At 42.8% G+C, this 253,192-nt stretch overlaps 6 protein-coding genes, 2 long non-coding RNA genes and 1 pseudogene across 22 annotated transcripts; 4 read left to right on the plus strand and 5 right to left on the minus strand.

Moving 5' to 3' along the window:
- Positions 1–2,449: 2,449 nt before the first annotated feature.
- Positions 2,450–3,900, minus strand: LOC119877066 (proline-rich protein 2-like). The gene is made up of 2 exons (XM_038559198.1): positions 3,091–3,900; positions 2,450–2,500 (listed from the first exon to the last, which is right to left on the minus strand). The coding sequence occupies exons 1-2, from the start codon at positions 3,898–3,900 to the stop codon at positions 2,450–2,452; spliced, it is 861 nt and encodes a 286-aa protein (XP_038415126.1).
- Positions 3,093–73,634, plus strand: ACSL1 (acyl-CoA synthetase long chain family member 1). 6 transcript variants are annotated; one of them, XM_038560406.1, is made up of 21 exons: positions 3,093–3,244; positions 25,686–25,912; positions 40,929–41,043; positions 45,298–45,362; positions 47,902–48,003; positions 50,711–50,810; positions 51,470–51,648; positions 55,118–55,150; positions 55,302–55,353; positions 55,969–56,042; positions 58,681–58,758; positions 61,646–61,780; positions 63,172–63,306; positions 64,347–64,442; positions 65,097–65,169; positions 66,896–66,984; positions 68,149–68,265; positions 69,795–69,938; positions 71,368–71,469; positions 71,575–71,646; positions 71,960–73,634. In XM_038560406.1, exons 2-21 carry the CDS (start codon positions 25,718–25,720, stop codon positions 72,098–72,100), a joined length of 2,097 nt encoding a protein of 698 aa, XP_038416334.1. In that variant the 5' UTR covers positions 3,093–3,244; positions 25,686–25,717; the 3' UTR covers positions 72,101–73,634. The 6 variants fall into 6 exon arrangements, with proteins under 6 accessions (XP_038416334.1, XP_038416336.1, XP_038416335.1 ...); XM_038560408.1 differs by lacking the exon at positions 3,093–3,244 and adding an exon at positions 20,611–20,769; XM_038560407.1 differs by lacking the exon at positions 3,093–3,244 and adding an exon at positions 23,723–23,853.
- Positions 58,916–60,088, plus strand: LOC102154808 (annotated as a pseudogene).
- Positions 73,635–88,113: 14,479 nt separating the features above from the next.
- CENPU (centromere protein U) lies at positions 88,114–124,828 on the plus strand. Its single transcript, XM_038560411.1, has 13 exons — positions 88,114–88,224; positions 91,886–91,934; positions 94,742–94,859; positions 98,757–98,862; positions 105,443–105,503; positions 106,020–106,256; positions 112,847–112,913; positions 113,976–114,084; positions 119,528–119,606; positions 119,834–119,881; positions 120,928–120,989; positions 122,751–122,907; positions 124,611–124,828. The coding sequence occupies exons 1-13, from the start codon at positions 88,184–88,186 to the stop codon at positions 124,743–124,745; spliced, it is 1,269 nt and encodes a 422-aa protein (XP_038416339.1). The 5' UTR covers positions 88,114–88,183; the 3' UTR covers positions 124,746–124,828.
- LOC119869592 (dynein regulatory complex protein 8-like) lies at positions 108,677–109,125 on the minus strand. Its single transcript, XM_038560412.1, has one exon. It carries the CDS (start codon positions 109,053–109,055, stop codon positions 108,696–108,698), a length of 360 nt encoding a protein of 119 aa, XP_038416340.1. The 5' UTR covers positions 109,056–109,125; the 3' UTR covers positions 108,677–108,695.
- On the minus strand, positions 120,130–125,135 carry LOC111090344. The gene is made up of 2 exons (XR_005371636.1): positions 122,126–125,135; positions 120,130–121,517 (listed from the first exon to the last, which is right to left on the minus strand). It is a non-coding gene; the product is annotated as an uncharacterized LOC111090344 (long non-coding RNA).
- Positions 125,136–128,440: 3,305 nt separating this feature from the next.
- On the minus strand, positions 128,441–187,377 carry PRIMPOL (primase and DNA directed polymerase). 7 transcript variants are annotated; one of them, XM_038560417.1, is made up of 15 exons: positions 187,141–187,377; positions 185,880–185,957; positions 183,237–183,366; positions 180,918–181,153; positions 164,972–165,069; positions 163,951–164,077; positions 158,206–158,353; positions 150,350–150,637; positions 140,297–140,459; positions 138,126–138,211; positions 136,034–136,123; positions 135,655–135,763; positions 132,180–132,262; positions 132,055–132,101; positions 128,441–129,524 (listed from the first exon to the last, which is right to left on the minus strand). In XM_038560417.1, the coding sequence occupies exons 4-15, from the start codon at positions 181,095–181,097 to the stop codon at positions 129,282–129,284; spliced, it is 1,662 nt and encodes a 553-aa protein (XP_038416345.1). In that variant the 5' UTR covers positions 181,098–181,153; positions 183,237–183,366; positions 185,880–185,957; positions 187,141–187,377; the 3' UTR covers positions 128,441–129,281. The 7 variants fall into 7 exon arrangements, with proteins under 7 accessions (XP_038416345.1, XP_038416346.1, XP_038416341.1 ...); XM_038560418.1 differs by having other exon boundaries at positions 136,034–136,120; positions 163,951–164,080; XM_038560413.1 differs by having other exon boundaries at positions 163,951–164,080.
- Positions 187,378–187,678: 301 nt separating this feature from the next.
- CASP3 (caspase 3) lies at positions 187,679–208,990 on the plus strand. Of its 4 annotated transcripts, XM_038560421.1 has the most exons (9): positions 187,733–187,815; positions 188,273–188,406; positions 198,255–198,331; positions 199,173–199,237; positions 201,544–201,668; positions 204,623–204,751; positions 205,287–205,462; positions 205,843–205,963; positions 207,168–208,990. In XM_038560421.1, the coding sequence occupies exons 3-9, from the start codon at positions 198,269–198,271 to the stop codon at positions 207,395–207,397; spliced, it is 909 nt and encodes a 302-aa protein (XP_038416349.1). In that variant the 5' UTR covers positions 187,733–187,815; positions 188,273–188,406; positions 198,255–198,268; the 3' UTR covers positions 207,398–208,990. The 4 variants fall into 4 exon arrangements, with proteins under 4 accessions (XP_038416350.1, XP_038416348.1, XP_038416351.1 ...); XM_038560420.1 differs by lacking the exon at positions 188,273–188,406 and having other exon boundaries at positions 187,700–187,815; XM_038560423.1 differs by lacking the exon at positions 198,255–198,331 and having other exon boundaries at positions 187,732–187,815.
- On the minus strand, positions 206,150–226,532 carry LOC119869517. Its single transcript, XR_005371637.1, has 3 exons — positions 226,220–226,532; positions 225,467–225,503; positions 206,150–207,009 (listed from the first exon to the last, which is right to left on the minus strand). It is a non-coding gene; the product is annotated as an uncharacterized LOC119869517 (long non-coding RNA).
- Positions 226,533–253,192: the final 26,660 nt, after the last annotated feature.

Consider the following 253,192-nt stretch of genomic DNA (forward strand, 5'->3'; position numbering starts at 1 on the left):
ACAACTTGGCAGTTGGCAATCACAGGTGGGAGCTTGTGAGACAAGATCATTGTCAACCTGTCCCTCAGCTTGTCCCAACGAGGACCCTGACTCTCTTTAGCTTCTCTAGAAGATGGATCAGTCAGTTTTAAATGGCAATAGATTTGGACCCAGCCAGAATTAGCTGCCACATTTTAATCAAGCCAAAATGGGATTGAGAACAACTGGTCAGAGACTCAAACTTCCATTAGGAGATTTGCTCCACTGCAACATCAGTTGGCTTTTGTTTGGGTGGCTACAGAAATGTTTAGGGGGAAAAAGGAAGTGGAAAAGAGACTTACGACTGGGTTCCCAGGTCTCCCCGAGTTACAAAATGGAATCCCCAATCATGGGGTCTGGAACCTTCATTTAATGAGAAAGCTGAGGCCATGGGCTGACACCCTTCTAAGGTAGGTACCATGATTCCTGTCTTACAGAGGATGAGATGAGGCTTATGCCCGACTCCAAAGCCTATGTTTTTAACTACTGTGCAATACTGCCTACCTTCAAAGTCTTTATTTCATGGTCACAAGACAACCCTATAAATTGCAAAACTTTTTGAAATGACTAGGGACATAAGTTAAAAAAAAAATGTTAGCACTGAAAGGGACCTGAGAAATTCTTCAGTCTAGCTCCCTATTTCCAGAGAAGAAACCTGAATTTGCTTCCCTATTGTCACGCAGCAGCTTTACCAGAGAGAGTAGGAATTGAGATGTAATCCCTGGTTGTGTGCCATTCCTACTCTACAGCTGTCAGCTACCTGCATTAGGGCTAGAAACCAAGGAAGAGCACATTGATGGGGAGAAAAGTGTCTTGGAGGGGAAGGGATAGGAAGACAGTCAGTGACACCTGTCACATGTTGTGGGTTGAATTGTATCCCCCGCCACCCAAATTTATTTGTTGAAAAATCTGAATTGCCACTACCTTAAAATGTAACCTTATTTAAAGATAGGGTCTTTACAGAGGGTAATCAAGTTAATGCCGTGACAGTGGATCCTAATCCAATATGACTGGTGTCCTCATAGAAGAAATGTGGACAGAGACAAAAAACGGAGGGAAAACCAGGTGAGGAGACATGGGGAAAAGACAGCCTTCTCCAAGCCAAAGAGAGATGCCTGAAGCAGATTCTTCCCTCACTGCTCTCAGAAGGAAGCAACACTGCCCACACCATTATTTTGAAATTCTAGCCTCTGGAATTATGATGAGACAATAAATTTCTGGATCTAAGCTACCTGGGTTTTGTGATACTTTGGCAGCCCCAACAAACCACTCCAGCAGAGAACTTGGAAGTGTCCGAGGAGGGGTGATGGACTCGTTGGAGAAGCAAGAGAAAAAAGAAGAGGCTAAAATGACAAAATCACAGGTGAGGAGAAAGAGACCTGGCCAGAGAAGTCAAGGATTAGCCAAGTGGAAACCAACAGAAAGGGAAGTGGAGTTCATTTTTAATTTTAGATGGAGAATCTAGGTGTAGAAGGGGATTTGGGGGCACTCAGCTGCTACGGAGGCCACTGGAGTGTGGGCTGTCCTCACCGTCACTGTCCTATGGTGCCCAGCACACTTTAGGAGGCAAGTCCTTAGGGTATTACTTGCTTGAGCCAACTTGATGTGCTTGTGGCCTCCAGTGAGCACAGGCTCACACAAACCGAAGTACAAGTGGAGTCCAGTGGTTATGTGCATGCTCTGGAAGCAGAGCATCCAAGTGCAGTTTTGCCCTCTCTAGCCTTCAGCCTCGGTGCCTGTTTCCCCCTCATCTATAAAAGGAATAATGTCACCATCAACCGCATGGGGTTATGATGAAGAGTCAAGAAGATAATGTGTGTGAAGCGTTTCAGTAAACTGTACCTGTTGTTATGAGTGGTGTTTATCATAATTTTTTAGATTTTGTTTACTTAGAGAGCGAGAGCGCGTGTGCCTGTGAGTTGGGCGAGAGGCAGATGGAGAGACTCTTAACTATGCAGATCACCGATGAGTGGGGAGCCTGAGCCTGGGCTGGGCCCCACACCCATCAGATCATGATTTGAGCAGAAACTAAGATTCCCATGCTTAACGGACTGAGCCACGTAGGCACCCCTTGGAGGTATTTATTATAACAATATTTCTTCTCATGCTTCAAATTCAAAGAAGTACTAGATAGCAGCCCTCCTTCCAATGCTGGGCACGAGCACCACTGTACCCGGAACCACCATTGTTATTAGAGGTTTAGGACACCGGCAGGCCTCAGGTGCTAAGAGGAAAAATAACATCGAGGATGGGATCTGAGAAAATTCATGCCAAATGGGCATCGCAGGGATGCAGAACCCCTCAAAACCACAGCGAGGGCTGAGTAGGCTCCACCGGCTCCGAGAACTTGGCAGGTGAACATTGCCCTTGAGTTAACGGTGAGTGTGCATTGTGCTCTAACTATACCCGGTTTGATTAGTCCAGGGTTGCTTCACGCCGGGGCATTGCAGAAGTCCAGACAAGAGCCTTCCCCTGCCAGGGCCTGTGGCGAAACCCCATGTGGGGACCGTGGTGAAATCGGGTTAAACGGGGCTCCGCAAGTGGGTGCCAAAAAAAAAAAATAGGCAAAGGAAGCCCTCCCGCCGGCAGGGTCCCTCCCTGCAGAAGCCCCCAACCCCCGTCCGCCACGAAGTCAGCAGGGCAGGCCATGGGGGGGCGGGTGGAGGATGCGAAAGGGCGTCCTCCTGTCCCCGTAGCCACGGGACCCCAGGGCTAGCCAGGCTTCTAGGGTGAGGCTCTACAATCTACCCGTTGCCTTTCCATAGACTCGCTGTCAAGTCGAAGGCTGGCGAAGGGCTGAGCTGGCTCGCGGCCTCCCTGCACCCGCCAGCAGGCAGCGGGGCTCGCGCGTAGCCAGACGCTAGGCGGGCACGCGTCGGGGGCGGGGCCCGCGGACGGGCGGGGCGGGGCCTGCCGGTGGGCGGGGCCTGCGGACGGGCGGGGCGGGGCCTGTTGGTGAGCGGGGCCTGTGGACGGGGCGGGGCCTGCGGACGGGCGGGGCGGGGCCTGCCGGTGGGCGGGGCCCGCGGACGGGGCGGGGCGGGGCCTGCGGGGCGGGCGCGGCGGGCGCACCGGGAGCAGCTCGGCTCGGCGGCGTTGGAGGCTGGGGCGCAGCCAGGGCGTAGCGGCTACGGCGGCGCCCTTAAATAGCATCCGGCGCGGGCGCTGGCCAGGCAGTGGGGCTGCGGTGACAGCCGGCGGCGTAGCGGCCCGGCCAGGCGAGGAGGTGAGTGCTCTAGCGGCGGGGAGCCGCGTGGGCTCCGGCTCCGGCTCCGGCTGCGGCTGCGGCGCGGCGGAGGTGCGGGGCTCGGGCTGCCCCGCCGGCCCAAGCCCGGGAGGCGGCGGCGGCGGCGGCGGCCGCGGCGGAGACGCGTGAGGCGCCCCTCGGCTCCCGGGCCCTTGCGCTGTTCCGGCCTCTGCGCCCGGCTCCCCGTGCGGCGGCGGCGGCAGCCGAGGCCTCCGGGCCGCTTCCTGTGCTGCGCCGGGGATGCCCGGCCGCCGTTTCCCGCGGGGCTGGTGCCCGGAGGGGCCCGGGTGACGCGCGCCTGGGACCGGCCCCCGGCCTGTGTGGCGGCGGCGACCGGCCCGGCCCGGAAGCGGGCCCCCGGGCGCCAGCTGGAGGGCTGATCCCGCGGGGCTGCGGCGGGGGGCTCCGGGCCTCGGGCATCCCTCCCGGCCCCGCGGCAGGGCTGGCCGGGCGCTCTCGGACCGCGCCCGGAGCCGGACCGTGCTGCCACCCCGGGGTGACGGTGCCCCTGCGCCGAGCGCCTGCTTGCAGGAGGCTCCGCTGCAGCATCCGAAGCCCGCTGCCAAATGCAGAAATTCTCGCGGTGCCTCCCGGGGAGTGCCCGGAGCCGCCGCTCGCAGCCGCGTTGGAGGCATTGATGTACCGAGCCTGGTTTTTTTTTTTTTTGAGATTAGGAAGCAAGAAATGACTCCTATCACCTGCAGCGTAGACGGAGAGTGGTGGCCAGTGACTCTAACGGACACGTGGACTAGAACCTAGAGACGGACGGTAAACCGTGTGCGTGTTAGAGTCTCAGACCCCTTCCCCACCCCACCTACCTTCAAGGTTACGGGGCTTAATTAAGGAAGACCCTTGTTAACAGTGCTCCCTGCCTTTTAAAAGTGAAGACTTTTAAACGTCTTCTTGATGCAGGAGTATCCCAAAGTGCCTCGGACGGTCAATACCCTTCCTTTTATTATTTATTTATCTTTTTGGCCTTTGCTTAGCATGAGAAAAAAAAACAAACAAACATGCAGTCTCCTTTTCTGACACAGATTTCATCTGCGATGAAATTTGCTTAACCCAAGCAAAAAGTCGGTTCAGAGATTTCTTTTTTTTTTTTTTTTTTTTTTTAATTTTTTTTTTTGGTTCAGAGATTTCTGATTGATTCTGCACTTTCAAGTAGAGACGGCAGGTTAGGATGCAGAGGCGTGGGGTCGAGGAGGTCGAGCTTTTAAAGGAAATCTTGCTTCCCATCATTGTGGAGCCAGCCTTTGGAGACGATCTTTCCTGTCCTCGCTCAAATGGGAGAACCCATTCCCGGTCTGAAACTTGACTCTGTATTTGTCAAACGACTGCATTAGGCCAAGGCCTTTCATAAGCTAGTAAGACTCTATGACTGGAAGACGAAAAATCCTTAAGAATAGCAAACCTCTACCTCCCTTCCTACTTAAAATAATATGGACATACTATAGACCGTGTATCATAGACCTCTGTCTTCTGCATTTGCTGTAAACAGAGAAGACCTTTTTAAATCACCCTGCCCCTCAAAATTATAAGCATTTTGTATATGTGCTGCCGAAGCGAGCACAAAATTATAAGCATTTTGACCTGCTTCCTTCCTGTTTCTGTTATGCGTATGTTGGCAGTATTTTTATTATTATTATTATTGCAGGCAACCTGACTAAAAAGAGATCTCTGGGCTTTTTAATTTGGGGCCTTTAAGAGATAGCTAGTTGTGACAAATGCAGATGAGGACAGGTTTCTGTTTGTATCCTAGAGGTTGGAGTTTTCCTGGCTACCTCTCTTTTGAATGAAGTTGGAAATAACTGAGAGTGTACTAGCACGTCACAGTGTCATGCTCTGTGGCCAGGCCTTACTACATCTTTCCTTCTTGATGTGGCTGTCTTGTGAAAAATGGATGTGTGCAGAAGAGGGGCGGGGGAAAGATCAGATGGTTTTGTCATCACAGCTGGGGATTTCTCTTCGCTCCCTTCAAGTTTCACTTTTCTGGAAAGAGCAAGACCAGGAATACTAGTAATTTCTAGATGTTGGTCCTCAGTAACCTGAGATGAATATACAATTTTTAAGGTCAGTTGCTGAGTTTATGGTGCCAGTTTGCCACCTGAAGCATATGTCCGTTATCCTTTGGCACTTACTGTCCCTTATATCCAAATTCTGTTGAGTTAGGACCCATTAATAACGTTTTATGAACAGTATTGTTTGGATGATGCACTGGGTTAGCCACTTGTATTAGACAGAGGAACTTCCTTTATGGCAGCTCCAAGCTGTTCGTATCCTATGGCCTAACTTGAAATCAGTAAAAATCAGTTTTTACTGAAGGTGGTCCCTCCAACTTAGGGAGACAGACACGTTAGGGTCACTTTTCTTTGACATTCCTGCCTGGAGAGTACATCTCACTGAACAGAGCTGATCTGAAGCTGCCAGTGGTTGAGTTTAAATTTTAATATTATCCTACTTCAAGGGGCTCTGGGAGCTTGCTTGCTTGCTTGCTTATTTATTTATTTATTTATTTGAGAGAGAGAGAGAGAGAGAGAGAGAGAGAGAATGAGAGTTAGCCCTAGCAGGAAGGAGGGGGAGAAGGAGAGAGAATCTGAAGCCGACTCTGCCCCGACTGCAGAGCCTGAGGCTGGGCCCCATCTCACAACCCTGAGATCATGACCTGACCTGAAACCCAGAGTCCCAGTGCTTGCTTAACTGACTGGGCCACCCAGGTGCTCCTGGAGAGCTTTTGAAGAAACATGAGTTTGTAAAGTTTATGAACGAGAACGGAGGCAATTTTACCAGTGGTTGTGGCTGTGACTCAGATTGTCACTTTATCTCCAGTTCCTTACCTAGAATATGAAATGACAACTCATAGGAATTTCTGGTTTGTGTAAGCCCAAGTGAGAACAAAATTTGAGAAAGTTGCCCAGACCACAGTGACAAGAGAAAACTATGGCATAGTCTCTGTTAGGTTCCTTTTTCTGCTTTTTTCCATCCTGACATTTATAAGTTCTTGAGCGAATTGTAACCTTTGTGGACTCAAGAGGGGACAATGAAATATGATGCGAGCCTTCCTAGAAATGGACAAAAACAGGTGGAGGTGAGCACTCTGTTGCCCTGTGCTGCCTGTCTAGAAGAATACCTTTGGCTGGAGGCAGATGTCTTATCTCCACAGTCTAGGATTTCAAAACTGGTGGCTCCGTGTAAGCACCTGGGCTAATTCTCTCTATGAATTAGTGCCAGTCTTCAAGTTTTAAATGAAAATGTGAAAGCTGTCTAATATCTAAATCAAAATCATTTGCCTCAGAAAACCTATATATATGTGTGTATATGTATATAAAATATAAAACATATACATAGTATGTAAATATGAAAGTATTTAAATTATAATAGGGATGCAGGCCGCCCAGGTGGCCCAGCAGTTTAGCGCCACCTTCAGCCCAGGGTGTGATCCTGGAAATCCAGGATCGAGTCCCACGTCAGGCTCCCTGCATGGAGCCTGCTTCTCCCTCTGCCTCTGCCTCTGCCTCTGCCTGTGTCTGTGCCTCTCTCTCTCTCTGTGTCTCTCATGAATAAATTTTAAAAAAAGCTAAAAAAAAATTAATAGGGATGCATGCTTTTATTGTAAGAATTATATTGAAAGAGGAATATTATATATTATATGCTTTTTGTAACAGGAATTTATGCTTATAGAAAATTTGAGAGCTATAAAAAAAGGCCTTCAAGAGAATAAAACACTTTTTTTAAAAAAGATTTTATTTATTTATTCATGAAAGACCCAGAGAGAGAGAGGCAGAGATGTAGGCAGAGGGAGAAGCAGGCTCCCCATGGGGAGCCCGATGTGGGACTCGATCCCAGGACCCTGGAATCATGACCTGCACCAAAGGCAGATGCTCAACCACTGAGCCACCCAAGTGCCCCAAGATTAAAACACTATTAACATTTTTCTGTTATTGCCAAAAAGTTTTTTTCTACATTGAGCGTATAGTTTCCATTGAAGATAAAAAGTTTGATAACTTAATTTTAATCGCCTAAGTTATATTGTGAACATTTCTCCATGTTGTTACCTACTCTCCAAAAGATGAATTTTGAGGATGACTGCATGATGTGGTGTATGGGATACATCCCAATTTATTTACCCTTCTCCTGTCGTTGGATATATATATTTTAAAGATGTATTTATTTGAGAGAAAGAGGGCACAAGCATATGTGAGTGGGGGAAGAGAGAATCCTCAAGCCAGACTCCCCTTGGAGCACAGAGCCCAATGTGGGCTCCATCCCAGGACCCCAAGATCGTGACCCGAGCCAATCTCAAGAGTCGGATGCTCAACTGACTGAGCCACCCAGGCACCCCTCTTGTTGGATATTTAAGAATAACTATTTCAGAAAGTTTGCCAACCTTCTTATATATTTAAATTCTCTTTTTAAAAAAACGATGGCATGTTCTGCTCTACAACTGTTGAAATTGACAGTGATTTGAAAATTACTTTTGTTCGGGAATGGTTTTCATGGGCTTTTGGGTGCACGTGTTCTAGTCAGAAGCTGCCGAAATAGGGGTTTCATGGTCTGGAGAGACAAATGGAAAAAAATAAGGCGTCAGAAGAGGAAATGGAGATTGCTTGTTGGTACCACGTCCTCTTTCTGGAAGGCCCTCTGATGAACGTGTATTGTCTGTCCACATGCCCAGTTTCAGCTGCGGAAGAGATTGGTTACTTTCCCCTCAGCTTCATCATGAGAGAAATGTCCATATATCTGAGGCCCAAATACCTCGAATACCGCTTATTCTTTTAATAACTAGAGTAAAGAGAAAGTTGCTACAGAGCCTAGTTTCTCCCTCAAGGCTCAGCTGTCAACTACAAAGCAGAGCAGGGTCAGCTGACTAACCTGTGGCTGCAGCTCGGCCAGGGAGGCTCGGGCCGTGATAGGTGGTGATAACAGCCAACAGCGCCAGTGCTCCTGAGGCGTTAGCCCACTTAATCCCCTGGACAACCCTGGAAGGTAGGGCCTACTATAATTCCTGTTCTACAGTGCAGGGATTAGGTCACCCACACCAAGACTTGAACCTACACAGTTAGACCTCAGGGTCAGAGCTCCTAATTAATTGGCTCTGCTTCCTCCCTAGAGCTGGAAGGGTTCTTAGTCCCAGGAGTGTCTGGAAAATTCCGGGTTACCTAGCTAGGAGCAAGCCTGAGGACAGAGCTGGTTCTTTTTCCGTGTCATTGCTCCTTGATACTTCCCTGTCTCATTTTTACACTCTGTCTTGCTACCACCAGAGCGCTGCAGATGACAACAGATTTTGATTCGGCTTGGTTCGGGGAGTGGCCAGATCACCTGCTACGCAGCTCTGGCCTTCTAGAGATCTAAAGAGTAAAAGGCTTTGCCTGCCCTGGAAGCTGTTCTCATAAGGCTTGGCCGACAGCCGAGGTGCAAGGTTACTGCATCAAGTGTGTAGAAGGCAGAGAGCACGTGGCTGGGAACAGGGACCCAGGCTTAGCAGGGATGGCCGAGCCTCACTCACTTCAGGAAGAGATCAGCCTCACCGTGGCACACGGATTTGCTTTCTGCTGTGTATCTGAGGGTACTTTTAATCAGAAGAGACTTTCTCAGCACGTTAGAGCCAAGGAAACAGAAGTGTGAATTTTCAGGGTTTGAAGGCACAGCGGGATGATCTAGTGGGTATGGGTGCCTTTTTTTTTCCAGTACAATTTTAGGCAGAACCGCAAGACATCAAATAAAAGCAGGACTGCCACAGTTGAAGGGGGCAGGGGCGGGAACCCCAGCGTACGCACGTACGCTTGCTTCCTCTGGCTCCCTGTCTCAGGCACCTCCAAATGACCCTAGGCTCCCAGAACACTGAAATAGCCGAACTTGCTCTCTTGGCTAGACCCATTGTGTGGGAAATGAGTGACTTTGCCCAAGTTACACAACCTGTGTTCTCCTCTGGCCATCACACAGTGGATTTTTGTTCCTGGGCCCTGGGCCTGTTCGGGGAATGACCAGATCTTCATGTAGTCCTTGATTTGGGCCCTGCAAACTGCTTTTCCTAAAACTACTCTTACTCTCTGTATAGTATTGCACAATACATACCACTTCTTCCTTTTTCTCCTTGGCGTCACTGCCCAATCCATAGCCTGTCACCTCTGGTTTAGACAGCAGAGACCCTTCGTTAGAGAGAGAGAGAGAGAGAAAGGCTGATTCCTTTTCCTAATGCAGAACTCTGAGTGAATCCCTCCTCTGCCCAGAAGCCTTCCAGGGCTCCCTCCAGAAGGCCTCAAGTCTTTATTTAGCTTGGCTCTTAAAAGCTTTTAGTCTGGTTCCAACTTGCTGTTTCCCATGCCTCTCCCAAACCACCGCATCATGGGACTTCTGGAAGGCAGACTGGAAGCACAGGGTTGCCTCAAGATCTCTGCATCCCAAGACTCTATCCGTGAGCTCTCTCTTCAGCCTGACTGGCCTCCCTGTGTCCTGGAAGGGCCTCATGGACCATGTGCATTAGGGTGACCTGTCTGTGATTCCTCATGCCACCCTTCTTCCTCATGGCCCTGCTCCTTAGAGACTCCAGATCACTCACTGGAACTCTAGGCTGACATTCAGCTAGCTGGGATGTGCTGGCAGCCACAACAATGGTTAAAATGCCCAAACACCCCCATATCGGTTAGGAATAGCTGCTACCCCAAGTGCCCCCACCCCTAATTCAGATTCTAGAGATTTAATGCCTGCTCCGTCCAAGGATCTCCTGAGCATGTTCTGGGGCAGTGGCCTTCTTCTTTCCCAATTGGTTGATGCCTGGCTGTACTGGTTATTCAGTGTTTAAATAGCACCCTTCCCTCCCTCCTTCATTTGCCTTTCATGTGAGCATATCTTCGTCCCTCACATAGGCTCCTCAGCCACATTCTAGGCCTTTGGGCACTTAATAGATCTAGTCATTGTCATTTGTGTGTTCTCAGCAGCTTAACATGAGACCTTACTGCTAGTCAGCACTTAATATCGTCTGATGATTGCTTGAGAGCAGGAGACGTTCCGATGGTCAGGTGTCCTGTAGAAGGGGGTCATTGACAGGAATATACATTTCAGTGTTCCAGGTTTGTATATTATACTGGGCAAGCTTAGATCTTATAGCTAAGATCAAGGCATTGAAAATCACTAGACCAAAGCCTGAACTTTCATTGGGTTGACCTTAGTGTCTAGGAGTACATCTGAGGGATCTCTCTCAGGGTACGTTCAGAGCCGTTTGAACAGCAGGTGGTTGTAGGCCTTGCAGGATGTGGGCGGGAGGCAGATCAGTGTCAAGTTCTAGATAATCTTACATAACTGTACTGGAGTCTTCATTTACCTGGTATTCCTACTTAAAAACCGTACCTTGTTTCTGTGCCACTAGGGCAATCAATGGTCCAGTAGCTCTGTGTTCCTTCTGTAGGGACAGTTACCCACACTGTGCCTCCGGCAAGCTTCTGAGGTACTCCAGAATGTGGAGCTGGCAGGAAACTAGACCGTTAAGCAGTCCAACCAACTACCTCACAGAAGACAGTACCAAGGTCCAGAAAGGTGTGGCTAAGAGCCCAGAGACAATCTGGGCTCCGAAGACAGAGCCAGCCTGTGTTTTCCTCTCCTGACAGGATTCGGAGATGAGCACCACTCATGCCAGCACCTCTCCAGGGTGTAGGTGGGCCGAGGATTCTTAGCCCTTGAGGCAGGGGCTGAAGCTTGGGGCTCCCCAGGAGAGACCCCTCAGATGAGGCCAGCCTTTTAGTCTGCCATGGACCTGAGGCCTTGATTCTTTTTCCTCCACACTGGCTGTCCCAGTCCATTTGGGCTCTCATGCTTGGCCAGGTGACGCCACTGGCATCGTCATGCCGTCTCCAGGACACTTCTTTCCCTCATGGGCAACGTTTAATATCTCTGTCTCCCTCTTAGATGGCAAGTGTGTGTGCAGGCTTTGGCAGGAACTGTACGCTGCCGCCTAGCTGTGGCAAGCTTTTCATGGTTCTCCAGTTAGCACTTTTATTTATTGCCTCCCATACTCAAAAACTGACAGGCAGGTGCCCAGAGAATTTGCAGGTTCTGCTCAGTTAGTGGTCTCCAAAATGGGATACACGTGCCCCACGGTGGGGGTAGACCATCTAGGTTTCAGAGTGTATATATTAGAACTTCTGTAGATATTTATTTATTTATTTATTTATTTATTCATTTATTTATTTACTTACTTATTTATTTATAAAAGATTTTATTTATTCATTCATGTGAGACACAAGGGTGGGGGCAGAGACATAGGCAGAGGGAGAAGCAAGTTCCCTGCAGGGAGTCTGATGTAGGACTCGATCCCAGGACCTGGGATCACGACCTGAGGCAGAGACAGACGCTCAACTGCTGAGCCACCCAGGCGTCCCTGTAGATATTTTATTTTTTAGCTTAGATTCATATATGTATATTTTATAATGTTTGGAAAATATTTGCAAGTGTCTAGAGTTTATAAGTGAGTGTACTTATATATTAGGGATGCATTTATTTATTATTTTGGATGCCCTATAAAAAGTTTAGAGAACCAGAAAATTAAACTGCTTCTCTACATCAGCATGGCAAGATATCTCTAAATGCCATTTAAAAAAAGGGAGAGAGAGAGAGAACTCAGTTTGTCAGTTAAGGGGGGGGGGGGAATCAAAAGTTCTTTGTGAAACTTAAGTTGTGATTCATGTCAAATTGGCCTTGGACTTAAGGAGAATCATGTTAAATACAGAGTGTGTGTGTATGTGTGTGTGCGTGTATATATATATATTCATGAGAGATTTTATTTATTCATTTATTTAAGATTTTATTTATTCATGAGAGACACAGAGAGACAGAGACATAGGCAGAGGGAGAAGCAGGCTCCCCGCGGGGAGCCCAATGTGGGACTCGATCCCAAGACCCCGGGATCATGACCTGAGCCAAAGGCAGATGCTCAACCACTGAGCCACCCGGGCGTCCCAAATCCAGAGTCTCTTGACTTTGGATCCAAAGCTTGACAATGTAGACACTGCATTAGGATGAAACTTTTTATTTTTATTTTCTTTTAAAAAGATTTTAGTTATTTGAGAGAGAGAAAAAGAGCAGCTGGAGGGAGGGGCAGAGGGAAAGAGAGAAGTGGATTCCCCGCAGAGCAGGGAACCCAATATGGGGCTCCATCCCGGGACCCCGAGATCATGATCTGAGCCAAAGGCAGATAGATGCTTAATCAAGTGAGCCACACAGGTGCCTTAGGACAAAGATTTTATTAATTTTTTTCTGTTTTATTCACTCCTGTGTCCCCCGAGTCTGGAGCAATATGTGATACAGAGTGCATACACGGTAAATATTCTCAAATTGAACATTTAGATCTTTTCTAGTGTAACAGTTAAATATCATGCTGGGTATGGCACTTCGTGTCAATATTTAGGTTGGCTTTCTTTGTTGAAACCTTCAATCTGTTGGCAGGATGCAGCACATGTGTCAGTTTTACACTCAGCAAATCGGTTCCCAAAGCTGTAGGATCATAGCGCCGGATGGGGCTCAGAAGTGTCACCTGAATGATAAGATAGATGTGTGCAATTTGCTGTAAAATCATTTTTAAAACAAATAGGTGTGAAATAAAACAATATTAGCAAGATACTGATCGTGATTAAAGCTGAAGCTGGGATTTGGGGCACATATATGGCCTTCTCATACTATTCTATATACTTTTGAATCCATGTAGGAATTTTCACAATAAAATTTAAACACGACATAAGGGGAAAATAGACACCCCAAAACTAGTGTTGCTTGTTCAGGCAATAGCCAGATGAGACGATCTCTTTCTGCCTTCCCTTCTTTTAAACACCACGTTGTCATTTTTCAGCAGTCCTCCGCAACTTGTTGGATTCATTTTGTTTTCAGAATCCCTGGGACCAGCCATCTCCTCCCCTGGTTACCCGAACTCTCGGAGGTATTCTAGCCCTTGGCCCGCGCTGGTGGCCAAGTGCTCCCCTTCCCTCCTCCTACGATTCAGATTCAGCCGTGTCGGGATCTCACGTGTCACTTCCTCCAACACCACTGAAACTTAGAGATCACCACGGGGCCCCGCGCTCTTCCGAGGCTCTGTTTGGCCTTGAGGAAGCCCACAGTGGAAGAAGGTTTGGTGGGTCTCCCTTCATCCCTGCTTTTCAGGGGCCTGGCAGTTGGGCGCTGAAATCTGTAACCACTCAAGGGCCCCTGTCCGGGAGCCCCTGGCCTTCCTCCATCTGCGTGGACACGTGTCTGTGGGTCTGTCTCCCCCTACCCTGGGTGGCTGAGCCAAGCCCCTGGTTTCTCCATCCCTCCGAAACAGCAGTCTATTTTAAGAGGTGTAAGTAACTCTACCCGACCTGGTGTGCCTTCAGCCGTCTTATCCAGGTCACCGCTATTTGATCGTTGTGACCTCCGTGAGCAGCAAGGACTGGGCCTGGTTCTTTTCGGTCTCCTGCACCGGGCCGTGCCCCGGTGGGGACACGAGATACTCTGCAGGGGACAGGCCTCTGCTGCCAGCTGTGGCCTAGCCTGAGCAGGGCCCACGCATCCGCCACCCTGGGTCATGGCCCCGTGCTGTGTGACCAGCCAGCTGCCCCGGCCCTGCCGGCCAGCCCGGGCGGGCTCTCAGGCTGTTTGCCGACCCCTGCCTGTCTCTGCAGGCTGGCACCCTGCTCTCTGGAAGCCTGCCTCCACCCTCCCGCCCATATGTAGTGCTTTCTCCCTCCCGAAGCCCTCTGCCACTTACTTCTTCATGTTCTGTCTGGATAGTGTGGTCACATCTTTTTTGCAGGTGTGTGTGTGTGTGTGTGTGTGTGTGTGTGTGTGTGTGTTTTAAAGATTTTGTTTATTCATGAGAGGCACAGAGAGAGAGAGGCAGAGACACAGGCAGAGGGAGAAGCAGGCTCCCTATGGGGATCCCGGTGTGGGACTCAATCCCAGGGCCCCAGGATCACGACCTGAGCCAAAGGCAGACGCTCAACCCCTGAGCCACCAGGCGTCCCTCGCAGGTGTGTTTGTTTTCACCCATACCCCAAACTCACTGAAGGCAGAGGAAGTGCCACAAGTGCTGTGACCTCATGCTGCTGGTCTTCTGGCTCAAGGGATCAGGGAGAGTGGGGTTTCCCGCCACGATTTGGTTCATTAACCTGTTGGCAGGATGCAATGGATGTGTCAGTTTTACTCCCGGCAAATCAGTTCCCAAAGCTGTAGGATCGTAGTGTGGATGGGCTTTCTTTCTCAAGGGGACCCTTCTGTAGGAGTCAGTGGCTGTTCCAGAGTCCAGCAGAGGGCAGCCAATGAGGGCCCAGGTCTGTATTATCTGGGAGGGGCTTCTGTGCCATCTGTCTGGCTCCTAGAAGGAGAGTTGCCACCCTAAGCCGTTTTCTGGAGCAGGTGGGAAATATGTGTATATATATATATATATATATATATATATATATATATATATATATGAGGAAATGAACTGACTTGACCCGATGATATCTTTTTCATCTTGAGCAATAAGCAAATAATAACAAAGTACACAGAATGAGAAAATCACAGAACAACTACCTACATGCCACGTAGAACAGACAGTTTTGTATGTGGCCGGTTTTCTTCCTGTGTCGTGCTGTCGTCTGGAGTTCCTGGGTGGAGGTGGAATCCTGTTACTTAGTCCCGAACGGCAGGGCCATGTGGCCATCCATTGCCTTCTCTAGCGTCTTCTTGGAGATGCTCCACGGTTTTGGTGACAGAAGGGGGCGTACATTTCCTCTGTTCCCATCCTTTCTTTATCCCCTCTGAGGCCCACACAGGCAGCAGCGGAGCTGGCACAAGATTTGGCAGCACAGCAGGGGCACAGCCAGTATCTAGAACAGTGAGATTTCTGCATCTGAGACCAGTATTTTCTTGGACAAAACATGAGGGACCCCGGGACTGTGGTACCTCCTGTGTGTGCAGTTTTTCGAACAGATGGGCCCTCCTTCCCATTCCAGGGCCCTGGGTGGAGAGGAGTTCCCGCCTTGCTGGGTCCAGCTATGGCTGTGCTACGAGAACGTTGGTCCTCTTTCCTACTGAGTTCTTTACCTCCCAGGAGGTAGAGCGTCCTGTCTCAGGACTTGCTTTGTGGTTCATCGCAGGCCAGGGAGGTGGAGAGTCCATTCTGGGTTCTTCCAGTGGCAGCAGGAATTACATTTCCATCTCTAGCTATTGTCCTAATAGGTTCTCCTTGTGTTGTTCAATTCACCCAGCCCATGGTGTCATGTTCTTAACATGGTCCTCTGGACATAATTATGGCTCTCCCTGTGCCAGATGTCACCTGAGGTAACGTGTCCTGGTGGATCCAGTTGACAAGTGGGAAGCTGAACCTACAGAAGCCTCTTCCATCTCGGTTCCTGCAGAAGAGTTGGGTCTCCAGCTCAAGTGAGACAAGCAACTGAGGCCTGGTCTGCCCAGCCTGTCCCTTCTCTAACTTGTACCAGGAAACATCCTGACCCTGCCTTGTTGTGGCTTCTGAGAACTCACTTAACAGTATTAAATCAGCGTTTGAAGACCAGTGGGAAAATCTTGCTTCTCTTAGGAACTTTTTTTTTTTTTTTTCAAATGGAAACTTCTCCTAAGTCCATGCCACCTCACATCACCTGGATATCTTTGCTGGCCATGTCCAAACTGTAATTGTCATTTTCCCCAGTGGCTTTATATGACAGGTCTCCGTATCTATGTTGAAGAGAGAAGGGAGGAGAACTCTATGGCTTTTCCCTCCGGGGAATGCTGGGCAGGTCCTGCTTGTAGCATTCCTTACATCTCAGATGGCCACCCATTCGGTGCCATGGGTATTTCCAAGGGCTCTCCTCCCTGCAATCCCACCATTGCTTTCCAGCTCCTGGGATGTTTCTCTGGTTTGGAGGATTCTCTTTTTTGTCATAGAAGACTCACTTATAGGAGCTGGCGGCCAACCTGATGTCAGTCTCTAGACTCTAGACCCCTTCTGGCATTTGCAGTTCTACTTAAGAAAGGTATTTGCTTGCTCTCTTTCCTTCCTTATGGGCAACCTTCATCTTTCTTTCTTTTTTTTTTTTTTTAATATTATTTATTTATTTATTCATGAGAGACACAGAGAGAGGCAGAAACATAAGCAGAGGGAGAAGCAGGATCCCTGCAGGAAGCCCAATGCGGGACTCGACCCCAGGATCACGCCCTGAGCCTAAGGCAGACACTCAACCGTTGAGCCACCAAGTTGACCCAACCTTGATCTTTCAAAAAGTAATCCACTGTCTCCTGTCTCAATATATGTCTCAATGTCTGTGAAGGAGAAGGGAGGACCCTAGTCCTTAGGTGACCTTAAGGTGACATTATACATAAGTGAAACAGTCTGGAAATTGAAAAACATCCTGGGAAGATGTGTGGGAGAGTATTTTTATGTAGCTTTAAATCAGTGTCTTGCAACCTTTTTTTTTTTTTTTTTTGGTCCCCCTCCACATCACCTAGGAGGTGGTGCTTACTCCCTTCTGGCACATCGGCTCACAGTGGCAGCCGCAGCCACAATGTAGGGTATACACAGAGAACGCTAAAGTTTAGAAATGCTTTGAATGCCTCCTTTCTCTTTGGAGAGTCATTGTTCTATAAATACACCTTCCTAGGGCCTGTAAGCAGAGAACTGGTCAGAATCACAGAGGGTCATTCATAGCTCAGTGACTGTTAATGAAACACCTGTTCTGGGCAAAGCACTATGGCAAGCATCAGGGACATAATAAAGACAGATGGGAAGAGGCCCTGGCCTAGGAGAGGGAAGCATACACATAAGAGAAGCATACCCTCACTACAGGTGTAAAATTAGGAGGTGCTAAGGATCGCACCAGGGCTACTAATAACATACTCCTGGAATTCAGAGGAGGGCTCTCTGCTTCTGCCCATGGAGGTCATGTAAGACTTGATTAGAGAAGGTGGCCTGCTTGGGTAGGGCTGGACTTTTTACAACAGGGCCAGGGAAGGGGTTGTAGGTGAAGGAGAGGGCAGGGAGGGGAACGCAGAGTGGGCATGGAGGGTAGATTCTCTCATGGGTTCCTGGGAAGGGCAGGAGCTCAGCAGAGGAACAGAGGTGGCGGGCCCGGGACACCTGCCCTCCCAGCCCTGTTGAGGCAAGGGGCAGAGCTGGCACAGAGATACAGGGGGAGAGGATGGCCCCTTCTCCTCGCGGGGAGGAGGGCTTTCAGGACCCTGGAAAGCTATGTGTCCAAACCCCTCCCTCTCCCCATTCTTCTTCCTCCTCCCAGGGTTCGGTCTCCCAGGCTCAAAATCCCAGCCCTCCGATTCCTCCTCTTTTTTCCATTTATATCCCCTTAGTTACCAAAATCTGTGTTTTTTTTAAGTGGTTAAAAACTTGTTATTGTAACAGGCATAACATAAACTTCACCCTTTGACCATCTTTAAGCATACAATTCATTGGCAGTAAGTACATTCTCAATATTGTGTAACCATCACCACTGTGGAGTTCTAGAAGTTTTCGTCATCCCAAACACAAACTCTGTCCCCATGAAGCAGTAACCTCCTCTTCCCCTCCCACCCTCCACTCCAGAAGTTTCTATTTCTGTCTCTACGAATTTGCCTAATTCTGAGTCCCTAGAACCCTATCACATTTTTGAGTTTCATCCATGTTATTGGTGCCTTTCTGAATTTTCTTCTTTTTTAAAGGCTGGATAATGTTTCACTGTCTACAGGTACCACATCTTGGATGTCCCTCCATCTGTGGATGAATGTTGGGGTTCAGACCCTGATGTTTCAAAGCCCCACGTATCATGGCTCTTGTCATCCCCTGAGTTGCCTCCCACCTTGGTCTAGACAACAATCGCTGCGTGTCTCCGCAGCAGCACCTGCCCCTCCGGGTCCAGAGGCTTCACCTTCACAGACCTGGCCTCGGGTCCCATTGTCGCATGGAGCCGGGGCAGGATGTGCAACTTTTCCTGGGCACAGTTTGCTGTGTTTGAATCAAAGCTGAGAACATCCCCGGACAGTGAGGACTATTGTGAGGATCGCATTTAGTCGTGTTTGTAATTGCTCAGTATGGGGGGTCCTAAAGAAATCGTAATTTCCAGCTGATTTCCTGCAAGGTCTTCCTCCCTTCTCCTACCCAGCTTAACCCTGTCGCTTGTTCCAGATTAACTTGCTGAAAATCCTAGCGCTGAGCTGGGGAGTTGCTTCCAGCCTTTGGGTTTGGTCCCCCTGCCCTGAAGCAGTGCGAATGTTCTGAGACCACCCATCCCTTGAGGACCAGCCCCACCTTGTGCATAGGAAGAGTAAATAATGTACATGCCCCAAGGGAGGGTGAGACTCAGTCATCAGGAGTCACCTGGGCTTTCATTCTGTGGGGTGTCCTCTCTGTCACCAGGGCTTTCATTCAGTGGGGCGTCCTGTGGGTCACTACGATTTGAACATCATCAGGTAGAGAAGGCACCTTTCCTGAAAGTACCTCTGCCAGTCCTGGTCTTGCGTCCTCATAAAGGCCAAGTAACAGATTTTGGGCTTTTCTAAGGCAAAGAAGTTTAACACCAGCTGGGTGTTATTTCTGGAGGTGTGACTTTACAAAGGCAAATATTGGATATTATCGTCAAAAGCTTTTAAAAGTCAGTTTAAAGGGCAGTAAAGTATGAGGTTGAGTTATATGAATATGGAGCCATCAGACAAATTTTTTAAACTATCCTAACAAGGGGCGCCTGGGTGGCTCAGTGGTTGAGGGTCTGCCTTCAGCTCAGGTCATGATCCCCCGGTCTTGGGATTGTGTCCCTCATCGGGCTCCCTGCTCAGTGCGGAGCCTCCTTTCCCTCTGCCTGTGTCTCTATTTCTCTCTCTGTGTGTCTCATGAATAAATAAAGAAAATCTTTAAACTGTCCTAACATTATACAAATGTGTTCCTGTGACTTGGGAGGATTTGTTCAGTGGTGGCCACATATGTGACCTCACAAAATGCTTCAACTTGGAACAACTTAGATGGAAGAAATAAATGTGAAGGTATGCCACAAAAAAACACTTACCCTTAAAAAGGGGCTGTAGGGGTATGCCTAGGATACTGTTTGAAGAAGCACGTTCAAAGAATTTTAATAAAATATCAGTGAAATGCAAACAGGGAGAAAGCATACACTTCTCAAGTAATTTATTGTCATGTGACTTAAATATATATGTAGCTTACTGAATACAGAAACTATTAGATTTAGACATTGGACCATCTCATCTAGTCCCTACAAGTTTATCTGTTCAAGTTGGACACATTATATTTGGAATCTCTTGACTTGGGGGCATATATGGTAGTTGTAGCTTGATGGCCAATATGAACAGGTGAGGTATCCCCCTAATCTTACTGGTTAAAAATTAGTCTACCTTGATCCTTTAAAAGCTTTATGTCCTGGGTGCTTGGGTAGCTCAGTCGGTTAAGTGGCTGCCTTTGGCTCAGGTCATGATCCTGGGGGTCCCAGGATTGAGCCCTGCTCAGCAGGGAGCCTGCTTCTCCCTCTCCTCCCAGCTTGTGCTCTCTCTCGCTATCTCTGTCTCTCTCTCTCTCAAATAAATAAAAATAAAATTTTTTAAAAAAATAAAAAACTTTCTGTCCTGCTCTTTGTAACTTTGGGGAGATGGGCAGGGGAGTGGTTTAGCATAGAATTTTCAACTTGACCTGAATATTTCAATAACTCTGCTTTCTGAAAGCAGAGCATCTCTGCTTCACTTCTCCTTTCAAATTCTTGGAAATTGAATTGGCAATCCAGTGAATCACTTTAATGAAAATTAAGTGGGTTTAGGGTTTCCTCTACTTAGTTGGGAAGAAACGCTCCAAGGTCGTGGGGTGGGGGTGGGGGGTAATTCCCCCACATGTGTGGGATCCCGAAGTTACCCTGATGGTCTTTCTCCTTCTCATGCTCACAATGAGAAGATGGGCCGAGGGCAGTGACCATGGTCAGGAGTTCCCATACAGAATAGGGTTTGGACACTATGTTTTCCTCTCTAACTGGTGGGCCCTGACAGCCCTGTGGAACTTCTCTGCACCCCAGCTTGAGGGAGAGCCCGGCTGCTCTTTAGGTTCAAGGGGGGATGGCTTAAGCAAATCTAGCTTTAGGTCATTTGCCAGCCAGGGTTAGGGAGCACGAACCCAGTGGTTTTGGAGTGGCACATTGAAAGAACAGCACACGGTCTGGCTGCCGCTCTCTTGTTCCTCTCCGAGGCTGAGCTCTCCCCAGCCAGCACAGGACAAAGGGGGAATTTCAGCCTTCTGTAAATAGCCTATTGTACGAGGGGAGGAGGTGGGGCAAGGAATGGCAGCCTCTTGCCAGCTTGGCTTGCTGCTTTTAAGGAAAGATGTCAGGATTTCTTCATTTGCTGCTGCCCGGGCAAGGGTGCTATTTATGTGGGTTTGCTTGAAGGCTGCATTCCTCATGAAGTATTCCATCACACTGCTATTATTCAGCTGAATGGGAGCTTGAGGAACTTTAGAAGGGAAGAAACATCCAGATCGCGCATTTTTTGGTTTGTAAATGATATGAAGAACATAAAATGCTGATGTAAGTACACATCTGCAGAATCACAGGAGCTGTGTGTGTGTATGTGTGTGCGCACGTGTGTATGCCTGCGTCCTTAGAGAATGATGTCCTTGTGAGTTACCTTTGCTCCAAGCCACTTTGTCCTGGTGTAAACAAAATTCTGGGAGGTGACCCTTTGTGTCCGGATGGCCTTGAACCCATATGTTCAGAATCTAGCATGATGGGGCAAATGCTAGCAGTTATGTAAGACGTGGAGCGTTCACATGGAGTACAGATGCTAAGGTCTCACCATGCCACGGAATGTGAGTGCTGGAAGGACCTTTAGAAACCACCTGCTCTAATGATTCCTAAGCCGGGGTGGGGACTTGTGAGCCCCCTGTGCAAGGAGGTATGCCCGTGACTCCAGTGCAGAGGAGCAGCAGCTCTGCAGAGGCTAGGAATTGTTCGCTTAGAGGAAAAAGCATGACCTAAGAGTCAGTCAGGTCAGTGTCCCCGTCTTGGGACCCACCTCCTGGAAGGCTCTTAAATCTCCAGCCACAGCTTCCTTATGATCATCTTGTATTGCGATGTTCCCATGAGGTGAAAGCCTTCCCCAAACACTAAATCGGTGTGAGTTGTGCTGCTAGCTATACTTTGCAAAGTTTGGATAGCTAAGTACCAGGATTTCTGTTTCTGACAGTCATGCAAATCCAGTTTCTAGTACTTGGCCCTGTAATTTCTGCCCAGGTCTACTTAGAGGCACCCTACCCACTGGTTCTTTGCACTGGCCATATGCCATGCTTCCCTGACCATTGTTATGTTCTCATCATTCTGTGGTTTTAGACTTCAGCTTTATAGGAAATTAAAAAGACCTAAGAGAGCAAACTCATTTTTTTGTAGGTGTGGGCAGAGGAAGGATGTGCCAGAGAAGGTAGCTGCCAGTGGGCTTATGTGCTCTTGAGCGAGAAATACTGACTGCTTAAGCCTTTAAGCCGATTGAATCATATTCTTAGCAAACAGCAGCATTGTTATTTGTCCAGCCTCTAAACTTCCTGAGAGGACGATGTGGAAATTTGCTTTTGAAAAAATTTAAAAAATATTCCAACTAGAATACCACTGGAATAAGAATTAAAATCTGTCTGGGTTTTAATCATTGGTTGGCAAGTACCAGTCTTGATTCTTCTTCGAGACCTGTTGGGGGCCTGTTTCAAAGCGTGTTTATGTTCACCTGCAGCATCGAAAGGCTATTGATTGTGGCCAATTTTCTTTGAATGTAGTCTGCCTCCATCTCTACATACCCCAAATAACCTTTTCCTTAATAGCAGTTTCATAGAAGAGAGAAGATTTAGAATGCTTTCCATTCATGTTTGAGAGTTGTCCCTCATGTGGATCTAAAAGAAGGATTTGTGGGATCCCTGGGTGGCGCAGCGGTTTAGCGCCTGCCTTTGGCCCAGGGCGCGATCCTGGAGACCCGGGATCAAATCCCACGTCAGGCTCCCGGTGCATGGAGCCTGCTTCTCCCTCTGCCTGTGTCTCTGCCTCTCTCTCTCTGTGACTATCATAAATAAATAAAAATTTAAAAAAAAAAGTAAAAGAAGGATTTGTTTTAGTTCTTTATTGGATGGATTATCGTATTTCCTATGTACAGCATTAACCAGTTGGTTCAGTGAAGTTGGTTTGCAGCTTGTCACCTGGCTGCCAGTGAGAGGCATGAATTAAACTGTTATACCTTGTCATTACCCACTAAAGATAAGAATTTAACTGGATTTAAACCCTTAGCATTACACATTAGCGTCTGATTAAATGTTCTTGCATGGGTGCTACTAAGTCAGTAATTTTTTGAAGTTTTTCTTTTCTCCAAGTTTTCTTAATTTTTTTAGTTTCTTAGTTTATTTCTTATCTTTGGAGATAGACTTTTTGTCTTTCTTAGTCTAATGCTATCTTTAGCTTGGCTATTGGTGATGCTTAAAATAAGGGGAAAAATCACCAGTTTATGACGGTATTTGTTCATGGGGGAGTTATTTAAAATTCTCACACAGGGATGGGATTCTGTTGAACAGACCTCGCAAATTCACGTGATCTAGGTTTACAGAAATGACCTCAGGGACTTTTGGGACAGAAGAGACAAGGGCAGAGGGGTGTGTGTGTGTGTGTGTGTGTGTGTGTGTGTGTTGGGAAGGTCTTCCTCAGATTTGGGGTGCAGTGGGTATGAAGATGGCCAGAAGGTGGGGTGATTTGAAGAGAAGGCAGGTTTACACATTGTACACATCAGGTTGCTGCTTGTTTGTAGGGTGTCAATACTGTTTATGAAACCTGACCCCTCGGTGCCAACAGGACTGGACTTGATTTGTCTGCTTATCCTTACAGTCTCTGTATATGCATGCCTTCCTCACAGAGGCCTTGCCTCGTCCCCGAGTCCCACTGCTCGTAACACTTGTCACTTCTTGCAGACATTGCTTGCTTAGTTTTGTGCCTTCCCTCCTGCACCCCAGCTGGTTAGCCCATTGAGAACCTGGACCAGGTCATCAGCACTGTCCTCCCAGCGGCTGGCACAGGGCCTTGCCCACACTGCGTGCTCTCATATGTTCACTGACTAGAGTAGTTCAATTCCTATGCGGTCATCTAGAATAAATCTGCTGTGAGTATACTATGGACAATCTGTTTCTTTCTTGGTCTGTCTCATGTTGGTTCGACATAACCACCCAACATCTGATCATTTATTTCGCTGGTTTTTAAAAGTATGTCCATTGTCTCTTCTTATTGGGATGCCAAGCAGAAAGAAAACAGTGTCTGTTTTCAGATCTGGCCTGGCAGTGACACTGAAGCCTGTCCCTGCCCATGGGTGGAGCAGTGGGGTGACTCTGCTCCCAGCTGCTCATTGGCCCATCCTCCACCCTCTCTTCTCCTGGGAAGTCAAGTATGAATTTTGCCTGCTAGTTACCTTTAGCCCAGTGGGCAGCAGCACAGGAGTCGGCATGTGACTAATGCCCTGAGAGACCTTGGCAGGTCGGGTAAGCAGCTGAGCTCCTCCAGCCTCCGCCCCACCCCCACCCTCGCCACCTCTTCTGTTCGGCAGTGGTGTGTCACCTAGCAGTCAGCTCTTGGTGGCAGATGGCGAGTGGTTTTGTAAGTACTGGAGCTTTCTCTCCAGAATTATGACCTGAAGAAATCTTGCTTGTCTGTTCCTTAATTGTTATGTAAAACCTGGAAATGTCCTGCATGTGTGCACGTGTGTGTGTGTGCGCGCGTGTGTACACAGAGCTGTTGTAGCACAAGATTGCATGAGCTGAGCAAATACAGTGCAGTCTTGATGGCCAGTGAAAACAATGGATACTCTGCTACTCCATTAAAAAAATTTTTTAAATAGTGTATATTAAAATGTAAAGATTTCTATATTTGAAAAAAGCTTATTTTCAGCTTTGTGACTTAGATATTTAAAAGAACACAGGATAAGTAGCTCATAAGTACCTTCTGAATTACAGCTAAAATGTTAGCACTTGGTTGATTGGCAGGCAGTTTTTGAGAAAAGCATTTCAGAGCATGTTCTTCCCTTTACTGCCCAACATTCTTTATAGCACTTATTTATCAATCATCTTCTCATTAGAATCATTCTTATTTTATTATCTGTACTGCACACTTTTTTATGCTGATATATATAGAAATTGTCTATAACTTCCACATTGAGGCTTTTATATACAGTAGGTTGTTCATCACATTTTCTTCTGTGTGTTTTAGCTTCTCAGTTTTGTTTGTAAACTCTGTAGTCAGGCATTGTGGGTTTTTTTTTTTTTTTTTTTTTTTTTTTTTTTTTTAATTAGCTCTATACCTTACTGTTCTGCACACAGGACTAATTACAAAGTCTTGGTAGATGAAATAATAAGGGTGCCTGGCATTTATTGAGCAGTTTCTAAGCTCTCGGTGTAAATCATTTAGTCATTATAAAAGTCCTACGAGATAGGTACTATTTTCAGCCTCCATTTACACTTAGGGAAATAAGGCACAGGAGGTGAAGTAATGTGTCCCAAATCCTACAGCTAATAAGCTGGGAAGATAAGATTTGGCTCTAGAATCTGGGATCTTAAATACCATTCTATGCCTTTTCTCAAATACTATGCTGCAACCTCTCTCTAGTTATTTGGTGGTTGGTTTAAAGTTTATGTGTACCCTTTTTTTTTTTTTTCTATTTTAGCCATACCATCTTGAGGAATGTAAAGGAAATGATTTGATCAGAATAGCAAACTACAGTCCCCCTGCACTTGTGTTGATGCTTTTGGTGCACAAAGAGCCTAGGGAAAGCAAGAGACACATTGAAATTTAGGTTGGTCTCTTTCACCCATTGGGAGCTAGTTCTGAGATGTGTCAGAAGTGGGAGTGGACAGCCGTTAGGTGGTGTGGGCTGATTTGTGCCTCCTTTCCTTTCTTCTCATTAACCCTGATAGAGAGTTGAGTGTATCAGGGAAGAAGGTGGTAACTGATGTCACCTGAGCATGTTGTGGCAGGACTTCTTCGTGAGTAAAAATCTTTTTTTTTTTTAATTTTTATTTATTTATGATAGTCACACAGAGAGAGAGAGAAAGAGAGAGGCAGAGACATAGGCAGAGGGAGAAGCAGGCTCCATGCACCGGGAGCCCGACGTGGGATTCGATCCCGGGTCTCCAGGATCGCGCCCTGGGCCAAAGGCAGGCGCTAAACCGCTGCGCCACCCAGGGATCCCAGTAAAAATCTTTTTAAATGTGGGGAGTGGAAACTTCATGCAAAATGACAGAAGTAAAATGAATGTCTAAAGTGTTTTTAGAGAAATGACATTTGACCGCCAAAGAAAGAGCTGGACCATTAAACTGTGGTTTTTAACGCTTTGATGGCTCAGCCAGGCATCGAGTTGGATGGTTAGCCTTTGGGAGTTCTGGAGACTAGGCTTGCCTTCCTGGAATGAATGTGACGTTTTTCTCTTTTGACAGAATTCAGCTTAGGGAACCACCAACACAGGACAATGCAAGCCCACGAGCTGTTCCGGTATTTTCGAATGCCAGAGCTGGCTGACTTCCGACAGTACGTTCGCACTCTGCCGACCAACACGCTCATGGGCTTTGGAGCTTTCGCAGCCATCACCACCTTCTGGTACGCCACGAGACCCAGAGCCCTGAAGCCACCATGCGACCTCTCCATGCAGTCTGTGGAGGTGGCGGTAAGTAGACGGGCTGGACTGCCTGCCACGTGCGTTTTCTTTGTGTTCCCAGATTGCCAGCTGAATGCTATATTGATCCAGATCAGTCACCATCAAATATTTGCTTGCAAGGGCACTTTGTAAGCCAGAATGTGCTCAACAAACCGAAGTTTGTCAATAGGGTAATAAATGGAGGGTAGGGGTCAGAATAGAGAGCGGAGGGACCACGGAAGTCATGTTGGTTGGGTATCTCCCTATGGTCACACAGAGGCTTCTACCCTATGCTAGGCGCTCCAGGAAGCCGGAGGATTCTGTGGGCAGGAAAGGACAGGCACAGAGTTTCTGCTCCCTGGAGCAAGGCTTATGTTCCAGCAGAGAAGAGAGCTATCGAACAAATGTTCCAGAACGAAGGGTTTCATCTGTGTTGTATCTTATATCTGATACTTAGAACATATCCCCCAGCTTTGGGAAGGGACTCTTTGAGATTTCACCTGGAAAAGGCGAGGCTAGGAACTTGCCAGAATAACATGGCCACAGAATTTCAGGTAGAACATGAACAAAAGCAAGGGCATTCAGGAGGTTGAGCTGTTGAGGATTGTGGTTGGAACGTAACTTGGGCAAACTATAGGCCATGCTCTCATCGTCATGAAAATGAAACCAGAGTGTGTGTTCTTTAATTAGGGCTTCATAGGTGGGATGGCACAGGGAAAGCTAAGGACCCTTTCAGGAAGATTCTTTCCTAATGTTTCTGCTCTGCCTTCCTTCCCTTTTGAATCTCCAGTACAAAACGTAGGGCGTTGAAACGGTGAAGAAGCCACGTTCTCACTGGTGCTCTGACTCTTCGCCTCCTCTCTGCCTTGTAGTTTCTTTCTTTAGTCTACCCAAGTCAGAATTGATTTTCAGCATTATGACTTTCAACATATGTAAAGACTATTTCTTCTTCCCCATCCTGCCCTGCTTGCCAGGCTGATGGCCACAAGGAGGAGAGGTGCCCTTCCAGTCAAAGCCCTGGCCTGTTGAGTACCTTTTTGTTATTTATAGGGTTTTAGTTCTTTGCTTTCTTTTAGGCAGTTGCTTGAATTCATGAATTTTTTTTTTGAATTCATAAATTTGAAACGCTTAAAACATATAGAAGGTATGTCAGTCTAATTCATGCCAAAATGTAAAAATAAAATGACTGAATTATTGCCAAGAAAAGTTGGCTTTGCACCTTATTTATGAGGTAAATGTGAGTTAATATTTCACCTAAGCTGGTCACAAACCAAGAAGGAGTGGAATTCAGTTTTTCTAATAGATTTGACATTCCTTTTCTTCTGGGGGAGGACCCAGTGTCTCATAGTAGCATTGCCATCACCATGAAAAGAGTACTTGGCAAGTGCAGATGTAAGATATTTATAATTCAGCAGTAACTGTAAATGCCTAATTCGTATTGTATGAGAAATTGTGGAGGCACTCACAGTGTGCTTTTTAAGTTCCAGCTCAGCATAAAGTCATTGTGAGACTTATTAAAAATAAGCTTTCATGTCCTCTGTAGAACAGTTTACAATTACTGCTAAGCCAAAAGAAGATTAAAATCTGTAATTCCACTGCCTCGTAGAGAGGCTTCCTGATTTTTCTCTTTGCTTATAGAAATAGATTTAGCTCTGATTTTCAGAACTTGTAGGTCTTAGGAATGAGATAGAAAATTTGCTTTGCATTTCTAAAAAAGCCCTTAAAATAGTGAATTTAAGACTAGCTTTGAATTCCAATGCTCAGTAACTATAGATGCTTTTCTATAGCTAGCATGGTCATACAGACTTCTGTGGCAGAAAGAAGCACTTAATTCACTTCATTAAGTATTCATGAAGCGCCTGTATATCTGGCATGGTGGCAGGAATGGGTTGCCAGGATAAAATATTGTTGTTTTGTTCCTACTTTGAAAACAAGTAAGCACCATTTGCCAGTCCACACCCTGATCTTACGCCTCCTGCCCCCATTTCACATTCATATTTTTACCCTCCTCTTCCCATAAACCTTACACGGGTATTAAAATGACAGGAATCTGCCCTTTTTGGTTTTGCTGCATCTCATCTCTATCCACACCGCCTGATCCCAAGCTACACCTTCTTTAAGCAGCAGCACAGAGGTTCTTGAGAAGTTACAGCTTCTAACATTTCTTTTTAAAAGTCAGGGTGATAGGGGCACCTAGGTGGCTCAGTCGGTTTAGTGTCTGCCTTTGGCTCAGGTCATGATCTCAGGGTCTTGGAATCGAGTTCTGCATCAGGTTCCCTGCTCAGTGAGGAACCTGCTTCTTCCTCTCCCTCTGCCTGCTGCTCCCCTTGCTTGTATTCTCTCTCTCTCTCTCTCTCTCTCTCTCTCTCTCAAATGCATAAATGAGATCTATAGCTCGTGCTATAGCCCCATGTAGGAAAGGTGGTGAGGACATAGGCTGGTAACGGGACAGAAAAGCCGGAGTTTGGAACAGAATCCTACAAGCCTTTCTTAACTTTCAAGCTTGGTTTGACCTGCACTCTGTTTAGAGGGCTCTGCCCCTGCATCCATGGTTGCAGCTGACACCCGCCTGCAGCAGCGGGACCCAGAGGCTGCCTTTCCTATGTGTCAGGGAGGAACTTCCAGCTGCCACAGAATTTTTCTGCCCCTGCTCCACAACTCTGAGCTGTGGATAGAAGTGAGTTTCTCTGTATCCGTGTGGCCTTTAATCACTTTCATAAGTGATGTGTGCATTTCCAGGTTTGTTTGCCTCTGCCTGTTGGCTGAGGTTAGATCCCTGTGTCCCCCTGGAGAAGACGGCCTTCACCGCAGTGACCTAAGCCCTTCGCGACTGGTGAGGGCCCAGATCACCTTGCGGCCCAGGGACAGAGGAGAGCGTGATGGAGCCAGAAGGGCCCAAAGAGGCAGAGGCTGGACCTGGCTCCTCTGCCTAGACCAGGCAGCTTTGGGCAAGTTCCCTTGACTTTCTGACCTTGAGATTCCTGGAAAACAGGAGTGACAGTATCTTCCCTCCCTCGTGGGGATGTTGAGAGTACTGCATTGAGGGGACACCTGGGTGGCTCAGTGGTTGAGCCTCTACCTTTGGCTCAGGGCATGATCCTGGAGACCCGGGATCAAGTCCCGCATCAGGCTCCCCGCAGGGAGCATGCTTCTCCCTCTGCCTGTGTCTCTGCCTCTCTCTGTGTCTCTCATAAATAAATAAATAAAATCTTAAAAAAAAAAGAAAAAAGAGGAGTGCATAGATATTTGCAGAGTATCCGCTTGGCCCATACTAAGTGTCCAGTAAATGTTAGTTTTCTTCTTCTGTTAAGGCCTGATGTTTTATACACAAGAAAACAGCTGAATCCAAAGAGGCAAAATTATATCGTATTGTTTTTTTTAAAGATTTTATTTATTTATGCATGAGAGACACAGAGAGGCAGAGACACAGGCAGAGGGAGAAGCAGGCTCCACGCAGGGAGCCCGACCTGGGACTCCATCCCAGGACTCCAGGATCATTCCCCAGGCCGAAGGTGGGCGCTAAAGCACTGAGCCACCCAGGGATCCCCATATTGTTAGTGGAATACCTAGAAGTCTGTTACACTGCTGTCATTAACAGGAGTTGAAAGTTACATATTATAACTGGGGCTCTTCAGGGGCCAGAGGAGGATGAATAAAGATAATAAGGAAAGTTTGGTTCTATCTAGATTAATCTGAAGAGTTGGTGGCTAGACCTTTGAACCCAGGAGCAGCTTCTTCTGCAAATGGGGATTACAGGCAGATGGATCTGAAGGTAGTGACGGAATTGAAGGAAGAAAAGGAACAGGTGGTAGAAGAGAGCCTGAGGTTCTGCACACAGGTTGGGTGTGGGGGCAGACACTGTCAAGGATGGGGTGGGAGTGAGGCCTGGGCCGGGAGCCGGGAGCCTGGAGCTGTCACAGCCTGGGCCACAGCAGCAAAAGTGGATTTCTGGTGAGCTTCTGCCTCCCCTCCTCCTCTACTCCTGTACCAGCTTAGACATAAATGGGGTCAGGGCAAAACTCGGTGTGATCGGGTCATAGGCCCACCTACCAGAGTTTAAGAGATTGAGGCAACAGACTCTTCCGAAGTGTAAATGAGAATCATTATAACTGCTGCAGGAGGTCGTAAAAGGAATATGGGAATCCTTCCAACTGGTGAGAGATGTCGTCTAGGCCTTGAGATGGCTTACTTGTCAAAAGATGGATTTTGGATAGCCGCTGTCAGATTATAACGTACTTAAATGATAACCCAAGTTACTTGCTTTGTTTTTAAATATTAGAGAAGGGAGTAAATTGTAGGATGCAAAAACCTTTTTTTTTCTTTTTGAAAGATTTTATTTATTCATGTGAGAGAGCACCAGCAGGGGGAGGGGCAGAGGGAGAGGTAGAAGCAGGTTCTCCCCTGAGCAGGGAGCCCGATGTGGGGCTCGATCCCAGGACCCCGGGATCATGACCTGAGCTGAAGGCAGACGCTTAATCGACTCAGCCATCCGGGAGCCCCCAAAAACTTTTTTATACCAGTAAGTCCATAGCCTTTTTAAGACTTTATTTGAAGAATATCAGAACTTAGTTTCAAATTTACCTCTGGCAACTAATTAGTCTATAACAGATTCACTGTTTAAACTTGTTAGTTATTACTCCTTGGCTCTAGTGTGGGTTCATATCTTTCAAGATGCAGAACCAGTTCTATGGGTCTCCCTTATCTTGCCTCCCTAAATTGGATGCGTTCCACGGCAAATGATCTAGTGACATTGAGGCGAATGTTGGCTGGCTGGCCCTTTGGCGTGAAAGGTTGAGTTGACACATCCACATGGTGGGGTATATAAGGTTAGCAGCTGGCCTTAGCAGTTTAGTCCTGTACCCCAGAAGGTCTAATATGGAGGATGTGGCGTTCTGGATTTAATGTTCTGTGGCACGGAGCAGTTATCTGACAGGCATCCATTCAGAAGCACTTGAGCATCGGCCGAGTAATGTGTGCACAATCCCCGGGAAGGAGAGGCTGCTGCCCTCATGCAGCTTATGGGCAGGCGGGCAGTGCAGCCAAGGACTCCTTCTTTCCCTGGGAGAGGGCAAGGATTGTCCTTAAACTAAGAGCAATGTGAGCAACTTGTTCTCATGCCCTAAAGCAAGATCTCTGGTTCCTTCTCCCTTAAGAACTCTGAAAGGAGGGGCACATGGGTGGCTCAGTGGTTGAGTGTCTGCCTTCCGCTCAGGTCATGATCCCAGGATTCCTGGGATGGAGTCCTATAGCGGGCTCCCGGCTCAGCGGGGAGCCTGCTTCTCCCTCTGCCTGTCTCGGCCTGTTTCTCTGTGTCTGTCATGAATAAATAAATAAAATATTAAAAAAAAAAAAGAACTCGGAAAGGAGCAAACTGAATGTAACATACCCGGCCTGTGGAAGCAATGCTCAATAAATGGCCTGGTTTTAAGTTTCGACGAAGACTCACATTGGACTCACAGCCTGCCTGCCTCTGGGGTAATGACATTGGCAACACAGAGTGACGATGACAAAGAGAGGTTGACTCGGAGAAGCAGTGAGAAGGGTGGTTGCCCGCGGCTGCAGGTGGGGGAATAGGGCGAAAAGGGCACAAACGTTCAGCTGTCAGAGGAGCGAAGTCTGAGGATCCACCTAGAGCGTCGCAGCCGTGGTTGGGAGCCCTGCATCGTCCGGTTGAGATTTGTCAAGAGAGTAGGATTGAAGGGTTTTCACGGAGAAAGAAAAAAAAATGCGACTCTGTGGGGCGATGAGCTACTCCATGGGGAGAACCTTCCCACTGTCCAGGCGCACGTGGGGTCACCTCGAGCGCTGCGGGGGCCTTGTCAATTGCATCCCAGTAAAGCGAGGAAAACCAGAAGGCGAAGCGAGGTGATGTGCTGGACAAGAGCAGCTGGGGCTGGCTCCGTGTGGGGGTGCTCATGTCCAGCTGGGCAATGGCACCCCCCCACCCCCAGCGCTGTGAGGCATGGGTGCAGGGAGCTGCCGGGGCAGAGCAGCAGGAGACATTGCCTGGGAAGGGCAGGTGCGCTCAGGTGGTGGAACCGCTGCCACCAGCCTGGCGGTCGGTGGCAGAGCACCTGTAAGAGGAGGTGTTAGACTTCCCAACTTGAACCCGGTGGGAGGTAGCAGGGGAGCATAAAGAGGAAGGGTATTAGCTGCCGTCTCGTTGTTTCTGTAGTCACTCGTAAATATAGACATAAATAAAAACAAGTTTTCATCCTTGGGAAGACTCGGAATGGTCCACCAGAAGTACGTGTGGGACTTCCGGGGAATCTTCTGGTTTGATCCGTCAGCTTCATACTTGTCAATAATACTTTTGCAAATCCTTGTTTTGGAGCATTAACCTTCATTTACTTGCCATCTGTAATCACACGTTTCCAGTCAATATTGCCCACTGCTTGGGCTTCCCTGGTCTAACTGCAAATTAATTGTGCATGTGGTCAAAGATATATGCAAAGATTTGCCTTTCTTTTTCCCCAAAGATTTCATTTATTTATTCACGAGAGACACAGAGAGAGAGAGAGAGAGGCAGAGACACAGGCGGAGGGAGAAGCAGGCTCCATGCAGGGAACCCGACGTGGGACTCGATCCTGGGTCTCCAGGATCACATCCTGGGCTGAAGGTGGTATTAAACCGCTGGGCCACTGGGGCTGCCCAAGATTTGCCTTTTTAATCTTATCCCAAGCAACTTGGCTGCTGTGGTGCTTAGAGCGCTTTCAAACACGTTTTTCTGAAGCGTATGGCATCTGAGGGCATTCTCAGCAAGCGGTCCTGGCAGTTGGGGCAGTGGATGGAGAAAATGTATTTGGAAGGGTGTTCCTGTTTAGATGTATTATTCTGGGAGTGTGCAAACAGCGGCATTTTCATACCTTTGGGGTAACTTTAGCACCCCTGCTAAGACACAAGAGGCTTCTTAATAACATAGTATGAAAAAAAAAAAGGGGGGATCCCTGGGGATCTCAGTGGTTTAGCACCTGCCTTTGGCCCAGGACATGATCCTGGAGACCCTGGATCAAGTCCCACGTCAGGTTCCCTGCATGGAGCCTGCTTCTCCCTCTGCCTGTGTCTCTGTGTCTGTCTGTCTGTCTGTCTCTCTCTCTCTCTGTGTCTCTCATGAATAAATAAATTAAATCTTTTTTTAAAAAAAGGTATGAAAAACCTTGCTAATTACTTTCTCTTAACTAGACTCACATTGTAGGAAGCTTAACTGAGTTAAATGGCTAAAAAGTCTCACCTATTAATTGAAAGCGACCAGTGATTTGAATGAGGCAGTAGCAGTATCAGTTCTGGTCACGGGGCAGCGGTGGGTAGGTGAGTAGGCTGCAAAGTAAAGGGCAGGCATTACAGAGAACTGAAGGCAGAGTTTCTGATCTTTGTGCCAAGGCCAGCCCACAGGCTGCCTTTAGGAATTCAAAGAAAGACAGGTGATTGTTTTAGAAAAATTTATTTCTGGCTTCCATTTAACCACGCAGTAAAAGCTTAATAAGTTCACTAACTAGGAACAAGGTTAACACAGGTCTGAAAAAACAATTTGATTTTGTACAAAGGACGCTACCTCCTAGAGGCTTCATCAAGCAGAAGTGTGTGCTGGAGTATTTATTTAAGTTTAAAAATAGCCTCCCCACAAGCAGGGTCAACTCAGGCCAAATGAAAAATGACAAATATAAACTTTCTGAGCCTCTCGACAAAAATCCCTACTTACATTCATGTCTAGAAGGCCAGCCATGGGTGAGAATAGACACTGGTTCCCTTTAGAATAGTCAAAAGTGGAGCAGAATAACTCACATATTCTAAATGGCAGGCATGTAGAGATGCTATGGGCAGTTTTGTTTTGCTGGAACAATGTGTGTTTGTGGGATTTTGGATTTTGTGGCTCTAGACTTTCTTCCCTCTCACGGAGGTGGGAGGGTGCTATTTCCCCTTCTGTGGTTGGCCGATTTCCCCTGGTGATGACATTGAAATGTGCTCAGCAGCACAGAACTATAGTTTCTAAATACTGTGCCAGCCTCTCCCCCACCCCGATGTAAGCACATCCTCCCTTTGGGATGGCAGTGGGGAGGCTCAGGAAGTAGGAAACTTTAGAGTGAATGAAGGGTGCAATGGAAGCCCCTCTGAGGACTAGGGGAAAGTATTGGAGAACCGAAAAACTGAGCCTGGCACCGGTGACCTGGGTCTGGCTCCTTGAAGATGGAGATGAGTGATGTGTGGGTGAGTTTGAACCCGCTCGTGATCCGCAGAGAAACCTGTTACCATACCAGATATCCACGGAGCTGGGCCCATGACCTTTTAAATGTCACCCCACAGCCTCCCCCTCGGGTTGTCATCTCACCTGCGGAGTGGCTGGCATGTAGCCCGTGCTCAGGAAATCCTCACTTAGCTTCCCTCATTCCTGCACTCTGGCGACGGAACCCAGCACTGATTGTGACGTGATGGCTCTTCCCTTTCTTTACTCCTGGGCACCTCAGGAAGTCAGCTAGTTCAGTGGTGAGCATGAACATTGATCCTGAGCGTTCCCCGTTATGCTGGGACGTTTACAGTTCAGCCTATCATGGGGAGTCTAAGTGAGTTCTAGATGTCCTGTTGTTACCGTTCAGGAAAGACGGTTGGGAAGGTCGCCAACTGGCTGGCCTTTAAAAGCCCCGGTTCGGTATAGCAAAGATCTAGTGTTGCTGGAGATGAGAATCGATGGCCAGAGAGTCTCTCTAAGAGGTCCCTGGATGGAAGAGCGGCTTTGTGCCCGGGAAGTAGACAGTGGTGTTTTGGGCAGAATAAGATGCGTGGAGAAATCTAAGTGCTGGGAAGAGTATTTCACATGGAAGATGTTGGCGACAGCCCAAAAATAAAAACTCCAACAAAACCCAACAACAAACCCTGTGCTCAGGGCTGTGGTTCTACGTGCTACTTTCCCCCTAGAGGTGGATTTAACATTAAAATCTAGTCACGTCTTCAATAGCCTCCTTACTAGTCATACAGTTCTCTCGTGGCCTGTAGACACCCATTTTCTAGATTGAGATGGACAAGACCAGTTTATAAAGCTTGGGTATTTCCATCCCCCAGAAGTCCTCAAGGATGTGATTCCCCTTTGCATTTAAATGTGAGAGTGCACAAAATGACTCTCACCTTTGGGAGTCCTTTCCCCACCCCCCCAAATACAGGTTTTCTCTGCTGTCTGAAAGTAGGCTTACAAAAGCCTAGATGACAAAGCAAGAGTGTTCCCCCACTTTCCAAAAGTTCAAGTTATGCCACTTCCCTTTTTACAAAAGACTACATTGATACAGTAACAGTTTTTTTCATTAACGTAAAACTCCTCTTCAGATTTCTTCCAGTTAGTGAAAATAGGTACTAATGTGCATCTTTCATAAAGTCAAGTGTCATAAAGTGAACTTTCAGAGAGCAGGAGCCAGGGCCTGTATTTGTATTGGCAAGAGTTCTGTTCTTGGGAACCACCGATATGCACATGTACACCGTGGTCCTGCCTTTACTGGCCCCAAGTAGAACTTGAACTTTTATTTCCTAATTCAGTCCATGTGGGAAGTCCAACCTCAGGAGGACCGTTAGCTTACCCTACAACCCAGGAATTGCACTACTGGGTGTTTGCCCCAAAGATACAAAGGTTGTGATCCGAAGGGGCACCTGCACTCCAATGTTTATACAGTAATGTCCACAATAGCCAGATTACAGAGAGAGCCCTTACATATTTATACACACTGGAATATTATTCAGCATCAAAAAATGAAATCTTGTCATTTGCAATGACAAGGATAAAACTAGAGGGTATTATGCTAAGCAGAGTAAGTCAGAGAAAGACCATTATCATATGAGGAATTTAAGAAACAAAACAGAGGATCATAGAGGAAGGGAGGAAAAAATAAAACACGAAATCAGAGAGAGACACACCATAAGAGACTCTTAATCATAGGAAACAAACAGGGTCGTTGGAGGGGAGGTGGGGGTGAGGGGACAGGGTAACTGGATGATGTAGTGAGCACTGGGTGTTATATAAGACTGATTAACCTCTGGCTTCTACCTCTGAAACCAATAATACGTTATATGTTAATTAATTGAATTTAAATTTCTAAAAGAGGAATATTGGCTTATGTAGATGTTGCAAAACGTACTCATGACCACCGATTTGACCATAGTGTCACCATTTTCTATTTTTTTTTAAATTGGAAAAACTAAAACCACATTAAAGAAGTGTATAGCATAATCTTTCTTGACACTCAATCTTTTTTTTTCTTAAGATTTTATTTATTCATGAGAGACAGAGAGAGAGAGAGAGAGAGAGGCAGAGACACAGACAGAGAGAGAAGCAGGCTTCCTGAGGGGAGCCCGATGCGGAAATCAATCCTAGGACCCTGGGATCATGCCCTGAGCCGAAGGCAGTCAGATGCTCAACCACTGAGCCACCCAGGTGGCCTGACACTCAGTCTTACAGAGTGATTTCCTGCACATTTCATTAGAATTGTCTGCTTAGCTCTCCCTATTTCTTGAGGACAATTGAAACCCCGGCCTCTACCCTCAATCTGTAGCTTATATCAGAAATCCAGAAGTATTATTTTTTTCATTTAAGTAGATGTTCCTAGAAATAGCGACATGTACTTGCATGACCCAGTAATGAAATGCCCTCCTTTTGAAGTGGCTTGGGTTTGTAGCACATACAGACATTTGAGCTCTGTTGGTATAGCTGTGCTTCCCAACACTCGGTACAGTCCCTCTGCTTTGTAGGTATAAATCATCCAGTGATAAAACACCCAGTGTTTACAAATAGCATTTTTGTTCAAGAAGAATGATAGTACATACGCACATCAAAAATGATGATTCTTCAGGGGAACGGGTGATCATTTCATAGGGCAACAAATTTCAAAGCGCAGATCTTGCTTAGTGGCCCCCGCGCCCCTTTTATTCAGACTCCTCTCTTGAAATCACAGAGTGTGTAACAAATGAGTGACAATGTGACCTTTTACCCAGTTTCACCTATGCCTTAAATGGTGTGCCTTTTTGACATAGGACTCATTTACGGCTTCGTCCTCAAACCTTTGCTAAGTATTGTGATTGCCAATTAGAATCATCATAACTGTCTTGTCTTCAAGTTACTTGTCAAGATGATGGCTATTTGGGATGTCATTAACTTCTTTAACTTGGATTTGGCTGCTTTACTTCCATGTTTCTCAAAGTTCTGAGGATTATATACCACCAAAAAAAATGAACCTTCACCAAAGAATTACTTAGCCAAAAAGTTTCTCATAAAATTTTACTCTAGAGCAGCAATTCTCAAAATAGGAATTTGGGAGGTTAACCTACTATCTTGAAAAGGATTTGGTCTCCATATTTCCAAAGCCAAAGTGACTCTCTTCTCAAACCTGGCCCCCATGCCCAGTCTTCTATTTTTGATTAAATGGGACTGCTATTTTTAGACCTCCTTCTTTAAAGCACTTACTGGCCAGATCCCTTTCGTTAACCCTTACTACTTCTAGTGTCACCCTTCTTTCTCCCCATTCCCGCTTGCCACTGCTGTCACCCAGGCCCACATGACCAGATTTTTCTCTGGTCCCTTCCCCTTCATGCCATTCTTCATGCTGCTTCTTAGGCTTCTTGTAGATTTCTTTCTGAAGCAGTATTCCTCAGGACTTCCCTGCTGGGACCTTAAGGCCTCCAGGCTGGTGGTCTCACCTTAGCGTGCACCAGAATCCCCTGGAGGGCTAGCTAAAACTTCTGGGTCACACCCCCAGAGTCTCTGATTCAGTAGATCTGTTGAAGGGCTAGCTAATTTGCTTTCCTTAGAAAGGTCTGCAGTCCCCCAGACCATCCTTCAGAGACCCCGGCCCGAGGGTGAGCCTGTGCTCCGAATGCTCCGAAGATTCCAGGCTACTCTTGTCTGTTCATTCTGACTTCCTGCACCCTCTTTGCTCAGCCAGTGCTCCATGGAGCCCCTCTGGTGACATAAGGGTAAGACTTGGGCTTCTTCAGAAAAAGCTCGGTGTCTTATTCACCCGATTCCCACCTGCCCCTTTGACAGCTGTAGGAGTTCTCAGCGGAATGCTTGGGGAGGGCAGTATTGCTTTTGCAGAGAAATGGCTGAGTGACAGCACACATGAACGAGGGTCAGGATGAGAGATGTAGGAGGGCCCATCCTAAGGGACCTGTCTGGGCTACTAGACCGCCTATGCCTCCTGGTCATGCTTGATAGGCAGACCAGAGGGCAGGGCTGGGCCAGTGGCCAGGAGACGGTTGTTTGTGACAGTCTGCTCCTCTCTACCAGGCACACCTCTTTTCTTAGCTTTTTTTCTTCTTCCCATTTTCTGTCATTTAATCCCTTGCTCCTTTTTCTCCTACCTTAGCCATGATGCCCTGGCTCCTTTGGTGGGTGGCTTCCTGCATTGAAAAAGGCTTCCAGTGCTTACTGTAAAGCCACAAAATTGCTTCTGAATTTTAACCGAGTATTTGTTGGAGAAAAGATACAGGCTAAGAAGGACTGGCTTTGTAGTTAGGGCATGTTGTAGGGTGTCTGAGTAGTGTTCTACATATTCATATTTTGTTAAAAGATTTTATTGTTTATTTGAGAGAGAGAGGGCATGCACGCACAAGCAGGGGGAGGGGCAGAGGAAGAAGCAGATTCCACTGAGCGGGGCTGGATTCCAGGACCCCAGGATCATGACCTGAGCCAAAGGCAGACGCTTAACCGACTGAGACCCTCAGGCGTCCCTACACATTCATATTTTATAGGACTAATTTTAATTGTTTAGCTAAAGATAACCCTGGATGTGGACACATGGTATCCCCATTTTGCAGACAGACTCAAAGATTAAGTAATAATATTGCATGAGTCTACAGAGCAGAGGTTTTCCCACCATTGTACATACAAAGAATACCTTCTTTGCTTTATAAAGTATATGTTGTAATTAATAATTACATTTGGAATCGTGGCTACAGGTATTAGAAAGTGTCTGCCAAGATAGAGAAGACCATGTAATGAATAGAACGTATCATTGGGTATTTGTTCTAGAAATCTATTAGTAGCTTTAGATCTAATGTCAAGCACATGTGAGTACATAAGAATTTCTATAGATGTAAAACATAGAAATATGTCTGGAAGGAACTCATCAAACGGTTACTAGGGGGACTCCTGAGTGGCTCAGCAGTTGGGCATCTGCCTTTGGCTCAGGGCGTGATTCCGGAGTTCTGGGATCGAGTCCCACATTGGGCTCCCTGCATGGAGCCTGCTTCTCCCTCTGCCTTTGTCTCTGTCTCTCTCTGTGTATCTCATGATTAAATAAAAAAAATATATTAAAAAATGTTAATAGGGACTAGTCATTTTTTTTCTTAATATACTTCTGTACTGTTCCTTTCTTTTGGAAGTACATATATGATAAATTGGTTGGAAGGAGAGCTTGTAGGAGATAAGGATAAGAAGAATCCTAACTAAATCCTAAAAACAAAACAAAACAAATAACAAACAAGAAAAACAGAAGGAGAAAAAGGGTCCATCAACATCTATCTGGAGGTCGTTACCTGTAAAGGGATCTCCATGTTGGGTCTTGCCCTGGAGTGCATCCCGTTTCCCCATCAACTCTGCCTGCTTAGACCCCACTCTCTGAGATCTAGCCCTTTGCTCCTTCTTCATGAAGACTTTCCTGTCTGCTTCCTTCAGACCTCATACTAGAAACCATCTCTCCTCTTTGCGAATGGTCCTTTCTTAGGTCCTTACCAGAAGTTCTTATATCCTTGTCTGACTTCCCTGTTTCCTGACATTGCAAATGTGAAGGGATCCCTGGGTGGCGCAGCGGTTTAGCGCCTGCCTTTGGCCCAGGGCGCGATCCTGGAGACCCGGGATCGAATCCCACATCGGGCTCCCAGTGCATGGAGCCTGCTTCTCCCTGTGCCTGTGTCTCTGCCTCTCTCTCTCTTTCTCTCTCTCTCTGTGTGTGTGACTATCATAAGTAAAAAAAAAAAAAAAATTTAAAAAAAATGTGAAGACCCCTCTCTGAAATTAAAAAACAAACAAAAAACCCATGGGCTCTGACATCATAGTAGTTGAGCTTGTATTTATCAGTTTCTAAAGAACACTTGGCAAGTCCAGATACCTCACCCCATGGTATTTCTGTGGACACAGAGTGCTGCACAGCTCACAGGCTGAAAGCTACTACCTCCAGTGATGACTTCCGCTGCTAGTCAGGCGTTGCGGTGGATAGCAGGTGTGCTTTCTGCACCAACCAGTGAAGGCCCTGTAGAGAGGGTGCACAGTGAAACCCAGTCTGTGTACCTGTCAGTGAAGCAAATCAAAGCAGTATAGACATGTCCCTGCACCTCCATACATTTTGTTGCTGGGTGCTTGTTAACCGTCAGATGCTCTGTGAGAATCCAGAGTTCCTAACAGGCTATACTGCTGTTGACACAGAGATAAAACAGTGGAAGTAATCTCCAAAGGAACATCGGCGTTATGGAAGTAAAACTGAATGGTGTGTTTCTACGAGAGCTTACACAAACTCAGTCCCTGTGACATTGATGGTAGGGGTGGTTTTTTTTTTTTTTTTTTTAAGATTTTATTCATTTATTCATGAGAGACACAGAGAGAGAGAGAGAGAGGCAGAGACATAGAAGCAGGCTCCCTGCAGGGAGTCTGATTCGAGACGTGATCCCAGAACCCCGGGATCACAGTCTGAGCAGAAGGCAGACGTTCAAACTCTGAGCCACCCACGTGTCCCGATGGTAGAGGTTTGAGAATTGTCACAGCATGTGTGACAGGTTCCCAGTCCTTCTGCTCTCTTTGACCTTATCCGGCCAGACCAGTGCTCAGAGGTCTGCTCTGTTGTTCCCTTTTCCCAGGGGCCCTCTGACACCCATTAGGTCTTAGCCTTCCTTCTCTGAAGCCTGCACCTGACCCCAGATGAATGGGTCCGATTAGCAAATGCTGCACTTCTGTTCATTCAGCAAATACTGAGCAGCTACTCCACAGGGGCTCCCTGGAGCACATGGTGGGCATGCATGTTAGGGTTTTTATTTTTAACATTTTCTTCTAACGTGCTCATGTGTCTGTCTCTTTGCACAGGGTAGCGATGGTGCTCGGAGATCCCCGCTACTGGATAGCGATGAGCCCTTGGTATATTTTTACGACGATGTGAGAACCATATACGAAGGCTTCCAGCGGGGCATTCAGGTGTCAAGTAAGCATTTGCTGAATCTGTGTGACGAATGCTTAATGATTTTCATTCAGAACAAGTGGTCTTTCTTGAGGAAGTCCTTTGCTTTCATCTTCCATCTACTTCCACCTGTTCAAGTCCCCCTGTCTCCTCCTCAAACTTCTCCAGAATGAGCCCCAAAGCACAAGAACCCCTCTAGATATCCCCCTGACAGAGCAGTCAAATATATTTTCAGTAGGTTTTGTATTTTATGGATAGTTACATATACCTTAGCTCATTATTGGGCTCTGACATTTCCTGAGGTCAAAAGACATGTTTAATTGGGCCCAGTCCAACATTATCAAATGTACTCGACCATGAGACCCGTATTTTGAGAAATAAACACTGACCTCCCAAGGAAGCAATGTCCTGTGAGACACTTTGGAAACGTTGGCTCCCAAAGTAACCACACTTCCTCGCTAGCGTTGGCCTAAGAGAACCACCCCACCCCACCCCAGGCCTCCTGCCTGCCTTTCCGGCCTCTCTCCCTTCCAGGAAGTGTACCTTCTGGGTACTCTTCCTCGAGTTACACTGAACTTCTTGCAACACCAGGACCCTTCCCCTTTCCCATAACCCCACACCTTTGTGCACTTGTCCTTTTCCTGATTGTAAAGCTTCTTATTTCCTACCTTCAGCACAGGTGCTTACTATGCTATGTGAGACCTTCTAGGGCATCTGGGTTGCTCAGTCGTTAAGCATCTGCCTTCAGCTCAGGTCATGATCCTCAGGTCCTGGGACTGAGCCCCACTGAGTAGGGAGCCCACTTCTTTGAACCCTGCCCTTCCTCCCTGTTTGTGATCTCTCTCTCTCAAATATATAAATTAAATCTTTAAAAAAAAAAAAAAGAAAGAAAGAAAAAAAAAGAAAACCTTCTTCTTCTGTTGCTTTCATCTCCTACCTCCAGGTGAGGCATTTCCCTGCTTTCCCCAGCACCCTGTACCTATTTCTGTAATAGCCCCTCCAGGAAGCAGAGGCATTTGCCTGATGTTCTGTCCCACTGGCCAGTGCTCCTTGAACAGGGCGGCCATCTCTTCTCTCGACACTGGCACATAGCCTGGCACACAGTAGGTGCTCCATCAACGTATCCTCAGTGAGGGAGAGAGCACTCTCTGCTCCCCACACCCCCCTCTTTTGTTTTAGCCTCTTTATTTTGGCTTGTTCCAGATCACTCTCTAGAAATGGTCTTTGGGATCCGTGATTCCTTATTTAAATCGTTTGGTGGCTGGCTCTACTGCTAGCTGGGCTGCAGTTACCTGACAGTCAGGGACTATGTGCTGTTGCTGTTCTCTGTCTCCACAACGTGTTGCATTATGATAATGTGCTCAAGAGTGCTGTGTTTTTTACTTGATGCTAGTAGAATTGGGTTACTCTAGTATCTGCACAGGGCCCAGTAATCCTGTGGCAGATTCATCGAGCCCCACTCTAAGGGGAAAACAAACCTCACTTCTATATTATGAATTTTTTTTTAAAGATTTTATCTATTTATTCATGACAGACACAGAGAAAGGCAGAGACACATCAGAGGGAGAAGCAGGCTCCATGCAGGGAGCCCAATGCAGGACTCGATCCCAGGACCTCAGGTCATGACCTGAGCCAAAGGCAGATGCTCAACCACTGAGCCACCCAGGCATCCCTATATTATGAACTTCTTCAAAGTTAGTGTCAGGGTCAGGGTTTGTCTGTGATAGTAAATATGCATACACAGAGCAGCTTAACAAAAGGCCACATCAAAATATTTATAGATTAAATATAGATTAAATCTATATGTATAGATTAAATATAAACTAAATATTTATATTTTTATAAATATAAAATATTTATAGATAATTTGATATACATTATATATCAAATAAGTATAGATATGTGTGTATGTGTGTGTGTGTATGTATATAGAATCTTTACCACTACCACCAAGTGATGTGTGTGGATGTGTATACATTTGTCTCATGGTTATCAGGGAATGAATTCATCCTGGTAGTATGGTGACTTACATGATACTTCTGACTCTCCTCTCACTTAAAGACAGTAACTTTTTTGTGTGTGTGCACTTTCTCTGCTTGGAATATGAAGTCTTACATGAATGTTTCAGAGAAGTTGAAGAAAACTTAAGTTCACTCTTAACCTATACTGATTGAAGGAAGGTCCTTTGTAGGCCATTTTGCCTTCTTTTTTTCTTTTTTCCAGAAGATCTTTTTATTTTAAGCTTTTTTTTTTCCTAGACTACCATAAGATGAAGGCTTTATGGGAGAGCAAAAAACAAACTGTACACAGGAAGCTGCTTATAAGGAGGAGCCCTCTGGCTGTGAATCTGTAGATTCTCGTCCCTGGCTGTACTGCGGTATCACCTGGGGAGCTTTTAAAAAGTGCTGAGGCCCAGACCCCATTCCTGTCCTGTTATATCCAAAATTTTGTTTGTAGGGCCTGGGTATAGTATTTGTTTAAGTTCCCACCATCCTGGAGCTGGGGTCTGCAGACTTCTATAAAGGGCCAGAGAGTAAATATGGCAGGCTCCCAGGGCCATATGGTCTCTGTGAGGCCTTGCGGCTGCAGTCTTAGATAATATGTAAATGAACGAGCAAGGCTATGTTCCAATAAAACTGTATTTACAGAAACAGGTGGCAGACTTGATTTGGCCGCTGCTGCCTATACATCTCCAATCCCTGTTTTTACAGAATGAAATAACATTATTTCAGATGGCCAATGTGTGAAAACAGCTTCTGATGGAACTCATGACGTCCGGCCTGGTCTTTATCACAGTCCCTGTGAATGGCAGAGGGTCTGAGAATAAGGCCCTTTGTGTTCTTTCTGTTTTCATCAAGGCTGCAGTAGAGAGAGCCAAGAAGTCAGTGTGAGGCAGTGAATTTGTCCAGCCTGGGTCCTCCCTGTCCTCACCACCGACCCGCATACATGCCCCACTTCTCTTCTCCAGGGTGTGACTCGGTGTGATAGGCCCAGTCTCCTCAGGACTGCCAGTGGGGCCATGCTCTGCTTTCCCAAACCTGTCCTCCAGGCCCCCAAACCAAATCAGAACACCTCTGCTGACACTTAAACCTAGAATGGGGAAGCCACAGATCTTACAGTCTAGAAACAAATGCTGATACCCTGTTAGAGGGGAGATGACAAAATGCCCTACTTTGTAGGGGAGGCCCCACTTAACACAGAGGGGCCTCTGGCAGGAGAACCTGTGTGTCTAGTAAAGAGGCATTCTTGTATGTGGTCAGCTATGATCATCGGAACATGGAGACTTTTTTTTTCTTTTTTTCTTTGTTCTTTTTTTTTTTTTTTTTTTTAGGTGGACGTAGCTTTTCCTTCATCAACTATAAACTGAGCATAAAGTTAGCTTGGGGTTAATCTATAGAAAGAAACTTGCATGATTCCAAATATAAATGATTCAAGTGATACTTATTACTGTCCTAGCCCTCAGTATGAATACTTAATATGGGTTTTCTTTCATCCTGTTTATTCGGTACCCAGATTAGAATCAGGACACATCCTGATATTTCTTAACTTTGACTTTCACAGATACCCCCTTATTTTCTCTTTATTTTGCATCTTTTCTTCATTTTTGTTTCTCTGCAATTAAGACTTCACCCGTGTGAGTAAATTCTAAGTCATCAGAATTTGGGGATTTAAGAGTCCTATTTTTTCCTTTTTTTTTTTTTTTAAAGATTTTATTTATTTATTTATTCATGACAGACACAGAGAGAGAGGCAGAGATATAGCAGAGGGAGAAGCAGACTCCATGCAGGGGAACCTGATGCAGGACTCAATCCCAGGAACCCAGGATCACGACCTGAGCCGAAGGCAGATGCTCAACCACTGAGCCACCCAGGCATCCCTGTATTTTCCTTTGTACATCCTGAGTTAGAATGCTTTACACTTTAGGAATCTTGTGGGAGTCTTCTGAAAAGGATTTCTTTATCATTCAGCTACTCCCCCTTTCCGAACCACTAGGGTACAGAAGAATTCAAATTGAGTGTCCTTAAAAATTGTATTTGCCTCATATTCTCTTATTTTTCTTATCCCATTTAAGAAACAAACAAAAAATCAGACTAGAACCCAAGGAGAACACATCTCCAATCTGAACTCTTTATTTCTAATCTGGGGCCCAATGTCTACCTGATATTTTGTAGGATGAAGTAGAACACAAATGAGAATATTTATGCACGTTAATCCCATTTTTTGTTTTTCACTGTATTTTTCTTTCTTTCTTTTCTTTTCTTTCTTTTTTTTTTTAAGATGATGGCCCTTGTTTAGGCTCTCGGAAGCCAGACCAGCCCTACGAATGGCTTTCCTACAAACAGGTGAGTTTCCTGGCTCTGTGGGTCCTCCTGCACGCTTTGGGGCTGAAATCTTGGAGTCCCTGACCGTGAGGGCTGTATGGTTGCTGCAAAGTCTGTGTGCTAGGCCGACTCAGAGCTCTGGGGTAAACGTGCAGCATCCAAAGGGAGAAGTTTTATGCAAAGATTTGGGAAAAACTGGTTAAGTAGCTTAATTGGTGGTCCAAATGCACTTTATTCTGGAATTATGTGGCTGCATGGGGGAATTGAGCATGATTCTCAGATAACATTCTAGAAATGTGCTTGAAGCAGGTGACTCTCCTCACAGAGCCCATGGCACGGTAGAAATTCTCCTCTGCCTGGCAGGATACTAGACAAAGTTAGAGTAACTTTCTCATTTTATAGAGGAGGGAAACATCCCCCAAGGAAAAGGATGGGACTTGCCCAGGGTCCGAGCTGGTTCGTGGCAGAAACAGGACCAGAAGTGAGGTCCACATCTGGTCTGTAGCTCTTCTGTGCATCATATGAACCTGACCAACGTGGGACAGGTGTGATGTTGAACCCCAGGGCAGCCATGGCGAGCAGCACAGATGTTCAGGGGCGGCACCTGCTTTGCTGTATAACACAAAGGAAGCTGGGATCCAGTGTATTTATTCTTGTCCCTCCATAATCCCAACTGATCCACAGCTGCAGCTGCTTGATGACAGACATTGCTTTTCATGTTTGTTGTGATAACAGGGCATCTTCTCCCCATGGAAGTAAGAGCCCAAGGGTGTCTGGGAGCCCTGATGTGTCCGCTCTTGCCTTTTGTTTCTAGCACAGCTGTCCAGGAAATAGCTCCCTGCTCTAGGGCCAGGTCGTCCTGTGGTTTCATGAATACAAATGAAATTCCTCCATCCATGTTTGGTGTGAGAGGTGCTCTGGGCAGTTGGCGTGCTGGGGAGGATACGTGAGGGATTGTCCCTAGGAGCCCTGAGTAGCCCCAGAGCTCACTGGCCCTTCCAGAGACTGAAACACACTCCACGTTTCCTTACATTCCCGCATCTGAGGACGAATGAAATGCAAAGGCTTTGCTTGGGTAGCTCTTGGTAGAGAGCAGAGAGGCAAAACAGGCTCCTTTCCTGTGAGAAAAGTGATGAGCTGAGTACCCTCAGGGACCAGAGGGATTTCACCACTTTAATTTTGCTTTACCGGAGACCTCCCCCTGCCCCCCAAAAAAAAGAGTTGCTGAGGTTCCTCATTTTCACAAGTGGTAGATAAACAGTTTATGTGTGTTGGACACGTAATGTTGCACGATGGTCTCAAGGCCTCACAGAGTCCCCAAGTGCTGCCTGGAGTCCTTCTGTTATATGCTGGAAGGAAGGCAAAAGACAAGTCCATGGCAGATTGGATTTTTCAAAGCAGATTGAAAATCACTGCAGTTTTTGAAGGTGTTAATCTGTGTTTTGCACATTTCAGCCAAAGGCTGGTGAAGATTTCAAGCTAGAGTTGAAGGCAACTCTGGATTTGTACACTTGGTTAGGTCCTTTCCTCATCCTAGTGACTGACCTTTGTGGGGCTAGGAACCCCTTTGAGGATTTCTGGAGAAAGGAACGGAGCCTCTTTCTAGAGATAAAAATGCCTGTACCTTCTCCTAAGTAGCTCTGCAAACCATGGCAGCATTTCACGGGTTCCCGTCCCTGACCTGCGAGCAGAGGTTGTGAAACAGGCTGTGGGTGCAAAAACAATAAGCATATTCATGCCACCCGTGCCGTCACCTCACCTGGGTGAGCTCTCATTCCCATAGGCAGAGCGCGGTGGTACTATGTGCCAGGACCAACAGGGTTCTGGGCAGGAACAGGCGTGGCTCTATTCCCTACAGGCATGGGTGGGATTTCAAAGTGCTCTTGAGAATTCACTAACTGAAAATAAAGAAAATAATTCCAAATTTAAGATATAAAAATTTTTATTTATTTTGTAGTTAATTTAAGGTAGGAATGGGGAGAGACTGAGGGGCAGGTTTATAGTCCTCCCTAATTCATAGGAATCTACCTATTTTTACTTGCAATAATAGTGTTTATTTTACTTACTTATTAATTTTACTTAAAACTCTTACAAGTTTTTTGAAGGTGTCCCCCTGGACTATTTCTGTGTTTATAGCAAATGACAAGTTTTGGCTGCATTGCTACTCTTCATAAATACAAATATAATAATAATAATAATAACAACAATAATAATAATTCTACATCCTTGTATTACTTTTATAATTCATAAAACTAAAGTTTAAAATAGAAATGTGTAAGAAGCCCTGACATCCAATGATCTGTGACCTGCAGCTGTTGGAATCCTCCGATTCATCTACTTTGCAGAAGGAGCCCTATGATCAGTTCTCTTTAATAGTGAGTTCTGGTGAATTGAGCCTTGTGTTTTACAAAAATGTAGAACTAAAAGAATGCCTGTTTGCTCCTCTCTCCTCTGTGCGGTGCTGCTCGCTGGCCGAGGTATTAGACTCAGTTGTCACCCAGTGAGCTTTGTTCTTTGAGTTTGACCTGATTTTTCCTGCTTATTTTCCTCCCCATTTTAGGTGGCGGAGATAGCCGAGTGTGTGGGCTCAGCGCTAATCCAGAAGGGCTTCAAGACTGCCCCAGATCAGTTCATTGGCATCTTCGCTCAGAACAGACCTGAGGTATTGACCATTAGACACCATCTGTAGGCAGTTTGAGAGTTCTCAGACGTAAGAGCCAGTTGGGGTTCACACCTACCTTTGCTCAGGACACGATTTTGTGTTTTGATCTCTACTGAAAATATATCTCTGTATTATTCCTTAGAAAGTGACAGGAAAATCCACACCAGGGCCTCCTTGGCCTCTAATGTTAAGGGGGAGAAAAACCACTTTTTTGATTATTGGTTTTCTTTTTTCTTTTTTTTTAAACCAGGTCCCAAAACAAAAACTAACACGTTATTTGAACAGATAGCTAACAAAGAATCTTCTTACCTTAAGGCTTATTTATGTCTGTGATTAGAAAAATAGCCTCAATAAATTATGAAGAAACTTGGATACATTTTTGTCCATTGCAGACTCTCCTCTTTGCTTTCTGAAAGGTAGGAGCTTTCCCTCTGATCAGGTTACAAAGTTTAAAATACCATGGGCAGCAGGGAGAGCGCGTCACCGTGATGAGTCAGCCTTAATGTAGACGTGCTGTCCGGCTGGCTGTCAAGGCCCCTGCGTGCTGCTTCTGTAAACCCTTGCGTGAAAGGTCAGTTTAAATGAAAAGCTCTTTTGGAGCTGTTGTATATGGTGCTAGTGAACAAATTAGCGGCATAATTTGGCTTGGAAGAATTCAAGCACTAAGCGTGAAGAAATTGAATTGATTCTTGCATCCAAAAGACGTGTTAGCACAATCCCTGGGCTACTGACTATTTTATAAATTAGATTTCCTGCAGTTTTCTATATTGGTAAGGGAAACACAGCAGTTTCCACAGCTGGACCATGACCAGGCTCATGAAATCTAGTGTTTCTTTCATTTCAAATAAAACTCATTCAAGTGAACACATCCCAGATTTTTGTGTTAGTGGAATTTTATCATGAATCTACCACAAGAACAGGTATTCCCTTACTTCACAGAGTAAGCTCCTTCCTATATTTATCAACTAGCTTAATAAATGTTTATTGAGCACCTGCTATATGCCGTGCACTGCGAGGCACCAAATCACAACAGTGACTTGGATCCTCCCTGAAAGGTACCATGTGAGGGAAGACCAGCCCATAAGCTGACGCTTTCCCTGTAGCGTGGTAAGGTGGACACAGGGAAAAAGGATTATGGGAGCTCAGTCAAGGAGGACTTCCTGGAAGTGGCCTCCCAGTGGAGTGTTGAAGGATATGAGGGTGGGGCAGCCAAGGGAATGTCAGGAACAACCACCTGTTTGCATCAGGTGGCATGTCTCTTGGGGAATGAGGCATTTTACTATGGTAGAGCTTGGAGGGACAGGGAAGACAGGACCACATGTGCCACATGTACCCTGCTGACAGTCTTGGACCTGACCCCCGTGTTCGTAGACTAAAATTGGTGCCAGGAAAGAAAAAGGGAAAAAAGAGGTCGAGGCCACGTGAATGTGAGTGCGTCATGCTCCCTTTCCACGGCAGCTAAGCCTTTATCTGGACCACATATTGGGAGTACGGCGGGGGACCCGAGAGCTGCACCTGGAGATAATGGTGCCGCCAAGGATTTTGAGTGAAAGGCTGATCTCGCCATGTTTGCCTCTCAGCAGATTAGTTGCCACATAGTTGATGAGTTTAGAGGCAAGGTGATCTGTTGCTATGCCACATCTTTCCTCCACCACTTTTCTGGAGAGATTTTGCCAACACATTTCTCTTGTTACACAAGTGTGTCCCTCCTTCCCCAGTTCCCAGATCCTACTCTTTTTTTTTTTAAAGGTTTTATTTATTAATTTATGTGACAGAGAGTGAGCACAAGCAGAGGGAGGGGCAGAGGGAGAAGGAGAAGCAAGCTCCCCGCTGAGCAGGAAGCCCGAAGTGGGGCTGGATCCCAAGACTCTGGGATCATGACCTGAGCCAAAGGCAGACCCTTAACCGACTGACCACCCAGGCACCCCAGGCTGATATTCCACAGACCCCAGTGCCCCTGTTTGAGAAGCCCTCAGAGGCTGTGCATTCCCTGGGGAATGGAGCCGGGCACCCACATGGCCACGGGCTTCTCCTGCCCACCCGTGGCCTTCCCTGCCAGAGCATGTGTGCCGGCCAGAGTGCTCACCTCCTTTTGGTCATGGAGTCCCCACTGTTGGAGTCTCCTTGGCTTTCTCTCCACCTGTCCAAACCAGGCTACCCTGGCAGAGGGTGAGCTCAGTTACCTTCCCTGCAAAGGTGATCCCAATGTGGGCTTTGTCATGCGTGTGTCCCAGTCGGTCACTCTCCTGTATCATTAATTATCTTTTCACACATTTGCCTCAATTCTTCCAGCAAATTGCTTTTTCCTTCTAAGAAGGGGGCAGGTGTTTGCTTTTCATTATGAGTCCCTCGTGGTGCCTGGCACATAGTAGGAGACACACAGATGTTAATTTTGCTACATCTAGTGTTTCCACTTTGTTTTTGTTTTTGTCTTTTTAAAGATTTTATTTATTTATTCATGAGAGAGACAGAGAGAGAGGCAGAGACACAGGCAGAGGGAGAAGCAGGCTCTACACAAGGAGCCCGATGTGGGACTCGATCCTGGGACCCTGGGATCATGCTCTGAGCCAAAGGCAGATGCTCAACTGCTAAGCCACCCAGGTGCCCCTAGTATTTCCACTTTGGATCTCTCTAGAGTGTGGTTCTCCTTGGAGTGGTTCTGTGATAACATCTTATTTTCTCTCCCCGGCCTTTACTGTTCATTTAGTGGGTGATCATCGAGCAGGGATGCTTTGCGTACTCTATGGTGGTCGTTCCCCTCTATGACACCCTTGGAACAGAAGCAATCACCTACATAATTAACAAAGGTATGTTTGTGGTCTCTGGGTGGACCTTGGCCTAGTTATCAGCTAGATTTGGTAACTTCACATTTAGTTATATTTGATTGATAGGGATTTTATGGTTTTTTTTTTAAGATTTGATTTGATTGATTGATTGATTGATTGATTGATTTTAGGGATGCTTGGGTGACTCAGTGGTTGAGCATCTGCCTTTGGCTTAGGGCGTGATCCCTGAGTCATAAGATCAAGTCCCACATGGGGCTTCTTGCTGGAAGCCTGCTTCTCCCTCTGCCTGTGTCTCTGCCTCTCTCTGTGTGTCTATCATGAATAAATAAATAAAATCTTTAAAAATAAAAAAGTTTATTTGAGAGAGAGTGAGCAAGATAGAGAACGAGCACGTGCACACAGACAAGGGGTGGAGGCAGAGGGAGAGGGAGAAGCAGACTCCACACTGAGCAGGGAGCCCAACATGGGACTCCATCCCAGGACCCCAGTTTATGACCTGAGGTGAAGGCAGATGCTTAACTGACTGAGCCACCCAGGAGCCCCTGGGATTTTATGTTTAAATGCACATCTGTCTTTCTATTTAAAGATAATAGTCCTTAAAATAACCTGGTGTCAGGTATTACACAGTCAGGCTTTAAATATCTCAGAGCTCATTCTTCATTGTATCTCTTCCTTTCCAGCTGAACTCTCTCTGATTTTTGTTGACAAGCCAGATAAGGCCAACCTCTTATTAGACGGTGTAGAAAATAAGTTAATACCAGGCCTTAAAATCATAGTCCTCATGGACTCCTATGGCATCGATCTTTTGGAACGAGGCAAGAGGTGTGGCGTGGAAATCATAAGCATGAAGGCCATGGAGGTGAGTCACCCTGCTCATTTCTCTGATGGGTGTCCCTGAGGCTACTTTGGTTCAAATGTGGCATCCAGTGCTACCATGCAGTCCCAGCTCTGGTTGGTCCTCTCAGCAACCCATAAAAAATCAAAGAGCAGAAACTCCTGTCTCATTACTGGAAAGAAGAATTCTACATGCGTGCCCCACTGTGAATTCATCACATCTTACAGAAAATACCCTCATAAAACAAGTTGCAATGCTCACATATTTATCCTAGAGTAGTGACAAGCCACACCAAGAAATGCGAATTTCCGATTCAGGTGGAGATTTAAGTTTGTATGTCCTTTTTAGGCCTTCGTGCCACTTACTTAGTGATTCGTTTCTAAAATGGAGCCAGCTACAGAAATCTGCCTCATTATTTTTTTTCCCAAGTTGCTTTTATAGCATCCTGGAGAATTTCCAGCATAAGATGTTTGATTTGGTTTATTCTTATATTAAGTTTCTTAAGATTCACATTAATCAAAGCTTTAAAGGTAACTGTTCTAGGAGAATGAGTGGGGCCCATATTTAAATTGGTTGTTTGACATCATATCGTGTAAGAAGCTGATTCTCCCAGTTGGATTTGGATTAGAGAGTTTAATCCCAAGAAGCTGGTAAGAGGAGGATCTTGTCAGGTACATATTACAGGAATAGGCTAAATACAGTAAGTTGTTCTCCTTCCGGGAACATTATAAATACTTTTCTGGAACTGTTACAAATAGAGTTTCCATTTTTATTTATACTTCTCCTTCTACAAGGAATTGGGGGCTACAAGCTAGGACCTATGTAATACCTTTCTGGAGGGACTTAGGAGTCATTAGGGAAACTGATTCGTTCTGACAGAGCCTTTGCCTCACACGTGTACACACTCATACACAAACGCACACGTAGCAGAGAAGCGGACTCCGTAAGAACCCATGTGCTATACTGTTCACTTGGGCTTTTTGCTAGCTTTTTATCTAGCGTTTCCTCACACTTGCTTTTTCACTTACAATTACCGTTCACAATAATGTCATCTTTTTCCCCACCTTTCTTCCTCCTCCCTAACCCCACCACACAGACACACATACGTGTGCACACACGTGCACGCAGGAATTTTTTGGTGTTTTTTGACTGCTCATATAATGTCATTTTAAGATTTAAAAATTTAGGTAAGTGAAGATCATATAGTTTCTATTAAAGGCTTTATTTTATAAAAGACATTGTTTTACACTTACCTGTGTAATAGGATTCATACTTGGTCTTTAAAAATTTTGTAAGCAAAAGGTTAATATTTAAGAAGTGAATTTAAAATTGGCTTTATGGTTGATCATATGATCAAGTTTATATTTATACATATTTTTATAGGATGAAAAAGAGAAAGATTGGCGTTTGGAATTTTTACTTTTTTTTGAAATTTTATTATGAAATTTTCAGACATGCAAACAAGCTGGAAGAATTGTACAGTAGACTGCCATACACCTACCAAGCACCCTCCAGCTAGTGTTTTAATAATTTTGCTTCATCACTTGTGTATCACTCGTTCCTCCATTCATTCATGAATCTTTTTTTTTAATGCATTTACATTAAGTTGCATTTTTTGCCCCCCATAAATTCTTTAGCATGCTAATCATTAACTAGAATTCAGTTTTTCTTCTGGGTAAAGTTTTTGGTTTTTGGTTCCGGTATTTGGAGCCTGAAGATAGCAAATCCATTATTTATTTATGAATGCTGTACTCTTTTTCTATATGACATCATTAAACAGGTTTGAGGCTTGGCAAATAAGGCACTCATTTGGATAATATTTGTTCCTGATAAAGGCCAAATCTCATGAAACTATTGTTGTTGTTTTTTTTAAAGAGAAAGAAAATGTGTACAAGCAGGGGGAGGGGTAGAGGGAAAGAGAATCTCAAGCAGGCCCCACAAGTGGCACAGAGCCCAACGTGGGGCTCGATCCCATGACCCTGAGATCATGACCTGAGCCAAAATCAAGAGTCAGGTGTTTAACTGACTGAGCCACCCCAGTACCCCACTTCATTTTACTTAATATCAATTTTTTAAGGATTAGAGATCTTAAGAAGTTATGTGAGAATTTTTTGAGCAGGTGAATGGCAATTTGGGTCTGATAAAAATTCTTTTGAAAAAAAAAAAAATGGATGGGCAGCCTCAGTGGCCCAGTGGCCCAGTGGTTTAGTGCCGCCTTCAACCCGGGGTGTGATCCTGGAGATCCAGGATCGAGTCCCACGTCGGGCTCCCTGCATGGAGCCTGCTTCTCCCTCTGCCTGTGTCTCTGCCTCTGTCTCTCTCTGTCTGTCATGAATAAATTTTTAAAAAATGAAATTACCAGTCCTTCAGCTCTTAGTTGAAATTTTTTTTTTTTAGTTTATTTATTCATGAGAGACACAGAGAGAGAGAGAGAGAAAGAGAGAGATAGGCAGAGACACAGGCAGAGGGAGAAGCAGGCTCCATGCAGGGAGCCTGACGTGGGACTCGATCCTAGGTCCCCAGGATCAGGCCCTGGGCTGAAGGCGGCGCTAAACCGCTGAGCCACCCGGGCTGCCCCCCTCTTAGTTGACTTCTAATTGGACTTCACTGTTACTGTTTTGAATCAATGGTCTGTTATATATATATAATTTAAAATGTAATTAAGATTAAAAACAGTTTAAATCTGTATACTGGCCAGAAACTCCCTGAGTCCTGAGCACACTCATCAGATTTCCACTTAATTCTAGGCATGCTTGCTCCATATGCTCATTCAAGCCGTTCAGTTTTAATAGGAAAAGAATATAAATAGTTCATTAAAGAAATTAATAGTAATTAAAGTGGCCACTGAGATGCCTTTGTGCAGTGAGCTGAAGAGCATCAAAATGAACCCCTGATGGTGATGGGGAACTGGCCACTGGGAAATGCGCCCCTCAGAAATGAACCTGCTGCTCTTCATGTCCATTGGAGTGTGGTCTTCCATCTTTTGTCATAGGCTGTTTTATAATTGAGGTTCCCAAATCTTTTTTTTTTTTAACCCACTTCATGTGGGATACAGATATTTGAGCCTCTGGCAGGTAAATTTTTTCTCTCCAGACTGAAGAAGACACTAGTTATCTCGAATTGGGTGACCACATAGCCACGCTGCGCTCAGATTTCGGGAGAATGCAGAATATCTGCCATTCTTTGGTTTGGTAAAAGATTCTGATTCCTGTCTTTTGAGTAAATCCTGTTTCAGAGGCCAGTCCTAATACCATTTATATGGTTCTGTGTATGAGAGAAGACAACTGGACAACAGCTTCTGAGAACAAGGCATAAATATTTCATTTCTGGTTCATTAAACTTGCCAGTCTCTTTCATTGGAGGTGCCTCCTGGCTTTGAGGCAGCTCAAAGTGAGTCCCACAGTAAAGTCAACTTGAAGCGACTGGATGTCACCTCACTCTCTACATTTAGAAAATGTTTCCATTCAAGATTTTTTTTTTCTTTCTCCTTAAGGACCTGGGAAGAGCCAACAGACAGCGGCCCAAGGTAGGTTCACAGTGTCAGCGCCCCTGGTACAGCCCTTGCAATAGTTGTTTGTCTCCAAGACTAGTACAGATCTTGGGGGTTAGCTAATCTTACGGTCTTCTGACTTAGACCACCTTTGTTGTGTTGTTGGGTTTTTTTTTATGTGCTGTAGCCCCCTGCACCTGAAGATCTCGCAGTAATTTGTTTCACCAGTGGAACCACGGGTAAGTTTTGACATGCATCTGCCTCTGAGTGGCCTCTGGAGGTCTGCACCCCCTGCTCCCTTACTTGGATGGCGACCTGGCAGGTGACTTAGTTGAACTACATACAAGTGGATCAAAAGAGGAAAGATGAGGGTTCAAGTGCTCTTTCCTTGTCACCATGTCAGGCTTCTCAGAATCTGAGGATGCCGTGTATGTCCTCAGACACTTACGGAAGGCGACAGTAGATTCCTCCCATTTCCTGGGACAAACTGACCTTGTTTTTCCAGAAATAAAAATCCCTGCGTTTTCTCCCCTTACTGCTATGCACACCCTCTAAAAGTCACCCGTGTTAAAAATAATTAATAAAATAAAATAAAATAAAATAAAATAAAATAAAATAAAAGTCACCCGTGTTAATAAAGGTCATTGAAAAAAAAAAGGTCATTGAAGATAAGTTCCATAGAAAGGTTGCAGATTGTTCGGGAATTTAAGGACCTCCAACGTTTGGCTGTCCCGAGTATGCCTAAGGCTAGAGGCTCTGGAGACCCCAGTTATACAGGGTTCTGGGCTTCCTTAATTTCTGTCACTTTGGGATGAACTTTGTTTAACTTTGTTCTGCTCATGTGTGTTCCTCAGGCAACCCCAAAGGAGCAATGATCACTCATCGAAATATAGTGAGCGATTGTTCAGCTTTTGTGAAAGTTACAGAGGTAAACTTTTGGGATATTGTCGTCTTTCTTCATGTTCATTGGTTGGCATTAGGCCTCAAGAACGAGAGTGGTAAAGTAGCACCCCGTGCAAGGGCCATGCTGTATTTGGAGCACCATTTAAAATAGAGTTAAGATCTGAGCTTTAATACGGTCCTGCTCTCATATAGTTTTCCTTGTGGACCGAATCTCCAGCTCCAGCTTGTGCCCGCAAAACTGAAATGACAGACAGGAATTATTACAACTTTTATAGGATACAACTTAATTTGGATACTGCCCCGTAAATGTTTCTAGGAAAGGAGCAAGAAGAAATGACTCTCGTGTGCTTTTTATTTACCATTCCAGTGTGGGGAAGATACTTTTTTTTAGTAGACAGATGAAATGTTAAATGCTACATAGAAGGTTTCTGAATTATCCTTTTTTATTAAAGTCGATTGAACTTGCATTGTATGAGAAAGCCTTGAACTTTAGTTGGTTCCCTGTAATCTGAAAGTTTGCCCACCTAGTGTCCCAGTCCACCGGGCTGCCGTAACGGAATCACACAGGCTTGAGTGGCTTTAATGACAGGTATTTATTTTCTCATGGTGCGGGAGGCTGGAAGTCCATGATCAAAGTATCAGCAAACTCGGTTGCCGGTGAGGGCTTTCTTCCTGGCATGTAGGTAGCCGCCTCCTCACTGTGTCCTTGCCTGCCCTTTACTCTCTGTGCACCTGGAGAACGAGAAAGGGGTTTTGGGTGTTTCTTCAGCTGCTTCCAAGGACACCAGCCCTATTGGATCAGGTCCCCACCCTATGACTTCATTTCATGAGTTACTACCTGAGTTACCTCCCTAAGGGCTCCATCTCCAAATCCAGTTACATTGGGGTTTAGAGATTTAGCATGAATTTGGGGGAGCAGGGGAGATATAATTTGGTCCACAGCACCAACCAAGTTCAAGTATTTTGAACTTGAGTTTTAGGAAAGGTACTTCTTGAACAATATAATGCCTTTCCCCCAGATCCTTTGTATGTTATATAATTTGCCTTTGCAGTCTCTAGGAGAGTTCTTCTGTGGGCCCTGATTTTCCTAACGGGAGCCTGGGCATAATAACCACCATCTTTGGTGGTTACAGAAGGCCTGTCTCACTCTCGCCTATATCCATACTTTCCTAGCCCCAAATACCTTTTTTTGGAATATACTTTGTAAACAGAATTCAACATTTAGTACCTCATCTAAGCGGAATTTAAGTTTCCTAATTAATTAGCCTTCAAAGAAAACTTAAAATACACCAGTGGCTCGCTGAGGCAAATGATTACAGACTTTATTTAAAATGAATTATACTGTCAAGGGCATTCTCAACTTTGTAAAACTTCTAATCTTGCTAATGCACGTTTTGGGGATGCCAAATCAGAAAATTGAAATGTGCAGAAATTACGGAGCCTGGCTTCTCATCACATAATGTTTCCTTGCTGAGATGTACTAATCGGGATGCGAATCACACTTGAATAAGATTAATCTAAGATTATGGCATGTTCAGGCTATATCACGTGCCTGAGCAAACCCAGCTCAGGACTGATGCTTTCATCTGTCACCGCGTTATTATGAAGGACGGCCAGTTTCCACGCGGGGATGGGCACAGCCCGGAAGCGGTTGCACAGGCACCTAATGGGGCCTTCATTCCCTTGTCGGTGTGGCAGCAGCTGCTGTAGGCAGCCCTGCTTGGCCAGAATTCTTTATGCTAATAATATGAACATTCCCTGCAAACCCTCACCAGTGCCTGGCCCTAAGGAAAGCCCATTCTTAGCCTTGAAATGGAAACCAGATGTCCAGCTCAGTGTAGAGGCAGACCTCCATCACAATCAGCATTTTATAGGAGGGGCTGCGAGATCAGAGCTCGCACTAAACAGATCGAGATGTTGTTTTCATGGGGTAAAGTAGGCCGTTCAGGTAAAGATGTCAAACTACAATACGCAAAGTGCATTTATACCACAAATGAAAAAGACTTGGAAACCAGTTTCTCTTACCTTCTCTCTTACTTTTCCTTTACAACATAATATGCTGTTTTATGTTGGAATAGATCTATTTCCTTTTTTTTTTTTTTTTTTTTTAAGATTTTATTTATTCATGAGAGACACAGGCTGAGGGAGAAGCAGGCTCCGTGCTGGAGCCGAATGTGGGACTTGATCCCAGACCCCAGGATCACACCCTGAGCCAAAGGCAGACTCTGAACTGCTAAGCCACCCAGGCCTCCCAAGAATAGATCTATTTCCACAACATAAAATGCTATGCTATGTTGGAATGGACCTTTAATTTCTTACTTAAGGTGAAATGGAACTTGCTGGGCAGCAGGTTACCATACCTTCGAAATACTAGATGATTAAAGCACATGATCCCTCAATATTCCAATTTGGACAAAAGTTGCCTGATTTTGACTAAAAGCCCCAAGCTGGTTTACTTTAACGTAAGGCATGACCTCCACTCTAATGGAACGATTAAAGTATTAAAGTATTGCTTTTCATTTCATTCTTTGGTGAGAAATGACCACAGGTGATAAGCAAAAGCTGTTTCTATGTAGTATTAAGGTATTATGTGCTCTCTGAAATAAAACGTGAAATTACTGGGAATCTAATGCTTTTCTGCTTGCTGATGTCTTTGCTTACAGAACATAATCAGTCCTTCCCCAGATGATACTTTGATATCTTTCTTGCCTCTCGCCCATATGTTTGAAAGAGTTGTAGAGGTAGGCCTTGTTTTGTGGGTTTTTTTGTGCTTGCTGGCTTGTTTGTGTTCTGCTAAGTCATTGTGTTTTACAGAAAGTACTTGCCTTGAATGCCAGTGACACACACATATCGTTTTTACCACTTGCACACATGTATGAGCAGCTCTTGCAGGTAAGTTTCTTGTGCAGACTGTCCTCCCTAGAGAGCATTCTTTGCTCAGCCCCATTGTAGAAATGGGGCCGGTCACTTAAAAAAGTATAAATGTTGGTGGGGGGAGTCTGCGTATTTGAACTTTAGTCACTCATTTTTAAGTTGGAAGCTCAGACTTTTGAAGGATGTGCTCATGAGCACAGTTGCAGAAAGACTAACTGGGAGGCAGTGGCGATGGCGGCGGTGAGAGGATGAACAAGTTCGACGCATTGAAAGATGATGACAGTGGGGACCATGATCAGAATGAAGAAAACAGCACACAGAAAGATGGTGAGAAGGGAAAAACGGAACGAGACAAAAGTCAGGGCAGCAGTAAGAGGAAGGCTGTTGTCCCTGGGCCAGCAGAGCATCCCCTGCAGTACAACTATACTTTCTGGTCTCCAGAAGAACCCCCGGCTGTCCCACCAGCTCACAGTGCTATGAACAGAATATCAAACAGATTGGCACCTTTGCCTCTGTGGAGCAGTTCTGGAGGTTTTATAGCCACATGGTACGTTCCGGGGACCTGACAGGCCACGGTGACTCCCATCTCTTCAAAGAAGGAATTAAGCCCATGTGGGAGGATGACGCAAATAAAAATGATGGCAAGTGGATTATTTGACTGCGGATTCTCCCATTGCTGGGAGAGTCTTATCCTGGCCATGTTGGGGGAACAGTTCATGGTTGGGGAGGAGATCTATGGGACTGTGGTCTCTGTCCGGTTTCAGGAGGACATTATTTCAACATGGAATAAGACTGCCAGTGACCAAGCAACCACAGCCCGCATCCGGGATATGCTTCGGCAAGTGCTTAACCCACCTCCCAACACCATTATGGAGTACAAAACCCACACCGACAGCATCGAAATGCCAGGCAGGCTGGGCCCCGAAAGGCTCCTTTTTCAAAACCTCTGGAAGCCGCGGTTGAATGTGCCATGACCTTCTCCCTCTCTGGATGGCACCATCATTGAAGCTGGCATCATCGGAGTCTCTTGTTCTGTTGGCGTGCTACCTGGAAGATCCTTCTCTCCTGGACAAGAGGAATTGGAAGAGCATTTTATGTTTTAAGAACAGGCTGATACGCAGCAGCTACAACAACAGCTGAGATCACTTAATAAATGGTGCTAAACTTAAAAAAAAAAAAAGAAAGACTAACTGCGAAGGTAGAATTTTTACAGACACCATCCTACAAAGACTCATAAAGCTTCTGCTTCTGTAAAAAGCCTCTCTTTTCATTGTGCTTGTTCATGATGCACAGTTTGGCTTAAGACTCGCTTTTTTCACCAGTATTCTAAGCGCCCTTGAAAAAGCAGGATGATCTTTTTTTTTTTTTTCTTAAAGATTTTATTTATTTATTCATGAGAGACACAGAGGCCGAGACATAGGCAGAGGGAGAAGCAGGCTCCCCACTGAGCAGGATGCCCAACATGGGACTCAATCCCAGGAACCCAGGATCATGACCTGAGCCAAAGGCAGATGCTCAACCACTGCACCACCCAGGTGCCCCAAAGCCTGATGATCTTTAGCTGGCCTTGACCTGGGCTCCTGGTATACAACCATGTGACAAGAATCATCTCTTTTCTTTCTCGGACAATTTTGGATCATATACTTCTAGGAAAAATCAGAGGGTTCATTCATTCAACAAATATTTGTTGAGCATCAGCTATGTGCCAGGCACTGTGCTAGGTGTCAGTGACCTAGACTAATCGAGTGGTGACTAATGGAGAGCAAGTGGCCCTTTGATTGGCTGCTGGCCTGTAGGATGCACTTACCCTAAAGGATCAACAGCCACGAGATCCTGTCTTCCATCTGTTCCCTCTGCTACTGCACACCTCAGGGGATCTTGTGAGTTTCCGAAGCAATCTCAAAATGAGTTGATAATGGACCATATATACCTAATTGCAGTTTTGGAAGTGTGCCTGGGAGGCAGGCCACCCTGAACAAAAGCCCCCTCCTCCCCAGCTTGAATTTTTAAACCATAAACCATGGTGTACCGTTTTAGTGGCTTCTGCTTTCAAGCCTTGAGATCATTTGTACTTCCGTGGCATCATCTTTTGAATCTCTCTTTCTTTTTAAAATTTAAAATAAGCAGACTGTTTGTCAAGTGCATATGGCTTCTGGGTGCAATTTGCATCAGACAGGAACAAATCTATGCAGTAGATTATAGCCGAATGTCAAGCCACTCTGGTGTTTGATGCCCCAGTGTCTCAATGGCAACGTAGTCAGTGGCTTCTCAGAAATTTTTTGTTAGATTCAGATTTTTTAAATCTTTAATTTTTAAATTAAAGACACTTCAATAAGTTTGGTAAGTAGCTGGGTTTGCAAGGAGCTAAGTTTTTGTTTTGAGAATAAATTAGGCCTAAAGTTTCCAGGAGAGTAAAATATTTGGGTTACATAACACCATGTCGATTCATTCACCAGCTATTTATCATAAAGCTGAAACAGCAGAAGCTCCATGATCACCACTAAAAACAACATAGTCTGGTTTCTTACCAGCTTCTTTATCTTCAGGATGATCAAGAGAAACACTACACTTTAATGTTGTGCAATGACCAGGGAATGCAAGAACATATTTTGAAAAGCTGCCTACATGTAGGAACTTCAAGATTTCTGGAAACTAGTCCGAAATGCTAAAACGGAAACTTTGTGTGTCTGTGTGTATGTTGTGCAGTCCCTGCTTTGATGATGACATGTGGGTTATTTTTGTTCACTGCCCTAGTGTGTAATGCTGTGTCATGGAGCTAAAATAGGATTTTTCCAAGGAGATATCAGGCTGCTTATGGATGACCTCAAAGCACTTCAACCCACAATCTTTCCTGTGGTCCCTAGACTGCTGAACCGGATGTTTGACCGAGTAAGTTCCAAGCACCAGATTGGGGGCAGAGCCCTGGACCTGGAGTCCGAGACTCCGGTTTGAATTGGGGCAGCCAGGTACCTTCTGTACTCCTGGTCTCGCAGAAGAGCGGTTTACCTCAGTGAGCCCTTGGTAAGGATCATGAGAGAAAACTTGTGAACGTACTTTGTAAACTGGAAGGCCCAATACAGGTGTGATATGGGAGGTCATATTATTTGTACATAAACTCTTTGCAGCCTCTGTTTTCTCATCTGCATGGTGGACTGTTACCTCCTCCCCCTGCTGCGTAGCTCATAAAGTCACTAATTGCATCACATGAGAACAGTATCTATAAAAAGGTCCTATAAATTATAATGTCCATGCACGCGTAACGTTACTTACTTAGCCACATGGAAGGAAGTGATTATGCTAAGCCAGGGGCAGAGAGAATGCCAGCCTCCTCCATGGAAGGGTCACTGTGGCACGGAGCACACACCCCGGGCAAGACCAGTGGGTGGCATGAGCAGCCAGTCTTCAGGATAAATTTGGAGTGGGAAGTTTTCATGCCCTTTGTTGTAATACAGGGCTTCTGTTACTATGTGTGAGTACCTTCTCTCTCTCTCTCTCTCTCTCTCTCTCTCTTTTTAGTGGTCCTTTCAAAAAACTATTTAAAAACAACTTGACTGAGATAGAATTCACATTCCATATAATTTACCCATTTGAAGTGTGAAATCCAAAGATTTTTAGTATATTCACAGAGATCTGCAGTCCTCACCACAGCCCATTTTTATCACCTCAGAAAGAAACACTCTATCTGCCCTGTAGCTGTCCTTTGCTCCCGTCCACTCCCAGGCAAAATGGATCTACTGTTTGAATCTATACATGCCCCAATCCGGACTCTCCTATGAATGGAATCACGTACCGTGTCCTTTGTGACTGGCTTCCTTCACAAGGTTCATCCATGTGGTAGCATGTGATAGTACTTCAGTACTTCATCCCTTTTAGTGGCCAAGTAACATTCCACTGTATGGATAAAACGCATTCATTTATCCTTTCATGCGTTGGTGGGCATTTGGGTTGTTGTCACTTTTTGGCTATTATGCGTAATGATGCTATGAGCGTTCATAGACAGGTGTCTGTGTGGACATGTGTTTTCATTTCTCTTGGGTACTTACCTAGGTGCGCAGTTGCTGAGTCACATGGTAATTCTGTGTTTAACTATTTGAGGGAACTACCAGTCTGTTTTCCAAAGCAAGTGCGCCATATGGCCCACCCTGCAGCTCCCATCATCGAGCTGTGGATGAGGGCTCCAGTTTCTCCACATCTTCACCAACACTTGTTAGTATCTGACTTTTTGATTTGAGCCATCCTAGTCATTTTGAAACCTTCTTTTTTTTTTCTTGACTCGTTAGATTTTTGGGCAGGCAAACACCACGCTGAAGCGATGGCTACTGGACTTTGCCTCCAAAAGGAAAGAAGCAGAGCTTCGCAGTGGCATCATTAGGAACAACAGCCTGTGGGATAAACTCATCTTCCACAAGATACAGGTGACAGATTCACAACTGTTGTTTGCAGCGTAAACTAATTTGGGCTTCAGAGTTTCTATGAGGGCTCTTTTTTAAAGTGAGGTGTGAAGGTGAGAGAGAATGGCACATTTTTATTAATTCTGGCACATTTCTAAAAGTTAAGGATAAAGCCCCTGTGTACATACCTCAGTATGCCACACAAATCTGAACAACACGGTGACACTGGAGGGCAGAAGAGGAGCCAGGTTATTAGAGCCTTTGTAATTTTTTTTTTAAGCTGATTTATTTATTTGAGAGAGAACCTCAAGCAGACTCTGTGCTGAGCATAGAGCCCAATGCGAGGCTTGATCTCATGACCCTGAGATCATGATCTGAGCTGAAATCAAGAGTCAGATGCTTAACCGAGCCACCCAGGGACCCTGAGCCTTTCTAATTTTTTTTCATTTTACTTTCCTTTTTGAAACAAGTATGTTACTCTTGATGTCATTTTTTAAGACACGAGTGATAATGTGGAATAATAATACTATGTCCAAAAAAAATCTCCCCAAATTGTGCTTGCCCCCAAATCCACTACACTCTTGTTCTAATTCCTTAAAAATATGTCCAGGTAGAGGCGTTGGCTTGTTTTTCATACCCCGTTGAGAGAGAAGGGTGTAGCTTCAGGCGGAAACCAGCTCCAGGGCAGCCCAGGTGGCTCAGTGGTTTGGTGCCAACTTCCACCCAGGCCGTGATCCTGGAGACCTGGGATCGAGTCCCACATCAGGCTCCCTGCATGGAGCCTGCTTCTCCCTCTGCCTGTGTCTCTGCCTCTCTCTCTCTCTCTCTCTCTCTCTCTGTGTCTCTCATGGATAAATAAATAAAATCTTTAAAAAAAGAGAAACAAACACACAAACAAACCAGCTCCAGCCAGGCCTTCCACTTTTGAACGTCTGTGAGTTCTCTGGGCAAGGGTGGCGCCTGCGGAGAAGGAGCTGGTGGACCAGGGCAGTGGGTTCCCAGCAGGGGAGGGGGTCTTTGGGCAGCCCTCGGACCCTCACGCACCCCTCTCCTTGCCTTGTTAGTCGAGCCTGGGAGGAAAAGTCAGGCTGATGATCACAGGAGCCGCGCCCGTGTCCGCCACCGTGCTGACGTTTCTGAGAGCAGCGCTCGGCTGTCAGGTGAGGTGGGCGTCGCCACGGCTGATTGTCTTGGGCCTTTTCAAGCCCAGGCATCTCCTTTCCGGAAGTGATCCTTAGGCGCATGGGCTTTATGTTGGCTTGGAAGGCCTTGTTATTCCCCAGTTGCCCAGGGACAGGAGTGTGTGTCCATCTCTTACCCTTGGCAGGAGAGGATGCGTCCGTGGCCACAATGGACCATGTAATCTCCTCTCGGGTAAAGATCCAAACGTGGAACTTGCCTTTAATCAGGCCCGAGGGCATGGGGCTGGGTGGCAGGTGACCAGCTGGCCTGCAGACCCCGCGGGGTACCCGCCTTAAAGGGGGCGGGGAGGCAGCAGAGACTGGGTGACAGGACGTGTGTGCGGCCCAGCAGTGAATGGGCAGAGCAAGGGGCCTCCTGGGTGGGCCGTGCACGCTGTGACCTGCCAGGTCGTGTCCCTGTCCCCAGTCGCCTGTCCGCAGGAGGGTAAATAGCAGACAGCCACAGGCAGCGGCTGGGGTCGGGTGCTGGGGTGACAACATTTGGCCATAGTGGCAGGAGTGTGGAACAGATTCACAACACAGAGCATTTAAAAAGAGGTGTCCCATGGCCAGCCGTTCCTCGGGAGCGAGTAGAACTTACCAATCAGTGTCCTTACTAATGTCTGTCTCCAGTTTTACGAAGGCTACGGACAGACGGAGTGCACTGCCGGCTGCTGCCTGACCGTGCCGGGAGACTGGACAGCAGGTAGGGACGCTCCTCCTGGCATCTCGGGACGCCACCAGCAGTTGCTGGAACTGGGTTCATCACTGGCTCCCTGGCCAGCATGAGCTCTGTGTCCCGGGTGACCAGGCCTCGGGGCGGGCAGCCTTGTAAATCGGGGATGCTCGTGGAGGAGCGCGTGCACTGGGGGGCCCCGACTGTCAAGCGGGTGACGGTCAGGATCCCCAGATTCTGACGCAGGCCGCTGAGGGGCCGATGCCCTTTTCACCAGGTTCAGAACGTTTGGCTCCACCGAGCTTTCCGGGAATTGGTCGGGGTCTCGTTATTTGCTGGCAGACGTGACTTGAGTTTACACTGGGCGCTGTGCTAGGGGTTGAGGCCACAGAGAGAAAGAACAAGTCATTGCTCCGCAAAGGCACGAAGAGGGGCAAATACAAAAATAATCCATTGAGCAGCCATCCTGGACAAGGTTCTATGTTCGGTGCCTAAGACGTGCCTCAAGTCCATTTCATCCCAGCAGCGTGTCCCTGTGACATAAGTCCTGTTACCTCTGAGAGGAAATGATTGTTGGTCAAAAAGCTTGTAAACCATATATAAGAATTTGCACAGCATTAGTGCTTCGGAGCCAGGATTGCAACCCAGATCTGGCTGCAAAGTTTCTGCGCTTTCCTCTCTGGCACGCTGCTGGTACGTTCCACACTCTGAGAAGCGAACTCCACCCATTGATTTAGTATAGGACGAATATGAGCACTATCTAGAAACATGGATTCTCTTGCCCACACCCTCGTAACCCAGTTCTGCTGGGACTCAGACTAACAGTCCCAGAACCTTCTTCATGGTTTAATTTTTAACCCCTCGTTCCTTACCAGCCTCGAAAATTCAGAACAGTGATCACTTTATGCAAACATTACAAAAACGTAGGAGGAATTATTTGTGATGCTCTTAAAACCTATCTAACTTGTGTTCTTTTTTTGTTTGTTTGGGTTAAAAGACAACCCAATCCTGACAACTTTCAGCAGGACAGTTGAGTTAGCTGTGAAAGTAAGCACCATGCTATCTTAATAAACTTAAATCTAAACACATTCACCCAGGCCATCTTGGTCAGAGCGAGGTGACATTGAGAGAATAATCCAGGTTTGGCAAAGCTGTGTATTTTCTCTTCTTTGAGCAAGTAGGGATGTTAAGTCTGTGTGAGGGAGAGGTTGCAAATGAGCAGGGGCTTCAGATCGTAGGAGCCTGGTAAAAGATTTAGAAAGCTTGCTTCCGGGTATTTTGTAGAAATCTTTACAATCAACAGCCAAATTTTGTTTTAAAGATTTTATTTATTTGTTCATGAGAGACACACAGAGAGAGGCAGAGACAGAGGCAGAGGGAGAAGGAGGCTCCCTATGGGAAGCCCGATGAAGGACTTGATCCCAGGACCCCAGGATCACACCCTGAGCCAAAGACAGACTCTCAATCACCGAACCACCCAGGCATCCCCTCAAAAGCCACATTATTCATACTTTTGAAAAATAATTTGCTGCATCAAACTTGGGAAAGGTCCTTAAGAGAGTTTTGAATGTTTGTCTCTGTTCTAGGAATAAACTCTGTGTGTTCATATACTGGGGGAGACAGGCTATCCTCGCAGCAAACAGATGTTGATACCAACTGTTCTTATTAAGAGCAGACCTGCTGGACATACAACTAATGTGGCTGAAGGATATCAGTAGTCCTCCCAGGAATGATCATTCTTTCGTTTACCATGCAGGCCACGTCGGTTCCCCGATGCCTTGTAACCTTATAAAACTTGTTGATGTGGAAGAAATGAACTACCTGGCTGCCAAGGGCGAGGGCGAGGTGAGTGAACACAACCCCCGGGTCATTCACCTTTGGACACCCGGCCATGACCCGTGCGCGGCCACTTCCCAGCAGTGTGGCCGGGAAGCTTGACGCTATTGGTGATCCTGGGTCAGACAGGCTCCTTTTTGAAGGTGCCTTTATGTGGGAGGGAGACCACCAAGGTCTCTTCCGGACAGCACCGGGACTTGGGCTGGAGTGCGTGCAAAGGCTCCAGTGCCCAAGGTCTGGGGCACAGCTCCTGTCAGCTAATAGCCCAGGATACCTATTAGGGAGAGGCTAGGAGAGGGGGAGCCTGATTACTTCAGGGTGAGTTCATCCCCCTTGTAGCCTCGAGCCGGAACCTTGGGCAAGCATTAGCCCTGCATTAGCCCTACATTAGCCCTTGATTGCTGCTGAGGTCGTTAGGACAAGGAAACAGGGACCTTGGACGTACCTTCAAGATCCCAGTCAATGTGGGTCTGGTAGCTCCTTCTGGATCATGGGATTCAGGGCTTCTTGTAAAGGTTGAGATACACACACACACACACACACACACACACACACACACCAGTTTTCCCTGGAGAATTCTCCAAAAATGCTGTTAGCAGATCATCTCCCCTCACCCCCCACCCTGCAGTTGTAGAGAGATACGATTGACGTACACACTGTCTGTGTTCAAGCCTAAACAGCATAATGATTGGACATACGTACTTTATGAAATGATTATTCCCCACCATAAGTTTCGTTCATATTCCATCATCTCACATAAATACAAGAAAAACGGAAAAGAAAAAAACAAAGATTTTTTCCTCCGTGATGAGAACTCTGAGGATCTCATCTCTTTAACTTTTAAATATCATCACATGTCAGTGTGAGCTGCGGTCGCCAGGCTGCATATCTGGTCCCTGGTGCTGACCTGGCTCCTGGCTGGATGTTTGTCCCTTTTTTAATATATATTTTTTATTTATTTATTCATGAGAGACAGAGAGGGAGAGACATAGGCAGGGAGAGAAGCAGGCTCCCTGTGAGGGTCACAATGCGGGACTCGATCCTGGCCCAGGGATCACGACCTGAGCTGAAGGCAGACGCTCAACCGCTGAGCCACCCAGGCGTCCCCATTTGTCCCTTTCGATCTCCTTCCTCCACCTCCCCCCACCCCGCTCACGATCTTTCTCTCTTCAGGTGTGCGTGAAAGGGCCAAATGTATTTAAAGGCTACTTGAAGGACCCAGCAAAAACAGCAGAAGTTCTGGATAAAGATGGCTGGTTACACACAGGGGACATTGGAAAGTGGCTCCCAGTAAGTGCTCCTCCCCTCTCGCCCCCGTCCACAGGTGCTTTTCTTCTGCCGCAGGGAAAAAGATACCCTGTTTGCCGCACGTCTGCCACGTACTAACCTCGCTTTTCCTTTGCCCGCTGAGGGCGGGCACAGGGATGGCCCTTCCACATCCCGCAGAGAACAAGTTTACACTCTTTGCGTGCCGGGGTGGGGTTTTCAGCTGAACGGTAGCAAGTATGTTTGGCTTTGATGCATGGTATCAATTCCCGTTGCTGCTCCTCGTTCAAAATCCAGAGAGATCATATGGCTTTTTCTACGTATCAGCGCTGGGCCTCGGTGTTAAGGCCTCGGTTCAACAAGGGTTGGCGGACACTGTGGTAGATGGCCGGGAAGGTGTGGGGGCAGGAATTTGTAAATATACATGTTTCATAGGTTTGTCATCCCGTTAAAAATAGGATAAGCATCCCTTAGGCCAACTCCTTTGCATGTAGTCTCAGAATTGTCACAGTAGACAAATGCCAGAGTCTGTCGGAAGAGGGACAGGCATGCACAAGAAGCCCTACTCATGGGTTTGACCAATCTTGCTTGCCATGGTGACACCCACAGCTTTTTTGAAGTCGCTGTGTTGAATTGCAAGTACTAAAATGGCTAATGTAAGTTTTATTATTGTATGTTGTTCAATTCTTCTAGATTTAAAGTGTGTAATACTCCCGGAGATTTTTACTGATTTGACAATGCCTCCCTGCTCCCCACCCAATTAATTCAGACTTCAGAAACCCAAGTTATTTAGAAATACATTAAGTCCCTCTTTTCAAGTTCAGGAGGGATGAAGTATCAGTTCTAATTCTGGCTCTGGCTCTAATGAACACATTTCATAATTTCCCTGGACCTCAGTCTGCTCCCTGTGGAAGTAGCACAGAACCAACATGCAGTGAGGGAACCATAGAAACTTGCCTACAGCAGACTTTTGCAAGCATAGAAACGACCCCGGGAGTGGGACGGCATGACAGTCAGCTGGGGGGTTTTGGCCACCAGAGGTGGACACGATGGTGTTTGGCTCATCTAGTGCAGAGGTAATCTTCCTGCAGTCCCTACGTGGGCAGCTGGCACCCTGGCCCAGGGGCTGGGAGCAAACCCCTCCCACCCCCTCCCGTGCCTTGAAATGATGACAAAGGAAGGTGGCAATCAGCCTCTCTGTAGGAGCTTTACTGAGCCCTTGCTCTGCGCAGAGTGCTCTGGAGGAGAGTCTGTGTCTGTGCCCTCAAGGAACGCGACCCCTACTCGGGGAGGCAGCTGTGCAGCACACAGCCATGGGCTCCGGAGCTCCTTTCTCTCTGCTTGGCTCGCTGGCCTTAGACGAGCCGCTTGGTCTCTCCAAGCCTTGGTTTCTGTCTCCGTATAAGGGGCTGATAACTGGCCCCTGTGCAGTATTCTCAGGACCAGAGGAAAGCCTGTGAAAAGGGCCCTGTACTGTGTGTGCCTGCCACAGGGCGGGGGGCAGGGTGGAGCAGCCCCGGGCCCACCCCCAGCACCTCCCCTCTGATACACAGAATGGCACCTTGAAGATCATCGACAGGAAAAAGCACATATTTAAACTGGCACAAGGAGAATACATAGCGCCTGAGAAGATTGAAAATATCTACGTGCGAAGTGAACCTGTGGCTCAGGTGTTCGTCCACGGAGAGAGCTTGCAGGTATGTGCCTTCTGCGCAGAGGGCCGTGACGGCCAGGTGCGGCGGGGCCTCGTACTCCGGAGGTCTGCGGTGCCACTCAGCTGGCCTTCTGGGTGCCGTGCCGAGTATTACTGCGGTTTCCTGCCTGGCACTGCTCATCCAGAAAGGTGTTTCTCTTTAAATCCCAATCCCATGTTTTTCTTTGACCTAGCTGGAGTGGTCTGGTGTACCAAGGGAAGTTGGATAAAGGCATTAGGGAGTGGGTGAGATACTGAAACTATGAAAGGAAATAGTGATAATAGTGATATTATGTTTAAGAAAGCCCCGAAGTTTCATGTTTTTTTTTTGTTTTGTTTTAATGATTATTTATTTATTTATTCTTGAGAAACACACAGAGAGGCAGAGACACAGGCAGAGGGAGAAGCAGGCTCCCTGTGAGGGACCCTGGGATCACAACCTGGGCCAAAGGCAGACGCTCAACCACTGAGCCACCCAGGCATCCCAGACTCAACGTTTTTATGCTGTGTTTCCGAAGTCATTCTTGAGCAGTGGGGAGTCTGAGCCCGTATAGACGTGAAGTTGAAAACCAAGGTCCTACTGTAGTGGAATGTCTTTGCCAAGACGTTGGGCAGATGGTGGCAAGGAAGAGAGGGGGATCTAGTTTCCTAAAAGCTAATCTCTTTAGGAATCTTGAGATTTTTAAACACTTCTGGAAGAATATTTTCTCATCTTATAAGAAATGCACCTATTTTTCTTTGGGAGTACACCTGTTTTTCTTTGACCTGGAACTTTGGTTTCTATTTAGTTTGTATTGTTACTAAATTGTAAAAAAAAAAATAAGACATTGGAGATTTTAAAAAATGAATCTGTGAAGCAGTTACTTGATACCTTGTCTGCTTATTCGACCCTGTTTGATTAAAATATATGTATATAAATATATATGAAAAAGTAAATAAACCTCAGGGTTCCATTAGATGTTGATTCCCAGTGGTCCTTTTAAAACACTTAGTTGCGGGGATACCTGGGTGGCTCAGCGGTTTCGCGCCTGCCTTTGGCCCAGGGCGCGATCCTGGAGTCCCGGGATCGAGTCCCGCGTCGGGCTCCCAGCATGGAGCCTGTTTCTCCCTCTGCCTGTGTCTCTGCCTCTCTCTCTCTCTCTCTCTCTCTCTCTCATAAATAAATAAAAATAAATCTTTAAAAAAAAACATAAATAAATAAATAAAACACTTAGTTGCAAAATTCCTGATGCCGCGCCGTCTGTTATTAGAGCAGAGAGCTCTGAACCTGGGCTCAGTGACTCCTGGGGGCTGGTAATCTGTCCTAAAGAGAAGGTCTGTAACTTCTAGCAGATTCTCCCCGGAGTCCATCGTGCAAAATGATTAAAAGAATCGCTATTTTAGAACATCTGTCTGGATCAAGCCACATAATAATTCACTTGTCTGTGTTAAAGGCATTTCTCATAGCAATTGTTGTACCAGATGTTGAGACGTTAGGTCCCTGGGCCCGAAAGAAAGGACTAGAAGGCTCCTTTGAGGAACTGTGCAGGAACAAGGTAAGGCTGGCGGCTGTGTGGTTCATCCCCGACCCCTCGCCCAGCATCCAGCCGCCTTCAGAGCCCTCCAACACAGCAGGCGTGTTGTCCCCTCCCCTTTCTTAGGACGTCAGAAAAGCCGTCCTGGAAGACATGGTGAGGCTGGGGAAGGATTCTGGCCTGAAACCCTTTGAACAGGTAGGATTTTCATCCCCTGGCATGCACCCCAACGAAACAGTCTCTGACCTGAGGATTTCATGTGAATAGGCATGGGGACACGAGGAGTAAGCTGGGGGACGGTTGGCAGGGGAGGGATTTCTGGAACCGAGGGTGGGCCTTCTCTCCTGGAGGTGGGTGTCCAAGCCCGGAGCCTGTCGAGGAGCAGCCCCTGCCCTGTGCTGAGCGAGCCCACCGGCCTGAGTCCGAGGAGGGCCTGGCCACGGGGTCTCCATCCCCTTGGACCTACGTGCTTGTAGACTCAGCCTGAGTCCACACTCGTGTTTATTTGTAGGTCAAAGGCATTGCTCTCCACCCTGAATTATTTTCTATTGACAATGGCCTCCTGACCCCAACGATGAAGGCGAAGCGGCCCGAGCTTCGGAATTACTTCAGGTCACAGATAGATGAACTTTATTCCACCATCAAAGTTTAACGCGAGGAAAAAACCACACACCTCCAGTCTCCCGCTGATGGCCTTCACGTTGGTAATTTGGACTAGCGCGCACATAGGAAAGGGAGTGTCCAGATTTGACTTGTGCATTCGGGGTTCTTGTCATAGGAATATTAGAGGAAACGGAACACTGCCTTACAGTCACCCGTGTTGCAGACCATGTTTATGGCGATACACAATTTCCAAAATGAGCCTTAAAATTGCAAAGGGGAAACTATAAATGTGCTAAGTTATTTGAGACTTCCTCAATTTAAGAAAAAAAAAAGGGGGGCGGGTGAACACTTCTGTCTCCCTGTTTTTCTAACCAAGGGGTTAGGACTTTGCTATTTCTGAGATGTCTGCTACTCGCTGCAAATTCTGCAGTCGTCTGCTGCTCTGACAAGTACAGTGCACTGGAGGGAAGCTGTCCCTTAAAAACAAGAACTGTCCCAGCTGGAGAACGTCACAAGTGGACCAGAGATTCTTTCTTAATCCCTGCCTCCCACGCGCCCGGACGACCCTTCTAGAAGATGCCGGGTTCCGGAGCCCCCATGTACTGCAGTCCCTGTGGTCCCCTCGGAGCACAAGGTTCCCGGTGCAGAAGAGAACAGATCGAGCTCAGAACAGCTCAGACACCAAGTCTCGGATGAATGGCTGCTCACCTGAGCCAATGGATTCTGGGGCCCATGGAGCAGAATGTTCTCAGACTCTTCTCCAGACCCGATCCTCCCCACCCCCATCCCAGCCCAGGGGTTAGAAAAAATCTGCCTTAGACTCTGCAGTGAAGACAAGCATTTCAAGAAGGAAATAATTACCTGGATCAACCATGCTTAACTGTGACGCCTCATTAACTGTCCACTTTATCTTCACCGAACCAGTCATTCTTCGTTTGTGATGGCCAATGGATTTTTAATGTGGTTTTCATATCAAAAGATTGTGTTGTGATTAACTGGCTTTTTCCACACACCCCCGTCCCCCAAATAAATTCTCAGGCAGGGAGTGTCTTTAAAAATAGTAAGGGAATAGATATACTCGGGTACTTATTGAAATGGACAGTAATAAACAAATGCTTTTATAATGCTACCTGGTTTTTATGAAATGTCTTTGACAAGCCAAAATTCTACGGTGTAGCGATCTGGAAAACTCATTTCCTGGGATTAACTTCTCAAGGGATTTAAAACAAAAAAAGTTAATGTGGGAAATTAGCTGCATTTCACTTTACTGAAAGTCTTTGCCACGTGTGATCGAATTAAGTTGTCATTTATACATGGAAAGCACTTGGTTTTGGGGTTTGTGAGAGTACGTGTATTATACAAGCACAACAGGGTTTGCACTAAAGAATTGTCATCGTAGTAACACTATTTGGGAGCCTAACTTCATACGTGTATTCTTAATTGCACAAAAAGTCAATAATTTGTCACCTTGGGGTTTTGAATGTTTGCTTTAAGTGTTGGCTATTTCTATGTTTTATAAACCAAAACAGAATTTCCAAAAACAATGAAGGAAACCAAAATAAATATTTCTGCATTTCAAGTGAGTGAAAGCCTCTCTTTTTCTGTCGGGGTAACATTTGAGGCAGCCTTGGACGTGCCACAAGTGAAGAGCTGGAAGGGCCTTGGGGTGTGGGCGAGGGGGGTGGCGGGGCTCCGATCCGCCTTCCAGCATCTTCCCCGACACTTACAGAGGCCGACTAGGGGCCTCAGGCCATGTTCTCTGGCAACAGCCCGGGCGGTGTCATGCAGAAGAAAATCATGGTGTGAATAATACGGATATTCTTGGAAATGCAAATTCTCTGCTGGGAAGCTATGTTTCCGGGGACATTGGCTATGGTTGGTGGTTCTATGGTGCCTTTAATCCTGTATATTTTAGTAATTCCCTTACTAAGCACTGTTTTAGAAGCTGTCTTATTTATAGCAGCCAACTTTCTCTTTCCTTTTCCTCTTGTTTCCACACTACGCTATCATTGTGAAGATTTCCTCTTCTGTAGATGTTAATCAGCCCCTAGTTCCTTATATAGTCTGTGGGGTTGAAATCTGCCTCCCGCCTCCCTTCTTAAATCTCATGGTTGGTATGGAAATGTTTGGGTTTTTCCCTCCCAAGCTCAAGCCCTGTGCACATATCTCCGGGAAGGCCTCCTCATCCATTCCGCCCTCTGCTTGAGTTCCTCCATTCCTTTCTCTTCCTCTTCCCCTGAATGGAGGAAGCGTGAGTGTCTTCACACTGGGCATGACCTTTCTTACCCCTCCCTCAGTGGGTGATCATTAAATAAATCTCATGGGAACAAACACAGTTTTGAACAAAGCATCTCTTGCCTGTCTCTGAATTCCACTGCAGGTAAATCCTGAGGTAGTGTATCCGTCTTCGGGACTGCTTCTCTCACTCACCATACCGTCCTCAGGGCTCATCCGTGTTGTAGCACACGCCGGGGTGTCCTTCCTTTTTAAGGCTGAATAATAGTTCATCGTCTGCACACACCACGTTTCCTTTATCCGTTCATTTGTTGATGGACATTCGGGCTGTTTGTATCTTATAGCTCTTGAGAATTGTACTGCTGTGAACACGGGCGTACAAATATGCTTTAGTCCCTGCTTTCAATTCTCTTGGGTATGTACCTAGACGGAGAGTTGTTGGATCATGTGTATGGTAATTCTATGCTTAATTGGTTGAGGAATTGCCATATGGTTTTCCCCAGTGGCTGCACCACTTGATATTCTCACTAGCAATGCACAAGGGTTCCAATTTGTCCACATCCTGTCTATAAACCTCCTGTGTGGATTTCTGCTTTTGATAACACACATCCCAATGGGCATCTCAGGGTGGTTTTGCTTTGCATTTCTGTAATGATCAGTAAGGGTGAGCATCCTTGCCTATGCTTATTGGTCATTCGTGTATCTTCTTTGGAGAAGTGTCGCTTCAAGTCCTTTGCCTGTTTTTACAAATTGGGTTGTTTGTGTGTTTTATGGAGCTATAGGGGTTCTTTATATATTCTGGGTATTAATCCTTAAGCACAGCCTTTCAATTCTTAACTCTCGTGGTGCCCTGTCTGGGGTCGGTGCCTGTCAATGGTGGTAGATACTCAGTGGCTCTCTCCCACAGACCAGCCCACGCCTCCAAAGCCCAGTGGTCTGTGTGTCAGGCCCAGCTGGAGCAGAAGAGGGTGGTTGACTCAGAATGAGGCAGTCGTTTCTTCTGTCCAGACCCCCTATGTGTGTGTGAAGCTTCTCTCAGGAACAGCCAGAGAGCAGGACATGGGCCCTGAGTGAGGAAGCACGAGCAGGGTAGTGCCAAACCACAGCAGCGGCTCTGCCCTCAGAGCTCTTCCTGCCCCTGCAGGCCCCAGCTGCGACACACCCTCGTTCGAGATCTGAACTCCGAAACGTCATTTGTTTTTAAGTATATTTGGCATTTGGTAACTATTTTTGCCTCACGTCCACTTTTTTGGTTACTTGGAATAATAATAATAATAATGAAGAAGAAGAAGTAGAAGAAGAAGAGGAGGAGGAGGAGGAGGATGACAACGACGACAAGATGCATCAGATGTTGCCACATGCCAGGTACTATACTATTCTTAGCATTTTGCACAGATGACCTGTTTTATGTTACAGCCCCAATGCTACCTACTTGTCCCCATCCTACCACGAGGAAATTCGAAGCACACAAACGACGTGGTCAGTGTCACACATCCGGACAGAATTGAAGCAAGGCAGGCTGGCTCCAGGATGAGCTTCCAACCTCATGCTGCCGGTGTTTCTTCTTGTTTACCTTTGGCAGTGAACTTCCTGACAAAACGTGTCGTTGGATTATTTCTCCGCCCCGGCTGTTCTGCCTCTGAGCCTCAGGACACATGGTTTTGGTTCCTATCCCATGATTGTTCTTCATCAGAGCAGGAGCTAATACTACGTCCCAGAGTTTTGTTCTGGTTTTAGGGCTTATCAAAAATTGTATAGAGTTGCCGTCTGCGATGTGGGCAAGCCCAAGACCATCAGGGACTAGAAGTGTAATAGAACCAGCCGCTCTTATTTTAGGAGGAAGATGTGCGTGAAGCTGTGTCACAGGCATGTGGTCGGTTTGTGAGATCCCTCCGATGTTCTGGAAACATCCCAGGTGGGGTACCGCGTTGCACGCCCCAGTGCACTGTGCTGTGTCCCTTCCTCAGGTCCCCGTTCAGCCCCCCCATAAAACCCAGTAGGCCCCGGGCCGAGTCCACAGTGACCTGTTCCCATCAGCTAGGTGCCAGGTGCAGTTCTGTGCCGAGGCCCATAAACACCATCGTGTCTGGGATTTTCATGCATCTTTCTGGCAGGTGTTTCTCTCCATGGCAGCCTGAGCAGAAGGGAAGCCTGCCAGTCTGCCCCAGTTGCCAGGCAGTGGGGCGGTGGAGGGGGGGGGCGACAAAGGGCAGCAGGTCCTGGGGGCACCTTGAGAGGTGCCCCCCCCCCCCCGGCTGCTGGGCTGAGCATCCCTCCAGTTGCTCCAGTTGCTCCACATGCGTCCCTCCTTCTCCGCTGAGCAGCCCCAGGTGAGCCCGGCCCGCAGGGGTGAGGCCCCCAGGGCAGCCCCTTTCCCCATGGGGTCCTGGCGGAGACCCCCAAATCAGCACATCCCTCACTCAGCACCAGACATGGGGAAATCAACCCCCTTGCCTATCATCCATCTCAGCACAAAAAGAAACCCTCATTTTTCCTGTTTGACCTTTAATTCCTCCGCACTGTTGACCTGCTTCAAACAGTACAGAGGGGTTTTTCACAAACGTGGGTTTTTTTTTTTTAAGATTTTATTTGTTTATTCATGAGACTCAGAGAGAGAGACAAGCAGGCTCCCTGCGGGAAGCCCAGAGCAGGACTGGATCCCAGGACCCGGGGATCACACCCTGAGCAGACGCTCAACCACAGAGCCGCCCAGGGACCTCACAAACAAGTTTTATTTATTTATTCATGAGACATAGAGAGAGAGAGAGAGAGAGAGAGAGAGAGAATGGCAGAGACACAGGCAGAGGAGCCTGATGTGGAACTCAATCCTGAGACTCCAGGATCACGCCCTGGGCCGAAGGCGGGTGCTAAACCCCTGAGCCACCCAGGGATCCACAAACAAGTTTTAAATGCCACTCACTTTTGCTGAGATTTTTAATGGGGGGAGGAGAGCGGTTGTGCCGGTGGATTTTCCCTAGCAGACACTGTCCTTCCTAAATACTAAGGCTCCTGGGTTTCCCCTCCAGGACCTGGGCAGACTTCCTGCTTTGCATGTGGCTGGTTCAAATGGGAGGGTGAGTCATGGGAGTGACAGTTGGGGAAGGGAGGCGTGAGCGGGAAAGGGGGCTGCCACCTGGGCACCGGCGGTGTGGAGTGGGACAGGTGTGAAGCATGCGTGAAACCGGTTTGCTCGCATTCTGCATTGAGCGACGTGTGCAGACAGAGGGACTCTCCCCCAGGAGGCCTGCGCTTTCCCACACCCACTGATACTGCCCCCCTGCTGAGCTCCAGCCAGCTCCCCGCCCCACCCGGCCCCACCTGGCCAGCTCCCCAGCTCCCCAGGCCAACTCCCAGCTCCCCAGCTCCCCAGGCCAGCCCCTCAGCTCCCCAGCTCCCCAGGCCGGCTCCCTAGCTCCCCAGCTCCCCAGCTCCCCTGCTCAGCTCCCCAGCTCCTCAGGCCAGCTCCCCAGCTCCCCAGCTCAGCAGCAGGCCCTGCACCTGAGAGGAATTCCGCTCACCATGCCTATCCTTCTGATGCTTTCTCCCCTCCCCTATCAGCCTGTCTGCTCCCCATTCCTACTGCCCAGCTGGGGTGGCAGCCATCCCTCCCTGGGACAACTGCACCAGTCGTATCTCTGTACTCATCTCTACTGACTCATCTTCTTTTCCTCCACTTTGCAGCAGGCTTGAATTTTTCTAAATCACAAATCTTACCATGTGATTTCCCCAGTTGAATCATTCAGAAAGTTCCTGTTGCTCCCACATCCAAACTGCTTACTGTGTTTAGAGGGGACGGCTTCTCAGACTTTATTCTGCATCAGATCCCCTGGGGATCTTAAAAATGTAGATTTGAATTCAGTACATTTGAAATTGGGCCTGAACTTGTGCATTTGGAATAGGCTCCTCAGGGGATGACAATGCTGCTGGTCTGCGCACGACACTTTGAGGAGCAAGGAACCAGAGAACCCCTGCTTGTGTCCCTAGCCTCATCTTTGGCCACCTCCCCAACTCTGTTCCAGCCACACTGAACTTATTCTAGCTCCCAGAATGCATCACACTCTTGCTCACCACTGGGCCTTTGCACAGGCTCTCTCCCTAGAGCACCCTCTGGCCTGGCTGGCTCCTATTCCTTTATTCCAATTAGATTGTAGATGCCACTTCCTCTAGGAAGTCTTCTCCTATTCTCCAAACCCAGGGCATAAAGAGTCAAGCATGTTTGTGACCTGGCAGTGGTGTGAGGTGGAAAGGGAGGGTAGTTGGTAATGATTTTCTTTATGCTAAGTGACAAGGTTAAAGAGGTGAGTGAAATGGCCTGTGAGATACAGGGCAGTAGGGAGAGGGGGGGCTGGGGGAGCTGTTTACTCCTACAGAAGGTTCCTACAGAAAGAAGGTTTTTGTGTCACGTCGGGGAGTTGAGAGGGAAGACTGTGTGACCTGGGCTGTCTGACTGATGGCAGTTTGGCTCTTTTACTATCCCATTCCCAGCTGAGCAGAAAAAGATCACTGAGGTAAGACCACCAGCTGCCCTGAACTCTATGACCAAAGTCACCAGCAGACTTGTGTGTGTTGGTTGTCAGGCCACCCAAAAGGAGTGTCAACCTGCACAAGGTCATTACAAGGATGAAAACTGTTTTTGGAAACTTTATTTTTTTAATCACAGCTTGAGAGCAAATCATGGAGACCAGTTTCTACCATAGAAACTTTATTTCTCTTATTTTCATATGAAAATCTCTTCCTGGGCAGCCAGGGTGGCTCAGCGGTTTAGCGCCGCCTTCAGCCCAGGGTGTGATCCTGGAGACCCAGGATCGAGTCCCACATCAGGCTTCCTGCATGGAGCCTGCTTCTCCCTCTGCCTGTTGTGTCTCTGCCTCTCTCTCTCTCTGTGTATGTGTCTCTCATAAATGAATAAATAAAATCTTTAAAAAAAAGAAAAGAAAGAAAAGAAAAGAAAGAAAGGAAAAGAAGAAAGGAAAGAAAGAAAGAAAGAAAGAAAGAAAGAAAGAAAGAAAGAAAGAAAGAAAGAAAGAAAGAAAGAAAGAAAGAAAGAAAGAAAGAAAGAAAGAAAGAAAGAAAGAAGAAAGAAAATCTCTTCCTTTGGGATGTTCTTTCATTTCTCTTTCTCAGCTTCTGTGCTCATGTGTCCCTTTTACAAGTTTGAGTCATAACATTAATTCCTCTGGTTGGAGTCAGCTAGAGAAACCCTGGATTTTGCTAGAATGCTCCTGCCAGGGTTCCTGCACCAGACCCAGCCCTGCAGGGAGCCGGGGGAATGGAATCTGAAACATGTGACATTGCAGGTCGTGATGCAGTGGTCAGACCTATTAGCCATGTGATCTCAGCTTGGCTAGGAGCAGTGCCAGTTAGGTCTGGAAAAAGTAGGACGTTGGTTGCAGAGCAAATAAGTTTCGCAGTGGGGGATCAGAGCCAGGGAAATGTCAGGGAGCTTGTGACACACGGAGGGCTCTAACGTCACCGCAAGTTTGCCACAATGGAAAAATCTTTCTGCCCTCCAACTTCAAAATACACCGAATAAAACTTCCTTGCTGAATTGTATTTCCTCTTTATTTTATTATTTTTTTTCTGAAAGGGAACATCCAGACACTGGAGGTTTCATCCTTCCCCACCCCAGCCTTGCCCTCCCGGGATGTTTTCAGTTTTTCAGTGTCATGGTTACAGATGTGGAGCAGTTGGTCTGTTGAAAACAGATAACAACTTGAGTTTCTTCCCAAAGAGACCTGCCACGTTTAGTGGGTAATGCCTGTAATGAGCAGGTTCTGCAGGGGAGTTAAAAAAAAAAAAAAAAAAAAAAAAACGAAAGGAAAATTTGAGAAAGAACTTATTTGCTGGATTTTCTTTCCACAATAGGAAATCACATCCTTCGCCTTCAGGGAGACTTAGAGGGATGAGTCTGACCAACGATAGCAGAGGATACTGCACGTGGCAAGGAAAACTGGGTTGAGCAACAGGTAGTGAAGATGTGTAGTCTTGGGGTGCCTGGGTGGCTCAGGTGCTTGTGTCTGCCTTCGGCTTGGGTCATGACCTCAGGGTCCTGGGATCCTTGGATTGAGCCCCACAAAGCCCCACACTGGGGGGCTCCTGGCTCAGTGGGGAGTCTGCTTCTCCCTCTGCCCCCCATGCATGCTCTCTCCATTCTCTTTTTCTCTCTCTGACATGAATAAAATATTTAAATAAAAATATTAAAAGATTTTATTGATTTATTTGAAAGAGAGAGTGCACACGCAAGAGAGTGCAAGCGGGAGAAGGGGCAGAGGCAGAGGGAGAAGCAGGCTCCCCAGTGAGCAGGGAGCCTGACACAGGGCTCAATCCCAGGACCCTGAGATGATGACCTGAGCTGAAGGCAGATGCTTAACTGACTGAGCCCCCCAGGTGCCCCTAGTCTTACTAATCTTGGATAGACTGTTTTTTTTTTTTAATAAAAAAATTTTTTTTTAAGATTTTATTTATTTATTCATGAGAGACACAGAGAGAGGCAGAGACACAGGCAGAGGGAGAAGCAGGCTCCATGCAGGGAGACCCCAATGCGGGACTCAATCCCGGGACCCCAGGATCACACCCTGGGCCAAAGGCAGATGCTCGACCACTGAGCCATCCAGGCGTCCCCCCAAAATTTTTTTAATTTAAATTCAATTTAGTTAACATATACTGTATTATTATTTCAGGAGTAGAATTTAGTGATTCATCGGTTGCATATAACAACACCCAGTGCTCATCCCATCATGTGCCCTCCTTGTTGCCCATCACCCCGTGATCCCATTCCCCCCCTTACCCCATCCCATCCAGCAACCCTGTTTGTTCCCTAGAATTAAGAGTCTCTTATGGTTTGCCTCCCTCTCTCTTTGCATCTTATTTTATTTTTCCTTCCCTTCCCTTATGTTCATCTGTCTTGTTTCTTACGAAGTCTGAAAATACGAGCTCTGGTCTCCAATTACTTTTGAAACCTCCCGGCCCAGTCTTCGTCTGCCCTCTGGTGGCCGTGGTTCTGAACAGGAAATTCAACGGAAGGGCTCACATGAAAAAAAGCAGAAGCCTAATAAGAAATGATGTTTGTTTGTTTGTTTCTTTAATGCCAGAAATGGAATATCCATTTGTGATTTATTTTGTAAGAACACAGATTTTTTCCAAGAGTTTTAGGAATTGCCCCAACATTGCTTTGTTGTTGTTTTTTTTTTTGTTGTTGTTGTTGTTGTTTTTTAATGTAAATTCGTTAACCTATAGTGTATTATTAGGGTCCATGTAGAATTTAGTGCTTCATCAGTTGCAAATAACACCCAGTGCTCATCACATCACATGCCCTCCTTAATACCCGTCACCCAGTTACCCCGTCCCCCACCCCTGTCCCCTCCACCGACCCTGTTTGTTCCCTAGAGTTCAACGTCTTTCCCCTATGTTCATCTGTTGTGTTTCTTGAACTCCGTGTATGAATGAAATCATGTGGTATTTGTCTTTCTCTGACTTATTTCGCTTAGCATCATACTCTCTAGTTCCATCCACATCATTGCAAATGGCAAGATTTCATCTTTTTGATGGCTGAGTAATATTCCATTGTATATACACCACATCTGCTTTATCCATTCCTCTGTCGATGGACATCTGGGCTCCTTCCATAGTCTGGCTATTGTGGACATTGCTGCTATGAACATTGGGGTGCAGGTGCCCCTTTGAATCAGTATGTTTGTATCTTTGGGGTAAATACCTAGTAGTGGAATTGCTGGGTCATAGAGTAGCTCTATTTTCAACTTGTTGAAGAACCTCCACACTGTTTTCCAGGGCGGCTGCACCAGCTTGCATTCCCACCAACAGAGTAAGAGGGTTCCCCTTTCTCTGTATTCTCATCAACATCTGTCATTTCCTGACTTGTTCACTTTAGCCATTTGACAGGTGATAAGCCTATATATATATATATTTACATTTATAGACTCCATATCCTTTATCTGTTATCTTCATGATAAACCTATAAGATAAATAATAGTATGTTCACTTAAATTCTTATTTAAAAATCTAATAATTCTAAAACATGAAACTAATAATACACTAACCAAATCCACAGGAAAGATACATTTCCACACGGGCGTGTCCATGCCCAACCCTCTGTTCATCCCAGGGTCCAAGATGTCTTGTACTTCTTTATTTTCTGCATCTGGATATTAAAAGCAATAGTGTGTCTGTGTATGTGTGTGTTTCACTTTCCAAACATAAAAGTATGTTGTATAACCCAGGGCCTCCACCCACCCACCCATGCAGGTGTCCTCCAGCTTTTCCCCTATCACCTTTTCTCTTCCAGTTGCTCACATGGCCCCACGTACCTCCAGGAGGCGGCACCCTGCTCCCTCCACTCCCGTGTGTGCGGCTTCCTCCCAACACCCTTGCTTCACCTCATCCTGGCCACTGCCCCTAATTCTTCACCACCTCCCTAGGCACACTGAGACAAGGTTGTTGGCTTTCACAAACATTCACAAGAGGGTCACAGGGGTGGAAAGAGCACACACAACACAGGCACCATCTGAAAATAGAAAATATGGGCCATGGCTTCCTCAAAAAGTCCTCTGCCATTGTCTTCACAGAGAGTTGACTGACCCACGTCCCCTCTGCAGCTGCCAGCCGCCAGCCCCCACGATTCTCTGACCATCCTATCATGAGCCCTGGTGTGTGCCTCCTCCCACCCACACTGGGCCCTACACCTGGCTCTATACATTTGGGCGCTCATGAAGTGGGGTCTTTGCCCCAGTGGTACAAATAACCACAGAAGCTTTGAAATTGCCATTCGACCCTAAAAGTCTTAGTCAAGGCTTCCACCCAACCTCTGAACAGAGCAATTGGGCATCTTTTCCTTGTTACAGTATTACCTGCTTTATCACGCTACACATGCCCCGGAGATCCTGGAATCTGCCTCCTTTGCTCTCCCCTCCCCTTCACCCGATTTGAAAAGCACTGCTCTGAGCTGACGGGGTCACTGAGAAGGCAGCATGAGGTGAGGGAGTGGAACAAATGTAAGTTTGGTGGTAGAAGACCTAGGCTGGAATCCTGCCTTCCCTATGACTAGCTCTACCGGCCAGGGCACATTTCTCTAGGGACTTCAGTGTCCACAGCATCCATTTCCCACTTTCTCAATTTTCAAGCCCCATCCACCATCCCTGTTCTAGTGGGGATCCATGTGCTTCCAGAAAGCTAGTGAATATATTCCAATTCTTGCCACAGGAATTGGTTCAGAGGTCATGTGAATGTTCACGCTATATATCAAAGCTGTAGCACCCAGATGTTTGGCCAAACACCAGTCTAAATGTTGCTGTGAAGGTGTTTTTGTTTTTGTTTTTTTGATGTGATTAATATTTAAATTAGTAGACTTTGAGTAGAGCAGATTATTCTCTAATGTGTGGGTGGGCCTCACCCAATCAATTGAAAGCCTTCAGAGCAAAGACTAAGATTTTGCCCATGATGAAAAAATTCTGCCTCAAGAGCGCAGCCTAAAAGTTCTGCCAGAGTTTCCAGCCTGCTGCCCTGCAGAATTCAGACTCAAGGCTACAATATCAACTCTTATCTGAATTTCCAGACTGCTGGCCTGCCCCTCTCATTTCAGACTTGGCAGCCTACACGATTGATTGCATGAGGTAATTCCTTAAAATAAATCTCTCTCTCCTGTTGATGTGTATAAATATTCCATCCAGAGTGCTGAATTTCTCCCTGTCTTAGCAGTTGGGTATTTTCTTTTTTTTTAAATACATATGCACGAGGGCAGCCCAGGTGGCTCACGGTTTAGCGCCGCCTTCAGCTCAGGGCATGATCCTGGAGACCTGTGATCGAGTCCCACGTGGGGCTCCCTGCATGGAGCCTGCTTCTCTCTCTCTGTCTCTCTCTCTCATGAATAAATAAAAAAAAAAATCTTAAATACATATACATGAAAGAGATTTATTTTATGTTTATAAATATCCATACATACACATATATGGGAGATTGTGTGTGTGTGGTGTGTGTGTGTATACCTCCTGTTGATTCTGTTTTCTGTTTCCCTGGAGACCCCTAGCTAGCTCAGGTCGGTATGCCACCAAAGCTGCCCCGAGTAGAGTAGAGCTTAGGCCTTTTTCTGGGATGCTGGACATAGCTACTCCCTTTCTTTGAATGGTCGAGTTCAGATGTGAGACTTGGAGCAGCTGCCAGGTCCAGCTCTGGGCCGAATCCTAAGATCTAGTGCGGGCACCACCACTTACCACCTGTGGGGCGTCTCCTTCATTTCCTCATATCTGAAGTGGGATGATAGCATTTACCACATAGGGTTATTTTTTTTAAGATCTTATTTATTTATTTGAGAGAGAGAAAATGAGAGAGAGAGAGCACAAGAGGAGGAGAGGCAGAGGGAGTGAGAGAAGCAGACTCCCCACTGAGCAGGGACCCCGATGCGGGACTTGATCCCAGGACCCAGGGATCATGACCTGGGGCAAAGGCAGACGCTTCACTGACTGAGCCACCCAGGGTCCCAGCCACATAGGGTTATTGAGAGGTTTAAATGGTTTAATAAATACTAAACACTTAGAACAATTCCTGGATCATAGTAAATGCCCAAAGGTCCAAGCAATGATGATAGTGATGGTGATGATGATGGTGCCCAGTCTGAGGAAAAAACTGATGTACAAGGAGGGCAAGAAAATGGATTCAGAGTCCTCATGGCTTCTCAAACCAGGTCAAACTGAGTTTGACAGCCATCCTACCTCTGGACTTTTCAGTGACACAAGCTCACAAATTCCTCTTATTTTTCAAACCTGTTTGGGTTGAGTTTTTATTTCATCCAGAGAACTGGACATCCTCCTGTCATGATTGTTGGGCAGTTTCTTTTTTCAGACCCCCAAACACAGGACCTATGACCCTTTCCCCAGAAAATGGAGCTTCCTGTCCACTCTCGTAAGGGTGACAGTTTCTGTGGCTTCAGGAAGCCTCTTTGTGCCCCTCATCAGGATCCACCTGCTGCGGAGCCAGGGTAGTCATCGGAGGCGACCATGAAGAAAGACTCAGTCTCACTGCATTTTAATCTGGGGGGCAGGGGGCCTGAGACTCAGACTCAAACCAGACTTGGACCCCGAGGCTTTGTCTCCCCTGGTTTTTATTGAGAGAGCTAGCAGACTGGTTATAGGAATGATTACCTTTGGGGAGCAGAGAAAAGCATGTTTATTTCAAAAGGTAAAAGAATAGGGTATTGACCCCAGGAGGGGGGCTCGGAGGAGCCGTGTCTGGAGAACAATGGGGTCAAGGGTCAGTGTGGGACTCAGGACCTCCCGCGTCCCCCGTGTGCCCAGGCCCACGAGATTCGAGATTTGGTTCTCAGGCTCTGCAGCAGGTTCCCCGCAAGTACCCTCAATTCCTCAAAGGCAATTTTCTCTCCAATGGCAATTACCCAAATAATTCCGGGGTGTGGTGATTTCACGGAGGAGGAACCAGACAGGACCTACAAAAAATGCAAAGATGATGGACTTAAGGAAAAATGCAAATGGAACAGATGATAGGATAGCATTTCAACTCACTAGTTAGGTACAAGTCTTGAAAGCTCTAAGTGTTGACAAGTATATGCAGCCAAGGGGACTTTTAAATACTGCTGATGGGGGATATAAATTGTATCAATTGTACAAAGAAGGTGTAAAAATTGACATTATTGGGACACCTGGGTGGCTCAGTGGTTGAGGGTCTGCTTTTGGCAAAGGGTGTGATCCTGGGGCCCTGGGATCAAGTCCCACATCAGGCTCCTCACAGGGAGCCTGCTTCTCCCTCTGCCTATGTCTCTGCCTCTCTGTGTCTCTCATGAATAAAATCTTTTAAAAAATTGACATTATCAGATAGAGCTGAAAATGTCTTTATTCTATAAAGCGATAATATTACTACTGAGTCTACCCTTAGAGAAACTTAGGCATATGTCATGGGAGGCACTAGAATGTTGAGCACTGGTTGTGAGTAACAGGGAAAAAACACTGAAAACAACTGATGTAGCCATACACAGGGGAACGTAGAAATAAAATGTGGTATATTCACTGAAAGCATTCATTCCAAAGACAGTGAAAAAGAATGAACTACAGCTACATGCATTGATGTAGATAAATCTAAAAATCACAGCTTTGATTAAGAGCACTTGCAGAATACATACCAGATATCATTTATGTAAAGTTTAGAACCATACAGTAATTAGTACATTATTTAGGAAATTATCAAAGTAGATCGATTTTCTGGGAAAAGGGTTGTAAGTCTTGTGGGTTTGACACAAGTCAAAAAAGTGGTTTATTGCTGGGGGGAATGATAATGATTTATTTTCTAATCCAGTGGTGAGTAAATGGGTGTTCCTTTTTTTTTTTTTTTAAAGAGAGAGTTGGAGGGAGAGGCAGAGGGAGAGAGAGAGAGAATCTTAAGCACAGGACACCTTGGTGGCTCAGTGGTTGGGAGTCTGCCTTTGGCCCAGGTTGTGATCCCCGGGGTCCCAGGATGGAGTCCCACATGGGGCTCCCTGCATGGAGCCTGCTTCCCCCTCTGCCTATATCTCTGCCTCTTTCTCTGTCTCTCGTGAGAGAGACAATAAACAAATAAAATCTTAAAAAAAATTCTTCAGCAGACTCCATGTCCAGTGCGGAGCTGTTCCAAGGCTCAATCTCCAGACCCTGCAATCATGAGCTGAGCCTGAAATCACCAGGCAGAGGCTTCACAGACCCAGCCACCCAGGCACCCCATGGGGGTTTCCTTTTATTCTTGCATTATATGTATTATATTCCTTTGTATGCATGAAATAGGTCATAACTTTTTATTGTGTTAAAATACACACAACATGAAATTTGGCATTTTGACCACCGTCAACTCCACTTTAGCAGCACTACTTAAGTATGTTCACGTGAGGCAGCCGCCCACCACGACCCATCTGCAGAACCCTTTCATCATCCCCAACTGTGCTTTTGCCATCACATCCATCCAAGAAATCAGTGCCAATCTCAACGTCATGCATGAAGTTTTTGCTCTGCTTTTTTTCTAAGGGTTGTATCGTTTTCAAGTTTGGGTCTTTGATCCATTTTTAGTTCATTTTTGTTTATGGTGTGGTAAGGGCTCAACATTTATTCTCTTAAAGATTTATTTATTTTTAAAGATTTATTTATTTATTCATGACAAACACAGAGAGAGGCAGAAGCAGGCTCCGTGCAGGGAGCAGGATGCAGATGCCGGGACCACGGGCCTGAGCCAAAGGCAGATGCTCAGCCACTGAGCCACGCAGGCGTCCCATGGGCCCAACATTCCTTTGCAGAATAATACATTTTTAAACCCAAAGAAAAGAATAGAATATTAGCTCCAGAAGGGGCCCTCCGCATCTATAACGAGGAAACTGGATCAGAGGTGAAATAGCACGCCCCGCTCAGAGCAAGCCAGGCTGGTGCAGGGCCGCGGCGGAGCCACACCGCGCCCTGCGGCCAACGCCTCGCTCCACTGCGCGGGAGCCTTAGCGCCTGCGCGATACGATCGTCCCCGAAGGAGGCCCCGCCCTCTTCTCAGCTGCGGCCCCGCCCCCTCCCCGCCCCGTGGGCGGGGCCACGCGGCTCCGGAGCCTCGGAAACCAGCGCGGCCCGCGGGGGTGGGAGGAAAAGCCCGGCAAATGCAGACGGCTCAGGGACCAAACATCAGCGGCTGTTTGTAAGGTGCGGACTCCAGCTTCCCCGCTATTCCAGGCCGGGTTTTCCCTCGCGCTCCGGGGCGGGGAGGAGCCCCGCGCCCGCTCTAGCTCCCAGGTCCGGGGAGGGGCGTGGAGCGCGGGGGTGGGGGGCGGGCCCTCGGCGAGCGTGCGCGGCCCTGATTGGCTGCTCGGAGCGGCGCGGGGTTTGGCGGGGAGTTTGAGTGGCCGGTTGCGCGCGGGAAGCGGTGGCCGCGGATGGCGTCGTCGTGGCGGGTGCGGACCCCGGAGCGGGGCAGGTAAGCCCCGCGGCCCCCGTGGGGGACGCGCACGGGGACAGGCTCTATCTCCGTCCTGTCCTGCAGGGTCGGTGCCGCTCGGGGCTGTTCGCGCTGCGCAGCGAGGCTCCCTGGCCCGGCCACCGTGCAGCTCGCCCGCGGCCTCGGTCCGTAAAATGGAAATAATCCGAGCGCGTAGGGTTGCGGCGGGGCGCGGAGGAGTGAGGGCCCAAAACTGCCTGGAGCGGGGGAAAGAAGGTTAGCTAAGGTGAGCTTTACGTGCGTGGGCGTGGCCTAAAGCCGGCTCAAAATATTTTGTAACAAAATACCCAGCGGGAGCTCCTTTGGTACCTGCTGCTTGCCAGACGGTACATTTTAGCAAAGTTGCACTCGGGCTGCTAGTCAGTGGTCTTATTTTCAAAACCCTGCTGTTTGGGTAACGTGGACCTTAAAGCGGAACCAAACCTCCAGCTGGGGGACCTGGCCGCCGCTTGTTATTTTTTAAAAGGGGCGCTCCAGGATGGGCCAAGCAGTTGGGTTTTCTGTTGATCACAAAGGGCATGCATTGAGTGCTCGCTTCGGCTGCGCATATACTAAAATATTTAAATATAGGCTGCCAGACTGCTCCCTCAAACTTCATTTTTTTTTAAAATAATTTATTTATTTATGATAGTCACACAGAGAGAGAGAGAGGCAGAGACACAGGCAGAGGGAGAAGCAGGCTCCATGCACCGGGAACCCGACGTGGGATTCGATTCGGGGTCCCCAGGATCGCGCCCTGGGCCAAAGGCAGGCGCCAAACCGCTGCGCCACCCAGGGACCCCCCAAATTTCATTTTTAATGGGTTCATTGACACCTGTCGGCTGGCTGTGTCTAGAGCGTAGCCTAACGCCCTGTGGGCTCCTGGCTGGAAGGGGGCTTGGCTTGCTGTGGTTGGTGCACAAGGTCACGCAGACATGCAGGAGTTCCTCCTGGGCCCTGGGAAGACTGGAGAAGGGGGCATTTGTAAGTGAGCCAACTGGGGAAGGTGAGGCAGGCAGAGCGCAGGGGAGAGGCTGGAGCAGGGCAGAGCAGCCAGGTAGAATAAACTGAGACTAGGCTCCTGTGGCTGGTGGGGAAGAAGGGAAGATCTCCCAAGGAGGGGAGGAGAATCGGGAAGGAATGCGGGAGCCCGGAACATCACCTGCCTCGAGTTAAGCTTATTCTGGTAGGCCAGGTAGTGTTTGTTTCTCTCCCCCTACTGCCGCTCTCCTGTTTCTCTCCCCATCTCAACATCTATATGCGGGTGCATATACAGATCACATTCCTGCCTTGGAGACTCCTGAAATCTGTTCATCCACCCCCCGCCACCCCCCCCACCAAAAAAAAAAACCACACTGGTGCACTTACACCAAAAATCTTACACATGGTATCACAGAGGTTTCCAAAGATGGAAACCTCACCTTGCTCCTCTTCAATATAAGGTAAGGAGGAAACCTGACCTTTTCTTAAGCACAGAGGAGGCAGGAGGCAGTGGAGAGGAGGATAAGAAGTTTTGCAATCTGGTTTCTAGTCCTGTTACTTGGCTGTGTGACCATCGATCGGTCACTTTTTGGAACCCTAGAATCATAAAATGAATACCTGTTCTGACTTCTTTGGAGCTGAGAATCCAGTAAAGCGATGTTTTGTTTTTAAGATTTTACTTATTTACGAGAGAGAGAGGCGCAGAGGGAGAAGCAGTCTCCATGCAGGGAGCCTGACGTGGGACTTGATCCCGGGACTCTAGGATCATATCCTGGGCCAAGGGCAGGCACTAAACCACTGAGCCACCCAGGGATCCCTAAAGCTGTGGTTCTTAAGGTGTGGTTCGCTTGCAGTTGTTACAATGCAAAGTCTCAGGCAGCCCAGGTTTAGCGCTACCTTCAGCCCAGGGCCTGATCCTAGAGACCTGGGATCGAGTCCCACGTCGGACTTCCTGCATGGAGCCTGCTTCTCCCTCTGCCTGTGTCTCTGCCTCTTTCTCTCTCTGTGTCTCTCATGAATAAATAAATAAAATCTTTGGGGAAAAAAAGAATGCAAAGTCTTGGACCCTCTCCCTGGTTTACTGAATCAGAAACTCTGGGGGGCTGGGGCCACGCACTGTTTGAAGCCCTCCAGGTGATTCCGATGCCTGAAATTTCAGAACCACTGCTCTAAGGAGTTCAGCTTTTTTTTTTTTTTTTAAGATTTATTTATTTATTCATAAGAGACATACAGAGGCAGACACACAGGCAGAGGGAGAAGCAGGCTCCCTGCAGGGACTCAGTCCCGGGACCTCGAGATCACACCCTGAGCCAAAGGCAGAAGCTCAACCACTGAGCCACCAAGGTGTCCCAGGAATTCAGCGTTTTTGTTTGTGATTCACAGTAATGACATTTTACATCACTGTTCATAAGTTTATACTACACATGTATAGTACAATGACCAGTGCAATCTTCTATTCTTTTGTATTTCCTTTTTGAAAACGCAGGAAAAAAATTTTTTTAAGGATATTATGGGGCAATGGATGAAATTTGGATGCGGACTGTAGATTATATAATCCCATCAGTGTTAATTTTCTTAATTTGGAAATTGTACCGTGACTATGCAATATAATGTTCTGTTTCTTAGAGTCACACTGAATTATTTAGGGGTAAAGGTGCACTTCGTCTCTAGTTTACACGTACACATAGAAAGCATAGGAGACAAAATGTAAATAATTGGTGAATCTGGGCAAAGGATATGCAGGATGTTCTTACGCTTGTACTTTCTCTGTAGGTTTTAAATTCTATCAAATAAAAACGTTACTCAAATATGATGCAGACATACTAAACTGATTTTGCCATTCACAAGTGGGTGCTTGTGTGACGTGTAAAGTCAGGGCAGGGGGAGGAGCAGAGGCAGAGGGAGAAGCAGACTCCCTGCAGAGCAGGAAGCCCAATGGGGGGGGGGGGCTCGTTCCTGGGATCCTGGGCTCATGACCTGAGCCAAAGGGCCAAAGGCAGACGCTTAACCGACTGAGCCACCCAGGTGCCCCTTAGTCACTGTTTTCACATCTTGTTTACTTTAAGCTCGAAGATACACGACTCTATCGTTTTATCCTAATGCCCAGTGGAGGGGCATGAGGGGGTGGAAAGAGGGAAGCTCTGGATTTGAACTGACGCGCATTTTAATGCAGGTTTCTCCTCCTTGGCCCTATGCTACTTTGGCCAAATATACGTCTGCAACACGGGACTCACGCCTACCTGGTAGGACTGTTAGAGCTAAGTGAGAAAACGTACTTGCGAGAGCCAGGTGCCGACGGAACAGGTGCAGGTGCTTCATAAATGCCAGCGTGCCTCCCTTTTGCTCAGTTCTGCAGCAACTGTCAGTCATTGCTGTTGACTTGTCCACAGGGGCAAGGACACCAGCAGGATTAAGAGTATCTGCGTCCCTGAAGGAGAGAGATGTGTGATTTTGTACACTGCTGATGTGATCTAACCTGTAAAAACTATCCTGTGAGACACAGGTGCTGTTTTCTAAAAGGACTTTGCCAGAAGCTGACTTTCACTGGGTGTGTGCTATTCATGCAACGATCGAGGAATATAATTTGGGGAAAAAAATGCTTAGAAAGGGTTGCCAAGTTATGGTGTTTCCCCAGTTATTTTAAATATTTCCCCTTGTGTGTGTTTTTGTTCTTTAATAGTGTGAGATCTTCAGAGAACACTGTAAGAAGAACACATGCCACAAAAGATGTAAGTTATCTTTGTATTTTAATGTGATTATCTCATAATTGATGATACAAAATATAACATACCTTTCCTGGGAAGCTTCGAATCTTGTAGATTTCGCTTGGGAAACTCAGTGTTTTATTGTGATGAAAAGCATATTCCTTTTCCTTCCACCTTTGACCACTGTTAACATTTTAAATCTTTTTTTTTCTGGGCCTAGGTTTTTTTTTTTTTTTTTTTCCTCTTTTCATTTGGATAGTTGATGTCTTATAAAAGTGTACAACTCTGTTTTGCTCTTTTCACTTAACCACTTCTCCATTTGTTTTTAATAGTTTTATGAGTTCGTGCTATTCATTTAGTCCATATTATAGTTTCTCTTTAGGGTCTTAAATGGATTTTTTTGTGTTTTTCTTTTTTTTTTTTTTTAAGAATTTTATTTATTTATCCATGAGAGAGAAAGAAAGAGGCAGAGACACAGGCAGAGGGAGAAACAGGCTCCATGCAGGGAGCCTGATGTGGGACTCGATCCGGGGTCCCCAGGATCACATCCTGGGCTGAAGGCAGCGCTCAATCGCTGAGCCACCCGGGCTGCCCTAAATAAATGTATGCTAAGGGACGCCTGGGTGGCTCAGCAGTTGAGCATCTGCCTTCGGCTCAGGGCGTGATCCTGGGGTCCTGGGATCGAGTCCCACGTTGGGCTCCTCACAGGGAGCCTGCTTCTCCCTCTGCCTGCGTCTCTGCCTTTCTCTCTCTGTCTCTCGTGAATAAATAAATAAAATCTAAAAAAAAAAAAATATGTTAAGGGCAGGTACATTTCTTCAGCCGTCTGTGTAGCTCATTTCAAATTATTTTCCAGTAGCTTGTCCACTTGGCAGTGGAAACCCACGTTAATGATGTCTGAGAGTGGCCACTTTCAGGGTGCAGGGGGTCGGGGGTTTTGTCTGCCCCCGCCCTGCCCTCCTGCCTTACGTACTCTCTCTGCACCTGCTGCCCTAACCCCTGCCCCTGCCTTCAGAGGGTGGCTCTCATCCTGTGGGAGGCCTGGGACCCCCCCCTGCAGGGTTGGGTTCGGCTCTGGGCTCCCACCCCAGCCGTAGCTTGCTTGTTCTGTGGGTGGGTGTCTCTCAGCAGTCTGCCCTGGGTGGCTAAAATCCTGCGTACCTGGCATGGGTTTCTCTAGTTCTTCGGCCCTGCTCCCAGCCTGCACTGGCCGAAGTCCCCAGTTCCCGGGGTGGACTGCTTAGCTTTCCCGATCTCTCAGAGGCCCGTTTGCCTCAGGGAGGATGGAGGGTCGGTCAGCTACTCTTCTCTGGCATTCCACTCAGGTTTATTCCGCCTCCTTTATGTCTTCCAGAATTTCCTCGTATTTTCTTACCTGTCAATGGCACCCTTCCACATTTTCCAGAGTTATGATGGACATTTTTCTCATTTTGTGGAGGTTTTGCTCTATTCATGGGTATTTGAGGTAGCAAACTTCATGGGGCTTGTTACTGTATTAAATCATAAACCCTTGTCTCTCCTTTGGTTGAGAGAGTTTTTACCTCTGTGTATCCTTATGAACTTCCAGGTAGATGGACATATTTCTGGGGAGAGGGCCCAGAGCGTTCCGAGATCAGGAGTCAGCAAACTATGGTCCATGGACCAAATCTAACCTGCCCCGTGTTTGTACAACCCTGTGAGCGAAGAATGATCTTCACAATTTTATTTTTATTTTCTTTTTAAAGATTTTATTTATTCATGAGAGACAGAGGCAGAGACACAGGCCGAGGGAGAAGCAGGCTCCGTGCAGGGAGCCCGATGCGGGACTCGGTCCCAGGACCCCAGGATCATGCCCTGGGCCGAAGGCAGAGCCTCAACTGCTGAGCCACCCAGGTGTCCCGATTTTCACATTTTTAAATGGTTGAAGTAAAATAAGAATATCTCATGATCAGGGAAAAGGATTCAAATTTCCGTACTCATAAAGTTTTATTGCAATACAGCTGTGTTTATTCTTTCTGCCTTGTCACCATCTGCTGTCAGACCGTTGAGTAGTTGGAACAGACGAAAAGCCTAGGACATTTACTCTCTGTCCCCTTAGCATAAAGGTTGCCAGTTCCTCCCTTCATTTGTCAAAGGGGGTCTGTGTCCCTCTGACCGTCCCCCCAGAAGTTGTTAAGGATCACTTCTTTAGGCAGCAGTGACACGGGAGTGCTCGGCTCTTGTCTCACAGAGTCGAAGACTGAATCTCGCCGACAGCAGAGCCAAGTGATTGAGGTTTATTAAGCAGAGTTACAGAGAACGAGCTCAAAAGTGAGAGGGGTCCCTCAAAAATGAGAGGGGTCCCGCCAGGGTTGGGATTTAGGGCTTTAATGGTTGTTTTTTATAGGAAACTGCCCAGGGAACTTGGTAAATGTCTTGTAGGTGTAGGTGGATTTGTGAATATCATGTCTATATTTAAAACAAACCTGGTGGACTTGTAACAAACAAGATGTTTTTTGGTAAATATGAGCACAAAGTGTTCCTTGTCCCGGGTTAATATTTTCTCAACATTTCTCTGCATCTGGGGCTTCTGTGATTACTTAGTAGCCATTCAGGAGGGATACTCCCTAACCTTTGGGAGCTAGGGAGCCAGGTGTTTTTTTTTTTTTTCTTTCTGATTTTATGGTCTTATCTCTGTTTTCTTAAGATGGGTAGGAGCCTGACTCTGGGGCCTTTCCCTTATCTTTCCCTGCCTAGCCCCATCCGCCCCTCTCTTGTTCCTACATCAGGATTATCCTTGCTAACTAAATCAGCTTCGTAATGTTCCTTTTTGCTATAGCCAATTCAATGACTTTGACTTTATTTGCCTTTAGAAAACTGGCCCAAAACAGAAACCCACTGATGTGTTTGATTTTCCGGATAATTCTGGTGTCTTCAGCATCAACAGGCTGGGTGAAAATGAGAAGGATGACGAACCTTATGACGTCTTTGGTTAGTATTTTAAATCCTCATCCTAAAAGCTTTTGGCCCGTTACTAATAAAAATACGGGAATATCTCCACATATAAAAATCTGTTGTCTGCATGTGACTCTAGTGTTCCGGGTAGTACTTGGTAATTTGGCTTAATTTTTCCCACTTATAGTTACATTGGAACTAAGAACTCTTATTAACACGTATCAAGGTAGAACTCTTCTAGTAGCTTTTGTCCACAAGCCAGTCCTGTTGGACACCTGTTCTGGTGCTCTGTTAACAAGAAGGATATGAACTCTATTTCTCACTGCATACCACCAATAGAGTCCTTCAGTAAGGGGCTTTAATTTAGGGAGAAGAAGAGGGGCATTTTTCCCTTTTTTTTAATACACTGAGGCAGAGGTTGCTTCAGGAGAGCACAGGGAGAGCTTCACTTGGGTTCCTTGGAGTGTAAGGAAAACAGGGCTGCGACCCGGTTGAACAGGTGTATGTGAGTTGTCCAAATGGGACCACTTCTGTCCGTGTCACTGGCCACTCCAGAGACCAAAAATGAACAGAAGGTGCCAGGTGCCCCCACATTTAGATCAGCAGTGATCAGATATTTTTGTTGGAATAAGTTTTAAGGGCAATTTTGAACACCTGTACCCTCTCACACATTTTTAATTCAGGGTCTAATATTTTCTAATCCAATCTTCTGTTAATAAAAGAATATTGTTTTATAAGATGAAAAGTAATCATTACCAGAATACATCTTTTGTTATGGCTTGATTAAATTTTTTAATTACTTAAGGGAAATTTAAATGTAAAAGATTGAATTCAAAAGAAACCATGTAACTTTTTACTTTTATATCTTATTATTATTTTTTTTTTTAGAGAGGGAGAAGTGGGGGAGAGGGAGAGAGAATCTTCAGCAGGCTCCACACCCAGCATGGGGCTTGATCTTACAACCCTGAGATCATGACCTGAGCTGAAATCATGAGTCAGATGCCTAACCGACTGAGCCACCTGGGCACCCCCACATAATTTTTTTAATTGGGATGTAGTTCAATTATCAAAAATTTCCCTATATTCAAGTATACAATTCAATAGTACTGTCATGTGGTCACAGAATTGTACAGCCATCACCATTGTGTATTCCAGAAACTTCTAGTTACCTCAGCAAGGAATTCTGTATCCATTAACAATCACTCCCTACCCCTCCTCCCCTCCAGCCTCTGGCAACCATACACCTACTTCCTGACTCTGGGTGTGCCTGTTGTATAAATGGAGTCATACACTCTTCATTTGTGACTCACTTCTTTCATTCAGCATAGTGTTTTTAAGGTCTGTCTGTATTGTAGTGAGTGTCAGTATGTCATTCCTAAAAATGTTCTATTTATTTATTTAAAAGATTTTATTTATTTACTCATGAGAGACACAGGCAGAGGGAGAAGCAAGCTCCCTGAGGGGAGCCTGATGTGGCACTCGATCCCAAGACTCTGGGATCGTACCCTGAGCCACCCAGGCACCCCTCCTGAAAATGTTTTAGCTCAATAATCTGTTGTTGAATATACCTCATTTTGTTCTCCATTCATCAGTTGATGTCTACTTGGGTTGTTTCCACTTTGGGGCCAGTGTGAGTGAACCACCCCCCACCCAGCAATGCATGAGGTTCCTGATTCCTCGCAGCTTGGTCAGCTCTTGTAATCACCTGACTTTTTGATTCTGGCCATGAGTGTGAAGTGGATTCGCAATTGTGTTTGTGTGATAACATATACATAATCATAAAATTAACCTTTTTTTTTTTTTTTTTTTTTTTTTTTTTTTTATGATAGGCACACAGTGAGAGAGAGAGAGGCAGAGACACAGGCAGAGGGAGAAGCAGGCTCCATGCACCGGGAGCCCGATGTGGGATTCGATCCCGGGTCTCCAGGATCGCGCCCTGGGCCAAAGGCAGGCGCCAAACCGCTGCGCCACCCAGGGATCCCCTAAAATTAACCATTTTGACCATTTTTAAAAGTATAGTTCTGTGGTATCAGTACATTCACGCTGTCATGCAGCTGCCCTCACCACCCACATCCACAACCTTCCCATTTCCCCCCAACTGAGAGTCTTTGCCCGTTGGACAATAGCTCTTTGTTCTTCACACCCCACAGCTCAACTTTTTCTAGAACCTTAACTACTCTAGTGAGATACTTATATGAGAGGATCCCTCCAGTATTTTTCTAGTCGTGTCTTTTTTTTATCACTTAGCAGTATGTCTCTAAAGTCTATCCTTGTTGTAGCAAGTGTCTGAATTTACTTTTGAAAAGTGAATAATATTCCATCCTCTGTGTATATCTGTTTATGTGTCAATGGACACTGCTTCTACCTTTTGATGATGGTGAGTAATGCTGCCGTAAACACGGGCACACCAACATCTGAGTCCCTGCTTTCACTTCTTCGGGGTCCATATACAGAAGTAGAGTTGTTGGATCATATGTGCACTTTTTTGAGGCCTTGCCATGCCATTTCCCACAGAGGCTGCAACATTTGTGTGACGTTTCCATTAGCAATACACATGGGTTCCAGTTTTCCCACATCCTCACTTCGTTTTCCTGTTTTTGTTGTTGTTGTTTTTGTTTTTTTTTTTTTTTTTTTTTTGATGATAGCCAGCCCAATGAATGTGAAATGGTACTTCATTGTGGTTTTGAATTGTATTTCCCCAGTGGCTAATGATGTCGAACATCCTTTTGTGTGCTTATGGGCCATTTATATATCTTTTAGGAGCTATCTATTCAGATCATGTATCTATTTTTAAGTTGGATTATATATCTTATTAAAATTGGGTTCTCGGGATGCCTGGGTAGCTCAGCAGTTGAGTGTCTGCTTTTGGCTCAGGGTATGTGATCCCAGGTCCAAGGATCAAGTCTCACTTTGGGTGCCCTGAGAGGAGCCTGCTGCTCTCTGTCTCTCATGAATGAATAGATCAAATCTTAAATAAAATTGGGTTCTCTCTTTATATGAGAGTCTGGTTTGGATGACTGGTTACACATGGAGGTTCAGGATTGGTTTCTTTCTCTTTTATTCTTTGTTGTTTGCAGTAGTAAATAAATTCCTTTGCCTAGTTGAGGGCACCGCAGAGCCATTAGCTTAAAAATCAGGCATTGATAGGTTCATTGCTTAAGCAGCTGTTATTTGCACACATGTGTTTTAAATCTACACGCCATGCTAAAATTTGAGCCTGAACAAATGGGAGCTTGGCCCCAGGAACAGCAGTTTCCTGGCTGCCCCCTCCCTCCCCTAAGCTCTCCCAGCATGCGGGCAGCTGGCCCTGGCCCTGGGGTGCTGAGGTCCCTTTTGACCTGAGCAGGTACAAGAGTGTTCTTTATCCTGAGTCCTGTCTGTGTCTTTCCCAGCAGTGGTCTCTTAAGGAGAGCCGTGATGCTCCATCAGGTGGGGACAGAGAATGTCAGCCTCCCTATTTAGATTTCTTTTAGCTCATTAAAAAAATTTCCATATAGTACATAAGTACAGTAATACAGGTCATAACTGTTAAATGTTCACGTATTTACTAGTGAAACGGTATAAATTTCTCATTGCGAGCTCAAAAACATTTGGGAGGTAAGTAGCCTCTGTAATCGTTAGAAATTAAAACCGAGGGGATCCCTGGGTGGGCTTGGCGGTTTAGTGCCTGCCTTTGGCCCAGGGCGCGATCCTGGAGTCCCAGGATCGAATCCCACGTCGGGCTCCCTGCGTGGAGCCTGCTTCTCCCTCATCCTATGTCTCTGCCTCTCTCTCTCTCTTGCTGTGTCTATCATGAGTAAATAAAACATTAAACAAAAAAGAAAGTAATTAAAACTGAGATTGCCATTGAAAAGGAACAAATGTAAATACTGCCCAAGCTGCCAGCTTTTAAAGTTGTACTTAAAAAAAAAAAAAAAAAAAAATCTTTCGTAGATCCTCCTTTACACAGCACTGCTATCTACGCTGATGAAGAAGAATTCTCCAGACACTGCGGGTCATCCAGCCCTTTGAATCCTCAAGGAAAAGAAGCAAAGAAAAGGTATGGTTATATTTTAAGCTGTCACTTATTGGTGGCCAGTTGGATTTCTGAGAAGCTTTTTAAATATAAGCTTATAAAACTAAAGCTTTTTAAAGATCTTTGGAGCCAACTTAGGTTTTTTTCCTCCAGAGAACTGTACAGAAAAACTTGTTTTCAAAAATTAACATTATGTATAATAACTATTTATAGGTATGAGTTTCTAGGGAAAAAACAGTCCTGAGGATGTAATTACAGCAGGATGACTGTAGTTTGTACTGTGTTGTGTGTTGAAAGTTGCTAAGAGAGTAGATCTTAACAGTTCTCGTCACAAGAAAAACAAATTTTGTAGCTCCGTCTGGTGATGTTAAAGATTTCTTGTGGAGATCATTTGGAGTATATACAGGTAACAGAGCATTATGTTGTACACTTGAGACTAACATGTCAATTATACCTCAATTATAAAAGTCCAATTTAGTCTAAAAAGCCCTGTAGTAATTTTAATTGACAACTGATTATTCTCGGAAACATGCCTGTGAAGGTGGTTTAGCTTTGAGTTAGGGAAGGAGGGAGAAGCTTTTGTTTTTTAAGTTTTTATGTTAATTGCAGTCACCGGGTTCGGGTTCTCTTCACAAGTGCACTACGTAATCCCACCACCTACTTCGTCCATCCTGGCACTGCCCTCCTCTCTGGTGACCGTCAGTTTGTTCTGTGTATTTGGGAGTGTTTCTTGGTTTGCCTCTTGCTCTTTTTTTTTTTCTTTGCTCCTTTGTTTTGTTTCTTAAATTCCAAATATGAACAGAATCATATGGTATTTGTCTTTCTCTAACTGACTTCACTTAGCATAATACTCTCTAGCTCCATCCATGTCATTGCAAATGGCAAGTTTCCATTCCTTTCGATGGCTAACATTCTGTTGTGTTTGTGTGTGTGTGTGTATATATATATTTATATATATACACATATATTTATGTACACACATGAAATGTTTACGTGTATACACTTAAATATATATGCACTTGAAATGTCTATTCGAGTCTTCTCCCCATTTTTTAATTGGATCATTTGGCTTTTGGGTGTTGAGTTTTATAAGTTCTTTTTTTTTAATTTAAGAAATAAATGTTTTTTAAAGGTTTTATTTGTTAACACGAGCAAGGGGAGAGGGAGAGGGAAAAGCCAGCTCCCCGCTGAGCAGGGAGTTTGATGTGGGGCTTGATCCCAGGACCCTGGGATCATGACCCAAGCCGAAGGCAGACAATTAACCAACTGAACCACCCAGGCACGCCTCATAAGTTCTTTATATGTTTTAGATATTAACCCTTTATCATATATGTCATTTGCAAATATCTTCTCCCATTCCAAAGGTTGACTTTTAATTTTGTTGATTTGTTTCCTTTGCTGTGCAGAAACTTTTCATCTTGATAAAGTCCCAATAGTTTATTTTTGCTTTTGTTTCCCTTGCCACAGGAGATGTACCTAGTAAGAAGTTGCTATGGCCACTGTTAAAGAAGTTACTCCCTGTGTTGTTCTTTAGAATTTTGATGGCTTCAGGTCTCATTTAGGTCTTTCATCCATTTTGAATTCATTTTGGTGTATGGTGTTAGAAAATGGTCCAGTTTCATTCTTTTGCATGTTAGCTGTCCGGTTTTTCCAACACCATTTGTTGAGGAGACTATCCTTTTCCCATTGGATATTCTTTCCTGGTTTGTCAAAAATTAATTGATCATATAATTATGGGTTTATTTCTGGGTTTTCTGTTCTGTTCTGTGGAGCTGTGTGTTCGTTTTTGTGCCAGTACCATACTGTTTAGATGACTGCAGCTTTGTTCTAGAACTTGAAGCCCGGAATTGTGATGTTTCTAGCTTTGCTTTCCTTTTTCGAGATTGCTTTGACTATTCAAGGTCTTTGGGGTTCGTACAAATTTTAAGATTGCCTTTTCTAGTTCTATGAAAACTGCTCTTGGTATTTTGATTGGGGACTGCATCAAATATGTAGATTGCTCTGGGTAGTGTAGACATTTTAACAATATGTGTTCTTCCAATCAATGAGCTTGGAATGCTTTTCCATTCATCTTCAATTTCTTTCATCAGTGTTTTATAGTTTTTAGAGCACAGGTCTTCCACTTCTTTGGTTAGGTTTATTCCTAGGTATCTTATTATTTTTGGTGCAACTGTAAACAGAATTGATTCCTTAATTTCTCTTTCTGCTGCTTCATTCTTGGTATATAGAAATGCAACAGATTGCTGTACCTTGACTTTGTATCCTGTGACTTTATTGAATTTATCAGTTCTAGCAGTTTTTTGGTGGAGTCTTTAAGGTTTTCTAAATATAGTATCATGTCATCTGCAAATGGTGAAAGCTTTACTTCTTCCTTACCAATTTGGATTTCTTTGTTTCTTCTTGTCTGATTGCTGTGGCTCGGACTTCCAGTACTGTGTTAAATGAAAGCTGTGAGAATGGACATCCTTTTCTTGTTTCTGATTTTAGGGCAGAAGCTCTCAGTGTTTCCCCATTAAGGACCATGTTAGCTGTGAGTTTTTCATATATGGCTTTGTTATGTTGAGCTATATTCCCTCTAAACCCAGTTTGTTGAGGGTTTTTATCATGACTGGATGTTGTACTTTGTCAAATGCTTTTTCTGCATCTATTGAAATGATCACGTGGTTCTTTTCCTTTCTCTTATTGACATGAGGTATCACCTTGATTGATTTGCAGATACTGAATCACCCTTGGAACCCAGGCATGCATCCCACTTGATTGTGGTGAATGATTTTTTTTTTTTTAATGTGCTATTGGATTCAGTTTGCAGTACTTTGTTGAGGATTTTCATCAGTAATATCGGCCTGTAGTTTTCTATTTTTGTAGTGTCTTTATCTGGCTCTGGTATTATATTAGGGTCGTGCTGGCCTCAAAGAATGAATTTGAAAGTTTTCCTTCCATTTCTGTTTTTTTGGAATAGTTTAAAAAGAACACGATTCTATGAATTTGCCTATTTTAGATACTTCATTTGCCTAGAACACCACTTGGCACCTGGTAGGTGTTCAATGAATGTTTGAATTCATTCTTGCAGCGTAAGTGTAGTGCCATGGTTAAGGTGACTGGCCCACAACCTAGTGTGTGTTGTGCTGGTTCATATCCTTGCTATGCCACTTCTAAAGTATTTGACCTTGGGCAAGACCTTTCACTTCCAAATTCCTTCATCTGGAAAGTGAAATAATAATATAGTCTGTATTATATGATTCTTTTAAGATAAATTGATCTTAAGTTCTTAAAACTAAAACTGGTTTGGCACACAGTAACCTTTCAAATGGTAGCTTTCTAGTATTTGTATTTCTCAGCATTTGTTGAGCACCAACTACATACCAGGCACTGTGTTAGGCTTTGGATGGATGTACAATAATAACTGAGAATGGACATAATCCTTTTCCTCCTGAAGCTTATGGAGCTGTAGATATTAATGAAGAATCCTTGATGAACCTCGTGGGAAAGGGTGTGACACTGTGATGGGAATTAGGTTGGTGGAATGAAGTGAGGAACGAACATTCTGTGCAGATGAATGGCAGGCAGAGGGGAACTGCGATGGGAGGGACAGAGGGAGTCCTGTGGGACTGGAAGGAGTCTGTGAGATGACTCAGTAAATAGACTGAAGAGGGGAGCACACTGCAAGGTGGTTATCCTTTGTCATGATTGGTAGAGACTGCTAGCTGCCTGCCCCAGGGTGTTCCCCTTCTTAGTGATAGGGTGTTCAGTTTTAGCTGAGCCCGTGGCTGTCTCAGAATGAAGAAAGCACCTCCTGGTTTCTCCTGCAGCTAAAGTGTCTTTACATCATGGCCAAAGAAGCATCTGCAGCTTCTCTAAGTGTCTTCATCGGGAAGATTCTTTGCTCCTTCCTTCTTCCTTATGGTGGGAATGGGGTGTGACAGTGGAAGCTTGAGCAGCCAGTGTGGACCATGAGGCAGTGTCCTGAGAAAGTGGAGCAGTAAGATGGATGCAATCTGGGTCCCTGGTCGTGGTGGGATTGTGCAGATTTCCATGAATTATCTCTCAAGTTTTATCAAGAGGGAAATAAAGTGTCTTGTTTAAACCATTTGGGAGGTGTGTCTTCTACTATCTGTAGCCACACCTAACCCCATCTTTTATACCTGGTAAGGAGTTTTGTCATTAAGCTCCACAGTTAGAGAATTTTAAGCAAGAGTGGTGTGGCCTGGTCTGCATTTAAAAACTATCCCTCTGACTGCTGTGTGGAAAATGGATTTGAGAGAGGCAGGGGTGGGCTGGAGAAGACCAGTTTGGAGGCTGTTTCAGTAGCCTAGGGCCGGGAGGACGAGGGTGATTGTGACAGAGAGGGAAAAGCAAAGGAGTTTAAGAAATAGGACGTTAATCAGTGGGTGTAGTGATGGGGGTTGGCTCCAGGAGGCTGGGGAGGAGCTGCGGTCTGTATGCGAGGGTCAGTGATCCTGCCTCGGACCAAGCTGGGGTTGCTAGAAGACTGAGTAACCCTGGTCATCGTGAGGCGATGGCAAGCATGGTGCAGAGATGTCAGAGTCCAGGGTCATGTACTTGGGTCAGGAGCCCCAAGGGAGAGGCCTGAGCTGGAGTTCAGGCTGAAGTTTGGCTCTCGGTGGTAGGGCGCCGGGGGCACTGGGAGAGCTCGCGGGGAGGCTGCAGCCTGGGAACAGCAAGGCCCGGGACAGGGGCAGGGGCACCGCTTGCAGACCCACCTGTGCGGGAGGAGGTAGGAGCTTGCAAAGGAGAGGAGAAAGGGAGCTCGGGGTGCAGGGAGGAAGCTAGGCCCGTGTGCAGCAGAGGGAGTGCGTGTGCCTGTGCGCTGGGGGGTGGGCAGGAGGGTCCGATGCTAGTGAGGGAAGGGCGGGCGGGGTGTGCATCGTATTTAACCACGTGGACGTTCTTGGCCATCTTGGGTTTGAGGGCGTGAGAAGCCCAAATAAGAGACATTATTTGGGTAAGCTCGGGTCTGTATGTGGGTGTAGAGGCTGCACTGGGGAGAGACGATCCCAGGACTCAGGGAGGCTCCAGCATCTAGGCCCCAGCTCCTCCCCAGGGACCTCTGGGTCTTTGCTCTTCGCCTCTCAGCCTCTTGACATGCCCGGTCCTGCAGCTCTCCTCGCCCCCCGCCCCCGGTACTGCTCTCCTGGCCTTACCCAGATGGCACTGCCCCCCCCCCCGAGGCTGGTGGTCTTGCCCAGCCTTTCTTTGGGGCCCGTATCCTGCAGACTGGCCTTAGGCCCCCAGATGCCCAGGGGCAGCCTGGATTCGGCAAAACCAAGCTGCATCCTTTTCTGTCTCACCCGGTGTCAGCAAGCTCCTGTGGTGTCCTTAGCTTAGGGGTCCTGCTGTCACCTGGGAGGCGTTCCTGGTCTGTTCTCAGTCCAGTCTGATTTGTCGGCCTTTGGCGACCCAGAGAGTCCACGTTTTTCTCTCCATACCCCTGCCATGGCCCAGGCCCTGCTCCTCCCACCAGGATTGCTGCAGCAGCACCCACCTGCTGGCCCTTGTCTCCCGGATGGCTCTCTCCCACTGGCCCATGCACCCCCCCGCCCCCCAGGCCGATCTTCCCGAACTGCTGGTCTGCTCTCTCTACTATGCCTGCCACCTTCCACGGGCTCCCCGTGATCTGGGTGCGTGGTGGAGAAAGCCTGTGCCAGTCCCCATAAGTACACTGAGGCAGAATTAGAATGGAAGAGGCTTATTAGTAGATATTTCCATGAAAGTTGAAGGTGCAAGAATCAGGACAGGGCAGAGATGGCCTCAGAGTGTGGTGGGGCCGACCCACGGGCAGCTGCGCAGCAGAGCGCGCTGGGTCCTGGAGCCCTGGGTGGGCAGCAATGGCCAGGCCCTGTCCACTCTTCAGCCTTCCTACTAGACACTGAACCTAAAGGAAGGTGCCTCATTCTTTTTTTTTAAGATTTTATTGATTGATTGATGAGAGAGACAGAGAGAGAGAGGCAGAGACACAGGCAGAGGGAGAAGCAGGCTCCATGCAGGGAGCCTGATGCAGGACTCGATCCCGGGACTTCAGGATCACGCTCTGGGCTGAAGGCAGCCGCTAAACCGCTGAGCCACCCAGGAATCCCTGGTGCCTCATTTTTTAAAGTAATTTTATTCACTGTACTTTGCATTTTGAAGTTGCTGTTTAGGTGAATGTTGAATTGAATGAAAAAATGAGCTCTCATCGGAAGGTTTTTTTGTTTTTTCCTTTTCGAAGGAAAAAGAAAGTCTTCCCTTTTATATCTCCTAATGATGGGCCTAGTGTCTGGAGATGAGCGTTTAGTTGAAATGATGGCCTGTGTGTACCTGTGTACCTGGGCCTGGTAACTCGGGGAGGGCGCAGTTCCGGGCGTGACCACAAGGGGGTGCAGGAATGGGACGCCTGCTTGCCCCCCAAGAATAACCTGGTGCCGGCCTGGGTCCAGGAAGGTGGGACATGACCCCTAAACCTGGGAAGGAGGCAGGCCCGCCCTGGACCAGTGAGAAATCTCCTCATTAAATCGAGCTTGTCTTAATAGTGGATGAGCAACTTCTACGAGACCCGTGAAAGCAATGAAATAAGAGCAAGACCCTGATGGTTTGTTCTTTGGTCCAGGTCCCACACTTACGAAGTGGAAGAAGGTGAAAACGTGTCTATAGAAGTGAGTGCAAAAAAGGTATGTAGGAGTGTTCTCTCTCCTATCGTGCAACATATTTCTTTTCCTATTTCAAATGGATGCAAGTAGAGAAAATGCGCTGTAACCATATTTTACATTGAGAAAGAATATGACATTTTAGAAGATAGTTTTATCATATAAAGGGAAATATATATTCATATCTTAAGTCCTTAAATCTCTCTGTCGAGAGATTTTTATAGTGTTCGTGTCGTCTGTTTAGACCGATTTTATAGCGTTCATGTCATCTGTTTAGACCGTGATTGACAAAGGCAGAGCGGGCTGAGGGGAGCATTTATCTGGAACTCTTTTTGTTGTTGTTGTTGTGTTTAACATCTGGAGCTCTTGGGACTGCGGTACCCCGCAGCCCGCTCATCTCGTTGCCCCCTTCCTATTATGTTCAAGCTGGAAGGTGGGAAACGAGAAATTCACACTCTGCTAGGCTCTCCACTATCACAGTAGAGGTGGTAACAAGCACTTGCATTTTCCGACCCAATCATGCTGTTAACCTTGCCACAGCCAAGAAGAAAAGCCAAGCCCATTAGCGATGAATCTGAAAGCACCGAAGAAGCTGTCATAAGAAGGAAAGTTAAACCAGCAGAGAAAATAAGGACCCGACAACAGGAACCTGTTCCAGATGCACCGTGTAGGCCTTCAGAGCTTCCAGAGGAACCAGCCGAGTCGGTCACTCCTGAAAACATAGGACCCCTGAGCGCCAAGTCCGTTGTTGAAAAAGGGACAGATCCGAGTCAGTTGGTAAGAGAGGGTCTGCTGTCCCCTGGGAGGAAATCACCTGCGATTCCATCACCTGGAAAGAGCCACCCTGTCCTTGGCCTAGGCTCCTCAGCGCCTCACCTGCACTTTGCTCACCCCCAGTGGGGCCAGGCCGGGTGCTCATGTTCTAGGCCACCATCTGAATGGGAGCTTGCCGCTCACTCATGAGTGTGCGTAGTGTAGTTCATCTCTTGCTCGTGAGCGGTTGCAATTCAGAAAACTTTTAAGTGCTTAAGTTAAGTGCTTAAGTGAAAACTTTTAACTTTTCATGAATTTCTTTCTAGCTAAATCTTAGTATAAACTCTTGATCATTAGGGAAAAGAATAGCTAAGATAAGATTGTTCTGGGTCATAAGTGCTCTGCTTTAAATTCTTGGCATTTATGATCTTTTGGTCAAGCTCTTAATACGTCATTTTATTCATTTAGTTTAATGCTTTGAATAGTTCGTTCTCATGTTCGAAGAAAACTTTAATGTGTTCCTGCTACATCATGTTCCACTTTCCATCTTTCCTCACGCAGTGAATACACACACAGGTGACTTTCTAACTAGGCTTTTACGTGTTCTCCCAGAGTTTCCTTCTGCCCATGTCAACAAATGTGGACTCTTCTTTCTACTCAGAAGCAGGTTATCCACATTTTACCTTTCCTTTGTCTTGGTGGACAGCCCACGTGAACTTGAATTTGCAGCTCTTGAGGTCTCCTGGGAATGTCCTCTCAGGTCCAGTTGACTGACAACATGTTCAGATACTATGTCTCCCTTTGGTCTTTTTATGCTGGGGGAATAGTCTACTTGATCACAAAGCAAGAGTGTTTAGATTTTTGGGTTTTTTAAAATTTTATTTATATTAGAGCACGAGCAGCAGGAGGGAAGGGTAGAGAGAGAGGAGCAGGAGAAGCTGCCAGCCACCCCGCTGAGCAGGGAGCCTGACGTGGGCTTCGATCGCAGGACCCGGGGATCATGACCTGAGCCGGAGGCAGGTCCTTAACCAACTGTGCCACCTCAGTGCCCCGGGTGGTTTTTAATATCCCAACTTTGTGAATTCTCTTTAGTTTGAGTTTTGCATCATGAATTTTATAGCTTTGTTCTTTTTTTTTTTTTTCTTAATTTTAGACTTAAGAGTTGCAAAAATAGTTGAGGAAGTTCCCACATGTTCTTTATCCACCTTCATCTAATTCCTACTTTTTACATTACCAAAGCACAGTGATTAAAACCAGGAAATTAGGGGCGCCTGGGTGGCTTAGTCGGTTAAGTGTCTGCCTTGAGCTCAGGTCCTGACCCTCCGGGGCCGGGGCTCGAGCCCCTTGTTGGGCTCCTTTCGCAGTGGGGAGTCTGCTGCTCCCTCTGCCCCTTGTCCTGCTCGTTCTCTATCTCTCTCTTAAATGAAATCTTAAACTATTAAAAAAAAACCCAGGAAATTAACTTTGGTAGAATACTATTACCTAAAGTACAAAAGCTGTGTTTTTAATTGCATATTTATTTAAAGTTACATGATCTTGATGAATGGCTTCTATTGCTATGAAATGTTCCCTTGTAATTTCTTATAATACTTTGTCTTGAAATACCTGGCGTCAGATGTTAATATAACCACAGCAGCTTCCTTACGCTTCCTTGCCATGGCACATCTCTTTTCATCCTTTTTCTTACGACCTGTTTCTGTAGATTTTTTCCCCCCAGCTTTGAGATACAACAGATATGTAACATTGTTGTAAGTTTTAGGCATTGATTTGATACAGTTCCATATTGCAAAATAATTATCACAGGAGCATTAATTAATATCCCTATCACTTCACATAATTACCACTTCTCTTTTGCAGTGAGAACATTAAAGGTCACTCTCTTGGCAGCTTTCAGGTATGTAATACGGTGCTGTTAACTCTAATCGCTCTGCTGGACGTTCCATTCCCGGAGGTTACTCATCATAACTGAATCTTTGGACCAACACCTCTGCATTTCCCTGCCCCCTTAGCCCCTGGAAACCACCATTTACTGTCTGAGTTCAGCCTTTTTAGATTCCACGTGTAAGTGGGATCGTACTTTGTCTTTTTCTGTCTGGCTTACTTGACATAATGCCTTCAAGTCTCATCCATGTTGCTCATGTGTTGTTTTCTGATTTTGTTAAATTGTCTTCCTATGACAAACTCCTTTCACATTGAGTTTCCTTAAAACAGCTATTTTGAATTCTTTTTTTTTTTAATGCTAAAATGTTTTAAAGAATCGGCTTTAAAATAACTAGTCGCTTGTCATTCTATAAGGCTAGACGTACAAAATAAATTTATGTTCATCTTTAAAAAACAAAGTATCTTGAAATAGTTGTCACCAGGTATTAGTTAGCATATGTAGGAATTATAAGATGTAAAACTAACGAAGCCAGGCTATCTCTACAGTCATCCTTCCAATGAGAAATTAAGTCTTCAGGGCACCTAGCCGTCGTCTACCAGCATCATGGTTATGTAGTCCTTGTAACGAATGGAATTCGATTCTGGGTCAATTGCATCGGACAACATTTCTTCCATTTCTTCCTGAGAAAAAGGCTCACCTTCTTCAGTCATATACTTGACGAATTCTTCCTTAGTTAGAAATCCACGTTTGGATGGATCTAACACCTCTGCAGTCAGGTCATGCAGCTCTCCTTTGCTAGCGACCTGATAATTGTTCCTGATCTCTCTCACATCCACTGTATTATTCGCCTCAGGGTCAAACACTTTAAAAGCGTCTTTGATTTTTTTGTGAAATTCTGTTACAACTAACTCTGTGCCTTCCCTTTCTTTATCATCTGCCATCTTGTTGCGGAGCCTATTTTGAATTCTTTATCGGGTAAATTGCAGGTCTCCGTGGCTTTGGGTTTGATTATTATTGTGGTGACCTTTGGGGTGTCAAGTTTTCCTTGATTTCTTTTTTTTCATGTTCCTTGAAGTTTTGTGATCCTGTCTTCAACACTCGAAGTAGCTGTCACCTTCTCTAGTCTTCACAAACCGCCTTTGAGACTTCTCGGATCTCTCAGCTCCTGTAGACACTTTTATCTGCGGATGGATGCCAAATTGTTCTTGCTGAGGAGGGTACACAAAGGATGTGTTTTTCATCCATGATGCTCTTGCTTTTTGTCTTTAAAGTCTGTCTCTTGTAGGGTAGCTTATAGTTATCCTCGGTCTCTGCATTGTAATTGGAATGTTTCGTTCACTGACTTTTGAGGTAATTACTGATGTGGTTAGGGTTAAGCCTGCCATATTGCTCTTTGTTTTTTGTTCATCTCTTTTGCCCCTCTCTTGCCTCTCCACAAGCCCATTGACTTTTGATGTAATTTTAAGTATAATTAGCTTGAAGTCAGGGCATTGCTCAGTCGTTAAGTGTCTGCCTTTGGCTCAGGTTGTGATCCTGGGGTCCTAGGATGGAGTCCAGCATTGGGCTCCCTGCTCAGTGGGGGGTTTGCTTCTCCCTCTTCCTCTGTGTCTCCCCCCGCTTGTACTCTCTCTTACTCTGACAAATGATAAATAAAATCTTTAAAAAAAATTAGGTTCAAGTCTACAGTCCTCTATATTGTTTTCCACCTGCCCTTCGTACTTTCCCCTTCTGTTGCTAATTTTGGATTAACTGAATATATTTTGGTGTTCTGTTTTCTTTTCTTTACTGGCTTCTTAGCTATGCCTCTTAGTTTTTTAAGGGTGGTTGCTCCTGGGTTAAAAGTATGCACCTCAGTTGGCAAAGTCTACTCAGTCAGTATGTTACCATCTCATACATGCTACTTCCTGATAGTTAACTGCTTCCCACTGCATAAATCTAATTACTTAACCATATATTCTGTTTATCTGTCCATCACCCTCTGTGCTACTTTTGTCGCATGTTTTACTTCTACATACATTGTAAACCTAACCGTACAAGGTTGTCATTTTTCCTTGAATTTATGAGAAAAGGGGCACCTGGGTGCCTCAGTTGGTTAAGCATCTGCCTTCAGCTCAGGTCATGATTCCAGGGTCCTGGGATCGAGCCCCACGTCGGACTTCTTGCTCAGTGGGGAGGCTGGCTGCTGCTTCTCCTCCCTGCTCATGCTCTCACTTGCGATCTCTCTCTCCCTCTCAAATAAATAAAATCTTTGAAAAAATTTTTAAGAAAAATATAGTTTTTGTTACCCACTCATTTTTTTTTTTTTTTTAAGATTTTGTTTATTTATTCATGAGAGTCCCACAGAGAGAGGCAGGGACACAGGCAGAGGGAGAATCAGGCTCCCTGCAGGGAGCCCAGTGCAGTACTGGATCCCAGAGCCCCAGGATCACGACCTGAGCTGAAGGCAGACGCTCAACCACTGAGCCACCCAGGCACCCTACCCACTCAATTTTTAAAAATGTATTCTCTTTAAGTAGGCTCCACGCCCAACATGGGGCCTGAGATCAAGAGTCTCATGCTTTGCCAAGTGAGCCAGCCAGGTGCCCCCCCTTTTAATTTGATTTTTCTTTTCCCGTTGTCTTTTCTCCTTCCTAAAGATCTGAATTTCCTGCTGATACCTTTTTTCTTCAGCCCAAAGACTATCCTGTAGTATCTTTTAATGCAGGTCTGCTGGCAACAAATTCTCTCAAATTTTCTTTATCTAAAAGTGTGTTTATTCACCCCTATTTTTAAAAGATGTATTCACTGGGTGTAGAATATTGGGTTGACGTATTTTTCCTCTCAGCTCTTTAATTATGTCTTTCTGTTGTTTTCTGTTCTCTGTTGTTTCTCCGAGAAGGCTGTGAGACTTACTGTTCTCATGTATATTTACTCTGTCCCTTTTCTCTGGCTATTGTCAAGATTTTTGGCTTATCTTTGTTTTTTGGCATTTTAAACATGGTATACTTAAGTATGTTTTTATCTTGCTTTAGGGTTTACTGAGCTTCTTGGATCTGTAATTTGGACAATTCCAGTTGTTTTTTTCTTAAATTTAATTTTTCTATGCCATTCTGACTCTTTGAGAATTCTTATGTATATTTTTGATCTTTGGTATTGTCACACAGGCTCTTGTGACTCTGATCTTTATTTTTTCCCCATTTTCTCTCTGATCTGCAGATTGGATAAATTTTTATTGCTTTGTTTTCAATTTCACTGACCAATCTGCCATTTAAAATCTGCAGTGAATGGAGGCGCCTGGGCGGCTCCGTTGGTTAGGTGTCTGACTCTTAATTTCAGCTTAGGCTATGATCTCAGGGTAGTGATAGTGAGATCAAGACCCTTTTGGGCTCTCTGCTGGGTAGAGTCTGCTTGAGGTCCTCTGCCTCCCCCACCCCCTCCAATTGTGTTCTCTGTTTCTAGTACCCTTCACATTCTTTTTTTTTTTTTAAGATTTTATTTATTTATTCATGAGAGGCCCAGAGAGAGAGGCAGAGACATAGGCAGAGGGAGAAGCAGGCTCCCTGCAGGAGCCCGATGTGGGACTCGATCCCAGGACCCTGGGATTACGACCTGAGCCGAAGGCAGACGCTCAACTGCTGAGCCACCCAGGTGCCCCTACCCTTTACATTCTTTTTTTTAAAGATTGTATTTATTTATTCATGAGAGACACACACAGAGAGAGAGAGAGAGAGAAAGGCAGAGGGAGAAGCAGGCTCCATGCAGGGAGCCCGATGCGGGAATCCATCCCGGGACTCCAGGACCACGCCCCGGGCCGAAGGCAAACGCTAAACTGCCGAGCCACCCAGGGATCCCCTACCCTTTACATTCTTAATCTCATGCTACTAGCCACTTTCTAGGAAGTTGATGTAGGCTCATTCTGCATGAATGCAGGATCCAGGAACTTCCTACACTCCTAATGCTCTTTTTTTAAAGATTTTATTTATTTATTAGAGGGGTGGGAGGAGAGCATGAACTGGGGCAAGGGGGATGGGGAGAGGGCAGGCTCCCCACTGAGCGCAGAGCCTCAAGCTGGGCTTGGACCCAGAACCCTGCGATCATGACCAGAGTCAAAGGCAGATGCTTCACTGACTGAGCCACCCAGGCGCCCCTGATGCTCTTTTCTAAGCAGTCCTGTTCCAAGTGCTTCTGTTGCTGTCGTCTGGTTTCCACTGCCCTAGCAGGAGTAGGAGTACCCGGCTGTGCTGGGACTTAGCTGGCCATGCTTCTGGCAAAGGCGTCCCCCGGCGTGGGGGCGGCAGGGGATCAGGCATTCCTAGGGGTTCCCCTTCTCGGTTCCCCTGCATGCCTGGTGTCTTAGACCTAAATAAGGGTGTCTCCCCACCCCATTTTGGTGGTTGGTTGTGGCAGGGGAGCTTGTTCAGAAGCTGTTCCTTCTTCATAGCCTGGAGCAGAGATTAAACTGATTCCACACATTATTACCTTAACTAATTAGGATTCAACTTCCTCCAAGGCAATCATTATTAAAAGCCAACTATAAGTTCATTTACTTTTTTATTTTGGGGCAGCTTAGTTTTTTCAATGTCTCTTTATATTACTTTAAGTGGTATACATAATAACTTTTAGAACTAAATGAAAGTAATAGGTAGAATTGAGAGTGTTTGATAATACTGTTGTCAAATACTTGTTTTAAGAGAAGGAAGACTTAAACATCTTTGCTGCCTTTTTTCTTTTCTTTTTTTTTTTTTTTTTGTAGAAAACTCAGAAAAAGGAGATATTTTGTGGCAAAAGGAAGAAATCAAGAAGTAAAGCCGTAGACTCAGGTACAGAATAATGTTTTATACTTTGCTGAGCACTCAAGGATTTCATTTTAAAAACGTTTTGTTGTTGTTAAAGTAGTAAATGGTAAGTATATAAAAGTGGTATTTTAAAAAGCTAAAAAAAATGTGACTTCGTAGTAACTGATTTTTTCCAACATCTGTCGTGAAAATTTTCAACCTGCAACAAAGGTGAAAGATTCTTACAATATATATTTATGCTCCTAGATTTTATCACCTCAATTTTTAATTACACAGTATACTTTTCATACACCACAGTTTGTACCCTTTCGTATAAAGGTTGTTTTTTTTTTTTTTTTTCCCCATTCGGCATAACTTTTTTGAGATTCACCCACATTGTTCTGCATTTTTATTGATACAAATAAAAGCTTATTGAAAAATGGGAGGAAAATGAACCATTTTCTCTCTTTGCTTCATTTCTTTTAAAAGATAAGTCCTATATGTTTAGAAAATTTGGAAAGTGTAGAAAGGAAGATAAAATCACCTACAGTCCTGTCACCCAAAAAGAGCCACCCTGCTTTTTGGTATATACCCTTCAATCCTTTTACCGAAACTTCTCATCCAAAGTGGGATCATATCCATATCATTAAGTATCCTACAGCCCCGTCTTATTGCATGTTTCATGTTTCATCCACATTACTGAGGCTGAATCAGCACACTGAGGGATCTTTGTGTTCTAGAAGTGGCCTACTACATAGATTAAAATAAAGAAAATACAATTAACAAGGAGCTCTGTTACCAGTAGTGTTGGGTAGCAGCAGACTGTTAAGTAAAGGTGCGGTGGGTAGTTCTGAGTCAGCAGCACTTCAGGCTCTTGCAGTAGAAATGGGAGAACCGAGGAGGCAGCAGTTAGTGACAGTATAGACGGGGATTTGTGAGACTGCATTGGCATGGGGAGAAGTGAGTCCTGTCCCCTCCCGTGTACCTCTTCAACCGTAGGTATTTTTGGCAATCTGGTGGGACAGTTGTTGTTGTCGACTTTCAGAACCCTGGGTCTAGAGCCCAGATATAATCAGTATATTAAATTGACTTATTTTAATATTCTAGATATTTCCGACTGTGTACATATTTGGTGTCTGAAAGGAAAGAAAGCCAGTGACATCACAGAATTAGATGTTGTTTTGTCTGCATTTGAGAAAACCATCCTAGAGTATGAGTAAGTCTCTTGATGTGATATATGCACCCAATGAATTTTCCTTGAAGCACAACTTTTGCTCATCCCAAGGCTTTTGATGTATTTTCATCATCTAGTTACATATTTTTATATTTCTATTATAATTGTTTTCTTTAATCCTGTGAATGATATAATAGTATGTTTTGGAATGTCCAAATATGTGACTTTTTAATTTATTTTTTTGTGTTAAGCTTATATCTTAAATATGTCATGATCAAATTTGATGGACTAGTGGTATTTTTTGTAATTTTGGGGCTTTCTTTATGGCCTAGCACGTAATCTGTGGAGAACCTAACTATTGGATCTATGTGGAATCAGTATTATTTTTCCTGATTCTTTTTACCAATTAATGCTATATATATTTAGAAACTATTCTATTAGGACATCATGTTTAAAATTGCTCTGTCTTGTAGATTGAACATTTTATCCTGTGGTACCCTATCCATTCCTAAAAATGCTTTTTTGTCTTAAAATCTATTTGATCTGATTCTAGTTTTATGCCACTAGATTTCTTTTGCTAGCATTTGCTAGAATTTATATCTTTTTCCTTCCTTTTATTTCCAGCCTTTGTCTAACCTTAAAAATTTTTTTATAAGAAATAGTAAAGGTTAGGGGCACCGGGGTGGCTCACTTGGTTAAGCATCTGCCCTTGACTCAGGTCATGATTACGGGGTCCTGCTCAGTGAGAAGTTGCTTCTCCCACTGCCTTTGCCCCTTCCCCTGATTGTGCATGCATGCATGCTCTCTCCCCAAATAAATAAATAGAATATTAAAAAAAAGAATAAAGTTTAAATCCAATGTGTCCATATTTGTTGACTTAGTCCATTTACATTTATTATAATTATTAATATATGTGGAAGAATGTGTTGATATATTTTTACTACTTTAGATTTTTTTTGTTGTTCTACTTTGATGTTTTTAATTAGAACTTTTTTAAAAAATAGAATTTGTAACTCTCCACTAATAAGATTAGAACTTTGGCACGCTCCCTTAATTCTTGGTCACCTCTCCCTTTCCCTTACCCTAGAGATTTTTACTTCTGGGGTAAGATAGTATTTTTTCTCTTCTCTCTTAAGATAGCAACAACCCTTATTAAGGTATTTATCTGATCACCTTTATTTCACATATTTCTTACACCAGCCTCTGGTAGTATCTCTTATCTAAGTGCTTCATTCCAACTCTTTTGAGTGCGGCTCTTTATGCTGTAAAATTCTAAATCCTTTGGATTATTATGGTCATGACACTGAATTTGAATGACATTTTAGCTGGATATAGTATTCTAGGTTCTAAATAACTTCCTTAAATACTTCTGAGTCACTATTCCTTTGCCTTTTGCATCTAGTGTTGACTTGGAAAATTTGGTGTCTTTTGAAGTCTTGTTTACATGTGATCTGCTCTTTCTAAGCTTTTAGAATATTTTGTCTGTGATATGCTTTGGTTTCACTGTATTGGGTCTGACCTTTCCAGTCTAAGGTGGTTCTTTTTTAATTCCAAAGTTAAAAAAATGTTTGTTCTTGCTAATATTATATCCATGTTTTCTGTTTTTTCTATACGTCCTCAGTCTAGAAACTAGAAGTTTGCTAATTTATTTCTCTGCAATCTCCATTATGTCATTTATCCCATCTACTGTAGAGTTCAGTATGTAGCCATATAACTTTTTCTCTAACGTTTCTATTTGGTTCTCTTTTATGTCTTTTGTTTTATGTTACTACTGTCCTCTTCAGAATATTTATTAGGCTAATTTCAAAATACTGGTTCATCTATTATGAAATACCTGCTTCTCTTAGAATTTCTGATCTAACAGTTTTTCTCTTTGATGCAGTTGTATTCCTCCAGTGTGTTGTTACTCCAGCCTATGAGCTTATTTACCCCTGGGTCTGTCAGCTGCTTGGTCAGACAGACAGTGGGTATGAGGGAAGACCCAAACCTTGATTCCTGTTCATTCCCAGAAGTGCCAGTAATGAGGGTGGATAAGGCCTAGGGTAGGAAGCCTCAGTCACTTATCCTGCAAAGTAACCTGTCAGGTCAGGATTTAACCTTTGTCCTCCAGAGATAAGTAGCATTCAGAGCTGCTGCACTCCTCAGATTATCATTCTCCAGCCCTGAGGGTTTAGCAGGGAAGGAGGAGGAGACCAAGGCTGTCTCCACTTTGTCTCCAGGCCCCACAAACACAGCCCAGGTTTTACTCTTAAAGACACAGGGACAGAGGTCTGATTGGCTGCAGCTGTTAGGGAGGCACAGCTTGTGAGGAGCATGCTGGGGAAGCAGCAGAGGCCAACCTTGACATCTCCTTTCCTGTCCCCTTTCCTGTCGTAGGCCACAGCCACCTCCCCTCTCACCAGTTCACCCATTTTAAATACGTCTTTCTCTCACCTTGGGAATTTTCACAGCTTTCCCCACAGGGGGTGGGGGCAGATTTCCCTCTTTGGTTCTTCTGGAGTTGATCTTGGGGAAAGAAGCCAGCCTGTCATACTAACTTATTATCTTTGTGGGAATTGTCTATTTTATTCTTCTGTACAGTGTCCCCCCCCCCCTTTTTTTTTTTCTGGTACTGTATGTTCCAAAATCAATTTGCTGTTAAAATTGGCACAGGTCTTTCACCTACCCAAGACTGTCTCCACTGTGTTATCCTTTTCCCATTCATAAATCTCTTCAAAAGGAAGAAAAGACTTAGAGATTTCTGAGATTTTAGTGAAATGGCAATATCTTGCCTCTTAGCATAGTGATCATCTATGTATTTACCTTTACCAGAGACCTTTATAATTTCATATGCCTTTGTGTTGTCCTTTTGTTTCAACATGAAGGACTCCCTTTAGTAATTCTTGTAAGCAGGTCTAGTGATGATGAACCCAGCCTTTGTTTATCTGGGAAAGTATTTCTCAGGTTTTTTTTTTTTTTTTTTTTTTTTTTTTAAGATTTTATTTATTCATGAGAGACCCACAGAGAACGGCAGAGACCCAGGCAGAGGGAGAAGCAGGCACCACGCAGGGAGCCTGACGTGGGACTCTACCCTGGGTCTCCAGGATCACACCCTGGGCTGCAGGCAGCGCTAGACTGCTGCACCACCAGGGCTGCCCATATTTCTCAGTTTTTGAAGGATAAGTCTGCCAAGTACAGTGTTCTTGGTTGGCGCTTGTGTCTTTCAGTGCTTTGTGTATGTCCTTCCACCCTCCTGTCCTGTAATGTCTCTGCTGAGAAATGCACTGACCATGTTATGGGAGTTCCCTTGTACGTGACAACTTTTCTCTTGCTATTTTCAAGATTCTGGTTTTGCCTTTGAATTTTGAAGTTAAGATGATTTTTGAGTTGTTAGCAAATTCATAGGCCTCCATTTCTTTATTTAGGACCTGTTTCTGGGGGTTTATTTCCCTCTTGACTGGGTTATGTTTTCTTGTTTCTTCTAGTGCCTTATTTTTTGCTGTGTTTTGTACAGTTTAAAAGCAGCCATCTCCTTTGCCAGTCTGGATGGTCCTTTAATCCTTTTCTGAGGATGTCTGTTCTCTGGGCTTGTGCATGTGGTTGCCCAACTAGGGAGGTTTGGGCTTTCTTTTGTTGGGATTTATAATCTCTCGAGACTAGAGCTCCCTCTGGTGTCTCTCTGCGGCACTGTAAGCTCCGGTGCGGCAACAAGCTGCTCAGCTCATTTTTGATCTCTATCATCAGAGGCATCCAGGCTATTTCAGTTCCCACCATTCCTCTACTTCGAGTGACAGAGAAACCATTCCAAACTTTGGATAACATTCTCCTTTTCTCTTTCCCTCCCAGGGGAGAAGGCATGACCTGGGCCATTTGTCCTGAGCTCCTGTGTGTAGCGTTTCCGGTTCTCTGTTGTTAGAGCAAACCACTGAACTCTCTTCTCCGTGGCAGCCAGGCATCCAAAGTCTGTTTTTTTTTTTTTTTTAAGGTTTTATTTATTTATTCGAGAGAGAGAGAGAGAAAGAGAGAGGCAGAGACACAGGCAGAGGGAGAAGCAGGCTCCATGCAGGCGCCCGACGTGGGACTCGATCCCTGGTCTCCAGGATCATGCCCTGGGCTGAAGGCGGCGCTAAACCGCTGAGCCACCCGGGCTGCCCCGAGTGTGCTGGTTCTGTTAGCATTCCAGATCAGGCAAGATGCAAAGGACTCCCTCAGGCAGCCCCCTTAAAAGCCAGAATGTTGAAGACACATTCTGTTGTCTTTCCCAAGGGAGAAACCATGCCCTGAGTTTCTCGAAAGAACCAAGCTGGCGTGGGAGATGGGCTGTTGAAGTTGCTGTGAAACTGCTTTTCTTCCCTGTTTCAGTAGGACAGTTCTTCACCTCGAACTTGCCTGCAACTTCTTAATTGGTTTTTGGAATTCTCATAAGGCTCTGTGGGCTGTATATAGTTAAGTTGGTTTCCCTGTGGAGGGAATCTGGTCTGGGGCTTCCTATTCTGCTGTCCTGCTGGTGTCACTAGAAATACCTTTTAATACTCTTTTTTTGATGAGAACTTAGATATCTGTATTAGAAAGTACAGGCCGCCTCTTCTCAGTGTTCTGCTGAGCTCGGTCCCCTTCTGCCGAGGGACTTGTTCCTGCATGTGGAGTTCCCCCAAGAAAGAAACCATTTTCTAATTACCCGTCGCTTATACAAAATGTTTATTACTTTCAACTAAAAGGGCCCTTTCTAGTATCCTGTGGCGCCGAGGCAGAGTAGGGGGTTAGCTGCTGTCTCAGGAGGTGGCGCCGCTGCTGCACACTGTGGGTCTGCATGTGGCCGTGAGAGCCACACGGGGAGACCTGGGCTCCCTTTTCCTGATAACAAGTTGGTTAGGGTCAGCTGTGGAAGGGCTTGAAGAATTGACTTTTGGCTGCTTCGGTCCAGCTGGCCTCTCCCTGCTTGTTGGTTAATCCAGATGTTCCTCACTCACCCCTCCAGCTGGTGGCAGGCAGGGAGAGGCCAAAGCCTGCTGCTCACTGGACCGGGTGGCAGGACAGGGGGACAGGGACCGGCTGTAACGCTTTCCACACCGCTTGCCTTCACCTGTGGACGTCGCCAGTGTCGAGAAGTGAAGCTGATCACCTACCTGAAGGTTTAGGGGAAAATGTTTCCTGTTCTTTCTCTTCTGTTGAGAATGTTTTTTTAAAAATATTTTACTTATTTGAGAGAGCACGCGAGAGTGAGTGCACAAGCAGGGGGAGGAGGACAGAGGGAGAAGCAGGCTCCACGATCAACGTGGGGCTCGACCCCAGGACCGCGGATGACGACCTCAGTCCAACACAGCCGCTTAACCCACTGAGCTACCCAGGCATCCCTAAGCCCGAGAACTATCTTTAGCCGTGCCATCCTAGACACTCAAGATGGTGCACGCCACGTCATGGCTTGCTCATGTGCTAAGCAAATGAAACACACTTTTCAGCCTCCTTCATAGGGTACCGTTTAAGCTTTGTTTTCTCCCTGCTACAGGCAAAATGTAGAATCTAAAACTTGTAAGGAAGCCATCAAAGAGTTTCATTCTGATGTGAAAGAAGAACTCCTCAAAATGGTAAGTTCATTGACATACATTTCTTGGTCTAGATTTGTTTTGCTAATCCTGAGACAGCTTAGGGTTATTTCTGAAAAAATTGCATTTGCTGGTGACGTGGTAAAGAACTCGTGAGAACTGAGTACTCATGTTTCACAGGCTGTTTTTAAACTAAATATGATGTATTGTCAGTAAATAAATATTCATGTGTATTTTCCAAACTTAAAATGCTTTTTTCTTTTGTGCAGCTTAAAGAATTCCAGATGTCAAAAACTCTGAAAAGGAATAACATGAAGGTAAATCACTGGTGTGATTAAGAAGCGTAGTCACATACAACACTGACACCTGCAGAGCTAAGTAACGTCCTGCCTCTGGGCTTTAGGACCCTCGCTTTGTAGAAGAGTTGTTTTTTTTTTCAGTCAGGCTTTTATTTGGTGGGTCTTGTGGTTGTGCACTATGAATGCATGCTGAGGGGTGGGGATCCCACCCAGCCTAAAATGGCTGTCAAGCCCCAAATAACCACTTCCATGGTATTAACTAATAGTTGTTAAGTAACATATATTTATGGCTTTTATGACTGTCAAAGAGTAAAACCTTGTAGAATAAGAACTGTCCCATGTCAAGGGACGGCATGGGAAGACTACGGCGTTAGGGGTGGGGTGAAGGACATTTCTTGCCCTGGTTCCGCTACTTCGATCTTGTACCATCTTCTTGGAAATGCTTCACATATCCCTAGGATATGTGAGGAGAAACAAGCCAGTGAACACCCATCAGTTTATGGGCGACCCAGGTGACCTCCGAGCTGTAAACTTGCATGAATCCAGGCGTGAAGGAGCAGTTCCCCCTCGACATTTATAATAGCAGTGGATTTGCGATGCACACATTGTTGTTTCAGTGATTACAGGCTTTTTCCTTCAGTTTTATTCCTTACTGGTCACCTCTGCGTTACTTACCAGCAAGTGGGAACAGTCTGAATGTCCAGCTGTGGGACGTCTGGTCGTCCCTAAAAGATGATAAATACGGGCTGGCTCAGGGCACTGTCCTCCTCGTGTTTTCCCGGCACACCTACAGAAGCGGCCAAGGCCGTCCTGGGCAGCTCACGGGGGGTGAAGCCCTGGCCCCACTGCCTGCGTTCCCACCGGTCCCGTCCCCGGCTCCCCCCGGCAGCACCCATCGCCCCCCAGCCCCATGCGCTGTGATGCCGGGTCTCTGCCCCTCCGAGCCCAGTTCTGGGGGCTGCGGGGAGTCTGTCTCCCACCGCATCTCTAACACCTGGTTCCGGGGAGCAAGCATCGCGCACAGATTTAAGGAGAGATTTTAACAAATCCTCGTGTCACTTTAGGTTATTTCCGATATTGAGAAGAAGAGGCAGCATCTGCTTGAACTCCAGAATGAACTGCTTCGGTAAGGTGACGCCAGAACCGCCCAGAACTTGCTGGGAAGGATTTAGCCACGGCCCGGCCACTGGCCCCTGGGGTCTGTCATGGGCCCGCATCCCGGCGTCCCTGAGCCTGGCAGCTGGGGAAGGCGCTGCGAGCCGGAGCTGTCGGCCGAGGAGCCCTGAGCGCTGACCTCCCGCCACCTGCTGGTGGCCACGTGCAGAGGCTCTGGGCCAGGCCGCCTTGGGGCCGTGCTAGCGGCGGAGCAGCCTCCAGCACGCCTGCCAACAGGGAGCCTCACGTACCGGCCGGGTGCTGGAGAACCAAGTGCGTAAACACGCCAAGTTCGGCGAGCGCCCTGTAGAGCTCACAGGGTTGTTGCTGTCAGTGTGGTGCTGGCGCAGGCCCTCGCCACGTGCGGGGCTTGGAGAGCGGCCGGGGTGTCCCCCCGGGCTGTCCCCGTGGTCACCTCCCGAGGCCGGCACCTGCCGTGTGAGCTGAGGGCTGCGGGAACGCAGTGGAGAAATAAGGCTCGGCCGTCTGCTTCCAGGAGCTGCAAAAAAAACGGGGCGAGAAAGTGGTCTCGTCAGAGAAGACAGCCTGCAGTTACAGGGCCGAGTTTTAAAGGAGAGAGGGCAGAGGGTAGGACGGGGTGAGGTGGGGGGTCCAGCCCGTGGGCTTCCAGTCCAGTCTGTGGGTTACGATGTCTGTATGATAAGAACCAGACCTTTTTAAAGACCAGCCTCTCCGTTCCTTTTCTAGATAAAATTCTCAAAGTTGAAAAGTATATCTTGAAAAGGCCTAGAAAAAACATGTGGGGCATTGGGATTTTAACTTTCACGTGGGAAACCTCAGGCCTGGGGGAGGGAACTCACCCCCAGTCCCGCCCCTAGGAAGCAGGGAGTCAGGATCTCGTGTCTGCAGACGGGCTGCGAAATCTGCACCCCTGACCACAACCCTCATCAGCTTTTCCACAATGCTGCGTTTGTTCAACAGACACAACTGTTAAAGGACTTTTCTAAAATTATACTGCAGGATACTTGCTTTTGATCTTAAAAAAAAATTGGCAGCCTCTACCCTTCCCCGTCCATAAAATTCAAGATATTCTTTTTTATTTTATAGGTAAGAAACTTAAGACACTGAGACAGAAAGTAGTCTTACCCGTGCATTTTCCACCCAGGCGCTCTGGAAGTTTTTCCTCCGGTTTTACTAGATGTTGGGAACTGGGCAAAGGCCAGGCCCTGCTGTGCTTCCGCTGCTATGCCGGGGGGGCCCACGTCCCCGCCCAAGGGTGGGAGGAGCTGGCCACGTTGCTGTCATGCAGGAGATGCTGGAGATCCCTGGAGTCCCTCTAAATGGCCAACTGGGTTGTAGGATGTGCGAGGCATCTTTCTTCTCAGGGTTTCATTTCTAATTACTCTGTATCATATTTCAGAGTTTTGTCTATATTTAGTTTTTTTTTTCTTTTTTTTAATAGAGACAGAGAGAGGCAGAGACACAGGCAGAGGGAGTAGCAGGCTCCATGCAGGGAGCCACGTGGAACTCGATCCGGGGTCTCCAGGATCACACCCCAGGCCGAAGGTGGCGCTAAACTGCTGAGCCACCGGGGCTGCCCTAGTTTTGTCTATATTTTAAATTGAAATCTAGACCCCATCACACATTCATAATTTCATAACTGAAGGCCTCTTCAAAGCCCTAGCCCCTTCCCTTGCACACTCGGCCTCTTCCCCCAAGGCTGTTACACTTTCCTGGAGGCCTTCATTTAGGGGAAACTCTTGTGTTGCAGGTTAGAACCACAGATGAAGCAACTCCAGATAAAGCATGATGAACTCACGGAGAGAAAATCTTCCCTTAGGGATGCCGCAGGCTTCTTATCTAACCTGAAACAGCTTCATCAAGATTATTCAGCTATTCGAGAGAAAGAACCTCACGTAAAGGAAACGGTAACTGCAATTTTTAAAATTCACTGTGATTGAGAAGGTTCAGGGCATTTGCACGGTGGAGTACTTCCGCGGGAGCTCTGGGGAGAGATGTGGGTGCAGATTCCAGTCTGCCCACACAGCAGCGCTGCGAATCCATCGGCTCAGGCTACTTAAGGCTAGAGGAATAGAGGATGGTCTGGACACGCTGACTTTATGAACATATTTGCGCGTTAAGAGAAACGACTGGGCAAGAGAGGGGTGTCCTCTGTATGCCGCGCTCACACCACTTTGCTTCGTACACTCATCACTGGAAGGCCACACGGCTTTTCTTTTGTTCCACCCTTGCTCATGGTAGCTTTTCTTTTACCTGAAAAAAACCATTCTCCCCTTTACCTGGTAGGTGTAATTTTAGAAGTTGGGACACACAGAAGGGACACAGTAGGGAAAGGTGGGGTTATTTTAATACAACTTGTGGCTTTTGGATTTTTGCTGCAGATGATGCTATTGTTAGGCTAACCAGCTCAGATCAATAGAAATTTAAATTATAGGAAAAAAAACGAATATAACTTAATATGAAATGTAAATACATGTATCTTATCATATTTATATTCTTCCCTATGTTCAATTTTAAGTTTTTTCCACTAGCTTAAAAGCCTTAAGTTTGTCTGTGTATTAGATCTGAAAATAGAAATTAGATCTTCTCAATGAATGCTTTCTGTGACTAGTTTGCCAACTAGTCTAAAGCTTACTTGGGGTTGGGGACTAGAGATGTTCGTGGCCCTGCTGGAGTTTGGACGGGATTCGACTTTGTGGGGTACACTACTCTAATGTGTTCTTTGTGTGCCCGCAGGCCTTCTGTGCTCTCTGGTAGTGTCTTCCTTTCCGGCAGTTGGTATTTGTGTGCATGTCGTCTCTCCTAAACCAGAGATCTTCCACCAAGTGTCAGTGCTCCCCCCTGTCGCCTGCTGTCGCCTGCCTGAGAGCAAGTGGCCCTGCCAGCTGGGCTGCATCAGGCTCTCAGTGTCTCTGACTGGAGTCCAGAGTAGTAACAGGTTATAGTCTAGAAAGAACCGATTATGTGGTGGTAGGAATCTGCTGAAAGCTGCTCTTGTCAATAGTAAGGAAAACACCTTGAAAACATGAAATTACACCCTTATCCTCAGTGTGAGCACACTTGCAGGGGGAGCACAGTCCCTTGTCCTCAGCTATGGTTACAGCATGCAGCTCAGCCTCACGATTTGATTTCTATTTTATGTTGGGTTAGATCCTAATTTTGCCTTTAACCTTCCCCATCGGTTTTTCTGGGTGACGACTTTTTTCCTCTTGAACTTCTGTGGCCTGGTGTTGCCCTTCCCATAGTTCTTCCAGTAAAAGTGCAGCTGCCTTAGAGTTTTCTGGGTTTAAAATAGGCTTGAGGTCAGCGGACTTGCCCAAACTCTGTCTCAATCTGTATGAGGAATGATTTTGTTTTAAATAGTTTAGATGCCGCCGTTCTTGGAACCAACTGGTCTTCTGAGAGGAGACCAGCCTACACTTTCTAGAACAGTTCCCTTATAACCTTGTTACTTCTGCCCTAAGAAAAAGGATTAACCCAATTTTTTTAATGATCCTAATTGAAAAAAAAAAAGTTAATGCAAAGCTCTACTTAACACTGAGCTGTGTAACAAATAAGATTATAGAAGTTTTTTAAACTTGATAATCTAAATATGATTTTCCTTCAACAGTATGATTCATCCAGCCTTCCAGCTCTGTTAGTGACAGCGAGAGCCCTTTTGGGAGCTGAAAACCACCTGCAAAATATCAACCATCGATTAGAGAAGCTCCTTGACCAGAAAGGAGACCCAACTACTAAGCTGTGACTGTATAAAGACTAGTCCCCTGCTATTGCCTGTTGCCTTCAGATACTGTACTTTTGTAAATAAAAATTGAGAAGTTAGCTTAACTTGTCTACTTGTTCAAGCTGGGTTGTCACCAAAATTGATTATTACTTTGTTCATAGTCAATTGATTTGAAGGGACCACATTAGGTGGCAAGTTGGTATAAGTAGCTTTAGGGGCTATAACTATCTTCTCTGGTTATAACTATCTTCTCTGGTTAGTATCTTGAGTAGTAAGTTCTACAGTGTTGACACCTAATCAGACGCTGACACGTAAGAGTTCTAACCTGAACAAGTAGAACGACCCTGAGCTCCCTAAATCTGCATACACCTACACACAGAGCAGTTCCTCCTGAAGAACCCCTGAGGGCTGACATTCTGCACAAATGATAGAGAGACACCCTCCCCCCCCCCCCCCCCCCCCCCGGAGAAAGGTTAAGAGATGGACATAGGGTGGCGATGGGAACCCCACCCCTGAAGTGCCAGCCCACAGCAGGGAGGAACAGCACTGAGGGGCCTGCATGCGGACTCACCAGCCCTGGGGCACAATGGAGGGGGACCCCAAAACCAGAACATCAATTTAAAGGACAGTGAAGGAAGCCCGTTTACTATCCTTCCAATATCTGCCAAGCTATAGGAGAACTGCTGGAACTCTGGGGCTGACGGGCTGATAAGCACCACTGTTTACTTTCCCCCTCTTCCTGGATAGCCTGACTGGAGCAGGGTCCAGGCCCTCTAACCCCTCTTCCAGGGCTGTCCCATTGAGCCCTAAGCCTCCAGACCCTGGCAACTGCAGGGCTGTGTGCAAAGAGAGGACCTCCCAACTAACTGCCAGGCCTGCACCTGCCCCAGCTGTCCCACCAGCACTGCCTCAGCACAATGTGTGTCAGGGCAACTCCAGCATGGTGGGCCGGGACCCCCCAACCTGTGTACATGCCAACTCCAGCCATCTCACTGGGGAGGTACTAGTGTTGAGTATACCAGGACACTGGCCTGTGCCTGCTGGCCCACACCCACTCCAGCCAGACTACCAGATTAAACCTGGCCCAGGCTAGCCCCAGCTGTCCCCCCCCCAAGGACCAGAAGTTATATATGTTGGTGTGTGTGTGTGTGTGTGTATATATATATATATAAAACTTGTGATAACCAAAACCTTAAAATAGACAAAGTAAAAGGAACCCAAACGCCAAAGAAAACCATCAAACCACAAGAGAAATACAGAGAACCGAAACAGCCAGGAAATGATTAACAAAATGGCAGTAAGTACATCCTACTGATACGCTCCAATCATAAGACCGTGTAGCTAAACAAATTTTAAAAACAACCTATCTGCTGCCTAAATGAAACACTTTGGGCCTAAACACAATGAAAGTAAAGGAATGGAGAAAGATATTCCCTGCAAATGGAATGGGAAAAAAAGCTGGCGGAGCAATACTTAGACAAAACAGACTTTGAGACAAAGACTGTAACAAAAGGCAGAGAAGGGCGTCACATGATGATCAAGAGTCAATACAATGAGAGGATATGACATTTGTAAACATAGCACTATGTTGAGTACATATCAACAACAATACACTTGCAATATGGGACTTTAATACCCCCACTAAATCAGTGTCGTGCAGACAGAAAATAAGGAAACACTGCCCTTAAACGACACCTTAAACCAGATGAACATAACATACACAGAACATTTCATCCCAGAACCAGAGAATACACATTCATTTCAAGTGCAGGTGGAGTATTCTCTAAGAAAGGTCACATCTCAAATTCAGGCAAAATAAAATCTAATATATTAAGCATCTTCTCTGATTACAAAAGTATAAAACTAGAAATCAATTACAAGAAGAAAACTGGAAAAAATACAAATGTGGGGAATAAGCAACATGATACTGACCAACCAATGGATCAATGAAGAAATCAAAGAGGAAACTGAAAAATACCATGGGATGATGAAAATAGAACAACCTTCCAGGGGCAGCCCGGGTGGCCCAGCGGTTTAGCGCCGCCTTCAGCTCAGGGCATGATCCTGGGGTCCCAGGATCGAGTCCCACATCGGGCTCCCTGCATGGAGCCTGCTTCCCCCTCTGCCTGTGTCTCTGCCTCTTTCTCTGTGTCTCTCATGAATGAATAAAAAATCTTAAAGAAAAAAAAAAACTTTCCAGAATCTATGAGACACATCAATGGCAGTTCTACAAGGGAAGTTCCTAGTGATACAGGCTTATACCAAGAAGCAAGGAACCTCCCAAGTAAACAATCTTACTTTATACTTGAACTACAAAAAAGAAGACCAAACAAAGCCCAAAGTTAGCAGAAGGAAGGAAATAATAAAGATCAGAGGGGGAAAAATGGAGAATAAAAAAAGCATAGGAAAGATCAGTGAAACTAAAAGCTGCTTCTTTGAAAAGATGAAATTGATATATCTCTAGCTAGACTCAGTTAAGAAAAAGGGCACAAATGAATAAAATTAGAAAATGGTTGACACCACAGAAACACAAAAAATCATGAGATTACTATGAACAGTTATACACTGACAAACAGGACAATGTAGAAGAAATTGATAAACTCCTAATACACAGCCTTCTAAGAATCACTGAGAAATAGAAAATCTGAATAAACCAATTACAAGTAATAAAACAGAATCAGTAATTTAACAACCACCAAAAAACGAAAGCCCAAGACCAGGTGGTTGCACAGGTAAATTCTACCAAACATTTAAAGAAGAGGTAGTACCTATTCTTCTCAAGTTATTACAAAAAATTGAAGAAGAAATGCTTCCAAATTCATTTTACAAAGGCCAGCATAACTGATAACCAAAACCAGATAAAGACATTACAGAAAAATTACAGGCTCGTTAAGAGCAAATGAGCCCGGAGTCTGGCTCCGTGTTGGGCGTGCAGCCTGCTTAAGATTCTCTCCCCCTCTGCCCTTACACCACCCCACCCACAAGAAAATGTATTTTTAGAGGACTAGTCTCTTTAGGCAAGAGCAATAAAAGCTGAAATAAATGGAATCATACCAAACTCAAAAGCTTCTGCACAGCAAAGGAAACAAAATGAAAAGGCAACCTACTGAAAGGGAGAAAATATCTGTAAATCATTCATACATTCAAGGGGGAGCTAATATCCAAATTATATAAAGAACTACACAATATAATTCTTTTCAATGAGCAGGGAACTTGAATGGACATTTTTCCAAAGAAGATAAACATATAGACGATAGACCTGTGAAAAGATGGATCAATACCATTAGTCACCAGGGAAATGCAAGTCAAAACCACAATGAGTGTCACCTCACATGCATCAGACTGCTAGTATCCAAAAGATAAGCAATAACAAGTGTTGGTGAGGATGCAGGAAAAAGGGAACCCTTGTGCACTGTTGGGAATGGAAGTTGCTGCAGCCACTGTGGAAAAACAGAATGGAGGTGCCTCAGAAACTTAAAATAGAAGGGCAGGTGGGTAGTGTGACTGGGTGATGGGCACTGAGGGGGGCACTGGATGGGATGAGCACCAGGTGTTATACTGTAATGTTGGCAAATCGAACTCCAATAAAAAATATACAAAAAGTAAAAACAACAAAAATAATATTTTAAAGGGGAAAAAAAAAGAAAAAATAGAACTACTCTATGATCCAGGAATTCCACTTCTGGGTATGTACCTGAAGAAAATGAAAACGCTAATTCAAAGGAATGTAAGCATTGTTGTTTATTGAAGCAGCTAAGATATGGAAGCAACCCAAGTGTCCAGTGACAGACGAATAAAGAAAATGTGTACACAGACACACCCAGGAATATTACTCAGCCGTACAAAAGAATAACAACTTGATATTTGTAACAACACGGATGGACCTAGAGGATATTGTGCTGAGAGAAGTCAAAAAAGTCCATGACTTCACTTGCATGTGGAATCTCAAAAACCAAACACAACATTTGAAACTAATGTTGGCTACGAATTGATATTTAAAAAAAATGAAAAAATAAAATAACCCAACAGAAATAGACTCCTAGATACAAGAAATTGTTGGTTACAGAGGGAAGAGGGGCTGTGGGGGGGGGGCAGTGAAATAGGTGAAAATGATTAAGACATACAAACTTCTGGTTATAAAATAAGTCATGAGGATGTAATATACAGCACAGGAAATAGTAATACTGTACTAACATGGTGCAGTGACAGATGGTAACCAGACTTACCATGGGGGTCACTTTGTAAAGTATAAAGATTTCGACTCACCAGGATATACACCTGAATAGGATACAGTATGTCAGTTACACTTCAATTAAAAAATGTTTAGTAAGGTAAGAGTTTTAGCCTCTAAATAGACATTACAAAATTAAGCTGATATGAACATAGACCAACTCTGGTCAATCAGTAAGATTTCTAAGCTAACCTTCAATAAAATGGGCTTAGTTCTGTAAAAAACAAGGATTGAGAAGCAAAGTGCTATAACTTAATACATTTAGGTTGTTAAACCGTTTTCAGGCCAGATCACAGCCGGTTACGTGAGAGTCCACAGTTAACGAGCTACTCTTGTAATACCTGCATGATCAGTTCATCAGGAATTTCATCCACTCCCCCAGAGTAGCTGAGAAGAACATTCTCGGCAGCTTCGGCTAGTTCAGCATCTTCAGTAGCTTCCACAAAGTCAGTCTCATCAATGCTGTCATCCCAGGCAGCGTCGGAAGCGGCTCCTGACGACACACCTGACGGTAGCTTAGGATTCTGGGTTTCACTGTTCATCGTTCCAGCTACTGTGAACTCTTCTTCCTTTAGTTGGAAGGGGAAAGGAGGGGAGAGGGCGATGGGGAAAAAACACAGGTTAGTAAGGAGAAGATGTGATGCTTTCACTCCATAGTCTATGTTAAATGAGGGTATTAAGTAGAAGACTGGTTCCTGAACAGACACCAAAATCAATGTGCTGGATGATACTGTCTCCACTACAGCCGCCACGGGAAGGAGTTCCTTAACTCAAATGTGGTTGCCACCGTAGCTCAGACACTTGAAACTAAATCTGCAAATGCCACCCTTGCCGGTGGCTCGTCCTTTTCAATATACACAGATGAGGCTAGAGAAATGGCAGACTGAATTTTTTAAAAAGTAGATAGTCCAGCTGCGGGCAAGCTGGAAAATATATCTGCTACCTTAAAAAGACTGATTTTCCTATTTATGAAGTATTTTAAGAATTAACATAAATTTTAAAAACTTATAAACGGTTGAGACAAATGTCAGGATAGGAGTGTGGCTCTGTATTATTAGCTAACAGTATTGCATCAACATTAAATTTCCTGAATTTAAAAATGTTACTGTACTCTTTTGGAAATATCCTGATTCTCTAGCTACATGCTTAACTGTGGAGAGGTGCAGGGTTCTGATGGCTGTAGATCCCTCTCAAGAGATACGTTAGGGACCGAATATGTTACCCCAAATTCCTAGGCTGAGATCCTAACCCCCAAGGTCATGGTAATAGGAGGGAGGCCTTTGGGAGGTGATTAGGTCTTGAGGGTCCCAGCCATCCTGACTGGGATCAGTAACCTTACAAACTGGACCCCAGAGAGCTCTGCGGGAAGACAGCTATGACGCAGAGCCCACCAGACACCGAATCTGCCAGGGTCTTGAGCTCAGACTTCCAGCCTCCAGAACCGTGAGAGACACTTCCGTGGTTTATAAGCCATCCAGTGTGGGGAACTCTGTTAGAGCAGCCTGAATGGATGGAGACCAAAAATCATCAATGGTAAAAGCGTGCACACGCACAGCTGCGGGAGGAAACAAATGTGCCGAGTGGTAATGATGGCAAATTTCGGGGAGAGGAGAGCTCACTGTCCTTGGGCAACATTTTTATATGGAAAAGGAAAATTAATAGAAATGTTTTTAAAAAAACTCAGATGATTAATGGTACAGAAACACAGGGACCTAACACTGATTGGGAATTCATTTTAAAATACTAAAAGCGAAAAAGCCAGAGGAAGCAGAAATGACAAAATATCAACTGTTACAACAAAGTGATGGGTACATAGGTATTCATTATACTGTCCCATCTTTTACTAATTTCCTGTTTTAGAAAATTAAAAAAGGTTCTATCCAAGTGGTAGTAATACTATGGACCACAAAATACTCTCAACTTGGCATTTTTGAGGTATTACTGGAGAAGCAGAAAAAATAACTAAAAAATCCACTGAAACCATAAACATGCATCACAATGATACTACCAACAAACACGGATCAGTACACCTCCCCCTGAAACACTCTTCGGTACACGCTCGCATTTAGGGGTGTGCGGTGGTGGCCGTGTCGTGTCAGCACACATGGGGAGTGTGCACCCACATGCCGCCACTGCTGTGCAAGAAACTGTATGAACACCCGTGTAACCACTCCCAGACGGGTAACAAGTTACTCATTTTTGCTTTACAAAGTGTACCAAAATACTCTTCTTTGTGGTTCTTTCAACAACTATCCGTAAGAAGAATTTCTAGAGGTAGAATTATGTCAAAGGGTGTATACGGGGGATCCCTGGGTGGCTTAGCAGTTTAGCGCCTGCCTTTGGCCCAGGGTGTGATGCTGGAGTCCCAGGATCGAATCCCACACCGGGCTCCCTGCATGGAGCCTGCTTCTCCCTCTGCCTGTGTCTCTGCCCCCCCACCCCATGAATAAATAAATAAAATCTTAAAAAAAAACAAAAAACGGGTGTATGCATTCTAATTTTTGGTAGATAGTCCCACATTGCCACCTTAACACTGTCCTTTTTTTTTTTTTTTTAACACTGTCCTTTTAGAGACTTTCATTTACCCAAATCACATTCGCTGAGGAAAAAAATTAGGAAATACATGAAAAGCCAAAGAGGATAAACTCGTCTTCCCCTAGAATTTGACCAGTCAGGGACAACTGATGTGAGTGTTTTGGTGCGAATCTTCCAGGATTTCTGTTTATATGTGCTCGTGTGTGTATTTTTAAAGTATATATTCTACTTTATAGGCTTTTTTTCCTACTTCGACTATCACAAATGTTTTCACCAGTACATATCACCAACTGGTATCCATAAAAATGACAGGAATTAGGCTTCACAATTTAAGAGAGCACCTCTTTATGTTTTTGTCAATGTTGTTGATCTTTACCACCCTTCAGTTTTTACCACCCTGTTCAGCCAAGTGGTCTTTTAGCTGTTTTAGTTTACATTTCTTAACATATTGAGGCAGCTGAGCTGCTTTCAGATTTACTATTTGTAACCGACCCTCTGGACACATCTAGATACTACTCGAGCTCATTGATGCTGTCAGACTGAGAAACTCAAACCCACGCTTACCTCTTTGAACAGGAACAGGAGACAGACTTCGGCAGGTAAAGGAAAACCTAAACAAGAGAAACGGTTTTACTGTTTTATGTAGATACCCAGTTTTCACAGTGTACATGTAAAAATTAATAACTCACAGTCCGATTTGAAGTTTTCTGCTTTACATACGGGGTCGTGACATTTTTGATACCAAACTTCATTTTTCAGATCAACCAAAATCCTTTACATTGAAAAAAAAAAGGAAAAAGTTATTACTTAGTATCTAGACTGGATGGAAAACAAAATTTCTCTACATGCTGCTTATCAGAGATGTGCCTAAGACTTCAAGATGGAGATAAGATAAAAAGTAAAAGGATGGAAATAAATATACACCAATGGAGGATCCCTGGGTGGCTCAGCGGTTTAGTGCCTGCCTTCGGCACAGGGTGTGATCCTAGGATCGAGTCCTGCATCAGGCTCTCTGCATGGAGCCTGCTTCTCCCTCTGTCTGTGTCTCTGCCTGTCTCTCTGTGTTTCTCATGAATAAATAAAATCTTTAAAAAATATATATATACGCCAATGAAAAGAAAACCGTAGTTGTTAAAATAGCACACGAAATGGACTTTTGGGCAAAAAAATACACACTGACTAATGTTCCTCACGAGAAGACCTACTGCCTGACCCGTACCCACCAAATAAAACAGCTTCAAAATGTGTAAGCAAAACTGACAGGACTCCCAAGGATAAACCACTCATCTACAATAAATCAAGATTTTAAAAAACATTATTTTAGTAATTGACAAAAATAATCAAAAAATTCAGTTAAGGGTACATAAAATCTGAATGACAAAAAAGCAGTTTTTAATAAAATTAAAAGCAATTTACAAGTTTGATATAATAGGCATATTTGAACACTGCCTCAGTTCATTAGAAGCAGTTCTTTACAATCACATACAAAACAATTATAAAAACTGACTATGCTAGGTACCATGTCAATCTTATTAAATTTAAAAATATTTACACATCTCTGACCAAAAGGCAAATTATTTAGAAATAAGTAACAGAGGGGCACCTGTGGTTCAGTTGGTTAAGCATCTGACTCTTGGTATAGAATTGGGTCATGACCTCAGGGTTGTGGGATTGAGCCCATCAGGCTCCACGCTCAGTGTGGAATCTGCTTGTCCTTCTCTCTCTGCTCCTCCCCCTACTTGTGTACTCACTCTCTCAAATAAGTAAAATCTTAAAAAGAGTAACAGAAAATTAGCTAATAGAAACCCATAACTTGGAAATGAAAAACATTTCTAAATAACCAACTACTCAAAGAAAAATCATGATGGAAATCAGAAAATGTTTGGAATTGAAAATATATATTAAAATGTAAAATAGAACTAACGCAATCTTTGTAGAGAAATTTAGAATCCTAAAGGCTTATTTACAAAAAACAAAACAAAACAAAAAGGCTAAAGACCAGTAAGTAACTAACTTGGGAAATGAACAATAGAATAAGCCCTAATAAAATAAAAGGCAGGAAGTAATAAAAACAAAAATTCAAAAGAATCAACAAGGCCCAAATGTGAAAACTAACACAATTCTGGCAAGATTGATCAAAAAATAAGGTAAAGACACAAATGTTATTAGAAATTAAGTGCAGACGTAACTACAAATACAGAATATACTAAAAACTTAGGAATATCAGGAATAATTTCTGCCAGTAACATTAAAAATTTTGGTAAAGGGACACCTGGGCGGCTCAGTGGTTGAGCATCTGCCTTTAGCTCAGGGAGTGATCCTGGGATTGAGTCCCACATCAAGCTCCCTGCATGGAGCCTGCTTCTCCCTCTGCCTGTGTCTCTCATGAATAAATAAATAAAATTTTTAAAAATTTTGGTAAAACAAAATACAGTAAAAAGATACCAAACTAAGCAAATCTAAAAAGTGACAGAGAATCTGAGCAATCCTAATAAACACCCCAATGCTGCAGTTCCCCAGCTGTACACCGGACTGTCCCCAGGCCAGGAAGAGAATTCACGTCTTTCTCGGGAAACACAGTGATCCTTAGCATCTGTGCCTTTTGATTCCTTGAATCTTTAAAAGTATTAGTAAACCCTGACCCTAGGTAAGATCTCTGTCTCGTGGGAGTATGGTTTGACGATCCAGTCCTCATGTTCACTAGTAATCAGGTAAATTCAGACGAAAACCACAATATCATTTTATACCAGCAGATTGGCCAAACAAATGTTTTTATTTAATTTTTTTTTATTTTTTAAAGATTTCACTTATTTATTCACGAGAGACACAGTAAGAGAGGCAGAGACATAGGCAGAGGGAGGCGAAGCAAGAAGCAGGCTCCATGCAAGGAGCCTGATGCAGGAATCCGGGATCACGCCCTGAGCCAAAGGCAGGTGCTCAACCACTGAGCCCTGTATGGTTATTTCATAGTTAAGAAAAAGAAGAGGTTATGGATTCAAAATATAAGCTGGTGGTCCTTCAGAAAGAAGTTATGCCGCAACCTGAGAATCTCAAAAGTTAACAGAGGATCATCTTATGATAATGACTTGCAGAGGATAACAGACTAGAAAGATATACCAAGGTCATAACATAGTTATCACTGGTTCTGGGCCTGTGGGTGATCTTTTCCTTCTATGTGACAGCTTTTAGGTATTGAGCATATATCTTATTTTTAAACTGAGCTAACCTACATACAGAAGGACAGCACTGAATGGTGCTACCCAACATGTTTCCAGCTTTGTAACGAAGCTTCCTGATCTTCTCTCATGTCTGGCACACATGTATACACCTGATACACAGAAGTCTCAGCTTCGATACTAAATATAAAACATGGCAAAATTACCCATATCAAAACTGATAACTACTGGGTTTTTGTCTTTTCCCTATTCTAAGCATACCCTTGTCTAAAATTCTATTTCCTCCTTCACTTCCTCTCCTTTCACCCGGGGGATTTTATTTTTTTATTTTTTTTTGAAAGGTTTTATGTATTTATTCATGAGAGACATACAGAGTGAGGCAGAGACATGGGCAGAGGGAGAAGCAGGCTCCCTGCAGGAAGCCTGATGGGGGACTGGATCCCAGGACCCCAGGATCACAACCTGAGCGGAAGGCGGGCACTAAATCGCTGAGCCACCCAGGCGTCCCTCCCGGGGGATTTTAAGGAAAACTCTGAAAACAGGACCTGCATATACAGCAAACATTCAATATCATTCTTTGTCCTGAACATGTTAACCTTCACTCCAACTCTTGGCACTGAATAATTTCCTTTTCACCCACGTTTGCTCATTTTCAACTTATACTCATTAGATGTTGAGGACTAACAGCAGCAGATGAGGGAGACACTTCGTTTCTTTGCTCACCTGTCTGTCTCTAATCTCTTCCTAGGCCTGCTCATGTCTACCTTTCTCTTCTCGAGATTATACTATGGGATTATTTTACCAAATAAAGTACAAGTAAAGGTGATAATTAAGATAGTCAAATTCAATACTGTAAAACATAAATATGGTATTTGATATAACTGAATTTATTATAAAAACAAAATCATATTCTCAACTATAAAAATTATAAACATTTAAGGTAATATTGATTAAATACATAGAGCTTGTTAGTAAAAATACTACTTACATGATATTATTGCTCTTGTGGGCTCTTCCAATGTTTTCGCACCAGCGGTATTTACAGATATCATAGACCAGTAATTCTTCTGGGAAAAAGTAGCTCCAACGCCGAATTCCTAAAATGCAAATAATGTTTCTGAAGGTATTAAAACTCTGCCATGGGGATCCCTGGGTGGCTCAGTGGTTTAGCGCCTGCCTTTGGGCCAGTGTGTGGTCCTGGAGTCCCAGGATCGAGTCCCGCGTCGGGCTCCTGGCATGGAGCCTGCTTCTCCCTCTGCCTGTGTCTCTGACCCTCTCCCCCACCCCCGTGTCTATTATGAATGTATAAAAAAAATCTTAAAAAAAACTGTCATATTGCAGTGAATAAAGAATAGGATTATCTTTACCTCCTTGAATGCCATTCTTATTCACCAAAGAAAGAACAAATCGATCAACCTCAGGGTAGGGTGAACAATGGAAACCTTCAATGTTTTCTGCTGCAACAGAGAGAAAAATTAATAATTACAGTGGCTAAAAGTTGAAGAGGTAAAATTTAAGCTGTTCTTTAGTACTATTATGGGTTTTGGAGTTCCTGCAGCGCTTTGGTTCCCATGGCTTTTAGGAAGCCTTGGGTTCTTGCTGGCCCTACAAATAAGCATGGAAAATTCAAACCTCTCAATTCAGTCAAATGTTAACTAATTTTCATAAGAAGCACCTATAATCATTTCAACTGCTTTCTTCACATTGATGAAGAGAAAAGCAACCCCTTACACCCAGGAGCTGGCCTCCTACTATCAGCTACGCATTGGTGTGCTCACGAGCAGGCTGAGCACTCACACCTGGTGCTTTTTTGCCAATCATAAATTATTTCACAGAATTTCAACATCAGATAAAGACCACTCTATGGCCAGGATGGCTCCTGACAAAAACAAGACCATTTTGTAATAATGTCTGAACACACACACACACACATACACACACACACATTTTCCAAATTGCAAAAATGACCAATACCTCCCATCTTATCTCATATGAGTAACTGCTGCTTCTTTATCAATTATAGCTTTAGACTCACTGTAGTCCACCTTCCTTCTAGATACAATTTATGAAGATGCTCAATCATAGAATTGTTTCTGACAGACCCAATTCAAAACAAATCCATGCCTACTTGGACACTTCTTGAAAGCACCTAACTCAAGCCTGCATCCTATAGTAAAGCTTTTCTAATACCCTTTCACTGAGATGCCCCCCAGTTCCCCAAGGTAGGAATTCTCCACACTGCAGTTAGTACCAAACTCCACTAGTTCACAACACATGTGTTCTCCCATGATCTTTAGCTGTAGGACTCTGACAATTCGGTTATATTTTATATTTAAGACTCTACTAATTTACAATAATTTACTTAAGATATTTAATTTTTTAAAACAAAATTATCTACTTTTCTTAAAATAACTCTTATATTTCTAAGAGTAATGCACATAATTGAAGAAACTTTGGAAAATATATTGAAGTAGAGAGGAGAGAAATGAACTCCAAATCAATGTCGAGAAATAACTGTTGAACAACTAGAAGAAAATAAGCTTAAGAAAATGTTATCCACATTTTTAATGGACCTGTGATCACACCTCCCAAATAATTTTAGAGTCCACTTTTTATCTTAACATTATAAGCGGACATTTTCAATTTTATAGTGGCTCTGTAAATTTAAATTAAATGTCTACAGAGTATGTTATAATATGTAACCAATCCTCTACTGTTGTACATTTAGATTGTTTCCAGTGTTTTGCTATTATAAATAATGATAACCTAAAAAATGTGTATAAAAATATTTACTGGAGTGTTAATGTATGGGATCTTAGAAAAAGCCTATAAGCTTTTCAATATAAGACTGAAGAACATACATGTTTCATGAAAAAACTATGCAGCCATTAAAAAAATGAGGGAATACATGGAAAGCTCCTCTGGGTTCAGTGGAAACAAACAGTGTCTGCCCATCTTTGATTGTGGACCGAGGGGAAGAGAACCTTTAGTATTCTCTTTTAAAATGGGGGTTTCTTTCTACAAACAATCTACTCTATTTTCTTGTGGGTTCTTTTTCCCCCCAAATCACCATATAATGAAAATTAGTGAATACACTTTAAAAAGCATCTTTTATTTACACGGTTTCCATTTTGGATAGAAACTAAGTTGTTTTAAAGGATCAGTAGAGGGATCCCTGGGTGGCGCAGCGGTTTGGCGCCTGCCTTTGGCCCAGGGCGCGATCCTGGAGACCTGGGATCGAATCCCACATCGGGCTCCCGGTGCATGGAGCCTGCTTCTCCCTCTGCCTGTGTCTCTGCCTCTCTCTCTCTCTCTCTGTGACTATCATAAATAAATAAAAATTAAAAAAAAAAAAAAAAAAAGGATCAGTAGATATGAATCCTGAAAATTTAAGATTTTTAAAGGCGAAATAGACTTATATCCTTAAATATTCACAGGAAATTGTTTTATTAAAATTACCTTTGGTGCTGGTACTAAAATGTTCAACTCGTTTTTGTTTACTCTGAAATGTGTCGCATGTCAGAATTCGTAAAGTATCTGAGAATCTGAAGAAAATATGTGAAAGAAAACAAAGTAACATTATGTAAGAATCAAAGATATATTGCTACAGAAAGGAAACTGAATTTCAAATAGTCCCACATTAAAATCCAGCTAATTGTTCTGGATAATTAAGTCACATTTGCCTATAAAATCCAATCCTAATCATAGTCTGGTGATCATTTAAAATACTTTCTTCAACTGCAGTGTGAATCAGAGGACTCTGGGACCACTGAAGCCACAAAATGAAGTATATAATTCTATGCTTCAAACGTACAGAGCCTTTGAAATTTTTATTACAATGATTTGAAAAATGTGAATAAGAGGAGGGTAAAAAGAAGGAAGGAGAGATGAGAGCAAGGGAAAAATGAGTTAAAATTAGCTGAAGACATATTCATAACCATAAAAACTTTAACCTTCGTTTCAGGAAGAACTACACGTGATACTTACTCGGACACACAAAAGAAACTTAAGGAAACCCTATTCAGTAGAATTCTCCATTTCTGTGGAATTAATACTGAAACCACAAAGGAAATGGATTTTGGTAATAAGAGGTTGATTTCAGGCCATGGTGCTTTTCCCACACAAGACAACGTAAGATCCCATTCTTGTGGCAACAACAGTGAGCAGCAACTGTCATACAATTTTCACACCACTCCCACAGCGCTTCCAGAATCGCAGACACTGCTACCACTAACAACTAACATTTAATGAGCAGATACTATGTGCCAGGCATGGTTGAGTAATTTTATGCGTACAGATTTACCTCACTTAATCCTCACAACTCCCTAAGATAGGAGTTAATACATTTCCATTTTAAAGGAAAGGAAAGTAAGACTGATGTTACTTCTGAAAAATGTTATGTAAGAACTCAGTCCAGAAATATATGAAGAGAAACAACTTATCTTCCCACCCTCCTGGGGAACTGCTGTCAAGTGGACATCTGGACACAAATTCCCCTCCAAGCAAAGTATTTTAAATGTTTTGTTAAAATGTATTTATTTGGAGGTACTCCTGGGTAGCTCAGTGGTTGAGCGTCTGCCTTTGGTTCAGTGTAATCCCGGGGTCCTGGGATCAAGTCCTGCATCGGGCTCCCCGCAGAGAGCCAGCTTATCCCTCTGCCTGTGTTTCTGCCTCTCATGAATAAATAAATAAAATCTAAAAAAAAAAAAAAAAAAAAAAAAAAAGGATTTCTAAGGGATTTCTCCTGACAACTATATCTAAGGAAGGCAAAGTAGAGCAAGTTAATTTAGCATGGCAATTTAGTCTGAAGGATAAACACATGGCTTGTTTGAACCAACAAAAAACGCTGCCCAGAATACAGGGAAATGAAAGTAAACAGTTCTGTTGAAAGCTGTCTTTCACACTTTTTGAAAATGACCAAAAAAAAAAAAAAAAAAAAAGAAAATGACCAAAATGTGGCAACTTAAGTGTTCAACAACAAAACTGACAATAAATTACAGAATTTATCAGTATAATGGAAAACTATATAGGCATTAAAAGTTTTAACTACAACTAACTGTTGCAGATTATCACCTTGGCAGATATTCATGATATAATGTTGAGTGGATACAACAACTAACATAATCATATAACAATGATCTCACAAAATATTCTTTGAATGAAGGGGTATGTAAATTATATGTATGAATGTGCATATACGAAAAGTAGGTATTAATTGTAACTCTATTTCCAAACGGAATACAAGTCATTTGAGTTTTCTTTCTTATAAAAAAACAGTTAGGGGATCCCTGGGTGGCTCAGCGTTAAGTGCCTGCCTTCGGCCCGGGGCATTATTCTGGAGACCGGGATTGAGTCCCATGTCGGGCCCCTGCGTGGAGCCTGCTTCTCCCTCTGCCTGTGTCTCTGCCTCTCTCTCTCCCTCTCCCTCTCTCTCTCTCCGTGTGTCTCTCATGAGTGAATAAATAAAATCTTAAAAAAAAAAAAAAAAGTTAACCTAGAATTTTAAGAACTTTCATTTTCTTAAGTTAGGATGAATTCACACAATTCACATTTTAGTACTATATACAATGCCATTCGCTGTTTAATAAGCATCCACGAATACATAACAGTTTGATTCTGGTGCTATATACCTGACATTGCTGACCAAAGAAGATAGGAAATACTGATTTTCTTCAGAAATATTCTTGGACTGTTTAGGAAAAAATTTATTATCTTCAGCAATCTCCAAAGCCACATGCTTTCCTATCTTCGATGATTTATACAGCCGAAAGTTTCTATTTCTTGTATAAACTCCTATTGTCAAAAATAAAACAATTATGAATGCACATTTTCAGTGACTTGTTTTTATAGTCAGCAAATATTAAATTAATGTTGTATATAGCATTACTAGAGAAACAATTGGTTCTGGTTCAAGGTGGCAATGTAGGGAGATCTTGAACCCCCCCCCCCCCATGTGAACACATCAAATCTATAGCTATATTTGGAATGATTCCCTCTGATAAAAACCTAAGGCCTGGCAGATTGACTCGTTCACCAAATGAGACGGAAACCACATCAAAGCAGGTAGGAAAGGCTGAGATACAATCTCACCATGAGCCCCACCCCACAGTACAACTTACAACTGGGAGGGAACTCAAAACCCTGAGTCTCTCCCTGAAAGGCAAAGGATTCATACCTCACATTATTACCCCAACTTTTAAGACCTGCACCTAAGAGATGAGCCCCAGAAACATCTGGCTTTGAAGACCAACTGGGCTGGGGCCTCGGAGACCTGCAGGGCTATGGTAAACTGAGGAAGGGCTCTTAAGGGCTTGTGTGCCCACTCACTCACCCCAAGGCCTGGTGCAGAAGCAGCCTTTGAAAGTGCCCAGACTTTATCTGAAAGAGACTCATTTCCAAACTTCAAAGCGTTGGACTGAGGGATGCTCTCCAGAGATGGAGTGGTGGGTGCTATCTTCTCTGCCTCTCTACAGCCGGCGGACACCATCTTTCCTCTTTTTCTTTTTTCTCTCCCCTCCACCCCCTTTCTCACTGGGTGCCACCTCTGCATGCCCCCTCTGCCTCACTGGTGCCCCAGTTTTTATATCTGGTGGTCTGTTTTTCAGATGATCCCTCCTTGATCACCTAGCTCTAAAGGCCGGGGAGGCTTGTGTTCCTGGGTCCATAGGACTGTGAAAACTGGAGAGACAGTTCTCGGTATTACCACTCCCAGGCACAGCATGGAGAACCGACTGAAACACATCCTGCACTTCCCTGTGTGGGAGCTCTGGCGCTGGTAGCCAGTGGGACTTAGACTCACGGGTCCTATAGATCTGTCACCAATAGAGAAAGAGTTCTCTCTCTCTCTCTTTTTTTTTTTCAATTTTTATTTATTTATGATAGTCACAGAGAGAGAGAGAGAGAGAGAGAGAGGCAGAGACACAGGCAGAGGGAGAAGCAGGCTCCATGCACTGGGAGCCTGACGTGGGATTCGATCCCGGGTCTCCAGGATCGCGCCCTGGGTGAAAGGCAGGCGCCAAACCGCTGCGCCACCCAGGGATCCCTCTCTCTCTTTTTTTTTAAAGAGTTCTCAAACAGCAACTGTCCCGAAGGCACAGCGAGAAGCAACAGACCCAGGAGCTCAGTCTCTCTGTAAAAGAGGCCTACTAGCTTATCATCATAGGGGCAGCTGCTGGGACAGGCTTCTAATTAAACATACCCCTCTGGGCTAACTGGAAACCTTTCCTGAGGCCTTGGGAGGGCAGGCACTATTTTCATCTTCTCTTCTGTTGTGCTTCACAGCATCAGCATCTCTCAGAGGGGAACCTATAAATGCATCTTGTGTCCCAGTTTTGACATCTGGTACCCTGCCTTTTGTGGCTGCCTCCTAGGGGATAACCCTCAATCACGTGGCTCTGGTGGCCAGGTGGCTTTGGTTCCTGGGGCTCACGGGATTGTAATAATCATAAAGTTCTTTGATGGCACCCACTACCAGGGGACTACATAGACACACTGAACCCTCCCTCGCTCCCTCTGCCCCCCAGCCTTTCTGGGAAAGAGGCCTAACTGCTTGTCCTAGAGCTTTGGCCTAAGGGACAGTCTTCAAGTTCAGCACATGTCAAGAAGCTCCAGAGCTGCTCTCAGGGAATGTAGGCCAGGGGTCACTATCTTTGAGCTCTCCTTCTACACCAGGATCTCTCAGAAAGGAGCTTATATGTTCATCAGGTTCTGATATATGGACTACCACCCATGGGACACCTCCAAATTACCTGGCTGTGGCAGTCCATGGGACTTAATACTTGTGCTTCCATACAACTGTATATATTTTCATTCTTCAAAAGCTGCTGCCTGAAGGTCTGGCTTTCAATCAGCCTGAATCTAGGTGCTGAATGAGATCCTCCCCTTTGGGACATTAACTGGTTGTGGCAGACCCTGAAGTACTGGGAGCTATTAACAATAAAACAGGCTGCTTGGATAATTAAAAAGTTTGAGAACCAACCAAGAGCTAGGATAGGGTCGAAGGATAAGTTTCACCTCCTACACAAGGCCAAGCCTTCAAGACTAGGAGGTAAAACTATTTCATCTAATGCAGAAAGAGAATCAAGCAAAATGAACAGAGGACTGCATTCCAAACAAAATAAGATAAAACTCTTAAACAACCTAAGTGAAATGGAGATAAGTAATTTATCTTATAAAGAGTTCAAAGTAATGGTCATAAAGATGCACTCCAAACTTGGGAGAGGAATGGATGAACACAGTAAGAACTTCAACAAAAAGAAAATATAACAAAGCAGCAAAGACAAGTCACAGGGCTAAAAAGACAAAAACTGATCTGAAAAAAAAAAAAAAAACACAACAGGGTTTTAACAGCAAACTCAAGGGAGCAGGATCAATGAACTCGTAGGCAGGACAGAGGACTTCACCCAACAGAGCAGCAAAAAGAGAAGAGAATTAACAAAGTGAAGACAGATTAAGGGCCTTCTGAGACAACACCGAGCTGACTAACATTTCCATTATATGAATCTCAGAAGGAGAAAGGGCCGGGAAACTTATTTGAAGAAATAGTAATAGTAACTGAAAACTTTAGTAACCTGAGGAAGGAAAGACAGTTCCAGGAAGAACTGTAAGTTCCAAAGAAATAAATGCAACAGAGAGACTGACACCAAGACACATTATAATTAAAATGCCAAAAGTTGAGAGAGAGAGAGAGAGAGAGAGAGAGAGAGAGAGAGAGAGAATCTTAAAGGCAGCAAGAAAAAAATTACATTGTCATATGACTATGAGCACAAATCTGGCAGAAATGCTGCAAGCCAGAGAGAGTGGCATGATATAGTCAAAGTGCTGAAAGAAAAAAAACTTTCAGCCAAGAATACTCTACCTGGCAAATTATCATTCATAATTAAAGGACAGATAAAGAGTTTTCCAGACGAGCAAGAGATAGAAAAGTTTATCACCACTAAAGCGGTCTTATTAAGAAATGTTATAGGGACATCTAAAAGTATAAACCTCACTGGTAAAGGCAACTATATATTAAAGGAGTATATCAATCAAGTGTGAAGCTAGTGTAAATGTTAAAAGACAAAAGCAGGGATCCCTGGGTGGCGTTAGCGGTTTAGCGCCTGCCTTTGGCCCAGGGCGCGATCCTAGAGACCCGGGATCGAATCCCACGTCGGGCTCCCGGTGCATGGAGCCTGCTTCTCCCTCTGCCTGTGTCTCTGCCTCTCTCTCTCTCTCTCTCTCTGTGTGACCATCATAAATACATTTAAAAAAATTAAAAAATAAAAATAAAAATAAATAAAAGACAAAAGCAGTAAAAATAACTGCAGCTACAATAATGACCTAAGGGATATGCAAGATAAAAAGTTGTAAAATATGATATGTAAAATGTAAACCACAGAGGGGTGGAGTGTAAAAATGTACAGCTTTAGAATGCGTCATCCTTAAACTGTTATGAATGTAAAACAAACTGTTACAAATGTAATTCATTACGCAGTAAACCTCATAGTAGCCACAAACATCTATGGTAGATACACAAAAGATAATGAGAAAGGAAGCATGTCACTAAAAAAAGTCATCAAACCACAAAGGAAGAGAAATAAGAAAGAAAAAGAAGAATTAAAAAACAGCCAGGAAAAAAAAAAAGACAAAATAGTTATAAGTACATACTAATCAATAATTATGGTAAGTGGACTAAGTTCACCAATCAAAAGACACAGAGTAGATGAAAGGATAAAATAAAACAAGACCCAGCCATATGCTCCTGATAAAAGACCCATTTCAGACATAAGGACACACAGAGACTGAGAGGGAAGCAATGGAGAAAGATGTCCCACGCAAATGTAAACCAAAAGCAAGCTGAGGTAGCTATACTTCTGTCAAACTACTTCAACACAAAGACTACAATAAGAGACAAAAAGAAACATTACATATTGAAAAAAGGGTCAATCCAAAAAGAGGATATAGCATTTGTAAATATTTAGACACCAATATAGGAGCACTTAAATATATAAATCAAATATTAACACACCTAAGGCAGAAATAGACAGAAATACAATAGTAGGGGACTTCGGTACCCCAGTTACATCAATGGATAGATCATCCAGACGGAAAATCAATAACAAGGAAACATCAACCTTAAATAACACATTAGACCAGATGGAAATAGACATATACAGAACGTTCCATTCAAAAGCAACAGAATACATTCTTCTCAAGTGCATATGGAGTATTCTCCAGCATAGATCATATATTAGGCCACAAAATAAGGCTTAACAAATTTGAGACTGAAATCATATGAAGCAACTTTTAGACCCCAATACCGTACAATTAGAAATCAATCCTAAGAAAACTGGAAAATTAACAAATATATGGAGATTAAACAACAGGCTACTGAAAAAATATTGGTCACAAAGGAATCAAAAAGAGGGGCGCCTGGGTGGTTCAGTCAGTTAAGCGCCTGCCTTCAGCTCAGGTCTCGATCCTAGGGTCCGGGGATCGAGGCCTGCATCCAGCTCCCTGCTCAGTGGGCAGTCTGCTCCTCCCTCTCCCTCTGTATGCTCTCCCTCTTTGACATGTTCTCTCTCTCTCTCTCTCTAATAAATAAATAAAATCTTTAAAAACAACAACAACAAAGGAATCAAAAGATAAATATCTAGAGACAAATAATTAAAAAAAAAGAAATACAAGAAACTTAAACCTATGGGATGCAGCAAAAGCAATTCTAAGTGATAAAGACCTATGTCAAGAAACAAGAAAAATCTCAAACAACTTGACACCTCAAGAAACCAGAAAAAGAAGAGCAAACCCAAATGTAGTAGAAGAAAGGAAACAATAAAGATTAGAACAGAAATAAATGGGGGCACCCAGGTGGTTCAGTCGTCTGCCTTCGGCTCGGGTCATGATCTCAGGCTCCTAAGATCAAGTCCCACATCTGCTTCTCCCTCTGCCCCTCCCCACTGCTCATTCATTCTCTCTCTCTCTCTCTCTCTCTAATAAATAAAAATAAAGAAATGAAATGGAGACTTTAAAAAACAACAGGAAAGATCAATGAAGGCAAGAGTTGGTTCCTTGAAAACATAAACAAAATTGACAAAGCTGTAGCTAGACTCAACAAGGGAAAAAAGAGAGTACTAAAATAAGGTCAGAAATGAAAGAGGACATGACAGAAATACAAAGGATCATAGAAAAAGACTGAGCAATTGTACTCCAACAAACTGGGCAACCTGAACAGGTTCACAACTTCCTAGAAACAGCTAACCTTCCAAGGCTGAATCATGAATAGAAAATTGACCAATTACTTGTAAGGAGATTGAATCAGTAATCAAAAACCACTCAACAAACACACACCCAGGAAAAGACAGCTTTAAAGAGGAATTCTACTAAACATTAAAGAAGAATACCCTCCTCCTCAAATTATGCCCAAAAACAGAAGAGGGAGGAACCCTTCCACACTCACTTTGCGTGGCCAGGATTACCCTGACATCAAAAATAAACAGAGAAGAAAGAAAATTACAGGCTAATATCCTTGATGAACATATGCAAAAGTTCTCAACAAAGTAACTAACAAAATAAGAAAACAAAATAACAGCAAACCAAATTCAACCATACAGGTATCCCCCATTTTCTGGAAGTTCATGTTACAACACTTTACTTTTACAAAAGACCTATATTACTATTTGTTTTCACTAACTGAAAGATTCCAAAGAAGATTTTCCCTTTTACAAAAAAAGCTGCTGCCAAACTAATATGGGTCTTTCATAAAAGCAAAGTGGCTTTATAAAAATCAAATGATCATCTCAATAGATGCTGAAAAGGCATATGATAAAATTCAACAACCACTTATGGTTAATAACTCTCAACAAAGTAAACATAGAGGAAACACACCTCAACATAATAAAATCTATATGTGAAACATGCATAGCTAACATTATACTCAGTGGTGAAAGCTGAAAGGTTTTCCTCTAAGATCAGGAACCAGACAAGAATGCCTGCTCTCATCACTTTCATCAATATGGTATTGGATGTCCTAGCCAGAGCAATAGACAAGAAAAGAAATAAAAGGCGTCCAAATTGGAAAGGAAGATGTGAAACTGTCACTATCTGCAGATGTATATGTATAGAAATGTATATGAACAAAACCCCAAAGACTCCACCAAAAAATTTTAGAGTGAATTCAGTCAAGTTGAAGGATACGAAATCAACAACACAGAAAACTGCTGCATTTCTACACAACCAATAACAGACTATTAGAAAAAGAAATCAAGAAACAATCGTATTTTTAAAAATCCCATTTACAATTGCATTGGAAAGAATAAAATATCTGGGAATAAATTTAACTAAGGAAGTGAAAAACCTTTACTCAGAAAACTATAAAAAAAACACTGATGAAAGAAACTGAAGATGACACAAATAAATGGAAAGATATTCTCAGCTCGTACAATGGAAGAATATTGTTTAAATGCCCATAGTACCCCGGGCAAGCTATGATTCAGTGCAATCCCTATCAAAATTCCAATGGCATTTTTTAAAAACAGAACTGAACATTCTAAAATTTGTACTAAATACAAAAGATCCAGAATGGCTGAAACAACCCAAAGAGCGAGCTGCAGGCATCGTGCTTCCTGATTTCAAACTACATCACAGTGCTACAGGAATTAAAACAGTATGGGATTGACAATAACAGACACAGAGCAGTGGAAGAGAACAAAAAGCAAAGAAATAAATCAAGAATATAAGTTCAATTAATTTACAACAAAAGAGCCAAGAATACAATAGGGAAAGAACAGTCTCTTCAGTAAGAGGAGTTGGGAAAACTGGACAGCCACATGCAAAAGAATAAAACTGTACTACTTTCTCACACCATACACAAAAATTAACTTGAAATGAATTAAAGACTTGAATATAAGACCTGAAATCATAAAACTCTTAGAAAATAGGTGGTAAGCTTGACATAGATCTTGGCAATGGTGTGTTAAATTTGACACTAACAGCAAAGGCAACAAAAGCAAAAATAAACAGGATGTCATCAAAGGAAAAAGCCTCTGCAGAGAAAGGGAACCATCACCAAAATGAAAAGGCTATATACTCAATGGGAGAAAATATTTGCAAGTCATATATCTGATAAGATGTTAATAGCCAATATACATAAAGAACTCATACAACTCCACAGGAAAGAAAATCTGATTAAAAAACAGGCAGAAGATCTGAATAGATGTGTCTCCATAGAAGACATACAGATGGCCAACAGAGGTTCAACATCCCTAATCATCAGGGAAATGCAAATCAAAACCACAATGAGATACCACCTCACATCTGTCAGAATGGTTGGTATAAAAAAGACAAGAAATAGCAAGTGTTGGCAAGAGTGTAGAGTAAAGGAACATTTGTGCACTATTAGGAATGTAAATTGGTGCAGTCACTTTGAAAAACTTCCATAAGTTCCTCAAAACATTAAAAATAGAACCTCCACATGATACAGCAATTCTACTTCTGGGTATTTATCTGAAGAGAATAAAAAAACACTAATTCAAAAAGATATATGTATCATCATGTTCACTGCAGCATTATTTGTAACAGCCAAGATACAGAAACAAACTAGTAACAGATGAATAAAGAAAATGAATAAAAAAAAATATATAGTTATCTCCACAAAATGGAATAATCATTAAAAAGAGAGAAAATCCTGTCATTTTTTTTTAAGTTTTTATTTATTTGAGAGACAGAGAGTGAGCACAGAGGGAGAAGGAGAGGCTGACTTCCCACTGAGCAAGGAGCCTGATGCAGGGTTAAGTCCTAGGAGCCTGAGATCATGACCTGAGCTGAAGACAGATGCTTAACCAGGCACCCCAAATCCTGCCATTTGCAACAATATGGCTGGACCTAAAGGGTATTATGCTAAGTGAAATAAATCAGAAAGGGAAAGACAAATACTGTATCACTTATATATAGGATCTAAACATTTAAAAAAAACCCAAGGCAATAAATACAGAGAATAGACTGGTGGTTGTTTGAGGTGGGGAGGTGGGGGCAGGCCAATGGGTAAAGGGAGCCAAAAAACATAAACTTCACTTATATGTAAGCATGCAATATACAGCATGCCACACACAGTTAGTAACACTGTATTGCATATTTGAAAGTTGTTAAGAGAAAATCTTAGAAATTCTCACTATAAGTAAAAAATTCTGTAAAATGGTGATGGACGTTAACTAGAGTTATTGATCATTTTGCAATATATACAAATACCAGATCACTACGTTGTACACCTGAAACTAATGTAATATGGTATGTTAATTATCCCTCAATAAAAAAATTAAGGCAGAATAAAAAGCTCACTTTCACATAAACAAAAATAAAAATGAAAAAAAAAGAAACAATTATTTCCTATCAGCTGTAAACACAATAAAAGCAATATATGAATTAAAATGGAGTTGGGGGGGATCCCTGGGTGGCCGCAGCGGTTTAGCGCCTGCCTTTGGCCCAGGACGCGATCCTGGAGACCCGGGATCGAGTCCCACATCGGGCTCCCGGTGCATGGAGCCTGCTTCTCCCTCTGCCTGTGTCTCTGCCTCTCTCTCTCTCTGTGTGACTATCATAAATAAATAAAAATTTAAAAAAAAATAAAATAAAATAAAATAAAATAAAATAAAATGGAGTTGGCATGAAAGAATGCCACATGTAGAAACAGAAACAAGATTATTTGGGGGTAACCCTCCTCTTTAAACAAATAGAGAAGCTGGGAAAATCCTCTAGGAAAAAAAGTCGGAGACTGCTGAGGAGCTTCCAAGGCAGTGAGGATTTCTGATACCAAAATCTCAAAGGAAGGAGGCATCAAAAAAAGCAAACGTTGCTCTCGCCTCACTACGTGAGCACGCAACTAGAAGACAGTGATCTGTAAACCAGGGCAGGGCCTTCACCAGAACCCACCCATGCTAGCACCCTGATCTTGCACTTCTATCCTCCACAACTGTGAGAAATAAATGTTGGCTATTTAAGCAAAATCAATCAATCAATCAATCAATCAACCAAATACCTAGAATAAAGCTAACAAAAGATGTGTAACTTCTCTATTAGACAACTATAAAACACTGAGAGAAATAAGAGAACATTTATATTAGTAGAACGACAAGTCATGTTCATGAACTGGAACAACTAAATACCGTAAAAATGTCAATTCTCCCCAAGTTGATTTATAGATTCAATGCAAACTAAAAAAGAAAAAAAAAAAAAAAAAAAGCTGATGAAATGACCCATGCCACTAAATGCAAAGTTCTTCATCGAAGAAACCACTGGCCCCATTTTGCCACATAAAAGTACCATTTTTATATTGTGTCTGTTTTTAATATTTTCTTTGTCTAATTAAACACCTCTCACCAGAATTAGAGAGCGCTGGTCCAACTGTCCCTGGTCAAGCCTCCCTTGACACAAATCCTCTGGATATTTCAGGGGCAGTGCCAGCTACAATGAGTCTCTTTTGGAACTTGGGGCAGCCTGGGGCTTATGTCCCCCAGAGACTTCTGTAAGATCTCTGGGCAGAAGCCCAGCCTGGTCCTTGCACCTTCGCTCATTGATCACATTCTGCTAGTGATTCCATGGTCACTATGGAGGAGTGATGGTCACAAGAATCCTAAACAAAGGGACAAATGGGCACTGACAGGTCTCTTGGGGAGGGACACAAGGACAGCCTAATAGCCGTCAATTTTACTTACCGAGGTCTACAAAAAGATGCTTTTCTCCTGTGTTATTCTTCACAACTAAAAATGATAGATCAGGACTGCGTTGCTTAGCTGACCCCAGCCTCTCCCATTCCCTTAAATCCAATGTCCAGTTCTCTCCTCTATCTTTATCTGAGGACATTTTGCTAAAAGCAATCCCTTGTTTAATTGGTGTTTCAGGAAAATGGGAAAATCCAAGGCCTGGTGTCTCTGAAGTACTATCATCATCTTCATTGGCAATTAAGTGAAAAGCAGGCTGCAAAATTTTTCTCACAAAATTACCTAAAAGAAAAAAATATTAGGATTAATCTAATTATTTTCTACAAACTGTAACTCAAAACAATTTTATTGTGGTAAGGCTTTTTTTTCCGACTTCTGGTTTTAAAATGGAGTTATTACAAACATAGTTCTCCTGTCACTTTCTTCCTCTTGTGCAATCTTTTACTTTTTCAATTCCCACTGACGGGTAGCTTGGTGTCATGTATAATAAATAGCTCATCAAACACTCCCCCAGGGCTGCCTGGGTGGCTCAGTGAGTTAAGTATCTGACTCTTGAAAATAAATGTTTTGCATTATTTCCACATAGAGGAAATAAGGGAATACTTTTCTTTTTATATTTCTGTGTTTAGAGTGACCTTTCCTGGTCAGAAAATACCCATTTCTTTGTGTGCTTTTTAATTGTTTTCACCACCTCCCATCCCCGCCCCAGTACTCTTTTTGGGCTAAAGATAGCCCCTTTCACTGGCATCATCAATACTATTATCATTCACAGCATAATCGTGCAAGCATATGTAATGCTGGGTTTAATATGTAATACATATAGTGATTATGTAAGGTGATACTCAAAACAGCTGTAGTTTCTTACTTGGCCCAAGCGATTTCATATCTAAATGTTAGGTTTCCACTTAGGCGAAATCTTGCCATGTCAAAAGATGTTGGAAGGAGGGATTCCCTTTGGTGTTCAGTCTTCAACTTAGGAAATACCTGTTGCAATTGGAGTTTATCTTACGTTATTCATCTTCATATTTGGGAGAGTATGAGGTTTGAATTCATTGATCTACGGAAAGGAACCAAATTTCTTGATCCAACATGAATTATAAAATTGATGAGATCCATGGTTCTTCGCTGCGGAGTTGATGGCATTATGAGTCGTCCTGCTCCTATTCAGCTCTTAAATACTGCACCTTTTCCCAATCTCCTCTCTCTCCCTTCCTCTCTTCCAAGGATAAAGAAATGATAGTTTTCCGTTGTACATTCAACTCCTACATTTAATTAAGACTAAGTCCAGGCGCTGTACAGGAATTGCTGGGTTTCTACCTATCTTTCATTTTAACCATGTTTAAAAACGGTTTCAAGGGATGAGACCCTCTGTACTTTGCCTATTTGAAGATTCAGTGGTAGGAGCAGTGAAGAAAATTCCAAGGAATACATTTCTGAAATACACATTTCTAATATCAAAAGTAAGTTGATTAAGGTTCTAACCTTTTGCTGTACACATGCAGATAGAAATGCATCTGTTATATAAGTGAGAAAAGGCTGTATGCTAACTGAGCATGCTTTTTAAACCCTTTAAAAATACTCAGCATATAAACTTGCGTTTGAGCTTGCCAGTGGTTTTGTTGTTAATGTGTGTTCTCAAATTTTCTAATGTGTGCTGTGAATAACTCAAGACCAGTTTCTTTTGGGTTCCTTATTTGATTTACTTAATTATATATTAAGTACATTCTAACACTGCAAATATTACTATAAATGGGTAAAAGTAAAATTGGTCTTCTGGAAATGTGTCCTGTGCTTTTAAGTTCCACAAATATGAAGTACATTCATTTTCATAGAAACTCCGTATCATTTGAAGTGTTTTTTCTTGTGCTAACAATGCTATAAGAAGGAAAAGTAAAGGAGGAGGTTTTTTTTGCTTAAAAATATATAGTTATTGAAAAATATATATATATATAGTTATTGGATTTCTAGCTACATTAAAAATAAAGTATGGTTTCAAACTGGAAAAAAAAAGTTTCTGACTCTTGATCTCAGCTCTTTTTTTTTTTTTTTAAGATTTTATTTATTTATTCGTGAGACACACACACAGAGAGAGAGAGAGAGAGAGAGAGGCAGAGACACAGGCAGAGGGAAAAGCAGGCTCCACACAGGGAGCCCGATGTGGGACTCGATCCCAGGTTTCCAGGATCAGGCGCTGGGCTGAAGGTGGTGTTAAACTGCTGAGCCACTCAGGCTGCTCCTCAGCTCAGGTCTTAATCTCAGGGTTGAGAGTTTAAGCCTTTTGTTGGGCTCCACACTGGGCATGGAGCCTACTTAAAAACAACAACAACAAAAAAAAAACTGCACCAAAAAACTGCTAGAACTAATACATGAATCCAGCAAAGTCACAGGATAGAAAATCATTGTACAGAAATCTGTGGCTTTTCTATACACCAATAATGAAGTAGCAGAAAAAGAAATCAAGGAATCAATCCCATTTATAATTGTACCAACAACAATAAGATGCCTAGGAATAAACCGAATTAAAGAGGTAAAAGACCTGTACTTTGAAAACTACTGAACACTGATGAAATTGAAGAGAACAGAAGGAAACTGAAAAACATTCCATGCTTATGGATTGGAAGAACATTGTTAACGTGTCTGTACTACCCAAAGCAATCTACACATTTAATGCAATCTCTATCAAAATAACACTAGCATTTTTCACAGAGCTAGAACAAACAATCCTAAAATTTGTATGGAACCACAAAAGACCCCAAATAGCTGGAGTGATCCTGAAAAATAAAACCAAAGCTGGTGGCATCACAATTCTGGATTTCCAGCTCTATTACAAAGCTGTGATCATCAAGACAGTATGGTATGGGCAAAAACAGACATAGATCAGTGGAACAAAATAGAAAACCCAGAAATGGACCCACAGCTTAATGGTCCACTAATCTTCAACAAACCAGGAAAGAATATCCAATGGAAAAAAAAAAAGAGTCTCTTCAACAACAGATGGTGTTGGGAAAACTGGATAGCAACATGGATAAGCATGAAACTGGACCATTTTCTTACACCATATACAAAAATAAGTTCAAAATGAATGAAAGACTTAAATGTGAGGCAGGAAACCATCAAAATCCTAGAGAACACAGGCAGCAACCTCTTTAACTTCGGCTGTAGCAACTTACTAGACACATTGCCAGAGGCAAAGAAATGAAAGCAAAAATGCACTAATAGGACTTCATCAAGATAAAATGCTTCTGCACAAGCGAAGGAAACAATCAACAAAACAAAAAGGCAACCTATGGAATGGGAGTAGATATTTCCATATGACATATCCAATAATGGATTAGTGCCCAAAGTCTATAAAGAATTTATCAAACTCAACACTCAAAAAACAAATAATCCAGGGGCACCTAGGTGGCTCAGTTGTTGAGCATCTAGCTCGAACTATTAGTGGTCCTATCTTTACCAAGAAAAGATGATATGACAATCCAGGACTTTTTCAACTCTCATATATTATTCATACATAAACTCAAGCAATAATTTGGGTAAGTTGCTTTATGTACAACAAAACTGGAGAAATGCAGAAACTTAATTTTAATTTCTAAAATTGCTATTGTCTGGGTTTGGCACTTTACTTACCAGGCAGCTTAAACTTTTCAATCACATGACTCAGACACTCTAAATTCAAATTTCTCTTTCTCCCAATTAAGTACTCTCTGCTCAATTGAAACAAACCTAGCAGCTTGTAAAACACCGTACATCAAATGAAAGCAAAAGCATTGGATCCTTGCAATGATAAACAGGCAAATTATCTCTGGAGCGAAGGAAATGAAGATAAATACTGAGTAAAAAGAAATCATGACATAGCACACAGGCCAACAAAGCGATACAAACTTAAAGTGGTAAAGTTCATGTTCCTGGAAATGTAAAATGCCACCTACTTGACGTGAGGCAGTACGAGAAGTGAAGACATGGCTGCAGAACCACCTGCACAGGTAGCGAGAAGCAGGGCAGGTCGGCCTCCCACCTTCGGCAGGGTGCTAACGTGGCCAGGATACGATGACAGGATCCCCACCGTGAATTCCGACACAGGCTTCCAGCAAACTGCTCTGCTTTCTACTTCCCTTCCCCAATCTGGTCACCCTCGCCCTTATTGTTAATACGGGGACAGGGATTTTATTGGCTGGGAATAACTCAAAAGAAGGTATCAATCATAGGACCTCAGGCCCTATGGCAGGCTGGCAGAGGTGTATTTTAGGTAGATCAAATTTACACGTTCTGCAAACATTCTATGAGCTCTTACCCTTACTCTAATTCTGCTGTCTAAAGGGCTGACAATGAGAACTGGAAATGTCACCAAGACATGCATGCAGGGGCGGGAACTGAATGGGAAATCTTGGACTAATTTGTCACCTCTGCAGCTCCGGTTCTGGCAGTTCATAATTCCGGAGGAAAGAAGGTTCCAACCCCATTGCCCCCCAGTCAGCCTCAAACCTGTATCTATCTCCACACTTTTGTGTGTGCTGTTCTGGCAGGAAAGCCCTTCTTTGTTTATGTGATGGAATCAAATTTAAAGCCAGCTTGAATGTCATCTGCTTTCAGAGGACGTCTGTAGCAGAGGCTGCTAGTTACCTGACAAATTTCTAATCTCCTTCTTCCCTAGCAACAGATCTCAATGTTTAGCCTTATGGTCAGGAGCCTTAGAGCAGACTCCGAGGAGTAAACAGAATTAAAGAAATATCTTACTTAAGATTCTGCAGAGTTGAGAGCCTGGCTCTAGAGCCCACTTCACAGTCTTCCATTCAGCAAACAGTTATCAAATTCCTACTCATATTTCATTGCTGTTGTTGTACTACTGCTCCATTACTAATATTACTGATAAAGATATTATTATATGCTAACCTCTGAAATAAAAAATGAATGAGAAACAGTCCATGCCAGAGGCGCCTGGGTGGATCAGGTGGTTGGGTGTCTGGCTCTTGATTTTGGCCCCAGGTCATGATCTCTGAGTTGTGAGATGGAGCCCTGAGTCCGGCTTCATACTTGGCACACAGTCTGCTTGAGATTCTCTCCCTCTCCTCCTGCCCCTCCCCCTCACACTCTCTCCCTCTCAGATGAATGAATAAAATCTTTAAACAAAACAAAACAAAAATAGTCCCGGCCATCAAGAAACATTAAGTGGAACATAAATAAAAAAGACCAAACAACAACATAGGAAACTACCTCGGGAAGTGCTGAATGCTCTGGTGCGAGAAGCCCTGGCCTCTCTGAAACCAAGAACAAATGCTACCCTGGTCTTAGGGTTCAGGATGTGATGGAAATGGCCTCTCATTTGACAATATCTACACTGAGTCTTAACAGACCAGGTCATTGGAGTACGCCTTTCAGACAGCATGTCAAAAAGTGCAAAGGCCCAGGGACTAGAGAATATATGGCTCCGCAGGAACTAAATGCAAGATAGAGTGAGAAGGCCTAGTTTGGGCCAGGACTGGTCCTTGCGGTGCTCATTACAGCTGCGGGATGCCCTGCAGCAACAGACCATCAGGAAACTTTGAAAAAAAAATAAAGGTATATTGCTTACGAGACCTGAAAATTACACTGCAGAACTAAGGCCACACAGCAAGGCCTAGGGTAGCGGGCACCTGCACAGGCCACAGGCTGGGGTTCTGCTTTGACTGGGGTTGAGGGTGGAGCCCTAGGGTTTCCCAGGCACACACCGTATTGGTGAATCTGAAACATAAGAGCAGGAATTTATTTTTTATTTATTTAAAAAAAATTTTTTTTTAAGATTTTATTTATTTATTCATGAGAGACACACAGAGAGACAGGCAGAGACACAGGCAGAGGGAGAAGCAGGCTCCACACAGGGAGCCCGACGTGGGACTCGATCCTGGGTCTCCAGGATCAGGCCCTGGGCTGAAGGTGGTGCTAAACTGCTGAGCCACCTAGGCTGCCCCAAGAGCAGGAATTTAAAGGAATAGGAAACAAGTGGCCCCAAAGGTCTGTTACTGAAATCAATCAAGATTTCTGAATCTAAAAGGCCTCTGTGTGGGGAAGAGGCCTGGCAGTGTTTATTGAGATAGTGGACTTTGACATGAATGCCTCGGCAATCAAAGCTGAGGTCAGGCACCAGCATCATTACAACAAAACGTAACAAAAAACACCGTCAAGGTCTACACCACAAGGGTTAGGTGGTGTGAGAGGCTAGAGCGCAGGGGGCCTCTGTGCACACAGAGACAGCTAGACATTTTCCAGAAGGTAGTAAGCAATCCTTCAAGGGCATGAGGCACATCGGTGGTATAATCCCAACACTCCAGCAGCTAACTAAATGAGTAATTGGAGAGAAAACAGCTCAGGGAGGACATCGACATTTCCACTTGGGTAGTTGGGTAGATGGTGGATACTGAAATACCTATCACAGGAGAAAGAGCAAATTTAAGGGAAAATGGGGAATGTGGCTTAGAAATGCTGAGTTTAGGACACCTGGGTGTCTCAGCAGTTTAATGCCTGCCTTCGGCTCAGGGTGTGATCCTGGAGTTTCAGGATTGAGTCCCACATCAGGCTCCCTGCATGCAGCCTGCTTCTTTCTCTATGTCTCTACCTCCCTCTCCGTGTTTCTCTCATGAATAAATAAAATCTTAAATAAATAAATAAATAAATAAATAAATAAATAAATAAATAAATCAAGCAAGCAAGCAAGCAAGCAAGCAAGCAAGCAAGCTGCATTTGAAGTATCCATGTGGGAATGTTTAAGATGCAGCTGTCTGTATGGGTCTGGCAGCAAGGAGGACAGTCTTGACTGAAGATGAAGACTTAGGTCATCAACACATGGATGGTGATCAGTCATGAGAGTGGATGATAATAAAGGTTATGGATAGAGCGAACAGAGGGATAAGGATACAGTCTACAATTATCAGTATCTAAGGGATGAAAGAAAAATGGAAGGCACGTCAACCATGCAACATAAAACAGGGCAGTAATAGGAGGCCCTCATACTTGGCAAACTAGGCCACTGTGACCTAGCATTAATCTAATTTAGCAATTAGGTTCCTGTCTCCTATGCCAGTCCTTTAGCGACTATGTTCGTCTTTTCCCCCATGTCCTCCTGAAACTATCAAACAAATGTAGTTCTGAAATGGATTACCTATTACCTGAACTTCAGTCATTCATCTGATATTTAGACCTAGAAATACTTGTTCAACTGCTGCTATGATAAACACTTGGGATTTGGGATTCTATTTAGACCTTGATTCTCAGTGTTCCCATTTGCCTATTTCCCCTTTAGAGTGACTTCATTTGATGCCTGGGCCTGCATCTCTCCATGTCCAGTCCCAGACAAACACTATCCTTATACTCTCAAGCTTACAAACAGAGATGTTTTTCCAATCCTGAGGTTCAGCCTGGAGCAATAAACAATAAAAAAAGCCTCTCCAGATGTGACCTGGAGCCCAAGGCCCAGTACTTATGAACTAAAAGCTAGGGCTAAGGCAAGGATCCAGCTCAGATGCATTTCACGTAGGACCTGAATTAGACCTCTCGTGCATTACTCAGAAAACTGCTGCAATGACTTCTGTTGGAGTAGAAACAAGTACCAGGCAATGCATGGCCATCCAACAGCTCTAGCAAGAGCCACTAATGCCAAGGACATCCTGAGTAGGCTAATGTGTCTAAAATGTGTCTAGAAGGGGAAGGTCGGTCTAGAAGTAAAGGCAAATCCTGAAGATGTGAAAAATCACATTTCATTATTTAGGATAGGTTACTAACCACAAAACCCAGCAAATATTTACAAAACTTTAAGAGGAAAAGGAAAATATGAGGATTTTAATAAAATCCTGTGACTTTTTAAAAAACAGTATACTTACCAACATGAATGTTATCTTTAAATGCCACATCGTGGAGCTGAAATATTAGATGGCGGCTAAATTTTTCATCAGTGCTGGAATCCAAGTTGAAAACATCTTCGGCTGAACAATCAACCCTGTATAGCTCTTGGAGTGCTTTACAAACGTGCTAGAAACATAAGGAAAATATAAGCAACATTTCAAACCGTTTTACAATTTTTCCATGAGCAAAATTCAGATATCTTGGTACAACTCTAACTCATTTTTTATTTTCTTATCTGAATACTTACTATGTAACAACTTCACCAAATTACTGATGTATAAAAATATTTAAATTATTATATGTGTTTATGTCCAAAACGTCATAGGCTCTCAGGAATAAAGACTTCCTAAAATTCGAACACTTTATCTTCAATATTTATCCCATCTAAAATCACAATAGAAATACTTCTTTTTAAGCATCTCTTTAAATATCACCTACAAGTGATATTTCACTTGAAAAAGTTACTAATTCCACTTTTTATAGCTTTAGTTTTCGGAAGGTTCCTCATATGTACTGAGCCAAAATCTACCTCTAAGAATATAGCCCTCTGGGGCTAGCTCCTGCCAGTTGTACATTATACATCATAAGCAGGCAGCAAATGCAGGTACAGGTGCACAAGATTTGGGATCAGAAAGACCTAGGTTTGAGTACTGGCTTTGCCACTTACCAGCTCTGTGACTTTGGTCAAGTCTAAACCTTATACTCCTCGCTTGCAAAATGGGATAATAATCTGACCTAACTTTTGGGATTGTTGTAAGGAGTAAATGACAAGATGAGAGTAAAGAGTTAGTACTATGCTTGGCATAGGTACCTGCTTAAAAGCATTAGCTGGGCAGCCACAAAACAGGTCACTTCTCCTGAAACTTTAGTCTTCTCACTTGCAAAATGAAGTCACTAAGAACCACCATACATGTCATCTTGACATTAGCAAAATGCTTATAAATTGCCAAACACAGGACATCTGGGTGGCTCAGTGGCTGAGTGTTTGTCTTCGGCTCAGGTTGTGATCCTGGGGTCCTGGGATCAAGCTCCACATCGGACTCCCCGTGGGGAACCTGCTTCTCCCTCTGCCTATGTCTCTGCCTCTCTCTGTGTGTCTCTCGTGAATAAATAAATAAAATCTTAAAAAAAAAAAAAACCAAACTGCCAAGTTTGTATAACAACAGTTATAAATTGTATTAATTGATGTTATTTTGGCACTATTATAGCAACCCCTCCACGCTCTCTGTATTCTTCAATAAATTCTCACTTTTTCAGAGGCCTCTTCAATTTCCTTCTCTACCTCAAATTCCCCCTTCATACGCTATCACCATTCATAGCACTTAGACAGCTACCATCCTATGTTCAGTTGTGTGATTATTTTGACCACAGTTTCCTCTCCATTACAGAGGCTACATCACACTATCTGTTCTCTCCTGCTTCTGTAGAGACAGGATACTGATTACCCAGATTCAAGGCCATCCAAAATAAAGACCACACCTCCCAGACTCCCTGGCAATGAGGTGTGGCCACAAGACCAAGTTCAGGCCATTGGGATGTAAACAAAAGGAAAGCAGGTGACTTCTAAGTTATACTCCTAGAGGGGAGAGGCACGCCCGTCCCTTCACCATGTTCTGCTGACTGGAAAGCAGACATTGTGGTAGTGAGTCATGTGGACAATGTACATAAAGGCAACATTCAGAAAAAAAAAAAAAAAAAAGGCAACATTCAGGAATGAGTAGAGCAACAAGCTTAGTCTCTAACGTAATGGAGCCATATCCAGATACTACATGAGGGAGAAATAACTTTCTATCTTGTTTAAGCCACTTTAAGTTTTTATTATGGCAAACAGACTTATCCTCATTTGTTATTCTCCAATAGACTATAAATTCTATGAAGGCAGAAACCATGTCTCTGTGGGTTAAACCACTATATTCCTCATGTCTATGCATCCTGATACTTAATAGAGGCTGAAACATTTTTTTTTAAACATTTTTGATAAATGAATAAATTCAAGTTTTGTCCTTTGGAGCTATACAGAACAAATGCAGTGACTCCATAAGTTAAACAAACAAAATTTAATCCTCATTATCTAAGTTAACCTTCCTAAATTTTAAATAAAAATTCAAGACATTTAAATATTAGAACCATAAACTCCATAAGTTAAAAATATGATTATTTGAGCAATGTTACCTGTCAGCATAGTGTTAAAAATGCACTGGCACCAGAGTTGATTCCATTTGGCAGAAGGGGCTTACTAAAATTTGTCAGTTAGGTCATAGACTCAAGGGGTGACATGTTATCACTAGCTATTATTAGTCAGTTACTTCTTAACCATCTGTTAAGAGCTAATCTTGTTTTTTTTTTAAGATTTTATTTATTCATTAGAGACAGAGAGAGAGAGGCAGAGACACAGGCAGAGGGAGTAGCAGGCTCCATTCAGGGAGCCCAAAGCGGGATTCGATCCTGGATCCCCAGGATCACGCCCTGGGCTGAAGGCAGACGCTCAACTGTTGAGCCACCCGGGCTGCCCTGGTAAGAGCTAATCTAACTTATTCCACTTCACAAGGAGACTCAAAAGAAAAAGTGCTTACTGGATTAGACACTTGTTATACAAAGTAACCAATAAGTGAAATTAATCTCCATGTAACTATTTATTAGTTAAGATAATATTACTTAAAGATAATATTAGAAAATAATATTACTTAAAATAATCCTGGGGTGCCTGGATTAAGCACCCACCCTTTGTTCAACTCAGGTCGTGATCCCAGGGTTATGGGATGGAGCCTTCAACTCTGCTGAAGATCTCTCTCCCTCTGCCTCTCCCCCTACTCATAGAGGTGCACACACTGCTATACCCAGCAAGTAAGCCCAGTGTGTAGAAATTGATACAAAAGACCACAAATAGATAAAGCGATCTTAAGAACAAAGAATAAGGCTGGAAGTATCACACTTCCAGATTTCAAACTATACCACACAGCTATAGTAATCAAAACAGTATGGTACTGGCACAAAAGTGCACACATAAATCAATGAAACAGAATAGAGAGCCCAGAAATAAACCCACAATTAATTGGCCAATTATTCTACAATGAAGAAGGAAAGAATATACAATGGATAAAAGACAGGGTTTTCAATAAATAGTGCTAGGAAAACTGAACAGCTACATGCAAAATAATTCGCTTTCTTACATCATATACAAAAATAAACTCAAAATGGATTAAAGATCTAAACTGAAGACCTGAAACCATACAACTCCTTGAAGAAAATATAGGCAATAATCTCTTGGACATTCGCCTTAGCATTATTTTTTGGATCTGTCTCCTCAGGTAAGGGTAACAAAAGTAAAAATAAACAACTGGGACTACATAAAACTAAACAGCTTTTGCACAGTGAAGGAAACCATCAACAAAAACAAAAAGACAACCTACTAAATGGGAGAAGATATTTACAAATGATCTGATAAGGGATTAATATCTAAAATATATAAAGAACTCCTATAACTGAACACACACACACACACACAAAAACCCCACCTGATTTTTAAAATGTGCAGAGGACCAGAATAGATAGACCTTTTTCCAAAGACATACAGATGGTCAACAAACACAGGAAGAAATGCTTAACATTACTAATCATCAGAGAAATGCAAATCAAAACCACAATGAGGTATTACCTTGCACAAGCCAGAACAGCTATCAAAAAGACAAGAAATAACAAGTACTGGCAAGGATGTAGAGAAAAGGGAACTCTTGGGCACTGTTAGTGGGAATGTAAATTGGTGCAGGCTCTATGGAAAACAGTATGGCGATTTCTCCAAAAGTTAAAAATAGAACTACCAATTCCATTCCTGGCTATTTACCCAAAGAAAACAAAAACACTAATTCAAAAAATGCACTCCCATGTTTACTGCAGCATTATTTCCCCTAGCCAAGATATGGAAGACACCTAAGTGTACACTGATAGATAAATGGATAAAGAAGATGTGATATATATAAAATCACTCAGCCATGAAAAAGAATAAAATTTTGCCATTTGCTAGCACCAGTATTATGCTAAGTGGAATAAGTCAGACAGGAAAAGTTAAATACCACATGGTTTCATTTATCCGTGTAATCTAAAAAACCAAACAAACCAAAACAGACTCAAAAATCCACAGAGAGCAAACTGTGGATTCAAGAGAGGAGGAAAGTAGGAATATGGGACAAATAGGTGAAGAAGATTAAGAGATACAAACTTGCAGTTATAAAATAAAAAAGTCGCAGGCATATATGCAGGGAACATAGTCATTAATATTATAATAAGTTTATATGGTTATAAATGGAAACTAGACTTACCATGGTGAATAATACATATAAACGTTGAAACATTGTTATACCCCTGAAACTAATAGTATTAGATGTCAATTATATTTCATAATAAAAAAATAAACCTAAGGGGAGGGGAAATCAAGAGAAAGCTAACATTTCATGATTTTTTTTAAGTATTTGCATACATTTTTCCAATTTTTTTTTAAAATAGAGTGATTCAACATAATCAGCAGATACTCTTTATCAAAAACATTTTGAGATACATTTTTAAAGTTATAAGACATGTCATCTGTAGTTAAAATCTAAAAAAAAAAAATTAAGGGGTGTCTGGGTGACTCAGTTGGGTGTCTGACTCTTGATTTCAGTGGCTCAGGTCATGATCTCAGGGATTCTCTCTCTCCCTCTTTTCTCTTTCCCATCCCCCACACACTCTCTCCAAAAAAAAAAAAAAAAAAAAGAGAAAGAAAGAAGAAAGAAAATTAAGGGATGCTGGGTGGCTCAGTCGGTTAGGCGTCTAATTATTTATTTCAGCCCAGGTTGTGATCTCGGGGTTGGGTGATGGGGACTCACATCTGGCTCTGTGCTCAGTGCAGAGTCTGCTTGGGATTCTCTCTCTCCCTCTGCCCCTTCCCTGACTCACTCATTCTTTCTCTCTCAAAATAAAAACTTAAATTAAAAAAATTTTTAAAAGGGAAAGGACAAAACAAATTAATCAATAAACATTAATATCTACTTTGAACCCAAACAATAGCTAATATGTACTAAAATCTTGAAGGTTTTATAAACAAACATTAATAGACTTTAGTTGAACAAGCCCATATTATTTCTTCTGTTAGTAACTTCCTGGTTGACACTGCTAAATCAAAAACATATACTAGAATTACAGTCTTTTCTCTTTGCTAAAAATAGTAACTATATTTCTAGGCCATAATTTTTACCAATAGTGTAGGACCTGGAATAGGAGTTAAGACCTAGACCTTTTTAGACCTTCGTTTCCTCATTTGTGATGGTGTAAGGCAAAATACTTTCCAGAATTTCTTCTAGGATAAAAATTAGCATATAATTATTCATCTAAGTTTTCCTGAAATTCATCTCAGTACCTGATTTTTAAAATAAAAATGACTTTGCTTAACTTTTACCAGAGTCAGCTACTTGTTATACAGAGAGTTAATATATAATTTAAAAATAGAAAGTTTCCAAACTGTCACCTTTCTCAAGCCTATCTTTTACAGAAATGTGCTAACATCACAATATGTATAGACCTAATGTTTTAGAAGTTTACTCAGGGAAGTCATATTAAGAAAGGAAAGTCAAAAGGAAGAGAAGGTGAAACACAGAACCCAAATATTGCATAGGCTGGGTTCACTTACTGAATGAATAAGTTAATGAAGAGAGATACAGATATAAAGAGAAAAACCTGAATCTGAAATTTACCTCAATAAGTAATGCAACCATCTTCTTCCCGTCAGCTTCTGGATTGGCAAGTTTGTTATATTCCAAATCAAAATAAAGCTTGCACACAGCATTTTCAGGAATGACTTCATAGCAGTGTAAGAGATTTCTTCTGAATTGAAATAACTCAAGATTGTTAGGTTTACATCTTATACCTTTTAAGTCACAGTAGTTGATCTTATAACTCAAGATGCTGCATTAAGTGTGATTTAATGACATATAACTATGGCATAATGAAGACATGGCACAGTGAACTGCTCACCGTAGGATAATGGATCATATTATTCAGAGCTTCCATCATAGATGTAACAATCATATTCTGTAACATTATTTAACTTGAACATATGGTCAACCTCATGCTGTTATTTATTCATAGATAATTTTGACATTGTATGACACTTCTTTTGTTTTTTGTGTCATGATAGAAAAAATCTTGTCTGAGAAAAGAACTTCCTTTCTCAAACTGGAATCCCAGGATCACATATATTTTTAGGATTCAGTAAGTTTTTTATGAGAGTTTTTAAGTTTTGTATTTTCATTAGGAAAACGGTATTTTAAAAATCAGCTAAAGACATATTCTGAATCACCTGACTTCAGTGAACTTTCAATGCTCATGTATGGAACAAGAGATAGGACTTTAACACGGGTAAATAAGAATAGATATTGGCTCAGTTAATAAATGATGACTTGTTCTAAGTGAAGGCCAGATGGCATCCAATAGAAGTAAAAGGTTTGTAATTTGAACAAAAAGTGATGGGGGAATTGTGTCATCACATGTACAGGAACTCAAAACACACACACAATTGCACACTTTTCTCCCAGCACCTGGTAAAATCATTCAGGGCTGCTATGACAAGAAAGCTCCAGAATTCAATTCTACTAGTAAAGAAGTAACCAATTGTGGGATTGAGAACTACAGCACTTAATTCTACCAAAATTAATTTCACGAATATTACTAGATGAAGGAAATGTAAGTTTAATGTGTCGTCCTTTACAGACTTACCGGGATTTATAATAAAACCAAAGCTGAGCATAGGTTGTCACCAGGTAAATACGTTGTCCATCATCCACTTTGTATTCCAAAGCAAATACATGAACATCCTTTTAAAAATCAAAAATAATGTTAAAAAATTAATAAAGCACAAATCCAAAATCAACTATCTATTCAATATTCATGAAGAATTTTATCACCTTGGAAAACTGAAATCTGAACATCTTTACTACTAAAAACAAGAAAAATAATCATTACATCTAATGATTAAAAAAATCTAATTATATTTAGTTTTATTCACTCAAGTAACACCCGTTCAAAGGCATAAACAATTCAAATACCCAGATCAAAAAGAAAAAAGAGAAAAATCACTTTGCAATCACTCTAGCTTGACCTCCAATTATAGCTTTACTTGCTAGTTTATGAAATTAAGCTTATTTTTTAAAGATATTTATTCATTTCAGAGAAAGCATGCATTAGAGGGAGGGGCAAAGGGAGAGAGTGAGAGAATCTCAAGCCAACTCTGCACTGAGTGTGTTGCCTGAATTGGGGCTTGATCTCACAACACTGAGATCACAACCTGAGCACAAACCAAGAGTCACTCAATCGACTGTGCCACCCACGTGCCCCATTTAAACTTATTTTTCAAAACAACTTAAATGTTATTATAAATGACTTGGGCTAAAATTAATAAATTTTCTAATACATATAAAAACATGTGGGAAATAATTTTTTTTAAGATTTTATTTATTTGCCCTTTCACAGAGATGGCACCAAAGGCAAAGAAGGAAGCCCCTGCCCCTCTCAAAGCCAAAGCCAAAGCAAAGGCTTTGAAAGCTAAGAAAGCAGTGCTGAAAGGCGTGCAAAAAAAAGATCACAAAAAAAAGATCACAAAAAAAAGATCTTCAAATCACTACATTCCGATGACCCAAGACCCTGAGTCTCCAAAGGCAGCCCAAATATCCTTGAAAGAGCGCCCCCAGGAGAAACAAGCTTGATCACTACGCCATCAAGTACCCCCTGACTACTGAGTCACCCATGAAGAAAATAGAAGACAACAACACACTTGTGTTCATTGTGGATGTCAAGGCCAAAAGGCACCAGATCAAACAGGCTGTGAAGCAGCTCTATGACATTGATGTGGCCAAGGTCAACACCTTGATCCATCAGGCCTGATGGAGAGAAGAGAGCATATGTTCGATTGGCTCCTGACTACAATGTTTTGGATGTTGGGATCCATCAACAAAACTGGGATCATCTAAACTGAGTCCTGCTGGCTATAAATCTAAATATAATTTTTTTCACCATAAAAAAAAAAGATTTTATTTATTTGAGAGAGAGAAAAAGAGATAGCATGAGTGGAGGGAGGGGCGGAGGGGGAGAGATGGAGACTCTCTGCTGAGCAGGGAGCCTGACACAGGTCTTGATCCCAGAATTCTAAGATCATATAACCTGAGCCAAAGTCAGACGCTTAACTAAATGAGCCACTCAGGCACCCCAGAAACAAAATTTTTTTTAAAGATTTTTATTTATTTATTCATGAGAGAGACAGAGACAGAGAGAGGCAGAGACACAGGCAGAGGGAGAAACAGCTCCATACAGGGAGCCCGACATGGGACTCGGTCCCAGGACTCCAGGATCACACCCTGGGCCGAAGGCAGGTGCTAAACCGCTGAGCCACCCAGGGATCCCCAGAAACAAATTTTTTAAGCAGCATATTTGCACGTTAATATTAAAAGCTTAAGTTTTAAAATGTTTACCTTTTAACAAGTAATAGTCTTTTCTATGAGAAATATTTTTTTAAAGATTTATTTTTATTCGTTTATGATAGACATAGAAAGAGAGAGAGGCAGAAACACAGGCAGAGGGAGAAGCAGGCTCCACGCCGGGAGCCCGACGTGGGACTCGATCCTGGGACTCCAGGATCGCGCCCTGGGCCAAAGGCAGGCGCCAAACCACTGACCCACCCAGGGATCCCGAGAAACATTTTTTTAAAGGTTAACTGCTGTGGCACTTGATATAACCATTTGTAACTGCTGACACAAAGAGTTTCTTCTAATAAAGGGATACACAAGTTCTTTTCTTTCCATTTAGTTAACAGAAGCACTTAAGCCTATAAAGGAAATAAACTTCCATTTTCAGAAGTGAGATTTCAATAAGGGATTAAGTTACTGACATTAAAAATCTTCCTGAGATAAATTTTTACAAATTGCTGATTATTAAATTCATCAATCATACTGTTATTCTTTTTTATTCAAGATCAAATGAATCTGTCAGGATTTTAATTTCCAACACTTGAATTAATTAGGTTTACACAAAATGAGCACAAAAAGCTGTTATTATATTTCCTAAACTATTCTGATGAGATCTGAGTTAGTGTCTCTTTACAAGGGAAGGAAGGGTCTAAAAAACTTTAAGCAAGCTGAGTTTTTATGTAGTATCCAAGATCAGAATCATGATATATCTATGTTAGACTTCACATATGCACCTTTTCGTACTTCTTTATATTCCTCACAGTGCCAAACAAATGATGTGCAATACACATTTATTTTGAGCATCGCACCATTCAAGACTAGCAAATAGCAACCACTTCTTAACCCATGTACCTAATATGTTGGAAATTATTACTATAAATCCACTTGATTACTCCAAAGCACAAAAGGAGAGCGCAGAAAGTTAAATCCATGTTTGCTTTGGTGGTATGATTTAAGGCCCAGGGCTTATAATCTCTATAATATTTGAGACATTTTATTTTCCTATTGCTTCAATTCAATTTTCCTTCCTAATTTCATCCTTAAAAGTTTCATACTACACTCAGTCACTTCCTCCTATTTCTGGGGGTATTGGTTTTGTTCTCCACGAGATCTAGTCATTCTATTGTTTTTCAATTCTGGGGATATGGTCATTCTTCCTGTAAGCACAGCTTCTTTTAACTGTCATCACATGAGAGCAAGACAAGGCTGAGTAGGATGCTGAGCTCGCCTCCCACGGTCGCTGGGGAAACCACCACACATAAGGCAACTTGCTCTGAAAACAGCCGAAGACTGACCCCAAGAACAGATCTTTCATGGCTTAAGATGTAAAAAGAAGGCCACATCAAGAAGTGTAGGAGAGGCTAAAATGAAAATAGGAACCAAACCCTGGTACCGAGGCCCATAAGCAGAACGGTTAGCACAGGCATGGAAGTCCTCCCAGAAGAGAAAAAGGATCATGCCCCACATGGGGCACCCCTGTGCCTGGGGACCTGCAGCAGGAAGAGGGAGAAGGAATCCTGGGGTTCCCAATCCCTATTAGGTCTCATTCTGAAAATCAGCAGGACTTAACTCCTCCCAGAGATTCAGAGGCTCTGAGAAACAGACTCTATTCTTCAAGGGCCAGCACGCTACATTACTTGGTCCAAGAGCCAGCACACAGCAGCAGCAGTTTGTTGGTTTTTTTTTTTTAAGATTTATTTATTTAGGGATCCCTGGGTGGTGCAGCGGTTTGGCGCCTGCCTTTGGCCCAGGGCGCGATCCTGGAGACCCGGGATCGAATCCCACATCAGGCTCCCAGTGCATGGAGCCTGCTTCTCCCTCTGTCTGTGTCTCTGCCTCTCTCTCTCTCTCTCTCTCTCTCTCTCTCTCTGTGACTATCATAAATAAATAAAAAAATTAAAAAAAAAAAAAGATTTATTTATTTATTTATGATAGACATATATATAGAGAGAGGCAGAGACAAAGGAGGAGGGAGAAGCAGGCTCCATGCCAGGAGCCCGATGTGGGACTCGATCCCGGGACTCCAGGATCGTGCCCTGGGCCAAAGGCAGGCGCCAAACCGCTGAGCCACCCAGGGATCCCAGCAGCAGCAGTTTGAAGAGTGATTGGGTTATCATACACATGAAGAAGATTCACTGACTAATTTTTGGACAAGTGCCAGAGGAACAAAGATAGGTAGGAGCTTCCTCTAGACATGCGAGTGCTAGCAGGTGCCATTTCCCTTGCCGTCCTCTGGCCTAGCTGGGGTCAGTCCTGACTCTTTGCCTACCTTCCCAGCACTGCTTGCCCCCGCTGTGTTCCCCAGCACACTGGTCCCATCTAACCTGCTTGCCCTGACAGGTGCTCATGGAAAGTGGCTCTTATCCCACCATACCCGGCAGACAGCATTGGTTGGGACCAGCATCCCCAAAAAGCAACAACCACTCCACCACACCCAACAGACAGCCTCTGCCAGTATTGGCACCCTTCCAAAGCGAGTCCTGCCCCAGGCAGTTGAGGACCCAGCCCAGTCCACCAGATGGCCACAGCAGTTGCGGCCAGGCCCCTCAGCCAGATGCGTCAGGATTCACCCAGGCCAAGCAGCACACCTGCAGCAGCTACAGCCACACCCAGGCCTGTCTCCCAACAGCACAGAGGGGCCGGCACTGTCCACCAGTGTGACTGCACGAGTTGCAGCCAGTCATGAGAATCAGCTGATCTGGGGGGCCAGGATTGCCCACTAGTGCACCCAGAGTAGCCAAGGCCACAGTTACTGCTGACAGGAAGGCTGAGGACAAGCCCCTGCAACCAGGGTGCAAGCAGCAGCAGTCCAGTCACGACAGGACTGGTCACATGCAGCCACAAGAGAACACCCCTAGAGTGACTGGTTCTTGTAACCAGTGGTGGTTGTGCTTCTGGGCCCCATTGGACACAAGTGACATAAAGCCACTACTCTGAAGACCAGGAGACAGAGCTGACCCACATAATACATAAAAACAAACACAGAAAGTCAGACAAAATAAGGAGATAGAGGACTATGTTCCCAACAAAAGAATAAGACAAAATCTCAGAAAAAGAAGAAGAGATACACAACCTACCTGACAGTGCAAAGTAATGGTCATAAAGATGCCTACCAGACTTAGAAAATAAAACAAGACAAAATCAGAGAGGGAGACAAACCATAAGAGTCTCTTAACTATAGGAGACAAACTGAGGGTCACTGGAAGGGGGGGGGGGGTGTCCCTGGGTGATGGGCATTAAGGAGGGCACGTGGTGTGATGAGCACTGGGTGTCATATAAGACTGATGAATCTCTGACCTCTACCTCTGAGACTAATGATACACTATGTTACTTAATTAAATTTAAATAAAAAATAAAAGAACTTACAACTTAAAAAAAGAAAATGCTTTGCACACTTGAGAGAAGAGTGGATGTACTTTGAGAACTTCAACAAAGAAACAGAAGACGTAAAAGAGAAGGAATCAGGGCTAAAGTTTCCGGACAAAATTTAAGAGTTCATCACTGCTAAACTGGCCTTGCAACAAATGTTAAAAGGATTTCTTTAAAAGGAAAGGAGGGATCCCTGGGTGGCGCAGCGGTTTGGCGCCTGCCTTTGGCCCAGGGCGTGATCCTGGAGACCCGGGATCGAATCCCACGTCGGGCTCCCGGTGCATGGAGCCTGCTTCTCCCTCTGCCTGTGTCTCTGCCTCTCTCTCTCTCTCTCTCTCTCTCTGTGACTATCATAAATAAATAAAAAATTTAAAAAAATAAAAAAATAAAAAAAAATAAAAGGAAAGGAAAAGAATACAACTAGAAGAAAATTATTAAAGGGAAAAATTTCACTGTTCAAAGAAAATAGATAGTAAAAGCAGATCAATCACTTATAAAGCTAGTATGAAGGTTAAAAAACAAAAGCAGTAAAGTATCTACAAAAATTGTTAAGGGATACACAAAATAAATAGATGTAAAACATAACAACATACTCTTAAACATGGAGGTGGGAAGTAAAAATGTAGTACTTTGAGAATGTGTTGGAACATCATCAACTATCATCTATATGTACTGCTGTATACATAAGATGTTATACATGTACCTCATGGTAACTACACACCAAAACCTGTAACAGATAAACAAAAATATCAAGAGGGAGGAATCCAAGCATAACACTAAAGAAAGTCATCAATCACAAGAAAAGACAGCAAGAAGGAAGAAATGAGAACTACAAAAACAACAAGAAAACAATTAATAAAATGGCAATAGGTACATATCTGTCAATAACTGCTTTTTTTTTAAAGATTTATTTATTTATTCATGAGACACACACACACACACACAGAAGCAGAGACATAGGCAGAGGGAGAAGCAGACTCTTTGCAGGAGCCCAAAGAGGGACTCGATCCCAGATCCTGGGATCAGGACCTGAGCCACAGGCAGCTGCCCAACCGCTATGACACCCAGGCATCCAAATAACTGCTTTAAATGTAGATGGACTAAAAAAAAAAATTAAAAAAAAATAAATGTAGATGGACTAAATGCTCCAATCAAACGACAAAGCACAATTGAATGGCTAAAAAACCAAAACGCATTTATATACTGCCTTCAAGAGACTTCAGACTGAAAGACATAGACTGAAAAAGAAGGATGGAAAAAGATATTCCCTGTAAATGCAAATGAAAAAAAAAGCAGGAGTAGCAATACTTATATCTGACAAAGTAGATGTATGACAAACGTTGTAAAAAGAGACAAAGGCATAACATAGGGGCTTCTGGGTGGCTCAATCAGTTGAGCACCCAACACTTGGTTTTAGCTCAGGTCATGATCTCAGAGTCCTGGAATTGAGCCCCATGTTGGACTCTGCATTGAGCAAGGAGTCTGCTTGAGATTTTCTCCCTCTGCCCCTCCCTCCATTCTTATGCTTTCTAATAAATATATAAATCTTTTAAAGAAAGAGAGAGAACATGACAAAATGATAAAGTGATCAATCTAACAAGAGGATATAACAATTGTAAATGTTTATGCACCCAACATAGGAGCACCTAAATATATAAGGTATTAATAGACAAAGAGGGAGAAAGTGACAGTAATACAGTAATAGTAGGATACTTTACCACTCCACTTACATCAATGGACAGATCATCCAGACAGAAAATCTACAGAGTAAAACTGGCTTTGAATGACACATTAGACAATATGCATTTAAAATATATACAGAACATTTCATCCCCAAACAGAAGAAAACATATTCTTTTCAGTGTACATAGAACATTCTCAGGATAGATCACATAGTAGGCCACCAAACAAGTCTCAATAAACTTAAAAGGACTGAAATTCTACCAAGCATCTTTTCCAACAATAATGAAACTAAAAATCAATTGCAAGAAAAAAACTGGAAATAACACGTGGAGAATAAACAACATGCTACTAAACAACCAGTGGGTCAATGGGGTCAATGGAGAAATCAAAGAGGGAATCAAAAAATACCTAGATACAAGAGAAAATGTAAATGTAATGGTTCAAAAATCTATGGGACACAGTAAAAGCAGTTCTAAGAGGGAATTTTATAGCAATACAGGCCTACTTCAAGAAACCAGAAAAATCTCAAAAAAGCAATCTAAACTTACACCTAAAGGAACTAGCAAAACCAGAACAAACAAAGCCCAAATCAGAAGGAAGAAAATAGAGATCGGAGTGGAAATAAATGAAATAGACACTAAAAAGACAATAGAAAAGATCAATGGAATTAAGAGCTGATTCTCTAAAAAGATAAAATTAACATAGTCAGACTCATCAAGAATAAAAAAGAGGACTCAAAAATGAAATCAGGAATCAACAAAAAGTTACAACTGACACCACAAAAATACAAAGGTTTATAAGAGACTACTATGAGAAAGTGTATGTAATAAACTGGAAGACTTAGAAGAAATGGATGAAGACTGAATTAGGAAGAAATAGAGTATCTGTACAGATGGATTACTAATAATGAAACTGAATTGGTAATCAAAAAATTCCCCAAAAAGGGACGGGACAAGATGGCGGAAGAGCAGGTCCCCAAGTCAAGTGTCCCCACCAAATTATGTAGGTAAGTTTCAAATCATCCTGAAAACCTACGAATTCAGCCTAAGATTCAAAGAGAGAACAGCTGGAACACTACAGAGAAGAATTCATGCTTCTAACAAGTACAACTTGTTTAAAAAAAAAAAACAAGTAAAACTTGTTTTTAGCCACTCTACACTGAGCAAAATGACTAGAAGGAAGAACTCACCACAAAAGAAAGAATCAGAAACAGTCCTCTCTCCCACAGAGTTACAGAACTTGGATTACAATTCAATGTCAGAAAGCCAATTCAGAAGCACAATTATAAAGCTACTAGTGGCTCTGGAAAAAAGCATAAAGGATTCAAGAGACTTCATGACTGCAGAATTTAGATCTAATCAGGCCGAAATTAAAAATCAATTAAATGAGATGCAATCCAAACTGGAGATCTTAATGACGAGGGTTAATGAGGTAGAAGAATGAGTGAGTGACACAGAAGACAAGTTGATGGCAAGGAAGGAAGCTGAGGAAAAAAGAGAAAAACAATTAAAAGATCATGAGGAAAGGTTAAGGGAAATAAATAACAGCCTCAGAAGGAAAAATCCATGTTTAATTAGGGTTCCAGAGGACACTGAAAGGGATAGAGGACCAGAAAGTGTATTTGAACAAATCATAGCTGAGAACTTCCTAACTCGGAGAGGGAAACAGGCATTCAGATCCAGGAGATAGAAAGATTCCCCCCCTCCAAATCAATAAAAACCGTTCAACACCCCGACATTTAATAGTGAAACTTGCAAATTCCAAAGATAAAGAGAAGATCCTTAAAGCAGCAAGACAAGAGATTCCTAACTTATATGGGGAGTATTGGGTTAACAGCCGACCTCTCTACAGAGACCTGGCAGGCCAGAAAGTGCTGGCAGGATATATTCAGGGTCCTAAATGAGAAGAACATGCAGCCAAGAATACTCTATCCAGCAAGGCTCTCATTCAGAATAGAAGGAGAGATAAAGGGCCTCCAAGATAGGCAGAAACTGAAAGACTATGTGACCACCAAACCAGTTCTGCAAGAAATATTAAGGGGGACTCTGTAAAAGAAAGAGGAAGTCCAAAGAAATAATCCACAAAAACAGAGACTGAATAGGTATTATGATGACACTAAATTCATCTTTCACTAGTAACTCTGAACATGAATGGGTCTAATGATCCCATCAAAAGGTGCAGGGTTTCACAGACTGGATAAAAGAGCAAAACCCATCTATTTGCTGTCTATAAGAGACTCATTTTAGACCTAAGGACACATACAGCCTGAAAATAAAAGGTTGGAGAGCCATTTACCATTCAAATGGTCCTCAAAAGAAAACAGGGGTAGCAATCCTCATATCAGATAAATTAAAGTTTATCCCAAAGACTATAGTAAGAGATGAAAAGGGACACTATATCATACTTAAAGGATCTATCCAACAAGAGGACCTAACAATCATGACTATTTATGCCCCGAATGTGGGAGCTGCCAAGTATATCAATTAATAACCAAAGTAAAGACATATTAAAACAAAACAAAACAAAACAAAAAACAAAGTTAAGACATATTTAGATAATAATACACTTATACTTCAACATGGCGCTTTCTGTAAATGACAGATCTTCTAAGTACAACATCTCCAAAGAAACAAGAGCTTGAAATGATACACCGGACCAGATGGACTTCACAGATATTTACAGAACTTTACATCCAAACGCAACTGAATACACATTCTTCTCAAGTGCACATGGAACTTTCTCCAGAATATACCACATGCTGGGTCACAAATCAGGTCTTAACCCATACCAAAAGATTAGAATTGTCCCCTGCATATTTTCAGACCATAATGCTTTGAAACTAGAACTATATCACAAGAAGAAATTTGGAAGAAATTCAAACATGTGGAGGTTAAGAACCATCCTGCTAAAAGATGAATGGGTCAACCAGCAAATTAGAGAAGAATTAAAAAGATTCATGGAAACTAATGAGAATGAAGATATAACCGTTCAAAATCCTTGGGATATAGCAAAAGCAGTCCTGAGAGGGAAATACATCATAATACAGGCATCCCTCAAAAAATTGGAAAAAAAATCAAATACAAAAGCTAATCTTGCACCTAAAGGAACTGAAGAAAGAACAGCAAATAAAACCTACACCCAGCAGAAGAAGAACGTTAATAAAGATTCAAGCAGAACTCAATGAAATAGAGACCAGAAGAATTGTGGAACAGATCAACAAAACCAGGAGTTGGTTCTTTGAAAGAATTAATAAGATAGATAAACCATTAGCCAGCCTTATTAAAAACAAAAGAGAAAAGACTCAAATTAACAAAATCACAAATGAAAAAGGAGAGATCACCACCAATACCAAGGAAATACAAATGATTTTAAAAACATATTATGAGCAGCTATAAGCCAATAAATTAGGCAATCTAGAAGAAATGGACACATTTCTGGAAAACCACAAACTACCAAAACTGGAACAGGAAGAAACAGAAAACCCGAACAGGCTGATAGCCAGGGAGGAAATTGAAGCAGTCATCAAAAACCTCCAAAACACAAAAGTCCAGGGCCAGATGGCTTCCTAGGGGAATTCTATCAAATGTTTAAAGGAGAAACAATACCTATTCTACTAAAGCTGTTCCAAAAGATAGAAAGATATGGAATACTTCCAAACTTGTTCTACGAGGCCAGCATCACTTTAATACCAAAACTAAAGACCCCACTGAAAAGAATTATAGACCAATATCCCTGATCAACACAGATGCAAAAATTCTCAACAAGATACTAGTCAATAGGATCCAACAATACATTAAGAAGATTATTCACCATGACCAAGTGGGATTTATCCCCGGGATGCGAGGCTGGTTCAATGCTCGTAAAGCAATCAATGTGATTGATCAGATCAGCAAGAGAAGAAACAAGAACATATGATCCTCTCAATAGATGCAGAGAAAGCATTTGACAAAATACAGCATCCATTCCTGATCAAAACTCTTCAGAGTATAGGGATAGAGGGACCATTCCTCAGCATCTTAAAAGCCACCTATGAAAAGCCCACAGCAGATATCATTCTCAATGGGGAAAAACTGGGAGCCTTTCCCCTAAGATCAGGAACACAAGAGGGATGTCCACTCTCACCACTGCTATTCAACATAGTACTAGAAGTCCTAGTCTCAGCAATAGGGCAGCAAAAAGAAATAAAAGGCATTCAAGTTGGCAAAGAAGAAGTCAAACTCTCCCTCTTTGCAGATGACATGATACATAGAAAAACTAAAAGATCCCAAGATTGCTAGAACTCATACAACAATTCGGCAGTGTGGCAGGATACAAAATCAATGCCCAGAAATCAGTGGCATTTCTATACACTAACAATGAGACTGAAGAAAGAGAAATTAAGAAGTCAATCCCATTTACAATTGCACCCAAAAGCATAAGATACCTAGGAATTAACCTAACCAAAGAGGTAAAGGATCTATACCCTAAAAACTACAGAACAGCTCTTAAAGAAATTGAGGAAGACACAAAGAGATGGAAATATATTCCATGCTCATGGACTGGAAGAGTTAATATTGTGAAAAAATGCTACCCAGGGCAATTTACACATTTAATGCAATCCCTATCAAAATACCATGGACTTTCTTCAGAGAGTTGGAACGAATCATCTTAAGATTTGTGTGGAATCAGAAAAGACCCCAAATAGCCAGGGGAATATTAAAAAAAAAAAAAAAAAAAAAGAGCTGGGGGCATCACAATGCCCAATTTCAGGTTGTACTACCAATCTGTGGTCATCAAGACAGTGTGGTACTCGCACAAAAACAGACACATAGATCAGTGGAACAGAATACAGAACCCAGAAATGGACCCTCAACTCTATGGTCAACTAATATTCAACAAAGCAGGAAAGACTATCCACTGGAAACAGGACAGTCTCTTCAATAAATGGTGCTAGGAAAATTGGACAGCCACATGCAGAATGAAACTGGACCATTCTCTTACACCATACACAAAGATAAACTCAAAATGGATGAAAGATCTAAATGTGAGACAAGAATCCATCAAAATCCTAGAGGAAGGGATCCCTGGGTGGCGCAGCGGTTTAGCACCTGCCTTTGGCCCAGGGCGCGATCCTGGAGACCCGGGATCGAATCCCATATCAGGCTCCTGGTGCATGGAGCCTGCTTCTCCCTCTGCCTATGTCTCCGCCTCTCTCTCTCTCTCTCTCTCTCTCTGTGTGACTATCATAAATAAATAAAAATTAAAAAAAAAAAATCCTAGAGGAAAAACACAGGCAACACCCTTTCTGAACTTGGCCACAGCAACCTCTTTCAAGATACATCCATGAAGGCAAGAAAAACAAAAGCAAAAATGAACTGTTGGGACTTAGTCAAGATAAAAAGCTTCTGCACAGCAAAAGAAACAGTCAACAAAACTAAAAGACAACCTACAAAACGGAAGAAGATATTTGCAAATGACATATCAGATAAAGGGCTAGTATCCAAGATCTATAAAGAATTTATTAAACTCAACAGCAAAGAAACAATCCAATCATGAAATGGGCAGAAGACATGAACAGAAATGTCACCAAAGAAGACATACACATGGCCAACAAGCACATGAGAAAATGCTCTGCATCACTTGTCATCAGGGAAATACAAATCAAAACCATAATGAGATACCACCTCCCACCAGTGAGAATGGGGAAAATTAACAAGACGGGAAACAACAAATGTTGGAGAGGATGTGGAGAAAGGGGAACCCTCTTACACTGTTGGTGGAAAGGTGAACTGGTGCAGCCACTCTGGAAACCTGTGTGGAGGTTCTTCAAAGAGTTAAAAATAGAACTCCCCTACAACCCAGCAATTGCACTGCTGGGGATTTACCCCAAAGATACAGATGCAGTGAAACGCTGGGACACCTGCACCCTGATGTTTATAGCAGCAACGTCCACAATAGCCAAACTGTGGAAGGAGCCTCAGTGCCCATCAAAAGATGAATAGGGGCAGCCCTGGTGGCTTATTGGTTTAGCACTGCCTTCGGCCTGGGGTGTGATCCTGGAGACCTGGGATCGAGTCCCATGTCGGGCTCCCTGCGTGGAGCCTGCTTCTCCTTCTGCCTGTGTCTCTGCCTCTCTCTCTCTCTGTGTCTCTCATGAATAAATATATAAAATCTTAAGAAAAAAAGAAAGATGAATGGATAAAGAAGATGTGGTTTATGTATACAATGGAATATTACTCAGCCATTAGAAACAACAAATACCCACCATTTGCTTCAACGGGGATGGAACTGGAGGGTATTATGCTGAGTGAAATAACTCAATCGGAGAAGGACAAACATTACATGGTTTCATTCATTTGGGGAATATAAAAAATAGTGAAAGGGAATAAAGGGGAAAGGAGAGAAAATTAGTGGGAAATATCAGAGAGGGAGACAGAACATGAGAGACTCCTAACTCTGGGAAATGAACAGGGGGGGGTGGAAGGGGAGGTGGGCAGGGGGATGGGCATTTAGGGGGGCACTTGACGGGATGAGCACTGGGTTATATGCTATATGTTGGCAAATTGAACTCCCAATAAAAATTTCTTTAATAATTCCCCAAAAAATAAAAGTCCAGGACCAGATAGCTACACAGCTGAATTCTACCAAACATTTATTTATTTTTAAAATTTTATTTATTCATGAGAGACACACAGAGAGAGATAGAGACACAGGCAGAGGGAGGAGCAGGCTCCCTGTGGGGATCCTGATGTGGGACTCAATCCCAGGACCCCAGGATCACAATCTGAGCCAAAGGTAGCACTGAGCCACCCAGGTGCCCTTCTACCAAAAAGAGTTCTCAAACTATTCCAAAATATACAAGAGGAAGGAATGCTTCCTTTTTTTTTTTTTTTTTTTTTTTTTTAAAGGAATGCTTCTTGATTTGTTCTACAGGGCTACCAGCATTACCCTCAAACCAAACTAGACAAAGACACTACAAAAAGAGGAAATTACAGACCATTATCTCTGATGAGCACAGATGCAAAAATCTTCAACAAGATATTAGCAAACCCAACACAATACATTAAAGCATCATTCACCATGATCAAGTGAAGTTTATTCCAGGGTGCAAGGATGGTTCAATACCCACAAATCAATCAACATATACAGCACTTTAACAGAATGAAGGATAAAGATCAAATGATCATCTCAAAAGATGCAGAAAAAGCATCTGACCAAATTTAACATCACGATAAAACTATCAACAAAGTGAATATAGAGGGAACACACCTTAACATAATAAAGACCAGATACGACAAGCCTGCAGCCAACATCATATCCAATAGTGAAAAGCTGAAAGCCTTTCTTTTAAGATTAGGGAAACATAAAAATGCCCATTCTTCCCACTTTTATTTAATATAGTACTAGAAGTCCTAACCATAGCAATCAGAAAAGAAGGGAAAAAAGGCATCCAAATTTCTTTTTTTTTTTTTTTTTTTTTGGCATCCAAATTTCTAAGGAAGAATTAAACTATCGCTATTTGCAGATGACATGATACTATGTATAGAAAACCCTAAAGACTCCAAAAAACAATTAGAACAAGTAAATAAATCCTGTAGAGTCACTGGATACAAAATTAACACACAAAAATTGAGGGCCCTTTTATATATTAATAGTGAGCTATCAGAAAGAAATTAAAAAAACAATCCCACTTACAGTTGCATTAGAGAGAATAAGATACCTAGGAATAAATTTAATCAAGGAGGTGAAAGACCTGTACTCTGAAAACTATGAGGCAATGATAAAAGAAATTGAAGACAACACAAATGGAAAGATATACAATGCTCATGGATCTGAAGAAGTAATATTGCTAAAATATCCATACTACCCAAAGCAATCTATAGATTCAATGCAATCCTTACCAAAATACCAATAATGTCTTTCACAAACTAGAACAAATACTCCTAAAATTTGTATGGAACCACATAAGACCACAGAAACCAAAGCAACCTTCAGATAGAAGAACAAACCTGAAAGTATTACAACCCCAGATTTCAAAGTATATTACAATGCTAAAATAATCAAGAAGTACACACATAAATCAGTGCAACAGGATATAAACCCACAATTATATGGTTAATTAATCTACTACAGAGAAGGCAATTCTAGGAATTCAGTATGTGTGAAAAAATGAAACCACTAATGCAAAAGAATATATATGTACCTATGTTTATAATAGCAAAGACATGAAAGACACCTAAGTGTCCACTGATAAATGAAGACAAAGAAGATGCAGTATATAAACACACAAAAGAATATTACTCAGCCATAAAAAAAAAAGGAAGTCTTGCTGTTCACAATAACATGGATGGACCTAGAGGATATTATGTTAAGTGAAATAAGTTAGAGAAAAACAAGGGTCATATGATTTCACTTACACGTGGAATCTAAAAACAAAACACACTTGAAACAGACTCAAATACAGAGAACAAACTGGTGTTTGCTGGAGTGAAGGGGGATAGAGAGACACCATAAGTCACGGTGATGAACAGTACAGCACAGGGAATATAGTCATCAATTTTGTAGTTAACTTGGTGATAGATGATGACTAGACTTATGGTGAGCATTTATAATCTACATAATTGTTAAATCACTACGTTGTTCACCTGAAACTATCAACTATATCTCAACTGAAACTTTAAAAAATGTCATTACAAATTTTTTTGACATTTTATTTATTTGAGATAGCCAGAGAGAGAGAGAGAGAAAGAGAGAGAGGGAGCGAGAGAGACCATGAGCATTAGTAGTGGGGTAGAAGGAGAGGGAGAAGCAGACTCCCCACTAAGCAGGAGCCTGATGTAGGACTCAATCCCAGAACCCTGAGATCATGACCTGAGCTGAAGGCAGCTGCTCAACCAACTGAGCCACCCAGGTGCCCTCATTACAAATTTTTTAAACTAATTGGCACTACATAGGTCATTCTTTTTCATTGCAAATATAAAGTAAATGGCCAGCAATTCAGAGGAATATTTTTTGTAGTGGTATAATATTTTTTTGTAGTGGTATATTTAGATCACAATAATTCTTTTGGTAGACCATGTGAAGTGAAATGAAGACAATCAAACCTTTTTTTAAAAAATCTTAAGTTATAATAGCTCCCTCCCCCCCCAAAAAAAAGTAGATGAGAAAATTACCTCTTTACAGCTTTTAACAAAATTAAAAGCTTGAGTCTGCCGATGGAATAATTTCCAAATGGAGGGTGGTTCTTCTGGCTTGGACAGTCTTGGTCTGTATACCGAGGACAACGGTTTCCTCTCATAACAAGATGCTCGTTCTTCAATTTGCTTCAGTTTTGCTTCCCATTTTCTCTCCATTGGTTTAGAAGTTACAGACAAATGAAATTCTATCCCATGTAAGATTTCTATCAGTCCTAAAACAAACAAGGACATCAATGTATTTATTTAGAATACATTGTCTTGGTAAAACTTCAAAACTCATTTCCTTTTTTTTTTTTAAAGATTTTATTTATTTATTCATGAGAGACACAAAGAGAAAGGCAGAGACATAGAGGGAGAAGCAGGCTCCCTGCTGGAGCCTGATGTGGGGACTCGATCCTGGACCCCAGGATCACACCCTGAGCCGAAGGTAGATGCTCAACCTCTGAGCCACCCAGATCTCTCTCAAAACTCATTTCCTAATGGTATTTCCTTAACTGCCATATATTTTTTTTTCTTTCTGCATGAAATTTTAATATAAAATAAGAATGGGGCTACTTATCAGGTACCTTTAGATCTTGGCTCTTCCATCTAACAGTGCTGATTTTAGAAGTGCCCAAAGCCTTAAGTGCAAAATGTGGATCATCATCATCCTGAACACTTTATGTAATTATCACAAGGATAAATGTGATAAGACATAGGAAAACATTTTGTAAATTACAAGGCCTCAAGTAAATATAAGTGACTTTTATATTATGTTTTTGTTTGTTTGTTTGTTGTTTTTTTTTTTTTTTTTTTTTTTTTTTTTTTTAAAGATTTTATTTATTTATTCATGATAGTCACAGAGAGAGAGAGAGAGAGAGAAGCTGAGACACAGGCAGAGGGAGAAGCAGGCTCCATGCACCGGGAGCCCGACGTGGAATTTGATCCCGGGTCTCCAGGATCGCACCCTGGGCCAAAGGCAGGCGCCAAACTGCTGTGCCACCCAGGGATCCCCTATATTATGGTTTTTATTATAAACACTTTATTGCATCAAGCACGATCTTGCCCAAGTAGTGCTAATACTTCAGCCATCATCTTGTGCTACTATTTCTTAGTGCAGAGTTCATTTCTAGACACCACTGTGCAGTTCCCTCTTCTTCTGTTTCTATCCACTGCTCTTTTCTCACAACACAATTGTTAGTTGGGAGAACAACTCAGGGTATAAATGGGACCTGGAATATTGGTTAGTCTTTGTTTAGAATGTCAATAGTAATCATAAGCTTGTATAAAGACAGGAATGAACAAATTTTAACCTATGTCTGTTAATTTAATGACTGTATTTTTGTGATTAGTCAGAGTAAAATGACAGGTTTTTATATTTAAGATTTTTATTTATTTATTCATGAGAGACACAGAGAAAGAGGCAGACACATAGGCAGAGGGAGGAGGCTCCCTGTAGGGAGCCTGTTGCAGGACTTGATCCCAGGACTCTGGGATCACGACCTGAACCAAAGGCAGACACTCAACCACCCAGGCATCCCAAAATGACAGTCTTTTAATCCTTGTTTATTAATGACATGTGTTTTTGTTTGCACACAATGCTTCCATGTTAGCCACACTAAGGTAAGAGGGCCAGGCAATACTTTTATGACTGGGGATTACTGTTGCTTCCAAAAAAAAAAAAAAAAAAAGGATAGGTTTTTAGAAAAGGAGAAAAGCTTCCATCATAGGTAAATAATGGCCACAAAATCTCTGCCATTCCTCCCATCAAGAGATGCTGAGCCCACTCACTGACTCTGTACTTGGCCACATGACTTGCTTTAGTCAATGTCACATCAACAAAGTGAAGCAAAAAGAGGTGTAGTAAGGGCTTTTGCACTGGATTTGGCAATGCTGGAGTCCTGATCTGAGACTCATGCTAGTACTCTAGTCTCATTGAGGAAAAAAGGACATCTGGAGAAGAACCAGATTATCCCAGCTAACAGCCAACACCAACTATCAGGTATGTTAAGACATTTTGGATTATCCAGACATCTGAATTCAATGCATAAGATAGCCTGAGTGAGTTCAGGTGAGATCTGCCAAAGACCTGCCTAGTCAACCCACAGAACTATAAAATTAACTTTTTTTTTTAACGCAAGAAGTTTTGGTCTGGTTTTTCACACAGAAATCAATAACTGATGTAGTCTCCCTCTTCATTCGTATCACCTTCATTAGTAACATCGTAATTTATCTATGTAGAAAACATATATATTAGCTTTTTAAAGTGAAATAACAATATAGACTAAGGCATTCAAGGGAACAATTCCTATTTACCTCTGACAGTGCCTTTCCAGTACTTGTGCTTATCAGGTTGATAAATATTCTCTTGAACTTCTGCAGAAAACTTTGCAACACAAAGTCACTGGCATAGGACATATTCCCGGGAAGAAAAAATAGGTTCATCCTAAAAGATTGAGATGATAAATTATCATGACACTTAGATTTCACATTTGACTTCAAATATATCAGACCTGGGAAAGATTATTCTCTCAGAGTTATAACAAATCCGCATGAAAATTGTAAACCAAGAAATAAACATATTTCTAAAGATGTCAACATAAACTTCCTAACAGATATGCCTAGGAACGGGATAAAATTTCACTGGAATTGAAGAGATGGGATAATTTTTAATGAAATGGCTTTTTCAATACAAAGTGACATGGAACTCCAGATTGCTAGATTCTGAGTATTCAGTTTATTTTAATCTGCTTCACATACAGACAAAAATCCTCTACACTTAGACATCTAAGTGAGAAACTGATTTTTTTCTATGAAATGTATTAACTTTTAATAAAGCCCACTGATAAGTTAGTGAAGGAAATAAACACAGAATGCAATTAGGTATGATTTGTAGCTCTAGTATCTAACCAGGAACTGACTGGGAATAACCCCGTGGATGTTCACACTTCGTGACATGGACATCAGGAAAACTTTTGATTTTGTAAAAATTGTTGGTATGATCATGGGGAGTACGCCATACATGAAAGTCCTGGAGACAAATGGAAAACCAGTCTGACACTTACTGGACTGAGGACACCATGGTGTCAAGAGAGAAAGAAGAGGAATTCAATATATGTTACGCCCTCATGTTGTCTGCACTGTTCAAAAATTGTAACAGCTGGGTTGAGGGTTAGATGACAACTGGGGGCAGGACTACTGGAGCAGGAGGGTTGAATAACAAAAGCAAAGGAAATGGAGACCAGGAAGGCATCTGGCATTCTGGTTTTGGACTATCATATTCCTCATCCTTACCCTCTGGGATAAAACACAGGTCATCATTTTAGAAATGCTTTTAATTTCCTGGTGGGGAAAGACTGTTGTCTTTTATAGAACTGTACATAAAAAGCCCCTTTTCACATAGGGACCGTAACTATTTTTTTTTGGTAAGTTTCCAAGTTCCAAAGAAAAATATGTTTCATCTTAAAATAGTAGGTTTAAGAGCTCTGTTATTTCTTTACATTGCACCACAATGTTACTTTCTTTTCCTTTTTTTTTTTTTTTTTTTTTTGTCAGATGAAACTCTAGGCCCAATGTGAGGCTTGAACTCACAGCCTCAAAGTCAAGAGTCACATGCTCTACCCACTGAACCAGCCAGATGCGCACCCCCTCTGCCCAATGTTATTTCTTAACATTGCATTTAACCATGTTCAATACCCATTTTACAACTAAAGGTGATCAGGGCTAGAAAAAAGGCTGGCTTAGTCCTTCTCGAAGAACTGTGGTGGGAGAAGAAGCAGAGGGAAAGAGGCAGAGAGATGACACAGCTAACTTCAGCAGGCCTGGCTTCCCTAAGTTTATGCCTAGACTTGCCCAGCTCCGACACGTGATGGCCTGAGTCCCAGAAGCAGCTGGAACAGACGGCACGTGCTCCATGATTCCCGACTTCTAGGGAAAGCTGGGAGCTTGCCATGGTTCTCCCTGGTGCACTTCCAGCTTCCGTTTCCTCTTTTGTCTATCACAAGTCCACTCCTATTCCCCAAGTCCAACTTCTCCTTCTGCCCTGAGAACTGAAGTAACAGGATTTTGTGTTTTCTGGCATCTATGTCCCAGTCCCAGGATTTAGCAACGTCCTAGTATTTGACAATATTTTCTTAACATAATCTCCTTTATGGCCTTTTGGAATACATGGATACTACTTCTCCCACTGCTAGAATAGTCGTTATAAAGTATGTGATTAAAATTCATTTATAGGGCAGCCCTGGTGGCTCAGCGGTTTAGCGCCGCCTTCAGCCCAGGGTGTGATCCTGGAGACCTGGGATGGAGTCCCATGTTGGGCTCCCTGCATGGAGCCTGCTTCTCCCTCTGCCTATGTCTCTGTCTCTATCTCTCTCTGTGTGCCTCCAGTGAATATATAAATAAAATCTTAAAAAAAAAAGATTTAAAATTTATTTATAGTAACATTGTTATATAAGAGTACATCCCAGCTGAGTAACACCTGAAGAAATTAAATATACTAATTGAATTTTTTTTCCCTACTTTGGTCATTTTGCCTCTCTATGCTTGAAAAGAAGTAACTCAAATGTAAACCTCCCAAAAATCTCCATGAGGGATAAGAAAACATAGGGTGGTATATTATTCTTTCCTAGTTCCCTCTTACTACCATCCCCACTGGGTACCCCCCCCCCCCATAGCCTAACTCTGCCAAACTAACCTCCCTTAAAACCAGATTGTTAACTTTTCATACCAAGGCTCATCAATGATTCAGAACATCACTCGATTCACACTTTGGTTTACCTCAAGCAGTCCAAACTCCAGAATCTGGACCAGATTCTAAACCACTTCACGTTCTCCAGAACCTAAACCACTTAATCGTTTTCTTTCTTAGTGTTCAGCCTCTGCACCAAATGAGCACTAAGGACTGCGACCCGTCCCCGGCTCACTACAATCTTCCCCCCCTTGCATGTATATTCCTCTCACCTGGAATGCCTCACTTGCCTTTCCCAAATTCTTCTTCCCCAAGGCCCCAGATCAAAGTCCGCCACTTCCAAGACGATCCTGTAACAAGAAACGACTGGATTCGGTCAAAAGACATGGCCTCTAGCAAACCACTTTACCATGATAAAACTTCACTAGACTAATTAGTATCATTTGCAGGAAAACAGAAAACTGCTGCTGCTGCTGCTGCTTTAACTCAAGTATCATTTTGCCATGAGAGTTTCACCCAAGAAGGGGTGTGGGCATCCCAATGGGGATGATAGGATGCCTGTGACTATACCAGCGCCTTCCTTAAAAATACCTGCATGCTGGGATCCCTGAGTGGCTCAGCAGGTTTAATGCCTGCCTTCCACCCAGGGCATGATCCTAGAGTCCCAGGATCGAGTCCCACGTCGGGGTCTCTGCATGGAGCCTGCTTCTCCCTCTGCCTATGTCTCTGCCTCTTTCTGTTTCACTCATGAATAAATAAATAAAAATCTTTAAATAAATAAATAAATTCCTGCATGCTGAGCCCCTGGGGAGGGTTTGCACAGGATCCTGTTCTTCAGTTTTACTGCAGCAGAAAAAGGCCTGCCAAACACACTGATTGTCCCTCTCTCAATCTGGGAGGGACAAAGGCAGGCCCAAGCCTCCTCCTTGGAATCCAAATCTGATTTCGGTATTTCTCTTTTTAGCAAAAAGGAAAAACGACGTAACTTTCTTAAACCCGTGAAGGGACTGGGATTCCTGCCTCCAAGACTTGTTAAAAGGATAAAATGAGAAAATGTAGGGGCTCCTGGGTGTCTGCCTTTGGCTCAGGTCATGACCCCAGGCTCCTGGGATCAAGCCAGCTCAGAGGGGAGCCTGCTTCTACTCTCTCAAAGAAATCTGTAAAAAAAAAAAAAAAAAAAAAAGTACTAAGCATTCACCAAAGGGCTGCCACGCATACTTAACGATGTGTATTCATTCATGTACAAACTACAGCCCCCGATTCTTAACCGAATGGGTAGAAATGCTGGGGGCGAGGCTAGTGCCTAACGTGGGTCCGGGACCTGGAAGGACGTCCTGAACCTCTCGGAACCTCTTGACCTCTGATGCGGAACTTCGTGCTCGACTGTGCTGACACACTCTTCTAAGAAAACAACTCCGTGCTTGCTTTCGGGTCTGCACGCAGTTCGTGAGCCAAACCAGGCGGGAGATCCGCAGCGCAGGCGAGGACTCAGGGGCGGGGGGGGCGGGGCAGGTAAGGCGCGGCCCGGGGCACCTGGGGGGCGGGTCGCCGCCGGCTCCTCGTCCTCCCGGAGGTCTGAGCGGGCGTCAGGACGGCCTCTGACTCCCTACTCTCTGCTCCTCGGGCCTCGCGAGGCGTTCAGGCGTCCCTCCTTTTACTTTCAGAAACACTGGCGACCGGCGGAAACCCACGGGGTTCGCAGAAACAGGTGGGGCCCGTCTTACAACCCAGCGCGTGGCCGAGGCCAGAGCGCGGGGAGGGCGTGTCCACAGGAAGCGACGCTCAGGCCTATGAGGGACGGCCTAGGGGCGGCGGGGGCGGGGAGACGAGGGCGCCGGCCTATGAGGGAGCGGCATGGTGGGGCGGGGGCGGGGAGACGCGTGCGCCGGCCTATGAGGGAGCGGCATGGTGGGGCGGGGGCGGGGAGACGCGTACGCCGGCCTATGGCCTAGGGGCGGCGGGGGCGGGGAGACGCGTGCGCCGGCCTATGAGGGAGCGAGCTGGGGGGGTGGGGCAAGAGAGAGCGGGGCTAGCGGGACGTGTCCCGCAGAGGGGAGCGCGAGGGGGCGGGGCCGGGGCGGGGCCGGGGCGGGGCTAGCGGGGGCAGGGCAGCCGCGAGCACACCTTTAAGCGCCGCAGGCTGGGCGTTTGGAAGGCGACCCGGTGCGGAGAGGAGGCGGCTCCTGGCTGCTCCCCGGAGTCTGTGCGGTGAGTGCAACCACCACGTCTTCCCGCCGCAGCCTGTGCGCCCGGCGCCGGCTTCCTCCATCCTCCCGAGCCCCGCGCCCGCCCGCGCCCGCCCCGCGCCCGCCCCGCCCGCCCCGGCGACCCGCCTGGGCTTGCAGCTGCTCCCGGGCGGCGGATCCTTTGTTCCGGCGCCTCCGCGGCTGCGAGAAGGTGCACGGAAGGCCGCTGGGCGGGAGACCCGAGCGGGGGTCGGGGAGGCCGGGGGACGGAGATCCGGCTGGAGGACGCGGAGCCGGCGGCCTGGAGGCCCGAGAGGCCGGGCCGGGAGCACCGGGGCCGGGCGGCGGCGAGCCTGGGAGGGGGTGCCGAGCGGCGCGGGAAGCCCGTCTGGTCTCGGGCCTCGATTTTCCTGCCTTGGCTGTGCGACTCGGTTTTCCGGGGAACTAGCCTCCAGCATTGAATTCCATTTACTTTTCAGACCCGAAGGCTTGCATAAGGCCGCGCCGCCCTTTCCCGGGCTCGCATCCGCTGCCGAAGTCCCCTGGAGAGTGCCGTTCTCACCCTGTCCCGCCGGGCTTCGCCGGGCACAGGCTGCCTCCTTCCCTGTCCTCCGTAAGTGGCGTCCAAGCCGAGAACCGCAGCCACCTCTCCCCGTTAGCCATCAAGCCTCCTTCTGAACCCCCTAAAATAGGCACTAGATCTGTCCACGTCTGTACATTTTTGAGAACCCCCCTCCCCCCCAGGCTCTCACCTGGCCACAGCAGCCTCCTTGGCTTTTCCAGACCCTTTCCCCCACTCCATCCCATTCTTCGCAGCACAGGCCGAGTGAGCTTTATAAAATAGAATTCTAGAAGGCTGTTCCTTTGCCCACTGAACAAATCCAGTCCCTTAACAAGGCTAACAAAGCCAAGCATAGGTTGTGTCTCCTTGATCCCCTCCCCTGCCTTATCTTTTGTGATACTACCATTTCAGTTACTGACCAGCCAGGCTGATCTTAGAACCTGTTCTCTGCCTGGAACACTGCATATTCCCTCTCTCCCATCATTACACATCACATCTGCTTGAGGAACTCCTACTTAGGTTTCTGTTCTCATTAAGTACCTCAAGGTTAGGTCTTCCTACTGTGAGTTCCTTTAGCATCCTGCATTTCTTAAACGGCAGCTGGCCCATGCTTTGCAGTTGTTTTGTTTACTGTTTTCCTTACTACTTTGTAAGCAGATTCCAGGAGGGACCATGTTTATCTTGTTATCTTGTTGTTCCTAATTGTTTTCCCCCTTTACAGAGGGGCCTGGCCCAAGTTAATGCCCATACTACAGTATTGTGCTTTTTTAATAATTATGCCCAGTCTAGAAAAAATAAGCCTATTTTAGGTTTACTTAGTAAATTATAATTAAAAGATGTGAATCAGAAGGGAATAGTAGAAGTGAAATAGGGAGTCGCTATACCAACGTGAGTATGAATATTCGCAAGATAATCACAGGCACTAAGCAAGGTGGTTAGACCAGCCTGTATCAAAATGTACTCAGCCGCCGCTTTGAATGTGTTGAAGTTACATGTTCTCCAGGAATGAAGTCTAAAGCTTAAATCATCCCTATCACAATGTGATGTTTGAGCTTTGGTTTTGCTTTGCTCTTTTGCAGAAGAAGGCTTTGAAAGTTAGAACGTGTTTTAATAAATGAACAGGCTATTGGAGTGTGGCAGTAAAACCCCTTCTCAGTAAAAAAGAAATGAAACATTGTATTCAATTAAATCAGATTTGTGTTTGCTCTCCTTTAAAAAAAAAAAAAGGCCTTACTTCCTGCCATTTTAAGAGACTGACATGTTATCTGATATAGGCAATTACAAGTTTCTCTGCTGTTTTGCTTTCAAACCCAATTTAACACAATCTCCTGCTTCATCCCCCTTCAGTGCTAAAAAACAGTCTTTTTTTTTTCCACGTATGGCTTTAAAAGAATTTTGGTGCCTACTGTTTAGATCTTTAAACTCTGCCTTAAATGTGAAGCACTGGTGTTTGGGCCCAGAACGAGAGATGGGAATTCTTAGACTGTTAGATAATGTTTTGTACACATTTAACAAATGTCCTGGAGGGGGACAGACACTTTGTTGTCAGGCCACTCTAGGCCAAGTCCCAAGGGCAAAACTTACTACTAGCCCATTCATAAATTAGGCATAAATTATATAGACACCTCACAGGGTTGTGGTGAGTATAAAATGAGAGGTCTGTTGACTGTGCTTTGTAACTATGTAATGTTATTCCTCTGCCTATTTTGTTCTTCCCTGCAAATAGTTCATAGAGCTTCTGAATTAGGGTAGAGTAAGATAAAATTCTCTGGTCCCTACCCAGCACTGTGTGGTATCTGCCTTAGGGAGCCACTTCCAGATAGCAGAGAGTACAGGTGTGAGCCCCCCATGAGGACACCTACCCTCAGGTTTACTGCAGTACTCTGCACACAGTTCAGTAAATGATTACAGCCCAAATGACAAATGTATAAAAATAACTGGCTCTTGACTTTTTACAGTTCCAAACCTCTGGGAGGCAGGATTTCTTTAACCAAGTGGTTGTAAACCAGAATCTGCTTTTACAGAGCAGTGGTTCGGGGCGGCGGGGGAGGCCTTGTAGGTTATCTATCATTTTTATAACAGGCAAATATAGAATGAAGGTCCTTCATATATATATGAAATACAAAATACAGCTTTGAATAGTGGGGAACATTTTTAGCCTGTCTCCTCCTAGTCCTGGGGCCCTTCCAGAGGAAAGGAAAGAATGGCTTGGTCTGTTTGTAGGACACAACTGAACATAGTTTAGTTTACTCTGTATTTACCTTTACTTGCCACTCAGTGTGTTTTTACCTTAATCACAAAATAAATATTAAAAGATTGACTACCAGGTCCAACGGCAATATCCAATTTGGTGATTCTTTTAATTCCCCAGAGGCATTCAGAGACCAGACAGGAAACCATTTCAAAAAAAACCTTTAGTACATTATAACTGAAATCTTTTCTTATCCAAACTAATGTGAAAAGTATATTCTTTCTGTTTCACTTACTAAATTTGGATATGTGACTGCTTTTGTGACTTTATCTTCTCTAATAAGTCATAAACATAATCCTGATGTTTATCAAGCTCTTGGGCAAAAGTGTAAGTCTTCCCAGAAGTCTTAATGGAAAGGCTTCGCCTTTACTTTACAAACATATAGAAAATATCTTAATAACATGAAACCAGATATTTTACTTTTAGAAGTAGATCACCCAGTGGCATCAAAAACACTAGAACTGTCATTCCTATTTTATTAGAGTAAGTGCACTTTGTACTACTATTTCAGCGTCTTTGCTTCACTCAGTTTCCATCATGTTATTATGTCCTTTGCATTTTCATTAGACCTTCTAGGTTGTGGGGTTTTAGTTCCCTCCTTGAAACTACAGATAAGCTTACCCCTCCTATAGGGTAGTAAGTCATATAGAAGAGTGAGAGTCTGTGCTCTCAAGGCAGAGAGATCCTGGTTTGAATCCTGGCTCTGCCACATGAGTTACTTACCTGCTCTGAGCCTCAATTAGCTGAACTGCAAAATGGGGATCATTATGTCTCAGACCATCGCTGGAAGGACAAGCCAGAAATACATAAGTAAATAATAAATGCATACATAAATAAGTAAAAGTACCTTTTGTTCTGAGTCTAGCCCAAATGAGCCAGCATTAAGAAGAACTGTTGTTACAGGACACTTGTACACAACCCTCCAATCACATAGGGCATTGTGATTCTTAGCCGCCTTTTCTTTGGCTGTCTGTTTTGGTAAATCTTAAGTCATGATTTTTGTTTGTTTTAGATAGATTCACGGAGATGATTCATAAGTGAGCTGTATTCGTTCTGATGTCTCATTTGGAGATTTCAAACCCTTTTGAAACCAGGCTTTATCCTTTAGTTCAGTTTCCTTGTAGGACAGCAGCCTACTAGGGAGGCTCCTTCCCAAAAGCAGCCTGCTGCTGGGTGACAGATTAGCTGAGTAGGAATTTAGCAAACTGTTTATACTAATTTAATATCTTATTTTGAAATCTCTACCATAGGCACGCTTTCAAACTGTTTGTTTTTAATAACAGGGTTTTGTGGGCTTTTTAACTTTTAACACTTTAGAACTTCATATAGAAATTTCAATTTTAGAAATGAATTTTTATTCATTCTGCCTTCATTGCCTGCCTTCATTGTAGATCATTTATTCTGCTTTACTGCATTATTGCTATATACAATGGTCCCTTTAGTTGGCTAACCAGAATATGAATAGGAAAAGCAACTTTTCACTTGTTTAGGAAAACACAGCACGAAATGTTTAAATTTCTACTGACAACCTTTTTTTTTTTTTTTTTTTTTTAGCTTCTGAAGATTTGTCTGTAGCAGCTTTAGTGGCAATGTTAAAGGGGTCTAGAAACTAGAGAAGTGAGTCTAAGACCCAATTCAAATTTGCCATCTAATGCCAATTGGTCTATTAAGAATTCTCCAGGATCTAATATGTTTAGAATTCCATCCTGAATTGATGGAATTATATACATCAGTACAGTCAGAAACAATTAGTGTTAAGTTCATTGCTCTGTGAAGATAGATTTTTAAATCCTTTTGGTATGTTTTCCCATTTATGTTTTGTATCATTTAGAGCGTTAAATGTTTCCCTTAAGGAATGATTTTTTTTAATCCTTCTAAGATGAGATCACCATCCCCAGAATGATTTGTATTCAGCCCAGCATTAGCTAATGGAGGTGAGGTAATGCTAAGTGTGACACTTGAGTCATTTCTGCAAGAACCAAAGTGCTTCTCCCAAGAGTGTTTGGTGTTTTCACATGGAAAAAGCAGATGGTGACAGGAGAGAGCAAATGAGCACATGTCTGATGCAATGAGGATTTTATTTACCATTCTGTAAGTTTGTGATAGTATATGAAGATCAGTTAATACTGTTGCAATATATGTGGTTCAGATACCGATAATGAAAGCGATGAAACACGTAGTATGTGTTCCTGAGAAATCCTTATCAAATAGTATGACGCTGTTTTAAATCCCATTCTAAAGAACTCCTGTTTTTGCCTTTTAGCCACCAACTACCTTACTGAAGTAAAATTGTCCATCTCATGCCTAATATCAGATCTACTAAATTATAATTACTTGTATTAAGCCTGATGTATATGAAACTTTTTTTAACTTTTAAAAATGATTTGGTTAAAGTTCAATAAATGTATGAAAAGGAAGTGACGACTTTAAAGTCATCTCTTATTTTGATGAACTCTTAACATTGATATGAGCCAAAAACCAAATATTTAAAACTCTGGAAAGCAGATGACTATTTAAATTTAAACTCTCTATAAGGATAAAACAGTTTCATCCAATAGCATTATTGTTGGCAAGAGATAAAAGGGTTAGAAGTTAGTATTTCAGTCTAAGAATCACTGCACTGTTGGCAAAAGAAGTGGTTTGACAGGAGATCTTAAAGGCCTCAATTATATGTGGGAACCTATCAGCATTTAGGGGGTCCTGAACACCTACTGTGTATCCGACATTTGGCAAACCCATTCATAGGATCAATGTGAGGCAAACCCTAGAGCCAGAAAGGACACTGGCAGGAGCTTCAGGTTCAGCTTTAGAAATTTCTATTTTTATTAGGTCTTCTTTCTCACTCTGTTTTCATTCCAAATTTACTACAGGCTGGCCATGAAGTCTTGAGACATAGATAATATTATTTTCTTATGGATTGTATATAATAACAATAAATCAATTGTTATGTGTTTGCCTCTAGGCATGTTTTCAGAATTGTTAGCCACTCTGTAATACTTCTCTCAATTCATTAACCACACTTGTTTTTCAGCCATGGATGGATGATTATTTTGCATTATAATCTGCTCAGTTAGAATTGGCATGTCTAGGGCATTTGGTCTCTATATTTATGGTTTAAGAATGTTTGAGCTTTCTTGTACCTAATATGTTTGTCTTCTGTATGAAAGAGAAAGAAAAAGAGGGAGACTAGAATATGGTACAAAACAGTCAAGGAAAGATTGCTACTTTTTAGTGGTAGCATTTCCCTATTTTTGTCACTCTTGAAACAGGGCTGAGAGTTGAGATTGGCCAACACAATTCTGGTTGATGCAATCTACCATTGTTGATAGATATTATTTTATAAGATAATCTTTGTTGCTATTTTCTAAATTTAAAAACAGTACAGATGTCAGAGAAAATATAGGAAAATATTAAGGAGTAAATAAGTTGCCAGTAATCCCATCACCCAGAGAGAGCCACTGTTAAAAATAGGTTGATATGTAAAGATTCTGGATAATTACTTTGGGACTTTTTCTTGTGTTTAATTTAGATTATATTATTTTTATACAACTTTATAACCTATTTTTACTTAGTCTTCTAATAGAAGCATTTTCTATATAGTTGATAAGTTCTTTAAAAAAGTTTTATACCTGTATTAATCAGTATATGGATCTACCACAATTTAACTATTCTCAATTCTCAATATTCTTGCCTTTCCCCTTGTCTCCTCTCTCCCAACCTCTGGGGTGGTTTTTTAAGGCCGTGTAATTTTTACCAGATCAACCTTGTAAGCTTTTATTGAGGGATAGGAGGACATACCAAAATGTTCTCAAGAATTAATACCAATTTATGTCCCTTCCAGTAGTGTATGAGAATGCCTATCTCCCACACCTCTGCTGGCATTGTGCATGATTGGTCTTTGGGATTACTTGGTTACAATACGTGGGTAAATACATGTAAAAGTATGTCTAAGACTTTTGGGGATTCTTGTCTCATAGTTTATCTTTTAAATATAGAGAAAATAGGAGCAGTCTTAGAAGAAGTACCTCATCCTCCTTCCATCCCATTCACCATCCTTCACGTTTTGCCCCAATAGTTTGTCCTCCTTCTCGTTATGGGAGATGAACCCTCATTTGTTCTTAACTGAGACTAACGCCTCTCCGTATGTGAGCTAGATTCGCAAACCTCTCATCCCTTCAACTTTCTCTCCTCTTGCCTTGTTAATTTCTCACTTTCTGCAGATCATTCCCATCAGCTTGAAAGCAAGCCTTCTATGGCCCATCTTTAAAACCAAACAGAGCAAGATATCTCTAACTCCTCATTTCTCTCCAGCTCCTATCCCATTTCTCCTTTTCCCTTCACTACAAAACTGCTTACTTACTTGTGTAACTTTATTCATTTTTGTTCTCCCATTTTCTTCCCAACCCACTGCAGCAACATTGATCCTTTTATTTTTTTTTATATATTTAAAGATTTTATTTCTTTATTCATGAGAGACACAGAGAGAAAGAGGCAGAGACACAGGCAGAGGGAGAAGCAGGCTCCATGCAGGGAGCCTGACGTGGGACTCGATCCCGGGTCTCCAGGATCAGGCCCTGGGCTGAAGGCGGCCCTAAACTGCTGAGCCACCTGGGCTGCCCAACATTGATCCTTTTAAACTATAATATTTGCAAAGTCTAAAATCTGACTGTTGTGTAAATGTAAAATAAATATGCATCACATAATTAATAAGAGAACCAGTAAGGTATTAAGACCAGGTTAAAGAAGAATTTGAAGAGCAAACATAGATGGTTGGGTATAATGACATGAATTTGCTAGTAGAAGCAGAATGGTTAATCTCCTACAGGGCAATAAAATGTAATTTGGAAGGGTCATCTTTTCTGCAGGTTGGAAATCAGTTGTATCATTAAAAGACAAAATTAATTTTTGTTGCTATACACAAGAATCACTAGCATGTCTATCCATTTTCTGTGACATAGTTTTCTGCAGAGTTGTAAAATAACCTAGTCATTATAAGGTCAGGAAAGGGGTTAGTATCCAAAATCTACAAAGATCTTATCAAACTCAACTTCCAAAGAAGACATTCAGATGGCTAACAGACACATGAAAAGATGCTTAACATTAGTCATCAGGGAAATACAAATCAAAACCAAATGAGATATGACCTGACACCTGTAGAATGACTAAAATTACAACACAGTATACAACAGGTGTTGGCAAGGATGTAGAGAAAGGGGAACCCTTTTATGCTGTTGGTGGGAATGCAAACTGGTGCAGCCACTCTAGAAAACAGTATGGAATTCCTCAAAAAGTTGAAAATAGAGCTACCCTCTGACCCAGCAATTGCACTACTAGGTATTTACGCAAAGGATACAAAAATACTGATTCCAGTGGGGCACCTGCATCCTGATGGGTTTTTTTTTTTTTTTGCATCCTGATATTTATAGCAGTATTATCAACAATAGCCAAACTATGGAAAGAGCTCAAATGTCCATCAACTGATGAATGAACAAATAAGATATGGTATATATACAATGGAATGTCACTCAGCCATCAAAAAGAAGTCTCGCTATTTCCAACAGCGATGGATGGAGCTAGAGCATATTATGCTAAGTGAAATTAGTCAGATAGGCAAATACCATATGATTTCACTCTTTTGGGAAATTTAAAAAACAAAACATGAAGGGAGGAAACAAAAGGAGAAAAGGAGGCAAATCATAAGAAACTCTTAACTATAGAGAACAGAAGGATTGCTGGTGGGCAGGTGGATGTGGGATGGGGCTAAATGAGTGATGGGTGTTAAGGAGGGCATTTGTGATGAGCAGTGGGTGTTGTAAGTGATTGGTCACTAAATTCTACTCCCAAAACCAATATTACACTATATGTTAACTAACTAGAATTTAAATAAAAGCTTAAAAAATAAGACACTCTATAAAATCAGCTAATCCTCAAGATTCCTCTAGACCAAGCCCAGCACCACACTTAAATGATATACAATTATTTCTTTTGCCCATTTCCAGCTTTTGAACGATTTTTCCTGATAATCCCCACTATACTCATGCCCATCTTGCCAAAGCCAGTGGTCTGTCCTCAACAGACTTGACCTTTTTTAGCAATATTTAAAGCATGGAACATTACTTGAAAGACTTCTATATGCTTTGGTATACCATATTCATCTGATCCTCCCCTGCCCACCAGTGGCTCCCCCTGTCTCAGTCACCTCTCTTAGTCCTTATGCTGGACCTGTAAAAACCAGAGTGCCCCATGTATCTCCAGTGCTGATCTCTCCCTGAGTTTCAGACTCTTAATTACCTATATCCAGTGTTCAACTCTAATCTTAGCCACCATCATCTCTTTCTAGGACTATTCTATAAGGCTTTGTGTTGGCCTGTGTGCTTCTTTTCCTGTCTTCTACAGTTGATTCTCCACTTGGCATCCAGGGTGATCTTTTTAAAGCATGCCGCCCCCTCTGCTTAAGACACACCAGTGGTGTCTCCTTGCAACCAGAAAAAAACCAAAGCTGCTCTTGGCTCCTGAGAGCCCTATGTGATCTCACCTTTGCTTCTTCATCTCTCTTTTTGCCTTCCCTTCATTTACCATGCACTAGTCAAAGTGGTCTTCTTTCTGTACCATGAATACACCAAATTTTTTCAGGGACTTAGTACTTGTTGGTTCTTCCCGGCAAGGATAGCCTCTGTGTCGTTTAGATCTCAATGTAAATGGCACCTACAAGATGGTTTCCCCAACCACCTTATCTGGAGTAGCTCATATTCCCAGTCTCTCCATTACTTTACCTTATTTTCTTTTCTTCATAGTCCCAGTTAGTGTCAGAAATCTTATTACCAATCTATAATTATTCTTCCTTTCTAGGGTGAAAGTTTCTTAAAGGTAAGAGCTTTGTCTTGTCTTCCACTCTGCCCTAGTGCCTACAATGGCATCAGGCAAAAAGCATGTGTTCACTAAATATTTGCTTACTGACTAAAAGATGGTTCATCTCAGTAGTGTTCACCATCCTCCCTTGGTTTTCTAGGAAGCCTATAGGAAACAAGATGGTAGAAAAACAGAGTCTTTGTTAGAAAACAAAACGAAGTCTGGCTTGAGAGAAAGTAAAACACTGCTCTCCTCTATGGTTGAGATGAAATGTTGATGCTTCCTTTCCTCCATATTATTGTCTCCATCTTTCTCCACCATAGGTTCACGCAATATTTAGGGAGAAGGCAGGAAGGAACTTAGCTTTTGGAGAACAAAAGAGGTTTCCTTTGCTTTTAGGAGGCCTTGAAAACAGTGGGCTTTGGTAGGGATTTTTGGTTTGGGAAGAAGAAAGTAAGTTCTCGAGATGGGTGGTGGTGATGGTCATGTACTAACGTAACTATAGTTAATGTCACTGAATTGTACACTTAACAGTAGTTAAAATGGTAGATTTATGTACGTTTTATCACAATTTTTTCAGTGTAAAGTGGGACAGAAGGCTAGGACTTGTGCGGTCTTGTGTGGCTTTTGTGGTTGGGTGAGTCCTGTTGATGGGCTTGGGTATTCTGTTAAGAATTTTGATCCTAGCATATAAGTTAGGTTAAAGTTGTATTTGGATTCGAATTTCTGAGCTAGCCAAGGCTTCTGGAGGCTAAAGAAAGTCAAGAATTTTTGGTCTTGTTTTTCTCTCTCTATTTAGGGAGGCAGAGTGCCATGGGAAGTACCTTTACTTCTGGAAGGCCAGAGAAGACATGGGAGAACAACGGAACACAAGTAGTAAGGAGCTGGCTGCTGCAGAGGCAACAGGACAGAGTGGGAAGGAGAGGGCCTGAGTCACTTAGCTCTGTGACTGTGGACAAAGTCACTTAATCACCAGAAGTAGGGTTTCCTGACTTTCAGGAGTCTTGGAAATGTGCGAGCCATAGAAGCGCACAATGAGTGGTGGCTGCTTGGATTGTAAGGACTTGCTCACTGCGTAAGGCCCCCTGGAACCATCTGATGGAAGCACGAAAACGAAACTGGAGTTCCTGCTTCCAGTTTTCCCTGGCCATTCTACACCCCCACACGAGAAGTTGGGATTCTCAAGCCTAGTTTCAGAATAAAGGTTATGTGGAGGCTTTGGAACTCCCTGGAGCTGTAGCTCTTGGGAATCAAAAGCGTCGTAGAACAGCCTACGTGAGGTAGACCGTTGTGCTAGGGAGTTCCTCGGTTCTGTTTTAACTGTGTTGAGTTGGAAGGCTGAATTTCTGTCAATGAATGACCTGATCTGTCGCAGTGGAAACAAGTTGCAATCTGTATCTTGATCTGGTGGGAGCACGTAAATGTCAAAAATTGATCAAGCAGCACGCTTCATACCTGTACACTATAGATGAACTGCAGAGCTCACTTAAAAAAGAGAGAGAGAGGAAGAAGTGGACCCTATCACACATACTTTTAGAAAGGATTATTGTTCTCAGGTTTGACTTACAGAAACCTTTACCAATAGAGGTGAAGCTGGGGGAGGAGTGGTAATGCTAATGTGAGGATGTCCATATAAATAATCGTTAGAGTAATTAATATAATGCAGGGGTCTTAAGATGATGGATTGATTAACTTCTGTCTTTTCTCTATATTCCAGTTAGAAGTATCCATGGAGAACACTGAAAACTCAGTGGATGCAAAATCCTTTAAAAATGCAGAAACGTGAGTATTTCTAATGCTGTCCTTTATAATCAGAGAAAGAGGTGTTATGTAATGCAGCAAACATTGAGGAGCGGGGAAGCAGAAAGGGCTTTCAAGCCAGAGAGAACCAGCTGACTTCCTACCTCAACAGCCACGTGGCTTTGCACACGTTAACTTATCCTCCCTGAATTTGTCTTCAATGTCAAACTTTCACTAAACTGCGCGGAGGATGGAGGGAAACATGAGGTACAGTGCCTGACCCACAGTCAGAATCGCCGACCTGGAAACAGAAGGATGCCACAGGAGAGGAAGAACTCGCAAGTCTGGATGCTTCTGTGCCTTCCTAAATCCATCTGCAGGATGGGAGCTTTTGTGTTTGGAGATTTTGGACTTTCTGTTTCTTTTTTATGACTAAAATGAAGTGCCAATTCTGAGTCTTAGGGAAGAATTGCCTGGTTTTCCGATGAGCTTCTACCCTCTGTTTTCTCTCTTCCTCTTTGCAGTATTTTGCTTTTTAATGCTTCCCATAACCAGATGATGGAGAAAGGATAAAGATAAAATGCAGATACCCTTAATGTAATTCATGTCACTATCTACTTGGGATCTCTGAAAGTTTCTTCTGAGACCCAGGATTATTATTTTGGACAAAAATAAGTAATTATTTAGTGATCTTCATACTAAACAAGATAATTATAGAATGAGGAACAGGTTACCAATAAAGATTTGGCTGTGTCTGTTTAGCTAAGGAGATTTACTAGAAACTAAACTTTTGAAAAACAATCTCATTTTAGAGGGTTTAGGTGTTTTTTTTTTTTTAAACCTTTTTAAGTGATGTGTGCATTTTCCTACCTTTTCATATCACAGAGTATAATCTAATAGCAAATTACATGGGAGCCCAAAACAGATTTAAGTCTGTTTTTATCTTATGATAAGTTACCCTCATGTCCCTTGACTTTTTGAGTCTCTGCTCTGCATCAGTGTGCACCTTCCCCATGTGGCTATCCTGTTGCTGGTAGAGAAGCCCTAAAGAGGCAATAGGAGGTGTTAGGGAATTACAGTTCTGGGATCCCTAATTTATATAATCTTCAGTAAGTCACTTGGCTTTCTGAGTGCTAATTTTCTTAACTGTAAAATGTGGGGATCTTCACCTTTAGCTAAATACAGTTGTTTCTGACCTTGACTGCTTTAATTTACCATTTTATCTCCTTCCAACAGTGTTTGTAGAATTGTATATAATGTGAAATACTTTCAGGTTAAATGCTTGAGGATGTAGACTTTAGATACTGATGTTTAGCTGTTTCTAGACCTGGTTTTCCTGTTCCTTGGGCTAGATCAGAGGTCAGGTTTGCTGTCTACTTTGGTCAAGTTTTATTGGAACATAGCCACACACATTTATTTACATGTTGTCCTGGGCTACTTTCACTAACAGAATGGAGTAGCTGCCTTCAACAGAGATTGTATGACCTACAAGCCTCGACTACCTAATGTTTGGCTGTTTTGTTTTTTTTTTTGTTTTGTTTTTAAGATTTTTATTTATTTATTTATTCATAAGAGACACAGAGAGAGAGAGAGAGAGGCAGAGACACAGGCAGAGGGAGAAGCAGGCTCCATGCAGGGAGCCTGACATGGGACTCGATCCTGGGCCTCCAGGATCATGCCCTGGGCCAAAGTTGGCGCTAAACCGCTGACCCACCCAGGCTGCCCTGTTTGGCTGTTTTGAAAAAAGTTTTTTTGACCTTGGTCTAGATAACAGAGGTTTTTAGATAAGCGACCTTCAGATGAGTATTTCCAATTATTTACAGCAGTGATTCTATGTATTAACTATTAATTTGTTCAGCTCATAGTGTTTAAGGGACAGTTTAGGAATTGTGATAAATACTGTGCTTTGGGTCATATTTCCATTTTGTCATTTTCCCATCATTTCAGGGTAATTGTTAAGATTTTGAAAGATAAATATCTCACAAAGTTACAAGAAATTTAAAAATTTAAAACTATGAAATATATTTGAAATTTTATAAAAATTTAGAGGAATACCCTAAAATGTGGAGATTAAAAGCGTGAACTCTGAAGTCTCACAGGTATGCTAGGCCTTAGCTCTGACACAGCATCTGCATAAGCATCAGCATGTTCCTGAGCCCCACTGCGGTCATTTCCCCATCTGTGAAATGGTTTATCATGAAATTTAAATCAGGAAAGGCCTGTAGCACACAGCCTGACATGCATTCAACAGATATGAACTGTTCTTATGTGTTGTAAAAGTTGTATTAATGTGAACAGTAGCATTGGTCATTTCTACCTTTGTAACCTGTTGTTTGATTTCCAAACAGAAAGATCTTACATGGAAGTAAATCAATGGACTCGGGAATGTCCTTCGACAACAGTTATAAAATGGATTATCCAGAAATGGGTTTATGTATAATAATTAATAATAAGAACTTTCATAAAAGTACTGGTATGTATCCTAACATGATTTTTAGTCCTCTTCAAGTATTGTACCTTTTGTATTTGGTATAATATAAAAAAATAGAACTGGTGTTTTTGGTTAGAAAACGGTAATGCAGAACAGCCATGATATAAAGATAGAGCAGGACTCCACACACCCTACATCACGAACTCTTGACCTGCCCATCATCAGAATTTCTCCCTCTTCCAAAAGCTAGCCTCCCATCTGTATGTTGGCTCTCCTGTCCCAACTTCTGTGTAACCCTTGCTTGTTTATCCTCCTGCTTCCTCTTTCATTCTAATAGAAGGATCACAACAAATAATGACTAGTATTTTTCTTTCAAGAACTGTGCAAGGTACCTCGTAGGTATTATCTCATTTAATTTTAACAACAACTCTGAAAAGGTTAAAGTTCTGGCAGAGAGTCACACAGATCATTTAGTAGCAGAGTTGGGACTTGGCCTTGGTGTGCCTGACCACCCTCCACCCCCACCTCCCAGTCCCCACTCGGAGCTCTGAAGTCACCTCCTGCACTACTTCACTTTGTTGTATCTTCATTTGCTCTATTGACGTCTTCCTTTCTCCCCACAAAAATGACAGAACCCCATCTTAAAGAGATCTTTCTTTTACCCTGCTCCCTCTCAAGCTTTGATCTGATTTTTGTCTCCTCTAAATTTTGAAAACTTGTACTTTAAGCTTGCCGTCATCACTTCTTTCCACATGTACTGAAACTGCTCTCTTATGTTCACCAGATCTCCTTCTCAGTCTATACTGGGTGTGACTCAAATCTAGAATACGATTCAGACTTTTTTTTTTTTTTTTTAGCGAATATAAACAATAAAATCCCTTACAGTCCCCAAAAGTTAATTAATATCTTGATGTATTACTTGATTTCTTTCTAGTTTCTTTCAAAGCTTAATGTCATTCCTAATATGCAAGCAGTACTATATCCTGCTTGTTCTATGTAATGTAATATAACCATTTTTCGTGTCTCTCTCTAATTTTGAGATCTTTTAGTGATTATGTAATATTCTATTTGCTTAATTTGCATAATTTACCATATGGTAAATTTGGGCTGTATCTCCATTTCTTATTTTTATATTGATGCTATGTTAATTGTTCGAATTGGCATATTAATCACTTTACACTTAACTTTTAATTAAAGAAGTTAGAAGCAGTAGGTCCAATTTAGGTGGCCATCTACCTGGCTGGTGGTGAAAATGGCCAGAAGAACCCAGATTGTACTGGAAATATAAGCAGAACTTGGTATTAGATTAGTTATGAGGAAACAGCAATTGGAAAAATGGATGTCTAAATCTGAATGGGAGCATTTGTATTGCTTTTGGCTCTAAGTTGAGATGCTACCTTCAACCATCAGATACTCTACATCACATTGCTAGTTACAATGCCCACTTCCTATAGACTTTTACATTGTTGAACCTATTGTTTAACAACCATAACAACAAATTACCTAAGCCAGGAGTCTGGCTTTAGCATTAGAGTGAGCTCGTCTTCTGTTTTGAAAGGTGAAGGTCAGGTCCTCACAGTGATCTCCTGGCAGTCTTGTATTTTCTGTTCTACTATTAAATGGCTCACAATCCAGGACTGGAATTCACTCACCTTGTCACATAGCTGCCTAGTATCCTCAGCCTCTCCAGAGTCAAAACTTTGATAGGCTTTTTAAAATTGTATTAAAATTACATATCATCATAATAAAAGATTCAGAAAAGACAGATTAGCAAAAGAAAAAAAACTTAAAACCACTCATAGTCACACTACTCAGAGATGCTCTATCAACAATATTTTGAAGGCATTGGCATTGAGTCTTTTATTCTATTCATACATTTAAATAATTGACTCAGTTCTAAGGTGTGTACTCCTTAACTGTTTAGCATTTTAAAATTTGAGTGCATTGTACAATCTGTACACTTAATGAGAAAGCTACTATAGAGGCTACTAAGTGCAAGACCCCAGAGTACAGGCCTAATGCTAGCTTTATTACTTTCAGCAAGTTCCTGAATTTCACTGTACTCCTTGTCCCATATCTGTACAAAGGTAACTGGTCACACTCACTGTCTCCTTGGTGTTTGGAAGGGTTGACGGAAATTACTCATAGCAGGATGTCTGGTAAACAGTATTGATGTGGCAGTGGTTTGTGGGTTTTTTTCCTGAGAAAAAAAATATTGTTAAAGTAGTAATGGATCTTTAAATTGTTGGGAACTTAAAAATAAAAAAAAATTCAGCTCCCATGAGTGTGTGAGATGTGTGTAGTGTTATATATATCATTTTTCTTAAGCAAAAGCATCCTCTTGTATTACAAGTTTTGTTTAATAAGTGACCTTTTCCCATGGCAGAATTTTGTCTACAGAAATTTTTATTTTTAAAATTTATTTATTTATTTGAGAGTGAGCAGGGGGAGGGGCAGAAGGAGAGGGAGAGAGAGGATCCGAAGCAGACTCTGAGCCAAGTGTAGAGCTCAATGTGGGGCTCGATCACACGACCCCAAGATCATGACTCAAGCCAAAACCAAGAGTCGGACGCTCAACTGACTGAGCTACCCAAGCACCCCTTGTCTACAGAAATTTTGATGGTAATACAGTATTCCATCATAATCTATTATGAATCATAATTTATTTAACCAGATTTCTCTCATTAAGCATTTCAACTGTGTTTTTCACTATCTAAGCAGCCATGAAAGATATCCTTTTTTTTGAAAGATATCCTTATGATTGTAACACTGATATAGCTTATATTATGAAATGTCATTTTTTTTTATATTATGAAATGGCTTATAATCTAAGAAACTAAAGAGACTTTGTGTTACCACGATCAGAATCATTAAATTTTCTTATCAGTTGAAAAGAATAATTTATTGTGGATTGTGTGACTCGCTGAATAGTTTATTTCAGAACAGTTACTCTCTTTTTTTTAGTGCAATTATAAGTAATCCTTTCTGTTTTCAAGGAATGGCACCTCGGTCTGGTACAGATGTAGATGCAGCAAACCTCAGGGAAACATTCACAAACTTGAAATATGAAGTCAGAAATAAAAATGATCTCACATGCGAAGAAATTTTGGAATTAATGAACAGTGGTAAGAAATAATTAAAAGAGTGACCTACCTTCATTGTCTAATTTTATATTACAGTGTAGCTGTAATTATAAAGAACTGTGGTACCATACTCTACATAATTCTACATTTTATATATGTAAAATAAAAGTTATTCGTGTCACCTCCCTAAAGTGATTTTTTTTTTAATTTTATTTATTTATTCATGAGAGACAGACAGAGAGAGAGAGAGAGGCACAGACACAGGGAGAAGCAGGCTCCATTCCATGCAGGTAGCCCAACGTGGGACACGATCCCAGGTCTCCAGGACCACACCCAGGACCGAAGGTGGCGCTGAGCCACCCGGGCTGCCCTTTTTTTTTTTTTTTTTTTTTTTTTTAATTTCCTAAAGTGATTTTGAGGTATATTGACCTGCCCCAACTTGGGTTGCAGTGATGTCTCAGTTCTGTCCTCAAGTTTCTTCACCTTACTCCTGTACAGTTTAATTGGAGATTGATTGGTAAATGAAGCTGTGTTGGTTTTTTTTGTTTATTTTCCTTACTTGTAAACATTTTTCCAGTCTCTAAAGAAGATCATAGCAAAAGGAGCAGTTTTGTTTGCGTGCTTCTAAGCCATGGGGATGAAGGAATAATTTTTGGAACAAATGGACCTGTTGACCTGAGAAAAGTAACAGGTTTCTTCCGAGGAGATTACTGTAGAAGTCTGACTGGAAAACCCAAACTTTTCATTATTCAGGTAATCTATGACTAAACAACTAGAATTAATTACTGAGAATTAATTGGGGATTAATTTGCTCATTTGTGGATTAACCAATGGATTTATTTTTTCCACTGAAGCTACTGAACTACTGTGACTTTTTTATTCATTTAAACTATCACTCATTAGATATAGAATAAATGTTCATGCTAGACTTGGATCAAAAAGACTCTTCATAGTTAACCTCCATTTTTACACAGCCTTGATATTTTTTAAGTAAGCTCCGTGCCCAGTGTGGAGCCCAGCATGGGGTTTGAACTCATGACCCTGAGATCAAGGCCTAAGCTGAGATCAAGAGTCAGACGCTTATCCCACTGAGCTACCCACATACCCCTAAACACTTATCTTTTAACCTCTAGGCCTGCCGAGGTACAGAACTAGACTGTGGTATTGAGACTGACAGTGGAATTGAGGATGACATGGCCTGTCAGAAAATACCAGTCGAAGCGGACTTCTTGTATGCTTACTCTACAGCCCCTGGTAAGACAGTTACAAATAATGAACATTACATGGAGATTTTAAACACAAAACCAGTGTTCCAAAGGCTATCACGATTTTGATATTCATGAACAGCTAACTGATCCGTATTTCGTTACCTTAGCTACAGAGAAGCATCAGGAAGTTGTCTTTAGCAACTGTCTGGCTGTAAAATGTGCATTTATAAGAAAGCTTACTTCCACTGTGTCATTCAGGAACTTAATGCCAGATAGGAGACTATATTGTTAATATAGAATAATGTATTGTAATTTTGTAACATGGTGTACAATATGTGCCTTCTTGTCATGTCTGGTATTTGGCAGAGCTTGTCCACTTCTTAGAATAGGAGATTAGTACATTTTCCAGGAATCCTTTGGAAGATAGGAAATAATAATAAAAATAAACCTGAATAGCATGTAGGAGGGCAAAGTGTCATGAGGGAAAAGAACCAGGTCATTCTATGTTTTTATGTCCTCAGATCAATAAATATTGATTGCTCTTGCAATTTATTTATTATATAGCTGACTCAGGGTTTCACAAAGTTTGCAAATAGAGGACAAATAAATGTGAGGTTAAACAATGTTACATTTTAAAATATGCTCAATAGGATTTCTTTTGAACCTCAAGACATTTTTCCAGGTAAAGTACTTCTAAATTAGAAGCAATAAATCTGATAGTTAATCTGAAAATTAGTACAATAAATACATTGCTTTCCCCTTTTTGGAGTTTTTGAATACTCTTTGATGTCTCTATCATATTTTTCAGATGCCTTGTAGACAAATTTAGGACACCCAAATGTCTGTGCATATGTAAGCGATATATTTCTTGAATAAACCATGATCTGACTACAACACCATGCTACTTAACAGTGGTGCTTCTTATCCGTTGGCCTCTGATCTTTTGCATGTTTCCCTTCCTCCCTGTGAGAAGGGAAACCGAAAAAGAGAGCTCACCATCCTTCAGCAGGGAAGGTAGTCCACAACTTTTTTCCTTGCCTAAAGCAGAGGTGTATGCACAGCACACTTTCCCCTCGTCCAGCATCGTCTCCCCTGAAATGAGAGGTGGTGGTTATTTTCTTTTTATGGCTAGTAATGCTGGTGGACGTTTGTTTGTTTTTACCTTAATGATTGTGTATTAAAATCAGATACTCTATTAAATCTATTAAAATCAGATACTCATGCTATGTTGGCTATATTTTGCCTTGTAGGTTACTATTCCTGGCGAAATTCAAAGGATGGATCCTGGTTCATCCAGTCACTTTGTGCGATGCTGAAACTATACGCTCACAAGCTTGAGTTTATGCACATTCTTACTCGGGTTAACCGAAAGGTCGCAACAGAATTTGAGTCCTTTTCTCTAGACTCTGCTTTTCATGGAAAGAAACAGATTCCATGTATTGTGTCTATGCTCACAAAAGAACTGTATCTTTATCACTGAAGATGGATGGGTTGGTTTGGTTTGGTTTGGTTCATATGCCAAGTGAGGAAATGGTTTAACTGATCCTATATTTTCCTCTCATTTAAATCTAATTGAATACTTGAAGTGCTACTTCAGAACATGCTCCTTTCATAGCAATAGAACTATGAGGCTACCTCACACTCAGAACCAGGTAGCTAAAATTGAATTTAATTAGGAATAAATAGAAATGGGTAATGGTATAATCATTGTGAGAGGAAATGTTTCTAAATTAACTGCCCTGATAATTAGCAAGTTTTAGTGATGGTGTTATGAATTTTTAAGTAATTATGGAAAAAAGTTAAGCATTGTAGTTATGAATTTCAGTGATCTTGATCTGTTCTTATTTGAAAGTATGCACCCTGGTTTTTGTCGAATTATAGACACGGCTCCATGGGCATGATCAAAATCTAAAAGACCTACCTTGATTTTTAGAATCAGGATAGGGATATAAGTCACTGTATTTTTAGATCATTTGTCTGAGTGCATGGTTTTGTGGTGTTTGGCTGAAGCATGTCTTTGTTGCAAAAAGTCATGTTTAATATTGAAAAAGAAACTAATTTGCCAGAAAGGAAGTGTGAACAAATCCCCATAGACTCTTACAATGCTAAATGCAACATTAAAGGAGGGAGGCAGAGTTAGAATCACAAGGTGCTGAAATGTAGCTCATCCACCAACATCCATCTCCTGTAGTTTGTGGCTGGGCCAATCTGTTGAGCTTCACATACCAGCAAAATACATGAAGAGCTATTGTATAAGAACCTCAAACTGCTGATCACCTGATAGCAGCGTGAATTGAAGAAATTCTGCAGGAACATACTGAAATACAACTTACATAATAAACACTGAAATGCCATGGAGAAGCAATAGATCAATCAACCAGGCACTCTAATTAGAAGATGGTTTGAGCGTGAGCAGAGACACTGTGGGCACAGCCTGTGTGATGAGGGCAGGGCCCTGGACCAGCTTTGGAAAAAGCACCTGCTAGCTTTCTTTTTTTTTTTTTTTTTTTGTATGGACTGGTGTGTGTGGAGGATGTCCCCCAGGTCAGGAACCTCTAAGAAAGCAAACCAAATCAGAAACTTCTGAGATGGACGGTCTCCGAAGACGCTGAGAGTCACAACAGCAACCACAGCACATTTTGTAGTACAATTTTTAAGCATGATAAGTTATTTTCTGTTGAAGTTTACAATCAAAGGTACAGGAAATGGTACTGTTATAATGATGTACTGTTCACTGAAATGAAAGGCCCATGGCACACAGGTCCTTGGAAATTGCTGGTGTCCCTGCTTCTTTGGCACACCAGGAAGCAGCAGCACGGCCCCAATGGGCAGGCCCTGAGTCCGTGCTCCATCCCAGTGCCTCTCTGGTTTTGCAGTCTGACATTTCATATAAGCTCTCTTTTTCTCAAAGGAAACTCACATTTATAAATGACCACTCTTTGTCTCACCTGTGGAACTTTTTCTAAGTAAACGAAGCATGTAATGGTATCTTAAGACGTGCTCCTGTGTGACAATTTTGTAAACTTTTGTTATGAATTTTTATTTCAAACTGCAAGTTTTAACTTACAAATTACTGGTGTGTTCAAGTTTTTGTTGTTCTGGTTTCTGATATTCTGCTACTAACTCGAGTTACAAAACATTTTTAACCAAGAGCTACAGCTTGATTTGGAAGGGCCAAAGAGGATGCAGCAGGATCCTGTGATCAAATACTTTGAGATTGTGGCAAGTTACTGAATAGGATAGAGCTCTCTTCTTCCTAGGCCCTGTGCTGAGCCCCCATTCAGATGACCGTAATGCTGGCAAGGATACCAGATCTGCATAGATCACGGTCCCTGCATAGGACCATGTTTTTGTTTGTTCCCTTGCTTTGCGGAATGGTAACAGAGTATAAAGGATATTGCTGAGATAAAACATTATCCACCACATAAATTTTAAATAGGGCTAATAGAGGGGGATAAAGAACTCAGGGGAAATGTATGTCAAACCACTAATGTCACTGGCGGCCACCTCTGGGGAGTATTCCCTTATTTCATGTACTTAGAGAAGTAATATAACAAAGTGCAAACGTGCAGTTTTAAATTCCTTCCAGTGTTTTTATAATGAACATAGAACACTTTTTAAGTCAGAAAGCTAAATTAAATGATCTGAACTGGGAATAGGAGATTCTTGTTTCCAAGGAATAGAGGATGGCAGGAATAACTTTAAGACTCTTTGAAGCTACAGTTCTATAATGGGCTGAGAAAACCAGCCCATTCTAATCTCCTTACTATATAGAGAAGTCTTAGATATAAAAAAGAAAAACAGCAATTCAGTAGAAAAATGACCAAAGGACATGAACATAGTTTACAGAAAAAGAAAGGCCAAATGTCCGTAACACTCAGGTAAAGAGCTTAATCTCCATCATCATAAGAGAAAAGCAAACTGAACTAAGGTATCCTCTGTCCTTCTGTCAGATTGACAGAAGTCCTGATGTTTGATCACATTCTTTCAGCAACACAATGAGGAAATATATCCTCCCACTGGTTGGAGTGCAAAATGGTATAATTCCCTGTGAAGGAGAATCCGGCAATACTTAGCAAATTACTCTTTGAAGTAGCATTCTGATTTCTTGAAAGTCAAACTACCCATACATCTGTACATGTACAAAATGATATGCATAATTACTCATCACAATGTTGCTTTTAATGGTTAAAAGAAAAGTAACAACTTAACTATAAAGAAAACCAGTTAAATACACTGCAATACATCCACATAATGGAACCTGATTTGCTGTAGAAGAATGAGAAGGAGCCTCCACAACTGATGGGTAAAGATCTTCAGCATATATGATTAAGTAGAAAAGGATGAAACAACACTACAGGTAATAGGCTGTATTTTGTGTAAAAAGGGAGGAAGGAGATAATATGTATTTGCATAAGGAAATACCAGAAGGATTTTTTTTTTTTTAAAGGTGAAACCAATGTAAATGGTGGATGGGGAAAGGAATGGAAGTGAGATTTCACACTTGTTCACTTTTATATCAATTTGACTTTGGAAGCATGTCGGTGTATTACCTGTTGTCATCTGAGAAAAGAAGCAATACTGAAATAACACAAACACATTTATTTGGGGTCTGAGAATTGCAATTTGGGAGCACAGATTCGGGTAACAACTCAAATTTTGGCCCACTAATGAACAGAAGTCAGGATTTATTAAAGGCAAAAGCGAATGCTTGGAAAACATTTGCACGTTGTTTGCAAAGAATTTTGATTGGTGTTGGCAGCAGCAAACTAATCTTGGCTAACCATAATTGCTTGCTAAGACTATCACTGAGCAAAAGTTCATCATGATACCAAATTGCAGGCATTGTGCAGAGTCCTTGGAATATTTGGTCCAGATCAAGAGTTCATGGTACCCCCCCCCCCCCCCGTGAGGAGTGTGCATAAAGCCCACCTTAATGGCCTCCCAGCTCCATTTATGGCATCAATGACTCCTTTTTATTGCACCTTTCACTCCTGCCTTCAAAGATGAAATTAAATCAAGGGCAGGTGGAAGCGTACAAATGTTCATGTTGTCAGTGGTGAGAACAGGATCAGTACAGAGGGGAGGGGTGGAGAGGGTACCACACATTTCCAAAAGCCATGTTACGGGACTTTGTTTAGTTTGTGTACTTGACTTTCTTCCTTGCCTCAACCTCGGTAGGTATTAGTTGAGGAGTCGTAACATACTTAATATTGGAGCTTGAGCCATAGATAATTCTCAGTACCAGGTTTTTTCATTGAAGGAACAAACTAGAGTATGAGTTTCTTGATTGATTTTCTGCTTGTTCCATCCTTATCCTTTACAATATGATTACAGTTAATTATCACAGTAAGCAGGCCAACAAATATCCACAAAAAAATTTTCATTCCCAGAATCTCTACCTTCTACTGCACTGATTTGAAAAGACCTAACAGATACCATATGATTTCACTCGTATGTGGAATTTAAGAAAAAACAAATGAACAAAGGGGGGAGAAGACAAACCAAAAAACCAACTCTGAACTACAGAAAACAAACTGGTAGTTACCAGCGGGGAGGTGGGTAGGGGAAATGAGTGAAGGGGATGAGTACACTTATGATTAGCACCGAGTAACATATAACACTCTATGTTAATTATCTTGGAATTAAGATTTTTAAAAAAAAGACCCAAAGAACTGAGATGTTTAGGAACCTTCAGAAAAGGCAAGCATCTCCCTTTCAAGAAAATGTGTTTGCTAAATTTATACTTGGTATAAAAGCTATTAAGGCGCTTGTCTGAGCTGAAAGAGTCCATTGTCTGATCTGCTCCTTATGCTTTTTGTTTTATGTGGAATCTGGGCAGCCTGGGTGGCTCAGCAGTTTAGCATCACCTTCAGCCCAGGGCGTGATCCTGGAGACCCGGGATCGAGTCCCACACTGGGCTCCCTTCATGGAGCCTGCTTCTCCCTCTGCCTGTCTCTCTGCCTGTCTCTCTCTCTCTCTTTCTCTCTCTCTCTCATAAATAAATAAAATCTTTTAAAAAAAAAAAGAACTCATCACAGTACCTGTGGGCAGCATAGGCAGTGATCATTCTCACAAGCTAAAAATAACTGGCCAGAGCAGAAGCAACCTGGTAAAGGTGGATGGACAGCAGAAGAAGCCATGGTGGGAGAGGGGAGAGGTGACCTGGGTTTGGAGGCTTAGAAGATGGTGAAGCCAGGGAGGAAATAAAATGTAATACTCTGTAACATATCCATATCTCATTCTAACAACCATCTAAAGAAGTAAGTTTATAATATTTCCAGATCCTATTGTTCTTTTTTTTTTTAATTTATTTATTCATAGAGACAGAGAGAGGCAGAGACACAGGCAGAGGGAGAAGCAGGTATCATACAGAGAGCCTGACGTGGGACTCGATCTAGGGTCTCCAGATCACGCCCTGGGCTGCAGGCAGCGCTAAACCGCTGCGCCACCGGGACTGCCCAGATCCTATTGTTCTTTATAGCATTTATTTCTAGACCTTCAAGTTTTCCAAGACCTTTTCCCTTATTATTTATTTATTATTTTTTATTTATGTATTTATTTATTTATAAAGTTTTATTTGACAGAGAGAGAGAGAGAAAGCACAAGCAAGCAGGTGGAGTGGCAGGCAGAGGGGGAGGGAGAAGCGGATTTCCTACTGAGCAGGGAGCTTGATGCAGGGCTCAATCCCAGGACCCCAAGATCATGACCTGAGCCAAAGGCAGATGCTCAACCAACTGAGCCACCCAGGTGCCCTGTTTTTATCATATTTAATTTTAAAAACCTGATTCTGCTCAAAACCGTAGTATGTGTGTATCTGTATGTGTGTGTGTATATTTGTTGTTGTTTATTTCCAATTTTTAATCAGAACATGATATAGTCAAGAATACCATGTAGAAGGGCTCCTGGGTGGCTCAGTGGGTTAAGTGTCTGCCTTTGGCTCAGGTCATGATCTCAGGGTCCTGGGATCAAGCCCCATGTCAGGGTCCCTGCTCAGTGGGGAGTCTGCCTCTCCCTCTGCCCCTCACCCTCCTCCTTCCCCTGCTTGTGTTCTCTCTCACTCTCTCTCTCAAATAAATAAAATCTTTAAAAAAATGAATACCATGTAGAAATAGTAGCTCCCTGTTTCCAGCCAACACTGCTCTGTCTCTATTCTGAACATTTGCCTCCAGAACCAATGCTGCCAATGCAAATTCAGATGGAAAGGATTGAAAAATAAACTTTGCAAGCGGTGCCTGTTGAGAGTTTCTACAATTTAAAAATCTGTAAGAATGAGTTGGACTGCTGCTGGGGTGAGGAGTAGAGGTAGTCTGTGGACTGAAATCTCCTTCTGCACCTGCACATTCTCACCCTGCCTTCCCCATCGCCTGCTCTCCTTTCCACCCTTCACAGCTCTCTGTCCCCTGCTATGGACTTGAGACTTTGGAGTGAGGAAAAAAAAAAGTCTGATTTGCCTGACGTGTGCATATCAGCTGTGGTTTGATTCAACACTCCCTTGACCCAACCCAGACTGATAAAAATTTAATGACTTAAATATAACAAATTTGTTTTTAATGGACAAACTCCATTCTTCTATTTTACTTTCGTTTGGTACTTTCTCCCTACTGATCAACTTGTTAGCCTTCTGAAAATATTTTTTCAAAATCTTTAATGTGAGAAATTGAATATGAACTTTCTAGATATATCTCTCTGATGTTCAAACCAGTCAAATATTATTTATATTTCATTTGAATTTTTAATACTAGTATATAAGCATACAAGATCAGAATCTGATTTACTCCTGTTCTCCCTCTATACCATCATACATCCTTTCATTTACCCTCAAGAATAGAGCAGAATGGAAAGATTAAGATGGTTGAACCAAAACTGGTTTGGTTTATCCAATGAGAACATAAAAAGAAAGGCTAGACTCAGAGCCACAATAAATCATATTCATCAATCATATTCATGCTCTTTACAAATTTAAAACTCAAATCACTGATGGAAGCTTATTGTAAAAGTTTATCTGTGAACCATAAGGCCATCTACTTTATGTTGAAGTCCTGATGTAAATGTCCAGTCACTGCATTGATGGAACTACCTTAGTTGGAGAGAGACATAATTTCAAATTGCAGCAATACATTCCAGGAAATGGGGGATCCCTGAGTGGCTCAATGGTTTAGTGCCTGCCTTCAGCCCAAAGCGTGATCCTGGAATCCCAGGATCGAGTCCCACATCAGGCTCCCTGCATGGAATCTGCTTCTCCCTCTGCCTGTGTCTCTGACTTTCTCTCTCTCTCTCTCTCTCTCTCTCTCTCTCTGTCTCATGAATAAATAAATAAAATCTTAAAAAAAATTCCAGGAAATGTTGAGTTGACATGTGCTCTGTCTCTGGTGATATTATGGTTGTTTGGCCACCCACTTTTTCAGCATGTGAAACTTATAGCTAAGCTATGACTAAGAAATATTTTTCGCAGAACATAGTCACAGTTCATTTCAGTTCAGAATTCCCCGTCCCCACTCTGCCTCCCACATCTACCCCTCTTCTTTTGGGTTTCATGTAGTCAGGTTCTGTCGAGGTAATAACAAGCTGCATCTTCCCCAGTCTAAACTGCACACTTTGTCCTTCTCTAAACTGGGGGCAATAATATCTTCCTTCCAGGAGGAGTGGCATGAGAATTTATTAAAAGATAATGACAGAGCGGCTCCTGAGTGGCTCAGATGGTTAGAATCTACCATCTGAGACCTACTAAAATATGCACGTTTGACCTGATTTCTACTCAGGTCATGATCTCAGGGTTATGAGATGGAGCTCCATATCAAGCTCCGTGCTGGACATGGAGCCTGCTTGTGATTCTCTCTCTCTCTCTTCCCCTCCCATCTCCCCCCTCACCCACCCTGCTCCCATGCATGTGTATACATGCTCTCTCTCTCTAAAAAACAACAACAACAAAAAAAAGATAATGACAGAGAAGTTGTCTGACAAAGTACAACAGAACCATGAATGGTAGGCTATTTAGACATCCATCAGTTTGCTGTCATTGGAAATGTCCGTATAACTAGGAAAAGTACTTTATTTACTTATCAACACCTATAGCTCTCAACTTTATGCCCCCACTATTCTAAGTGGTTTTAAGTATTAACCCCTGTGCTGCTTTTATTCACCTTACGAGACAGCCCAATTCACAAAGGAGGAAACTGAAATAACTTGACCAAAGGCCCAATGAAGTTAGGATCAGGGCCAGGATTTGAACCCAGGAGTCTAGCTTTAAGGTCTATCTGTTTAACCACCATGCTGAGCTACTTTCAGAGAGGTCGTGCATGACAACAGCTGCCCCACAAGCAGGTTCAGTCCTGAATATGCAGACCGTCCCTGGAGAACTTAAAGTTTTTATTCAAAAAGTTTTTATTGAGTATTTATAATTTCCTTGCCAGGCACTGTGTTAGGGACCAGGATAAGAAAGATAAAAGACACATTTCGTGCCCCTGTGGAGTTTGTCAGGTTGGTGAAATAAACAGTGAGCACCTGATAAGAGGCTATTTCCCTTCCTTTCAAGTCAATAAGACAAGCTGAGTCAAAGAAAATTCTGGAATGTGTGAAGTCTAGTCCCTGCCTTCTCCCAGGTAGCCTTTGACTAGCCTCCTAATCTCTATCTGTCAAAAAAGAAAGCAAAAGGAACTTGGATGAGTCAATGGTTTAAAAACTCGAGTTGCTTCTCTCTGATCCTAGGGCAGGTCAACTGCTTGCTCTTGGTATAGCCTCCTTCCCCTAGACCACAGAGAGACAAGCCTATGCTAAGTCAGAATAGGTCAGCTTTTTAGGGACCACTCTTGACACCCATGTGGGACACATGGCACACTTGTTCTGGAGGGAATGCTCATTTCTCACTGTATTTCACATGGTGAGTGAAACCGGCCATTTGTCCTCATTGCTAACAAACCAGGGCCTCAGAAGGACCGTCTTCATGTTGTGCTTTTAAAGGAAAATAGTAATAAAGGTCAAAGTAATACAGGAAACATTTATTATATATCTACTCTCAGGAAGTATATGGAAAAATAGCAAATGAATAAATGAGGGTTTAGAATGCAGATGGATGTTCAAAAAGACCTACTAAAATATGCACGTTTGACATCTTGTGTGGCATCATGAACCTCCTTCCAATGACATCCAATTAGGTCTTGGGTTGTGGATGAGAAAGTCAAGCTGAGGAGTGAGGAGTGTGACTCCAGATCACAACCCTACATGTGATCCCTCAGGCCTGATGTTAGCCAACTACAGAGGTTTTACCTGCCCGACCTCGTGGGGGAAAATTGACCTCCCCATAGCACACTTCATGCAAAGCCAGTGCACAGCGTCTGTACGCATCGCACTGAGTCTTTGGAGGGATCCTCAGGCCCTCCTTGCTGGCGATGCTTTTACATATATCTGCATTCCCAGCCCTAGCACCTCCATTTGGAGGCCTCCTTATTGGGGAGCCCATCGTTGAGACATTTTTTCAGGCACCTTCTAGGTGCAGAAACCACCTTCTAGGCTTGCAGGGAAGGGGACCTTGAAAACACTCTCCTTCACTCTGACTTAGTATTTTCACTCTACTCTTCCCCCACATCTCTTCCACCTCCTCCACAGACTGGCAGGAGCCTTTTGTCTGCAGCTTCCTGTTTGTGCTGTCCCCATTCTAGCAGGGGATGAGTCCCTTTCCCAATTGGCCTCTTCTCCAGTAGGGGATGAGGCCATTTCCCAGTTGGCTTCTTGCTTCTCCAACCCAGTAAGCATGTAAAGGCTCCACTGTTACTTTCCCTTTGGCTTGTCTTCACTGATCACCTTGATACCTGTCTCCAGCTCAGCTCTTGCCAGGCAGGATATTTTCCAGTTATAATCAAAAGATTCAGTATTTGGACTGAGGTGACTCTAATGCCTTGGGCAGCCTATGGAAGCCCACCCAACCTTAGCCTGCAATGCCTCAGGACAAAGAAATCCAAGCCTAAGGAGGATCAAACACAAACAGCCAACTTTTCCAAGTAAGGCAACTGCTCAAGCTAGAGCCAATCAAGTCATTTCCTTGCCTTGCTTCTGTGTCTTTTAGAAAATCTTTCCCCGCCCTAGGGGGCTCCTAACCACTTCTGGTTTGCTGCTGCCTCATTCAAATCCGTTTCTATTCAAATAAACTCTTAAAAAAAATGTAATAAGCCTCAGTTTATCTTTCAACAGATGTATCCTAGCAAAAGTAACCAAATAACCTTTAAGGAAAAGCTGAGTCAACTGCTGCTTTCTCCATATTATCCTGGTGTCACTGCCACCCTGATAAATTCTTCGGTCACATTAGCTTCAGCTGAACCACATGGTTGCTCATCAACCAGGATGCTCTGTATGATCTTCAACCGAGGAAATTTGCTAGTGAACAAATAGTATTGATAATCTTTTTCAAAGCACGTGTAAGGAGAGTGGGTCAAATTTTAAGCCCCTGAAAGTCAACTGCGCCTCAGACCGCAGAGGAAGTTATTTAGCTATTTCCTGAGTGCTGTTGGGACAAGCAGGGTATCAGGCTGCTTTTCCTACAGCTACTCTGATGGGGGGTGGGGTACTGTGGGAGTTTCTCTCTCAGGGTTCATGCAGGAAATGGGTAGTAGTCTTAAAAATGACTTTCTCCTACGGCTCAAACTAGCAGTTGATTAGATAGAAAGGCAAATATCCGAGGTGAGAGAGAAAGCTCTACTTTCTAATTCTTAGATAACTTTGACCTAGAATTGTATATATTAAAAAAGCCAAGCTGCAGGGGCACCTGGGTGGCTCAGCCAGTTGAGCCTCTGACTCTTGGTTTTGGCTCAGGTCATGGTCTCAAGGTTTTGGGATCGAGCCCTGCCTGGGGCTCTGCACTTAGGCAGAGTCTACCTCAGATTTTCTCTCCCTCATCTTCCCTCTCTCTTTCTCTCTCTCAAATAAATAAAATCTTAAAAAAAAAAAAAAAGAAGCTGCAATAAACATGTGAGTTTGCCTTAAACCATCTTTAACCCCAAGTATAGGAATACTGAGAAAGTATAGGGTGGCAGGGCCCTTGACAAAAGAAGAGATCACTCCTAGAGGTGAGCAGAGCAGGGAGGGATGCTATGATGATGATGATGTGTGTATGTGTGTGTGTGTGTGTCAATATATGTACACACTTGCTTAGAGATTCAGTTCATTGGGACAGCCTCCATTTTGTGGGTATACAAATTAACTTTAGTACTCTTAATAAATCAAGTTACTTCAACCTCGATTCTACTTGGTAGTGGAAAGCTCATCAGTTTAGGGAAAACTGGATCTGTTCAAAGTTAACTCAGCCAACTTAGGGCTCTCTCCTTGCCTGGGAGTTTGTGAAACATCATGTCACTGAGGTAGGAAGAGGTTGAAGGGTTGGAGGTATCCAGTCCTCCACTGCTGCAGGTGCCCAGTGGGTCCTACTTGGTGGTCCTCATCACTTCCGCTCTCTGGCATCCAACCAGATATCTGCATTCCCACTGAACTTCTGCTTTTATGGTTTACTCAGCTATTACTCTATGTCCTCGAATCCCTGAGGCCCCTGTAAGGGAAGAAAGATAATTTTCCCTCTAACCTTCTGAGTTCTTGGCTGAGACTTCTGTAATAAAAGTCAGATTTACAAGAGAAAGAAAGCCAGAAGTTTACTAACACATATATCTCATGTCTAAATGGAAGATACCCAGGGAAAAGTGGGTAATAACTCCCTGAGATGGCTTAAATACCATCTTCAGCTAACAACAAAAGAAAGTGAGATAGGCTGGTTATGGGGGAGGTTATCAGGAAAAACAAAGGTAAACAAGAGTTGGACTGTTATAGAGATTAAAGTCTGTGCCTCCTCCACCGATAAGTCTCTTATGATTAAGAGTCATCCTTCTTTTCTTGTATGCAGAGGGAGACCTCTGTACATATGGAGGTTTCCTTAATAAATGCAAATGTCTCCTGCAAAAGAGTAACTTCCATTCCATTTTCAGAGCCTCTCCTGTGTCTGCAGTTACTCAAAATAACCCTATGCCAAAGAGGCCTATTTTGGGATGGCATGTTTTGCACCCATCAAAGTCAACCGCACCTCAGATCGCAGAAGAAGCTTAGTTAGGTGTTTCCTGAGTGCTGTTGGGACAAGCATGGTGTCGGTGAGACTGCTTTTCCAATAGCTACTCTGATGGGGTGGGTGGTGGTTACTGTGGGAGCTTCTCTCTCAGGGTTCCAAGCAGGAAATGGGCAGGAACCCACACCAGTGAATCACTTTGGCATCCTCCTCCCTAGAGCTCCTCCCTTTTCCTTGGAGGACTTTGACCTAGTGGCAGGGGGCAAAGGAGGGAAGAAGTAGATCAGCCATCTCATTCTGTGTCAGCTTCAGCTGTTGGATGTCAGAACTTGAGAATATAATGTCCTCTTTCTTCTGCTGTGACAATTCTCCTTGAGGCTACAAAGATCCCACATCTAACAGCCAAATGGACATTGTGGGAATAGGGAGCATAAAAGAATAAGAGCAAGTGGGGATGTAGATGATGGGAATGCATCAGTTAATGTTTCCTAACATCATTTTGCCACATGTGCTTATATTAGTAGTTAGCTCTGTTATGCAGTTTCTCCACGCCAGACACGTTACAAACATCACCTCCTGTAATTCTCATACGAATCTTATGAGGTGGGTGTCATTACCCTAATTTGTAACTAAGGAAATGAAAGCTCAGAGGTTGAACAGCTTGCCTAAGGTCACACAGCATGTGATGGTGGCGCCTGAACATGAACTAGGTATTTTTTTGACTCTCAATTCTTTGCTCTTTCTACTACTTACTTCTCCAAAAGACACATCAAGAACACAAGGCAAGGCATGCACTAGAATCTAGCAGAGAGCATCCATCTGTAAAACAGATTGTGAAAACACCTTATCCCTGCTTCTTAGAGCTTTGGCCTTTTCAGATCCTGAAGCAGCATATGTAAGGAGAGTCGGTCAGGCTGACAGAAGCTTAGAAAGGACTGGGCCCTTCCTTGGGAATGGCTGCAGGAAAGAGCAGAACAGATGATCTCAGATCCTTAAAAAGCAGTCTGAACAAATGGCAGAGACTCATTTTCCAGAACCTGCCCTCAAGATGGCCAAGAACTATACTTTATGGCATCATTTAAAGAAGCCAAACTGAAGAAGGGTGAACAAGTCCCAGGATGGAGGTGGAATGCTAAAGAGTTGGGGAGCCAGCTTGGGCTGAGAATTGGCAGATGCTTATTCATAGTTTTCTTTTTTTTACTTTTCTCCCTGATTTTCCCTCTAGCTCTATTCTTCTCTCACCTGTTACCATAAGATCCAGAAAGCAGCTGGTATCACTGGGGGATCTAAGCCAGGAGCATCTGTCCGTGACAGGTGTGTGTGAGTAGCAGCAAACATATATGAGTGAGAGGACCCATGAGGAAAGTTTGGGCTAGAAGGAGTTGCTTCAGGCAAGGAGTAAAACTGCATGAGCATGCCACAGTTGGGCACTTGCGAGGTGAGTGAAAATGTGGGCCTCAGGAGCTCAAAAACATAGTTTTTGATGAGATGAGATAAGGAATGGGAAGCAACCCTGTAAAATGGAAAGCTCACTGACTTTGGAGTCATCAAGATCTGGTTAGGAATCCTGATACCTGTGCTCATCAACTAAAGGACTTTGGGCATTCTTATTCGTAAAACGATTCTTTAAAAAATAAATAAAATAAAATAAAATAAAATAAAATAAAATAAAATAAAAGGATTCTAACAAATAATATCATCCTTGCACAGTGGTTGTGAAGCACACAGCTGAGGACTGCATAGACAATCAGTTCTGTCCTATGTCAGGGCTCATGTACTTCCATCGAAAGGATCCTCCATGGTTTCCATACCAGGTTGGACTCTCTGCCCTGTTATGTCCAGGGCCCTTTGCTAGTGCTGTGAAATCTAGGGGCACAAAGCTGGGGGAGATTAGTGCTCTCTGGTCCCTGCTCTGTATCTATTTTCTGCTGCTGCAGATCCCCTTACTACAAGCTTAGCATCTTTCAACAGCACGCATTTATTCTTTCATGGTTCCTACGGTCTGGAGTCCAGGCACAGTTTAGCTAGTTCTCTGTTCGGGGTCCTACCAGGCTGAAGTCAACATACCAGCTGGGCCGTGTCCTTGTCTGAGTGTCTGACTAGCAAAGAAACCATTTCCAAGCTCGTCAAAGTGATCAGTGGAACTCAGTTCCTTGTACGGAAACTCTGTTTTCCTGCTAGCCATTGACCAGAAACCACAAGCGACCCTGGGGTCCTTGCCACGTGGCTCCTTCCACAGGCAGTTTTGAACATGCTCTTTCCTTCTTCAAGGCCAGCAGGAGGATCTCTCTCACTTCAAACATCTCTTCCCTTCGGAGAAGGCCCAGATCCACTTTCGAGATGTGCACCTGCTCAGGTCACTCTCATCCAGAATAATCTCTTTTGATTAATCCAAAGTCAACTGTTTAGAGGCCTCAGCTACATCTGCAGAATCCCTTCATTTTGCCAGGTAACCCGTCCCAATCATAGGATGAAATCCCATTATATCCCAGATCTCATGCACACTCAAGCAGAGAGCATCATAGGGGGCATGGACACCAGGGGGCAGAAACTGGGAGAACATAGGAGAATCTTCCAGCAATGCCTGATTAGTTGTACCCCGCTCCAAGGGAGGACTCAAGGCTCAGCCTTAACACAGGCTGAGTAACACCTGGTGGGCACTCCAGGGAATCCGCGGCCGATTCACTTAAATTCACAAGGTGATTTTTCTCCTTGCTGACAGTCTACAGAATCAGGGCGGACAGTTCAGATACCAGCCCCTAGAAGAATATTGTCCTTCGGGGAAACGTTTTGCCCTGGGGGAAGCATCTCTTACTTTCCATTCTGTCTGTCCTGCAGACATCTTAAGGTTATAACGGGCATCCCGAGGAATACAGTCCTGTGGCCTGAAATCTAATTTTAGAAATACTCGTAAACTAAATATGGGGAAACTAAGGCCCAAATAAGACCAACCTCATCTGGCTCCCTGCTCTGGGCCTCTTGCAGTGATGTCCTGATCAAAACGTCTATAGATTGGTTTGTGCTGCCTGTCAAAGGAGAGAAGTATCCACCAAGTAGGATCCTTGCAGGTTGTCTAATGAGTAGGTGACAATTAGAGAATTGAAAAAAATACTAGCCCGTGTTGAGTGGGTTGAGGGATTGTCCAAATAAAATTTAATTTCCTGCATGGTTATTACTGTAAAGAAAAGGAGATTGGTAAAAGTTATTTCTGAATTAGTTGAAATTGAACTAATGGAATTAATTGGGGGAATATTTCTTTCGCATAAAGTCTTTTTTTCTCATTTTCAATGAAAAAAACAATTCTGTATTATCAGGTTCCATGAGGCAAACCGCATTTTGAAAGTAGGTGACAAGGGATCCCTGGGTGGCGCAGTGGTTTAGCGCCTGCCTTTGGCCCAGGGCGCGATCCTGAAGACCCGGGATCGAATCCCACGTCAGGCTCCCGGTGCATGGAGCCTGCTTCTCCCTCTGCCTGTGTCTCTGCCTCTCTCTCTCTCTCTCTGTGACTATCATAAAATAAATAAAAATTAAAAAAAAAAAAAAAAAAAAAAAAAAAAAAGAAAGTAGGTGACTTACAAATCTTCCAAGGTCTATTAGGATTAAAACAGCTACAAAATTATCGTGTTCATTACTTCCTACTAGATTACCAATAGCTGACTGATCTACTGGTCTCCACCACCCTAGACCCTCCAAATGATTTTTTTTTTTTTTTTTTTACATCTCTTTCAGGCTAGGCTTCTTAATGACACCAGGCAGTGTTAGTTTTCCCTTCAAGAAGGAACTCCTATGCTGACAAATAGTGGGGTTAGCTTGAGAAAGAATCAAAATCCAGAATTAAAAAGTCAAATGGGGAGAGTGGTTCAAGTGTGTGTATGTGAGGGAAGACCCCAGAGTCTGACCTGACTCAACCCTTCTGTGCAAGGGAATTTAAATAAAGAGCTGAAATGGTGGGAGCATGGGTTAATTTTAGTAAGAAATGCCACAGGCTGAGCCTAGCCTAAGGAAGTGAAGTAATCAAAATTCTCACGTACTGCTGTTGTTAATGCAAAATTGGACAGCCACTTGTGAAATCAGTTTGACAGTTTCTTGTAAAGTTAAATTACTGTATGTTTACTGTGTGAGCCACTTATTCCACTCCCAGATGTTTACTCAAGACGGATGGAAACTTTTGTCTACCAAAAGACTTGCACATGAATGCTCACAGCACCTTCATTTATAATGACCTACAATGGAAAGTACAAATGTCCATCAAGAGGTGAATGGATAACAAGTTGAGGAGGAGTGTACGATGTACCATGGAATAGTCATTATCAATAAAAAGAAACAAATACCAATATACACAACATGGATAAATCTTAAAAGAATCTTGATGAGTAAAAGAAGCTAGACAAGAGTACCTATTTATGATTCCATTTTAAAAATCAATATATATACATATACATTTTTTTAGAGAGGGAAAAGAGGGGAAGGGCAGAGAGAGAATCCTAAGTAGGCCCCACACAGAACACAGAGCGTGCTGTGGGGCTCGATCTTATAACCCTGAGATCATTACCTGAGTAGAAATCAAAAGTCAGATATTTAACTGCCTGAGCCACCCAGGTGCCCCTATGATTCCATCTATTTTTTAAAATATTTTATTTATTCATGAGACGGGAGAGAGAGAGAGAGAGAGAGAGGCAGAGACACAGGCAAAGGGAGAAGCAGGCTCCATGCAGGGAGCCCGACATGGGACTCAATCCCGGGTCTCCAGGATCATGCCCTGGGCTGAAGGTGATGCTAAACTGCTGAGCCACCCGGGCTGCCCAGATTCCATTTAAATAAAGGATTATAGCAGGCAGAACTTAAACTGTATTGAGAGAAATCATCTCAATACTTGCTCTAGGCAGGGATTACGGTTCTATCTATTAGGGCAATTTGGGGAGTAATGAGAATACATCTTAATGGTGGTGATGGCTACACAGGTGTATATATATTTGTTAAAATTCACTAAACTGTAGTCTTAAAATGAGTGCATCCAATTGTATGTAAAACATTCATTATTGTATGAATATTAAACCACATAAAGTTGATTTTTAAACAATGACCCAGGCCCAGGGTTTCCACTGAAGAAAGCTCTGATCTAGATTAGGTCACTCTGCATGTCTCGAGAGACATCTGAAATTCATGCTATGTTTCTTAATTCCAGTGGAATTCCCATGTCATTGATACAAAAACACTACAGGGACCAAGATGGAGTAGAAACATTTCTCCCTACTCCTCCTAATAGATGTAGCCAAAAAGCCTGGACATTATCAAGCAAATGTAAGACTTTCAAAGTGGACAGGAAAAGGAAGTCTGGGGAACAAGCTCAGAACTCAGGGAATGATGTGACAGTGAATTCCCTGGATTTTGTTTTTGTCTCATATATCCTAGATCAAACAGTGAAAAAATTAGCTACCCATAAACACCAAGAGGTGCACACCAAAAAAAAAAAAAAAAGAAAAAAGCCTCCAAAGAAGCTTGCTCATTCTAGCCAAAGGACCAGGAAAGCAGATGCCTAGCAAGACAGAAAATGTTTAGATAATTACCACTTTACCAAACCAAACCCTATAGAAACCCTATAGAAACAGCCAAGGCCCCACCTCTACCTGGCCAACAGAGGCACCCCCAAGCAGCAGAACCTGATGCTCTTCCTTAAGTGGGTACTTAAACAATAACAACAACCACTTAGAAAACACAAAACCCAAAAAACTGTTAACATTTGCAATGGCGCTGGCTATGCTTGGGGTAATTATGGCAAGTGGTGGTTATGATACCATTTAGGTGCCTCACTTCTGGAGGAGCTAAGATATCCAAATGGTCCTTATATCACTGTCTTACGTGACTATTATATTGCCGGATCTCTAATCCAAAATGCTATTCCTCAATCTCTGGCTAGACCATTGGTTTATAAAACATAACTAGTCTTCTCTGACAACCCTAAATTCAAGGGAGGAGATACTTAGCACACTGTCAGAGTGACTTTGTAACCAAACCATCTTTGGCACTTCCTAGATGGCCACTTGGTATTGTCAAAGTATTCCTTTCTACTCCCCACTAATTCAACTCATGGCCTGGCACACATGAACAAAGAAGGAATTCTAGGAATAATTAGATGTGAGTTACATGCTCCATAATTTTGCCAGTTTAGCTCAATAGTACTATAAGAACTGCCCCATTTTTTAGGCCCACAGTATGAGGAAAACTCTAAAGACAAAGAAGGCAACTCATCCTTTTCCTTGACAGATATTTATAATTATTCAGATAATCTATTCAAATAAAATGCTATCCTTATAAATGTATGCTTTAGTGTTTGTATATTTCCAGGATGGACAGAAGCAACTCATATACAAATATCTGTCAGCAAATGTTATAAAAGACCTTATTCCAATGCCTGAAATGCCTTGTCCATTAAGAGCAAGTGGGCATTTTACAGGATGTTGTAAACAGTTCATAAAGTTTTATAACACCAACAGCGTCTCCACTACTCACATCATCCAGATCCAGATCCAACAGGAACAATAAAAATCTGAAAATTGCATATTGAAAAGAAAGTTGCCATAATATATGTTAAAAATGGCCCTGGCCATACGAACATGAAATCTACAACTTATAAAAGACTAGCATTCTCCTCATGTGAAGTATTAATTTGTAGGACTTTGGGTCTTCTCAGCACTTCTGACAGAATATTAACATTATTAGTTAAATGGCGCTATGTTAGATTATAACAATACATATGAGATGCAATGTTTCATTCACAAGTAGGAGAGGTTCTACCAATTGACCCAGTTGATCATGAAATAACAATATTTTCACATTTGGGTACATCATTTTTCACATTGCTTAAACCTCACTGGAAGGGGTTTTATCGAGCGCCACTAGCTAATATGGCTGTCAAGTACTAAGTTCTTATGTCTTAAACCCCTACCTCCCACAACAAGCAAATGTCAGTCCCCCTCATTTTATAAATTTATGCTACAAATGTCTCTTTTTCTCCCTAGACACAAGGATGAGCAAACTACTCTCTACCATGTACCAAATCAATAGTGGCACCATGATGTGTCCCAAGGATGACCTGAGGCTACAAGGACAAATGACCGACCCACTACTTTAACCCATGCCTGTCCAGAAACAAATTCCAAGCTGTGTTCCTTTGTTGTTTGACAATCTTCCTGAACACTAAGTCCATCCCAATACGATCGGAAAGACTGAAGAAAATCTCCAAGGAGGCATTTTTCTACCTACCTGTTGTCAACAAGAAGATAGGTCTAGTGCCCATTGCAAGTATCAGCAGCACACGACGGTGATCACACACCATGATGTTTGCTATTTTGCAGCATTGGTCCATCTGAACTTTCTGGTTAGGTCAATGAGTCATGACTAGGAGGTAAGGGGGATTTACTCTCAAAGACCAAGACTAACTCTCTCTGTTACCATGCCTTGACCTAGTTTACTGTCACTGTGGTTTTGTGTTCAGGAGCTAAAAGGTACACTAACATTTTGTTTCTTTGTCATATTAATACACAAGCTACTTAAATGCTTCTAAATGGTGGGTCTGCTCTTGTGTGCCACAAGGCACTAAGGGAAAATCCCTAAAGGAAGGGTGTCTTTCACACGAGATATGAAGTGTGACAGTTACACAGCAAAAGTTTAAAAAACAAAAACAAAACAAGCTCCCTAAATGTTATGGGTTGCACAACTAGGCAAACTTCACAAAGTTTGTACTTTCTTTTCCAATTCAGTGGGAAAATACAAAGATAGCTAGCAACTAACAGATTAATGTGATTGGCCATTGATGAATCTGTGTTGTTAGAAGCCAGCATTTTATTCTATCCTAGACTACATTAAAAATCAGCCCAAACACTGGTAGAGTATAATGCCACCTTGTTTCTAGGTGACAGTTAAAATTAGAAAGGAAATAATACTTTACATGAAACATTAATACTTACAACATAGTGCAGAAGCTGAACCCTGAAAAGAATGTATTCTGAACTTTCTCACCTGGAAACTAATAGATAGCAAACACTATGTATTTAAGAGTAGACTTGGAAAAGAAATCTGAAGAACCAAATGTAAGATATTTTACAAAAAATTAAATTTGGGGCACCTGATTGGATGGGTGGTTGAGTGTCTGCCTTCAGCTTGGGTCAGGATCCCAGGGTCCTGGGGTTGGACCCCATGTTGGGCTCCCTGCTCGGCAGAGACCCTGCTTCTCTCTCTCCCTCTGTTGCTCCCCCTGCTTGTGCTCTCTCTCTCTCTCTCTCTGTCAAATGAATAGGTAAAAATCTTTTTAAAAAGTTAAATGTAAAAAAACATTGCTAAAGAGGCAACAAAGAGATCTGTAGAATAAGAAAATGACAAGAAGCCCTACATTCCATTTAAGATTCTGTTGTTTTACTTTCTTTTTAAAATGATTTCAAGTACACAAAACACATTAATCATAATTCTTGGTTTAGGACATGTTGGTTCATAGTTCATCCTGGACTGTGCTTGGGCCTCTATATAAATATATTTGAATGTACTTGAATAATACAACAATCACCTGACACCCCACCACACAACTTAAGAATTAGAATTCTGACCCTCACATCTATAGGTGACTACTCTTCCCCTGTCTCTTCTCTGCTTTATAACCTCTAGTCCAGGGGTAACCACTATCCCGAATTTATGTTTATGATTCTGTTGCTTAAAAAAATATTTTCTCACATACATATGATTGAATAAATAACATTGTTTCTAAGTGTCTAACTTATTTATCCATTATCCTGCTACTTTACCCATTCTCCCATCAATGAACATTTGGATTTATTTCTGGATTTTTGCTATTATGAATGGCACTGGGTATTATTATTATTGTTATTATTTTAATGTCTTCTGATGCACATGGGCAACAGTGTCTTTGTGGCTTATTGTAGAGGGATTACTCTGCCATAAAATAAGAGAATGCTCAACTTCATGAGATAATCCAAATTATTTTCCAAAGCAGTGGTTCTAATTTAAACTCTCACCAAATTATAAATAGGTAATCTCTTGGTCCACAATCTCTCCAAATTTGGTATTATCTGCCTAATAGTTGCCAATAGAATAGATGCAAAATGTCTTGTTCATTTTCCTGATTACTGAGGTTGGGCAAAATTTTATATGTTTATCAACCATATGTTTCCTCTTCTGTGAAATCCCTATTAATTTCTTTTGCCAATTTTCTACTGGGTTATCATTTTTTATTAATTCATAGAAGCTCCTTATACTGCATTGATATGATACTAACCTTTTTGAAAGTTTTATGTACCGCAAATATCTTCTTCCAATTTATAGTCTGTCTGTTTGCTTTTTGATGAAAGAAGTTCTTAATTTTACTACAATAAAAAATTTCTTTTTCCTTTTATGGTTAAATGTCTTTTTGTATCTCATTCTCCCATATTTTCTACTAAACATTTTAAAGTTTTGCTTCTGACATTTAAGTCCTTGATCCATCTGGAATTAATTTTTGTAGATAAAGATAAAAATATAATTTTCTTTTTCCCTATATCAGTAACCATTTTTTTCTAATCCTATTTATTGAAAAAGTCCCTCCTTTCCCTGCTGACCTGCCATGCTACCTATATCACATATCAAAGATCAAATAGGTGGAAGTCTGTTTGAAGACTATCTATTTTGCTTTATGAGAGTTTCATTGGTCAATTGGCTTATCTCTATGGCAATACCATGCTCCCTTAAGTGATGTGGCTTCATAGAAGTTCTGATATTTGGCAGGGTAAATTTCCCCTTTCTTCTTTAATAGTGTCTGAAATGTTCTTGGCTCTTTTAATTTTTTCTATTTTAAAATCTAATCTTCTCAAGGCTGCTTTTTCTTGGTGCTGCTTGGAACTAGTGTACTTAGCCTTGAGAATGCTGCTCGAGAACATTAATAATCTGAGGAATATAAAAATAAAATAAAATATTCTCTCTTCTCTTTGTATTGCAGAAAAGCAGGAACTCTCCTGAATCATCTAGTTAGATTTGATAAATTGGTACACTGAAAGCATTCAGAGTAGTATTAATTAATCTTGTATTAATTTCTGCTTAACTATAGAGTCTCTTAAGATACCTAGACTTAAAAGGTTATTGCTACATTCTGTGAAACAGAACCTATAACTACTATAATTCTGCAATTCTAGCTCATTGTCTTACTTAAAAATCAGTTGATCAGTTTAGTAATATGCATATTGACATCAATATTGGTGAAGTTTCTTAGTTAATCTAGGAGAAATTTCACCTTTGTTTGCCAATGTGACTTATGCATAAGAATAATAAATCTTTCAGCTCCTTTTTTTTTCAACACAGTATGCACAGAAAATAATATTCTTAGAGCACACAGGGGTAAATGGACAACAGTGCTTGTGGCCTGAGGTGAATGGCTCAGGGGTTCCAGGGCCCCAGGCCCCACCAAGCCTTCCTGATGGCTGAAAGCATCAGCCATCTCCATATACCTAGAACACATGGTGCCCCAGAACACAGATCAGGATGCTCTATTTTATTCAAATGAAGAGTTGACTTTATCTCATTTTAATTAAACCAATAAATAAGCATTTATGTATACTTAAAATCTGGTACAGTTCATGTCCCTTTACAAAGCAAGTTGCTTAAAGTGAACCACAAGCAAATGCACGGTAAACATAAGTTGAGCACATCTGCTTTCTGTGAGATAGTGTTCCAAAATCTAATTTAAATCTAATTAGAAATGCCAATAAAAAGTTCAAACACTCAACTCATTAATTTCTACATTATTTTACTTTAATGTAGCTATTTCTTTTTGTGATTTTACTGCTTTTAAGACTGTTCATCTTAAAAAAATACAGCAGACTAATATGGCAAAAGACAAAGAAGATGGTAAAAAACCATTCTCAACCCCCTACCCTAGAAATAACCATCATTAAATATAGGAAATATTATACCACCCACCTCTCTGGGAACATATACAGATAAATAGGAAGATAGAAAGATGGGTGACGGAAGGATGGATAGACTAAAATAATTCTAAATAAATGGGATCATTATAATGCTAATTTTGAGTAAAAATTTTATATTTGCCTTTATTTGAATTTTAAAGCACTTTGGTACACACCAAATTGCTTGGTACACACACTATTAATATCTCTATGTCTTCTTGGTGTATTTTAAAACATAATTATATAATATGCTTCTTTATTTCTTTTAATTTTTTCTCTGAAGTCCACTTTATCTGTTATCTGGTGTCAATATTAGAATGTTGTATCTTCTTTCATCCTTTAACTTTCAACCTACATATGTTGTTATGTTTGAAGTGAGTTTCTTATGCACAGCGTGTAGTTGAATTATGTTTTCTTTTCTTATTTTAAAATCTATTCTGCTGGCTAAAACTAAAAAGACAGGAAACAACAAATGTTGGAGAGGATGCAGAGAAAGGGGAATCCTCTTGCACTTTTGGTGGGAATGCAAACTGGTACAGCCAACCTGGAAAACAATGTAAAGGTTCCTCAAGAAGTTAAAAATAGAGCCACCCTATGACCCAGCAACTGCAGTACTGGGTATTTACCTCAAAGATACAGATGTAGTGAAACGACAGGACACGTGCACCCCAATGTTCATAGCAGCAATGTCCGCAATAGCCAAACTGTGGAAGGCACCGAGATGTCCTTCGACAGATAAATGGATAAAGAAGATGTGGTCTATAGATACAATGCAATATTAGTCATCAGAAAGGACAAATACCGACCATTTACATTGATGTGGATGGAACTGGAGGGTATTATGCTGAGTGAAATAAGTCAATAAGTTTTCAGTCATTATTTCTTCATAAGTTTTTCTAGCTCCCCATTCTTTCTTCTTTCATTCTAGGACTTCGATGATATAAAAAATAACTTTTGTTATTGTTCCTCAGGACCCTGAGGCCCTATTCCTTTTTTTTCCAATCTATTTTCTGTTGTTCAGGTTGAGTAATTTCTATTCACTGCTTTTAAGTGCCCTGCTTTTATCTTTGGTCATTTCCACTCTACTGTTGAGCCCATCTAGCCAGTTTTTTTTTTTTTTAATTTTAGTAGTTATATTTTCTTGAATTTAACAGAAAAATAGATAACTGAAGTAAACGTGAAATCACTCCTGGCCTTTAAGATAAAGGCATTCCCTCAGTCCCTTTCTCTTCAGTATGGGGCATATTAGCAGGGCCATTTAGAAATTATGGTGGGTTCTGAACCCTCATTTTTGGAGATACTCCTGTTCTTTATCATAGCAAACATATCAGATCACATATTTCACAGTAAAAATTTTCCTATAAAATATTTTTTAAAAAATTTAAAATAACAGTATTGAGATTTTTTTATTATTTTATTTTATTTTATTTTATTTTATTTTATTTTATTTATTTTATTTTCATTTTGAGACAATGGCAAACATTCTTGGAGATCCTTGTGGTTTTGTGGTCCTGGACTCTGCACCTGCACTGCCCAGTGGCCCATAAACTCATTTTATGGATGAGGGTGAGTCTGACATCTGGCAGAGCCTTGCCAAAGTTTTCTTTCTCTTTCATTAACCAGAATCTCCTTCTGAAGGTTATAGCCTAACATTATACCATGTTTAGTTACTCTAGAGGAACTCTGCTGTTCCTCTTTGGGTAGTTTATATCCATTAGGTATTGAGGGAGGTAGAGCCTGTGATCTACTGCATTCAATCATCTTTACCTAAAAGCCTAACATTTTCTTAAAAAGTAGAAATTTCCATTTTGGTCCTTCCTGAGTGATATTTGTCCAAACCAAGAGCCTGTTAGTTTTTGATATTTTAGAACATGTCTGTCATTCCTTGGTTGTCATTTATTTAGGTAACATTTACCCCCAGACTACTAATTAAATGTAATTAAATTCTAATTAAATTAAATTAATCCTAAATTTTGTCCCAATTTAGTTTGTTACTTTCTTTGAAAATAGCTTGAAATTGCTTCTATCCTTTCAGCTAAGGTTGCTCAAATCTAAAACATTATTCCTTTTGTTCATCTAAGGATGAATGTATTTCAGCCTACTTTTTACTGAAATGTGTTAATATATTCAGATAAATGCATATTGCCTGTTTTCCACTTTCCATTTTGCATGACAAAGACATCCAAAGCTCAGGTCACTGCATTCATTTTCTTTTCATAATACAGCTTGCTAAAATTTTTGCTGTTTGCTTCATTACCAACTATTTTCTATTTAATTTGTAATTTGGCATATTTTAAAAGTATGCCCTTTCTATTGGTTTATTCCGACAATCCTATAGTTGCCAGGTTATTTTTTTCTTCCCTAATATCTCTGATGTTTGATGCTGTTAATAATTTTATTGGAAAAAGCAAATTTATTGCTATAACAGAGCATGTCACACTGAATATAATAATTTGTTGGTTGTTCATTATGGGGAAAGAACTATGAGTTCCTCTAGCTAAAGTCCCTGTTTTATTGGTCTTTCTATTCCAAGGGCCTAGACAAATGCCTGACCCATGGTTCATTTCAGTAATGTTTGCTGCTGAATAATACCTGAAATTTTTAGAACATTTTTCTACGGCCTTGTATCTGGAGGTCAAAATTTTGATTTTTCAGTACTTGTAAATAAAAGTGTTTACTCGCAACTACAGAGATGATGTTCTCATTTCTGAAGGGAAAGAACAAATCTACAAGGTTATTGCACATTGATTATAAGGATTGGTTACTGTCTCTTCTTAGGTCTGTAAACTTCTGTTTCCTGGATGCACTAACGCCAACGCTCACGCCTTGGGTGTCCCTTCTTACCTCCACCACTGGGGGTCAGCACAGATAATGAAATCAATCAGTTTACACTACAAGATCCCTCCACATCAGTTTAAAGTCCAAAATAACCCCTTAAAAACATTATTAAATAGCAAATGGTGGCAATACGCAACCATTTAAGGTTTTAGAATTAATTTTACCAAAACTGTAGGCAAGCCCAATATATTACTTTAGGCTGTAATCCTATGGCAGAGTCTCACCCGGTAAGAGAGGGGTTATTCCTTTCGGCTCTAAGACTGATGGTTTACCTGGTTGATCCTCTGTCTGCCATCCACGCCATTTTTAGTTTTTAAGTTGGAGAGGTAAATAGTAGATGGCCAACTTCACCTTTAGGCCATGAGTAGCTCCCTCCCACAGGGGCCAATGTCTGGGCACTATGGTCTCTACTCAGAGCCTGGTAGTAAAAGCTGGTGCAGAACAAGATGGTTCCAGAGGCCAGTAGTAAGCTGGGCTTAGTACAAGAATAGGTAAGAAGTGGTGTTTGTTGGTCTTGTCAAAAAGCTCCTTTCCAGGGGCTTCCAGGAACTGGGTACTGTGCCCTCTGTAGGAAGCCAGTCCTAAGGCCCTGGCTCTAGACAAGGCATCCAGGCAACAGAAAGCAGCCCCTGGCCTGGTCATGGCTGTGGATGATCTGTGACCCTATTTTCTGATGCTTAAATCTAGATAACAGTCAGACCAGAGGAATGTGTTTATGAATCTCATGTCAAAAATTTGAAGTGGGGACTGTCCAGAAAATTCTGGTATATGCAATCCTGTATAAAAGGGTTATTTGCACTCTATCTTGTTCGTTGTAATCTTTGATATCAACACTACTAATAGTTTTTTGCTTCTGGTCTACTTCCCTTCCTTATTCATTTTCCATAAGCAGCTGCCTCCATCCCGCCTCCCAACAGGCAATTGTCAATTTGAGAAAAATTTAGCCATGGGAGCGAGGCTTTATAAAAGGACGTTAGACATTCAAGTAGAGGAAAGACCAAAGGGACCACTCCTCAAAGGAAAAAACCACCAACAAAAAAGTCTTTGAAAGGAGATTAGGTTATGATAGAAATGTGTTGGAGGATACTTTTTACCTTTAGACAAGTTCTTAAATGATTGTTGATGAAGGATTCCAGTGAGCCTGGGTTGATCATGTGGTTGTACTTGGAAGAGGCTGGTTCTTTTATATCTTAGATGTGTCTCTTTATTTTGTTAAGTACCCAAAAGCAGAGCCTGAGGCATGGACTTAAGTGTGGGGAATTTATTTGGGAAGTGACTCCAGGAAGCTAGAGTGAGACAGCAGGGTGAGTGAGGCAAGGAAGGAGGAAAAGCCAAGATAAGGGTGTGTTTTGAGGCGGGTACTGTGAGCAGTGGGCTTGTTTCTATCAGGATCTCAAAAGAGGCTCAGGGAAAGCTGTCTAGATTTGTCTACCTGAAGAAATGGGAGGCCTGAGCACTTGCCCACCTGCTCCTGTCCTGTAGAAGTTGAAGCTTCCTCTGTAACTCAAAGATATATCTCATCTGTGTTTATGCGTAGACTAACTCCTACAATGTTGGAGATGGTGTGGGGCAGAAAGGTGAGCTGGAGCTTGAAGTAGCTCAAGTGTGTGCTAGAAGCCTAGGGAAGGTCTGTGCTTCCATGGAACTGTCCACAGTGGCTGAGCCTTAAATGAGAAGTGGGCTGAGATGATGTGACACAGTGTTGGGTTGAGCAGTTGACTTGGGCAAGAAGGCCCCTGCCTGGACCCTGTCGGTTAGGAGGTAGCTCTCTGGTCTTCCTTCCTACCTGGAGCTTGCCCCTTCTCTTTTAGACCACACTCTGGGTAGTCAGGCCCCTGTCCAAATGGCCCTGAGCCTGTGGGGCCCCTTCCCTGGGTCCATATTCAAAAGACAGAGAGTGCTTGCCCAACAGATGCCCAAGGTACTGCTGTTGAAGGGAGTGGGGATGCGTGGCTGGAGCTTGAATGGGGGAGTCCACATAGGGGGATGCAAAGCCCCTTATGTGAGGGACAGGACTCGGGTGAAAGGGAAGGGGACTTGCCCAGGGCTGGGGGCCAGCTTTCTCTCTGTATATTTGCTAAGATTCAAGATAGGAGAATAGAATGTGTATCACTTAACAATTTGTTAACTTGATTTATAACTCATAATTATCTAGACATAAGGCAAATGTGGGCTGAGAAATCAAGTTCCATCATGTTCCAATTCTTGTGGTCTTGAACTAAGAAAAAGGAGCCTTGGAAAACAGGCTTTATATGCTTGGATGATTTAATGGATCCCAAGTTCATTAGCTTCTGTAATGACTCATGGTTGTTACTAAAATAAACTTTATATTTAAAAACTGGGGATATTATTTAGGTCATCAATTAGAAGGCACCTAGACTCTAGACTCAGCATTTCTCTGAACCAAAGGATATGAGTGACTAAGAGCAGGGGAATTATAACCTGAGGGTTGAATCTCAGAGTATTACATGTAAAATTTTTCCTGTTGACTCAGTGCTGGCTGCAGGGGGGGTGCAGGGGTATCATATCTGGGGTAGTGAGGAGTGTGGGAAGCAAAGCGGAGAGAAATGGACAAAGATGAATCTTACAAGAAGAAAAGGAATTTTAAAAGGAAAAAAAAGTGATTGTGTGGTTGAAGTCAAGGGGACTGCATAAACTGAATGACAAAGAAAAAGAACCAATTTAGTGATGCAGAAATCCATATCAGAAATTGGATCCATATGTTACACCATATACAGAAATCAACTCAAAATAGGTAAAACTTAAAACATAAGATCGGAAACTGTAAAACTCCCAAGAGAAAACATAGGGAAAATCTTTACGACATTGGTATTAACAATGATTTTTTGGATATGACAACCCCAAAAGCATGGGCAACAAAAGCAAATATAGACAAATACGACTATATCAAACTAAAAAGTTTCTACACAGCAAGGAAAACAATGACTGAGTAAAAAGGCAATCTACAGAATGGGAGAAAATATTTGCAAACCATACATCAGAGAAGGGGTTAATTTCCAAAATATTAAAGGAACTCGTACCACTCAGTAACAACAACAACAACAACAAAAAAAACCCAAAACAAAAAACCATCCCAAATAAGCCAATTTTAAATGGGCTAAAGACTTGAATAGACATTTCTCCAAAAATGACCCACAGGTGTATGAAAAGATGCTCAATGTCACTAATCATCAAAGCAAGTCAAAATCACAATGAGATATAATCTTATACCTATTAAGAAGGTGATTATAAGAAAAAAAGAAGAAAATACAGCAAATGTTATTGGGGATATTGAGAAATTGGACCCCTTGTACATTGTTTTTTTTTTTAATTTTTATTTATTTATGATAGTCAGAGAGAGAGAGAGAGAGAGAGAGGCAGAAGCAGGCTCCATGCACCGGGACCCCAACGTGGGATTTGATCCCAGGTCTCCAGGATCGTGCCCTGGGCCAAAGGCAGGCGCTAAACCGCTGCGCCACCCAGGGATCCCCCCTTGTACATTGTTGATGGGAATGCAAAATGGTGCATCTGCTATGGAAAAGAGCAAGCAGTTTCTTTAAAAAATTAAAAATAGAATCACCATTTGATCCAGTCAATCCCACTCTGGATATTTACCCAAAGAATTAAAATCAGGACCTTAAAGAGATTTTAGCATTTCCATGTTCCTATTCACAATAGCCCAGATGTGGAAATAACCTAAATACTCAAAATAAATAAATGGATAAAGAAAATGTGGTGTATCCATATGATTAAATATTATTCCACCTTTAAAAAGAAAGACATCTTGTAATATGTGACACAATGGATAAACCTTGAAAACATTATGCTAAATTTAATAAGCCAGTCACTAAGGGACAAATATTGCATGATACCACTTACATGAGGTTTTTAAAATAGTCAAACTCATAGAAACAGAGAGTAGAAAGTAGAATGGTGGTTTCCAGAGGCTAGAAGGAAGGGAAATGAGGACTTGATAATAGGTGTAAAGTTTAAATTATATGAGGTGAACAAATTCCAGAGGTCTGCTATGCAACACTGTGCCTATAGATAAAATACTGTAAAATACACTTAAAAATCTGTTAGGAAGGGCACCTTGGGGGCTCAGTTGGTTAAATGTCTGCCTTCAGCTCAGGTCATGATCTGGGGTCCTGGAATCGAGCCCCTCATCAGGATCCCTGCTTCTCCCTCTTCCTCTGCTGCTTCCCTGCTCATGCCCGCTCTCTCTCTCTCTCTCAAATAAATAAATAAAATCTTTTTAAAAAATCTGTTAGGAGGGTAGATCTCAAGTTAAATGTGCTTACAATAATAGAATTTTTTTTAAAAGATTTTATTTTTAGGTAATCTTTACACCCAACGTGGGGCTTGAACTCACAACCTTGAGATCAATATCACATGCTCTTCTGACTGAGCCAGCCTGGAACCCTACAGTAGAATTTTTAATAAATCACATCAATGTCATTTCTATTCACATCTCCAATGTCTGGTATTCTATTATTTTTTAAAAGATTTTGTTTATTTATTATTTGAGAGAGAGAGTGTGCATGAGCAGGGGAGGAAGGGGCAGAGAAAGGGGGAGAAGCAGACTCCCCATTAAGCAGAGAGCCAAATGTGGGGCTCTGTCCCAGAATGCTGGGATCATGACCTGAGCTGAAGGCAGCCACCTAACTGACTGAGCCACCCAGGCTCCCCTTTCTGGTTCTTTGGAATAGCTGGATATGAAGTAGCAATCTTTGAGTCTATTATTATTATTATTATTGTCATTATTATCATTATTAAATAGTAGATGATAATTATCAAGTGCTCACTATGTGACAAGCTCTCCTCAAGGGACTTTACATATATTATCTCCAACCATAAGTCTTAGGTATAATAATAATAATAATAATAATAATAATAATAATAGTCTTAGCCCCTTTTATAGATGAAGGAACCGAGGTATAGGGATCTAAGCAGCAATGGTCCAGCAGCAAATAAATGATAGAGCCCAGGTGGTTCACTAGACTGGCACGTAGGGAAGCAAAATTTGCCACTTCAAAATGTGTCTCTTTGACATGTGGATGATTAAGCTGATTTTTTTTTAAGTTTTTTTTTTTTTTAGATTTTACTTATTTATTCATGAGAGACACACACACACACACACAGAGAGAGAGAGAGAGAGAGAGAGAGAGAGAGAGAGAGGCAGAGACACAGGCAGAGAGAAGCAGGCTCCATGCAGGGAGCCCAAAGCAGAACTATCCCGGGACTCCAGGATCAAGCCCTGGGCCGAAGGCGGCGCCAAACTGCTGAGGCACCCAGGGATCCCCTAAGCTGATTATTTTTAAGAACAGAAGGATCAGGAGGAAACTTTGACCTTCCCCCAAACTGCTTAAAATGTTTTAGATAGAGGACCAGCTGGCTCCGGGAAGGAAGTTACCACCATAGATAACTACAGTATAATACAAACAAGGTATAGTAGGGAGGAAACCAGCAAGGCCTATTTGGTTGTTTTATTTTTTGTACATTTTTTATTGGAGTTTGATTGGCCAACATATAGCATAACAGCAAGGCCTATTTGATCAAAGTCCTGTCCATGTCCCATTGTTTCTGGATGGCCTAACAAGCATTGGTTTACTAAACATTTGCTCTTTCCATTCTTTCTGTGAATTGCCTTCCTTCTCTCTGAAGCCTCAGACCACTATCTACTTCTCCTTAGTCCAGAATGACATATATATATGTCATTTGTTGCCTGTCTTTGGATATCTCCAAAGATGTGGATTCCTCATATATATGTAATCAAATTTGATTTTCTCCTGTTGATCTGTATCTGTCAATTTAATTCTTAGACCAGTTGGAAGAACCTTGTAGAGTACAGGAAAAATTTTCCTACCCTAATAGGCACTTGGCTCCTCCAGTCACAATCATACTAGCTACCCAGAAGTTTTGCCAGAAGAGAATAAATCTACAAGCCACAGATGTTCTATAACAGACTGATTTTAGTAAATTCCCATCATAAGTCTTCCCTGATATCACTTAAATAGCACAAAGAACACCTTTCATATCAAGGGTCCCACGTCATCCCTGTTCAAGCTTTCCCACTGCCTCCACTTTTGCCCATGTGGTAGGATCGCTGCTGCCTCATGATCACACAGAGTGTGCCATCCCACACTGGTGAAGTCAGCTGCCTCCTGGTGTCAGCTTTCTTGAGTGGACACATGTCTGCTCTACCAGTGAGCAAGGGGAGTCTGAGCAGAAGTACCTTGTCGATCAGGCTGGCGACATAACTAGCAAGTAGGTCACATCAGGCTGGTTATCTTGTCCTCAGTGGAAATACTTCTTGTCTGCCTAGGAGACTGCAAAGTAATAAAGCCCTGCGAGATTCAGAACATCTAGAGACCTTCAGAGGCAAGCGATAATCACTATTGACTTTCTTGCCACATCCTATCCAGGTGAAGCGGTGTGTTTGTGAAGCAGTAGAAAGTCTGTACCTTGGGAGTAGCTTTCAATTCTCCAGGTGCAGCACAGGGATGGGGCAGTTTGCTCTTAGCACAAATGACTGGAAGATAAGCAGGGAAGGACCCTAAAAGGAAATAAGTCTTTGATTAAGTGTCTTTCCAGAGTTGAAGTCTTGAGGAAGGCAAAGCATATATGCCCAGGAGGAAATTCAGCTGATTCAACCTAAAGAGGAGGCCTTGCTCTTAACTGGGACCCTCAGGGGGCAAGACTTCTGTTAAATCTCCTGAGGAGTAGGTAGGAGCTTCTGCCCTAAACTTTCACACCTGGAGCAACTTGCCCTCATCAACAGAAGGTAAATTAACTTGAATGTAAGTTTGAATTTTTTATTTTTTTATTTTTTTATTTTTTTAAAATTTTTTATTTATTTATGATAGTCACACAGAGAGAGAGAGAGGCAGAGACACAGGCAGAGGGAGAAGCAGGCTCCATGCACCGGGAGCCCGACGTGGGACTTGATCCCAGGTCTCCAGGATCGCACCCTGGGCCAAAGGCAGGCGCCAAACCACTGTGCCACCCAGGGATCCCCCAAGTTTGAATTTTTTAAAAGATTTTATTTATTTAACAGAGAGAGAGAGAGAATGAGAGTGTGTGCATGTGAGTGCTTGTACAAGGAGGGGGAGAAGCAGGCAGAGGCAGAGGGAGAAGCAGGCTCCCCACTAAGCAGGGAGCACATCTTGACTCCAGGCTTGATCCCAGGATTCTGGGATCATGACCTGAGCCAAAATCAAGAGTCAGACGCTTAACAGGCTGAGCCATCCAGGCACCGCTGAGACACCGGGGCTGCCCTAAAGTTCACATTTTATGCTGAGTGAAGTAAGTCAATCGGAGAAGGACAAACATTGTATGTTCTCATTCATTTGGGGAATATAAATAATAGTGAAAGGGAATATAAGGGAAGGGAGAAGAAATGTGTGGGAAATATCAGAAAGGGAGACAGAACATAAAGACTCCTAACTCTGGGAAACGAACTAGGGGTGGTGGAAGGGGAGGAGGGCGGGAAGTGGGGGTGAATGTGTGACAGGCACTGAGGGGGGCATTTGACGGGATGAGCACTGGGTGTTATTCTGTATGTTGGTAAATTGAACACCAATAAAAAATAAATTTATTATAAAAAACAATTTCAGGAAGAGGTCAAACCCCTCTCTCTGGGCAGAATAAGCAGGGGGTCTTCCACCAGTGTGCTTACTACCTTGTATCCCTCAGCAGAGTAAAGCTTCCACTTTTTCAGTTTTTATTTATTTATTTATTTATTTATTTATTTATTTATTTATTTATTTATTTTAGACATAGAGAGAGAGAGAGGAAGAGACACAGGAGGAGGGAGAAGCAGGCTCCATGCCAGGAGCCCGACGCGGGACTTGATCCAGGGACTCCAGGATCGCGCCCTGGGCCAAAGGCAGGCGCTAAACCGCTGAGCCACCCAGGGATCCCCTTTTTTCAGTTTTCTAAACAAAAGCCTTACTCATATTATTATCCCATCTTATCCTACTTCATCTTACCTCAATCTCATCTCCACACCTGTCTATTTGGTCTCAAAGGCTTCCGTGTACTGAACCCCACTCCTGCACTATTTGGGAATTCTAAAACAGACTCCTAGAGCTGATTGGTAAACTGCTGGCATACTGAGCCCTCTCCACTTGCATTTGGAACATTAATAATTACCTTAGTTTTCCATTCCATTTCTGAAATTATAATTGTTCTCCACCTCAAAATGCATTTACCTCTGACCAAATCTTAGCCATTAAAAGGATCTGGCCCAGTGGTACATATGAGGTAGAAGACGGGATATTTTTACAATTAAAAACTAAAAGTTTTCTGACACCCAAAACACAGGCAGCAAAAACAACAACAACAACAACAACAAAAAACCACTGCGCCAGTGGTTTACTTATTCAAAATAAGTAACTTCTGTATATTGGGGTGCCTGGGTGGCTCAGTCAGTTAAGCATCTGACACTTGATCTTGGCTCAGGTCTCAATTTCAGAGTCGTGAATTGAAGCCCCGCATTGGGCTCCATGCTGGGCATGGAGCCTACTTAAAACAAAAACAAAAACAAAAACAAAAAACAAAAACAAAACCCCTTCCTATGCATCAAATGACATTATCAACAGTGAAAAAAGAATTTATGGAATGTGAGAAATTATTTGTAAATCATCTGTCTGATAAGGAATTAATATCTAGAATATATAAAGATCTTGTACAACTCAACAACAATCACCACCACCAAAAAACCAATTAGAAATGAGCAAAGCATTGAATAGCTGTTTTTCCAAAGAAAATATGCAAATATCCAAGAAGCACATGAAAAGATGCTCAACATCACTAGCTACTAGAGAAATGCAAATCGAAACCATAATGAAATACAACTTCACACCCATCAGGATAGCTATTATTAAAGAAACAAACAAATAAACAAACAGAATATAACAAGTGTAGGAGGGGATGTGGTGACATTGGAACTCCTATTACTGGTGGTAGAGATGTGAATTGGTATAGCCACTGTGGAAAATGGTTTGGCAGTCCCTCCAAAAAAACGGACAAATAAATGAATGAATGAGAGAAAGGAAGGAAGGAAGGAAGAAAGAGAGAGAGAGAGAGACATAGAATTATTGTATGAGCCAGCAATTTCACTTCTGAGTATATACTCAAAGGAATTGAAAGCAAAGACTCAAATGGATATTTGTAAAACTGTCTTCATAGCAGCATTATTCCTAATAGCCAAAAGGTGGAAGCACTGAAGTGTCCATTGATAGATGAATTGATTTTTTTTAAATGTGGCATATATATACAATAGAATCTTATTTAGCCTTAAAAACAGAAGAAATTTTGATACATGCTACAATATGTATGAAACTTGACATTATGCCAAATGAAAGAAGCAAGACACAATAGGACAAATACTATATGATTCACTTATATGAGGTTCCTAGAATAGCCAAATTCATAGAAACAGAAAGTAGAGTGATGTCTGGGGCAAAGGGGCTGCATAGGGAGGGTAATAGGAGGTGTTTAATGGGTACAGAGTTTCAGTTTGGGATAATGAAAAAGTTCTGTAGGTGGATGGTGGTGATAGTTACACTACAGTGTGAATTCACTTAATGGCACTAAACTGTATACTTAAGAATGGCTAAAATGGGACATGTTATATATATTTAACCACAGTAAAAAAAACTAAAAGATTTTTAAAATCTTTAAAAATTAATTAAAATAGGGAATCCCTGGGTAGCTCAGCGGTTTGGCACCGCTTTCAGCCCAGGGCCTGATCCTGGAGACCCAGGATCGAGTCCCGTGTCGGGCTCCCTGCATGGAGCCTGCTTCTCCCTCTGCCTGTGTCTCTGCCCCTCTCTCTCACTGTATCTTTCATGAATAAATAAATAAAATATTTTAAAAATTAATTAAAATAAAATACAAATTGGGCAGCCCGGGTGGGTCAGCGGTTTAGTGCCACCTTCGGTCCAGGGCCTGATCCTGGAGACTTAGGATCGAGTCCCACTTTGAGCTCCCTGCATAGAGCCTGGTTCTCCCTCTGCCTGTGTCTCTACCTCTTTCTTTCTCTCTCTCTCTGTGTTTCTCATGAATAAATTAAAAAAATACTAAAAAATAATAAAATAAAAATTAATTAAAACTAAATTAAGTTTAAGAATAAAATTAATTCCTCAGTCTCCATATCCATGCGCCAAGGATGCTATTTTTGCTACTTTTGATCAGCCTACTGACTGAGTACCCATCTGTGGCCTTTTGGCTTGTTCATCAACATAACTTTGGATGAGCATCATTGCTTCTAATTCTCTTCCTCTAGCCCACCAGCTACCTCCTACATCCTGCAGACCACACCTGCCAGCTATTAATTATTGCTCTGCCTCTCCCCCTAATATCCTCTGGTACCTGTGTTTTCATACATCACCTTCTGCTGCTCTAGGCTCAGTCTCTGTGCAGTTGGACATGTTGGAATTGGTACCTACTGACCCGGATAAGCAAGAAACACAATTAAATGGACGTTTTCTCTTTGCAGATGATCCTGAATGGGAGAACCTTTGGGTGGCCCATTCATGTCCATTTATTCTTATTAGCATTGCAACAAATGCTTTGTGACTTAGGATTACAAAGAAAGGGAATTTTATCAATTTATTAGCTGAACTAGCATTACAGTAGCTTATGAAGAGTTTGCAATTGTTTGGATTTAAAGCACAGATAACATGACACACTAAATGAAAAAGAATGTTATTCTTAGCATGTGAGAATAGCTTTTTTATGATGACATCCCTAAAAATAAAATCATTTTTTGCTTAAAAAGTTCTTCTAGTTGCTGTCTTAAACTTTATCCCAAGAACAGAGATGCTATTCAGTAAAATGCAATTGCAGCTTTCTCAACAATAAGGTTAGCTAATTGTTACATGTTTTCTGGTGATGATTTTTTTATTTGTAAATTTATAATGACAGCTATAAAAGTGATTGTCGTATTACTATAATTTACTTCTTTTAAAAAATATTTTTATTTATTTATTTAACGGGGGGGGGGGGGGCAGCGCACAAGTAGGGGGAGTGGCAGGCAGAGGGAGAGGGAGAAGCAGGTTCCTCACTGAGCAGGGAGCCCAATGCGGGGCTTGATCCCAGGACCCTGGGATCACGACCTGAGCTGAAGGCAGATGTTTGACCAGCTGAGCCACCCAGGTGCCCCTATAATTTACTTTCTAACAAAATGATTTTTATTTCTAAGTGTTAGAGGTATAATATTTCTGATAATATTAGAATTTAGTTTGTGCTCTATAGCGATACCAGTAAACTATATTCTCAGCAATATTTTTCAATGTTTCAGATTATTAACAAAATTACCTTTATTTTAAAACTATGGTATTAAGATATACCCTTAATAATACCATTGTAATGTTCAGGGCTATAAAACTTGGATCATGATGGTATAAACTTCTTCCTTTAAAAAGAAAAATTTTTATTTCTACCAGAACAGAGCCCTTCTTTGATTAGAACTGTGATTCCCAAATTGTGAGCAGAAGCATCTTGGGGTGACTCCAGAGGCAGTGTGGGTTATTAAGTTTTTGAGGGACACACAGCTGGACACCACAGCAGCTACTACTATTAAGTTGTTTAGACCTAACTGCTTAATAAACACAATTGTTAGGTGTTTCTTTTGGCCTCAGGGCAGCAGAAATCAGGGAAATTTGGGTATCTCTCCATTAGAAATATTAGTGGACATAAAATATCAGATAACTGAGAAGTACTTATTTTGTGTAACCCTGTCATTTTATACAAGAGAAAACTGAAATACAATACGGTTAAAATCTGAAATCTGGTGGATCCTAAACACTCAGCTTCCTGGCTCTCTTGCCAGGGCTGTAAGTCAAAAGATCTGATGAGCTGGACGTCAGCTGAGGCTTCCATTCTTCCGCTGCTCTGCTGCCTCGCTGCTTTCTTGCCTGCAGATCCAAGCTATGAAGCCCCAGCTTGGCCATCCACCAGCTGAATAGCTCAAGCCAAGTTCCCCTGAACCTTAGCTTCCTCATTTGCAAAATAAGTGGGATGATGATGACTGCTAATAATAGGTAAAACTGAGTCACTTTCAGAATCAGTAGCAATATCGTGATTGACCATACCTTGTAAACTGCTCACCACTTAATCAATTGTTGGTTGTCACTCAATAGTATTTAAACGTCTGTGTTACACACAGAGGAGGAAAAAGAAAACCCAAATCACCTCTATGTTTAAGAGGCTTATCTCTCCAGGAGAAATAGAAATGATTATAATAGAAATTGATAAATGTTGCGATGGAGGTAATGAGCAAGTATAACGCCAAGTAGGGGAGAAGGTCCCCCCTGAAGGGAATGGGAAGTCCTGGCATAAGAGGCAGGGCTTCAGGTGTGACCCGGAGGGTGAAGAGGCAGTGGGTGGGGCGGCAGAGCAGGTTCCCACCGGGCGGGCACAGCCTGGACCAAGGAAGAGGTGAAGGATGAGACTGCCTTCTGGCTGGCAGAGCATTCCACAGGGCTGGCGGGAGGAGGACGGGGCACGGGAGATGAAATTTTACAGATGGGAGACTAGCTGTGTGCACTGGATCCGGGCCGTTCAGGGCCTGGTACTGCTTCCAAAGCAGGGCACGGCGCCCTGAAAACTAGCGCAGTGCGCAGCTCCTCCTCCCGACCTCCACCCCAGGAGGAGGCTCTGGAAAGCTCCTCGGTTTTGAAGCCGACAGCAATGCCTTGAGTTGTGGGTTTTTCCTTTTCCTCGAGGCCGTTTCATTCTGTCACACATACTGTCACGAAGCGAAGGTCATCTTCCTGTCAAATTCACCAGGACGCTAAGGAAGCTTTGGTGACGGAGGCGCTCTCGCGCCCTTCCTCAGGGGGCGACGATGGAAAGAGGATCCTATTGTGGAATTCGTGATCCAGGGGACCTCAGCTTTTGTGCCCGTTCCCTCCCAGTGTGTCACGCAGGTAGCCCCCTTACCTGTGTGTCTCGGGCCCACGGTGGGACAAGCGGTGGCTCCATCACACCCCAGAATGGAGATGGAGACGTGTTTGGGGGGCGCTGGCTTTGCTGAACAGACCGGAGGCAGCTAAGGTCCTGCTTGCGGGGGACACTGACCTGGGAGGAGTGCGGCTCTTTCCTCCAGAAGCGGAAGGGCTCTGCGGAGGTCCCTGCCTTCTGGAAGCAGGTGCCCCGAGCTGAGGGCCGGTGCGCATGCGTCATTCGTGCACCGCCTCTCGTCCTGCGCCTTGGGTGACCTCCCGTGCCCCAGGGGAGGCCCAGGGCCTCCAACAAGACGTTTTGAGACGTAGAGACACCAGAGTCACATAGTTTTATTACAGCATATTGTTGTAATAGTTGTGTCTTATGATTAGCTGTTGTTAATCTCCAGCTGGGCCTAATGTAGAAGTTAAACTTTATTACAGGAGTGAGTGCACACGAAAAAACACAGTGTGTGTGAGGCTCAGTACTATTATGCACGGTTTTAGGCATTTCCCTGAGGTCTCAGAACGTGTCGCCGATGGATAAGGGAGGGCAGGGGCGGGGGGAGGGGGGGGGACTTATGTACTTGTCCCAAGCTGGGCAAAGCCTGGCTCCCAGAGCCTGTCAAGACAGAGGATTCTACTTTTTTCTTTTTTTTTTTTTAAAGATTTTATTTATTTATTCATAAGAACCACACAGAGAGAGGCAGAGACACAGGCAGAGGGAGAAGCAGGCGCCCTGCTGGGAGCCAGATGCTGGACTCCATCCTGCCACCCCAGGGTCATGCCCTGAGCCACAAGCAGATAGATGGTCAACCGCTGAGCCACCCAGGCGTCCCATTCACTGACTTTTTAAAGAGATATTGTCCAAAATAATAATAATAATAATAACAATAATAATAATAATAATAAGATGTTGTCTTTTTTCATCTTGATCTTTCACATTTGTTGCTTCCTCTCAACATTGCGCACATCCGCTTTGGTGAGGCGTGACTAAACCATAGGTAGATTCAGGCCTCAAAATCTCTGCAGGGAGGCAGGGTTCAAACCGATCAGAGGTGGGGGATGTTCCCTAGGTTCAAGGCACCACACAGCGGAGCATGTGGGGTACATAGCACCTTGCTCCCTCCTATGCTGCTGTCCTAGGAGCCTCTGTAGCTGGACTCTGAGAACTGTGCTGCTCAGCCCCCTGGATTAAGCACTTCTTGATCAGAGAGTCGCTGCCCTAGTTTAATTATTATTTACTCCCTGTTTATTATTATTATATGCCAGGTGTTGCATTAAATATGTTAATCCTCATAATAGACCTTTGCATTAAGTTCTATCATCATTAAAAAAAAAAAGTTCTATCATCACCTTTGAATTAAGTTGTACAATCACCACCATTTTACAGATAAGGAAACTGAGGCTTGTAGAAGCTAGATAGTTTCTCCTCAGTCACATAAGCTGTAAGCGACGGAGTCAGGATTTCAGCGCAGGCCTCGCTGACTCCAAAGCCCCAGGTCCTCACTGGAGGGATGGGAGCAAGAAGAGAGGTTCTGCAGGAAGATTCCAGTGTCCTGACACTCCTGTGTGTATCCAAGATCACTGTGTGTGCATGTGTTTGTCTCTCTTGATCCAGGATATATTAGTAGTAAGTGGTTTTAAACTTCCTGACAGCAACAGTCAGAATGTACATAGGAATTGGTTTCAACCCAGTAACTTGACCTATATTCCCTCATGTCGTCATTGATACTTGAAAGATTATCAGGTACTTTCACATTCATGATTGCACTTACTTCTCTAGAACTGAAATAGGTTAATGTGCTTCTTGAAATCAACATACAGATTTAGAAAAATTAGGTGCACACAACGTAAGACAATGTCCATGGAGGATACTTCTGCGCTGAAAGTGTTTGGTCAAACCATCAAGTTATGTCCAATTCTTCTCTGATAGAACTCTCTATGACTTAGAGGAGCCTACGTCTGCTATTCAGGAATGTGCTGGAGCTGGCTTATACTGGCTCATGAGAACCAGCAGTGCATAGCCCTTCCAAACTCTGTGTTCAGTGAAGTCATATCAAATGGTCGTGAAAGAAGTATAAATACCTGGCTGTTAGTTTCCTAGAGTTGCCTTAGCAAAGTACCACCAGGTACCATAATTGAGAGTTACTGATTACTATGTTAAGTATTAATTATTATGTAGCATTATTTTCTTAACCAATGTAATGATGTAACTAATTGATATTATCTTTATAATATTAATCATATACATGTACTATATTCTCTTACAGCTCTGGAGACCAGAAGTCAAGGTACCAATAGGGCTATGCTTCGTCTGACATTCTGGGTAGAATCTTCCTTGTGTCTTCCTAGTTTCTGGTAGTGGCCATCAGTCCTTGGCTTTCCTTGGTTTGTAGATACAGCTCTTCAATCTCCACCTGTGTGGGCCCTGGCATTCTCTCTGCGTGTCTATCTGCGTCTCTTCTCTTCTTCTTATAAGGTCATCAGTAATATCGGATTAAGTGCACACCCTGCTCCAGTATGGAGCATCTATGATGACTCTATTTCCAAATAAGGTCACATCTGGAGGTACTGAGGGTCAGGACTTCAGCATATATTTTGGGAGGACACAATTCAACCCATAATACCATGGAAATCAGAAAATGCTACAAATTTGGGTGGGTTTGTTTTTGTTTTTGTTTTTTTTTTAGTTGGTTTCCAGCATAGCAGTGTGTTGGCCTGTCACATGACATCAGGAGAGGGCCACTCAATGTCAGATATCACTTTTCCATGGGAATTTTCATTAGAAATCTCTTCATACTCCAAATAGACTATATTACCCTCCCTGGCAGAGTAAGGATTCAAGATGGAAGCATCCTTGCTGGGATTTATCAGCCATTTCTTAGCCCTTTAAAAATTTCTTGTATGAATTTCTATTGTAAAAAAAAATTGAAAAATGTAGAAAAGCAGGAAGAGAATTTAAAAGTAAATCATTCATAGCTTCATCAACCCAAAAAAAAAAAAAACTATCATTAATTCTTGATACATTTTCAAAATGCTTTTGGCACATTTTTTGCTATTTGTATTTCTCTTTTTCTGCCTAACCTGTTTGAATGCTTTGTTCTCTCTTCTGCATGCCTTTTATTTGATAAATTTTAAAGATGTATGAGTAATAATACCTGAAGGTGGCATTCCAGTTATAAAAATCACACTGTAATATTAAGCAAAATCTGTCTTGACTGTCACCCCCAATCCCAATCCTCTCTCTGGAGGTAGACACTGTTATAGGTCTTAAGCGAATTCTTAGACCTTTTAAAATGCATTTTTTATGCATACACTTCTTGTTCATATAAGTGATATAGTTTTTTTCCAAGACATAAACCATAGCACACTATGTACTTAATCACACAGCTTACTTCTCCCTTTCCTTCCTCCCACTAAATTGTCTGTCCTTGAGAATTTTTTGTGTCAGATTTCACTTGTTCTCTTTGATTGCTGCAATATATTTTTACTCTATAGATATGCTATAATTTAGTTTTCTCCTAATGCTGATTTATATGTTGTTTTCAATAGTTCCTTGTACAAACCTCTTTGTGTACATGTACAAGTGCTACTCTAGGATAGATAACAAGAAGCAAAGTTCTGAATTGAAGAATATTTAAAATTTTAATTGACAACTTTCCTTGAAAACAATACCAATACACCCTTCCACCAACAGTGTAAAAGAAGATCCATTTCTCCATATTCTAACCCACGTGGGATATTATATTCTTCTAAAAGTTTGTCTAGGTCACTAGAAACTTGATCACAGCTTCTGCCCAGCTGGAGGAATTCATAGTTTTCAGGGATTTGAACTCAGCCTTTCCCTCCCTTGATACAGATAAGTGAGAGTTAACTACTACTATTTTACATATTTTGTAATTATTTACTATGTTGTATTATTTTCTTTTTAAAAAAGATTTCATTTATTCACTTTAGAAAGAGAGAGAGAAAGAGAGAGTGCACAAGTAGGGAGAGGAACAGAGGGAGAGGGAAGCTGACTTTGTGCTGAGCCTGGAGCCCAGTGTGGGGCTCAATCCCACAATCCTGAGATCATGACCTAAGCCAAAATCAAGAGTCGGATGCTTAATCAACTGAGCCATCCAGGTGCCCTTTATTAATTATTTTCTTAAACCATATAATAATGTAACTAATTAAAATTATAAAGGTAACATCAACACCACTAATGATGAACTATAAATAATTGAAGAAATAAAAATCACAAGTCAGTGGCTCTATGTGGCACTCTATACTAGTTTGTTAATATCTAAATTTCCAAAAAAAATCCAACTTTGTCCTTCCTGAACTTCCTAGGTTTTATCCAATTTCTTTGATAACAACTTTATCCTTTAGCTCCAACTGTATATTCTTTGATTATAGGTTCAAATTCCCAAGTGGTCATCTTACCAGAAGCCATTTTTCCCTTTCCCCAGGAAGAAGCTTATTAATTAGGTTAAAGCACAGTCCCAATAAGATGAATTATTGCTATGTTTCATTTAAGTAATAAGACTTCTCTCTTGTGATATCTTTCTATTTAATGTCAAGAAATAAAAGATCTTCATGTCAAAATTTATTAAGATGTTTACATCTGCACTGTAATCTTCAACCTCCCAACTTAAGAGAATTATCTGGAGATGTGACAAACATTTTTGTAAGAAACTGTATCAGTTTATGAAATACATGACTAATATTTTTCTCTGAAGGTATAAATGGTGACACCAAATACATTTTCTTTTCTTCTTTGTTTTCCAAAAGTCATAGAACTGAGAACAGCTTTTGTTTTGGGGGATGAGTGTTATGATTAGTTACCTTATTTTTGCAAATGAGTGATGCAACAGTTTTTTTTTTTTTGAGATTTTATTTATTTATTTTTGCAAGAGAGAGAGAGAGCATAGTGGGGGTAGGGAGGTCTGCAGGGGGAGAAGCAGACTCCCCGCTGAGCAGGGAACCCAATGTGGGCCTCCATCCCAGGATCCTGGGATCATGACCTGAGCCAAAGGCAGATGCTCAACCAAGTGAACCACCCAGGTGCCCTGAAACAATTTATAATAATGTACATTGGGAGGCTGGCTAGCCCAATTTCTGCAGGATAGGCCAGAGCTGGAGACCCAGGGAAGTCCAAAGGTAGTCTGCTGCCAGAATTTCCTCTTTCTTCAGAAAGGTTGGTCTTGTTTCTATTAAGGCATTCAACTTATTAGATGAGGCCCACCCATCTAATAAGCAGATGAGGGGTGATCTGCTTTATTCAAAGTCTACTGATTTAAATGTTAATCTGAAAAATACCTGAAAAATACCTTTGCAGAAACATCTAGAATAATCTTTGACCAATATCTGGCTATCATGGCCTAGTTAAATTGGACACATAAAATAAACCATCAGAGATGGCTTCACTGGGGAAAAGTAATGCAAATTCTACACCAAGTTTCTTCACGAAAATAGAAGAAGAGAGAAGATGTCCTAATTCTTTTTATAAGAATAACATTACCCTGATGCCAAAACTAGAACAAGGCTTTACAAAAAAAAGAAATCTATAGACCAATATCTCTCATGAACACAAACACAATAATCCTCTACAGAATATTAGCAAGTAAAATCCAGCAATTAATAAAAGGAATAATACATCATTACCAAACAGAGTTTATCCTAGAGTAAGGCCAGTCTGATACCTGAAAATCAAGCAATATGATTCACCATAACAAGGAACTGAAGAATAAAAACCACATGATCGTTTCAATAGATACAAAACAGCATTTGACAGAATTCAACACTGATTTATGATAAAAATTCTTAGAAGACAATAAATAGATTGGAAGATCTTTAAGCTGATAAAGGATATCTATAAAAAAAATCCTTAGCTAACATCATATTTAATGATAAAAAAACTGAGTGCTTTCCCCTAATGTCATAGGAACAAATCAAGGATGTCCACTCTCATAACTTCTAATGCATAATATACTGATGGCCCTAGCTATTGCAAAAAGGCAAGAAAAATAAAGCACATATACTGGAAAATAAGAAATAAAACTATTTCTATTGGCAGAGGACATGGTTGTCCATGTTTAAATAATCCAAAAGCCTTTAAAAATCTATGGGAAATAATAAATGAGTTAAGCAAAATCACGAGATGCAATGTTAACATATAAAAACCAGTAATATTTTTATATACTAACAACAACAACAATTGGATATTAAAGTTTTTTAAAGTACCATTTACAATATTGCCAAAAACATGAGATACTTAAGTATGAATCTAACAAAATGTGCAAGATCCATATGCTGAAAACTATAAAATGAATGAAGAAAACCTAAATAAAAGGTGAGATATAAAATTTCAAGGAGAAGGAGAGGGATGAGGAGGGAAAGGAAGAGGGAGGAGGGGCAAGGGGGATTACAAAGAATTGGTTTATGCAATTGTGAGGGCTAGCTAAGCAAGTGCCAACCCCGCGGGCAGTCAAGATGGAAGGTCACACAGGCTGGGACTAAAAAGATGTGGGTCAAAGCTATTATCCATAGGCAGAATTTCTTTTTTTAAATTTTATTAATTTGAAGACTCAATTTTATTAAGAATCAATTTTTCTAAACTTATCTATAGATTCAACGCAACCCCAATCAAAATCTCAGCAATTTTTTTTTTGTGTAGAAATCAAGATTTTCTAACATTTTTATGGAGAGTCAATGAACAAGAATGGTCAAAGGAAATCTGAAAAAGAAGAGAACATTTGAGAACTTACACTGTCTGATTTCAAGATTTATTGTAAAGCTTCACTGATCAATGGAACAAAACGGAATCCATGACTAGACCACACATAAATGGGCAGCTGATTTTCAACAAAGGCCATTCAATGGAGAAACTATAGACTTTTTAACAAATGGTGCTGGAACATGTGAATATCAATATGCAAAAAAACTAAAACAGAAACAAAACTCTTGATCCATACTTCATACCACACACAAAAATAATCCTCAAAATTGATCATAGACCTCAATGTAAAACCTTTAAAACTCTAAAACTTTCAGAAGATATGTGAGAATAGCCTTGTAAATTCAATTAGATTTCTTAGAAATGGCAATCTGTTAAGATTGGTCCATAAAATAAAGATTTTAAAAATAGAACTTAATCAAAATTTTAAAGTTCTGCATTTTGAAGGACACTCTAGAGAAAATGATGAAAAGAGATACACAGGCTATGAGAATATTTGCAAAACATATATACGATAGAGGAATTTATAAAGAACTCTCAAAACTCAATAATAAGACAAATAAGTCCGTGATGTGTATATATTTATATATCCATGAAAATGGGCACAACATTTGAACAGACACTTCATTTAAGAAGGGTTATGGGGGAACCTGGGTGGCTCAGTCAGTTGAGCATGACTCGGTTATGGCTCAGGTCATGGTCTTGGGGTCGTGAGATTGAGCTGTGCATCATGCTCTGTGCTGAGCACAGAATCTGCCTGAGATTTTTCCCCTCCCCT

This window comes from Canis lupus, chromosome 16 (genome assembly GCF_011100685.1).
Source record: "Canis lupus familiaris isolate Mischka breed German Shepherd chromosome 16, alternate assembly UU_Cfam_GSD_1.0, whole genome shotgun sequence".
Classification (NCBI taxonomy): domain Eukaryota; kingdom Metazoa; phylum Chordata; class Mammalia; order Carnivora; family Canidae; genus Canis; species Canis lupus.

Excerpts from the sequence above, each read along its gene's own strand:
- CASP3 (XM_038560420.1), top strand. The coding sequence starts at position 198,269 with ATGGGAAGTACCTTTACTTCTGGAAGGCCAGAGAAGACATGGGAGAAC. Across the intron at positions 198,332-199,172 it reads AGAACAACGGAACACAAGTA|TTAGAAGTATCCATGGAGAA; the intron begins GTAAGGAGCTGG and ends TCTATATTCCAG. Across the intron at positions 204,752-205,286 it reads TTTGGAATTAATGAACAGTG|TCTCTAAAGAAGATCATAGC; the intron begins GTAAGAAATAAT and ends ACATTTTTCCAG.
- ACSL1 (XM_038560406.1), top strand. The coding sequence starts at position 25,718 with ATGCAAGCCCACGAGCTGTTCCGGTATTTTCGAATGCCAGAGCTGGCT. Across the intron at positions 55,151-55,301 it reads CCAACAGACAGCGGCCCAAG|CCCCCTGCACCTGAAGATCT; the intron begins GTAGGTTCACAG and ends TATGTGCTGTAG. Across the intron at positions 71,470-71,574 it reads AGGAACTGTGCAGGAACAAG|GACGTCAGAAAAGCCGTCCT; the intron begins GTAAGGCTGGCG and ends CCCCTTTCTTAG.
- LOC119877066 (XM_038559198.1), bottom strand. The coding sequence starts at position 3,900 with ATGCCTCCAACGCGGCTGCGAGCGGCGGCTCCGGGCACTCCCCGGGAG. Across the intron at positions 2,501-3,090 it reads GCCGAGCCGAGCTGCTCCCG|GCCCTGGCAGGGGAAGGCTC; the intron begins GTGCGCCCGCCG and ends GTTTCGCCACAG.
- CENPU (XM_038560411.1), top strand. The coding sequence starts at position 88,184 with ATGGCGTCGTCGTGGCGGGTGCGGACCCCGGAGCGGGGCAG. Across the intron at positions 91,935-94,741 it reads GAACACATGCCACAAAAGAT|AAAACTGGCCCAAAACAGAA; the intron begins GTAAGTTATCTT and ends ATTTGCCTTTAG. Across the intron at positions 122,908-124,610 it reads AACCTCACGTAAAGGAAACG|TATGATTCATCCAGCCTTCC; the intron begins GTAACTGCAATT and ends TTCCTTCAACAG.
- PRIMPOL (XM_038560413.1), bottom strand. The coding sequence starts at position 181,097 with ATGGAGAGAAAATGGGAAGCAAAACTGAAGCAAATTGAAGAACGAGCA. Across the intron at positions 158,354-163,950 it reads TGGTTGCATTACTTATTGAG|CACGTTTGTAAAGCACTCCA; the intron begins GTAAATTTCAGA and ends TTATGTTTCTAG. Across the intron at positions 150,638-158,205 it reads TAAAGATAACATTCATGTTG|GTAATTTTGTGAGAAAAATT; the intron begins GTAAGTATACTG and ends TTTTTCTTTTAG.
- LOC119869592 (XM_038560412.1), bottom strand. The coding sequence starts at position 109,055 with ATGGCAGATGATAAAGAAAGGGAAGGCACAGAGTTAGTTGTAACAGAA.